This window comes from Psittacula echo (genome assembly GCF_963264785.1).
Source record: "Psittacula echo genome assembly, chromosome: 17".
NCBI lineage: Eukaryota > Metazoa > Chordata > Aves > Psittaciformes > Psittacidae > Psittacula > Psittacula echo.
Window position 1 is genome coordinate 6479878 of NC_137753.1, and position 238691 is coordinate 6718568.

Here is a 238691-nt window from a genome sequence, read left to right on the forward strand (position 1 = left end):
TCCTGTTCTGCATAAAAGATGTTCCCTATCATCAGATGTTGTCTTACAAACCAAGTGCTGTTGATTTCTTTCTAATGAATATAAACAAGTCAGAACATAGCTGAGACTCTCATCATCTCACTCCTCTCATGCACACGAACACAAACTTCCCTCTCTCTTTCCCTCAGGGTCTCTGAGCGGACAGCAGGTCAAATAGCAGTCACAGTGGGGGAGAGGTATGCAGCAAACACAAAATAATGAGGAAAACATTGACTTTGCTTTTCAAATAGTAAGGAAGAGTTGGGTAAGAGAATTTCTTGTGAGTGTTGCAAGATAGAATACTCTTCATTCAGTGAGCTACTTGCAAATTTGGATGCATATGTTTGAAGACTTGTTTTTATAGAAAGGTTCCTCTGGAATGCCTGCTGAGGTCTACTGTCCCCTTCACGTAAGGTTAGTATTGGGTAATCTCAAAGTGCTACAAATGTCCACAAGCTTTGTTGAAGCCTAAGGCCTTCTCAGAGGAATTTCCGCCCCTTGACTGACTGACTTTGATTTTGGTTTTCCCTGCTCTCTCCACTGCCTCTTGCTTTCCACTGCACTAGGTTTCTTCCCTTCTGTTTTCCTATGTCATCACTGCACTTCTCTGTGCCACCATCTTGAAGCCAGATGTCATACACAGACTCTGGAGTAAACTGAAATCCGGAGATGTATTTATTATCCTGCTGGAGGAATCTAGGTGAAGCTGTAGGAACACGTCACCAAAGTTTCATATGAAATTAGTTTTACTTGCTCCAATCTGTGAAGAAGTAGAAGACCCTTACCATCATTTTTATTCAGGAGATTGCTGCTGGTGTAAGATAGGAACTGTAGAGAAATGTTAGCTGTTTTGGGACATACGTTCTCCTGACATCAAAGACTGTGTTTTAATAGGAGGATTTTTAAGTTCCAGGTGCTTTCAGAGGCTGGTGTTCATACAAAGTATTTTTCAGAATCAGCGAGGCAGGGCAGGGAGAGGAGGAGAGTCCTATGCAAGTAAATCCGATTCCTCATGTGAGTTTGTGTTTTGGTTTTAGTGATGAAAGACAAAAATCATTGTTCCCTTATGCAACCTTGGTGAAATTTAAAAGGCTTTTCCAGCTATATCCCTGCTGATAGCTTGGTTTTAGCAGGATGAAGAGAAGAAGTAAGCTCTAAAGGTGGGAACTTCACAGAAAGTGCCTGGGCAAGTGATTCTGATGTTCAGAAAGAGGAACTTGTTGTACTTTCATGTAAGGTGTTAATAAGTGTGGGTGGGTATGATCCCATCTCCTTTCAGACAACTCCCTGAACACTCCCACCTTCAGATATTAACAGATAGTACTGCACTTGCCAAATCTCATAAAAACCCAGTCACAGACTCAGTACAGGCAAAGCATAAATGGGTGCATTTATATTTTATTTCTGGTTTTTTATGTCTGTTTGTAGCAGACATTAATGTGGCCTCATGCTCTCCTTGAGCTGAACTGCAGCTGTTGAGAAAAGAATACAGGGTGACCTTGGATCATCTATTTTGGTTTTATGTCTTCATGTAGCTTTAATAAACTTAATCCTGGTGATGGCCACTTTTTTGACAGCAGCTTGTTCATAAGTTTGGGGGTAAAGCAAGATTATGCCAAATGTAACCCTGCATTTTCACCAACCAACCACCCCAAGAATCAGAATACTCTGCACTGTCTTTGTATCGCTCCCCTCCCTGGTGCTAAGATCCTCCAACCTGTTATTGCTTCTCACCCTGCTGGAGTTTGGAGACTGAGCAAAACCTGTCAGCCACAAGCAGCAGTTACATTTGCTAGTCAACAGACTCCTCTTTGCTAGAGTGCTTTTCTAAAGGAGGATTTGAGATGTGAATAGTGACAGATTTAGGAGTGCTGAGGCTTTCTGGCTCTCTCACAGATTTCAGCAACTAACTTGGAGATGACATGAAGAAAAGCAGAACTTCATCTTCTCCCTGTAGTCATTCTCCTTTATCCACTGTTTCCTACAGGAAGCTGGCAATTTGGTCACTTTTCTGACTGATAAACTGCCCCTTTTCTCACCCTCTAGTTTACTAAAATCACCTCAGTACCTTTCTTCAATCCTTTCAGGGAGTGGCAGCTTCAACAGAAACAACCCTTTCTGTATTCTTGAGGAGAGTCAGATCATCAAGGTAATGTGTGAAGGAGAAGACCAGGCTCTGCTTTGACAGGTCTGAGCTACCCCAGCCTGTAGACTATTTATGGATGACCTGAGTGCTGCCAGTACCATGGCAGGTAGTGAGTTTCCTCTGCTCCTGTCATCTTTCCTTGAAACATAACACCTTCTTTTGCTTCTGTAACAGATGCCTCTAATGCTTCAGCAGAAACAAACGGCATGGACTGGGTACAACTGAAAAGCCCAGACCTCTGAGGAAACAATTTGTATCTTCACACTCTTGGGGACAGAGTCCAAACTTAATAGTTCCTTATACTCACCTTTGCTATGGGCATTGTCACATACTAATGCAAAAAAAAAACACCCTGAGGCAAATGTATGTTGATTTGTGCATAAATCTAGAAAAGAACAGTTCCTCCTTAAATGAGAGAAGAAAGCACTCCAGTTTGAGCTGAGCATGAGTAAGCATATAAGAAAACAAAACGGGATAAATGCAATTCTAGAGGGAGTGCGATGGCCCTAAGCAGACAGTGGTGAGGCGCCACCTCATATTCCTGAAGTTAGCTAACACTAGAGGCATGTGATTTCCATCCACATACAAAGTCCATAAAAGCGGCACATTACTCTTCATTCTTATGGGTCATCATGCCCTAAAAAGCAGTTCATTATCTTTGTAGCCAGTTACTGTTTGCTCTCTTGTGCCATCCATCATGCTCAGGTATTACAATGACGTGGTTCTCTGGCTTGTGTTAGTAGTCATCCTGACCAAGAAGATGTGGTTCAGTTTCCTGTTTTTTTCTTATTCTAAAGCATTTTTTAAAATTCAAATTTTATTTGTCTGAAAGAGTTGCCTCTGTGTTGTTCAGGCTTTTCACAGACAAACATCCTAGGCATGAATTTTCCCTGTCTATATTAATCAAATGATAATGAAAAGAATACAAAAGTGAAAAGTTTGACATCTTCCCCAAGCATCCTCATTCCCAAAGCCATGTGGAATTAATGGAAGGACATACTTGTTGGAATATCAATGCCTCAAATCTGGACATGTCAGAAGCCAGAAGGCTTCTGACTGAAAGTGACCCTGGCTTCTAAAATTGACTTCCTACAGGTCTTCTGAGGCAGTTTGCCACTGATACTGGTTACCTGAGCAAACCACTGTTAAAGTGCACTGATACAGATGAAGAGGGCATGGAAAGCTGCAGTACATAGAAGCACTGAACAAATGGATTTAAACTTGTGGTCCCACGAGATGCTTTTGAAAAACACAGAATAAAGAATGAGATGACACGATAGCCAGTACAGAACACGTATTGCAGAGAAGTCAGGCACCTAAGGGTGTCTGAGAGTAGCCTATGTGACTTCCAGAAGTCCTGCCTTAGATTTCAACCCTGACTAGTTCCTTCCCTTGAACCACTCTGTGCAAACACTGGGCATTGTGAATATGTTAACCAAAATGCTGCTTCATCTTCCTTTTCAACATTAGGTTTCTGCTTTGAGCATTGCTCTTGATCTGATGAGCATTCCCAGGCAGGTACTGCTCTGCCACGTTACACTGTTAACATTAGCTGTAAGAAAAGGAGACAATTCATTGCCATCTATTCCAGACAAGTCAACAGTTAGTGCCTTTGTGCAGAGAAATGACTGCAACAAATGAAGGGGTGATACGGTTTCTGCAATATTTTAGCTACATGAAAAATGCTGTCATATGAAATGAGAGTTTATAATAAAAAGGGCTCCTCTCAGAAGAACATAAACAGAAGATGGAAATGGTCGTAACGGAAAACAAGTGATAGTGCAACACACAAGGAAGGTCCTCTTCCTTGAGCCTGCTGGGAATGCCGATTTCATGCAGACATGCCATAGTGAAGTAGTTCCCTCACATGGTCATTACACCCTCTGCGACTCTGCATGTTACAAGTAAGAGCTGAGGTGACAAGTCTCTGCTCGCTCAACTGTTGAATATAGCAAAATAATTGCTTATTAAAAAAAAAAATCCATCAGAGAACAGAGCAATTCTTCAGTCTCAGCCTTAGAGAATGGAGACGACTTGCTCAGATACCAGAAAGAGAAGCTACAGCAGCTCTTAGCTTATTCCTTGAGGTCTTAGGACACATTTTCCCTATGGGAAATAATAAATAAAGTGAGAAGATTATGACTGACTCAAATCAGCAACAGGATTAAACAGAATCACAACTGTGAGCTGTTCCTTGGCTTTCTTTTCCCCAGCAACAAAATACCTTGTGGTCTTTTCTGGATTCCCATTAGGGCTGCAAATTCATGGAGAATACTTGCAAAGCTGGGCAACAGTTTGTTACTCTTCTAAGGGCTGTGCAAAAGGCAGCAGAGAGACATCAGCAAGCAACACTGCATGTGCTTTAGCAGCTGAATAGTCTGTAACTTTCAATATTCAGTATTAGTGATCTGACATGTTTCTCAACTGTATGCTATTGGAAAAATCCCTCCTTCACCCACATCAACTATTATAATACCTTTGAACCCTAAAACATTCAACTTCTCTGTTGTTTTGTTGACATAGCTGAGGTTTAACGTAGTGTGAGGTTTACACTTTGGAGTGTAACATCAAATGAAATGCAGTGTTGAATTGCTTTAGGAGGGATCTCGATGCTGAAACAAAGTAATGAAAACAAGAAGTGTTGATGTCCTGCAGCAAAAGTTGCTACACATGTCAAAACCCAAAGAAGCTGAGTACCAACAACTGTGTTTAAACATTCAATAGGCTGCTCAACTTCCATCGTTACAGGGTTATAGCACTGAGCCTTCTGACCTTCCTTTGAATGGTTTAAACGTAGAGTCAATGCATCTTCATTCCAGTTAAAACCAGATTTCCTAATACACATCCCCTCTGTTCAAGCAAATTATAGATTTGTAAGTTTACTTATGTTAAAACTATAATTTGTTTTTCAGTTCAGGCAGTTAATCCTCACAGCTCTCAATCCCTACATCAAATAATAAAAGAGTCTTAATTCTGTCAAACTCTTAAGCCCAGTATTTAGGAGCACTGAGGCTTTCTGGCTGGAGATGTCATGTTTTCTATGATGCAATTTCGTAGGCAGTGTTGCAATCTTCAGCATTTCCCTTTAAAACTTCTTCACATTGTCAGTCAGGTTTGCCAATGGCTCCTCACAGCATATAAAAGACAAGTTATATCCTGTCTTCTTCGTAAATGAACTTCCAGAGAAGACAAGGCGTTCGTTCTTTTGAATGAGCCACAGGAGCCATGCTGAGTTTATTTTAGCTGGGTTTATATTAGGTCTGATTTTGGCTGATTCCTTCATTTTTCAGCATTTTGACTGTCTCTTCCAGCTGTTCCTGTTGGGGAGGACTGTGTTTTGCGATTTTCTGAGCCAGAATGCTATTCATGCAGGTTGTTCATCCCTGTGCCTTCCCTCCAAGCAATTTCTCACTTGTGTGTGCTGGTGTTCACACCTTCTCATGCGTTAATACTGCAAACTGCCCTAAGTATCTTTGAGATTAGCTTCCTTTAAAGCATGACGTGTACCAAAATCCCAGCAAGCTAGCATTACTTCTACCTAACAAGTTGGGAACTGCACATTCTTTTTAACACCTACAGGATTTGAGTTTGAACTGGGAAGGACTGTTAGGTAGTGGCTGCCCAGAACATCACTTTATGGTTAAAGGGGGAATCATGAGCTGTAATTCAAACCATTAAAGCAGGAAGGTTTGCTGAAATGGGCAGTATCTGCATGAAAAGTCCAGAGAGTGCAAATGGTAGGTGTAAGTGCAACATCCCTGCTTTCTGAGACAAGGAATCAAACTGTAGATCTACTGGCATTTATAGATCAGTACTCAATAAAATAAAGACACATGAACCTTTTCCATCGGTCTGAATAATTGAAGTGCAAGCCCTGTATTTCCATTACCCAGGGTAAGCACTGCTGCTGGATTCGTTCTGACAATTTACCATTCAGGAATATGAAAATAGATTTTCTGATGATATCTAAAAGTGTCCTTTTGCAGTATAAAGTATGGATCATCTTGGATATGCTGTAAGGCTGGATGGGCAACTTCTACTCTTGTGATAGTTTCAGCTACTATTACTGTTTGCAATGGAAATTCTTGCTGTAAAATTAACCTGCTTTCAGTGGATTATTTTTAAACAGACTTCTTTCAAATTTTCATTTATCAAATATTTATATACTTAACAATTCTCAACCAGTGATCTCCTTGCAAGCTATTCACCGTAACTACTGCTTTGAGCACTTGCCATTCATTAGTGTGTAGTGTTCCTGTGGAACTGGCATCCACATCCCATGGTGGCTTTGCTTTCCCCAGGCTGGATGCCCTCCAATCCCACAGAAAGATTTCTAGGGGCTCCAGTATGTCTGGGGGATGACTGTGAGATGGCTTCTGGCAGCAAAATTAATGCCAATGCATACTTGAATGCATTCTCATGACATATTCCAATCTTGCGATCAAAAATGTGCTTACAGACATTTTAAAGGGAAAAATCTAACTTGGGATACTGTCAAAAGTGCATTTGCTTTTACTTTCACAGTTCAGTTTTGTCTCACTGGATTCATGTCTCTCAGCCTCAGATCATCAGGGAATGATGTGCTGATCCTGCAAATAGTTAATTAACATAAAAGTGACCTACTGACATCGGAGCATGGCATATTTCCATATGAGGGGAATGACATTATGATTCCTTGGGATTTGTTTTGCTGCATACTCACCCCCAGTTCATTCAAGAAAATAAATCCACAAATGTTATAAATTTGCCACTTCAATCTGGAAAGTGAGCAAATGTAGAAAAAGAAGCAGTTTGAGTGCAGTGAGAACACAGGTGAAGAAGGTTGTGCTTGCTGCAGAGCATAACTCCATTCACCTGATGCTCATATTCACCCTCTTCACTCTGATTTTGGGGTATAGATTTGAAACCCATCTCTCCAGACCTCAACGACAGTATTTTGACAGACACCTTTGCTAACCTTGCCCTTCCCAGAGCATTTCCATTGTATTCTATGCACAGGGCAAGGGTGAAACAGAAAATCGTGCAGTCTTGCACTGTCACAGAATGAGACAATACACAGTGGTACTGATGGTACAACCCTTAGGGTCGCCCTAAAGCCTTTGCATGACAGCAGTCTGCATAGGAAGCTCCCAACTTACGGATCAAAGGCAAGTTCTGCCACTGCCAAGAGGTCTAACAAGCATCACAAATTAGGTGCCCATGAACTGTTGTTTACTTTGCCCTGAACACACAAACCCAGTGACAAATTTGTAACGGGGCTTTCACACTCGTACTTGACCTGTGTACCATAGATTACAGCTTCCCCTCAGGGCCACAAGTGCAACCTTTCCATGCTGGACAAGCAGGCCTTCCTCTCCCGAGGTGGGTTTGGGCAAGGTATCTGCTGTGCTAAATGGGCTCAGGAAAGTGAAGGCTCTGAGGATTTAATCACAAAGTTTGCTCAGGGGCACTCATGATGGGTTTTTTCCCTTGGAACTTTTAGCAAATGTTGCCTTTGCGTTTTTCTGTGGTATGTGTTTACTGTTCATTTGTGCTGCACATGCTGTGAGAAATCAAGCCATTATACTGGGAGGTTTTATTCCGTTCTCCTGCTTTCATTCTTTTTACCCCTCCCCTCCAAAATCCTTGCAATTCCTTTCATTATTGCATGTTAACAGGACAAAAGAAATAAATACTTGAAAGAAGATACAAGCTGTGTTTCTGTTTTACTTTGGAGCTGCTGCAGTAACTGAATACCAGGCTGCAAGGTCGAAAAATAAAGGAAAATAAAGGAAAACAAGAAAACTGCCAGAAAAACCTCAGTGCTCAAACCACAGGTTGCATCGTCTATCGTACAGCGATTCTCAGCCCACAAGCCTGAAGAGTGTAAAGTGTAAATCTCTGAGTGTTTCATATAGTTTCCTTGTCATGTGGCCGTTAAGATTTTATAACCTTTGCATTTCAAGTGGAACAACGAACACAAATTCCTTCTGAACGCCCTAATGGGTCCCACATGTGGGCAACTGCCAATATCGGGGTTGATCAGTAGGCAGCAAACCCCTCTGCGGGACGGCGGCCTTTCCCTGCGCGCTTTGGAAGCTGCCTCCGCCATGGCGGGGGGGGTGAGGACGAGGGAGGGAGGAAGGACCGGGCCCGTGCGGCCCGTGGAACCGCCAGAACGCGAGGGGCGGCGCTCAAGGGACACTTGCCCCGCGCGCCGCAGAACCTTCCAGAGGCGGCTCCGAGGTGAGCGGAAATGGGGTTTGTGTGAGCGGGGTCTGTGGAAAACACCGCCCAGCCCAGCCCGCCCCACACCCGCAGAGCGGCGGCTTTGTTGCCCCCAGGGCCGCTGGAGCGGCGCGGTGGCGGGGAGAGGAGCCCAGGGGGAAGCGGGAGGGCACAGAGCAGCGCGGCCTGGCTGGAGCGGCCGGCGCTGCCAGCGGGGGTGGAAATGCGAAGTGGTCGTTATCAGCTTGTGAAGGAGCATCAGCACCACGATATATCGGGATAGGCGCAGGTGACCCGTTTGAGCCGCCCCCGCGGCTTGCCGGGGAGGGCCCTGCTGTGATGGGGTGGGGTGTGATTTCTGTGTCGTCGGTTTTAGGTGCGTTTCGTTGTAAGCGTCATGTTTGAAGCTCTTGGTAATCAGCCTGGTCTGGAGCACGAGGGTCTGCTGCTAATCCAGATACGGGTTCGCGACAAAAACAAGTGCAAGAGCATTGAACCTTAAGTGGAGGGTTTTGTTTGTGCCGGTCTGCGACTGGAGGGGAAGAGATTTCCTCTGATTTATGGAATTTACAAGGACAAAAGAATCTACCAGAGGTCCCAAACTGCCGAGTTTCTGATTGCTGCCCTCCTGTGTTTCCATAATGGAAGGGTTTGAAAGGAAGAGGCAGAGCTGTTGGGTTGGTTTGGTTTGGTTGTTTTGAGGTTTTTGTTGATTGTTCATTGTTTCCCCCACAAACAGTGAAGCATTTAAATTGGGTATGTTGAGAAGAGGACATTTGTTTCCTTTAATGCTCTACGTGTTAGTTGGCCTCCTGTATGTTGTCATTTTAGAGTGGAAGCTGTTTCCCTGAACGCCTGGGTTCTCACAAGTTGTTTCTGTTGTTAACAAACGCTGGATTTTGGGGGTTGACTTGAATGATTAAAATCGCCGTGTCAAGGATTGTGTTTATTTATTTATTTCTATTTAAAGAGGTAATTTATAACCACAAGTTGTAAATGATCTGAGCTGCTTTGCAGTTCAGCTTGTCCTTAATTTTCCCATGCTGGTATGGTATCTTTTGGAGTATTTTTGCTTTCCTTTGTGATGGAGGGAAGGAGCAAAAAGCCGGGAGATGTAGCACTTGAACTCTTGGGGTTGATTTTATGCCTTATCTTTGTCATCTGCTGGATCAATTCTGTGCCTTTTTACCTGTGTGTGAAGGGTTTCAGCAGTTTGGAAGAGGTGTTGGGACCTCTTAACAAAGGCTTTGAAATTTTGCACAGAGAACTCATTGTATAGAAATTACGGTTGCTTTTTATTTTAATAGTTTAATTATCCTGCTGCAGGGGTACGTGGGTGTCCGTGCTGGTCCTGCTGTTGAGAAATGCAGATACTGTTAAGTGGTGTGGGCTGAGGGTTTGGTGTGTATCCCCTGTTCTCTTATGTAGCAGTTTGAAGGTTGATGTCTTCCTGACAACCCCACTTGACTGGTCTTAACAGTTTTCATGCCTTGAAAATATGCAGGAGTTAGGTGGGGGATGCTGAATCACGTTCTGTGATAAGGGCCTGGGATTCCTTTAGTAACAAGAACCCTTTGTTGCTAACTGGTCTTTTGCTACCTTGGTGTGGGAGTGGTGGTTTGAAATGTATGGTGTCACTAAATTAGTGACCACATCAGAACTACTCTGGTCTGCACTGCTTCCAGAGAAATTAAGCCATGTGTCAAGGCCAGGCCATCTGGTGATCGTGAGTAGCAAGTTTAATATTATTCTTAGACCACAAGGAATTTCCACTTGATGTAAAGCTGTTGGGCTGTGTCTGCTCCCTCAGTCAGTGGGACAGTAACTTTGTTCTCTGTGTGTATAGTGAGACTGTAATGGGGTTTTGGTGCACTGTGGTGGTACAGTTTAATAATAATAAACTGTTCGTGAGGGTTTCTACAGGAGTTAAAGCAGCTTAGATGTATCAAAGCTGTGGAACAGCCTGAAGGTCCTTTGTGGGTCGAAGAGTAAAATGGAAGTTAAGGTTTACAGGAAATATTTATTCTTCTCTGCTAATCGCATCCTAACTCACTGTAGAGGCAGAGAGTGCCAGCAGGTGAGTATAGAAGTGTGTTGATTCTTGGGAGTCCAAGATTAAACATGAAAGAGAGTGCTGGTGGCTTAGTCAAGCAGTGAAAGCACAGCAGGTTGGGTTTGTACACTGTTCCCTGATGATGTATCCGGTCATTGAGAAGGCCAACATGCCTTGTGTTGCCCCAGAGTCTTGGACGCAGCAGGAAAATAATGAAACCCTGCCAGAAATATGGGTTCTTGGGCAGTTTTTTCACTAGTTTGCCTCACCTGATGGGGAGCTCTGATGTGTGAATCAAGAGGTAGCATTGAGTGTGTTTTCTAGGAAGTGAAACCCCTGCCCTGCTTACTGCTGGCGCAGTGGGGGTGACTTCAGGGTGATCTTGTGACACTGTTTTTGGGTACAGGGGGAGGATGTGTGGGAAAGCTGTACAATAATGACTGAAAGGCAGTTTCTGAGCAGATCCTTTTCTGTATTATGCAGGATGAGTAGCCTGTGGATGCATTAAGGCCTATGGATCAGGAATCCTTTTCTCCAAAGAGCAGCAGTACCATGTCTCACTGCCCCAGCCTTTCCTTTACTGAGTTTATGAGATGTGAGAGGAGAAAAACCATCTAGGGTCTTACTGCTTATGCTCTGTGTTACTGCTCTGTTCTGTGCAGCATTTTAAGTATGTCTGTTGTGTTCCTTTTGAGGATCTTGAGCTGCAGAAATGAGGTAATGGGCACACTGGACTAACATGGTGTCTTGGAGTTCATGAAAGTAGTAGGAACCGTGTGTCAGCCGCCTTGCAGGGGCTTCTAGAGTGGTTCAGGAATCTGTTTCAGGCTACCTCAGGAAGCGCAGCATCCTTGGAAGAGCTCTGGGCTGCAGAGGAGTGGGGGGTGCAGAGCGGGTGCCATCCAGCCTTGGGAAAACTGATAAGCTTGAGCACAGTGTCAGGCAATGCTGCTGACTGCAGAACTTTTCTGTTTGCTCCTGAGGATGAGGCCTGTTGAAGTGTAGAGCATAAATAATTATTATCTCTCCAGCGCAAGGGCTCTCAGGCTGTGCTTGGCCCTCTGTCCCAGCCCCCGCTCCGTTCAGCAGGGTCAGGAGAAGGGAACAAGAGGCGGTGTCTTTGGCTGACATGAACCCACTGGGGAGGGATGAGAGGAAGGGGGTCTTGGGGGCTGGGTTCAGAGCAAGGTTAGCCAAATATTGGATAAATTAAGCAAGAGAAACAGACAGCTCAGCTTGCAGTGAACTTTTCACCCAGCTAACCTGTTCCTCACCCTGCATTGCACAGGTGGAGTACAACTCAAGTAGAGCACAATCCTTACGCTCCCTGCCGCCTTTCTGTGCTGTAGCATAAAGCATGGCCAAGGGGAGAGCAGGAACTGAAAAGAGTTTGAGTTGCTGTTTTGAGTCCAAGAAATACTGTAGTTCTAATTGCTGTCTTAAGAGCACTGATGTTAAAACCACTAGTTGCAGAAGGGTTCAGTCATTATTTGCTCTAGTTTAAAAGAAGGACTGATAATTCTCATCATAGAGGATTGAGAAGAAATTCTATTCTGGAGACGGCAAGGAACAAATGACAGTGTCTAAACTGTGATGACTGGAGACTCTTTGTGGGAAAGTGCAAGACTGGTGGAAATTTAGTGAATTCTGGTGTTTATATTTCTCTGACTTCTGCATTTGCAGGGTAAGTAAATACAAATAATTGCTGACAGATGTAAAAGCATAGCGTTATGCTAACCATTAAGCTTCATAATTTTTCTTAGTTAATAATATATATTGATAAGGAGACATGGCATATTTGGGGTCTTATGTCACTTCTATTTAGTGGGCTTTGCTCCAGAGGTGCAGTATGGAACCAAGAGCTGACTTTGTTCTGGTGACCCTTTCCTAAATCCCTACTGCTTCCTCTCCCTCTTTTCTCTTCCAAGAAAGCTCCAAGTCAATTAAAGTCCCTGGGTTTTAAGTAGCTGCTCCACCACAATCTGCATAGTGGTGAGACTGAAGTTTTTGATATGCTTTCTTAGACCATTTTTCTGTTCTATAGCTGTGGTAAGTTTGTTGGAGAGTAACACGTGGTTACTCTCCATAAAGCACTGTGACCTAGTTTTTAGGCTAAAAATAATGGGTTTGAAATTGGGACTTTTGAGTTTTCTGATCTTACTTTTTCCCTTTCACTTATCATAGGTAAAGAAAGTCTGAAACCCATAGAAGCACGTCTAATGCACAGTATTTCCAGGAGTTAAGTCATCTGTGTGCCTAAATTCCATAAAACAAGTCCTTGCAAACACTCCCTTAAGAAACCTTTACCAGTAGTGCACTTTCACTACCGGTGATGGTAGTGAATGCCAGGAGCTCTGTGTCTAAAAAAGGGAAGAGCATTATATAAACCTAGAGATAATCTCTGACTTCAGGAAGCTGTGAGCCTTCCTGGAGCAGTGAGGTTTTTCAGTTTGCCTCCTGTTCTGTGCTCAATGCAGAGTGATGATTCCTACCCCCTATTTTGGATCTGGGAAGAAGTTGAAGTTCTTCTGGGACTGACTGTGTGTAAATGTCAGTTCACTTACAGCTCCTCAGGTTTAGCTTCGGTGATTGGCTGCAAAGTCGTACTGATAGCACCTCCCTTGGTATCCCAGATTCCTGGGTGCAGAGGAGGGACAGGAGCTCAGACAAACAGAAGCACGTTGTCCAGATGTGCATCCAGGTCAGCCCTGTCTTGCAGTAGCTGGTGTCAGCCATCTTGTGGTGGCACTCTAGGTTACAGAAAAACTGGGGAGGAAGTGTGGGAAGAAAGGCCGTGCCTACTGCAGAGCTTACTGCTGCTGTGTGCAGGCTGCAGACACCTCTTGTACCAGAGGGTGAGAATGTAATTTGCTTTTTTAAGAATCTGGTATTTTGCCCATCAGGTAAGAAGCACATGTGGATTGTATGCGGAAGCTCAGTATTTCTGACAGAAGAGGGCCATGGTTCTGTAGATTGGGAAGGGGGGGTCTGTTAGGAAGTGTGGAGTAAAGGAGTATGAATTGTACTGTGGTTGCTCTTGGATTCCTGAGCTTGCCTGTTGCCGATGGTACTAGTTGTTTATCAAACAGGCTTTCTTGTCATGCAGTTGTTTAAAATGATAAAAGTAGTTGTCACCTGCATAAGGCAGCGCTGCTCTCTGCTGCCTCTTCCCCTGCGAAGGCAGGAGCATCTCGAGGTTTGGTGAGCCCGGTCAGAGGATGGATTCTGTTCAAACTCACTTTGTTGTTGTTGTTTGCGTAATTTGGGCTTTTGCTTCATGGTTCTGGTTTGATTTTGTTCCCTTGGGATGGTTCTGGCTGGCTGATTTTATAACCCATAGTTTTAAATGCAAATACCATCACTGGGAAGGGGATGGGGCAAGGACAAGTTCAGTGGTCATCAGATAAGTGGGACCAGTCCTTTAAGCAGGTTTGGCAAAGTTCCAGGCTGCATCATAATCTATCTAAAGACAAATCTGCTTGTCTGACCTGTCAGAGTGTATCCTCCACAAAAGTTGCTCCTTTTTAGTCATGTTGGTGAAACATTCCAGACCTGTTTGGCAATTCGCCTTGTGGCTTGGAACCATTGTATCATGGCAGGCTTGTTCCTTCTACTGTATTTTTTACTGCCCCTTGAGTGACACCATTTAAATGATGGGTCTCTGAGAGATGATTCATACCGAAGAAGATCTAACAATTGTTACCAGTTATTCAAATCAGTGTTTCTGATTTCCCGCATCCTCCCACTGGTCCCTTGAGCTCTCCCACCCACTCGTTTGTCCTAATAATTCCCAGACGTTCTGGCTGTAGGCTCCATATGCCCCCTTCTGTGTTTCTGTGCTGAGGTGTAAGTATCTAGCTCTTCCCAGAGGAACATTTAGGGCTTGGCTACAGCAACTTATGTAGGCAGACAAGAGCTGTAATTGAGCTAGCAAGGTCGATTGTGAGCAGCTTCAGTAGAGCTTCAAACCGTGCTCACAACACATCTACCGCACCTCACTGTGCTGTGGCTGTGGTGTTGGCAGTCTCTGAGGGAGCTAGTTCAAAGCTAGAGGAGTAATGTATCTGCAGGCCGCAGTGCTGGGATGCCCAGAATTACAAACTGGGTTCTCTAGAGGAGTCCTGCAAAGAATTATGCTAATTACACATTCCGCACTAGCACAGACTTGCACCAGGAGTGACCCCATGTGCTGCTGCTGTTCAGTTCATAGTTATGATTGTTTTTTCCCCTCTCACAAACAGATCTTCAACCCATGAGACTTGTTTCTCCAGGCCTGTGAACTGAAATCTGTATTGTGCAGTGATTTGTATTGTCAATGTAAACAGTAAGCTGCTTGTGAGAGCAGTTGTTTTTTCTTCAAAAGCTCCTTCGTCTGGCCCTGTTTTCCCATCATGTTCTTTTCTTTTCATATCCCTATGCATTATTCCTTGATCTTACCTGTTTGAGTCCTTTCCACATCTGTATTCTCATTTCTTTTACCTTCCTCAGACCTCTTAGTAATTTTTGTTGGCAGGAACACACTTGATTTGGCCAGAGTTAGATCTGGAGTCCCAGAGATGGAAAAGGGGGAGGCTGAATCAGTTCTGGATGATCACAATGAAATATTTCAGAACATATTGACATTAGGGCAGCTGAAGTTGATTTTAGAGATATTTGTGGCTGTGTTAGACTGTCTTGTGCAAGGCCTAAATGAAACCAACAACTGTAGAGGTACAGATAGATGTACGGAGTTGTTCTCCCCTAAGCAAGGAGAACAGTGTTCACCCTCTGTTTATTAACCCCAGGGGCAGGGTGTTAACTGACTTTGGAGAGTGGGAGAGTTGTAGCTTGAAATTTGTGTAGTCAAAAATCCTTATACAGGAAGTGAAAAGCCACTTCTGTTGTGGAGCTCATTTATTTGCTCTTGCTGGGAGGGGTTGGGATGGCAGCAACTGAAAATAAGAATGTTCTCCCCGGTATGCAAGGCAAGTTGCTCATTTCACAGGCAGTGGCAAGGAAAATAAGAAGGGTATTGAGACACAGAGACAAGGTCTTGATTAGTAGGAGGACATGGAGAGCCTCTTCAGATGACAAATAAAATTCAGAGTATTTCCTAGTATTCCCAAGTTTTTAAAGGGAAAAAAAAACCAAACCACCCCACCACCCTGTTTGGGGTTTTCCTGTAGAGGAGATATGAGGGTATTTTATAATACTAAAGAAAGGGATCTAAAGCATAATACATCCCTCACATAGGATTCCTGTGTTTTCTAGCTCACTATGGGTTATTTTGATGGTTCTAAGCCATGCAGATAAGTAAAAGGATCCCAAGGACTGTGGCTTGTTGGCCATGTTTCTGCAGCCTGTGAACTTAGCCCTCAGATAAGCCGACAGCTCTTCTGGAGAGGAGTGCTTTACATAGCAACCTCCTTTGGTGCTGGATTGCATTCCCTGTTGTGTGCGGGGGTGAAACGTCCTGTGTAGCATGTGTTGGCCTGATGGGATAAGCTCACACAAAAAGAGCAATATAGCTGCCCCCTTTCTTCCTTTCTGGAAAAGCAAGTGGATTTATGGCTGCTCTTGTGTGTGTAGTAAAGCTGGCACCACAACCCCTACAGCAGTAGGACAGTTGAGGGGAAGAAAAGCTTGGTGTAACCTTTGGTATGTTATTTATTATCACTTTGCAGCCCCCTGGAAAATGAACTTTAGCAAATTCTGAGCTGATGGTAAGGGTGAACACTGGGAAAGCCCGGGAATCAGCAAATCCATTGTGTTGTGCTGACAGAAAGATACTGTTACAACACACTTTAGCTGCCAACTTGCTGCAGTCACTCAATCCATCATGGTGGGCTGTTGGATCACAAGCCAGTGAAACTCAGCCTGGCTTGTTATTTTAGTCTTACATGGACTGTGAGATAAACGGGGCATGAACCGGCCCCCTGGCAAGGGGTCGACCCCTGGCGCCCTCATTAAAGTGCCAATCAAAAAGAGTAATGGAACAGGGAATGGAAAGCTGGCTTCTTCAGCCTGTTACCGTGCTCAGCCTGAGCAACTTTCACGAGCCAAGGGAAACATTTCTCTCCTGAATAGGAGCCAGACCTCCAGAAATGCCTCCTCTCTGCGTGTCTGGGGGGGAACAAGTGCAGAGGCTCTTCTGGGTGTCTTGCTTGTGGTGGAAACCTGTTGGTTACTGCTACCTGTTCAGTGTGGGCAGTGAGAAGAAGTGTTGCTGAATGCAGCCCAGAAGGGGTGCAGATGGTTGTTCTGTGGAATATGCAGGCATTGTGCTGTGCTTGTGTTGAGCATCAGCTGGTCAGTCGCATGGTTTCTGTTGCAAATTGCTCATATTTCAGCATTTCTGTATGAAAGACAGAAGCCTGCTTTCTCCCCAGAGCAGTCCAGTTACCAGCGTGATTGCTCGTGTGTGCCAGGTGTGAAGGTGGGCTCTTGTGCTGTGTGTGGGTTATTTCAAACCTCTACAGGAGCCCACAGCAGAGAGATCTTGCAGTAATACCATAATCTATGGGTGAATGTACAGCGAGGGCTCAGTGCTAAGCTGCCTGTTGTTGATGGTTAAAATTCAAATAGGCATTTAACCTCTGCTTTGATAATGGATGCTTGCCTTTCAAATGCTAAGTGCATCCAACAGATGCTGTGCTAATTTCTGGATGTCCTGTGATGCCTTCTGGGTTTCTGGTGTATAAATACATGTTCTTCTGCATGCCAGCTTCCCTCTGGTGTGTGCTCGAAGGAGAGGGCATAAAGGTAGCTATCGGAAAGAAAGAAAAGGGGGCGAAGGTCTGTGTGTTATGTGGATTTAGCATTTGAAATCAGGAAGCTCAGAGCTGGGGAGTTAGCTTTTAAACCTCATAAATGTCAACTTTTGGTGTGATCATGGACTTGGCAGCTGTTTATTTTTGCTCATGTTTTCTCGGTGGTTTCTCCAGGTAGACACTGGTTTGGTTTAATATATATATTTATTTTTATTTTTTTTTAATAGGTAGCATCAGCAGTTGGAATTAGTTTCAGTGAAGCAAAATGCACAATTAGTAACTAGTGTCATGTTATAAGGCCTGAGAGTGAGAACCGTAATAGATTTTTCTGCCACAAAACTAACAAGGTGGTCAAATTTCAAGTTGACATACTGTTGCATACTGAGGCTGGTACATGTCAGGGAAGCCCTCAAGAAGCATTAGAGGAAGCTAATGCAGGTAGCAAGTAACTGCGTCCAGCTCTGGAGCCCTCAGTACAGGGAAGACATGGAGCTGTTGGAGCAAGTCCAGAGGAGGGCATGGAGCTGCTGCAAGGGCTGGGGCAGCTCTGCTCTGGAGCCAGGCTGAGAGAGCTGGGCTGGGGCAGCCTGGACAAGAGAAGGCTCCTGAAGGGGAGACCTGAGAGCAGCTCCAGTGCCTAAAGGGGCTGCAGGAGACCTGGAGAGGGGCTTGGGACAAGGGCCTGTAGGGACAGGCCAAGGGAAATGGCTTTAACCTGCCAGAGGGGAGACTGAGATGAGCTCTTAGGCAGAAGCTCTTCCCTGTGAGGGTGCTGAGGCGCTGGCCCAGGGTGCCCAGAGAAGCTGTGGCTGCCCCATCCCTGGCAGTGTTCAAGGCCAGGTTGGACACAGGGGCTTGGAGCAAGCTGCTCCAGTGGAAGGGGTCCCTGCCCGTGGCAGGGGTTGGAGCTGGAGGAGCTTTAAGGTCTCTTCCAACCCAAAATAGTCTATGATTCTATAAATAGCATGACTGGAGATCAGCTTTATACTGAGCTAAGTCAGAAAGAATAATATTACCAATTTATGTACAGTATTGTGTTCTTGTATTTTACATATACCTGTCTGAACTTGGCATGTAAATATGCTGTCTTTGCTTAATCCGCTGAAGACTCGTACTGCGACTGCTGTTACACCGCAGATAAAGATGTATTCTGGCACAGATGGTAGTGCTAAATATAACCTTCATATTTCTAGGATGTTTACCTCAAATACTGTTCCTTCCATGCTTTATGATTAAAAGAAAACCTGAGAAATGCATTGGCACACAGAGGATTATTCAGAGGGACCAGAACTGCACATGGGTAGGGGGAAACCATTGCTGGTGTGGTGCTCTCTCTGGTGCCTTGAGTTTCTGTTTCTGGGTCCTGACCTTACCAAGGAAGGCTGGGGGGTGTGTGGGCAGTCTGGTCCTCCAGATGGTGGTTTGCCTTCCTCCCCTCCCCACACAACTACATGCAGGCACAAATTTCTCGCTCCATCATTATTTCAATACCCGGTGGTTTGCGCTCCTAATTGTGGATTGTTTGCCAAGGGCCTTGAAGCAGCAGTCCTCAGGAATGGTCAGGCACCCTCCCAGGTCAAAGCAAATGTTTGCTTTTGCTGTGTCTGAAGAGTTGTGGGATAGTTGGTATGATAGCTTTCTCTTTCATTTGTTAAAATTTCTCTACAGCTACAACATCCAGGAGACTTTTTTTGCTGGCATTTCCAGTGTGCAGAAACAGTTGTTCCTTAGCTCCCATATGCAGTCCTTGTCCTCTGGGTGACCCAGCCATTTATCCCAAATGTAAATGCACATGAAAGCTGTTTACTTCTCTTGTGGCCTTTCAGTACTTCTGAGTCAGACCAGAGCAGGCCTGAGGTGCAAGGTTATTGTCCACAGAGAGAACTCTTTGTGCTGGGCACATCGCTGGGGCAATTGCTTGTGTGTCAGCTACAGAAAAAACCAAAACAAACCCAACACAAAGGCAAACCCCCACCCCACGTTCCCAACAAACCCCTCTTATGATACTGGAGTCCGATGGCACTGAGGCACTGGCAGTGCGCACCAGGCCATTGCCAGCACTGGTATACTGCAGTAGGTATGCAGCTCTTCTGTAACAGCAACTGCTCCAGGATTATTTTTATGGCTGTATAGAATGTGCTGTCATTCTACTGAGGAAAGCAGCAAAACCCATTGATTTCCTCCCCCCAGTGTTCGCCAGTGGTTAACGGGTAACTGTTCTCTTTCTGGCAAGCCTCCCCTCATGTGATTACTGTTGCGCTTACACCTATGAGACACATTCAGAGCTGGCCAGTGTGAGGAATGAGAAGTATGTACATAGCTGCTTTGTCCTCACATTCTCCCACTTCAGAAAATCTGCTGCTAGAGAGCTACAGAAAGCTTATGGTTCAGTCCAAGTGACCTGTGGCCTCTGGTAATGAACCCTTTTCTCAGGTAGGTAACTTTATGGTATTATTGAGAAAGATGTCTTTGTGCTGTCCTAATTCCTTTTGTAAGGCTGTCAGAGCATGGGCCAGCTACCAGTAGGCTGTAATAAATAGGCTATAATAAAGCTCAATCCAAAATACAAGTGGGAAATTTTAAGTGGTTTGGTCCTAGCCCTACATTTACTGAAACTAAGAATCATAGAATAGTCAGGTTTGGAAAGGACCTTAAGATCATCCAGTTCCAACCCACCTGCCATGGGCAGGGACACCTCACACTAAACCATGTCTCCCAGGGCTCTGTCTAACCTGGCCTTGAACACCACCAGGGATGGAGCATTCTCAATCTCCCTGGGCAACCCATTCTAGTGCCTCACCACCCTCTCAGTAAAGAATTTCTTCCTTAGATCCAATCTAAACTTCCTCTGTTTAAGTTTTAACCTGTTACCCCTTGTCCTGTCACTACAGTCCTTAATGAATCCAGCATTCTTACAGGCCCCCTTCAGATACTGGAAGCTGCTATGAGGTCTTCTCCAGGCTGAACAGCCCCAGCTTTCTCAGCCTATCTTCACACAGGAGGTGCTCCAGCCCCTGATCATCCTCATGGCCTCCTCTGGACTTGTTCCAACAGTTCCATGTCCTTTCTACGTTGAGGACACCAGAACTGCACACAATGCTCCAAGTGAGGTCTCACGAGAGCAGAGTAGAGGGGCAGGATCACCTCCTTGGACCTGCTGGTCACGCTCCTCTTGATGCAGCCCAGGATACGGTTGCTTTCTGGGCTGCGAGCGCACACTGCAGCCGGCTCATGTTCATTTTCTCATCGACCAACACCCCCAAGTCCTTCTCTGCAGGGCTGCTCTGAATCTCTTCTCTGCCCAACCTGTAGCTGTGCCTGCGATTGCTCCGACCCAGGTGTAGGACCTTGCACTTGGCATGGTTAAACTTCATCAGGTTGGCATCAGCCCACCTCACAAGCGTGTCGAGGTCCCTCTGGATGGCATCCCTTCCATCCAGCATATCAACTGAACCACACAGCTTGGTGTCATCGGCAAACTTGCTGAGGGTGCACTCAATCCCACTGTCCATGTCACCGACAAAGATGATGAACAAGACCGGTCCCAACACTGATCCCTGAGGGACACCACTCGTTACCGGTCTCCAGCCGGACATTGAGCCATTGACCGCAACTCTTTGCGTGCGGCCATCCAGCCAGTTCTTTATCCAACCACCTTGTTGTTTTTCATGTGCCTTAGCATGCCTTCCAGGAGAATCTGCTCCAAGAGTTTGCCAGGCACAGAGGTGAGACTGACTGCTCTGTAATTCCCCGGGTCATCCATTTTCCCCTTCTTGAAAATGGGGGTTACATTTCCCTTTTTCCAGTCATTGGGAACTTCACCTGACTGCCATGATTTTTCAAATATGATGGCCAGTGGCTTAGCAACTTCATTCACCAGCTCCTTCAGGACCCATGGATGGATTTCATCAGGTCCCATGGACTTGTGTACATTCAGGTTTTTAAGATGGTCTCGAACCAGATCCTCTCCTAGAGTGGGCCTAGGGTCTTCATTCTCACAGTCCCTGCATCTGCCTTCCCAGACTTGGGTGGTGTGGTCAGAGCATTTGCCAGTGGAGACTGAGGCAAAGAAGTCATTAAGAACCTCAGCCTTCTCCAAATCCAGGGTAGCCAGTTCCCCTGATAGCTTCCAGAGAGGGCTCACATTGTCCCTAGTCTGTCTTATTCACAATGTACCTATAGAATCCCTTCCTGTTATCTTTCACATCCCTAGCCAAGTTTAATTCTAACTGGGCCTTAGCTTTCCTAACCTGGTCCCTAGCTTCCTGGACAACATCCCTGTATTCTTCCCAGGCCGCCTGTCCCTGCTTCCACCTTTTATAAGCCTCTTTTTCCCTTCGAAGTTTCCACAGCAGCTCTTTATCCATCCAAGGAGGTCTCCTGGCCCTCCTGCTGCACTTCCTTCTAGTTGGGATGCAACACTCCTGAGCTTGGAGCAGGTGATCCTTGAATATCATCCAACAGTCTTGAGCCTCCCTGCCCTCTAGGGCTATATCCCATGGAACCTTACTAAGCAGGTTCCTGAAGAGGCCAAAGTCTGCTCTCTTGAAGTCCAGGGCAGTGAGCTCGCTGCACGCTCTTCTCACTGTGCTGAGGATCTCAAATTCGACCATCTCATGATCGCTGCATCCAGGGCTGCCCTGGAGCGTCACATTTCCAACCAGCCCCTCCCTGTTGGTGAGCATGAGGTCAAGCATGGCACCTCTCCTTGTCGGCTCCTCTATTACTTGCAGAAGGAAGTTGTCTTCCACACAATCGAGGAACCTCCTGGATTGCTTGTGCTGGGCTGTACCGTCCCTCCAACAGATATCAGGGTGGTTGAAGTCCCTCATGAGAACAAGGGCCTGTGAGCGTGAGGCTGTTCCTATCTGGCTATAGAGCGCTTCATCCACAGAGTGCAGATCAGGTGGTCTGTTGTTACTGTTGATCCCCACAGTAATGTCCCCCATGGCTGTTCTCCCTTTAACCCTGACCCACAAACTCTCTATCAACTGCTCACCTGACCCCAGACAGAGTTCCATACTCTCCAGCTTATCCCTAACATAAATAGCAACTCCCCCTCCCCGCCTGCCAGGCCTGTCTTTTCTAAAGAGCCTGTAACCTTCCATTCCAACACTCCAGTCATAGGAGCCATCCCACCATGTTTCTGCGATGCCTATTATATCATACCCCCACAGACGTGCACACATCTCTAATTCCTCCTGTTTGTTCCCCATGCTATGGGCGTTTGTACAGAAGCATCTGAGCCGAGCTCCAAATGAAGCCAGCTCATTGGCTGGAGCAGCTGGAATATCTCTGCATGGCTCCGAGCATTTATTGTTATTGTAGGTGCTGGCGACTGCCTGGGTGTGTTGGGATGAAACAATGCCCACCTTCCCCAACACATCTAGTTTAAAGCAACCTTGACCAGTCTGGCAAGCCTCCTACCAAAACCGCTCTTCCTCTTCTTTGCCAGATCAGCCCCACCAGCCCCCAGTAGACCTGGCCTCCCAGATTGAGTCTCATGTTCTAAATACCCAAACCCCTGACTATGGCTCCCACGTTCTAACCATTTATTAACCTGGCCAATCCTCCTAGCCTTTTTAAGGTCCTCCCATGTATCCTGGAGAATTGAAAAGACAGTCTGAGCTCCAGAGCCCCTAACCACCTCTCCCAGGGCTCTGTAGTCCTTCTTAATGTTCTCCAGCCTACTGCTGTCTGTATCACTAGCACCCACATGGATCACTAGAAGTGACTAACAGTCAGTGGGGCTTACGAGAGCAGGCAGCCTCTCTGCAACATCCCTGATCCCTGCCCCTGGAAGGCAACACACCTCTCCTGAGACTGGGTCAGGCCGACTGATGGGTGCCTCAGTTCCTTTCAAAGTAGAGTCCCTACCACTCCGACCCGCCGCTTTTTCCTGGCAGCACGAGCAGAGATCTCCTTTACCAGTGCACCAGCCGGTTGTTCCTGGTGCGCGGTGTGTGTTTCCTTGTAATTCTCCATGTTTTCATGTCTTTGTCAGACACAGGGCAAGAAAATACAAGGTTGCAGCCGCAGCTGTGGATTTAGGTCAGATCAGGAAGGAATTCTAGAGTTCTGCTAGTCCAGAATTGCTTCTAGACTAAAATGACATTGCCATTTGTGTTTTTCTGCAGATCTTGCATATAAAAAACTTGCTTACCTAATTCAGTTGCAAGTCTGTCTCATTTTAGTGACAGCAGCACACTGGGGCTGGGTGTTTGGAATATTGGGATGCATTTTTCCCAGGTAAAATTATATTAAGTAATCTTCTTTTGGAAATGTCTTGTTTGCCTTAACTCTGGCACAAAAGATGTCTGGATTTTATTTTATAAGATGTGCTTTTTCATTGAAGTTTAAGTACCTTAGCATCTGATTTCCCACTCTGAAATGACTTTCGGATGAATCAGACCATCTCAAAGGCAGATCACCTACGTGTTTAGGTCAGAGCAATGCAGTGTAAGTAAGTCTAGGTTTGACCTACAGTGACAGCCAGCATTGCAGGGCATTGTCCAGGTTTTACCTCAGACATCACAACTGGAGGATATAAGAGCAGTCTTGAGGGCTCTGCCACTCCAGTCTCTCAGAGAATTATTCATTCCTGTTCCCTACAGTCATTTTCTGTTCCTGCCCACCATTAATGGTTTTGTAAGCAAGGGCACATGAAGAGTGTGGGTGGAATCAATTTACTGCACTTCTCCAGAATAACTGTGAAATAACTCTTATGTCAATAATCTTTGTTTTACATTTCTTCAGTAGCAACTCCAGCAAGAAAACAAAGCTGGACAGGGGAGAGAGAGAACAAGTTGTACAGTTCTCAGAAAAATACAGCTAAAATCAAAGTTAATGGGGTATTTAATCTTTATTAGAGTGTCAAGGTGAACAGCTTTTTATAAAGACCTGAGCAAAAAAGCATGAGGAAGCATTGTCCTCCCTGAATTGTATTGGCTGTGTGCTAAGGATGGGGGACAGGGTCAGAAAGCTGTGTTTCTGTCTCTCATCAGGGACTTTTTTCCTCCCCTGCTTCTACAATTTGAAGATTGAATCTGCTTTCATTGCTGCAGCAGTCACACCTCCTCCAATGAAACCAGTGTGGTAAGCATACATAAGACTCAGACCCTGAAGACCTGCACTATTCAGTAAATTTATTACATTTCTTTGCCTGCTTACTGCTTGTGTTTGAGCTGGAGACTTGACCTTTGCTCTCTACAGCCTCTGAGAACTGTTTTTGAGTATGGCCCCTGGAATCCGAAAGTTGTATTTATTCACTGAGTAATAATGGTAGTAGGGCCAATAGCAATAGGAAGTTCACAGTAAGAGTTCTGAAATTATATAAAAATAGTTGGGTTGCAGCAATAAATAACAGCATTTGCACTTTTTAAAAAAACCCAAAAGTTCTGATTCAGTTTGGTTTGGAACGCTAAGTGAGGCAATATGCTTCTTCCAGCTCTGCGTGTACATCGCTCCTTGTCATCAGCACTGGGCTTGTACCATTAAGAGAAAAACTTGGCCTTGTCCATAGGCAAGGTAAGTGAGGAACTCATCCACTGTACTGAGAGGAGCACAGCACTGGGAGCAGGATCCTAACGTACTGGGCTAACCTAAGCCACTTATGACCGTGGTACTCATAAACTCCAGTTTTGTGGGTAGACTTCTCGAAGGTTTAAATGTTGTGCTTAATCGTTTCCAGCAGTCGAAAGAACAGGTTAAGCACAGTCCAAAAGAAATAAACAACTACACAAATTAGATCCATTCTCTGCTGTGGTTCCCTGAGGTCAGGTAACTCAAAGGGTGTACTCTCACACTGTTCTTCAGATGTTTGCACATCAGCTCCTTACTCAGTTGTTACAAAACTTAAGTATTCAAGCCATGTGCCTGTAAATTCTCCACACAGAGCAGTAAACTACTTTTTATTTTCCTTTTCCATCTACATACCATCTTTAGCAGCTTGATACTTGCTGCATTAAAAAAGAATATTACAGGGGAGAGAAGAAGGGACTCTGGCAGTGGCGTCCAATGAGACTGACATGTTAAAGCACTGTTGAGCCAATGCACTGGTTGAATTCTACATTTTACTTAAAAATTACGTGGAGAGTATACAAAAGTATTGCATTAAACCAGTTTCATTTGTGTAATGGACCTTATGGATTTAATTTCCAGTCACACACTAAACACGTATCTGCTGATCTAAAATTTTCTCCTTACACGACAATCCTCCACTTTTCACTTTACAGGAGGCGGGAATTGGTTTCATTCTAACTTGCAGTTTAAAAGTATTTCTGTATGCCTTTGCAAAAGGATATTAAAAGCTAAACAAAGTTGAGCATGTTGGGCTTCTTACTTTGAGTCAAAGGGAATGTAGGTTACTCAGGCGTTGTAAGGAAAGCTGCGTTGTGCAGGGCAAAACACTGTCCTGCATGCAGCCCTGAACCATCTCCAGGGAGCAAACACGTGGATGAGATCTCCTTATTTCTTTGCATACATGTATGTAAGTACAGCTCATTCCTCAGTGTTCTGTTTGGTTTATGTTGATGAGACAAACAGTCATTGGATGTACAACATTTGAAAAAGCATGTTATTTTTATGTTACTTTTATTATTTCAAAAGCTTAACTTTGAAGAGGTTGTCATGAAGACAAATGATGCAGTGGTTTTCTCTCCCCCCATCCCCAGCACTTCCAATACTAGCAGAATTCCACACTACAAACACTTAGTCCTAATGAAGGGAAAAACTGGAGTTAAAGATTTCAGTTGCCAAGGCTGCTCACTTGAATTACTGTAAAAGCAGCTGAGGAGCAGGGGCCTTCGGTGGTGTGACTTTGCAAGGGATGAGTGCTGGTTTTGGAGTAGAATCAGCTTTTTATTGTCTAATAGTTTGAAAATGTAACTGAATTAGTGAGTCCTCATTGCAGTATTTAACAAAATGCAGGATTTTTTGTTAAAAATGAGGATGACATTTCAGTGAGCAGCAGGTAGATGTGCATTTAGGTGTATGAGTGATTTCAGAAAAAAAACAATCCCAGTCAATGCACCCTAATCACAGTGCTAAAACTCCAAACCACAGGACGTCCGTGCACCAACAGTTGCAATTAACTGTTAATTTACCTTTCAAACATTTAGCTACACTGCTGCACTGTGAAAATCAGCTTTCTCAAGAGACAAAAAAGAGACACAAGGGCTAGTTTCAGGTAGTGCAATAAGACTCTGATAGCTCCTTTAATTTCTTTACACAGTAAACAGACTTCTAATTATACCAACACCCTGGTCTGTACTTTCTTATTTACATGGAACTCTTTTACATATATACATGTTAGCAAAATACAGGGCATGTCCCAGAACCAAATGCATTTCAGCTATATCTTTGTTATACAACTAATGCTTAAAAAAAGAAAGAAAGCCCACCATGCCCACCTCCCTTCTTTTCATACACACACATTTTACATCTTACATCACACAGTGATCCATTTAGCTGAATACTACAATCAATCGTATGTATTTCCTTACCATATAGGACTTTCCTTAGTGACAGAATACCATCAGCTCCAGACCAGTAACTGCAGTTCACTCTGGCAGTAGGAAGAGGTTCAAGAGTCCAGCTCTAATTGGTCTTGATTTTCACTGAGTCTTAACATAAGCTGTTGTTCATAATAAAGGCTCTTTGCATAGTTTATTTCTTGAGACAGCTTTACTGCAAGAACTTCAGATTTCACGTTCACCTGCAAAGAGAAACATGATTTTTCATAATGTGGTACTGCTGTCACCTAAACCAGAATACAGTTATTTTTTTATCACTTCACTAACCAAAGGGGTTAGCTCTGAAGTCTCCTGTAAGGAACAGAAATGTTTCTGTAGTGATTCGTTCTCAGGCTGAAGTAAGGAAGAACTGAGAGGGAGAGACAGGTAAATACTGAGAGGTACTGTAGGATGAGAGCAGAAACATCTTGCAACATCTGAAGTTACCTCCTTCACTTCCCCTCCTACTTCTTATCTGGCTCTTCTGTTTGGAATGTAAACTGACATAGGTCAGGGGTGAGCTTGTAACCTTGCCTGTAAAACTGACCCCCAAACAACTACTGCAGTGGGTGTTACACATAAGAGTTTGGCTGACTTGTACACGCATGAGACACTCTTTCCAATCTTAGTATTTATAGAAAGAGAAGACTAAATAGGCAGGAAAGTACTTAACTTTCATGTACATACTGTAAAGTTAAAAGCCTTTTCCAAGTAAATTCACATTTCCTACTGTAACTTTTCTGCCTGCAGAAGTATCTTAGATTATGCCTTCAGCTTTTCTCAGGACTTTGGGGAGCAAGTCATACTGTCACCCAGACCTTTCCAGTGGCCACTGGTTTCACTGCTTGCAGAACAAGGTTTTCATTGTTAAGCAGCACAGGAAACCAGACACTAATGACTACAAACACTTGGGCACCTGTACAGGCATAAAGGGGAAGAGAAAGCCCCACATGAATGAAACAATAGGTGCTAGATCCTTACCATTGGTTTCTGTTGTGATGGGCCTGGCATAGCTAGACCACTACTGGTATTAACAGCTTTCTTCGTCAACTGTATGTACACGTTCCCATGGTCTTTTGAAACAAGGCAGTGGTAGAGATCATCATACTTGACTTCGAGGAAGATGGCCTCACGGTCTGTGTAATCACCACTCTTCAGGAAATAAACAGCTTTAGATGAGATGAGAACACAGTAGCTGTCTATGTTCTCCACTGCTATAAAGCTGCAAAAAAGAGAAAAAAGAAAAATTAGTCACTTGAAGCTAAAAATAGTACCTAACAAATGTCTTCACCTGTTGTGTTTTGTGACCTTTCAAAGGCTTTCAGAAAAATAAATAGTGTAACATGTACAATTCATTTGTATTTAATTTATACTGTTCCAAAAAAATCAAGCGGATGAAGTACACAGTTAAAAAAGATCATACTGTAAATCAAATATTAGTACTAAATGTCTAGCTTCTAGCTCTGGACATGAAAAGGGCGTATAAAAATACCCTTTAACAAGGCTTAAGAAGAGTCATTTCCTCACATCTGAAAGTCCTAATACTGAAGTTTAATTGTAACGAACTTCAGTTCCAGTGCTGATACATGAAAGGTTTGCAGACATTTATGACAAGAGCATTATCCTTCTACACACTGTAAACCTGCTGTGCTTCCTTTTACCACACATCTCCCCTGCCTTTAAAAACAAAAAACAAGTTTAACCTGCTGCCTGGATCAGTAGCTAGAAAAGAGAAATTAGCTGTTTAACACAGGGGTGAAAGGTTAAGCAGCAAGCAGGTTTCCCCAGAGAGATTAGTCTGAGTGATGAATAGTAGAGGTAGAAAAGTGTGAGTTCAGAATACTGAGAATTACGATGGCTGAAAAGGTAACAAAAATAATGCGTAACAAAAATAATCATAAAGTGAAGTAGATACGTGACACACAAGCTTCTCCCCCACTTATCATTTACTACTGAAATGAACCTCATTAGTGGGGTTCTTGAAATGCTGAAAGTTTCACAAAATTAAATACAAAATCATAACTATGGAAGAGTGCTACATAGAGTAGTAATGCTCCATCCACAGCAGCAGAAGCATAGCTGTAAAAACAAAGATTCTGCTGCTGCCACGTAGGTTTAAAATGACTTATTTTCTGAACCGTTGCTTACGCAAGTCTGCTGTTGTCCTAATACCGTGTGCAAAATACTCCACTAGCTCTGAAATCACTGAAGTTTGTTATTACTCAGGAGGTTTTGGTAGGTAAAAGCGCTTTACTATCTCTAAATCTTCTGCCAACTCTATCATTAAGTAACACTTTGCACAAATTACTCTGAGCCGTATCCAAACAAATCCATTACTACAAATGGAATTTTAATAGCCAGAAAAATTTCGAGGTCAGATCATGGTTTCTTTGTGGTGTAAAAGAATAATTCCAGTAACTTTCTATTGCTAGTTCTCTGAAAGACTGTATTGTGCACTGACCTTGTCTTTTTCCTGCCATGTGCCTGCTAGCCCTGTCAGCTCACAAGTGCCCTTGCTTCCACAAACTTGGGAAAGGCAAACACACTTACACAAGTCAACAACTTACCCTGTCACTGAAGTGCTGAGAAGAGCACAGCCTTTCTAATTAAAAAAAGGCCTGTAATATACTGTGCCCAGCTCTAACCTTGAATAAAACCATGAAATAGGAAAACTGAATTGTGCTCTTTTAAGTAAAACAAAATGGACAAACCCATTTATTTCAGCTTCAAGAAAACCCCAGGTGGAAGTTACTGAAACTTGCAATTGCCCCTCCGTTTTCCATCAGGAGTTCAGACACTTTGGAGTAAGGTTTTTGTCTTGGAAATGAGTAGGATGGAGAGTGATATTTTTTTATGAAGTATCACAGAAAACTTAATTTTAAAAGAGAGCAGCATTATAACCTGCAGAATAATAGGCTTGTTCCTTAGGATAGACATACAAATGCAAGTGCAGCATCTGACAGAGGTCCTAGCTTTGACTTGGGTCAGGCCTCCACAAGAGGCAGAACCAGAGGCAACTTCATGGCGCACTGACTTGCTTTGCTTCTCCAGCAGAGAAAGGACCAGACACCCTGAACACTGTGTCTTTTGCTACAGTCCCAGGGAGGTTTGCAGTGGTTTTATCCATCCACAAAAGCAGCACAGCTGTTCTCCTGATGGATGGAGGGACATCCATGAGGAGAACTGAAGCCTGCAAAGCTACTGTAATGTTCAGTGGAAGCAACTGGGTAATCAGGCTGTGGGTTTGTATGTTCTCTGTAAGAACAACAGATTATAAATCTAATTTTCCATAACAAGATTTTTACTGGTGTCATTCATGTATTTTGAGGAATGGAAACAGAGGTCACTGATTTAATGGCAAAGCATAGAAACATTAGCTGATTCTGTGTTCAGGCTCTACATTTTGTCCCAGGTTTGAGTCATGCATCATTACCGATTTGCTCTTGCCAACTGTTTCTTTCTTCTCCATGTCTAGTTCTCAAAACTGGTATTTAACCTTTTAAGATACTACTTCAAGATACTACTAGTTGAGGTTTTTTTAAACCCATACTTCTACACTATTAAAAATATCTCAAATTAATAAAATGAAAAGTTAAATGAAATATGATCCAGTAGAATGAAGTAGAAGCAACCAGATCTCTGGAGAATTTGTGGGGTTTTTAACAACATCAGGAAGTAATTACACAATATTTTCCAGAAGTGAAACAGCCAGCCTAACTGGAAAAAAATGTGGAAACATTTAGTTAGAACAGTAGAGCAAGGTATTAAAACTCCTTTTATGGATTTAACTCTGAAGGAAAATATGCAAATAATCACGTCTTTAAATGTGTTTCTGATTATGATGCTAGGATAAAAGAGGCATAATTTTGTACTTACTTTCATGACAAGATATGCTGTGTTCTTGTTGAATGATGTTCCTAATGGTGAAAGTCACAGTGAATTAACAGTGTGACTCAATGACAAAAGCCCACTGATCTGCTTATGGGTGCACTTGCTAAAAGCTGGCAATGCTTTTGGTCACAAGCGGCTCTCTTTCACTTCTCCCTACCTAAGGCCCAGACTGCATATGCATAAAGACACTTACTTAGATGAAAACAAGATAACAAGGGTGTGAGATCGCAGGGCTGCAAGCAAGTAGCAGACTGGATTCTACTTTCAGCTGCCTGCAAGAGCCTGTCAGAGCCTGATCACTGACACTGGTGAAATTAAGATACTAAAACAAATAAATAAAGCTGCAGGTTGTTTTGGTCATCGGCTGTTAACAGCTCAGGAATAACATGTACCACAGGTGTCCAAGTTGGTGTCTCTCAAAATCAGAGCCACCTTAGAGAGCACTGTGCTGGTCAGTGGTGGTCCATGTTCTGCTGTCATCAATCACTAGCCACGCCCCTAGGCCTTGGGCTGTGTAGAATGGGAGGTAAGGGACAGGGAAGAGAAGAGATACTGGTAATGGCTGGATGAATGTTAAAGGAGAAGAAGAGCATAGGCTTGAAACACACACTTGTTTTATCAGTGGAGGGTTGGAGATGCATTATGCTTATTAATGGACTAATGATTACTTAGAAACTTACTGAGACTTCATCTTTTGTAATGACAGAAGGGGACCAGGGACTTTAATAGGAGCAGGAGTCAATTAACTGAAGCTCTGCTTCTTCCCCAGCCTCTTATGTGAATCGCAGGAGTCCTATGGCACCTGTAGTGTCCTCTGTGTACAGCCAGTGGATAGGCTGGAGGTGCTTAGGTGCTCCTGCTGTACAGCTAATGGGTATCAAGCGAAAACAACATGCATGTGCATGTGGGTGTGTAAAACAGTTTTAGTCCCTCTTCCCCAAAGACACCAAGATACAATGGCAGCAAACAGAACTACTTAGAGTAACCTTGCCAGTCAGTACTTACAACTCATCTTGGATGTTGTCAGTCAGTTTGAAGAGCTGTTCTTGTCCTTCTGCTTGACTTTCTGAGTAGCGGGGCAAGAGCCCTTGCGGTCCCCTGCAGCAGCGGGGCTTCCTCACTCTCTCTGCTCGTGTCCTGCATGCAAAATAGATGCAGAAAAATGACTTACTGCCACAGCAGCACTTTTCCTTCCACTTAAACCTGTCAGCACACAATTTTATTTACTTTGAACTATGAAGTATGACAAAGAAATACCAGGTCTTTTGCAAATACAGCAAATAGATTCTGTAATACTTGATGACGTGGTGTCTGTTCCTCTGGTTTTACATTTCAAAGAAATGTCTCCCATTTTTATTCTACAGTTAAGGGGCAGTGTGCTAAATTAATAGGAAGGAGCAACCTAAGCTGAAGTACACTGTCTGCAGATTTGGGATGGATTTATCAGCACAGTTTTACTGATCTGTTTCTTCTCACTGCTCTATAGAAAACAACATTGCATCAACCTAGATAGAGCTCATGTTTATTTCAAAGCATTGAAGGGTTATGGAAATAGGAACATGCAGCTAAGGCAAAAGAAAAATCCACATTAACTAGAGGCTCTGCAGTAGGATTTAGGATAACTTACCTTTCTTGAGCATCTATTAAAAATGACAGTAAGAGACACACACGTGTGGCCTAAGAAACATGAGAGGTCGATACTGGCCCCGGTGCTGAAGAACTGCAGGCTAGGTTCCTCCCTTAGCAGTATTTTGTTAGAAAATAACACTCTGAATTCCTTTAAGCTTCTGCAACACCCTACCCCTGAAGAACTCTGTTCCAGGCTGCCAAACCCTGCTTTATTCTCTGTCCATTCTGAACAGCATCACCCCGGGACTGCTGAGTGCTTTTTCATATCTCTGTCAGGCTACTGGTATTAGGAACTTTCCAAGCCAAATGTACCAGTTGTGATTAGTGCTCTCCACTTCTCATCTTGAATCTTTGTAAAAACCCTGTGCAGTGAACTGCTCCCATCCTTTTCCATCAAAAGACAGGACAAAAATCCCATGTTAGGTCACGTTTTTCTTTCTAAGCAGCCTGGCACTAGCACATACATAGGAGTAGCTGCCTTCCAAGCTTTGCTTTCTGCTGGTGTTTCCTCCGGAGCCTTGTTTCTGTATCACCTTTCCCTTTCAGCTGCCCTGTCCCAGACTTGCAACCCAGGTACCCTTTTACAATTTGTTTTCCTTTGAGTCTTGGACACCTTCGCCTTTCAACCACAACAGACTTGGGGGAGGGTGGAGGTGGTTTGCCCCCTCCCTTCTTCAGGCAGTAAAACATTACTGGAACACCATCTCTTATATGTCATTCATGACTTGGCATCACATTTGCTGCTCTTCCCCTGCATGACAGGCCTCTTGGTGTTTTTGGCTGTCCCCGCTCTGTCTGGTATCAACAAGGCATTTTGCAAACAAGGTATAGAAGCCAAAATACTGACTGTGCAGCACAGCAGGGGAAAACATCAGCCAATTTCTTTTTTTAATACATTACGACTAGCTGGGAAATTCTGTTAGCGAACCCCAGCAGCTCAGAAGTAGCGCTTATCACTGATCCTCTTTGAGAGAAACCAGGAGAGACAGAACACTCTTGACTTCAGCTGAACTACAGTTATGCTAAGATAGATAGAAAGTCAGTTTGTCAGCAGGGAGGATGAACTGAAAAGTGGAAATTCTCCAACTAAAAGAATGTGGCACAGACCAAAGGGCTTCAAAACCATAACAAATAGTGCCAGTAATATGGTGTTAGTCAAATTTTCAGTTTTCCCTCTGCTGACAGATGTTCTCGCTGCTCTACCTGTCCCACTGCACCACTTTGCTTTTGGCTAGATGTTTATTAAGTACAACGTTATGCATCTAAGCTAAAAAATAACAGTCTGAAAACTGCAATCTGCTGCATAAAGATACTTGGTATTACTTGCATTCTTCCATTTGTAGCCTTTCTCTGAATCAGGGTTACCTAAACACTAGATGATTTGCACAACCCAGGTAGGACTTCAGATTATTCAGCTGAGTACCAGCTGTGTGCAGTGGTTAGCACTTCATTAGCAAGTACTACAACTTTGGAGCAAGTCACCTCTCCTGCCCCTTAGATTTTTTAGCTATAACCAGGATCCAGCTGTGCCAGGTACAGTTGTATGGTATTGTTCCAAACCTACACCAGAGGAGAATAAGTGCCTGTTTTACCTACTGGATTCTTACAAAGTTGTAAACAAAAGTATATGCTTGCTTTATGAAATGCAAAACGTTGAGGCAAAGGTCCAAAGAAATTAAAGGGCTCCAAGCAGTGTAATTCACTTCTTGCTGCTTGTTCTACTTCCTAACTTCCAAAAGCAGTAAAATGGTAAAGTTTCAGTTAGCCAAGAAGCCCCCACAAGCTGTTACACCTCTACAGCACCTGTAGCTTCTACTGACAAACTTCAAGAGCGAGTATCTGAAGTGCAATAGAATCATTTAGGTTGGAAAGGACGTTTAAGGTTGAGTCCAACCATTAACCCATCAGGTTTCTCTCTCAATAGTTTTCCTTCCACAGCAGGTCAGACAATGCACTGAAGCACTGCAGGAAAAGACTCCTGTAAAAATGAGGAAAGAGCAGGGCCTTTTGGTCACACCAATTCTGGAGAAACCAGAACACTGGCAAACACTGGTTTGTAATGTCTGGCTCAGAAGCAGGTCAGAGAGCAAGTACCAGTCCTACAAATGGATGACACCACAGCGGATTTGCCAATTTCTGTCTTGTGGGTTTGGTTGTGGTTGGGTTTAGGTTTTGTTTTTGTTTTTAAAAGGAAGAAGTACTTAAAGAGTATAGTGCTTACTGTCCCCACTGCTCCTCTGTGCCTAAGTATTCACCCTGGCGATAAAAGATAATCCTCACCTTCGTAATAAGGTCAGCTGCTTTCAACCAGGTGCCACTAGGATGAGCATAAACTGCACTGATTTGGTCCATCACCCCCTTTGGCAAACCGCTCTGTTTGGTCTGGACAGCTAAAAACATTCCACACAACTTGATTTTTTTAATCTAAAACTTTGTTCTACTGTCTCAAGTTACGTTCTGTAAATAATAAGCAACACTGATGAAATAAAAAAGCTGCAGATTTGTAAAGCAGACGGTGGTGTGCCCACATCTGTGTTACATTAAACATGCACTCACCAGATTTGCTGATTCTTTTTTAATAAGCACACAAAGGCAACACAAGACAGAAATGCCCTCATGTCTACTAGTCACAGCAGGGTAGAGTGCTGCTGAATGAAGGCACAGAGAGATTGGAACTGGTGTTAGAATGTTGAGGCACACACTTGGTTCTTCACTGTTCAGACCAAGCTGAATGCTGGAGAATCACTGCAGATAACCCCAGGCATGCTAACAGCAGCTCACGGTGTTCACTGGCTGCCTTCTGTGTAACACCTCACACAACTCCTGTGATTCTGCTGTTTTGTGATCAAACAGATCACAACCTACTGAGGTAAGGAAGTTGTTCTGGCATTACCAGTGATAATTATTTACCAACTGTGACCAAAAAACTACACGAGACATCACATGTTTTACAGAATTGCTTGTTCCTTCACTAATGTCACCCTGTCAGGTTAATAGATGTGATTCCTGCTGAGATGTATAAATACACAGTGGTTTTGAGAACAGTAACTGTTACTCATCTTTTAGGCGTTTTGGACCTGAAGAATTTTCTCAAAGTGTACTTTTGACAAAACCATTAAAAAAAAGAAAATTAGAAGCTATCAAACTTTGTATTATCAAAGATGACAGCCTGTAAAACAAAACACTGCACTTCTAAAATGATATTCAGATGTCTATCTTTCATTTCCCCAGTAGCACACCCAGAATAACTACTCAGAATAAAGCAACTTTAGGAAATCTAGCAACATCTCCTGAGAAAAAAAAAGCAGACAAGAAAATTCTGATGTCAAACACAGTCATCACTACAACCGTCCATTTAAAACATGTATCTGTGGGATTTCCCATCTGTCCTTGGTAGGAGAGCAGCACTGGCAACTACAGACCTGATCAAAGAGCCCAACTTGAGCATGTGTACAGACCTTGATCCATGATCAGCAGAGTGCAAGAACACCCCAAATCCTCCACAAACAGCTATCAGTGCCAGGAGATGCAGTTCTGGTGCCTGACACTAGTATTTAATTGAAGAGGCTTCACCTGCTATACCTGTCCTGCGTATGTCTGGCACCAAGCCTCGAGTCCATTCCAGCTGCAGACACCAGTGGGCAGATTAGCCACATGGGCCCTCCAAAGAGCTCTGTGGCCACAGGGCTCTGCCCCACACTCTCTGGCAATGATGTCCTCCACTGAGACCTAGTTCTTGCTGCCACAGCTTCCAGCAACTGTCACTGACACATCACATTCATAAAGGTGTTCCAGTTTAGCCACCTCATCACCCCAGCCCATTCAAAGCAGTAACTTACTGGTTCTGGAACAGCTCAGATTCTGTCAGGGTTTCCATTGCAAACTTGTTTTTTCAGGTTTGTATAAAATTTATTGATGAAAGTCTGTTCTGGGCTGTAACCTGGCGTACAGACTGTCAGCCTGGGAACAATTTCTATCCCTTGAAATAGTTATAAGCTAACCTTAGTTCAAACAAAGGAAACCTGGCAGGTAATAGAAGCCTATGAAACAATTCCATTGCTGCTAGTATTTTCAAGACGTAATATCAAACCTGTTACTTACTTGGCTCTGGAAAAAGCCCGCTTCATAACTACACGGAGTGCTTTGTCTAAGGCTTTATTGCAGTTCAGACCTTAAGAAGGGACTTGCCTTAGTAAGTTCAAGGAGGAATGGCCTTACATCTTCTATCACAAGATACGCAACAACTAGAACACATGCTGCAGTTGCTGGGGTTCGGAACTGGAATGCACCTGCTGCCTTAAGTACCACCATCCCATGCACATCATGTCCACAGAACACAGAATGAAGACACTACTTGTCTCACAGACATGTAATGGAAGAGCTCAGTGTAAAGCATATTCAGAAGTGCCAGAATCAATGAAATGCTAAACAATATATATCTTAAAAATGAACCTGAGAGTTTGGCCATCACAGCAACAAACTACACCTGATGCAGTCACACCACAGGGGCATATGGAAAACGAAAACAAACGTATGCCACTTCTAATTTGGTCTGGATTTCATATCACCCTTTACTAAAAACCTACTATTTCCATGATTTTGTTTCAAATAACAGAAATAACCTTTGCAGTAAGAGGGAACATCCCCCAAATTTACTGAGCATAAGGAGACAGGCAGCATTGGGGTTTATGTGCTAGCTGTCTGCATCTGAGAGCATTAGATGACTTGGGCCTAACCTCAAAAAACCCCATGACCATGTAGGTTTCATGTGGCTCTGCTGGCAGCGGGTGGTTATGCATTGCAAAGGGTTAAGTGCAGTTGCCTCCTGCCCAGCACTGGACTTTGGGGGAGCAGTTCCCACTGGGCAGATAACCTCTGGAAGACCTGGCTCCTGAACCCAGAGCTCTGGTGGAATTCAGTCACTGTCTTGAACACAGATGCTTTTGAGGTGTGTTAAAAAACACACATGCAGCGCAGGCAGCCTGAGTGTTGGATTTGGCATTAGAATGTCTCAGTTAGATGCAAGAATGTGTAAAATCATGAGCCAGACAGCTCCCTGCTGACCATATATCTGAGGAAGCTTATATGCGTTTATTCCAGCAAATGCATGAAATATATTGTGCTTGTTAAATGTGTTCCCAAAATGCTAGTTTCAGGCAGAAACATGCAAATAAATGGTGCCTAGGGTTACAACCTCCCACTTACAGTCAAATCCCTCCTCTTCTGAGGGATCTACCAGCTCAGATGCTCAAGACCTTTATTTGACCCAGTATACCTTCAGGAGAACTGCAGCATGCTGAGGAAGCAACTGTTTATCATGCAGGCCATTCCTGCCAACATAGGGATGCAGCTCTTCTTCCCCATCCCCCTTTCCTTTGTATACAAGGTCAAAACGATACTGAAAACTCTTCCTTGGGTGTATGGCTGTGTACAACCTCTTTGGGCTTCAAGTTTAAAAGGAAGTGAGAGGAACTTAACTGCGACCTCAAGCATAACTTCTTTAAAACCAGCAGAGCAGCAGCTGGACTCACCCAAACAGCACATTCTTACAGTGTCTGTGTTACAAATCCAAGATGTATATAAGTTGTGTGTGCCTGCATCCCAGACAACTGCATGGCACTTCCACCAGCCACCCTGTGCATCCTTTGGCACTTCCTCCCCCTCTGACTAATGGCTGTGCAGCAAGCAAACACCTTTTCAAGCACATTGATACCATCAAACTTCAGGAGTTCACAAAATATAACACTGCAATCTCTGTTATCCCTCTTTCCCAGACTCTACCTGTCTTTGCAGAGTCATCACAGTGATGACAAGAGTTGTCACCTTCAAGTTTCCTGTCTCAAAACGTGTTGCAAAATGCTCCCATTCACGTCCTGATTCAGTGTAAAAGGTACAGTTCTTACCAGAGATTTCTTGGGAACACCCATCTGAAAACCAGAGCTCAACATGCCTTGGTGAAGATTAAAGTGCCCAGGGCCATGGCATTACCATGGTGCCTCAGGGCACTGGGCAAGGAGGACTTAAAACTCTTGAGTACAGTCGGCTGGCAGGCAGGACAGTGGAATAGATGGAGTGTTGGTCTAACTTCTGTACTGATGTTTATAATGGTCCTCCCAAAACCCATCAGTGCTAATGCCCATGTGATGTTGTAAATGCAAACACAGCCACTTTACTTGGAGTGTAACAGGACTGTTTCCTTATTGTACTCCTACCTTCCTGGGAAAGCGTTGTGCTTTTCCCACTTTGGGGAAGAACGCAAACAATCAAACCAGGACATCAGCTGCTAGGTGTGCACGAAGCTGCTGTGTGAAAGGAGCTGTGATGACTCCAGGTGTTTTCTCTTCAGACCCTTTTACGTACTTCTCAGTTAGTACAACCAGGCTGCAGCCAGCACGGCAGTCCTCCAGCACAAGCTTTACCTAACCAAAAGCTACTCAGAGTTGTTTTGATTTTTAAAGTTAGCAGTTGCAAGAAAATTCAAATCAACTGTCTGTACTTACAGAACTGATGCAGAGCATTGCACATGTTAACAGCAACATTAGGTGAAAAAAATTATCTATATAAATACCAGCCACATGCTAAATGAGGTGACATCAAGGCAATAAATAGCTCCATCTGTATGAAAGAGTTTGTAGAACAACCCAGAAGACATCTTTGAACTAAGAAGTAACTATGAGTGAAGTAGTACTGGAAAAAAAAATGGGTTGGATTGATTTTTTCTTTTTTAAATAAAACTCAGTTTTCTTGGATCACTTTATAAATCTGCTGCATGCTCCAAATCACACACACATAGATTTTTTTTTTCCCAAGTAAAGAAAGTTGAAGGTTTACATTTTTATAGCAATGTGACTATTTCTGAATGGCAGCCGTATATATTACATGCAGTGTGAGAGGGTTAAACAGGACAGCCTCAACTCTTTATAAACTTTTGCCCTCTGGATATGTACTCATTGGCTGCTGTACAAGACTTGAGCTGTATTACACGCCTTAACGATATGGTTCAACTGTCGGTCAGGCTTAGGGCCTGGCAACAGGCCAGACCGCAATCAATGGGACACAAACCTCCCCCTTTCAGATCATCACGAAGGCTCATATTATCTCCTTTTTGTCGTGCTGGTTAAATTTATGGAGCAGAACCTCGAAGCTGCATTCCTTGGCTTGGGCCGGCCCACGCGGGCCTCCCTTTGTTTGGTACTGTAAGCGAGGCGTGCTTTGGAGGATTGCAGGGTTGTTAGTTCAGGCACTGACTGTTTGCTCATGACTGAAATGAAAAGAGTTCAGTGGAAGGGCAAAAGGACAGCACAAGTGTAAAACCCCATCCCAGCAGGCCCTGGGCTCCCATCTACAGACGCCAGACTAGGGCTGAGCAGAAAACCTCACTGCTCATGACAAAGGGAAGGTCTGTTTAGAAACAGGTAGAGAGCCCAGCAGCACCTTAGTACGTACTTCACCACAAGGTCCCTCGCTTCACATAAGCCTGTAATTACTACATAAATATGAACCTCAACTAATGTGCCTTGAAATACTGCTTAGAAGTGGTATTTGCTTTAAAGCAATGCCTTACCTTCTAATTTGAAAATAAAACCCGTCAGTAGACAAACAGTACCTGACCAACCACATAGTTTAGTATTTCTACCATTTTAAACACATGGAGTAACCTCAAAGAACCTGATGCCTGGGTATTTATTCCTGGGAGGAGGACGTGGCAAGTAATTCTAGTAAGACACAAAACTAGTAGAAATACAATATGTAGCACAGATTTTCACTTCGTATATAACAAACATTTCCTACATCTTTATATTTGGTCTCAGAATGGAAAATGCCCACTTGGGAGCATGCTCAAACACTATCTACTCCCAGCTTTATCATTGTGGTAATTCAAGGCCACTCCTTGATACAGGTCAGAAAATTAAGGATGTAAAGAAACCTTTTAACATGATCTCAGGTAAAATAATCTGGAGTGAAAGCAAATGGAAAGACAACTTGAAAGATGGTGTTCCAGATACGTGCAAGAGAAACAAACACGTACACAGACCCTCCCAAGGACTCTTACTGGGTATGTGCGTAACACAAGGTACCCATGTCCTCGTTCCTCAGTACAGATATCGTTTGTGCTCACCTTCATCACCACTAGGACTAATAAAACCAATGCCCAAGGGGCTGCCCAGCCCCATCACCCCTACGCCACAAACAGATGTGGTCACTGCCCTGGCCAGCAGCTCCTGCCATTGCTGCTTTAGAAAGAAGCAAATAGACAAATGCTGGTTCCTGTTCCACTACACCAGTTTCATCCTTTCTGCTATTTTTATGAACTGAAAATACCAGTAAGAGGACCAAAAGATACTATAAAACCCCACAGAATGTACATTAAGCTTTTTTCAGGTCTGGGGATCAAGTCAAACTGGTTCAGTGCAGTCTGGTGATTTGTCCTGGTACATTCCAGCAGCCACGTCTGTTTTGAATAAAGCTTTTGTTCATTTCTGGTGCACATATGCTTTCAACTTATCCCACCTAATTCCAAGCAAGTAGATTTGTGAATGGAAATTGTGGATACTTTACTGCCAGGTCTTGGGTGACTTTCCAGTTTGTTCTGCTGATGCTAATGCTAATGCATAAGCCTCGTATTTTTCTTTCTCTAAGTCTCTCCAATTCCACTCTAGGAGATGCCACTGCAGACTTGTTTATTCTGCAGTGCTCTCCAATTATTTCAGCCCAAGAAAACTGCTCCATAGAATACACCAAAACAGCAACACCATTTAGCAAAGGGCTTTCCAAGTAAGGAAGGATCTCAAAAGCACATGAATGCCAGTAACCAGGAAACATACAGCACAGAGAGGCGTTCCTTTCACTTTTTTGCCTTGGTGACCAAAAGCTTGTGCTGAAATGTAAGATAATTTGACAAAATGTGCAATATTTTCAAGGGAAATATGTTTTTCTTCCTGTCTGGATGCATTCCTTTGAGTCAATGGCTAAATACTGCCCTTGACAGCAGGCAAGTGCTGTACCCACACTGTTCATTTCCAGCAACAGGAGCTTATTGCAGCTCCTGTTCCGAACTCAGCCAACAGCAGCAGTCCCAGTTAACACCAAAGCCAGGCAAGTTCCTTCATCCACTGATACGAACATACTTGCCTCTAGTTGTAGCTTACCAAGGCACTAATAAATATGTTGGTTATGTGGCGACTATCACAGTGAGAACTCTGCATTCATTCACCTGAGATTATTTGTTGCTAATAATGAGTGGACATCTAAAGGAAAATGCAATTTCACATTTTATCCTAATCTGACTACTCACCATTATTCACTTGAGTTTTCACTCTTCCCCTCACAACGCTCCATTCCAGTGCCTCTGTTCCTTTCTGTCCTTAACCAACAGCCTGAATGCATCCAGGGTATCTTTCTGCCCTCAAATGTCAAGTTAAACACTGTGTTTGAGTGGAAAACTTACTTTCTTACAAAACAGATGCTGGTATTTAGAATGACAGTTTGGTCCCTCATAAAGCCTCCCTTTTTAATGTTACACACGTTACCAGGGGTGAACCCAGCAGTTTTCTTAAACCAGGCTTTTGTTCAGTTGTAGCAGTAGGAATACATTCTGACATGGCAAAGCAAAAAGGCTTTAAACCAAAGAAACTGCACAAGCTTTAACTAAATGTTTAGCACTCCCTACTGGAATTTAAACCATCCACAGCTTCTTTGCTAATATGCAGGGTGCACTAAACCCCAGAAGTACAGTGTGAAGGGAGCACTTATGAACCTCAGCAGCTGTAACCCTTGGGCTTCAAAAAGTGTCTTTCTACAAACAGCTAAAGTGTTTGCTTCCAGGTTTTCCTGTCTCAGCCCCCGCTACTCCAAGTGTAGCTCATAAGATGCTACTTAATAGATCTCTAAGTATGTAAATACTTTACGTCTACTTAACAGATGTAAAATGCAAGACCTGTACAATTAAACATGGCCTAACACTGGCCAGTAATTGATATTTTTTCTCCTAAAACCTCCTTCTACTTAGAACATTCATATACAGCAGATGTGAGAGTAACCACAGCAGTACAACATTAATGAAGTATGCTGTAGGTCTGAACTGTGGGGTTTTAATTCCACTCCTTCCGAATAGTTCAATTGAGTCAAGTTAAAATAAGGGGTCAAAGACACCCAACTGTAACGACAACTTATTTCACAAACACTCCAAATGTCAATGGTATCTGGTAATGCAGAGACCTAGGAAGGAGCTTCTGGAAACATTACTCAGGCCTAAGGTAAGGTATTTGTAGTCATGCACAAAAAGCATTACAATTTGGTTCTGTGACAGGTACCAAAAGGAAAGGGAATGGGCTCTGTTAGCACAGAGCTTTGGATCTCCACATCATCTGGACTCCTGGGGGTGCTGAGCAGCTAACAGTGCTCTCCTGCAATGAGCCAACGTATGGTTCTGAAATAGTGACACTTTTATACGTGTGGTTCTAGAATTACAGACTCTGCAATAAAATATTATTAAGCAAAATGAATGTTTTAAAGGTTTGTCTTTCTTTGCTAGATCATGAAAACTACATGCAACAGAGTCATTTTCTCCAATCGTGCATGGCAAATTCTGCTGTACTGTATGAGTATGTAGAGACTGAGAAGTGCAGTCAAGTGTGGGATGGCAGCATACTCCATCCTCAGTTCTTATGATTTTAGGCACTCCAGAAGAGTAACCACATGCCTCAACTGCTTGGATTCTTTCCACAGAGTTCTGAGGGGCTGTAGACTGGTGGAGTGAGTATGCAAAGCAATCCTGCCAGGATTCCACTCCGAGTCACATATAATCATTACCTGAGACTTCCCTGACAAAAAGCCCTGTGAGTTCCCTAATGTACAGCACATAAGACTTACTGCTGTATAGTCTAGGAAAGACCACGCTTCTCTAACCTGAGTCATTGCTTTGGAAATAACCCTGGGGAAAAGCAAGAAAAAGTCAAATCATTCTTACAGAAAGCTGTAAGAAAGAAAACCACAGTCACAGCTACAAGGCAGACGTGTCAAATGGCAGTGAGGAACAAATGAAGAGGCAAAAGGAACAGAGAAGCATTTCTGTTCATTCTTAGGGTAACTCCATTTATATAATCATAGAATGGTTTGGGTTGGAAAGGACCTTAAGATCACCTAGCTCCAACCTCTCTGCCATGGGCAAGGGACACCTCACCCTAGACCATGTCACCCAACACTCTGTACAACCTATCTAATTTCTATCACCTAGAAATCATTTCAGGTTCTGGGTGGTGGATTATTATCTCTTTCTAGTTAAGAAACTAAAATAGCTGAGGTGCATTTTCAGAAAGAAAAAAACCTTAAGGTTTTGAGATTAAATTGTCCATACTGAAGAGGTGCAGGGCTGCAGTTAAGGAACAACTTACCCCCCAAGAACATCTACACCCTCTTCCTCAGTGAGCCAGAGTGGGCATTTCAGGAACAGAGCTATAGAAAGTTATCAGTGATAAGTTAAAAGTGAATAGAAGACTCCTGAGCAGGTAAAACTGGTAACAGAAAGTGATTCAAGTTTCAAGGGGGAAGTGTCTGCTGAGGTGCTGCAAAATGTCTGGGCACAAACCCAGGCTTGCTTAACTTCAGGGCTTCAGTAAAGGCAGCATTTAAGGTCATATTTAGAGAGGACAAATGAAGAGGCTTTTAAAACTCCAGCGAGGACAGTGAAGTACTAAAGGACCTGAAGAAGTCAGAAATATGGCAGGAAATGGAATAGGATTCAACCTACAAAAGTGCAACCTAGTTCATCTGGGGAAAAATAATGCAGTACACAAATACGAAATGACAAGGAGATCTTGCAAAGCAGTAAAATAGAAAAAATACAGGAAAAAAACCTGAGGGAAAACAGTGAGCAGACAACTGGGTATGGGTTTGCAATATGATACGGCAGTAAACCCAGCCAGCACAGGCTTGGATGACTTGCAGAGCGCAGCTTGTCACAGAGCAGGGATGTGACAGTCACTTTTCATGCAGCGCTTATGGGAACTTACAGACTGGGGGGATTTCAAAGCAGCTCAACAGCAGCAATGGAAGAATCTGCATACACTAAAGACAGAAGAATGGAAACCATAAAGTCAAGTTTGACAGTGACTGAAGGTGGGGCCAACACTGAGGAAAAGCCAGCACCTACAGCCATTTGACAGAGTGCCATAGGAATGAAATGGACAAACCTGCTCAAAAGAAAACAGATCGTTATAAAAACCTGATATCCCACTGGGAAAAGAGGAAAGAGGGTATTCAAGGAAATCAGGCTGCCCAAGTCATTCACAGATCAGAGCGATGAATCAGCTAAGCTGTCTTGTGTAGCATTTCCAGATTTACACAGCACAATGAGTATCAGCTAATAAATACATTTTCTCTATGTTTCTACTACGAAAATCTTAGGAAGGGCTTACCAGGAGAAGAATAATACCTCCTTCACCAGAGTCGTGGCCCATACACATCTGACATTACTCTTGAAGTCAGATCTAGATCAAGTCTAGTGGTCAGGACAGAATTTGTGAGACATACAGAGGTGTTAAGGTTCAAACCATATTTATCTACAAAACTTGAGAACCCTGAGGACATACTGTGCAGTATATAAGCTGAGCTGGTGTTCCACATAATTAGGTCCAGATTTTCTATTTCTTCTGAGTACCACTGATGCTCATCCTCTCAAGTCTACTGCTTTTGACATTGCAATCAAAGTCACAGCTCAGACAAACAGATGCACAACCAACCAAAAAACCACATGCTGTTGACACTGTCTCAGACTTTGCAGCCTGGTTGCACACTTCTGAGTGATGGCATGGAAGTGGGGAACTAAAGAACAACGAGCACAGGCTACTGCTTTCCAGATGGAGTACAGCTAAAAGAAACAAATATTTACGTAAGAATTTTCTGTGCCCATTCCTGGCTTGCCAGCCCAAACTGTTCTTTACTAATACAGTCTAGTTCACTGACAGAATTCATTTGAATTGGGTAGGTTGTGAAGTTACCTCCTTCCTTCTAAGTTTCACCTTGTGACTATCAGAAAACACCACTAACTGCTGCAACAGTTCAGGACTAATCTTAAACTTGCACTGACCTGGCAGAAGCCTGAGAGAAAGCTGTGATGGCAGTTTTCTGCACTCCTTGGTAAGTTAGACACATGTCTAAATATAAATGTTCTTTCCTTGTGCTGCACTAGAACTTAAAAACACGTTTCCAGGAGCGAGCTTTCCAAGCATATCTAGAGACATAACAGATTTCTTGTTCTGAACTGGCCTTTAAGACTTCTGGCAGTGTACGACCAATATGGAAATAATCAGAACTCTCGTATGTGACACTGCAGCACTTGGAACACATAAACCCCACTCAAGTAAAGGTATCGGGTCCCAGTCATTAGATTTACACTGCGTTGTCACAACTATTTTATGTTCCCTTCTGCATTAAAATTAAGTATTTTAGTATTGAAGTATTAAGGCAGCTTTACTCATAAATAACAAGCATAATAAATTATATGATTACATAATAAGTTAGAAGATTAGCCTTGAAAAAGTCCAGCCTAAAGTCACATTTAAAAAGTACTTTCTTGCATCGTAAACACATTGCCTTTTCCACTCCCACCATCAGCTATAAAGCCATTGTCTGCATCTCAGCCCTGTTAGTTTGGCTCCATTTTCCACACACATGGATTGTGCAAGCAACACAAACCAGTACATTCTGAAGCCAAGAGACTCATGTCCTTGTAGCAGCATCACAGTAACACCAGGTACAGAGTCTTTCTCAAGAGTTCTATTCAATTCAGTAACTTAGCTGGAATTAGAACGTGCCTTTTAGGAAAACCTACGATGTCAATTCGAATTCTTCATCTCGCTCAAAACTGATCGGTTGAAGTCAAGCAGCTTAAATTGAGGGCTTTTTAAAAATTCAACCATGTCATTAGGGATTTGCAAGGGGCCTGTAATTTAGGGTTATGCATCGTGCTATTTAAATGCAACTGGAATTAACTGGTTGACTCAACTCTGCGCCAATACTGGAAACCTGCACACAGTCTCCAGATAAGGTTAGGTCACTCTTACCACACTTATAACTCAGGTTCTTCAAATGTTCAAAGTGACCCTGAGAATCAGTTACCATAAGGAGATGTTCCAGGGTTAGCTGGTGCTGTGTACTTAGTCTGGAGAAGCCTACACAGCCCAGCATGCGAAAACATTCTGTTCAATGGAAGCCAGCAGCTTGGGCCTGGAACACTGTTCGGCTTTGATTCCAAACCATGCATATTTGAACAGTTAACAAATGCGGCAGGGTACACAGCAGCCTGAAATACGTACAAATCCTTTGTTGGTTTGGGTTTTTTTATACCCTCAAAAGAACAATTTTGTTGCTCCATTATATAAGCACATAAAAACCCCCCTCTGTTACTAAACAAAACATGAGCACAAAGTTGCTTATAGGTGGTGGTGTGGCTTTGGTTTTTTTTTTTTCCTCCCTTCCTACATTATCTACATATTCTCAAGCACATTTGTTTATCCAAAGAAATGTTTTCATCACATTTTGTAGACTGGAGAAGTAACTGAGAAAGGGTTTTCTTTCATTTTTGTTCTGTTTCCACCTGTAGAAGGTTGCTGCGTCAGAAACTTTTTGCAGTGTGTGCGCAGACATTAAAATCAGTTCACTGTGCTCACCTATGACAACAGTATTTCAGAACCTAGTGGAAGCAAAACTGTGGTTCAGCTCATCTGTTTTACCCTCATCTCTTAACTGACAGTGAACAAGGTAAAGGGAAATGTGTCACACAGGCAAACACAAGAGATAAGGTGGTTGGAGGCTCTCCCTTTCTCAGCTGCTATCTAATGTGTCAACTGTTGACAACGTCATTGCTACTGGGTAGAGGCTGTATCTCACAGAAGTATGTCAAACATGAATTTCAAGTGTGTGTGTGTCTTGAAACAAACAATAATAAAAACACAGCTCAACTAGTAAGACAACTAACAGTACAGCCAGGTGTGTTTCTCCCCACCTCTGAATCAATCAATCAACCTACCTGATTAAGACACATATGAGCAAAACAGTAGATGTTGTTTCTCAGGGATGCACTTAAGAGTTCTTGCGTAACTCTCTGTATGCACATGTACTTACCAAGTTGTATCCTTGACCTCTTGGTTTTATAAATCAAGCTAAGTACCAAATACAGAACACGTACACATGTGATCACATCCATTTTCACAGCAAAGTACACTTAGGTTCCTTCTTCAAAGCTTCCTGCACCTCACTCACACTTCATCAACCTCATTGTTCTTTACTGAAACGCTGACAGTGGGCATGCCAGGACTCCAAGTGAGGCATAATAAAACACAGGAAATGGAAAACCCAAATGGGAAAACAAGAAACCCCAACATTTTGCAAACATTGGTCTCTAACTTTCTGACAATAAAATCTACTTGGGATTGTCTTTCACTTCTTCAGCACACAAGATCTCACATACATACATCAGGACTTCCTGGCATAGCAGTGTCATACAAAGTAAACTCCTGGCAAGAAACAGTAAGAAGAATCTCCTCTCAGAGAAGCCTTTCTGGAACTTGTCCCTTTCCCTCTTCCACATTCAGTCAGTGCTAATGAACATCCATTTATTTTAAACATAATCATTGCATTTTGTAGAGAGCACATGAAGCTTGTAACCAAACACAGGAAGGAAAACAAAGCCTCTGTCCTGATGTGCTGACGCACACACACAGAGGTAAACAGGTAAGCATGTGGACATAAGGGCATTAGCCACACTTCCTATAAGTGAGAACCACTGTACAAAATTAAAATTGGAAGGTAACAATGCTGTATTGATACCAGAACTCTTCAAATTGTTTTTCTACACAGCTAAGTGGAAGGTGGAGGTAGAGGAGGGAGAAGAACTCTTCCATTTCAACTCTGCATAAGGATTCCATGGTAGGAGTTTAATGTCATTCCCCATAGCCTTTTGAAAATTTTGCTTTCATCTAATGCTGTAGCTGAATAATTCCTATTTTATGTTGCAGCTTTTCTGTTCAAATCTCACTCTTGCTATAGTAATGCCATCTATTACAGAAAAAGCAAACTGAATGAAATGGGCTACATCTCTAATAATGGCTCATAGCAAATTTGATTAAGCTATTGTTTTTTGGGGTAAGGAAAGATAACCAGATCAGAACTTACAGCAGGTATTAATACACATTTTCACAGTATTATTGATCAGAAATATAAAATGCTCACTGACCTGGGGCCACTCAGAGTTGCCGTGTCCCTCACTGCCTGTGCAGTTTCCGATGCAAAGTCCAGAGCCCCAGCTACAGGTTTGGTTACTGTGCCCACCAGCCCTTTGCCAAGGCCCGATATGAAGCCACTGACACCTCCTTCGGTCTTCACACCTTCCACAGTTGAAGTTATTACACTTGTCAGTCCTCCAATGATTCCTAGCAAAGACAAGAACAGCACAGTAGGCCACAAGTATTGCCTCTAAGCATCAGAGACCCTTGCACAGCTGGTGCTCTCTGGCTCAACCATCTACTGTGCACCCTGATGGAAACATACTGGGCATTCAATGTAACACAAAAACTGTGTCAAAATGGGTTACATGAGCTCATGACTTAATATTCTGTATACGCACACGTGTAGGCACAGACAATAATAACCCATAGAAAAAGATCTAATTCATCATTAAATATGTGTTTTTTTAAAATATTTCTGTTGTTTTACTTCCCAGCTGTACTTAACACAAACAGTCCTCATCTATTCCTGAGGTGAAGCAGTTACTTACAATGTGACAACATCCTGTTACCACAAAAGCTTATACAGTTTGAGACAGAAAACAGAAAAGTGCATGTCTCCACTGGAAAAAGTGAATTTAAAGTGGCCCCACATGACTTTAGCTGTGATGTTGCAGACACATTTCTGTGCATATCTCCATTGCAGGGAACCTGAACGCTCTCAAGAAATCAAGAGCCTACTGAGGCTTCAAAAGACTTGGAACAGTTCACTTGATCTAAGAACCTGCTTTACAGATTTCCAATCTTGGGATGATGTGATTGCGTTCTTTTTAGTGAACTAGCTTAAGCCCCCATGTAAAAACACTTCCCACCACTTGGCTCTTGAGCTTCCAGCAGCCAGGCATTCTCCTATGGTCTGTAACTGAAATATAGACCAGACAGCACCTTTACTCCCAAACTTGAGGAGCACAAAGTATTTAAGTCACTTCTCTTGAGTAACTACAGTTTATGGCTAATTCCTACATTTCAACAGATAGGATTTAGCAGGTATTTGCTCTTTTGAAAAACAAACAGTGAACAAAACTGAGTAAGGAGCATTTAAAAACTCTACAGAATTAAGACTAAAACAGTCCTGCTGGTTAATGAGTGATACAACACAATTTCAGCATTTTTCCAATATAACTGATACCAGCCTTTATAGCACACTGCTATGAGAGAAACCTTTCATGATCCAGTTAAATACCTACAGTCTCTCTTTATGATAAAAGCCCAGCACAAAGACTTTTGCTCAGCACAGATAAGATTGCTGCTTTAGTGAAAGCCAGATTAGCTTCACACAGCCTGCAACAGTTGCACTAAAATAATGACATTTAACCAAACTGTCAAGATGCTGCAAAATATAAATATTTGATTTAAACTTGGCTTGTAGTGATTTAACTTTCTTCAACAGATAAATCACGAGCTAAATCGATGTGAGATGCTGGCCAAATTAAGACTAGTCCACTGCCTTTTACACAAATTCATCTCTTTTGTTCTTAGTAGACTTAAAAACCCCCAAACAAAACAACCATGCATACAAAACATACAAACAAAAACATACAACCCAACTGGTGAAATGCTACTTTAAACTGATGTGCTGGTTCTGAGGAACCTCGGCTTTCTGGAACTGAAAGCAAACAGAAGACAGCTACAATCCATCTGTACTCATTTGTATTTTAATGTCTGGCCCTCAAGAAACCTGTTCGCATGGGTATTTTATGCCTCCACAAAGAAACTGAAGTTTTGGATGAACTTTCATTGAAACTTCATTTTAATTTGCCGAAAAGCTCTTACTCGGTTACATGTGAAAAGACTTCTCTCTGCAATGTAGTTTCTGTCAACATAAGAACCAAAGAATCCCCCCACCCCACGCTGCAAGCATACCAATTCAAACATAAAGCCTGCAATAGCTCCACGTCCCTGGCTTCAAATAATCACCCAAGGGTAATGCAAACTTTTCAGTCTCATCATTGCTTTCAAAAGAGAAATGAATTAAGACTGCAGCTAAGGCTTACCATGTGCAAGTCCATGGATTCCAGCCACGAGATGTTCTCCACTAGTTGCAGCATGGTATCGGATGTATTCTCGTTCGGTCTGATGTCTGCTATCCATTGTCTTTCCCAAACCATCCGACAAGGTCCCTGCAAACTGCAAGAGAGGAACTTTTTCTGTTACTAAAAGAACAAAAGGTGTTTCTCTTATGCACACTTACTGAAGAAAACACCCAGATTCTAGATGTGAAACACAGATTTATACAATTCCTGTTGTTACATGTGCACAGTCATGCCATAAAAAAACCTCTGAAGTACATTAAGCTGCTGCAACTCAAATCCTGAGGTGACAGGAAAAAATGAGTAGGTGCCCCACTGCAGTGGTCAAGCCAAAATAAACAAATCCTGCACCAACAGAAATGCCAGTGACCCAACTGTAACCTTCCAAAACATCACGAGAATGTTATCTAGAGACAAAGCTTTTCTCCTCAAAGATGTGAAAAGCTTCAAGGCAAATATGCCTGTCATGAAACTAAAACATTTGCAAGAGTTAATGAAATTGCTTTTAGTAACTCAATGTAGAAGTGGCTCTATTGTGAGAGGAGCTGTTGGAAGAGCACAGTGATGCTCACTGCAGCACATGGGGTGAACCAGTGAAAGAGACCTCCATTGGTAAGTGTCCATGGGTACTACACACTGTAAAACAAAAGTCTAAGGGGAATCCTGAATATGTATGTGTGGGAAGCATTTTTACTCCTCACACTTACGTTAAACAATGTGGGGGAAGACTTGAGATATACTTAGAGATGAAAGAGAATATGTAAGTCCAAACAGGATTTGTTCTGAGAATTCCAACCATTACTGAGCATGAGTCAATGAAAAAGCACCAAATAAAAATGATCTATTGTGATGTGTTGACCTTTGGTTTGATGTAATCAGATATAAACCAGAAGCTTGGTGGAGGGAGGGAGGGAGGCAAGAAAAGGAGACAGAAAACCTGAAACCTTACCTCATATTCAGGATATTATTATAGAAAAGGACTCCTAGCAGGCATTTTCCTGAAATAACCTCCAAAACCCAGCTATTTTTGGTTCTATGTAGGTGGTCATCTTCTGTACCTCCCTCAACCAGCAGCCTTCTTCCAAGCTTCTATCAACAAATGGACGTCCCCCGGAATGATAATTTAATGCTTTGCTGTGTCTTAGACTAGGGCTGGGGAATGTTCCAGGTGCCACAGGAATGTCCAAGGTACTCGATGGCTGCAGCAGTGGTGAAATCATCACTGTCCTCTGTGATCAGAGCTCCTCTGCCATAAAGGCTGTGTACAGACTCTGCCCTATCCGTTACTCAGCTCTGCCCTGTTGGAGGTACTATCTTCTTTGCATCCTTATTAGTCGTGTTAAAAAACCCTCTGTGATTAAGGTGTGTGCCACCTTAGGAGACAACAAAAACCTGCTGTGAAATTCTGATTCTACTAGATCTAAAGATGAAACAAGAAACAAACAATTAATGTGCACCATGCAGAAAGGCTCCCCTCCTTTTTCTGCCATTTTTTTCCAAGGCTGCGTTTCTTTTTCACTGATCACACCACATCCTGGGTTTAGATATTTCTTCGCAGCTCAAAGACAAACTAGTCCAGTGGCTCCAATTATCTAAACAAGTAGACAACAGGAATGAAAATGAAATCCCATGACCCTTCTTGTGACTTGATCACACAGACACTAACCAGAATGTAGTGATCAGGGACTGAATTACTTCTGACCTCTTTGTGAACCTCATGTAGATGTTAGTTTTTTTACAATTAGCCTGGAAATACAAATCAACCTGAAGCTACCTTTTAACCATGTTTAAGGCTGGGGAGTTTATGGACAAATGCTTTAAGAGGATTAGAGTAGTCGCTATGAAAATGAAAAGGCTCAATAAGCGTTCAAAATTCAAACTGCATTAAAGAATGTGTCAAGACCTGAAAATGATTTCTCAAGAACACATTTTAAAAGTTACATTAGTGCATGATGAGCTAGCCAGCAAGAATATACCAACTTACTAACAGTGGTCAAAATCGGTGAGCTCTCCTTACAGCTCTGGCTGCTTCTTTTTGTTCCTCCCCTGCCTAAATTCACCAGATCCACCACACCAGCTTTTCCAATGAATATAGTCCAGTCTTTCCTCAGACTCTCCTTCCTCTGTAATGAAGAATCTGACACCTAATAGTCAATAACAATCTGGTTTAGTGTATAGCAAGAGCTTTAATGTAATAGTAAATTATTCTCTTAGTAAGGAGGAAAAAAAGTAATTATGTGCATATGGTTTAAAGTCCTTGTCTCCTTTAACTGTAAAACCAAAGTTAAATGGGGACATTTCTGTCTCTGTTATTTAGAAGTAACACTGAATTGTAGCCGTAAATAGAACAATTTAACAATTCCAATGTACCACAAAATGTTTCCATTTTGCCCTGATATAGGTGAAAAAATCCAAACTGAACACACATTAATTACAAAACATGAACTTCATGTTGAATCACTTTTTGACACCCCTCCTCCTCAGGTACTGTCTGTTTTCTGGCCTCATTTAACAAACTTTCCCAGCCATCTGCTCCATTTGTACCAAACCTAGCAGGTTCCCCCAGTGAGCACCCAGGAATGGTCCCTCCTGAACAATACAGGTTCAGACTGTAGTGTCAGTGTTATCCTCACTCATGATTGTAACATGACTTACACCATCCCTTGTACTGCCCAACAGAGATAGTATCATGTGAGTGAAATAACTGATGGAGGTACCAGAAATTTCTAACCATCCTTTTCAGTGCACCTCAGAAATACTGTCCCTGAAATGGCTTCTGAAGCCTATTTCAGCCAACAGGATTATATCTCTATTTAAAAAGGAAATATATAAAAAGAAAAATAAAGATTTCTATGTTGTGAATACTCCATCCTTGGCAGTGCTCAAGGTCAGGTTGGATGAGGCCTTGGGTGGCATGGTTTAGTGTGGGGTGTCCCTGCCCATGGCAGGAGGGTTGGAACTGGATGATCTTAAGGTCCTTTCCAACCCTGACTATTCTATGATTCTATGATTAAAACCCCAACTAACCATTGTAAATTTAAGCAGTTTAAGTCTAACTTAAACTTTGAAGAGAGATTTGAACATGTTAAAGCACAAAGGCAGACTTCCCTTTCCCCCCTCAAATGTGTCTGGCTTTTAGGTGCCTCCTTTGAGAAGTGCAATATTAAATACTGAGATACTAGGACTTGTGGAAGAGCAGTGATTGTGGCTTATTGAGCTGTTAATCCAGGCATGCAGAAAATAGTCTCCAGATAAACAAAAGTGACACCAAAAGTGTGATCAACCCTTGTCTTCTTTAGCTTTTGTTAATAAGGTGTGACCTGATAACTTCAAAGCTTACTTAAGACCACTTAAATGCCAACATAGCTAAATACAACAGTCTGCCAAACAAACATGAAACTAATCAAGTGACTTCTAAAAACCAATCTCCCTCCTTCTCTATCCTAATTTTCACAATGAGTTCTTTGTCTATGTGCCAGTGAAAAAAAGAAATTAGCAACTTGGTCTTTTACCTCTGCATTTTTCCCTGTTTCAGATATCCTTTTCCTTGAAATGGAACTCCATCAGGATACCTTAGTACCAGCTAAGTTACCTGCTTCTGAACCAAAAGGCACATGACAGCATTACTGATGCAGCCAGCCCACACATCAGGTACATGAGGGTGGGTATTTTACTTGTCAACCTAGCATCTGGCCAACTTCCTCCACAGATACCCTCATTCTCCTCTGACCTTTTTTGTCCCCAGAGCAGAAGGTCTCTCCTGCATTTCCCCTCTGCAGAGGGGTCTTTTCTTCCAGGTCTACATTCTAAATACACTTGATCACTGGTTTTCATCCCACATGGGTTCACTTATGATGTGACGCTACCAACTGGTAATGTACTGCAAGCAGAAAATACATCCCACTGCACTTCATTAACTTAAGCCTAACATAAGGGTTATATACATATATATATATATATATACATGTAAATATATAATATATAATATATATAATATATATATAAATATATATATTATATATTATATATTATTATATATATTATATATATTATTATTATATAATTTATTATAATTTTACTATAATTTATTTATTATTATTTTATTATTTAATTAATTTAATTAATTTAATTAATTAATTTATTTTTTATTTATTTATTTATATATTTATTTATTTATTTTTTAGAATATTTATTTTTTTATATTTAGAAGAAATATTTAATTTAATTAATTATATTATGAAATATTTATTTTAATTTATATTATAATATTTATATATTTATATATATTAATATTTAAATATTTAGAAAATTCAGAAATATTTAATTTAATTAATTTAATTAATATTATTTTATTATTTATATATTATTATTTATTATAATTTATTAATATTAATTATTATTATATAATATATATTATATGTATTATATATATTATATATATTATATATTATATATTATATATATATATATTATATATATTATATACATAAAGGGTCTAACATAAACTGATCCTCTTGAGGCGGGTGAAGTATTTCCCTCCAAATTCCAGGACATTATGCTACTGTGAGCACTATCTTTAGAACAACATATAAACCACTCTCAGCATTTCATGATTATTGGGAATGCTATTGCACTGCTCTAAGCCTGGGGCAGACTGGCCTGAGCCACCGCCTTCGCAGACTCCAGTGAACAGGAGATTCATCATCCCTTGTTTTACATTTACACAGCGTCACTGGTGAATATGACCCATCCACCATGACCTGCAAAAGCAGTTCAAATAGTATCTGTACAAGAAACTAATCTCATGTTTTGGGTTTTTTTGGTGTTTATTTTTAAAGGTCCAATAATAAGGAAGTTTTGCCACAATGACTTGTACCACTGTTTCAAGCAATAGAAGAAAAACAAAAACAGCCACATGCAGTGCTTATGAATCAAAGCTGGTGCCAAACAATAAGGCTCTTTGGGCACAGGAAGAATTCAAAGCAAATGAAAACTAATTCTAGACTTTGTACTCTAAGTTTCCTCTATGCCAGATGTGTGAAGCACACAGCATGGAAATAAGGTTTAAGTCATCTTCTAAAGTCTTGTTAAGCTCTTGGCACTGCCTGGTCCTCTAAGGACATCCCAAACCGATAAATACACAATTGTGACTTTAGTCCAAACATTCCATTGTAATTCTAACATCAGAGAATGGTACAAATATTACTGACTGAGCAAATCAGAACATTCCACGATGGACTTTTAAGGGAGAATGTGATGAAACAGGTCAATTAACTTCTGTGTAAAGCTCACAAGGAGTTGCATTTAAAATAGAAATCACAGGGTTTACTCAGTTCTCACCTTGGCTTTGCAGAACTCATTCTTTGTTGAACTGCATTCAACTGTCACTCAAACCAAGCACCTTTCAAAGAGACCTTGAACACCACATATTGATGATGTTCACACTGTTATCTTCAATAATGAAAGCTGATTCTCAGAGACTAAAGCACAGTTAATTCAGCAAGGTAACATAAGAGTACTTAAAATTTATTTAAGTTAGGAAGTCCAATGTAAACTGTGAATTATGTCATCTTTGGTTCTCACACACACTCATGCATTTTCCAAAACATGAAAATCCCTAGTCATGATGATTAAAAATCATTCCACAGTTTCAGCGTTAACTCCTGTAAATATAATTAACTGTCCACATGAAAGAGAAGAGCTGCTCATAGCAGGAAAGAAAGGCTGGATAGGTAAAGAAACAACAGTGATTATCAGATATCTGAATGTGAGTTCTGTTAAACACATTCTTCCTTGCAGCCTCAAGCAGGAACACTGGTTTTGGAACATCATCTTCCTCCCCTCTGCTACTTTGGTATTTACCTTCCTTCTGATGTATTATGAACAGAAGCAACAAGAATCTCAGATGACTTGAAAGGAAATAACATCTCAAATCAGTGCATACGGTGAACCTAACATTAAAACCCAAATAAATATATACATGCACACGGTAAATATTAGCTGGAAAATACTGTCACCTTTTGCCCCAAAACATATATTCTTATATATTACAAAATGATTTACAGATCATTATTTTTTCAAGTTTTAAACCGAACACTAATAAACTGCCTTTCTACCACGCAACAATGATCTGTTCCTTTAAATACAGCATCTAAATACATTTAAAATAAAATGTCAACATTTATTTTATATGTATTTAAAGCAGTTACCATAAAGCATAGCTATTAATTATATAATGAACTCAAGTAGATTGATGGTATTAGAAACTAGAGGCTACTTTTGAGTATCCCACTCGCTCCCCTGCTGAACAGAAGTTGTGCCAGTTTCTGTTCAGCCAAGTGATTAAATACAATGGACTATGTCTGAATGTTCAAAATCTAAATGTAAGTTTAATCCCTTGTGGCTACTTGCCTTGTAGCAGTATCATTAAAAATCACCTTAATTTCGTACATCTCTCCAACCTGTTCCAGTTATTTTAGAGGAAGCCAGTTTTTATGCTGATTTCCATCAGTAAAATAAAATTCAAAATTGAGCATTTATTTCACTATATGGAAGAAAAAATCATCACAGTGTACATGTGACATCCATCCATGCTGTTACGGTTTGCTCCTAGCAAAGGGCTTTAGAGCAGTTAGCCATCCTCAGATGGAATGGAAGCACTTACATGCTTAATTTTACAAACTGGATGTCAGTAAGCAGACAACAGCTTCCTCCCTCACATCACGGTGGCCATTTGTTCATTACACCGGGAGTGAAAAATGAAATTCTTTAAGTATGTGAAACAACAGCAGGTGTTTGTCAGATCTGTAGGGCCTAGCTGTGTAAGTTGTACCACAAACTCCTTTTAACCACAGCTCCAGTCAGTCTCTTAAGAGTTACTCAGATATTTGAGCAAGAGAGTTTGTGAATTCAGCTGAATTTGGATGCTATAGACTTTTACACTTTCCTTTACACTTGCACACATACCTAGGTCAACTATTAAACCCAGTCCTGAACAGAAAAGACAGTTCACACTGAGCTCAAGATGCATTTTTAATCAAGTCAAATTGTGCAGAGAGAAACGTATAGTGGAGCTGGGTCTAGGACTGACACACTCCTAATTTAGAACATACAAAATGCTATCATAAGCTTCTTATTTTAAGGGAGACATAAACTTTGACCCTCTCTAAATTACTGACAACCAAGAGGAGGCAACAGTTCTTCCCACTGAACTAATACATGCTCCTTGAGATTCGGTGCCGCATCCTCCCCCGCTATTTATGTCATATAACCCAAGTTAAGCTTTAATTATCTCACATCCCATTGTTAACTAATCTTCCTAATGCAGCCTGACAGCAGCATGTTGGCTGGGTGATCTCTGAAGCCCTCAGCACGCTGCTGTGTGGATGCGGGATGGGCCAGGGTCCCAAATCCTGTGGTTCTCTCCCTAGTGGAGACTGGCAGGTCCCCTGCCACCCCCCCCCCCAGAGCTGCACCAGCAGGTGCCTCTGGCCATGGGCTCGTGTTACGGGGCTGAGCGAGTGATCCCTGCGGGAACCCCGGCTGCTCTCACAGACACAGAAGGCAGCAAAAGTCCACAGCGTGAACTTGGAATGACCCCAGTTGCAGAGTCACTGGCGGGTTCATCTGGAGGACAATTGCGCTTTATTAAACAACTAATACTCTTAACAGATAATTCCCCTCCCCCCAGATTTAACTCTTACAGAGCTTTAAGGTCTTCCTGTTTGTTTATTTTGGGGGAATGGAATTATTTGCCCTTCTCCAACCCCCTCCTTAAAACCCCTTCTGTACACTGAAAACCCAGGAAAAACCTTGGAGGGATCTAGTTTAGTTCCCAGAGTTAACACCTAATAACAACATACTTAGCATAGCAGGGCTGGTTTTCAACATCATCTTTACCAACTCTGCTAATTTTTATCCTCATGGGGCATTTGCACCCACAGTAAACCCCAGTGGTCAGTCTCCTTCCAGCCACTTTTCTGCCATGTTCCCCTGTGACCATGCTTGGGGTCTCAAAGACCCTCCCATTAAACCTCCCCCGTTTCCTGCATTCCACTAGATTTCCAAACAAAACTAAATGCAAACCTGATAATCCACCCTGCCATCCCATGTGCAGTGTAAATAGTGAACAGCTCTGAGGGGTGATGTGTTTGGATCTGTCAGGTATCTACTGTTACAGCTTCAGAAGGTAACTTGGCCATCTCCCGTGGATATAAAAATACTATTTTCCTTCCCCAGGGACACACAGCCAAGCAATTTCAGGTTTAAATCTGCACTATTTAATATATTCTATGTAACTTTATCTATACAGTAGGGAGATGTAATTAGCCTTTTGTCAAGACTGAAGTCATTCATTTCAAACCCACACCCCATTTTTCCCCTTCAGATGCTAATGGTGAAACATAGGATATAAGTGCTTTTTTCATGACATGCTTACCATTCCAAAACTGTAGGTTAAGATCAAATTTCATTTCATCTCCATGATAAATGTCTTTTTCTAATTTCACAGCTTATGATTTGGCAACATTTTGCATACCACATTTTAAGTTCTCCTTTTTTCACTTAATTCCCCAATGAGTAAGCAAAGCAGAAACATTCTATTCTATTTTGCAAGAAGATCGGCTGGCAAAACCTTCCAAAATAAAGCATGTGTAGAACTTAAAGCTTCTAACCTCCTGTCCTGTCACTTGCAGTTTTCAGTACACAGACAAGCATCTTGCTGTTTATGGTTGTTGCACTATTGCAGGATCCTCACTGTTGACTGAGTAATTTCTCCTAAAAAAGGCTCCTTCAAAGCCACCACCAATGTGTCAGTTTGATCCTAAATGGGCACATTTAAGACATCAAGTCCAGATCAAAAGAGTTCTTCCCACAGAACTCATCACTGTTCATTTGATCTTACTCATGCGCCCGTTTCTCCACATAAAAATACTCTGCAGGCAAAGCCTGTTCACAAACACTTTGTATAAGCAGCTTTGCAAAAGAAAGGCTGAATTTAACCTGAACTGTGAAGGAAACTCCCAGCCTGGATGCTGGCCACACACATTTTATCCCAGGATACAAATGAAAAACAGGAAGAACGAAGTAATACTTCAAACTTCTCAAAGACAATCCTTTATCCTAAAACCTTTTTCAAAGACACTGATTACAGACACCAGATGTTCTGCACATAAAAAGTGACACTTTCCATGGCTTTTGATTGTCACTAATTGGCCATAAAACTTGCTGTCTTTTAAAACTGCCAGGACATGGGGAAATGGCCTCATAGCACTCCTAGCACTGAAAATTTCTGCCTGGGAATGTCAATTACTTTCCATCTCATCATCTGCACATTTTCATGCAGATTCTCACTGCTCAGCACTTGAACGTGCACGTGAACTGCTCCTCTCTTACTGGAGCGCTGGGTAAACAGGAGACAATCTGCAGTGCCACCCGGATGTGTCACCAGAACCACAGCAGCCCCTACACATCACTGGGGAAGACACGGGGACAAAAGCCTGAAGATTACACTGAAGGAACCACAAGGAATGCTACATTTGACCTGAACTGTATAAACCACTTCTAGGAATAGAAAAAAAAAAATTATTTATGGCCATTGCTCCTAAATCCCACAACTTCAATACCTGGACTCCCCTTGCAAAGGACAACTGTCAGCACTCCCCAAGTAAAACCCAAGTGTAAATCTCTAGAGTTGCTCCCAAAGATGACATGTATTCCAGCCTTCCTCATTTTTGTCCAGTATAAGGCTGCCAGTGATGACTCACCTTCTGCTGTTAGCAGTTAAACAGAAGAGTAGTGAGTCTAAGAAAATAATGACATATAGAACAGTAGGAAACTCAGAACCTGAATGCCACTGTGATCCTTCTACGTTATCAGTTGACTGTTTTAATACTCTCCAGAGGAAAATACCACCAAGCACATCTTCCTCAAGCCTCATACACAAAGGCTTTTGTCACAAGTTCCCTCTCACCGAGATATAATTTATTCTTTCAGCTACCTGAATTGCATTTTGAGCTAATATTCCTTGAACTACTAAATCACAGTGTGTCCAAATATGAGTGGCAGTTGCTCCTGCTTCTAAATGGTATCGACTAAGTGGCTAGTTACATGAAGTAAGAAGCTTTAAACAAAAGGGAACCATCAGCTTTGACTGCTCTGGAAACATTTCTGTCTATTCCTTTTGCAGAACCTGCATAAATTGTACCTACCTTCTGAGCTCTACTACATCCACTCCTCATCTTATTTATTGCCAGTTTTGTTACAGTTAACATTTGTACAAGTCAAACACTTGCTCATGATTTGTTTTTAAATAATCCCTTTATTACTTCCTCTTCATTTTCCATTCAGTTATCTTTATTCTTCTGTCACTGCCAACCACTTGAGATTCTGCTTTATCTTACAATGAGGGTTAAAACTCCCTTTTCCCTGTTGTTTTCATGTTCCTTTTCTACAGATGCTTCCATGTCAAACACTTGCCAGGAGGAGTATCTGTACCATTACTAGGCTTACAATTTTCTTACCTGGTTCCAACACCCTACATCTCTTTTCCTACGTCTGTTAAGCACCTAAACACCTCTGCCAGCACTCTGAACTGAATTAAAATAGATATAGAATCTAAGTCCAGGGCATCCATGTCCAAGCAGAACTGTGCTTCTTTCTCAGCAATAAAAGAAAACAAATACCCACCATACAGTATGTTGCAAATCCTCTCTCTATGTATGTAAGTTTTGGCATGCTGGATGCCTGCTCCAAGCCTAAGGAAGCCTGCACTGCTCAGAACTCTGCAAGCTTCCACAAAAAACTAATGATGAAATACAACTGTGGTTGTTGCTTTACCTTCCGTTAAGAAGCCTAATGTAATTTCTGACTGGAAACTTCAAAGTTCAATATGAAAATTAAGCTCTTTCAGAAAAGTTCATTAAATTCTTTTTATTGGGAGGGAGGGCCACAACAATTATTTCCATCCAGAAACAAAGCCCAGCTGCAGAATCATGACAACTACATCACTATATGCTCAAAATTCATAAAAGATAACAGAGTTCCTTGTAAGGATTGAAAGGATCAGACAAATTAAATGCAGCATTGACAAGCTGATTAATCTTTTCAATTCTTACTACCAGTTATTTCATTAGGTCAGCACAACATCTAACCACCAGTAACACATACAACCATGCTTAATTTTCCATGTGGAAAACATAAGCTATGGAACACTTTTGTTCCAATGCTAATTCAGTGTTCAGTATTCATTTCTAATTATCACCTCTGAACCAGGAATAATTTAGGATTTAGTGCTATCATGCCTAATGGGAAATATAAAAGAAAAGTGTGGATACCAAGAATGCAAGACATTTCAATGCATATGGCAACTACAGAAGTCTCCATTCAGAGGGAATAAAATTCCCTCAGGTGTCAATATTTAGGATCAAAGAACTTTTTAAAATACAGAATTTGGAGTCTCCAAGGGATCAAAACTACAAAACTGTCTGTAGTGAACTTTATTTAACCTGAGGTTTTGTGCCAACTTAAATATGCTGCAGCTCTCCACTTGAAAGACAGCATTACCCACTGCGTGTTCTGAAATGCACGGAAAAGCCATTACAGGGATAATCAGCAGAACTATAAAATAGAAAAGCAATAAGATGACAAAACCAGATACCCCTCCAATAGCTTCCTTTTCAATTCAGGCAAGCAGTGTTCTTTTAAAGTGATGATTATCATATTAAGGTCCACCTCTCTAGTCACACCTTAAAATCTAACACATCTTGAAATCTATTCTAGATTCTTACTGCAGACACTTTACAAGTCGGGTACTCAAACCAACCCAAATGGGTGGTGTTCCAGGCACCAATTTCTGTGCAGAACATTGGCCTATGCAGCTGCAGCAGCTACCAGCTCCACACAAGAAGCTGAAGATGAGGGAAGCCACTGCAGCACAGCTGCATCGGGTGGAAATTCATGCAGTGAAAACATACTTTAAAATACTTTCCCTACAGAGCACTAGCAGCGAGACAAAAATGATCTATTGCTTCAGTCATGTTTTTCTTGAGTAACTGGAATTACTTTTTTTTCTTTCCCAAATCTTCACATGTCCTAGACACAATCGTAAGGCACATACATGATACAGCAGAAGGGAGTGAAAAACAAAGTTCTACACTGTACCACATATATAACACATCACAAACTGTACTTGAAATGTCAATTTCTTATCATAGGGACATTTCTGGCTTAGTTTTCTAGCAGAATTAGGTGCCTAAAGCAGCACAACATAAAGGGAAGAATTATTCTGATCATTTAAGCCTTTTTCTACTATTATTTTCTATGCAGCAGAATTAAGATCCATGTTTTGGAAGAAGGATTAATCAAGGAATTCCATAATGTACTAGTATGCTTTCCTAAATGATTTAATTCTCTCCTTGTTCTGCAAAAGGACAAATCCATAATCCACACAAAAAGCTTTTAAAAAGGTACTATGTGACATTAGCATCACAGACATTTCAGATATAACAAGGAGAAAGAAAAAAATACCTGGGAAGATGACAGATAAATAGTCCATGGGGTGATTTTCAAAGATATAAATGGAAAGCAGGCCCTCAGCTCCCATTGAATTTTGAAGGGAGTTCAGCATCCAACTGCCCTTCTGCCTTTGAAAATCTTCAAAAACCCCTTGGTTACAAATGACTCTGAAGTTCAAAGAATGACCTTGCCCTTGTGGGAAATAGAGGAAGGCTCGTGCCTTTTAAAGAAAGATTTATGAGACTGTTGCTGCAGATGTGACTGTGATGAGGAAACAACACTTTATAGAAAGGAAACCCTAAAGAAACATACTCTATTGGGTGGGGTGGATGGGTCACAAGAGACTGGAACCATGAGCAGAAAATATGGGCAACCACCTAGTGTGGGTTAGGACAGGAATATCAACACAACGGTATTTTGTTTGAATTTCTTGGAATTGCCCCAAATGGGTTAATGCTGGGAACAAGATAATTACAACAGAGGAGGTGTGTGTTATCTTTCCTCACGGCTCAGCTTGTGGCGTGGCTGGGTTAGACATACAGCTCTGCACTTGGTGATGGGCTGGGGATCTCTCTGGCAGTTTAACTCAGTTTGATAATGTTAGTCTTGAGCCTGTAACTACGCAAACTCTACACATTACATTTTTCATCTTCTGAATTGCCTTTTCCCACTAACATGGGCAAGAAGGTAGATTTCTTTGTATACAAATAGTATACAGGATGAATCACGATAATACAGAGGTACAGACTTACCAGTTTGGAAACTGAAAATAATAGGAAGTAAAGAATTTTCAAAGAAACCAATTTTAACATGACATCCTTATGTGAAGAAAGCATTATGCCAGTTCTACCTGGGATCACAAAGTTCATTTAAGGTACATGTCGACACACCATGTATGCAATGAAAGCTATTTCAAGAACATATGTTTGTTCACTATAAAATACAGTATCAAACATGATCAAACCCACTTCCTCTTTACGGCTGCTGTCACAGATCATAACTCTCAGGCACTAAAGATAGTTATTTTCACTGATAACACATATGTAACTGAATTCGCTCAGTCATTACCAGGAAGGACAAAAGAACGTTCACCATGCAGAGACTTAGGAATTAAACTAAAGATAAATGTTTAGCAATCTGGAAACTCCCTTCTTTGTTGCTATTTGGCACAGAAAAACAACTGAAGTGTTAGCATAATAATTGATATTCACATTAAAAAAAAGTTAACAACTTCTGTTCAACTAAACCTCTCAAATACTCCAAATGGCTATAGTGATCTCTTTATATATATATATTATGTACGTAACTTTCTTCATTTGCATGTTGGAGATGACACTACACCTGAGCAACATTTTAGTTCTCATTGTGCATTTAACCTGCAAATACATGTGTATCAAGTAAGGCCTTGAGCGGTTTCCCTGACTGCCGCAAGATTCCTAGCATCCCTGCAGTGTACATATAAAGTGATTTCAAAGGAATCTACAGCTTATAATTAATTTTTACAAAATAAGCAGGACATAAAGCAATTTAAAGATGGTTAATAATTCTGTTTAAGTTGTTTCCCCACTACTTTCTGCTTATTGTTTTATCAAACTTATTAATATTGTGATTATTACCTTTGCAGCTGAGTTTGATACTCCATGTGTGACATTTCTTATGAGACCACCAACGTTGCCGTATTTTATAAGTCCAGTAACACCTTCTGAAACATCATTCAACAGACCCATAGGGTTGCCAAGGAAATCCACAGAGCCTAGAATCCTTGCTGCCTGACTAAGCAGCTCCTGGAAAATCAACAGGAAGAATGAAATATCATTTATGGATCATACTACCAGCAGCATGGCTGATTAGAAGTCCCACCCACAATAAAAGGATATACAAACCTAGGTTTGTTTTAATGAAGAAATGAACACACAAATACCAGTAAGATCAACAACAGTTTAATCCTAAAAATGAAGTGTCTTCTTAGAAGCATGTGATGCTATTTCTCCATGTACCAAAGCAACACAGCACTAACACTGAAGTAAATAGAAAAGGAAGGGTTCTCACACCCTCAGGATAGAACTCATTGAGCAAGAGAAGCTCAGCCTCTGGCACAGTAAAATCTGTAAGACACTTACCTCTTGAAAGTGTTTCAAAATGTCATTAATAATAAACTCCTGAGTTTCGTATGGATGGACCCTAGTGAAAGGATCCAGATTAATCACAGCATCTTCAAATCGGATTAGAGGAAATCCCAGTGTGCTTTTCAATGCCTAATTAAATAAAAGATATTGATACTTTAATTTTTCTCTCTCTCATCCACAGCACCCAAGTGAATTAATCTTTAAATGGATAACAATCCAAAATTAACTGAAGCTGCTAGAGCAGTTTACCACTGCCATGCAGATGCTTTGATATAGAGGGCAAGCACTCCAAAAAGCTTTGACTTGTAAGCAACAATCCATTATTAGAACTGCATTTCTTCGGTAACTACACAGTCATTAAACATTCTTCCTGAGGCAATCTGGTTCAAAACAAAATGTTTTTAAGATTCTATACTTAGCACTTTGCCATAACTACTCTAATGTTCAATTAAACAGAACCTTAAATGAATTTCCTTGAGAAGCAGTGAAGAAAAAGCTGGGTATTTTCCACCTGTTGAAGTTCTATGATTGGATTAAGTGTCAGGATGAGCTAGAATTTCTTGCAAACCTGAGGCTCATTTCTTAACATTATGTGGTGTACCAAAATGCTTTAAACCAGCTTTTTCAGTAATTTTCAAGGAAGGAAACTAAACCAGTAATTAGCCCATGGGCCATCTGTAGCATGCACAATCTATACATAAAAAAAACCATACTTAAGGTGGACAAACTATACAGCTGTATATGCAAACATACAAATAATGTTGGAAAAATAAACAAGAAAACTAATCTTTTAAAGAAAGAAAGGGATCCCTTCTATTTCAGGTCTTGATGATCGCATCTGAGGTCATCAACATCAAAAAATCTGGAGAAGGAAGAAGCCTGATACTCGTGTTGTATCTTCACCACAGAAGCATGCCTGGTTGTAAGTAATGTGAGTGTTTCTGCCATCTGCAGGCACTTAATGTACATTATAGGTCTGAGTTCAGTTTGCAAGTAAGAAAGGGCCTATTTATTTTTTTCAGTAAATGGATGACTAACTAGACTAGTCCTCATTATTCACTTGGGTAGCAAGTAATTTCCTGTTTAACTATCAGATATTCTATAAGGCAACTTTGTTAATATTGGTACCCAATAAAAATAGTCTCTCTACACCAAATTACCAGACAGCAATGTCCAAGCCAGGAACATTAGAGGTAGTTAGAAAAACTTCTACAAAGGCTCTACTGTGATCATTCTCTCCCTTCCACCCTAAACTCTGCTGTGCTACAAAACTGAATGGAATTCTTTATGTGGAAGTCAATATCCAGAATACAGTCAGTGACTGTTATCATTTGGGGGAAGGGAAAAAATGCATACACCAAGCCTTCTCTTGGGAACACTGCTGGGGGCTGCCAAGACACATCTAGAGGCAATCATATACCCAAGGTTGTAGGAAATCCAAACAGAACAGCGTACATTACTGGGTTCTTAAAGGTACTCATCACTAACACTGTTTTCTCTCTCTAAATTTGAGATTATCAGATGATAAGCATTTTGAAGTTAAAGCTCACGTGCAAACACATTCAAGACACTCCTGATGTTCAGTGGTAAGGAGTATTACTGCTGCTACTGAATGCTCCTCCTTTGCACAAGGAGTTCGTAAAAGCAATACAAGAATGCAGGACTAATGATATCCTGGGTCATCCTGGCAGGACCCCATGATTTACATTCATTCCACAAAACTCAACTTCTTTAAAAGCTTGCACACCCCAATGTCCTTAATATCAAAGACACAAAAAAGCCTACCCAGTGTCTCAATTTTGGGTTTTGAGCACAAAAGTTGAATAGGCAGCAGCTCAATCCCTCTACAGTGGAGAGGGGTTTTATGGTTTGGTTGGTTGGTTTTGCTTCAGCTCCCCTACTTTGGAGGAAATCAGCTGCATTAGTTCAGAGGGAACTGAAATATTGCCAACCGTTGCCACCTTGCTAGGTCCAGGAAGGTCCCAACACACAGCTTGGTAATAAAAGTTGGGTGAGATTATCTTTTTGCTGTAATTTGGAATCCCTGGTTCACTTGAACAACTGTGCCACAACATGTATTACCATGTGAAAGGGACACAGGATTTTCTACTTCTCTAAGTCTATACTCAATCTGAATTCAATTCGATATTGAACCAAACTAAATAGTGCTCATGCATACCCTCCTATTGCAACAACGTTTTTTGGATGAAAACACTCAGAGTTGTCCTGTATTTCTTCTAATTTATTTGTATTTTTATTATTTATATTTTTAATTTTATTTATATTTTATATTTATATTTATTTTTATATTTATATTTATTTTTATATATTAATTTTATTTTTATTTATTATTTATATTTATATATTTGTATTTTATTTATATTTATATATTTATATTTTTATTATTTATATTTGTATTCTTCACATCAGCCCTTCTGTTTGACAGACACTCCCTTTCACCTCTTTACTATGAATGCAACCAAGATCCTTTGAAAAGTAGTGAGTTAGGTGAAGTTGGCTGTGCGTCAACGGAGATTACAAAAATGAAAGAATATCACAGAAGAGACTGTAAATTATGCACATTAAATAACAGAAGCTATTGGGACTTCTATTATTTGTAACTTAAGTAATGGAAGAGTAAATGGAAATTAAAAGCAGTTAGTTAAAGCTGCTGTTCCTTTTTCCTCCTACAATAGATTCTCTTTCCTTGGAAGCATACTCTGTGAATGCACTGGTGTACCTTGAGGTCCAGAGGCAGCTTGTTGGAAGTGAAGACACTCAACTTGATTTGAGGGACACTAATTTTCAGGTTTTCAAAGTAGTATCTCTTTTGTCCTCCACCTTGTTCAACAACCTTTTCATGGAGGTTTTCATCATACTTCTCAACCTCTGCATCCAGACAAAACACAGGAATCAGAGTAGATTAAATATAAATAAATATGGGGTTATGAATACATACTTATAAAGAGTTAGTAGATTCTCTATACAAATAAAAAATATGTGCAATTGCTTTTATAGCCAGCAGTATTACTCATACCTTGTGACATAAGGTTGACCTTTGAGGCTTAATGTTTTTTTCAGATCTGCCTGCATCTTTAAAACCTGACTGTATTTGTAGCTAGGTAAAGAGAAGTCATCCAAATGCATAGTTGAAGTTACTTGAGCTTTTAATCTTGCTTCTAATTTTCCTGTGTCAGCATAGAAAAACCAGGAGATACAAACTATGCACCATTTCCTACTGTGTAAGTCATGGTCTTACAATACCTTTTTCTACTTTCTCTATACCTCCTTACATGCTCAACTACCAAGACAATGTACAAAGCAAGCAAAGGTGACTATCTTTTCATTTATCACACAGAATGGAGAAATGCCTACATGGAACCATTCAATCAATCAATTTATGTCCACAGTGAGCCAAATTTGGTTGACACTAACAAGTCCATGTGCTATCTGTATGAACATCTTGGTGGTGTGAGAAAGCAAGGGGAAGATGAGAAATTACAAAGCCTTATGAACTCAGGTTGAACAATTAAATGTGCTGAGTGTAAATGACAAAATAGTTTTTGTCTGAATCTTTGATGACATCATCACCATCAGGGGAGAAACTACAAAGACTGTACAGTAGTAAGGAAATAAAAAGCAGCAAAAGCATCAGGGTAAACCAAAACAAAGGACAGGTTAGTAAACAGCAAAAGAGCAAAACTCAAAATCTTGATTTCTTCCTCATCACCACAGCTCTAAGTTGTTACATGCTCTGTGAAACTGGCAAATGTAATACCCTTTTTTTTTTCCAGAGACAAATCTGAAAATACTGTAGATTAGCAAGACACAGAACTCTTGATCATCATTTGTAGGCTTGCCCCCATTTGGAATCATGACAAAAATAGTTTTTTCCTGGAGTAGTTATTTTAGTACATAACCCTACACATCCCACTGCATAGAAGTGACTTTTTCAATTGCCACTCCAAAACAGACATTGCAGAAAGTTACCATCAAACAGATAAACCCCGCAACATAAGGATTAGAACAATATCTATGAGAAGATTTAAGAGCTCTGTCTTGCCTCACTGAGTGGAAGAAAACTCCAATTACAATCAAAGACAGGGTTATGGATGCCACAACTCAAAGGTCAGGCAGCCAAAATTTTCCTTCTGTTAAACAAGAGGACTGCCCAAGAACAAATGAACAGAGATCCCATTTCTAGCCTTGGGTTGAAATAAACAAACATTACTAAACAAAGTGGTTTGCTAAATTAGTAACACAATTTCTTTTACCCCAATTTAGACAAATCCAGATACAGGAAGTTAAAACAAATACTAAACTCCTTCCCACAGAGGCTCAGCTCAATCACTGAGTACTGGACAACAGCACGTTACATGGGTCACTAGCTGAATATCATGTACTTTAAGAGCTTTACAGGGGCCACTGAGACATCAGCTTTCCAGCTTTCTGTTCAAAAGAAGTTTTCAAGCAGCAAAGAGTTTGCCAGGTATTTTGACCTTATTTTAGATGCAAAGATCATAATACCCCTGTACGCTGTAAACTGGTCTTTGTAATTTCATAATATACCTGATTCAGACTGATCATAGCCAAAGAAACTCAACAGCTTCAGAAGTAGTTTCTCCTCAATTTGCACGGTGAATTTTCTAGCAGTGATCATCAGGTGCTATGAGGAAAAACAGGTCTCAGTTTACAATATTAACACTCCATGTAAGCCATTAAATAGGACAGTATGTTCTACTTCAGAGTATTTTCACTGGAATGGATCTGTAGTAAAATTCCCACCTATAAAATGTCTTTGGCAGTTTTCTTCACTTAAAGTTACCTATGACTACTGACAATTATTTCCATTTTTTGGAAGACATTGTGCTTCATTGCCTAATACTAACACTTCAGAATCTGATGCTTTGCTGTTTTCCAACACTGAAATCAGCTGTTTTCAAAACAGTGCCAAAATACATGGGGGAAGATTCCAAGTGAGAAAATAGGTCTTGATAAGCAATTCTGGTTTGCTCTCACAATAAATACCACAGCTGGTGGATGCATTTCCAAACAGCTATAGTACAAGGAATAGGGTTTATACTGCATGATAACAGCTTATCAGAGAGAAGTAATAACCTTGTACACAACTCATGAAAACCATACACAGATATTCTGGTTCTCTACAGTACCATCAGTTCTGAGGGGAGAGTAACTGGCTTGAAAGGTAAAGTCACAGACATGAACTAAACAGTGATCTGGCCTAATCTGTTTTATTTTTAAATATATTTATTATCTTGTTCATCACTGTACTGTAGCTTTAAACTCTATGACCACAAGAAGGTGGACATAGCCTCCTTTAAGCCTCACTATTAATTCAACAAAGCGTATTTCTCACATTATTGGAGTATTAGTAAAAATGAGGAACAGGAAAGATCATTTAAACAGATTAACACCCTTATGGCACAATCAAAGGATGGTGGTTTGTTTACCTTGTATATATCAGTCAGTGCATTTTTACTGGGAAATTTCATTGCATTTACTTGTACAGCAGGACCAGTCTCCACGGATTCATTTTCACTTGTCTTAGGGGTCAGAAAGAGCATGAAAGGCCGTGTGGTGCCAATAAGCTGGTTGTCCACCTACAGAGATAAGAGAATCTGAATAAATGATGATAAACAACAAGAGTGATCTTCCTTAACCAAGGACTTAAAAGCTTTCAGAAATACCCAATCCTTGAGGGAGGGAGGTACTGAATATACTTGGTTTGGTTACTATCAACACTGAGACTATATCAAGGAAATACTGAGAAATGCCCTCCATTTAAAAAATGGTTGTAACTATCAACAAAACCTGTAATAAAACTTCTGTATTCTCTCTTTTTTTTTTCTGTTTCAAAAAACACAGCCAAAAATGTTATACACCCCCCCAGTTAAGCTACTCCTGCACTGTAGTTTGTATGATGCACGTTAAGTATCTCGTGTAATGTACATCAGGACCCACAATTCCCTTCAGCTTACCTTCTGAATTTCAAAGAATGAACAGAAAACAGAGGTTAAAGTAAAATTCTGCAAAGTCAAAACCAACAACTATTTGTAAACAAAATATAAGAGGTTTACATTTGTCTTATCTGCCTATGATCTGTCATTTATACTGTGGTACTACCAGTGTTAGGATTCCTGCTTTCAACAGCTGCTTTTTCATTATACGATGAGAAATACTAGGAAGGGAGAAAAACCTCAAACTGACCTGTTTGCAAAATAAAAATTAAAAAATTAAAAAAAAAATTTCTAACTTGCCATTTCAAAATCCATGGCATGAAATACAATCCTCATCTCAACTACTATTAAGTAGAGGCCATGAAAAAAGGAAACATCAATGCAAACTGAAACTTCTATGATATGTAAGATTTGAAATCTCAGTAACAGCTCTAAACATTTTCAAACCTGTTATGACAACAAAACCCGCAGAAGATCCATGAACAAATACACTGGTTTCAAAACAGCCAATACCTGTATGTCTTGCACACTGAGCTCCAGCACCTGACTTGTTGACAGCTCTGTATAGTGGATATTAATTCTTGTGAGGCTTGCAAACACCAGCTCTTCAGGAACCTTGTTGACCAAAGACAATCCTATTCCACCTTCCAGTTTCACAAGCACCTGAGAAAAGAGTATTTGAACAGAAAAAAAAAGCCCACTTAGCAACCAACACTGAAAAAACCTGTGATACTGAATACACACTTCTGCAAAGAAGTAATTTTTTTAGACTCATCTCCAGAGAGTCTGAACAGCTCATTGACAGTTCATCTTTGAATGAAGAGGTGTTGACATGTATAAAACCAACTTCTAAGCATGAAGAGTTTTAGCAGGAAAATCTAGAAGTTCATAACAAGAAGTGATTATGAGGAAAAGTTAGTAGCTCCCCCCAGACTTCGCTAAAAATCTATAATGAAAATGATAAATAAGAGAGACAGATACTAGTCGTACTATCTTACTTCTAATTCCTGTTCTGTATCTGGGTTTTTCAACTTGCGTAGATCCTGTTCTGTAATGGGAAGTTCATCTCCTTCGCTGGGTAAACGATCATTTCTACGTTGGTTAAAATCCATTATCTGATAAATAAATACATTACTAAAATCAGCACTTTCCGATTTACAAATAACAACTATATTGTCCTACCTTATAAAATTATGTTTTAACAAATAAATACAGTGAAAATTTTTGTTGCAATTATTTCTGGTTTATGATATTCCCCTCCCACTTTGTATCACTATAAAGGAACTTCTGGTAGGAATTTAGAGAAGCAATACAGAAAAAGGTATTTCAAGAACAAGCAAATAATGAAACTAGATTCTAGTTAATGAAGGGTTTTCACCTGTAGAACTCTAGTTGGCCCATCCGGGATGACTCTAACAGCCAGTACTCCTGACCCAGGCCTCATCTTTTGGTTTATGAACTGCTGTTCAGGTGGAACTGGCCCCAGAAGATCAAGTGAAGTATCGGGACCAAGAACAACTTCTGCTCCATCATGAAGGCCTACTATTCCCCCCTTTGCCTGCAGAAAGAAGAGCAAGGGGAAAAAAATAAGTAAACAATAGGGAAAGGCTTCAGATAATTATTTACATATATTAAAACTGTGTGTGGGAAAAATAGAAAAGCATCAAAGTTCTTTTGATATTTAATTCTAGACTCTGTAAAAGCAATCCAGATTTCTGTGCTTATAAATTCTACCATCAGCAAGCAGATTTATTAAATAGTTTGCAAGCGTTAGGTGTCTGCAAGTAAAGAGTTTCCTGGAACACAAAGAGAGCCAACAGTTCAAACTGCTTCTAAAATTCTTATTACTAAAGTGTCAGAACCATGACTGTGAGAAGTGTTTGGTTATACGCAAATTTTGGCTTCATCAGGAACACTGATGGGACACAATCTGCAGCATTTGGTATGCATGAGAATATCAAGGCCTTATTTATCCCTGCACTGTTATATATCAACAACGATGTACTAATAATTTTTACTTTCAAATGAATAGTGCAAGATGTTTAATCATTTGAAATTGGTAAGAACATTCAACCATGAATTTGAACCACATGAGCTGCTTGCTCAAGCACGATTTCCTCTGTAATCTGAACTTTGCTGTCAAAGATTTTAGCTCACTTCAATCTTAAACTCAAATGACTCTGTCATCTGTATCAGCAGCAGTCAACACAAGTTCAACACAGAATTAGTACTGACCTGGACAACAAGTCCATGAATACCACAGGTCAACTTTCCGTCACGAAAGTTCCATGTCTGGGTAGTGCTACGCCGTCGATCAGGCTTCCTCAACATCAGGGGCTCATACCTGCAATGAAAACACACCAACTTGTTGGTTCTAGTCTTGAGATGTGTTAATGGCAAACACTTTAATTTTGTTCAAGCTCATTTCCCTAATCTCACTTCTGAAGTGCTCTTTTTGTGCTTCATGTTTTTAAAAATATTTCCGAGTCACAAAAGCGATCACAAAGTCTGTTCACAAAGACAGATAGAATCTAACTCTTCAACACGCCTTCAGAATAATTTCTTCGTTTATTCAGAGAACATCATAGAATCATAGAATAGTTTGGGTTGGAAAGGATCATCTAGTTTCAACTCCCCTGCCATGGGCAGGGATGCCTCATCCTAGACCATGTCACCCAAGGCTCTGTCCAACCTGGCTTTGAATGCTGCCAGGGTGGAGCATTTACAGTTTCTTTGGGCAACTTGTTCCTGTGGAACATCACGTTAAGAGTGCTTTCAAAGACAATGGTCTATACCTGTTATCGGTAACAGCCGCCAGGCCTGCAATATCTAAAATCATACAGGAGTCTACATTCTGAGGAGATGCTTTATGGGGGTTTTGAGGAACAGATGAACCTTCATGGCAAAGCATTCCTGTGCTTGTCATTTTCCAAAGCTGGGATCGTTTTCCTGGCTCCTGTTGCATAAAAAAATCAACATTTAAGTGAACACAGCAGTACACAGCAAATATTTCTGTTCTGTTTTGCTATCAGATGCTTTGAATTATAGTTCTTGGAACGACTTGTATATATTTATATTCTGAGCCCTGAATTAGAATTAGGAACTAGTTTGCATAAAACCTTCTAATTCAACTCTGATAGCCAATGAATATGCATCCTATATTAGCACTGTTAGATGCAAAGCTGTATTTACAAGCTATTTGTAATCTCAGCAATAAGTAAATACAGTTTCTATTTCTTAAAAGCTCCAGAAACAGAAGACTTAGCTTACAATGCACCAAAAAGAAAGCATGCCCTACTTTGTTAACTTCATTAGAACATCCAACATGTAATTATCACACTTGATTGTCTTAGGGGCATTTACAACATTCCTTACTACTTTTATTCAAATTCCCTTTTCTGTCAGTCTCATGCCCATGAAAGTCTTATACAGAAGAACCACTTAATTCAAGCAATCTCAACTGCAATAACCTGTCACTTTCAGTGGAGTCTGTCTTCATCCTTTAAAAGTTCTCATGAAAATGTTCTTTTTTCTCCTCTCACAGCATATTGATTTTACTTCAGCACACAGCAACAGCATTTTATCAGAATCAAATTTATCTTGGTACCTTCTTTTTCAGTACAACTCTTTGAGTCTTTGGAGAAACATCAAGGACGAGTTCTGCATATGCAGCATCCTTATTCGAAGCAACTGGTCTTACACCTGGCTCCTGTAACCTAGAACACCAAGAAAACACCACCATGTTTATTCAGAGTAGCTGCTGTTTCTGCAGACTGGATTACCTCTGTACCAAAATCCAACTGAGGAAGCTTATCCTTCCAATACAGCCAATCAGACTAAAATCTATATTGTTTGGGGCTTTTTTTTTCCCCCCTCTTGGTATTTTTGGAATTATCAGTGCAAGCTGTCAATTTGAGTACAGTCTAAAAAGGGGCTTTGACTTCTCACTGCAACTAGAAACTTCTCAGGCAAAGCAGATGGATACCAAAGAAAAATTTCTGCCTTATATTGACGAAAGCAAAAAAGCATGTATCAATCTCCCATAGCTGTTTTCAATAGCATATCAACTAGCGCAAGTTTACAATTCACAGGCATATTATAAGTAGGTATGTCCGGCAGTCAATGTTCTTTATACACCAAATCAAATTAAACCCCTGGATGTGACTATAAATATCTCTGTTCTTCCAAGATCAGAGAGTGGGAGCACAGCAGATGCCCTATCCTAAATCCTCCTCACTATGTGATAGAATAAACAGTGGTAAGCTGCACCTATAAAACCAAGTTATCACAAACAAGGTAAGACACAGGGCTCACCAACTGCCAGACTTAACTTTTGAATTCTGGCATTTCTTCTGCTACCTACAAGGCTGACCCAAGTTTAGCTGCATTTGAATAACTTTCCAATGGCAACCGTTAAGAGAATATTAATGTAAAGCCTAAAGAACATGGTGAACATTCAACATATTTTCATCTAATAAATAGAATTACCCTGAGAAAGTATATGTAGCAGCAATATAGATGAAGTTCTCGTAGTAAAGCTGCTTGCTCTCTTGGAAGTCATTCATGCTACAAACGATTTCTGAGGAGCCAGCCCCTTTGACTGTCAGCATTATAAAAGGTTGTAGAATAGGTTCGTCCCAGGCATAGTCCAGAGAGGTCATGGGCTTTACCTCGGTGTACAGTCTCGGCTCGACAACACCGTGCTGATTAAAAACAACTGGGACCTGCAACAGTTATGAGAGAGGATTTGGTTTCACACAGAAATTGTTAACCAGACAGATGTTTGGTGTTTTGCTGTTGTTTGTTCACTTCTCAGGAGTTGATCACAAACATATTCAGCTTGCTCCTTCCCCTCCTCAGCGGTTTCACATGCATTTTCTTCCATTCGGGCATCAATTAAAGAGAGTCTCAAAGGGATGAGAAATGTCATCTTTGCTTTTAGCTGTCATCCATGGTACAGAATGTCTTTAGTGCCATAGCAGCATCTCAAACACACCTAATCAAAATTAGGAGACTTGCCCACTTCTATTCAACAGTTCAGTACCAAAATCCAGAATGAGAACCAATAACTGTTACGAGTTCTGTCTCTTGCTCTGACCACAAGACAGTCAGTGAGTCACAAAGTAAATTCTCTTATTTTTATAATCACTGACAGGGAAGCCCAAAAACAGAGAGAAAGGGAGTGGTAGCATTAGCCTGAATTCTTTTTAAAGGTTATTCAAGTGCTGAGAATAACACAGGTTAGATTAGAAACTACCACCCTAGCACAGTTTTCTCATCAGTAATAATGCTCTTCTTGTAAGTCTTTTAATGGACTCATGAAAGCCAAACATCAGCGCTATTATTTGAACATGAAGAAGCAGTTGAGTATTACCAATTTTTACTAAAACTTCAGAAAATTACAGTTATTATCTACAGATAGCTCTTGCTACATACACTTTAATTTTATTTCATTACATAAGCTAGCCGGCTCCCTCTTCTAACAAACATGAAAGTCCTACTTTTCTTCTTTTATTAAGGAATAGACAGTAAAGTGATTTTTTTTTCTCTTTTACCTTGGAAAAATTGTCTATGCGGAAAGGTGGTGGTAATTGATCAGTGTCACTGAATGCAATGCGATATGTGGCTCCTTGAAGAGTAATTTCTACTCTTAAGAAGTAACATTTTCCCAAGGTGTCCCTGAACAAGAACAAACAAGTGCAAGAGAGGTAAGAGTAGGCTTGTGATCTGCTTTACCCAGCTGTTCAACAGCTGCTTCTATCAAAAAATCGAAGCATGCTACAGAAGATTTATATATAATAGATACCTCATATTAATATGGAATGAGTTATTTTTGTTGACCTCAAAGCCTCCAGACCAAATACAGTTTGGGACATCCATTAGTCTCACACATAACAACTGATCATAATCATTACGTGGCCAGTGGAACACGACGCTGGAACCAGGAAGTGTGGAGATGTAGCCATCGGGATTGGATGTTCCCTAGTAACAGAAATTGGTAAATACACATCCTACAGGTATTAAAAAATACAATATTAACAGATATACCTCTCAGATATCAACACAGCAATTATTCTGTTAGGTGGATGCTGGTACTAGAGTAATGAGAAAGATCTTCATGGCCAGCCAACAATACTTTCAAGTATAACCACTGTGTTCCTTTTGGTTAGAAGATGCTGTGACTGACTGCAAGTATTTTACTAACAAGTAACAACAGGAAGCATCTTACCCGACCTCTGGCAAACTCCCGCTGGACAAAGGCAAGCTTGTAGGTTGATTTATTATCCAGCAGGTAACGGGGTGCAAATGTTACCATACATGTATCAATATAACGGCCTCTGCCTTTTTTAATATCGATACCTAGTGACAGAAACAAGTGAAAAATAAAGCTATTGCTTATAAAAGAAAACAAGACATCTGCCACAATACCTTTCACATAACAAAGGTTCTTTTTCTTGGACTCCTGAAGTTCACATGGCTGTACTACTTCTAAGTAGGTTTGAAATCCCACTGCATTACTGCCTTTGATTACTTAGAGTGCCCGTACACTGTAACTGGTCAGTCATGTGCTACTTCTGTGGCAGTACTATGGCAGAAACTGCATATCTAACATACTTCTAAGGATATTAGAATGTAGGAATAAAGACACAGAAACAGAACAATGTGTAAATGCAGTTATTAACACTCAGTGATGAAATGTGAAAATAAAAATAACTCAAAACTGACTTTTAAGCTAGTGAAATTAAAAATAAAGACATGAAAACACCTAAAATACTCTTTTTTTTTTTAAATAGTTTTCTCTGGACCCGCAAAAACCTGTAACATATGCTTCCCTGCTGCTATTGTTCTATTTCTGGTGCCACTGACATTGTATCTTCACAAGTTCTACAGTATTTCCCAAAGGTTCCTGTCAGCACATACCAATGCTGTAAATGAGGCCTGGCCTGTTTCCATGCTGAATCACCTTCAGGGATCTCACGCCACTACCACCATCCAGGGAGAAACCCTGGCACCAGCCAGGCATGCCTTCAGGATGGATTCCTCTTCCAACTCGCATTGTACAACTAAGGTGAGAAGAAAACACAGATTTACTCATTTAAATGAAGGATCAAGCATCAACACAATACTGATGATCAAACACATACCCAGGTACAAAAGAACACCTGTGTTTAAATATAAAAATATTAGCAGCTACAATAAATCTCTTCTTGAGTAATCCATTCTGCATTTCTGCCAGAAGCTCTTTTAACATATGTTTAAAGCAATTATTCAGTGCAATAATTCAGCAATTATTCAATTACTTCAGAGCAGCCCTGTGGAGAAGGAGTTGGGAGTGTTGATCGATGAGAAAATGAACATGAGCCAGCAGTGTGCACTCGCAGCCCAGAAAGCAACCGTATCCTGGGCTGCATCAAAAGGAGCGTCATGAGCAGGTCGAAGGAGGTGATCCTGCCCCTCTACTCTGCTCTCGTGAGACCTCACTTGGGAGTATTGTGTGCAGTTCTGGTGTCCTCAACATAAAAAGGACATGGAACTGTTGGAACAAATCCAGAGGAGGGCCATGAGGATGATCAGGGGCTGGAGCAGCTCCTGTATGGAGACAGGCTGAGAAAGTTGGGGCTGTTCAGCCTGGAGAAGAGAAGGCTGCGTGGAGACCTCATAGCAGCCTTCCAGTATCTGAAGGGGGCCTACAAGGATGGTGGGGAGGGACTCTTCATCAGGGACTGTAGTGACAGGACAAGGGGTAACGGGTTCAAACTGAAACAGGGGAAGTTTAGATTGGATCTAAGGAAGAAATCCTTTACTGAGAGGGTGGTGAGGCACTGGAATGGGTTGCCCAGGGAGGTTGTGAATTCTCCATCCTTGGTGGTGTTCAAGGCCAGGTTGGATGAGGCCTTGGGTGCCATGGTTTAGTGTGAGGTGTCCCTGCCCATGGCAGGGGAGCTGGAACTATATGATCTTAAGGTCCTTTCCAACCCTAACTGTTCAGTGCCCATGTCATGTAAAAGGCTTGGAAATTTTCAGACTGATTAACCACGACAACATTTGTGTGTCTTTTAATTTGAAAGGAAAAACAAATTAAATAATTTTTTGTGATAAATTTAACTGCTCTTCATTTGAGCAAGAATTCCAGAACACTTCAGGTAAGTTTGTTTTAAATCATGTTCTTATATTAATGGAAAAAGCAAGTTCTCTCTTTGTTGCCAGTTAAAGTAACTGAAAAGTTTCCTCTCCAAAATCCTGCCATTTCCTTTTACATCAGAATCACAGCAACTCTGCTGCATGTGGACTTACATGGTTTACTAAGTAACTGCTACTACTTCTCTATTAACAGTCAGATTTTAGGATTAGGAGGTTGGGGTGGGGTTTTTTAGTGGTAACAAAGTAATTTATACAATTTGTTAATTCTCTTCAAAAGGTTTTTGATTTTCTCACAAAGAAGCACGAGTTTAAAACATGCAAAATAAACCCAAAGCAGCCTGCAGACACAACAGAATTAGCCTACCAAGGAGTTTTCAGTATGCAATGTCTAACTATCCAATATGCTTATTTCAGTATTTAGAATCTTAAAAACTTAACAGGTTCTCTTTAACAGGGACTTTTCCTACACAATGTTCATAGTAATATATCAGCACTCAATCCTCTGACAATTACTGTCATACTTTGTAAGGTTCCTCCTGTCTGCTGTTCTTACAGTACTACTTACAAGTTTGGCTGTTCCTTATCAGCATAACAGAAGAGAAGTGGGCTGAGGCTTCTAGCAAGCTCATGTTCTTCAAATTGACCTGCAGCATCTGTTTTTGCATTATCTTGTCTGAAGATAAGTGGTAATCCTTTAAGTAAACACAAAAAGATGGAGTATGAAACTGCACTTCACCTTTGCATAAATTAAAATGAGAATGGTAAAAATTACTTCAAATTACGGAATACCCTAACACCGCATGGAATCTTTATTTCCCAGTTTATGATTACAGAAAATACTGTAAAATTACCTGTTTTGTTGATTAACCAGTACGGTGCTGAAATCAGTATTTTTAGAGAACCTTCAGCACGACACACAATCCGGATGGTCAAGTTTAACAGTCGTTTGTTGACATCATACAACCGCATCCGCACCATGTAGTTTTGTGTCCCAGGAGGAATTAACAGCTCTTTGCAGATTGGGAAGTTTTCTAGCAGTATCCCTACAAAAATAAAACCAAACATCACCTACACAGAAACATTGGTTTCTGATGAGCAGACAGGCTGGTGTTTCATATAGCTGAACCTGAGTATTTTATATAGCTTATCCAGATTAACTTCAAAATCTCTCCAGCATAGTAACCTCTGACTTCATAAAGAAATGCCTCAATTTAAGTCACAAGCAGCAAAAAAAGTTCTATGAAGAACCCTGCTTAGGGCTAATTACCACCTTAAGCATCAGAAGTCCAGCCAGAGTTGAGTAATTTCATATATACTGTCAACACCAACTTCTTCCGTCAGAAAGAACAGCAAAATCACCCAAAATTTTGGGAACTTATTTGATTTACCCCCTTCTTTATTGCTGTTCTCTGCAGTATCCACTCTCAGGAAAATGAGAAAAGACATTGAATGAGGAACAGATCAAGACAGCTGACAGATTTGGGGAATGATGGCAATATTTCTAATTCTCTTGGGATGCGGGTACTTGGTTATTAACTATAAGAAACCCTGCAACCCAATGAGATAATCATACAAATGCTTTCAATTTTCTTGATACTATGGTTCTTTATATAAGAAACAATTATACAGAGGTACTCCTCCAGGAGGATCAGAAAGTGGGATCTGAAAAAGAACCTTACCAAGCTCAATGTTCTGAGATGTATCAGCTGTGTGCAATGCTGCCTCTTTGCCAGGTTTTAATGTCCCTTTAATTGGTGTTCCTTTAACATAGAACTCAAGTTCACAAGGCAGCAAGTTGCAGATTACCACAGTTGGCAATAGGTAAATAGTATGCCCAGGCTGCCTGAAAATCTGTTTAGCACTGTCAGAAAATATGTTGGAAGGCATGTAATCTGGATAGTTTTCTTTCTTTATAGCCACACAAAACCTGCAAAGGCAAACACATGTGAGAAGTCAACGAACTTGACAGAATAATTAAACCCTGTCTTTGTGTACTGCATTGAATCCCACATTATGTTGTACTTTCAGGACTGACAGCAAAATCATCATTTAGAATCGTTCTTCACATAAGCACTTCGGAGTTTCATTATAAACTATTTTGTATTTATGCCTAACATTAAAACAATGGAAGTTTTCTGATTTTAATCAAAAGAATTAACTTAGTCACTTAACAGAAAATCGCATTTACAGATTACCAACTTTCATAAATTTGAAAAAAACATATTATCAACTATCACTAAATAGATTTTAACTATTAGAGTATAATCATGTTCTTAAGCATCAATGTTGAACATGTCCTTCTTCCCAGTAGATGTATCCTTGCTTTGGCCACCTGACACTTAGTTTTTCATTAGTTAAGGTAAAATAATGAGTAAGTGAGCCTCCATTTTAAATAATTTGCTAATTTTCCTCGCAGTGATACATTCAAAACCAGCAGATTAAGAAATGAACTATGGAACTGACACACAGCAGTAACTATAAACATTAAGTAAAGGTCTTTTCCTGAAAAAAACTTCCATAATCTCTATTCTTGTGTTTCCTAAATTGAGAGCATCCCTAAATCCATCATACCACATAACTACAAAATTCCATTAAAGGCCTTCACCATGCAGTGACATTCTGGAGCTTAAAACAGAGCACAGGACATTCATGACAAAGGATGAGTATTTGGGAACACACTAGGGCAAGCCACCATTATCCTCAGTGAGACAGACTAAATAATTTAACAGCAGTACACATTCTTTTTCCTAACCTTTTCCTTTATACAATAAATATTAACAGTGTTCTTACTTTGTGTTTTCAGATTAATGGCACTGTCAAAAGGGCTTCAAGGAGCCCTGCAGAAACTCAGCAGTTATGCTTCAATGCTTTCTCATCAGTCAACAAACCAAACAAAACATCCCATTAAACTGCAGCAGCTTTTATCTCTAAAGGATTTTCTTTCCTGTTGTTTACTTTCACAGGATTTCATTTATTAGAAGAAGATAACATAGAAAAACAATTAGGTCTTAATTACCTGAAAAAACGGCTGTTTTCAGACTCCATTGAATGACACTCTTGCTTGCTGCTACAGACCTCTGATGCCTTCTGAACATTAGTCCAGTGAATTGGAGCCTTACAGAAGAAGACTCCCATTCCTTTTGGCCTGGCTTGCAAACGCCAAGATGTAAGATGTAATGGAATTGCAAAGGAATCTCCTGGCATAACTGCTGGAAGAACTACAGGTTCTGCAACCAGAGAAGAAAATACACATATCAAAACAGGCCCTTTAATTGGAAAGCATAAAATTTTTCATATAGTAAGGCCCAAATTTTTGAAGCAACCTGGTTTAATTTAACATAAAACACCAGGTACTTCATGTATGTTTCAAACCCCAACCCACTGTTTCAAGTCCTATTAATAATCTGGCGGCAGACACATTTAAGTGTGTAAATCTCAGACAGGAGCCAGACAAAATTGCTAGAATTCAAATTCTTCTTGCTTGGATGCTTTAGAGAAAATGCTTATTTCAAAAGGACCTAATTCATGGCATTTTGGGTACATCATGAACTTATCGCTACATTTTTAGACTGCTCCTTTGCATGCTAATTTCCCAAGCCTTCTAGACTACTGCTAAAAGATACAACATGCTACATACAGAAATAAGATTCATTCTTTGCAGAGTCCCAGCTTTCTCCATTTACCTGAACAATAAGGAAAAAATTCCTAGTGGGTTCTCTAACTTACTTTGCTGATTATTTTCTTCTTAATATTACCAATTTCCCCTCCAGAGAGGGCTACTTTGATGTATAGATGGGTGAATCTTTCTAGGGGAGAAGCTAAAGATTCCCCACAGTATGTAAGAAATATACAACACTTACTGTCAGGAGCAGAAGGACTGTCTAGCCTTAGTTCCATTGGTGTTTCCAGCTTGTTCTTCACCATCAAGGCTGAGCGCACTGTTATCACCTTCCGAGCACTACCTTCCATGGTAACTTCAAATACCACACGAACTGGAGGCAACGAAGAAAACTGGAAGATATTTAAAAGCATTAAAAAGCTCAGGTAATGATTATATCTAGAAGAGGGACACCTCAATTTTGAAGCAGTAACTGCTGGAGTGAAAACTTGCCAACTGAGTCCAACCACGTGCAACACCTAAGGTATATATAGTTTGATAATAATGATTTATAATCCTGTACCTCCTTCTCAAAACACAATAAAATTAACTATGAAAAAGTAGAATTACGTACTAGTAACTCCATCATCATTTTCAGAATGATGCAAGTTCAAATAAGAGCAATACAGACCTAAAAGAACACTTTATACATTCTCTATTACATTATTACATAAATTCACGGAGTTTGAACTCCAAGACTCATATAATTACAAGCCACTCATCATTCCTATCTGTCGAAACTAAAATAAATAAGGTGAAGCTTCCTTAGAATATTCATACTTCCTTCACTCTTAGCTGCCTTCCTACCAAGGTGCTCTATCTCCTGCATTAAACAAAGTCCACTTATATCCTGAAACCCACATTTTATATGGGCTCACATGCTGGAATTCACATACTGATTTGAAAGTTCGTTCTGTTTGCTTGACTTCCACTTTTGATAAAGTTCTAGAAGGATGGAAAGGCCAACTCACTTGTAGATATGCTATTCTACATTATGTAGAATTATGTTACTCTTTGAGAGCTACTTTTTAAGTACTCTTTAAGTAGCTCTCAAATAATAAAAATATATACTCACGTAGACTTGTGGATGTATTATATTTGTTCTACTTATTGGGCTTCCAAGCTGGGAAAATAGTAAACAAGAAAGTTAAAGTTGTTCAACTTTTCAGCTATTACTCTCAGCTGTAATATAGAACATTAATACAGAAGAATAAACTGAATATTTTTATCGCTTTTTGTTGAGCTGATCTTCAATACAGTTCGGAAAACATTTCAGAAATCTATTAGCAAAATCTGTTTGTAATACTGCTTTGAAAAGAGTTGAAGAAAGGTTTGTTGAAAAACAAGAAAGAAGCTACAGAAGATGTTTCTGAACAGCAATTCTCGTTAATTTGCATCCTTTCCCTTCAATAATCAAGTTACAGAGAGATTCTGCTTTTTCTGCTTCAATATGAAAGCATTAGAAATCTCTGATTCAAATCAGAGACTACTGGCTCTTGTCAGTAGTTTCATGAAACTAAATTCTAATCCTGTTTTATACCCAAAAGATCTCCACTTCCAACTTCTCCAGTGCTCAACAATTTTCAGCAGCTGAGCTCAAAACTTAACTAGTTTTGCAATCCATGAGATCATTTTGATCACTGAGCCTGAACCGCCAACTGCCAGCCTCCTGATTATTACACTTGCATTTTTCCTTCATGACCAGTATATTTTGTCTAAGCAGCCACATATTTCAACAATCTCTAGGCTTACAGGAAATTGCCAGTGTTATTTATTTCAAGTAAATTAAATACATGAAAAGCATTCCTGCAGTAGAAGAAATAAAAATAGCTGCTGAGATACTGTACTGATTTAAAGTTCAGTCTCCATGAGTTCATGATACTAATATATTAGTGTGTCACTGGGAGCTCTGACTGCAAAGCACAGACTAACCACCAGCTACCCTGTGGTTTTGTTATGCATAAAACTGCCAGTTAGGAACATAGCATCTTCAAACCGTTCCAATCCAAGCTAACTGGGAAGAGGAACATCTCATACAGAAGCTGCTTTAAGATTAAAATCTTGGAGACAACTTTACTCCCAGATCACATACTCTTTTAAAACTAACACTCAAAATCAGAACTTACAGTAGAAGAGGATGAGTTCTTATCTGGTGCAGCATATCGGAAAAATGTTCCAACTTTATCTACAGACACTGGACTTACTTCTTCCCAGCCATTCACTCTCACTTGCAACTGGTGAATTCTTAGATCATGAGTGTGCCTACCAAGTCAGATCAAGTTAAATTAATATTTAGCATTATTACGCATCAAACAGTTCAAGAATATCCCCTAGATTCCAAAAGAAAGAATCTCCCTGAAGTGTTAAAAAAAAGAAAAAAAAGTCTCAAGAGATTTTCTATCTTATGGATCAAGACATGATTTTACATCTGTTCAACCTTCCCTAGTGAACATACAGAAGTACAACTACCATGTAAGCAAAAATAAAAGCATGCTACATATTTGTTAACACGTTCTTCTAGTTAACACTGACAACACTAATGCTTAACAACCAATGTGGCCACTCCCCCCCATTTAGAATAAAGGACATACGATTTGTAATTGAGGCCCCTAAGTCTTTCCAAAAGCTTATGATGATCGAACTCGTATTTAGAACAGCTGCCACCAATAGCAATATATGCTGGTTTCTAGACAGCTGATAATTTCACTCTATACGTCAGTTTTATTAAAACCAAAATATTAACAGGAGATTTAAAAAATATTCGCTTTTTATTTAACATCTGCTAGTGTCCTCACAACTATGATCCTATATGTTTCATACGTGAGTGTGCCAAAACACATCTCACAGCCTGGTCACTTCACCTGTGTCTGAGTTTTCCTCTAGCTTCAAATTCAAATGGAATTTCTTCCCCAGTAATAACCTCTTGCCATTCACTGACATTGTGGGCATCATCCAGCAACGTCCCGTTTTCCTCAGGAACCACACCTGGACTCCCACTGTGAGACAGGGCAGCCCTGAGAAGAGAATCACAGCATTTCACAAACTGACACAGTAATGACTTCAAGTAACAAGTGCTTTTTAGTCTGCCTCAGTCTATGGGTTCCTGCAGTAAACACATACATACCATGAAGGGGGCCTGTATTATCTGCAGGCAGCCTACAAAGATGCTGGAGAAGGACTCTTCATCAGGGACTGTAGCAACAGGACAAGGGGTGATGGGTTCAAACTGAAACAGGGGAAGTTCAGGTTGGATATAAGGACGAAGTTCTTCCCTGTGAGGGTGGTGAGAAACTGGCATAGGGTGACCACAGAAGTGGCAAATGCTCCACCCCTGGCAGTGTTCAAGGCCAGGCTGGACAGAGCCTTGGGTGACAAGGTCTAGTGCTAGGCATCCCTGCCCGTAACAGGGAGGTTGGAACTAGATGATCTTAAGGTCTTTTCCAACCCTAACTATTCCATGATTCTATGAATGTCTCTGATGGGTTTTCTAACTCTGTTGAGACTCTTGAAAAAAGATAATATTTTTTTTAGTTGTAAAGCTATTTTATTGCCAAAGAAAAGGCTCTTAATTAAGAAAGACTGGGAGTTGCCTATGTTTCTCGTGAAGAAAACTAAAGTACTGAAAACATTATGGTTTGGCTGACATGGGAGAGAAACCAGTCAGTCACAGTGATACTACAACATCTTCTTACCTGGTAGGAGTTGTAGTTAGGGTAGCAAACCACAGCGTGCATCCAGTATGATTTCTTAGAGCAAATGGGACAAATGGTTGCCTGCGTTTTGGAGTCTTCATTTCAGCTATAAAACAGAATAAAGATTTGTCTAAATGCTTAGGAGAGAAGCATTCATCAGAAGTCAGTGTAGGATGAGTCACAATGGCTGCAGAACCACAACCTGCACTAACCAAAGAAAAACAGATCAAAGAATCAGGATAACAGATTACTGAAAAAGTTAAAATTTAGTAATTATTACAAAAATGGTACAAAGCAAAATCTTCCCCTACATCACCCCTGTCAGGAACTCAGCTTAATCTAAATATTCTTTTGTTTCTTCATATGAAGTCTTTTAAAATACAGTGACTCCAGTTCTAACATGTGGAAAACCTAACTAAAAATCCAATCATAAGCAGTAACTTTTCAGGTACATCCAAAGACTCAAAGTACTAAACACATATTCACTTATGATTAATAAAATTTATAATGCTCTATTCACATGACAAATACAGGACTATCCGCTATCCCCTTTAAATGTGACTTTTATTCTCAAAGACTGAACAAGTAGCAGTATTTCCCTATCCACAAAAATTCCTACTAAAACAAAGTATGAAAAATAATTTGATGCAACCAAAAGGTTATCTGGCTTTGTTAAAATGCTGGGACAGCAAAACCCCAGAAGAAGAAACTTCACCTATCATGCTTGACTTCTTCCAAGTATGCATTACTGTACTAACAAGCACACAAGTGTTGCTCTCATCTTCTGTACTGCAGTACATTGTATCTGTGAAAATACTTACTGTGTTTGGACAGGATTAAAAAAAAAAAGCTTGTCAAATTCTAGTTACTTACTTAAAAAGGAAGATAAATGGCTGCTACTTAAGTACATACATGAATGACAGAAGTAGAAAGAAGGCTCACACAATAAATCAGCTGCTTAAACTAAAGGCGAGACAGAAATTAAATCTATTCCACAGAATTCATCTGTAGTCATCCCAGAGGCTGACTGATACCAAGTTCAAGTACTTCATGTTTTGAAACACATCCATCGCACCACATGTCTAACTAGTAACTTAAGCACAGGTCTACAGAGGCAAGAAGGGGTAGCGGGTAGGTACGTTTTTGAAGGAGTTACTGATGATCACATACAACTTTATTCTAAATAGATGACAGCAAATTCCTGTATAACTTAAACTGCAAGCGGAGACTTAAATCTGATCTCTGAAGCTTACAGGAAAGTTCTTTCCAGTTAAATGGCAAGAAGATGGAATTCTTGAAAACGAAAACTAGTTGTCACCAATTGCAAAAAAAACAAATCTTTTCAGCGTTGAGCTTGGCTTTATACCATTTTTTTGGCTAGCGCAGGTTCTACAAAATTACAGATCAGAAACCAAATGGACTTTTAGTTTGGCATTTAATCAACTGCCAATTTCTTGAGACTTTTAAAAAACAATTCTTGGGACCATGGCCTGAATTTCGTAAGAAAACATAATGTAAAAGTTGAATTTTGAGACTATTTCCTGAAAATAAATATTATCATTAAAAGGAGGGTTTTTTTCATAATTAATTTAGTTGTAACAGCCACTAAAAGCCAAGAAATAAACATTGAGGTTTGTATTGTCCATTTGATTTCACAAAGAAAACCCTTCCTGAAAAATACCTCAGAAAAATACATCCTTCTATCATTTCCCATTTTGTGTTTTTTGTTTTTTGTTTTTTTTTTTAATGTCTATGAACTGCCTGCAACCACTCAGAAAATGTTCCTAAGGGACAGTCTAACAGGCCACAGACGTAGATTTATAGAATGCCTTCTGTCCTCCCATGCAGCAACTTTTCTTCAGGGGCAACATATTCATCAAGTATGCTGTCTGGTCTTCCATAATGTCAAAAATTTCTTAGAAATCTTACTTTAAACAGCATGGTTTTGGCCGAAGACCATATTGTCAAATATAGAACAAATTAACAAGATATTTATTAGGAATGCCTTACTCTGAAGGCTTATGGAAAACAGACTGTACCTTCTGAAGGCATCTTAAAGTTTTAAGTAGCTAAATAAACATGGTGAATCAAGCACAAGTATCAATATTGAACATACTGCTGGGTATTTTTTGAATATAAAATAAAACCTTGTGATTTTTGACACTGTTTTTAATCATACGATATTGTCTCTCGTAAATATCGATATTGAACATACTGCTGGGTATTTTTTGAATATAAAATAAAACCTTGTGATTTTATGACACTGTTTTTAATCATACTATATTGTCTCTCTAGAAAAGTGATGCTGACCAGTCAATAATTCTTATAACCTTCCTCAAAAAGACAGTCTTCCTATTCAGGATTAGTTATACCTCTCCCTTCTTTCCTGAAGGAACAGAAAGACAGCGTGAAATTCTAAGTTAAGCAGCTTCAAAGCCAAGTAGCAGTTATGTTGTTTGGTTTTGGGGTTTCGTACGTCTGGGGTTTTTTTTAAATATAGAGGCCAATCAATCAGCAAGTCACAAATACAACACAAGTACAAGAGCCTTCCAAAGAAGAAAAAATAACCTTTTTGTCTCTCTGTGCTATACAGTACCTCTAGCATAGATTTGATGCTCTAGGTTAGTCAAACTGGCTGTACTCCTAGTTCTAAGGTAGACAAGAGGAAGGCCTGGCAGACAGGAAAGACAAAGTTAGCAGGTAAGAAAAACCGCCTATAACAGGTAGACTCTTCCCCATCATGCATCAGGAAAGAGACAGACAGTTGGCATCATGCAGTCAGTGTGTGAGTCTCTACCCTTGTGCTTACACTAAGTTGGCATTTAAATTGCCGAAATTTCTTCCAGAAGTAACACTGGGAGAAAAGAAGCTGAAAAGACCTGCCACATATCAAGAGCTATTACTTATAGAATTGTTTCATGAATGTAACAGCATTTTTTCCAGAAATTCAGTCATGCAGGTCTTTGGGGGTACAGAAAGGAAAAGATAACCTCTGAACTGTACACACCCTGAAGTCAACACTCTTATTTAAGCTTTAAAAGGGTAGTCACTCATTAGCTGAGAACGTGTGAGGAAAAAAAGGAAGCGGAAGTAACCATGCAAAGTTCTCACTCAAGGCTAAGCAGACAGAAAGGTTTTTTTGTTTTAAAGATGGAACACAATTAAACAGAAAATAGCTTTTTTGTCTTTTGCCAAATAGCATTAACCATTTATTGTATGCTACGAACACCAAATACTTATCTCTGTAATACATTAGAGAGATAACTGTGTATGTCAGGACGGTTTCTAATGAAGTGTGATTAATAAGGATCATACTCTGCCCAAAACATGGTGGATCCACCGAAGAATCCATCCAGTCTTCTGTACTGATTACATTCACCTCTTTGTCCTGTTTACAGTAATCTTCCATCCAGGACTGTTTGGTACACGTGTACTGCTCTAGAGGAATATAAGCATAGACAGTATATGTCTCCAAGGTGGCAGTAAACAAAGCAATTGAAAAGCATGCTACATTCTTAACACTGAAGAGACTTCACTTTAATGGCAGAAGTTTTATTTCACTACTTTTTCTATGAGCCACTTACATAAGTCAAAAACAAACAAGCAATCGCAGCAGAGTCTTCAAAGCCAAATATTTTTATATTCTTAAGAATTTTTTCCTTTTTTTAAACTTTCAGTGGAATTCCATGTTCTCAAGACACTCCTGTGGCAGTGTGAGAGCTCTCCCTGAGAAGGCAATTAACCTTAAATACTTTCACAGTTGAAGCAGTTTCTGATTTATTTTTTTACTCTTTTTAAGAGGTACATGCACATTCCGGCCTAAATAAATATCTAGACACCAACAGAGTCCTCTGCGCAGTTTTAATCATAAACTAGTCTTACTACTTGTTGTCACTAATATTAAAAAGCATGATGGGAACTCTTAGGAATCTTTGACTTGCTTCTTTCCCTCCCACCTTGTCTCCCTCTTTCTGCCACGGGATTGCAGGAGAAAGGAAGGAACAGTCAAGGATCAAGGAAGGCTCTTCTGTTACATTTGCAAGCTCAGACATTGACATTTTTCTTATTATGTCAGATTACATTTAGATTTCCATACAGAATAAGCAATGATCTTTCTGGGAAATGCACACCACCATGGGCTCACAATACAGAAGCTTACATGAAGTTTGAGTTAATGATGAACAAAATATTTTGATTTCCTGAGGTGGGAATTGACAGGTCAGGTTTTCAGAGACCACAGAATTGAAATGAGTAGCTACCCACTACACCTGTCAAGGTGTTGAAAAATGAGCTGAGCTCATAAAAGTATTTTTAAGTATTGTAAAGTAGGCAAAGTTTTAGATGAAAGTCTGCTTCTGATTAAAACTAAACTTCAAGTGGCATACAAATTTGATAGAATTCCTATGACCAGAGAAAGAATTCCTACTATCCTCTAAAATATGTAGCTAGTGTCTTTTCACTTCCACAATATCTGATAAAATGCAGGCTGCCTAAATGCCCACCTGTGTACAATATCATGGGAAGTATGCAGGGAATGGCACCAAATCTCCCTCCCTCCACCTTTGGGACACCAGCAATCAGAAGTGCCTGGCATTTTCAGTACATTGAAACATTGAAATACTGAAAGCTAGATTCTACAGTGATGCTCTCAGGGAATATTCATACATACCCATGAAGACAGAGGTAATGTTTATATCCAAACGGTGTTCAGCCTTTACTTCCAGCTTCAGTCGGGAAGGGTGGAGGCGGCTCGAAGCTTGCTGTTGCCAAGAAACTGAACACTGCCAAGGCTCAATAAACGGCTCCCAGCCTGAGCACGAACAGAAACAGTCACATGTATTACACATTTGAAGGCCGAATTGGAATGCTGCTTACATACCTAACTTTTTAATAATGCAACTTTTTAATAATAACTTTTTAATAATGTTTACATACCTAACTTTTTAATAATGCAAATAATGAGATCCCTTTCAATCTGTATTCAAGATGAACTTGTAAGCCTATAGTTAATACAAAGTTGCTCCAGCTCCTTCACTTGAGCCAGTGTATAACGGATGTTGGGTCTTCTGGAAATATCTCAATTCCAAGGAAAGCATTAGAAGGCAATTACAGCTTTGTACTGAAGTTAACTTAAACTAGGTTCTCTGACATAGTTTTGAAAATTATTTTAACACAATTATACCTGAGTTGGCCATTTGGCCATACATTCAGTATTACAAAGGTCTAAAAGCTATTTAAAAAACCCCATCCTATGTATTTTTAAAACCAAAAAAACCTCAGTAACTTAGTTACTAACAGATTATTCCTGAGGTGGCTGTCGCTAATTTTGTAACAGAAAATTTAGTTTCTCCATTCAGAGAAAACATGTAACTAGATTATTTCTTTTGTGCCTTATTAGTATTGAGGCATAACTTGCTATTTTATATGTAAAATATAAATTATGATGGTCTTATATTAATCCGTTGTCTTCAGCCTATTCACCTACCCTCACATTTTTTCCTTCCTGAAATAAGTAACAAACTGAATGCATCAAAACAATTAAATACTAAAAAAGAGAAGTGAATGCAGACAGCTAGTTACCCAACTATCATGTTCCTGGATAACCTTCTTATGCCACTACATTTGAAAGCTTCAGTGCAACTTTCAAGGCCAGGTTGGATGGGGCATGAAACAACCTGGTCTAGTGGAAGGTATTCCTGCCCATGGCAGAGGGTTGGAATGAGATAATCTTTAAGGTCCCTTCCAGCCCAAACCAGTCTGTGATTCTATGAACTTTCATATCAGCAATCTCCCTACTTTTCACATTCCTCCATCAGATACCAAGTCAGGATATTTTGTCTAGGATCACATGTTCTCACACACACACACACACACAGAGACTATCACAAAATTCAACTCTTCCCTTCACATTCCCTTACATGCACTGCATGTTGGGTGAAGTTCAGGCTACTGCAGTAGGCAAGGCTGTTTTACTGAACTCGACTGAAGAAAACAACAAACCCCAGAGTATTTCACCTGAAAGCTCACGATTGTAATAATCTCCAGAGAGGGTAAAACGAGCATAACCTTCGGGGTTGGCTCTCAAATGCTGGAGGAAATTCAAACCTGCAAAAAACCAGTGAATATTACACTAATGCAAAACAATCAAATTTCCCAATTTCATGAACTGTTAAGCAAGCTATGGAAGGTTTTGTCTTGTCTTTTAAATTTAGATGGTACAAAAAGTGTATCATAATATGCTTCAAATAACACTTACATCCAGCGATGTTTTACAACATGCTCAGGACAGATTCCATTTGTTATGTTCTGAAACCAGAAACTTACCACTACAAAGACTGTAATCTTCTTAAAACCAAAACTTCAAACAAACAAAAACTAAAACCAAACAAAACCCCCCCATACCCCACCCTCAACCACCACCACCAAAATACCGTCCGTTAAAATTTCAAGAGCCTTAAGAAACTAGAGCATGGTGCTGAACATACACGGTAACTGGCAGTAATTTTATGCAGCTCACTCAGCAAAACAAGATACTCACGTGAAAAGGTTAACTCAGCAAGGGGAACATCACAGTCCATACAGTCATCAATAAAGCAAATGCATATAATTTCTGCTTTTATTTCCACTCCAGAGATGAACTGAAAAGGCAAAATCCCCCGCCTATCTCGACCAGAAGAGGTCTGGGAAACTGATTTCAAAGGTTCAGCATTCTTAAATAACCAAGTGGCTGCTTTTTTCAAGTCACCTTAGACAAAACCAAACATGCCATCAGTCATTATCTACCTTTTCAACAAAATGTACTTATTTAAAAAACATATGTAAGCAAACTAATTCCCTCTCTCTTCAGAAGTATAGCAAGACACCAACAGTACCCTGAATGTCTTCTACTTACTAACATAAATACGAGAAGATTACAAATACATTAGTATTTGCTAACAATAAGAAATGTGTTTTCAAGTTTGTATACTGAGTGGCAACATAATATAAAGCTATATTAATATTATGAATGCCTATAAACAAGGTGGGAAACATGACAGTGCTAAAGTCACTTGTGCTAAAGCTCCATCTCTTTTCACGTATGACATGTAGAAGTAGATAAAATATATTATTCAGAAAGGAGAGATGAAAACACATTCTCTAAGGAGAAAGAGGTGGAGGATAGCAACAAATACGTACACCATAAAAAAAAAAAAAACCAAAACCCCAAAACAACAATGCAACCCCCCAGACAAAAATATACTCTAACACCCCACATATGACATCCCAAAAGGCAAGAAGAATCTTTCAGGGGTAGGTTCTATACAGCAATAGAACAGAAAAATGAGAATGCTTAAGATTACACGCCAACACACAGCCAAAGTGGAGAAGGAAATACTGCCCGTGCATCAGCTACTTTACAACCTGAAAGTTTTTACTTAGTTGGAAGTTAGGCAGTCTGCAAGGCCAGCTGAGATTATTTGAAGTTACCTTGGCAGATCAAAAGAGCTTTACGACAATCTTTCATACTGAATCCCAACTCCTGGAGGCGAGCCAGCTGCACCTCTGTAATTGAACAATTAAATAACCATAAATCTGAGACAGTTATCTATTGGTGTTCATTTCTAAAATCAAGCTACATCTGTTTGAAAAATAGGGGTTGTTTGTATAAGATTACAATTGTAGAAAAAGCATATGAGTCAGCACTGCTTTGAAAAAAATAAACCTAAAACAGAACCCCCCGACCTGGTATGTTGATATTCTGGAGTACATGAGCTATTTTCATTCTCCTACAAGAAGCCAATGTACTCCATGAATTTAAGCTGGGACTACAATTTTGTAAACCAACCCTTCATTCAGAACATCATTACCTGGAACTCCCTACATGACTCTCCAGTGCAGTAACAGAGAAGAAGCCTTATCACTACTGTGTATTCTCACTATTGTCAGACAGCGGTTCTGACCATACACAGTATTTGCAAATTTGTTTGTAAAAAAGCATGTCAAAGACTGCTAAAGAAGTTAACTAGTAATTGTGATGCCTTCCACTTCACTATCAGTTTATTGTGTTTGAAGAGGTAGCCCCTCTCCCACTTTAAATCATTGCTACATATGAAGTATTCCATGATGATTTACACTGACAAGTAATGCTAAATAAACTGCAAAACAACCCACCCCTACTTTTTAAAATAGTATCATCACAATATTATCGTTGATAATTCAAATTAATGAAGGCCTTTACACATGAAGATATCAACATCTTTTGTGTTAAGCATATAGTCTAGCTTCACACAGCAGAAACCTCCTTTAGACGTAAAAAATAACTTCACTCCAGCAGTTATAAACATACCAAGAACAGGATCCAACACATGTTTGGATGTATCTCTGTTTTCATGTGTCAAGGAGGAAGTTTCATTCACCAGTGCTGAATTGGAAGGGTTAGCAGTATTTTCAGCAGTTGATACAGTTGTGTCAGGGATAGCTGCACTAGTCTGTCGAGGAATTGACTTTGCAATTGCCAAGAACAGTTGAACATCATTGTAGGACAGTCTGATATCCAGTGCTTGCAAGTGAATCTAAATGGAAGATTAAAAAATAAGATTCAGTTACCCTTTTCTACATATTTTTCTTGTATACTTCAAATATTAACAAAGTTTTCCACAAAGGAAGATAAAATTTAGTATTAGAATCTGATGACCACACCGTTTTAAACCTCCAGTAATAAAATTACCAAGCTTATTATTATTTAGTAACAACTAAAAGCATGTGTCAGTGGAGGTAAAAAAAATAATTAAAAAAATAAATTTCTTTGGTATAATGGTAAAAAGAGATTCCCCTCTAATAAGCACTGAGATACAGACCACAAAACTTTTTCTTTCAGGTATTAGTAACTATCTAACATGTCAGCCTACATTTTTCCCCACTACTAATCTCCGTAATATATCCCAGAAATCCCTCGCTCGTTACTAAGTGCTAAGTGCACTTTCTGCATGTTTGCTTCTTTGCCTTTTCCACTTCAGCAAAAATCTGTCTTATTCTTCTCTTATGCATTTGAAAGCAGTCTGTGCAAGATCATGGTCTAGTATCCTCTACTGCATGCAGTTTCATTCAGGTATTTAATCTCACCTCTAGAATAGGAGGAAAATCCTCACTATTGAAAGCATCCAACAGACCTGAACCACTTGGGTAGGAAGCATTCCCAACAAGCTCCAGCTGAATTTGTACGGGATCAATGATTGACAGTGCAGTCTCTTGCTCATTTCCTAACCGGCATGAAAACACCTACAAATTACAAATGGGTTTAAAAAAATTAGGAAGTGAGAGAAAAGGCCTAGCAAGAACCTCAGAATCAAAGACTGACTATCATGAAGCATAACTATAGCCATGAACAAATTGCTTTCTACAGAGAATTCCTTTGCAAACTTTTAAGACAGCAGATTCCAAAACTTCTCCAGATAATTTCTTCCACTGCCCAGCTGTGCTGTAAGTTCTGGAAAAGAGATTCTGATATGCAACCAAATATTCCCTTTAATGCTAAACTTAACCCCACTCTTAACTCTATCACTAATACAGAAAACTCTTTGGGTTTAGGCCTACAATAAGACTTAAGATTTCTCTAATCCCAAGTTCTGCCCAGCCTCTTCTTCCAAGCAAGTTCTTTTAAACTCTCCCTATACACACTATGTAACCCTCAATTCTGAATGCTCTTATTGCTCTCTCTTCAGTTGTTCAGAGCTTCTTCAGCTCTGTCTCCCCAAGACTGGCTGCAGCACTCCAACTCTGGTCCTGCTCTGCTGAAGAGGATGCAAGGTCACTTTCTGTACTCAGAATTCCTACTCACAAACTTGCTAATAACAAACTTCAAAAGCCATCATATATATCTATAGTAAAGTATCTTCACAATTTCCTCTAATTTTAGATGTTTTACAAAACCTAATTGATTTCTTCTTACCTCAATGCCAAACAAACTACCAGAGAAAGGACGATCCAACAACTTGGGCTTGTAAGTGAGAACAGTTGTCCCCTTCAAAATAATGGCATTGGTATCGAAACAAGACATGTCTTCAACAACCACAAATTCAGTCCCTTAACAAAACACAATGACAATCAACAAGGCAATTGGAAATACCACTAAGGTATTTTAAGCATTTGTAGCAGGTCCTTCAGCTGACCTATTTTTCCACTAGCACATGGCTTCTTATCAGAAAAGCTCCTAAGAAAGGCACTAGAAAAGAATACATTTACCTGTCACATTAACCTTAACTTCCAGCTGCTTTTCTGTAGACACATGCAGTGATGAACGCTTTGTAACTACTCCACTTTTCACTGCTTTGGGAACTACAGCTGTTTCACTGCTGTAAGTTCGCTGCTGGGAAGAATGATGAGTTTCCTGCTTTTTGGTATCTCCAGGGGTATACAAGAAGTCATGAACAAGTAACAACCAGTCAAAGATCAGAAATACACGAAGATTGTTCAGAACAACTGTGAAACTGGAGGAATCCTTTGTAGACCTTTTAGGAAGAGAGGAGGATATACATGAACTTGCATATATTTAAAATGGTGGAGAAAACTATCAGTATCTAGCAAGTAAGAACTACACAGAACTTTGTAGTGATATATATAATTTACAGAGTGTCTGGCCTTTGGAAACCATATATATTTAAATAGATTGAAATAGATCAAGTCTCTGCACTCACAGAAACACAACAGATCTTAACTGCATGAATTCAAAGCTCTAATGATACAAATGATAAACTGAAAAGCTATGCAACAAGAAATTAACTTACAAAAGTTCCTTTAATACATTGACATTATCAGTGTTACTTTGCAAAGCCTTCAACTTTAAAACTGATCTTTTTAGTATTGTTTTACATCTGTTCAGTATCAAACCTAACGTACTGCCTGTGAAATTCAGACCTGGCTCCATATCCCTCTAAAGCATTAGATGTACAATGTGTTTCCTCTCACACCCTGACAACATTCTGCAGCACAGGAAGCTGCTTTGTCATTCAGAAAAAATGCTAGCCAGCCTTACTGAACTTCTAGCATCCTATTCTGAGTATCTGGCTAGGGGGGATAAAAGAGTTTGGTTTCATTATCTAGATAGAATACCAATTATATTTGGTCATGCTAACTGGGAAATAACCTACATGCTTAAATACCATGAAACAATTTTATATCCACCACACTCTGAACTATAAAATCTCTAAAGACTGCAGTTCCTTTGTGAGAAGCAGCCTGCCTGCACTGCTTCCAACAGTAAAAGCCTTTAACCCTCCCTGGCTCTCCAGGAGATTTCCAAAGGGCACGAGCCAACATAACACTATCACTGAGCTCTGCAAAAGCTTACATCTAGTGCCAAGGATGCTCTCACCAGTAAAAACCTAACACATGCTTATGTGGCTAAAATTTAAAAACATAACAGTTAAGAAGAAAATCTCTGAAACTATCACCCATAACCAGATTAGGTTGTACAAGGCAACCTAACCTCCAACCTAGGCAGCTACTGGATCACCAGTTACACCAAAACCATTCCAGTTTTTTGTTTGTTCTTTTTTAATCCCATTGCATTTTTGTTCCATTCAAATAAAAATCTTTGGTGTTTTTCTGAACACACACTTATGAAGCGTGGCATTCTCTAAATCTTTACAACAAATTTCTCTCAATTGCCTGAAGTTTGTTTGGTTGATTTTTCATGAACAAAATGCCTTCCAAGATTTTCTATTGGACTAAAATAGTTCACAGATTTTTTTTTTTATGCTACTCCTGCAACTGCTTTAGAAGGTATTATAAAAGAGTTAGAATACTGAGTTTGGTCAGTGAGAGTGATAAAAGGCAAAAGCAATGTCTCTAGCCATACCACTTCCGCCTCTTCTTTGCTTGTTAACATGCTTCAACAGAGCACCATGTTGTTACAGTTAAATATTGACATTATACTTTGTATTCCTGGTTTCAATAATGAATTAGAACAAAACATATATTCACTGTGGTGCCTTTAAGCATTCTAAGGGATCTGGATGAGGAAAACAAAACAGGGTAGGACAGAATAAAGAAGTGAACGTAGAGACTCTTGTGAAAGAGGTGCCATTTCTGTATGTAATCAATTCTTTCAGAAAGGCAACTGTGACATCTACTGGGAAAAAGCTTTTGTGAAACATATAAAACCATATTATATTATTTTTAATATGCAAGCATATAAGTGATATGGCAGACTTTAACCACTGTTGATTCTAGTAGGCCAGAACTTCATCTGATTCACTACACATTCAAACCTAAAGTTTACTGTAATGAGGGGAAAAAAAAAAAAATGAAGTCCAACAACCTTTAGATAATGAATAACTGCAAATTCCAGTCTATCAAGCACCACTGACCACCCCAAAAGAGTCTTTATATTTGAATACATTGCCAGCAGGTTTGTCTACATTAATAAAATCATTGTCTACATGGAAAAATCCTGGCAGTCAGGTGAAGTTCCTGACGACTGGAAAAAGGGACTATAACCCCATTTTCAAGAAGGAGAAAATGGATGACTCGGGGAATTACAGACCACCGTGCCTGGCAAAATCTTGGAGCAGATTCTCCTGGAAGGCATGCTAAGGCACATGAAAAACAACAAGGTGCTTAGTGACAGCCAGCATGGCTTCACTAAGGGAAAATCCTGCCTGACCAATTTGGTGGCCTTCTATGATGGGGCTACAGAACTGATGGACAGGGGTAGAGCAGTTGATGTCATCTACCTGGACTTGTGCAAAGCGTTCGACACTGCCCCACACGACATCCTTGTCTCTAAATTGGGGAGACATCAATTTGATGGGTGGACCACTTGGTGGATAAAGAACTGGCTGGATGGCCGCACGCAGAGAGTTGTGATCAATGGCTCAATGTCCGGCTGGAGACCGGTAACGAGTGGTGTCCCGCAGGGATCGGTGTTGGGACCAGTCTTGTTCAACATCTTTGTTGGTGACATGGACAGTGGGATTGAGTGCGCCCGCAGCAAGTTTGCCAATGACACCAAGCTGTGTGGTTCGGTTGATATACTGGAGGGAAGGAATGCCATCCAGAGGGACCTTGACACGCTTGTGAGGTGGGCTGATGCCAACCTGATGAAGTTTAACCATGCCAAGTGCAAGATCCTACACCTGGGTCAGAGCAATCCCAGGCACAGCTACAGGTTGGGCAGAGAAGAGATTCAGAGCAGCCCTGCAGAGAAGGACTTGGGGGTGTTGATCGATGAGAAAATGAACATGAGCCGGCTGCAGTGTGCGCTCGCAGCCCAGAAAGCAACCGTATCCTGGGCTGCATCAAGAGGAGCGTGACCAGCAGGTCGAAGGAGGTGATACTGCCCCTCTACTGTGCTCTTGTTAGTCCTCACTTGGAGCATTGTGTACAGTTCTGGTGTCCTCAACATAAAAAGGACATGGAACTGTTGGAACAAGTCCAGAGGAGGCCACGAGGATGATCAGGGGACTGGAGCACCTCCCGTATAAAGATAGGCTGAGAAAGTTGGGGCTGTTCAGCCTGGAGAAGAGAAGGCTGCGTGGAGACCTCATAGCAGCCTTCCAGTATCTGAAGGGGGGCTATAGGGATGCTGGGGTTGGACTATTCATTAAGGACTGTAGTGACCGGACAAGGGGTAACGGGTTAAAACTGAAACAGGGGAAGTTTAGATTGGATCTAAGGAAGAAATTCTTTACTGAGAGGGTGGTGAGGCACTGGAATGGGTTGCCCAGGGAGGTTGTGAATTCTCCATCCCTGGTGGTGTTCAAGGCCAGGTTGGATGAGGCCTTGGGTGCCATGGTTTAGTCTGAGGTGTCCCTGCCCATGGCAGGGGGGTTGGAACTGGATGATCTTAAGGTCCTTTCCAACCCTAACTATTCTATGATCCATCCTTGGTGGTGTTCAAGGCCAGGTTGGATGAGGCCTTGGGTGGCATGGTTTAGTGTGGGGTGTCCCTGCCCATGGCAGGGGGATTGGAACTGGATGATCTTAAGGTCCTTTCCAACCCTAACTATTCTATGATTCTATTCTATGATTCTAATAACTGCTATATTAAGAACAGGACAAACCTGATCAAGAATGTCATTATTTAAAAACAAACACATAAATCTCAGCACTACCAACCTGAAGTGCAATTCGATCTGGATTGCTCCTGGACTACTGGTGTTCTTTGATGACTGAAAGATGCAGTTGAATACATTTGGTGTGCCTGTAGCAGACTTCTGTCCAGCGTAACGTGTGTCAAATGCCATCATGGAATGAGAAACCAGATTTACAGACTTTGTTCCGTTTGAAGAGCTTTCAAAAAGCAACTTGGATTTCTTGAAATCAAACCTAGGAGAGTAAAAAGCAGAACAATGTATTTAAGAGTCCTGTAGCTCATTTATTTCTAGAAGTCCCTTGTTTTAAACACGTGCATAGTATACTACCAATATCTTTCATTTACGTATTTTCTAAACCAACAACAATCACACCTCATGTCAGAGACAGAAAGTACATCTATACTGTAGGTAATAATATTTCCCACTGACACAGAACCTTCTGCATTAAAAAAACTCAACAAAACAACATAGCAGAAGTCTGGGTTCTTTTAAGATTATCTGTCAACATTTTCTTAATTATAATTCCATTTGTCTTGGGTAAGTCAACTGATAACTAAACTCCGATTTGAAGGACAACTTAAAAGGCACAGTATCTTCTGACCAGTGCCATTCACTTCCATCCTTCAGGTCATCTGAAACTCTCAATCTGGACTCTGATTAAAAAATTCAGTTTCATTGCATTATTAAACCATAATTTCATGTATTATGTTAACTCCTGTCCTACAATCTCTCAGATTAGCATATTATTCAGGATTAGGTATTCAGTAACAACAAAATTCATACCTGGCTAAAGAGCTGCATCCATCTTTCCCTTTTGGATCCATGAGTTCCAGGCTCACATTAACCATGTCGATAAGGAATGACACAGAAGTATAGACTTCTCCACTCAGAACTGTCTAGAAGTGGAAAACACCCACATTCTTTTTAAAAGCATCTGTTTAACTTCCATTTCTCAACTAAGTGTTGTTATTTCAGACAAAGAGCTGCTGTATTTTTCTCCTTCAAAGAGCTTCATTAACCATTGCTGGGGCAAAGTTACATTTCACAACAGTGTGGCCTTCAACTTGAAGTTAATCCATTTTCACACTACTGCTCTTGAGTTTCTTTGTTCTTAAAACACTATCATCATTATACTCTAACCCCCCCCCAAAAAGCCAACAATTCTTTCAAACTGTTTCTCATACCTTCTATTATTAAAACAGATAAGAAGTTTATAAAATTTTGGGTGCTTTTCTGAAGTTTTAGGTGAAAAGCCTGCCATGAAGGCCAAACAAATACCCCTGACATTTCAAGACAGAATTTCTACTGCACAGAGTTCCTCTTACATGAATTCTTGGATCCTGCAAGTCATAAGGCCGCATGAACTCTTCTATAGGCTCCCCAAGGTTGTTCTCCAGCAGTCCCCTTATCAGCTTATACTTGTTCAAATCCAGAGTGCAATGGACTGATGACAGGTTGCCATGTATTGATATGTCTGCAACTGCATGACTTAACTCTCTACAACAAAGGAAAAAAACATCAGTATTTTAAAATGCTATAAACCAGCAGGTGACACATTTAAGATACAGTAACAGGCACCTAAAACACTGGATTTAGGCTGACAACATAAAGTGATCGTGTTTAAACTCACTTGTCTAAGTTTCTTTCTACTTGTAACTTCAATCTGAAAGGTTCTGTCAATAAGCTTCCTCCTGTTTGCCTCACGAAGTACGATGGAAAGCTCAAGTCTGCATTAGTACCTTCCATAGCCTTTGAACACTCTCTGTGGTATCTTTCTGCAGCAAATATGTCCATGTCCAGCAGATCAACCACAATGCAGTCTAAGAGGCAGATGTGATCCTCTGCAAGTGCACAGGAGATAACACATTAAGAAAGGGAAAAAAAAAAAGTCTGTACAAAACAAATACCGTTTCTCCTGGAAGTTATTCCACTTCTTTAATCTTTTTTATTCACACTCATCAGTATCTGTAACTACCAGATACCAAGCTCACTCACAGGTAAATGTAAACTCTTAATTAAAAGTCCAACTGTACTCCTTAAATGTCTGCAAAATGCATCTCAAAACATGGCCAAATTGCAGAACTGGTCTTCCAGAAACTGAACTACAATTCCCTAATCCATCAAGCTGCAAAAATCAACCTTGAAACTAATAAGTCATTTCTTTTTAAACCTACAACTTTTAGACCCAGAGCCTTATTTCGCCAGTGCCACATAAGATACAAGCAAAACTGCACTGCATTATTTTACAAGGAAAAAGAGCAGCTATGTAGGGTTTCTAGTGTTTGTCACACACCTGGGCTGTCAGGGTTCGGCACAACAGGGAGCTTTGGTTGCTGCCCTTGTTGCTTACTCAGTGTATTCAGCACAGGTTCATTCTTCAGCTTAGACATATTTGTTCCTGATGATTTTTTCATGAACAATCCTTCCATTGTTACTTTTGATTCATCAGCGCTTGCTGTCTTCTTCATGCTATGTTTGGGAGTTCCCAAAGGAGATGAAAATTGAACTGAATCCTGCTAATAAAAGTAGTTTTGTAATTAATAATAGATTTTTTATTTAAATTCTAAGAAACCAATACACCCAGGTTCAAGTTGAAACAAATTCCTGTCAAATAACAAGTATTTTATTTGAATGCCTGTATCTTTTACTGTAGAAAGATGGCCGAAATTTTTTCTTATAACCTTAACAGAAGAAAAAGTTTATTGCAGCAACATTTTAAAAAGAACCCTGTGAAATCTTTCAATAAGAAATTAATTCAAAACCAGTGGGGTTTGAACAAATTAAGGAAATTCCAAACATATAAATAAAATGAGCACGAAATAGAGGGGTACAGCTGTCAAGATGTCAAGCATTTCTGTAGCATAAAGACTGTTAAATATTTAAAGCTGGTTTTCAGAAAATCTTCAGAAGATGAAACAAGACATTTCTGCAAGATCATGCCAGCAACTTCGTATTTTATTAGAATAAGGGAACAAATACTTCTATACATGAAGTTATTTTATGTGCTTTAAGTATTTCAGTCATCATACCAAAATGTGTCCCAAATTTTCTCTGCAGTAGCTAAGTTTAAGATTGAATAAATCTCTACCCTTATTGTTAAAATGCCCACAGGTGAAAAAAGAAAAGCTCATTTACTGATGTATAACATTTTAGACATTTCTCCACACACACATATCCCGTGGAAATCTTAAGAGCTTTTCCACCTTCATGATGCTCTCTAGCAGCAAAAACCTACAAAGAGTATATAGTTCACTAATAAAATAGTCCCATCAACATTAGGAATTTATTTTACCCAAAAAGTATCTGTGGAACAAGTTTATACACTATGTTTATACTCTGAAGCCAGTTTCAGGGTTCATTTAGTCTGTCCTGATTTAAATTTATTAACTTTATGTTTCAATTTTACTCAGCTTCACATGCCCCAGCGGGTAACAGTCACTTGGCTTCAGTGTTCCACTTGCCCCTTTACTCTGGGATTGCTCCCTTAATCTGTGACACTAGTATTGTTTACTGCCATTTCCCACCTTCTTTCTATATCCAGCTTCTGATGGCACTGTACAATCCTTACCCATAAACTTTCCTTTGGGTTTTTAATTATTGATCTTACTTGCCTTATGCGGTTTTTAAGTATTATTCATTGGAAAAATTAATTGCAGCCATGATCAAGGATTTTAAGATTCAGAATTTGAAGACATTAACATTTAAGTTTATACTATAAAGACAAGACTGAGAAGTACATGCAAAGAAAAATCACCAGATCATCTATAAATACATCAATTTATGCAATAAATACAAATTAATAGCTCCTCAGACATGCATAAAGAGCACAACACAGCAAATTTAAATCTTATTCTTACAGAATTCAGCAGTCTTTAGAATAGAAACGTCACTTTTAATGTATAAAGGTACTTCTTAAGTGCTAAATTCCACAAGAATATTTCCTTTTTTAATGAATGAGGATCACCTGAAAGGTACTCTAAAGACATAAAATACCTCAAATAAAACTGCATCCTTGTATGCATTGCTTTGTAAAATCCAATCCTCAAAAATAAACATAGGACAGAGAAAAAATTAAAAAAAAAACCAACCAAAACCAACAAAAACACCTCAAACGCCACCCATTTCCAGCCCTGAAATTTCCACAAGGCTACGTAACACAGTATTTTTAAGTTGAAATAAAATCACTATGCATACATCCTTTCTTCTAACTCAAGAATCTACCAAAAACCTTAAATGACACTGGCACACTAGAGTACAGAAGACCACTCAATATTACAGTCCAGGATTTCCTTACAGCAAAGACTGGTATATTTAAACCAGATGGAGGCAATAGACACACCATAAACCTGCTGAAGCAGTTTAGTCTACCTAATTTCTGTCCCCCTTTAAAATGGGATTGGGGGTTCCCAGAACAACTACCCATTTTGTTGCATAGGTCAGATATAGAAAGCCAGCAACAATGGACCTTCCTTACCCCAAACTTCATGGCTGCATCCCTCACCAGCAACACCAACTATTCCCTGTCCTGCGCCTAGCATTACCCTCAGGCATTTACTGGAAACCTTTCACTGGATTTCACATAGTCAAAGCAAATACACAAGCTCAGTTTCATTAAAAGTAGAAAAAAAAAAATTACAATTCAAACTTACTCTGTTCTCCAGTGTGTTCCAGGAAGTCTCACCCCATGCAGATCTCTATTTTCTGCCATTCCCAGTGCTGAAATATCACTGGTGAAGAGCTGAAGCAGCTTCCAAATAGGGTTAGCTGAAAGCTCGTTATGCTCCCACGTTTAGGTGTGCACCCAGCTGGGTCCTGTCTCCTTATAAGGCCCGTTCTACTGAGTTCTACAGAACCATCTCCCCTGCCTGGATGGTTTCAGAGAGCCAGCCAAGGTGCAGAAGGGAGCAGCTGCGTACAATCAGCAGCAGGCTGGGTCCAGCAGCTTACCCTGAACACTGGCATGGACTGTTCACTACTAGTAGCACAAAGTGTATATATACAGTAAAGCGTAAGAATCATTTCATGCTTTGATATAGGAATGAAATGCACAAAAACTAGAAAAAGAAACACAAGCTGCTAAATTAAGAAGTAATGTTCTTACCTTGTTCTTTAATGAAAAAGTGCCCGGCATGCCCGCAAACAGAAATCTGTTCTTGACTTTCAGTTTTCCAAGATTAGCTACAATAAGACTATTAGACTTTGAGTTCTCAGGTATAAGCAGAACAGGAGCACCAGCCTCAATATCAAGAAGAACTCGTGAAGCTCGCTGTGCTTTATCTCTTACCTGGGAAGAGCAAAAAGTCAGTACAAAAAATAAATATTAAAGTACAGGAACTGGGTGATTATTTCACAGTGATTAGCACTGAATTCAGAAATTCCTTCATTTACAAAATAAGGTTTTATGAGGTTTTATACCCAAAACGAAAAACCAACCCAAACCTCCTCAAGCTCTTGTTTTAGGCAGAGAGTATGAGCTAAGTAGAAAAGGATGACGACACAAACAGCACACCCCTCTGTAGTATGTGCAGCAATATGGAGTGAAGCATAATATCACAGAGGCAGAACAGACACTACTTATCTCACTACTTAAAGACTACTTAAGAAAAAATATTCACAAAAGGGGGAAAAAGCATAATTTAGAGAGGTGTTTCAGAATCAAACTTCCTGATGCACAATGAAGCATTCTAATATAGGCAAGTATTAACTCTTTCTTCCAACTATGAGAAGTGACTTTCTGAACAAGACTTAACTATATTCATCACTGCCACATTAGGTTTTGTACAACACAGGCTATGACTGTCATGATTATTTATCTACTCTAACATGCAGAAGTTTGGCATCTGGTTTTCTCAGTCTACCAGCCATCACCCTTAATCAAAGACATACACCTGAGTAGAAAAGAAAGACTTCTTATTCGGTTCTCCTTAGGTATTGTAACTATCTGGTGAACAGTGGAGAAAAAGGCAAAATAAAATCTTAAGCCCTTTTTGTCCAGCATTACAAAAAAAAAATATACCTGTATGGGTGCATGCTGCAGGATCCAAGTGCCAAAGTTTTCAGTAATGTGCAAATTGGTATTCTATGCTTTCAAATAGCAGTACGACACTCCTAAATAAGATCTTTTAACTACAAGATGGGTATTAGCAATCTCGACCAACATCAGAACTCTGAAACCTCATCATTTCAACTCACCTGAGTTGATGCATTAAGATAAATCTTACACTGCAATTCAACTGTAAAAAACAGGCTAGGAAAGAACAGAAAAAACCCCAGACATACTGTTTGTCCTTCAATTGCTGCTCTTTGCCGCCCCAAGACATCCTGAAGCTGAGTAAAATGTTGGATGAATGACACCACCTCTGCCTGGAAACGCTGAGTGTGCACATACTGAACAGACGCCATCCGCAGAGTGACACGAATATCACACTCCCGTTGCAGCAATGGATCTGGCCTCCCATATCTGATAAAGGTTGAAAGCAAACTCTACTTATCCTAGCCAGGTTTTACAAATAGTGCTATTGTTTTGTATTAAAGATAGTAATAACATAACTGATGTGCATAGTGTAGAATTAAAACTAGTTCAATTGAAAGTGTGAAAACCTGGGTTTATATTAATTATTTCTAAATTTCATACATTTAAGTGCTACTGAGTTTTAATTAAGCAAACACAAAAATTCTACATTTGGAATGTACGTCTAATCACTACAGCTAACAGGTATATCTTTGTGATTTCATACATCTAAAGAGTGGCATAAGGTAAGTAGTGCATGATACTAAGTAGATTCCACTCTGAATCTGTGTGCTGTTACATTTGAAGTTAATTCCTTAACAATACTTGGATAATTTCTGATCTGATCAATTCCAGCGGGTGAAGGAGGGAATGGAAAAGCACGAAATGTCACAGGGTAAGAACTATTGTTTTACATAAAGCAGAAGAACTTCAAGAGTGTGCTATGATGACAGCAAACCCTTAATTCCAAAATTAAGGAGCAATGGAAAATCTATTTCATCAGTTGAAAACCTTTTCCAACTTAAAAAACAACTTAGTATTTTATCTAGGAACAAACTATCAACTAAATACTTTCAAGAGCAGCTTTAGACAAAATAAACTATTTTTCCTCATAAGCCATGTACATTACAGGATAAAGAAGAGTTAAAAAGTCTTAAGTTTATGACTGAAAATGTTCAAAGTCTCATTTAAGTCACAAGCATCCGAAGCAGAATCATGCAGACCTGACAGCTGTGGGTTTGGTTTTTAGTGGGGTTTTCTGGGTTTTGGTTTGGTTTTCTTGGGGAGCAGGGAATTAATGGTGCTTAATACTGAGTAACAAGAAGTTTAAATTCATACTTAAAGACTTGGAAAATGAGTGCTTCTTCGCCTCTTGTAGTGAAACGTTCTCTGTAAAATTCTCCATGAGCTGTAAGGTCACTTAAGGCCAGACTTCCAATACTTCCTTGCACAGCTAAATCTCCCTCTGCAAAACAAAAGGCAAGCAATTAGTATCTTTAAGCACAGATAAGGTACTAAAACTCTAAAGTTTCTGTTAGTGGGATAAACATGTTGCAAGTAATTAAATCACATTAATGAAACATTAAATCTCATGTTCAAAGAAAATTGTGTCTTTTTGCTACAAAGATTATATTAACCAAAACATAACTCTATGCTTTACATATAAAATGTGATTACACCACTTTGATTTGTGAAAACTTAAACAGAACTCTTTTTTTTCCTCTAAAACAGTAATATACTGTTGTTCTGCACTGTGAAAGTGAAGTACTAAAATCCTGGCCAACCTCAACTAAAATGATCAAGGATTTGATAACTGGGAGGGAGGCAAGGACTTAAAATCAAGCCTGAAATAGCAGAAGCAGCTGCAGCAGGAAGAGAATGTGCCTCTTTCCCAGAAACAAACACACAAAAACCCCAATCAGCTCTAGAAAAGCCCCCATTTCAAACCACAATACGAGTGCACACCTCCTCCTACTGCATAAAACCTTAGCCCTCCAACCTACTCACCAATCACTTCCAAGTGAGCTGCAAGTTTTGACACACTGGCTTTAGCAAGCTCACTAGTTGTCTTATTCAGTACTAACGATAAAGAATGGACCTGCGTAAACAGAAGGGAACAGGTTGGTATTAAACAACGTGACTTCAGAGCTGGAAAATCGTGTTAGCTTTTTCATTTTCCAAGACAACTGCATTTCAAGACATAAATGACAAACAAGAATTAGCTGACTGGGAGACACTGGAGGAAGGGAACCTTTATACTTCCTTGCTTGCACATTAACAGGTCTCCCAAGCAACTCAGAATTGTCGTGAACAAATCCTAGTACTGTTAGCTTCATCCTTTTCTCTTTCAAGACTTGTCATTTTTATGTTAGACTGCAGGACCTCTTGGCAAAGACACACATAACTAAATGTATATATACACATTTATACATATGTATAAAAAAAGCAAATAGCTTTTAAATAAAAATAAACTGTAGTACCCAGAACACCACAGTGGCAATTTCAGTACGTCACGTCTATAACATTGAAGCAGCTATCTCATTTAAGAGATCACAATTAGTCTATGCCCTGCATGATCCCGAGAAAGAAGAGTCACAGACTTAGACTCTCCAGACTCTCAGGCGCAGAGCAGACAGGATGAGGCTGGGGGGTGTCAAACTCTACTCATAACAGCTCCACTGATGAACATGGAGAACTCTAACTTCAGCATCCCTTCAAGTGCTATACACAGGTCTGAGGGTCACAGATCAAGGGAGCCAGTCTGCAAAGGTTTTGCTTTCTGTAACTTTTGCACATTTGTTTTTAAACTACATCTACACACACTTTAAATCTACTGTTTCTGAACTTTAAATCTGTTTCTGAATTTATGCACATTTCTCCACGAGACTATAAAACATTTGAGTTAAATGTCACCTTAAGTTCCTATAAACCAGATGTTTTATGACAGACAATCCAATTACTATTTTGCATCTCAAGTATACCTTCAGATCCAGCTTAGTGTTTACAGGCTCTTGGGCTTCAGAAGCTGACAAGGTATTTATTTCTGATTTGACTGCCTGCTGAGTATCTTCAGGTTGCAGCTTCATAGCATGGTTATCAGCAGTCGATCCAATCCCAAAGAAATCCAGTATCACTACCCAAGTTTGCAAAGTTATTAAGACATCTAGACAATTAAAATCAACGTCTACACTACGGTTAATTCTGTTATAGTGAGAAGAAAATTCAGGATGTTTCCTATCCACTAGAAATATATTCATATGAACCAATGAATCATCAAAGTTACTTTTTCCACAAGGCAACTTGGATCTGTCTGCTGTTGGAGAAGGAGGTGGAGTCAGAGGATACTCGGAATCAGCATCTTCTTTTTGCTTCTTACGGGAGGACCAAACTGGTCTTTGGTACAGCTGAAAGACATTAGGTGCTTCTTCCATATGGGAAGGTAGGGAACGGGGCATATCTGGATACTCTACATTGGATACTGAGGGACAAGACTGGGAAAGATATTCCTTATGTGCTAAACTGGATGGCTTGGGTGCTCCACGGGACACCATGAGATTCTTGTACAAAGAGTCTGGGTTCTTCTCCAGAAGATCTTCCATCAGCAGAGAACGCAGGGCAATCTGAATAGACAAAGTCTGAGGATGATCTTTAGCAAACTCAACATCAAAATCCTGAAACTTAAGGCTGACAAGGCCTTGTGCACCAAGTGTAAGGTCACCACTTAACTGCACCTGGAGCTCTGAGATATGAAAGTTTGCTTGAATCTGAGTAAAAGATTTTGTTTCCCTGTTAGCTACTGACTTGTTTGGAACAGAATTAAAACTAGAATGGCTGAATAAACCATTTTCTTTCCGTTCACTTGAGAATTCTGTGCCTGTACTAGGAAGTGATGTTGAAGGAGAACTTTGACAAGTTGAAGATACAGAAGTGGTTGGAAATTTGTTCAAGTCTTCACTGTAAATTAAATTATCCAGAGTCTGAAGGACTTGTTCATAGACATGTTTTGCTAACACCACCTACAATGTAGAAAAAAAAAAAAAAATCCTCACATTAGAACACTCTATATTAATAAAATCTGTACCTATTATTTTAAAACTCATGAGTGAAAAGGCTGTGGAATTTCAAACAAGACAAATCTTAAATTTGTCCACAAGTGAAAAATAATCCAGAACAAGGTACAATGCAAAACTGAATCAAACCAGTTCCGTATTAGCTCTGCAAGATGACCATCTGGAAACATACAATATAGGATCCTAGATTAGGATACCCTGTATTCCCAGGGAAAGTGTTAATTAAAAATAACTCATCATATAAACTAGCCTTAATTTACCATGCTGAGATTATGGAGGAATACATGGATTCTACTTAGCCATTGTCTCCTTAGCTTTAGAAGTTTCAGTTTTGTCTATTTAAAATCTCTATTCCTGAAGAGATTTTTTAGAGATAATGGCTTTTTAATTCTTAGTTTCTACTAGAACTGCAAATAAACATATTTGGACAGTGACACATTTATTTTCCTTCTGTGATAGGTGTTCATGGTAAGTAAAAGTTAGACTAACTTATAAAGATTAAATGCTCCAAAACAAGATTAAATTTTGGTCATTGATGTTATGACTTAAGACTGTCTCTTCTATTCACATGTACAAGGACCTGATTTCTTAACTACCAACATATTAAACCTGAAGATATTTGCCTAAAACTACTTATCTTCTACACAGGGAAGTACTTTTATATTGATAATGGAAACATTGCATTACTATACCTGAAGAGGGTTAACAAATTTCCCTTCAATCTTCATAATGCTTGATATTCCGAAGTCTTCATTACTCAGAGGAAAAGTTAAATCTTTTTCTAGTGGTATCTTTTCCAATTTAAACTGGATGGTGGTGTTATTCAGAATGTGGAAAGCTGTTAAGAGAAAGTCAAATTAAAACAGTATCATAGTAAGTGAATTGACACTCCTGTAAAGACTATACAGCAGAGGTAACATAGTACCTATTTAACTTGCTCAGAATCTCTTAGAAATGCTAAAATAAGTATATGTAACTACGTTATGTTAAACTTCTGCAGGAAAGACACTATTTTTTGTTTAGAAGACTAATAATGGATATAAATAAAATAACTTGTCCTCTGTAATTAAAATTGAGCAGTGTACTCCAGGAGGATGGGTGAGACAAAATATACAACAGACCTATGGTCAATATACATTTTTAGTACCATCCACTACTCATATTAAAATAATTAAAGAGTTCTCTGATTAACATACCATGGCCTTTGTGTAATGATTCAAAGAAGTCATGACGAGTAAAATGGGGTTCCTCCTGGCTACTAACACTAGCAGGACCTGAAGAAGAATGCAGCCTATGAGATATTTCAATTGCAGGCTCCTTCTTGCTTGTAAACTGGCTGCTATTTAAAGAATACATTTTAATGTCTTTAATTTCAACCTGCAATCTATCACTTGTAGATTCATCTTCTCCTGGTACAAAATTCTGAATGGATATTTGTCCTAGATGACCTACAAGCAGTTCAGAGCTACCAGGCTTTCGAGGTATGGAAACTATCGGTGACTCAATGTTTACATTTAATATAAGTTTAATAGTATCAATTTTGAGTGGCTGTAATCCAAAGGCATAGCCTTCATTATCTTCTAAGTTGGCAACATCTCTTGATCGTGGTGGTGTGTCAAACAAAGAAACCATTTCACTGTATTCAGCAGTTTTAGTTGCCAAGACTGTGGTAACTTTTGAAGCTGCACTTTTCAGCATGCTGCGGAAATTCTCTTCCAATTCATCCATTGACAAAGTTAGTTCTTTCAGAAATTTAGCTGAGTGGTTGTAGTGTAAAGAGGCCATTTTGAGGTTCAGAGAACATTCCTCTTTTGACTTTTCTGTGAAAGTAAAACTTAATGCATCTGGAAGGCTATTCCCATCATCAAGCCTGAAGAATAAAGATTCCAAGTAATCTACATCACCAATGAGATTTTCATACCTCACTGTATTCCCTATGCTGACAACATACTGGTTCTTAACACTATCTTGTGTTAGATCCATCAGCTGAAGGCATCCCAGAGAGCCATTTACATCAAATTTACTACACATGGAGACATTGACTTTGGTGCCACCAATACTGGCTGTTGCAATTTTTCTGCCATATTTTTCTCCATTTGTCATGCCAACTGTCCTGAGAAGGAGTATATTTAACCAGTGAATATCAACTGCTACCTCTGTATTCTGTACATAAGTTGACTGGAAGGTTTCCTGTTCCCTCCAATCTTTTTCCAAGTCAGTTATTAAAGGCTGAGGACTGGAATCTTCTTTCTCCTTCGGGAAAGATTTCTGGAGAAAGCAAATCAGTTCAACAATAGTCTCTGGGTTAAGGATGATATCCAGGTTGTTCACCTGTACAGAGATCACCTGCAGACTGGAATCCAAATTCATTGATGGACATTCTGCACTCACAAACTGATACTCTAATTTTATCAGGGACTCTTGATCTTTTCCATTGTTACCAGATGAAGTACTTGAAGCTGTAGTGCATCTCTCTGCCAAACTAGCTGCATCAATGGGACGTGCATCATGTGGTCCATAAACTGGAGACTGAGCCCTGCTGTCTCGAAGACTTCCTGTTGGCACATCAAAACTCAGATTCTTATGAGAAGCCATCAAAAGATCAAAATCCGTTCCATATGTTTGCATAGTATCAACCAGTAACAGGCCATGAACAGTCAGGGACACCTCTGCATCATATGGCCTTTTCACAAAATGAGCGTTGGTGCCAAAAACCTTGAGTACGGAGATGTATCGCCCATTACTTTCAACACCCAACTGCATACAGTTTACTTTGAATTCAGCCAAAAGCAGCTGAGACTCAACAAGAACCTCCCTGGTGTGTTGCTCTAGCATCACAACACTCTGGGTTAGGTTCATCACAGAATCATGCAAACTGCCAAGGTGGTCTACCTCTGCAAAAATCTTGTCTTTCCCTAAATTCAGGGCATCAGATGACTTAGTTTCAGATGTACTCAGCTGCGTGCAACAGTTCTTCAGAGCCAGTATTTTGTCTTCATTGATGTGGATTTTCAAGTCAGGCAGACTTCCAGACAAGACAGCTCCTGGGTATTTTGGGTCAGACGTGTAGATCAACCTGCGCTCCAACTGCAGGTGAACATTGAATTTTTCTACCACATGAGTTGGACCCACGTCACTATCTTGAACATGTTTCCAGTTGTCTTTCACTCGGCCCACCATGATCTGAAGGTCCATAAATGAAAGTGTGTATCTCTCATACATTCTTTTACTCATTAAGTGTGCTTGTAGATGCTCTTCACTTATTTCTAGTCCAGTAAATTCAGACATCTTCATGTCACTATTAGTGTTAAATTCTGGTGGTGGAGTATTGGGAGGAGTTGCAAGAGGTGTTTTATATTCCTCATCACTCAGTTCATTGACTTCTGAAGAAAAAGTATCTGTACTCCTTTTAGATTCTTCTGTGGATTAGAAAAGTAATAGTAAACAAACAAGTAAACAAAAGTATTCTCCTCCCTCCTTGCTAATTCCCATCATTACCTGATCATCCTGGCTGAAGCTGTGTTTTTTTTAAACACAAAGCATATCCACTACTGTCCTTCTCTCCTTTCATTGTCCCTTTTATTTTCTCAACATAAAATCTACTACACTTCTTTGACATGCATGCAGATGTCAGGCACAATGTGTTATGAAATCTATTAAAGGACACTATTGCCTCATTTTTAACCCACTTACTGTAAGATTTACTTTTAATCCAAGCTGTTAAAAAATAAAATCCCTTACTCTGTCTATGCAATTCTTTTGATCCTCAAACCCAACTGAAAGGTAAGAGCTACTTAACTACAATAAATACATGATCAGAAGGTTTTGTTCAATTAACTTTATTCCCTAATATTAACTTTCAGATTATTATCATGCTCTACAAAGCAGGAACACCTTCCAAAACTATCCTTTTTTACCTGCTTTTTTCTTTTCTTTTTTAAGCTCAAGCTACTCTTTGAGCCCAATGCCTCAATTACACAGGGAAATACAACCCAGTCTTACATAAACAATTTGTGGGGGGTTTTTCCAGTGTGCCATAAGAAAGAATTTACTAAAAAGGAAGCTACTGAATCCCTGCAAAGATTAGTTCACGCAAGAAAAAAGCAAATCATTCAGAGACATCCAGAGTAACAACATTTCACTGTTTCAATTTTGGGCTTCACACCTCAGCTTTCCACTGCACCACAGAGCAGCTCATCCTACAGCTGTACTTTTTAAAAAAGGAACTGCATATCATATAGATATCACTTCCATTTTTTTTTTTATCATATCCTCACACACCATATAGTCCAGCTACATTTTAAGTAGGTCTAATTTTATTTACAGGTTCCACTGTACTTTCTTTTTCATCTTCCTGCAATGTTTTCCTATTGGAACAGGAAAAAAGCAGTAATTTAAGAAGCAAGGATCTAACTTTTGACACAAACACAGGACACCAATTTTCTTTCACTTTCATTCAGCTAGCTATAGACACATGCTAAGAACAGAGATCCACGCGACTCAAAATTGCAGAGCTTATTCAAAGATACTTTCACTGGGAGCACTGTCCCAGAAAAGCATTTGACAGCTAAAACTTACACCATTCTAAGCTTAAAATCATCTCATGGTAAAGTGCCTGATGCACTAACTTCGCATCTGCTCACAGCCTTCATGAAGTACAAGATACCACATGAGAGCCTTTAATTTAAAAGTTAATCACCAAACAACCCGAAACTCCCAACAAAACAAAAAAAAAACCCTGCACACCCCCATTTTATTTTTAAAACCAATCTTAATTAAATATTTATTGATAATAGCAGAATTATGATGTGAAACTCTAGGCATATATAGGGGAAATAACCTTAAGACATCTCTACTTTCTACACAGACAAGAGCTTCTGGAAGAAGACTGAAAAAAAAGGAAAGCTGCAATAATTCTAGATTGTACCTTGAGAATTGGTAAGTAATATTCTTCCCAGATCTACAACAACTAACACTGGATCCACAAATTTGAAATCATCAGGAAATATCACCTGAGGGGCAGAAATATCAAGGCACACAGTCCAGCTTTTGCTGTTTTCCTGGAAGTTAAGAAGATATAACAGGCTGTAAGAAATAGTTTCCCCTCACATGCAAGAAAAGTCGTATCAGACAAATCAATGTAGTTAGCCACTTTTTCACCTGAAGAGCTAACCTTCACAAATTGAGCCATACTATGGTTTGGTAGCTTGTCAGACCAGAGACTCCAATTATAGCCCATGAAGAGATATTTTCAGTAGGTGAAACATCCCATGCTAAGAGAGATGCAATAAAGCCCTCTCTGAGGGACTCCCCATCTGTGAGCCAAGGAGAGTGAATCAACCTGCATAGCTAAAAGAAGGCATCTACCTTTTACGTGAGACTGGATCAGGAATCTTGCATCAATATAGCTAATTCCAAAGCTAGGGATTAATGATACTGATACACATAACTAATGCCACTTGAAAACTGCAGATGAGCAAAAACCAAATAAACTAGAACAATCTTTTCATTCAGAAAATAATCTCTACATAAGCTATGCATAAATTTAATAAGTTTGATGTAACAGAGCTCCAGTGTACACTGGAGCCAATATACTGGCATGAAATCAGATCATGTGGGGATCCTGAACACAAAAATACCTTTCTGCTATTACTCACAACACATCTGCACAAGAATGGACTGACAGCAAAAGGAATACTGTAATACCACATGTAAAACTCCCCACTTACTTAAAAAGAACACCAAATAAACAGACACCAACAAAAACCCCACTCTCTAGAGCTTCAAGTCTTAAAACACATGGCAAAATCAAAAAAGCCTACATAAACATTAGGAGGCAAAAACTTACTATGAAGTCTCCTACAAGTAAACGATCAATAGTTTGCCTGATTTCAGCTTTTGTCTGCATTTTCAGCTTGTTGTACTGTCTTCTGGCAGCTTCAGCCACTCTTGCCTCTAATTCAGACTGATATCCAAAACCTGCATAAGAGATACAAAACTGACTAGGTATAATTTTGTTCATCTGTTACTGAACAGGGTAAGAAAAAAAGAGAGAAAATAACTACTTAAAAATTTAGCAGTGAAATAGAGAACAGGAAAACAGCAGCTGAAAGCCACTGGCTGTACCTATACACCAGCCTGTCTCAGAGGAAAAAAGAAGCATCTAAGCACAAATCAAACAATCCCACCAAAAAAACACTCCCAAACCTTTTTCTGGTCTTTATTTTACAGACCTTCAACCTGAATTCTAATTTAAGGGAGACAGAAAGGTCATAAGTATGGCAACAGAGGAAATCTGGACTAAACAGTAAGAAGTTTGTAGAAGTCTTCTTGTTCGGTTGGTTGGTTTGTTTTAACCTCTAACATTTATGGAATATTCTCATCTTGTGAGAAAGGGTAACTATCATCCCAGCCTTTATGCTAGGTAACCTAAATCTGTTGGTATTTGCCAAAATCAACAGAAAAAGACTTGGTACTTCAAGAGCATTTTGATGTTCCTTGTTCTCACCTCTCATCCCCTCAGAAACTGAACTTTAACAACTGAAACTGCAAAAGCAGATGCTTTATGTTGCACACTCAGGTACTAGACTCCTAAATCTTGCTGTCCTTAGAAGCTTAGGGAACCAGTATGTTTAACATCTAAAAATAATGTTTCTCAAAGATCAGACTTAATTTAACCATCAGAAGGGATACAACAGGAGTTAGAACACAATTTCCTCTGTATCATTACTATAAAAAATGTTCTGCTTTTAAGTGTCCTCTCAAAACTCTTGTTCTCCATCACCTTCTAAGAGAGATTACAGAAACAGGCCTCCTTATTTACTCATTTTAATTTAGACAGCATGAACATCCACCATGCATAGAGCAGCAACCTGTAATTTTAAAGCTGAAGTTTCAGGACTCTGCCCAAGTGAAATCTCTGATTCAATTAAACAAAGAAACAGCCATAACAGGAGGAAAAAACATTCAGCAAAGACTCAGCATATTAATTTGAAATGAAGATTCTTAGATTAATGCTTTTCTGAGAATAAAAACAGATAAAAATCAAAGACAGTAAAAGATGTTATACCACCAAAAATAAGAAAACCCAACCCCACCAAAAACCAAACACATTAAAGGTTAACCTGAGGTATGAACTCTTCCCTTGTAGAAGAAGTCAGCTACTTTCTTAATGGCTTGTGGATTGTAAATAATATTGAGAGGTCTGGTACTGACTTCCAAGCGCCTCTCGAAAGTGCTGTGGATTGGATTTCTTTCATAAAGCATCTCAAATACTGGGGCATCAGGATCTGCAACCAAATAAAACACAAGTTACAAAAAGTAGTTGTAAAAAAAAAAAAGGCCGAAACAAACAAATGGACAAAAGCAAAACCCAAACCCCACAGAATTTAGTAACTAATTTTTAACTGAACTACCAGAAAAGCAGTATGTGTCTGAAAATCCTTCTTACCTGCACCCTTATGCCTGAACAAAGCTTCTATGATTTTATCTTTACTATTTGCAAGAGCATTTGCATGAATTCAAACTCTAAGCACTCAGTTTTGAAATTGTGCTTTGTAGGAATGATCTGATACACTTGTTACCATCAAACACATAACAAAATCTTTACCAGTGTTCTGATTAGTCATTTCTGAGGACAAACTCTGGAGTCCAAAGGAAGACATGCAGCCAACCTCTTTCTGCTGAGAAGAATTTATAAGAAAAAGATTGTTTAGATAAAATCAACAAAGCCACTGATATAAGCACAGAAGTCTTTTCTGTATTAGTCTTATAGTCACTTTATAAGTGAATTATTCATTTATTATATTATTATATTATTATATTATATTGTTATGATTCGTTTATTATTATATGCATTTTTTATCTCTGATGCAGTCAAGCAAGAGAAGGAAGCATGACTAAGCAGCTAACATTATCTACTTGTGTAGCAGAGAGAGCCTGAAGTCTGAAGGGCGGATTTCAGTTACCACTCAACAAATTACAAAGTACAGAATACATGGGAAATTCTCATGGAATTAGATTCAAATTTTGGTTCCTCAGGAGAGATATTTGAAACCTGTTCAGCAAGTCATTCAGAAGGAAAAAAGAAGAGTTCTGTATTTCTGCTTTCAGTTTAACAGTATACAGGTGAAGTAAAACCTTACTTGGACCAAAAAGTTTTATGAAAAAATACAACCACTGATTAAGTAGCAATGCTGATAGTTCCAAATATCAAATCTCATTCATCAAACTATCTTCTTCCCAACACATATTAACTGTAACATTAATGTTAACAAGCATACAGCGCAAACACGAGGAGTTCTATGAACGATCTTTGGAAACGGAGGGGAAAAGTTAAGTTCAACAAGTGGAACACTTCAAGACTTTTAGGTTCTCTTTCTGGGACAAGACACAAAGAAAAGTGCTGAGCTTTGGAATGTAACTATTTTCATACATATGTGTCTCACATAGTAACTTAAAGCGGTTTTGTTCACCTACAGGATTTGGGAAAACGAGAACAGGAAATATGGTCCCTTCTGTTGCCAAATCCCTCAGAAAAAGACCACCAAGCTGAATTCTAAGAAGGGAAGAATTTCTGCGAGGAAGGGATTCTGCTAAGATCTTTACACCTGGAATATAAATACATAAAATAATTTTATTTCTTTTAGTACACATGATAGCTTTTATTTAAATTTGACAGATAAATCATCCAACAAATGAGTATTTTGGAAGTGCTTTATATATATTTATTAAATAAATATATTAAAAATGTATTTCATTTTAATAAATATATTAAAAATATATTTATTTCTACTAAAATAATTAAACATGGACATTTGGAATACATGAAATGATTGTCAAGCATATATTGCTATAGTTACCATTCTTTCACACATAACAATGTCTAAAGTTAGATTTCTGTGTTGAAATCATACATCTGGAAAAACTTATTTTCACTTGACACATCGATTTCCACAAGCTGTTTTCATGTTTTCAGTTTGAACTTTGTTTCAGTATAGTCATTTAAAGAACTGAAACAAAAAGTCAAAGGAAGGACTGAAGGCAGACAAAGCTCTGGCCTTTTTGGAGAAAGAACAGAAATTCACTTAATACCTGAAAACTCCAGCTGCATAAAAGCAGTCTCCTCAGCATGCACCACCTTCTTCTTTTTATGCAACAGAGTGAAAGAGCCACCCTGCAACTGTAGATTAAATTTAGCAAAAATATGATCTCTCTTCGTAAAGGTATTCATGCTAGAAGCATCTGCAGCAGGGTCAAAAAACTCATCTGTACCTAGTTAAATAAAATACAAAACAAGCATTAAAGTTTCTGGAAGGCTACAGAAGAACAAAAAAATTTCTCTGAATTTGAAAATAAAGATTTTCCCAGCTCTAGGGAAGAAAAATAGAAACAAAAGATAAAGCTGGTATACTTTCTTCTTTAACAAAACTGAATATTCTGGAGAACTCTTCTATTTCAATTCAGGTAATGTGAACCTACATTTAGGAAGACCCTAATAATCCAGTACTGTTAATGTTATACCCAGTCACCTGAACAGAGAAAGTGCCAAAGCTCTTTGCCATAAATACCTATAACATTGGAAGCAAATGTATACAATATATTGCTATAAATAAGCAGGTACACCAGGTACTGAGATTTTCTAACAAGTTATTAAGCTTTAAACAGGTAGTTGACAGAAACAAAGAGGTGATTCTGCTCACCTTTAATAGGTATCTAACTATGGTACTGTTCATAGCCTTAAAAAGAAACAGAAAGTCCTTTATTTCCATACCCAGTATGTCCTCTGGATTCCACTGTTCCTTTGGGTCTGTCAGCAGCCCTTCAAATGGCTCCCCTTCGTATGTTTGCTGAGCATATCCATACCAACCTCCCCATCCAGGAAACCATGACTGAAGATACTGCAGCATTCCAGTGCTACTGCCATGTGCAGATTCTGCTGTAGGGGACCCTCCAGAGGAATAAGGCAAGGGCTCTTTAATGCTCTATGTTTGAACATTGAAGACAGACACATTACTGCTGGTAAGTAAAAGAATACAAGTGTACAAAAACATCACAATAAAAATGCAGTTCCATCTACTATTTACTCAGCATTCTGCAGTACATCAGCAGTGATATTTTCAATCAATACTTAGCCTATTAGGAGAGCAGCAGCAAAGAAATGGCAAACCTATTATCACTTAACTGCTGCATGTTCATATACGAAGCCATATGGCATGATTTAGATCTTAGTCTAGAAACACTAAATCAAGTAAGTCATTTGACAACCTGATCTAGTTGAAAATGTCCTTGCTCACTGCTGTGGGGTTGGACTAGACAAGCTCTCAATGTCCCTTCCAACCCAAACTATTCTATGATTCTATGAGTAATGCCCACTTCTAAATCAAAGCAAACACACGCTAATACTCTCTAGCAGAAAAGAACATAAAATCTCAGAAGAGTTCTCATAAAGATTCCAAATATTACCCTGTATGCAGAATGTTCCTCACCTCAGCTAAGTCATGAATTTTATCATGAACTATCTCATATAGTATCTTCAACTCTTCGTAAGTTTGCTCATCTTCAATACGACACATTTCTGCCTGAAAAGACAAAAATGGTAAAGTAAATGCACTAAAAGAATATAGTACCTTATTGACAAACATGTCAAACATCTCTGCACTGTGTAAGTTAGAGATTCATTGAAAAACCTTAACATGTCATTCATGGTATTATCTAAGTGCCTCAGCATATGAAGAAATAAACAGAAGTCACATGGGCAATCGTTAACACTGACATTCCCCGTGCCACAAATAAAGTTTATTTGCATTGTAAAATACTTTAACATTTTTCTTTGTAAAAATTCCTTGCCCAACTATATCCTTCTCTCATACATCGGAAGCAAAGTTGGCAGCACAAAATTTAAGTCACAGAAAATAACCTGACTTAACAGAATGCCTAGCATAGTCAGGAGCAAAAAAAGCTTCTGTCTTGAGTAAAGAAGGCAGAGGAAATGAACGGTGTAAATCAGGACAATGTAGTATTCATACTCAGGTACTCAGACATGTTGTCCTCTTTGTACTGATTAAGAAGTTCTTTGCGGAAGCTTATGATTCGCCCATGTCTGAAAAAAACGTATTATGGAACAAGAAAGCAAAAGACGTTTTTCCAGCCCAGTGGCACTGCCCCTGTTACATTTCACAGCTCTGTTGCAGACAACACAAGCTATATGAAGTCTCCTGCTTTGGCAGGTACTAGAAAATTTCTAGTACATTGACCAACTCCTACAGTTCACGTCTAAATAGCACAAGTAAAGATTATATAAAAGTATCAAGAGAATCACACCTGTAATTGAGACAGGTGAGGTACATGTTGCCCTGAGCTGTTTTAACTAAAAAGTCCCAATACACCTAAGGATAAAAAGCCGCTAATTATAGGTCATGGGGTTTTCCTGTTCTGAAGTAGGGCACAGGTTCAGTACTAGGGGCACTTTACCTCTACATCCTCCATCCTAAAATCAATTGTGGAAAAACAAAAAAACCAACAACAAAGCACCCCTAATACACTGACAACTAGCCACACTTTCTTTCATATTATCTACCCAGCCACATGGGTGACCTGACACAATTCAGAAGTGTAAATACTTCTTGAGTCTATAGAGAACACGAGTTAAGAAAGCATGTCACAGACTGGCATGAGCACTCTGTGACAGTTAATGTTTTTTCTGAAAACCAGTGACAGCTAAAAAAAAAAAAAAAAAAAAGGGACAGCTTTTTGCATAGCAAAACAAAACCACAAGAACCCACACCTCCCACAAGCCCAGGTTTCACGCATTAAAAACTCAGCTGTAGTTAAAACACAGTCTCTTCAGTGAAAATTGCCTGCAGTAAAGCTAAAGATGTGTCTAAACTAGAACAGACCTAAAATTCGAGAAGATGAAACAAAACAAATCAAAGATGATTAATCAACACTGTAGAAGACTCACTCGAATCTAAATACCTGCTCTGCAGCAGACAGTGGTTCCCCCTTCAACTTGGTGTAATACAGGTCCGTGTAAGACACTGCATCTTGGGCCCGATGTAACACAAACTCCCAGGTGGAACGCTGCCTCTGCTCCCTGATCTCCGACAGATTAGCATTCAAAGCAAAGATCCACCATTCTTGGCAGCTGAAACATTTGTGAATGACTATTACCAGTATTTCCAAAAAACCACATACATGTCAAACTGGTACAGGTTCAGGAGAGGTTCAGTGGAAAAATAGAGAGCAACTGGCCAGGAAAAGCAGCAGCACTAGAGACAGCATATGGGGGCCAATTCTGCCAGTTGGGGAGAAAGCCCTCTACAAAGTCGCCACCAATCCAGTGGGATTTAGTATAGCTGTCATGGATCAGGCATAGACAACAAAAGGTTGAGTTACATAGAGCTCTAGCCTGAACTGATAATATCTTGCTTATTTATCAATAAAAGAATCTTAAGAGAAGCTCTGCACAAAGAAAATTTCAGACCACCACAATGTGTGCTTTGGGGTAGAACCTCCAACTTCATTTCAGTTCTTGGAAGCTGTGACAGAGGATTTAAAGCCTCAGGTAAGAATAATTATATTTTAAATTTGAATTACATCTGAATATTTAAAACTGATTCATGAGGTGTGGAAACAAAACATGAAAACTGAAACTCTAGTATATGATTATTATCTGCCTTTTTATACTTGTCTTCATTGAGGCTCCCTAGCATAGTTTATAATATCATACTAACACAACCATATTTAGATATACTTACTTCTGTGTTACCGAAACCTTTGGTCTCCACTTCCTGAATTTAAGCTGTCGTTCCTTTCTAGCCAGTTCCTTTAGAAATTCCATGATCTGCTGGTACTGCATCTTTTAGTAAAACAGTACACAGATCAATTAGGCAATACTGGAGTGTTTTCCAAAGCAAAGGGAAAGAAAAAACAAACAAAACCCCAAGCATAGGTTTGGTTTATCTGCATCAATGACCTGCATATGGCTGCAGAATTAAGGTTGATGTTAATTATAATTCATAATATGGTTCTCCAGTATCATGTATCTTCTCTCAGTAGCTAGTAGTTAATGTGTGACATTCAATTTACAGGTTTCTTTACTTACAAACACAGAGAACGAAATCTCCTTCCATGTCAGATTATCAACCTAACATCAGCCACTACTGTATATTCTATAGACTAAACCCCCCCAAATACTTCCCTCCTATTACTATAATGAACAAACAAGAATGTAAGGGTTTTTGCAATAATCGGTTGCAGAAAGATAATTCTGAATGCTTGGGTTTAATACAAACAACTTCTTTGTTATTTGTTCATGTCCCTTTCAGTTGTCTCTAAAACTAAATCTTTAAGAAAATACTAATCTTAGGCTACAGTAATTGGTATTTTAAGCTGTTCCAAACACTACCCTAGTTTTATGATCCCTACAGGTATTTCACTGTCAGAATCAGTACCTGTTTTCTTACAGATAACTAACATAAGATGGCATTTTTCCAGCAGAATCTTCAGAAGCACTGACATACAGACAACAGTTGGAGCATGTGGGAAGGTAAAAAAAACTCTGTGTCAAACCAATTTGAATTTGTAGACATTGTGGTAACCAAAATATGAAGGACTACCTTCTTTAATCAGTCATTTTGCTAGAAACTGACCATAGAGCAGTGTGCAATACAGCATACAGACTTGAGACCAACTAGTCTGGACACTCAAAGCAGCCTAACACAGTTAATAGCACAGAGTTCACAACGGCCTCATTTACCCTACTTCTCAACAGTCTCTCTTTCAAATACTGAAAATTAAATGAACAGTTGGTATTTACCTGTGAAAGCTTCAAGGGTATAGTCTCAAGCTGAATGTCACACTCAAGCCGTGGAGTCTGTCGTGATCTTAAAGGCTCCTTAGAACAATTTCTCTTAAGAAGAGCAGAAGTGCATACAGGTTCCATGATGTAATTATGATCATGACTTTCCATACTTTTATCCATTGCTTCCTGTGGGTTACAAGCAAATTTATTCTCTAAGAAATGAGTGTAGAATACCTAATAGAATGTATTGGTTTCATGAACTAGAATACACCTTATTAGGATGTCAGTCCATTAAAAAACTTCCTAAACATGTTCTCTCTTCAAAGGTAAAACAAGGTATTTCACAGCACAGCCTTTGTGAGTTGCACATGTATTCTATCACCATAGCATGAAACCATTAACTCCTTTTGCTCTTAAAAGCACCAGATCCAACAAATTCTAAGTCAATTAGGTCTGAAAAATAGGAAGGAGACTAACAAAAATTACAATCCCTCTTTCACATGCAAAATCTCCCTCTTGTACCTGTAGCTGGCCAGGAGGCAGGTCTCCCAGCAAAGTGCAGTTGGTATCCCAATAAACACTGAAGTCAGCAACATCCAACTGTTTTTTACGCATCAGCTTCTCCACCTGAAGAAGAAAAGCGGAATAAAGTCAAGATCACACACCACGTGCCATGTAGTTTTTATTTTTACATATTCAATGAACAATATGAAATGCCCAGAATCAATTTCTTACAATAACCAGAAGATTATTAAAATTCCCTATGTTTTACTAAATATTTACTAGCACCCATAAAATAGAGCACCACATCTTAGCTGCCATGAATTCATACGTAAAGTTATACTCACTGGTTCAAATACTGCATTTTGCATGGATACTTTTTTGATGCATATGCCAAATGCAAATGGCTGCAAAGGGTTTGTGACACCATCTTCAAACCTCAAGTGGACATCCTGAATTTTTAACTAAACAGAAAAAAAACCCCATTAAAATAGAGACAACTACTTACTTCATTAGATCAGACAGTAGTACCATTCAGTAATACTGAACCAATTTAATTTCTGCAATTCTACAACAAATTTCTGGCGTTTGGACCTCACAGAAATCCTGCTTCTCACTTCTGCTTTGGTACTTTCTGGTTCTACCTTCTCCTCAGATACCAGTAGTCCCTGCCCTTCTCCCAAACAACCAACTAGCCACTTCCACAAGGCAGTGTACATTATTTTGCTATGCTATTATTCTCCATCTTAGAGGCAAATTTGAGTTACATCTGTAATTCAATGTGTAATTGCCAACTGAAGACTAAAATCATCATGTACTAGAATCATCAGCACAAGCCAGAATTACAAACTATTAACAATACCAGGTGACCCAAACTGATTTTACATTAGTAAAACCAATGCCTCTCGTGAGTTGAAATGCAAACAAATAATATAGTAAGTCTATCTGCACGTAAGAAGAAAGAAAGGACAATCCTTTCATGGTGGCAGACAAACTTTAACAACTAATATTTAGACAGCTTCCGTTTCTTAAACACAAATGATTAATGATGTAAATGTTGCTAAAAATGTCATTAACTACATTAGGACTTCCACTAGAAAAAGCAATAGAGTATAACAGCCATACTTTCAAGTCATTTTGAAACCTAGGAGATACATGGCAGATTTTCATTAATAGTAGAAAAATAATAATTAAAGAATTTGAGAGACAACACGCAGTAAAATAATCCAAATCACTGACCAGCAAAGAGATTTGTTTCCTTACAAATTATCTTCTTATCAAAACACTTCATGCTCCTCTGCTTCATAAGCAATTCAACTATTTTGGTGCATTTATAAACCAAAGAATTAAAATGTGAGCAAAAGCCATTAAATTTCATGCAACTTCATTATCTACCTACTGTTACCAAAAAAAAAAAAAAAAAAAGTTTATGTTTTTCCCCTTGGTAAAAGCAGGATGGAGGGCATTTCCTTTCCAGAAGTCCCCATCTTAAGACTGAAGTTATGAAGGTTCAATCTGAAAAGGGGACTGTCCTCTGCCAAATACCTAACCTTTGATTTTTGTATTTCTCCTCTAAGGACTACACAATGTAAAGCACAGTAGGCACAGATAATTCTTAACAAGTGGGAAAAGGTCTACAATGCAAAAGCTTACTTCAATGTTTTCTACAATTCTTGTGACTACAGATGCAGTAACTGAGTACCAGTAGGATTCCCCTTTCTGTTGTTGTTCTTTCTGAAACAGAAAATAGGGATAAAGCATTAACCAACCTGTAACAACTGTCAGGAAACAATACACCTTGTTACCCTGAAATTACTGTGAACAGGGAGAAAATAAAAACTCCACAGTTTGAGTATTTCCAACATATGTGGGACACGTGGCATGACAGAATTGGGGCAGAAACTGCATCATGTTAGCATGTATGAATCAAATTCTAACTTAGCTTCCTATTAATTTGTTCTCCTAGGAACTTGTTACGAATTTGTTAGGAACTCCTAGGAATTTTTTAGGAGACTTAAAAGCAATCCATCTATCACAGCAGTTCTTTATCATGAAAGACATGTGTGACTCACTTTCCATTTTTCCTCAAGTGCTAGGAGAAGGGCTTTTTTGTGTTCTCTCTCTTGCAACTTCTCCTTTTCCTCATCAAAATCTTCTTTTTTTTCTGGTGCACCAATTAAGTGCAGTTTTGAGACAGATATTACCCATGGATCCACATGTGGACGATAAAAAGGTATCTGCAGTGTTATTTTCCCAATGAAACCTAGATATACAGAACAGAGATGCTATCAGATTCCTGTGTAAATGTACTTCATCACCCTTGCAAAACCTGAAAAAAAAGTGGTGCAAGAAACAAACAAACTAAAATAGAATTGGATAACCTAAAAACCAGGCTACATCATTTGTTCAAGCTTCTGATTAAAAGGTAAACTTTTTTTTTAAATTATGCAATACTGCCTGTTTATAAATGTTTGTCCTGCACACATAAGCAAAATACCCACCTGCCTTTACTTCAAATGGTAATTCCAGTTCCTTCAAGGCATCTTTCTTTAGTGGCAAGTTTTCCAATTCAACAGCACCTACACAAAGCAGAAAAACACATTTATGTTAGAGATGGTCAACTTGAACATTCTAAGCCTAAAATGATTTGTTTTAAAGAAAAAAAATAATCACCAAATAGGATGGGAACAACCAACCTGCCACTTCAAGTTACGCTACAATTGCAATGATTATTTAATAATACTACTTGTTAATTTTCCAATGTCATGTGCTCAAACTATTTGATGAGGCCACCTAGAAGCCATCTTCTGCAAGGTTTTAGATCTGCACTTTATTGTAACCAAGGAAAAACCTCCTCATTGCCTGTTCAAGAGAGATACTTGAAGAATTTTCTCAATACTCCAAAAAGCACTCCCAGAAAAGAACATTTTGAAGTGTTACATTCTCTCCAGAAACAGCTTATAACAGCAGCAAAATGTAAATTAAAAAGCAGTGATTTGCGGACATTGTAAAAGTACAATATTTCTGGACATAACGTGACAAACCAGAAGTCTTCATTACTAACTTAACTACTAGCACCAAAACGTAAGAGGTAAAGACTATGGAATAGTGCCACATTCCCTCAACAGGAAAATTACTGAACAGTATTAAGAAAAATGACATTCAAATATTATATAAATTACACATGCTGATAAAATATGCTAAGCATACTTTTGAATGTTTTTATAAATTGGTTTAATAGTGTTGATAAAAAGCAACAGAGAGGCACACAAGAGATCTGACTGATCATGTAAAGTGCTGGCACAAAACTCTTATGTGAAAAGGATTTATATAAATGTTAAACACAGTATTAGATTATTGCTTCCATTCCACCTTCCAGTTATTATAAAAACACAATTTAAAAAAATAAAAAACAAACAAAACACAATATGCAAATACTACAGAAAGTACTACAAAGCCTCACCCTTCAGAAGAGCGACCGAAAGCTGGTCTGTGTTCAGGTTATTGACATATTTGCCCAAATAGGTGTTGAGGACCCAGGCTACCAATCCTTCCAACATGACTGTCCTAGAAGAGGGCAACTAATGTTTTCCTGTCATTTTCTGTATTTCTGTTCCATAGTATTACTCTGAAAGAAAAAACATGAAGAAAGTGATTGCCTGAAACACTTTCAGCAGAGCTCACATACTACTATCACTGTAATTTTTACTGTAATTGATCTAAAAAAGCAGTAAAAACACTAAGCTTGATTTCCACCATAAAGAAAATACTTTATGCTATGCCCTTTAAGTCTCAAATCAGAGTTTCATATAGATCTTTGACAATTACAGACCATTTGCAAATTAAGTTTATCTTTCCATTCTTTTTCTAATCAAAACACTACATTTTGTTGCCATAACCAACAAGGCCAATCTACAGTCCTCTTCAAGAAAAGGTAAGAATAAAATTCCACATTCATCTGAAGCAATTTTGCACTGGCTTCCTTGACTTCTGCTGCCAGCATTTTCTTCAAGTTGCCAGCATTCTGGTTTTGGAAGCCTGGTCTAAAGTAACAGCCCAGAGCCTTTGACTGGATTTTTGTAGAATTCTTACACAACATCTGTGGAACAACTCACCCTCCCTAAACCTTTTTTTTTTTTCTTAGGAAGGCTGTCAGTGTAGGAATTAAACAGATCGAAGTCCCATAAATAGCTCATCAACAGTTACTCTTAACAGGTTTTCAAAGTGACAGCACAGATTACTGCATCAAGGAAGGACAAGAAAGCACATGAGAGAAGCAATACTGGTCATACATGTAAACATTTCCCTTCATGCTCTTCTACTATTACCTTCCACAGGGGCAGGATCAAGCATGTTATTACAGTAAAGAAAAAAGCACACAGGCCATATCTTGTGGTCAGGATGCAGTAAATGTATCAGTCCCATGTTTAGAAAAAGTCCAATTCCACTTAACTCCCTAAACCAGTGTGCATAACATTGAGTTCTACAGAACAAAGAAGCAAGTTATGTATGGCACTTACATCTGATGGCGGAAGAAAACAACTTCTAGAGTTACATTTTACATTAAGATTCAAGGGTTTTACATAACAATGTTTGCTTGATTTTTGGCAGCCCCTTTTAAGCCTTTGTTTCTTTAAAAAAAGTGAGTGGAAATAATTAATTAATATAGTTAGATAAAATGACCAGAATTAAGCAAATAATTAAAGGCTTTATCTAAAGACTCAAAAGTGAAACTATTCTGTCACAGAATCATAGAATAGTTAGGGTTGGAAAGGACCTTAAGATCGTCTAGTTCCAACCCCCTGCCATGGGCAGGGACACCTCACACTAAAAAATGTCACCCAAGGCCTTATCCAACCTGGCGCTGAACACTGCTAGGGACGGAGCATTTACAATTTTCTTGGGCAACCCATTCCAGTGCCTCATCCAACCCTCACAGTAAAGAACTTCTTCCTTATATCCAGTCTAAACTTCCCCTGTTTAAGTTGTAACCCGTTACCCCTTGTCCTATCACTACAGTCCCTGATGAAGAGTCCATCCCCAGCATCCTTATAAGCCCCCTTCAGACACTGGAAGCTGCTCTGAGGTCTCCACGCAGCCTTCTCTTCTCCAGGCTGAACAGCCCCAACTTTCTCAGCCTGTCTCCATACAGGAGGTGCTCCAGCCCCTGATCATCCTCGTGGCCTCCTCTGGACTTGTTCCAACAGTTCCATGTCCTTTTTATGTTGAGGACACCAGAACTGTACACAACACTCCAAGTGAGGTCATGCAGAAAGAAAGACAAACATCAAAACTACAGAGAAGTTACATTTGAAAAAGATGTATCTGCACGTTAAGCAAGTGTAACATTTCTGTCCTTGCAAAATTTCAAAAAGTTTTTGCAAAAGTTTTCAAAAAGAATAGTATTATTCCACATGATAAAGACCAAGCATTTGTACATGTGAGCCACCACCTTACACCATGGGATTTTACTCTAATGAATTGACAAGAAAGCTGAAGTTCAAACAAAAGCAATTACAGCTATCCTTGTCATGTCACCCTTAACAAAATAAGTGAGAAAAGCAATCCTCTACAAGCATTAGGAGGCAAATCAGAGGCAACATCTTGAACAAATAGAAGGGCAGGTTAACATCCCTGTGACTGAAACCTCCGCTGCAGGAACAATTCCATGCCTCAAGTTAACCATAAGAACTGTAAATAGAGTAGATCATCCCCTTAACCTAAACTTGTGGAACATACATAACTACTCGGGAATCTTTCAACTGTCTTAAGGCTTTTACACGTGTAACTTTCTAGGCCACTGCTATACAAGTGGAAAACAAACCGAAACATTTTCTACAGCAGCGTTTTTATTTCTTTGGCATATACAGTACAAAAGGCACAGGGACCACTTATCAGCATGAGATTCAAAGTCCAGCCCAGGACCTCGCTCACAGCTGGCTCATTTTCTCTGAAAAAAAGATGCACTTATTCCAACAGGGAGGACGAGAGAGGCCCTGAGGAAGCGGGGCCGGAGCTGCTCGGCAAGGAGGGTGCGCGCTGGGCCGGCGCTGCCTGTCAGGGCAAAACGAGGGGGGATTTTCCTCAGGGCCCCTAACAAAAAAGGGCGGGAAGGAGCCTTCAGAACCCGGTCCCTTTTCTCTCTCTCCACACAAGCAAACATCCCGTGTGTCGGAAGAGACCTGTTGGCACGCACCGCGGGTCGGAGGCGAAGCGAAGGTCACCTTGCCCGGGGAGGCGGGAGCGAGCCCTGAGGGAATCGCAGAGTGGCCGGCGGCGACCGGCCTGCGACAGGAGTGGGGGAGCCTCTGGGGCGACTCAGAGGCTTCGGCGCGGCGCTGGGGCAGCTCGCAGCAGAGAACGGAACCACTGCCGACCGCAGCCCCTGCCCCGAACAGGTAGGACGAAGCATTGCAGGGCTGCCCCTAGCCCCTCCGGTGGCGGGGCGGAGCCCCGCGAGGGGCGTGGGACAGGGAGGGGCCCCCCAGGGCCGGGCCCGCGCCCTGCAGTCGCGGCTGAGCTGCGAGCCGAGGCTGACGCAGGTAAAAAAGACAGCCGGGGTCTGGCGCCGCCAATGCGGCGGTGCCCGTGCCCCGCTCCCACCGGTACTTACCTGGGCTCCCGGTGGGGGCCGCCTCCTTGACAGTGCGCGGGGCCGGCGGGCCGCACGCCAATCGATCCGAGCCGACCGATGGGGGCACGCCTGGATAGGGGAACGCCGAGCTATCGATGTGCACCTTCCCCGCCTCCTTGAGGCGGAGCCGGCCCGTCAGAATTGTGGGGCCGGTCCTGCTCCAGCTTTGCTGCGCGCCGCCGCTCGAGGCGTCGTGGGGCGAACGAGGGCGGGCCGGGATCCTCGCCTCACGGGGGCAGTGAGGCCGCTGTCACCCGCCGAGTAAACAGAGAGGCGGAGCCTGCCTGCCACGGCTGGGGCATGCCGGTCACGGCGGTGGTCACCGGCGCCGCGGTGGAGGAGCCGTGCTGGTTGCTGGTGGCCAGTGTCGTCCGTGAGCAGGCCTCAGCGGGTTAACCTTCTTGTGATGAGCTTCTTGTGATGAGGCCGTCGCATGATCAGATACAGTCTTTGGGCAAGGAGCAGCTTAACCTGTGCGGAAGAACCCGTTCTAGAATAGAATCCTAGAATCAAAAGGGTTGGGCCTTTAAGATCAGCCCAGCACAGCCAATGCCGCCACTAACCCATGTCACTGAGGCCTCGTCAATGCTGTGTGTGAACACTTGCAGGGATGGTGACTCCATCACTTCCTGGGCAGCCTGTTCCAATGCCTGAGCACCCTTTGGGGAGGGAATTGTTCTTCATCTCCATCTAAACCTCCCCTGGTGCAGCTTGAGGCCAGTTCCTGTTGTCCTTGTTATCTGGGAAAAGAGACCAACCCCCACCTTACTACAACCTCTTTTAGTTTAATGAAGACATCAGAAAAGTTAAAGGCACACATAATTACAAAAATGCAGCCTTTTTATAAGCAGATGCACAGTTTTCCTATTTTGACACAAAACTTGGGTTTTCCTTCTGTAACACAGCTCTAAAATTTGGAGAACCCAATAAATTAACTGCTGTAACAGGATCCTCCTTTTAAATGTTTTTAAAAATAGTTTCCACTGCTGCTTCAGTGTGGTCCTAATACTGGAAGATGACATGAGAATAGTCAGCACAGTGCAAGAGGCTCAAAGCACTGTATAAAACTTGGTTCTTGCCTAAACCCTTCAGTTTTGTAATAGTTTCAGTGTGTGCATTTGCAAAGTCTTTTCTGAATATTCCCTTCAAGTTCAATATACAGTTGTAAAAGGTTTCTTCACAGTAGAATTGAAGACCTGATTGCCAGTTCCCAGTTCCAGCAGTAATATTAATAAACCTCATAGCTGTTGTGGAAGTTTAACTTTTGTATTTTTAAAACCTGCATCTCTTCTGTAGCTGTAGAATAAATGTTATTCTAAAATGCCCTTTTTCAGTCTAAGGCCTCAACAATAACTACTGCATTTAGTTCCTCTTGAGGTAGACTAGTTCAGTTGGAAGGGAAGTACAGTGATCATCTAGTCCAACAGTAGGGTTTATGGCATAAAAGAAAAAAGTTATGCCCACTCTATGACTTCACTCCAATGTAATTCAGACATTGCAAGCCAAATTGCAAATTCTAGTTGAATACAGACGCCACGATTGTTGGGTAGGTCACAGCTGTAATATATAATTATGGGAATTGGGATGCTGAAAATTGACTTCTAAAACCAAAAGACTCCCACTTGATTCAAGGAGACCTTAATAATTTTCTGTAAGAGGTAGTCAGATCTTCAGCGTCACACAAGAAGAGAAGAACAGGATTTTCTGGTTCTGAGGTTTGAGTCAATCTCACTTCTTACAGATGATGCTATGCCATCATCAAGAGTTCTTTTCCTGAGGTCAGTGGGCATGAGCTATCTGGCATACGTATTTACAGGGATCTTCTCTAATATTCACTGGAACACAGGGAAAAATATTTTGGGTTTATGGTGTCGTGGGCTAAACCCAGGGCAATGGTTAACCTCAAAAATGAGGTCAGAATCAATCAAGGAACCACATTATATCAGCCAGGACACAAAGATGATAAACTTCAGAGCTGTCAGGAAAAGGAACTTACTGTCTGCTCCAAGATGCAACCATTTAATCTAGATTTCTAAAATAAAATGAACTGTACAGCTAATGAAATGCCATTGTTCAGACATAATAGTTGTAATCTAGTAAAAAAAGGTTGTTTTATACTTAAGGTTGTTTTGAAGTTGGGTCCAATAATGAGAAAAGCAAACTAATAATGAAAGAAATATCCAGGACGATGATGGCAAGTATGTCCAGAAAGATATGGGATAGGAAATTGAGTGCAGTACTTTTAAAATTAAAATCCATGGATAATTCATTAGCATTGCATGAAAGTTTAACTCCAGTTTCTTAGAAGCGCTGGTCACAGCCATGTTCTTGCCAAGTGGCATGCCTGAACCCAGGTTATCCTCACAAGGAGTCTCAGGAGAAAAACAAACAGCATAAAGCTAGAAAAAATCATTAATTTTCAAATCTGGGAAAGGTCTGTCTAAGGTGTCACAGAAGAAGGGGAGGAGTCGGCCATTCAATTTTAAAAAAAAGGCATTCAAGTTTTTTAAACTGCAAAGATCATCCTTTGACTCACAAAGCTGACAAAAGAGACAAAAAACCTCCAAACCTCAGTGTCTATATTCATCTGAAATGTCAGGTCTCTGTAGAAATGCTACATTTAACGTAATGATTATTTTGGAAGGTAAGGGGCTGTTTGGTGAATGTTATCAGTCAGTCAGTATATGATCTGTAATTTCCTTTAACTGGTTTTCATCCCCACATCTTCAATACCCAGAGGAAACTTCTTTTCTTCTGGCAGTGAGCCTTGAAGTAAATTGTCCTCATTTTCCACTGAGGTCTGAATTTCAGTTCCTTTTTTCAAGAGGTGTTCTTGTCTTGAAAAGGGAGTTTCTTCCCCCGTTGGGGAATAATAGGGAGTGTTTCCATAATCCATGCTAGTTGAACTAGTCTGTTCTGGGAACTGGGAACTGCAGACTGGACTGCATACTTTAACAATACAAGTCACATTCACCTGCATTCCTCCGCTACCAGAGTGCCCTGTCAAATGAACAGAAAACACATTAACAGGGAAGAATGAAACCCAAAACAGGACAGTCAGATTCTTTTATTCAGTTCTTTGACTTAACGTTAAAATAGACACTAAATATCTTCTTGCTTCACTTCATTTAGGCAGGCTGGTGAAGTTGATTCTCTAACATTTTAGGGGTTTTTTGATACCATAAAATCATCCCAGAAATAAAAAACCAAAAAGCCATAAAAATTAATGCAGAGCTGTGGATCAGAGCCAGCTTCCTACCCATCTGGGGCTACTTACAGCTGCCTTGGACAATGTGCTTTTTTTACTGTTCCCTTTGGCTCTTCCTTCCATGCACAGGTACGTGCGTGTGATCACACTGATCCCCTAGTCTGCAAACAGATTTTGCTCCATTGAGATACTCTTCACTACCTTAGGCTGACAAAACAATCACTTTTTCTTCTCAATTACTAAATACTCTCTCTGCTGAACATGAATTTGATGTCTTATCCTATTTAAACTTCTGCTAAAAGACTCATAACTGATAATCAAATTTCAAGTGGTTCTAGATCATTCTGATACGTTCTTACCTGAGCTCACAGAGTTGTGTCTGTCTCTGCTGTGACGCTTACATCCTTCTGCAGCTGAATGTTCAGGTTCTTTCTTTTCATTGTTCTTGTTACTTATTACACTGACTCTTGCAGAGTCAGCTGGATTATTCAGGGAGCTGCTGCTGGACCCAGAAGTTTGCAGGAGATGCTGTTCCTCGTGTTTGGAACTGCTGGAGTTTTGTAATCCGGTATTTCTCACTTTTTTGTCACACTGCTTTTCTGGGGGGGAAAAAGGCTGGAACATTTGAAGAGAAATGCAAAATATTAATCTTTTTAAAAAACAATAACTGGTCAGTACTTGGGCAGCTGAATGAACCCCTGATAGTTGTTATTTGCTTTGTGATGACTGAGTAAAATTCACACCAGCTCATTAATTGTTCAAGAAAATTAACCTGTTTCCTGAAGGCACCTACAGGATTACACTGGGAGAAAAGGCCCTGTCATGGTCTTCTGAAGCACACTTACGGTTTGTTGCTGATACAGCCTCACATAAAGTGAGAATAGTACATTATGCCATTTATTTAAGGTACATCTTACACTCCAACTTGGGGACCAGATCACCCTCTTCTCATTCCAGTTGTCTTTCTGCCGTGCAGTTTTCTTCTGCTTGTAATTAGACAAGACCACATAATTTCTGTGTAACTTTTAAAGGGATGGAAAAGATGTAAAGGAGTGACACTCACCGAATCTGCTTCTGTGGCTGGGGGAGACTATACAGGGGCTGCAAGTGAGGTAGGACAGTTTATTAGCACTCACATTTGTTTCAGTTGCAAGAGCTACTTTCTGAACTAGTCTGAGTGATGCCCTCTGCTCCTGGAATAAACTCCAAATGTACATTTATTACACACCGCTTGAAAATGTTGAAAGCTGTATTTTATTAATTTTGTGAAGTGGTTTAAAGTTAACCAGCAAGCAAAGAGGACCCTTGCATGAATTAATATTTTTTCTAGTGTGAAGTCAGAGGGAAAAGGTATTGATGACAATAAACTACAGTCATGACTGCTTAATGGTAATGATAACGTCTAATATTTAAATGAGGAAGTACAACATATTTAAACAAGCTGCAGTAGGAGTACAACTGTTGTACAGTTGTCCAGCTCCACTCAGATGTTTTATGTTTAGACAATTATCTACAATCTGAGGAATGAGAGAAATCTGAATGGGACATTTGCCCCACTGTATCCCTGTATTGAGATGAATTTCACCCCATGTAACTTAATAAAGATACTTTAAATTATGAAAAATTAAAATGTGGATTCCTGGAGTGGTTTTCTTAATTCTGTTTTTCTGTAGCCACGAAGTTCATGTGCTTAAGCTGATCTGCATGAGTTTTCTTTCGGCCTCTCTTCTGTTGAAGTTTTTCGCCAATTTCACCCCGATGGAACAGAGGAATTATGTCAAAGCTCCTCAGGGTTTCATGAAACTATGGGCTGCCAGCTAGTGAAGCAGAAACCTGTAACTCATCACCTTGTCCCCTTAGGAAAAAAATAAACTCATACATTGTTCGACATCAAATAATCTCCACATTAATGATACTTCATCCATATCCAGCCACGAGAAAAGCTTCAAACAAAGCTACCATCTTCTAAGACACTAATGTCAGTCAACCAGAGGCCTTAAATTAGTAGGAAATAAAGTGACACTCCTTCCAATATTTACAGAACTGCTGTTTTCACTTCATGAATCTTACTTTTTTTTTTTTGGAGGCTAAGCAATACCCCAGAATACTGATTATCAGGACCAATAACAATGGCCCTGCTATTGATCCTGAAAATAAATGAAAAAGATAAATTAGCAGGTTGATCTGTTTCTGTCTATGGCTACAAAAGATAAATTTGCAAGCATCAGCATGTCTGACATTCAGATTTGATGCCTCTGTTTTCAGATACCAAGGTCTCATTTCAGTCTCTATCACTTCATAACATGGAATTTTCCTGTCCTGAAAAGTAAGGACAGCCTCAATCACTAAATCAGTCTCTCTAGGATAGCAACAGTTCGTTAAATACAAGACCAGGCAGCCCAGAATGCTCCTGAATGCCTTCTGGAGAGGTTGTGAACAGGAAAGAACACATCCACAGTTGTGGATGCTAAAAGGAATTCCTGTCTCAGGAAAGGCTGCCAGAAGTCTCCAAAGACCTCTCACCAGGACCTTTATGAAGTCAAGTTTGCATCAATCCAGAATCTAGAGATCTGACCTTTTCTAGCAACTCCTTCACAGTAGTGGTTCTCAGGAAATGCCTTGTCTAATCTAGTTGGGGGCTTTTTAGGAATATCCCCAGAATTACAAGGCCTGTGGAATGCACTGAGGTTGCACAGATGAACAGGTAAATATTATGCAACTCACTACAGGCAGTGTCATACTGAAGTAATTCAGCTATTCTGAGAATCTGTTTGGGTACAGGTAATTGGTCTTGAAAAGAAACAGAGAACTAAATACAAATTTGCTTCCTAGGCGGACCAGAGTGACTTTAGATGTGTAAACAGCTCACCAATGATGTGAGAGTTGTCAGATGCAGAGTTTAAAGTTACAGGTCGAGTTATTATTTCAGGTCTGTTAGAAGCTGAGCTCTGTGTCAGGAGCAGGTTCAAAACAGTGTTAGGGAGAACTGTGGTAACTGCTGTTCCCAAGTCCCTGCAGACAGTGTCATTTATGCTGTTACCAGGAACAGCCGCTGATCTGCAACTGCAAGCAGCAAAAAAGAGAGTTAGGAAAGAAAACAACCCTGTGCACAGCTAAGGTTGCTATTAGATAGAAGCACTGGCTTACACTGTGTGGTGCACAGCTGTTATCATAAGATTCCTCATGTGAAAAAGTGCCAGGAGGACAAGGTTTACATTATGAATCTGTGCTGTTTGTCCCTTTAAACAAACAGGAAAACTCCAGTTAGTCATCTAGTGAGAATCAGGAATGAATAATCAAGGTCTGTGATACGGATCCTGGAAGTGATACAGAGGCAGTACACAAAATACATTCTATAACCATCACAAAAGAGATCAATTTGAAACACTCAACCCACGCACAGCTCAGAGATTAATCAGCTGTTAGTGTGGTCCCCTGGATAGCCAGTCTTTGAAAAGAACTGTAATAAACCCACCAAAAGGTTAAAAAGTAGTACTGCAGACAAAGTTGAACTTTTTCATTATTCCCTGACAGACTCTTACCTGTGGGTTTGCAGGGAGAAGCGTTTTCTGCGAAGTGGCTATGTTAAAAATGATACCTTCTTACCTAGTAGGTATACGCATTTAGTACCCTATCTGAAAACCAGGAGGTTGGCTTTGCTAATTACTAATTCCCTCAGGCTTCTTGAGGTGGTGGAAGAGGGAGCTGTGGACCTGGCACTACTGCAGTACTTGAAGGAACCTTTCTGGTTTCATCAGTGGGTGCAAAGGACCCTGGACACTAAGTTCAATTCTTGTGCTTATGTTCATTATCGCTTACACCCATGTATATATCCAGGCAAGATAACCCATCCCTTCAGTCAAAGAACTTGTTCTATTAGAACTGTTTCATCAAAGGAAAGATAAAAAAGGCTTTTATTATTCCAGACACTTGTGATTCCTTCATGAGTGAGAAAGGCCTTGATGCTTTGAAAAAGATGTCTACAAAACTTGCACTGAGGCTTCTGAAAAGGAGCAACTGGCTACAAGACTTAAATTAAATTTAAAATCCTACCTCATATGGTAGGTCAAATGCATAAAAAACAGTGATGAAATACAGTATATCTAATTTTTCAGCACACACCAATCAGCATGCCTCAATGACTTGAATGAAGTGTTAAAATATTTGAGGACCTGCCATCTGTTTTCAAAGGGAAAAATAGACGCACTCAGAAGGAAAAGGCTAATGTTATGCCATACAAGTGTAAGGGTTTCCTGCTAGATCAGAAAGATGCTGCTTAAAAAGTATGTGTCACAGCTGAGTTTTCTGCAGTCTGAAGAGATTGCTCCATGTATGAATGACACACATTTAGAGAAGTACTTTAAAAGTATTATTTAAATGAGAAATCTAAACAGGAGCAAGCTCTTCAGAGGCCGATAATGAAAATATCCTTCCTTCTTACTGAAAAATACATGTTGATTATTGTGTCTTCACTTTAGTAGACTAAAACTTCCCACTCAACAGTTGCTTAAAGGGAACCCAATATTTTCTTATGCAGCTTGTTGAAATATTTCACCTCTTATCTAGATATATAGAAGAAGGAGGGTTTCACCCATCTACTCAATGATCAATGTCAATGAAGGCAGAGAAAGGCCTTCTTGATTTTCAATATTCATTCCAGAAAAGAAAAAAGGAAGACTATTTAATTAGAAGTTTCATAGCTCCTATTTACAACACTGTGAAAGCTGGTGGCACTGACCAGACATCAGGACAATTTTGGTCTGTTCTCACCAGCTGAAGACTCAAAACCAAGGAGGCTGGGATGGGTTTCACCTATACGAGCCCCATTTGCTCACAGCTAGATCCACGAGAAACAGCCAAGTTGCAAACTGAAGAACAAATTTGTAAAGATGCTTTTAACAGGCTAGAAGCTGTGATCAGGTGGAGAAGGATTACCAGAAAAAACAATAATCATTCTCCTTCTTAAGCACTGGAGTGGGTGAAGTAAGAAACAGCTGCTGAGCACAAGCTGCATTTTACAAGTTCCTCTCTGTGTCTTTTGCTGAGAAGAAAGCCAGTTTTGCAGGAACCATGCTGCAGCCCAAGGTATCTGCAAACTCCACTTTGGCCTCCCATTTTTGCTTTCCAGTTAAGTAAGCTTATTTAAAGGAGCTGGCACAAAGATTGAGGACTTTGAAGCAAAACCAAGTGGCTGGCTTCAACATTATGGGTCTCATCATTATTCATGAGAATAACGCCCATAGCAATTCAACAAGAAAACCAAGGCTTTTCAATACCTTCTAGGTTCAGTAGTAACTGTTAATGCTGGACTTGGTATTATACCCTATAGGATGGGCGAGGATAAACCACACCATTTGCAAATGTGAGCTGACGCTAAAATCTGTTTAAGGAGGAGAGCTGTGCTCTCATCTGAAGTATTTGTCATTTAAGTTAATTTCTTGTGTATTAAAAGAATAAATATCACATTTTTGTAGTCACTATGATCAACTTTATTAAAACAAGCACTTGAGAGTCGCTTTGAAACATAAAACTTCACTGCAAAAGCAGACACAGGGGGGAAAAGAAAAGGAGAAATACACTAAACCACATCACAAATTGTCCTGCTAGTGAAGCTTCCTGGCAAAAAAAATTTCTTATCTCATCCTCTGCATTGTCTGTTGTAAATACTGCCCTCTGATTTAATGACACAGGAAAACAGGTTGATGGGTTCACATCCACCTCTCTTAAGTTGTGCATTAAAGGATCTCTCTACTGTCTGATGCAATCTCCCTGAGATTTTATCTGATGAGCTGTGCTCTCAATGACATACAATTGACAATTTCTTGCCAACTGTCCTCAGAGAACATTATGGGAAACTGAAAGGGACTTGTAACTCACTTAGGTACAATTTATAAACACACAGAGACACAAGCTCAGCTTTGTTTACACTAGATGGATGCCATTAGTTTTGGTAGTTACTTCCAATGTAAGCTAGTTTACTCAAAGCTGTCAAGGTCAGCAGTCAAATCTACTCTGTTGGAGGAAATGTAGGTCTCTCACTAGGTATAAAACTCTCCTTGATCTCTTGGTGACAAGACCCCCCCACTTTTTCTAGCTATCTCTCCAATTTTTAGGTCTGAGTTGGGCAGTATGATATTGTATCTGGCATCCAGATCCATTGGCTAATTTGGGCAGAAAAACTAATGATTCTATTCCACAACCTTTGCATTTTGTTACTGTTTGTATCTCTCATAAGTCCTTATTTTGTCTTCTGCTTTTACTGTGATCCAATGTTCTATGAACAAATTGTGTGAAGAAAAACTAACCTGATGCTGCATCTTTTGCATTATAGCCTTAGAACTTCTCAGATTAGGTAGTGGTGTCTAATGGCATCAGACCTTTAAGGTATTTATACAGACAAAATGAAGACTTTGGAAGACTTCATTTAATTTGACAGATACAAGTAAGAGTAAAATGCCTCATCTGTCAAGCTGCAGAGGCACACACATTATCAAATATGAAATTTAGTCTAGTTCTATACACATCAACCAAATTAAGCAATGTATTTTGGCACAGAAATAGGTAAACTGGTTGCCTTTGACTACACAACTCACAAGGAAGATTTGTGCAGTGCATGTGTATTAAGCAATCATTAAGAAGTGACATGCAAAAAAGTCAGTGACTCAAGGTCTCTGTCCAGAGTCCCTGCATTGTCTGAATAATTTTCCCATCTGCACTACAGACATCCAGTAGATCTGTGACCTAATTTTTCACTGAAGAGGAGTGGACTAGCAGCAGTTTCCATACCGAGGGATTAGTACAGACTCTTCTAAATACAAACACAATTGTTTCCAGGATTCCCTATATACTACCTCCTACCCATCAGAAGATAAAAACTAGCAGAGAACATTCCTGTATCTCATGCTTTTCAGGCCTGCAGCTGTATCTGTGCTGCGTGGAGCAGTGCTGGTGAAGGGAAAGGGTCTGAAAGCTGTCCCCTGCACACAGATATACCAAGGCTAAGCACAACAGAGACCTTCATGTCTGTACCAGAGATGAGCCCAAGCCATGAACTACTAAACTAGACTTGGATTCAGAGTTCTTCCAAATTGAAGGGCTTGATCCAATGCACCAACCTGGATCTGGCTATCGGTGAGGAAGTCCAGGTCTCAATCAATCACAGCGTGTCATGAAGTATTGCATTCACTATGTGCTGAATGTTAATTATAATGAACAATTCGTTTTATTTCCTGCCTTACAGCTTGTTCCTCTATTCTTGGACTTTATGTGTAACTAAATGTATCTTCTATAATAGAAATAAAAATTAACATGTTTTATTAATGTATTTAATTTATTAACACATTTATTAATATATTAATATAATGGATTAATATCTAGATATTAATGAGTTCACATAACATTAATTTTCACCTAAGGAGGCCATTCAAAGAAAGATATTTAAGTATTTTAATCCTAACTCACGTGTCTACATTTTTATTGATCTCTTTTTCATACAGTTATCTTCTTCAATCTTAAGCTGTCAAACAAAGGAGTCTGAACAGGAACTACATCTGGTGTGTAATGTTGTTTACGCATATGAAACCACAATGAAGTCACCAAGGACTCTGATGTAAAAGTCTGTTGCTATGGAAAGGACTTGAGGTAGAGAGATACTTTTTGCTGAGCTACCAAACCTGCTGAAGACAGGAAAAAACAGAATTCTGTTCCAAATACTTAAACTGGTCATTTACAGAAATAATTCTGTTAAAGATTATTCACTGGTGTCGTGGTTTAAGCCCAGGCTGTAAATTAGAACCACGCAGTCCACTTCCCCCCCCGCACCTTTCTTCCCTCCACTCCTGGAGGGACGGGGAGCAGAATCGAAAGAATGTAACTCCCACAGGTTGAGATAAGAACAGTTTAATAACTAAGGTATAACACAAATCACTACTGCTACCACTAATAATAATTATGATAAAGGAAATAACAAGGGAAGAGAACACAACACCTCACCAACCGGTACCTCGCCCCCACCCCGCAGTGATCCAGCCCTTCCGGGTACTCCCAGTTCTACATCCTGGGCATGACGTGCTGTGGTATGGAATACCTCTTTGGCTAGTTTGGGTCAGGTGTCCTGTCCCTGCTTCCTCCTGGCTTCTCCTCCTCCCTGGCAGAGCATGAGACTCACAAAGTCCTTGGTCAGGGTAAACATTCTGACCAGCAACTGAAAACATCGGCTTTATCAGCATTATCCCCAGGCCGAAAGTCAAAACCACAGCACTGCACCAGCCACTAAGAAGGAGAAAAAATGACTGCTACTGCTAAACCAGGACAGTATCCACCCCTTATTCCATACCATTCACGTCATGCTCAGATCACACATTTTCAATATACCATCACTCTCATCTCAGTGCACTCTTATCTTAGTGCACGGACCAATCCCTATAAAGCTGCTGAGTCCATTCGGTCCATGATGTTGGGCTCCATCTCTTGTAAGTCTTTCAGAGCAGGACAATCTGTGTGCAGTGTTCACACTCATGTATAACCTGGGCAACCGTGTTAATTGCTAAGTCCACCCCTCGATCATGAGTCCATCTCTATGTTGTATCTCTGCCCTGATGGCCTGAAGTGTCACGGGCCCATCAGGCTCAAAATAATTCACCCTTCCCTTCAGCAGTTTCTGCAACTTGTCGCTGGGGACTCCATACAGCTGCCTTCCATCTCCGATGCTTCCAAAGCACTGGAGGGGCCCAGTGGACTAGATACTCGAGCATACTGTCCCACACACTGTGACACTCATGACTGTCCAGCCTTGGGGAAAACCTCTTGGTCCCCCTATATCGTCGTCTAACCCCATACAAGACCCAAACCTGACTCTGATTAACTTTTGAAATCAGACAAAATGGTCGTGGGTAGAACACACTCTGTGTGTGTGCCAACATGGTGATCCCCATCACAATCAGCAGGCAGGTCGCAAGGGTACCCAAAGGCCATTCAAAACCTTCAGAACTCTCAAATGATGCTGCTGACAAGTATGTCACTGGGGGTGGTGTAGCTGCTGTGCTTGCCGGCTGTCTTACTATCAGCTTCCCTTTTCCTGAGTCCAGATCTTCCTCCTCTGCCTTGCTGGGAAATGCTGCCTGGTCTCCTGCATCCTCCTGGGGCTCGGTCTCGCGGCGCTCGGTGGGCTGCTGCCAGGGAATGCTCTCAGCTGCCGCGGGGCTGGGCTCGGCTGCGGCGCTCAGCTCCTCCGCTGCCTCCTCCACCTGCTCGGCAGCCGCCTCCTTCCTCTGCTCGACCGCCCCAACCTCCTCCACCAGCAGCCGCTCCCTCCCGCCCTCCGGCCCCGCTCCCGCCACCGCTTGGTCCCCAGGGCCGCTCTCCCGGGCCACTTCCGCCGCCGCCGGCTCCCGGAGCCGCTCCCCCTCAGCTCCCCGCAGCCTCATGAAGATGGAGGCAAGGACGAGGGCCAGGACAGTGAAGAGCAGCGGGACGGCCAGGTACAAGTCCACGGCCATGTCCATCCCGCCCTGCTGCCGGAGCCCGCCCGTATTACAAACCATTACCATAAAGTACAATGAAACAAGAACCTTAGCCCAAGCCCCACACTTGATAAACACTAACACAGCAAATACCGGCTCTAAGTAAGCTACGACATACAGAAACTGTGACAACCGGATACCAGCAAGTCTCACCAAAGCCAGCTGGCGTTGTATCTGACTGTACCGACTATACTCAAACCATAAAGCTGCTTCTGAAGCTGCTTTCCTGCAAATATCTAAGATTATGGGTTGATTATGTGAACTGTTCTCCCATCCTATATTGTACTTCTGTACAGCAGGAATTCTTGAGTAGCCACATACAAACAGATTTGCAAGTCCACATTCCCCCTCCCTGAGAACACTGTCATTTTGCTTACTGTTAGGGATTCTACTTCATGCTACTCACCACAATAACACAAAAACACATTCCCAGAAAGAGAAGTGAGGAGGTTGCATAGAATATGGAAGCTGTTCACAACATACAACATAATAGAAGCAAGCCAAAGTTTGTAGGAAGACATACTATGTTTTAATACATGTGCCTTTGGGAAAACTTACACATTTTCAGGAATACCAGCTCTTCTGTATCAAAACTGCAGGCTTATGTATCCAAAAGTTGGTCGGTTTTCCCAAAGGTTGCCCTAATAAATGATGTTATCCAGTAAACCTGACACTTACAGTAACAGGCACTGTCAAAGCTGATGAGCCTTAAAATATACAGTTCTCTTATGGAAAGCAAAGATATTCAGGCAAGGGTTGAAACAAGAGGAATTAGACTGCAGGCCTGAGATGCAGGAAAACAGGCTGTATCGTCATCACTTGCCAGACCAGGGCAGGTGATCATAGAATCATAGAATAGTCAGGGTTGGAAAGGATCTTGAGACCATCCAGTTCCAACCCCCCTGCCATGGGCAGGGACACCTCACACTAAACCATGGCACCCAAGGCCTCATCCAACCTGGCCTTGAACACCGCCAAGGATGGAGCATTCACAACCTCCCTGGGCAACCCATTCCAGTGCCTCACCACCCTCTCAGTAAAGGATTTCTTCCTTAGATCCAATCTAAACTTCCCCTGTTTCAGTTTGAACCCGTTACCCCTTGTCCGGTCACTACAGTCCCTGATGAAGAGTCCATCCCCAGCATCCTTGTAGCCCCCCTTCAGGTACTGGAAGGCTGCTATGAGGTCTCCACGCAGCCTTCTCTTCTCCAGGCTGAACAGCCCCAACTTTCTCAGCCTATCTTCATACAGGAGGTGCTCCAGCCCCTGATCATCCTCGTGGCCTCCTCTGGACTTGTTCCAACAGTTCCATGTCCTTTTTATGTTGAGGACACCAGAACTGCACACAATGCTCCAAGTGAGGTCTCACGAGAGCAGAGCAGAGGGGCAGGATCACCTCCTTCGACCTGCTGGTCACGCTCCTCTTGATGCAGCCCAGGATACGGTTGCTTTCTGGGCTGCGAGCGCACACTGCAGCTGGCTCATGTTCAGTTTCTCATCGACCAACACCCCCAAGTCCTTCTCTGCAGGGCTGCTCTGAATCTCTTCTCTGCCCAACCTGCAGCTGTGCCTGGGATTGCTCCGACCCAGGTGTAGGACCTTACACTTGTCATGGTTAAACTTCATCAGGTTGGCATCAGCCCACCTCACAAGCGTGTCGAGGTCCCTCTGGATGCATCCCTTCCCTCCAGTATATCAACCGAACCACACAGCTTGGTGTCATCGGCAAACTTGCTGAGGGCGCACTCAATCCCACTGTCCATGTCACCGACAAAGATGATGAACAAGACCGGTCCCAACACGGATCCCTGAGGGACACCACTCGTTACCGGTCTCCAGCCAGACATCGAGCCATTGACCACAACTCTCTGCGTGCGGCCATCCAGCCAGTTCTTTATCCACCGAGTGGTCCACCCATCAAATTGATGTCTCTCCAATTTAGAGACAAGGATGTCGTGTGGGACAGCGTCGAACGCTTTGCACAAGTCCAGGTAGATGACGTCAACTGCTCTGCCCCTGTCCATCAGTTTCGTAGCCCCATCATAGAAGGCCACCAAATTGGTCAGGCAGGATTTCCCCTTAGTGAAGCCATGAGCAGGTTCCCAAGAAAGGATCAGCAAGTCAGGATGGGCCACATCAGGTTTCACTTTATGTGGAGACATCATAGGAGATGCACCTAAGGGAAACAGGATGATACCTACCACTGAGAGCAGAGCAGGCAAGGAGAAGCTATGTGAGCCCCAAGTGTAAATGGCAGATGAAGGAGCTTCCCATGAGACCTCAGGTGTACCAGCCAGAAACACTGCCAGTGGGGATAACTGTCTTCTATGAAGGCCAGCTGCCAGAATTGGCAGTTTTCTATTGCTTTGAAACACACTATTTTCTTGAGATAGTGTTGCTTCTATCACAGATAGCTTTTGCAATGCTCTATTAAGACTTTCAATCATGAACTTTGATACAACAATCACAAGTGTGAATATGTACAACAGCAAAGCTGCTGGTCACTCACAGCCCTCCTGCCTCTGAGACATTGAGTAATTCTGGGTTCAATACACATTCTGACATCCTTACCTGGTTTCCCTGAACCTTTGTCTTATCAAGGCTGAATTAATACAAATAAACATGTATATAACATACACATCCATGAAACAGCATCAACCTGGACATCTCAGCACCACTTCCATGTTTATCTTCACAAGTCAGAACACTTTAAAATCATATAGAAAAATGCTATCAGTGCACCAGCACAGCATACACACAATCGAAGTCCAATAGATCCCATCAAGCACTATGTTTTAAATACTTAAAAGCATTCATTTGGAAACAGTGGATATAGAAGAGAACATCCCAGCTGCATCATGTCACGTCTTAGATTTAAATTAAAGGGCTTTTCTATGTAAACAGGGACTAGTTTTAGGGATCCAACATAGCACAACAAACTCTTCCTGTTTCAACAACAGTGTAAAGCACATATAGATTTATACTCCGCACTAGCCAGGACATTCATAGTTTTTGCAAACATTCAAGCGTGCCTCAGAATTCTGCCCATTTCCAATGAAAATCTAGGAAAACAGATTAGTGCTGTGGGAAGCCAGGAAATAACAACGACATAGCCGAAGGGAGCAGAATGAACGTTAAAGAAGCCTAAGAATGGGGGCTGAGGCTCCTGTAGAATCACAGTTAGGTACAAGCAGAGGGGTACAGCTGCCTCCAGGGACTGCCAAAACACAGTTACAGCAACGCCCGCGGTGCCCACGATGCCGGGTTCGCCCCAGCTTTGCAACCGGTACGAAGGTCCAAGAAGCGGCGGCTGCCTCCGGCTTCCCCCCGCACTCACTTCTGTCCGGCCGCCCGCGGCGTGGAAGAGCGCGGCGAGGAGAGTCCAGCGCAGCCCCATCCCACCGCGGGTGCAGGGCAGCGGGCGGCTACGGGGATCCTGCTCCGGGCCCTGCCTCGGTCCCGGCACCGCCCCGCGGCAGGCGGGAGCAACGCTAGGCGCGGGTTACGCAGCGGAGTTGCGAGGTGGCCGGGCAGAAAAGGAACTCCAGGTATCTGCGAAGAGACTCTCGGCCGTGTGGGGGCCTCTTCAGCCGCCGGATGCTCCATTAGCCCCCAGATCCGAACTCACTCGTGACAGTGTCCCAGCGTTCACTGGTACCCACCGCAGCACGTCTCATACCTGCTGCAGAGATGGTACAGGGAGACTTCAGTGTCAATTCAGCCCTCTCTGCTCTTGAGAAGCATTCCAGTTGACTAATAGCCTCAATGGCTCTCTTGCAGAGCAAGTGTTTTTTTCTGCAACTGATACATATGCTGAAATGATCAACATCAAAACATTTATATATCAGAAAACAAGTGTGGCTGTGTCTTAAAATCCACCTAATTTTTAATTCACAGATTACCAGCATTACTAACCCAACCAACTATAATATATCTAGCAGGTTGCAATGCGTATGATTCACCTAGAAGGCTGTTCCAGTAAAAAATATTTCTTTATATACAGAGTTAAAATATCAGATCATAAGTTGGTTTGGGACCTTAAAGCTCATCCAGTTCCAACTGGAGGGACACCTTCCACTACAGCAGGTTGCTCCAAGCCCCTGTGTCCAACCTGGCCTTGAACACTGCCAGGGATGGGGCAGCCACAGCTTCTCAGGGCAACCTGGTCCAGCAGTTGTCATTACAGAACACCCTCTAACCATCATGACCAGAGTCATTCACAGTTTGTGAGTACACAAATTGGTGTTGTCTAAAATGAAACAGAAATGTCTGTGTTTTTCTAGAATAAAGTGTATGACTGGAAAACAATGAACAACCCTGACTGAAAGTGAAGGAAGAGGTCCAGTATTTGTCCCACTCAATTCTTTCTTCTTCCTTGCATTGCTGTTTTATGATACAGCTCGGTGACTTGGCCTTCTGTTGCACAACAAGCAATTAAACCAAAAAATGTGAATTCTATTTCTTTCTTCTCCCCATGTAACTGCCACTGACATGGCAATACTGATAGCCAAAAGACATTTCAATCTGAGCATTAGGAGCAGCTTATCTTCTGAAAGAAAACAAGCAGGTACAAACACAGAAGTACACAGAAAGAATTCAGTTATTGCCTCTTGCACAAGATTTGGGACACAAACTAAAATATACAGTGGCAGTAGTTATTTTTAGAAATTATTTTATATTCTAGACTTCCAGAGAAGAGTGGAATTCAAGAAGTAAAGACTGGAATTAACAGCACTTGAAATTACACCACGCTCAAATGTACTATAGGTAGATTGTCCACTGATGGAAGTCAGTGGCTAGGTCCCATAATGCTGAGATTCTCCTACCACATCTCTGGGGCTGTGGTTCAGGAAAAGTAGGAATTCCTCTGGATTTACCTCTTCAGTCACAAAATCTTAATAACATACCTTGCCTTATAGTGTGAGGTTTACTGGGTACACAAGATCCAGTGGACCTACTACATGGGTTTTCAAAAAGCCTTTGATGAGGTGCCACACCTAAGGTTATGGAAGACCAAAGCTGTCACAGGATTGGAGGAAAGGTCAGTTTGTGGCTTTACTAAAAGGTAACAGGATACAGAAGTTATGGCTGTTGAAAAGGTAGGAAAGAAAGAGCACAACATAATGTTCGTTTTTCAGGGTAGAAAACAGTTTGCAGGGGGGATTGGTGGGGCCAGTTCTATTCAATATCTTCATCAATGATCTGGAGAAAAGAGCACCTACACACAAAAGGCAGTACTAAACTTCTCCAGGGAGTTACATGACAAGGGAAACAAAGACAGAAAGAGCTCATGAAAAGGTGGCAAATCAGCTTCTCATAGATAAACACAGGCATACATGGTGCATTCATGTCTAGCAGCTACCAGAGAAGCCATCCTGGAGTCAGGCTTGACAGTTCTCTGAGATCGTCTGCTTAGTGTGTAGGGGTAGACAAAAGAAAACAAACAAAATGGTGGGCATCATCCAGAGAGGCACCAATAACAAAACAGTTTGGCACTATGTAAAACCTTGGCCTACCCCTCTTCAGTATAGGGCATGGTTCTGGCCTCCAGGTGTCCAGAAGAATATAGTGACATTAGGGAAGATGCGGAAGAGGTCAACTAAAATGACCAAGGCAGTGGAACATCCAAGCTTACATGAGAAATATAAAAACGTGGGAACTCAGCTTGGAGGCTCAGGAGGATACAGTCAAGATTTATAAAAGCAACTAAGTATTGCACGAAATTCTGCAATACAAAACCTAGTGGCACTCACTGAACTAAGCAAGACATAGGTTTTAAAGTGGTATAATTACTTCTTTACGCAGTGCATGGTAAAGGAGCCGTCTTTAGCCTGTTGCTACAGGTGCTCATGGAGGCAGATTGTACCAGGAAATTCAAAAGAGAGAAGAATTAATGGCAATATGAATGAATGCTAAAGACTGGGACAAACTCTTCAACATCCTTAATCCAATTGCAGCTGATGCTGTGGAACTCAGAAACACGAACAGCAAATAATAACCAGGCTTGTGTGCTCTTCCTAATTAACATCTCCTTACCATGACTGTTAGGGATAAAATGTTTGGCTTCTACTACCAGACTACCCCAAGAAGGTGGTTTTTATGCTTTTATGGTTCCTTTTCGTGTGTTCTAGGACAGAAGTTGTGCAGTTGCACAGCTGTTGCCACAGTATGCTGGCCAGGGTGAAACTACAAAGCAAATTGTTTTTGTGGTTCTTTTTTTTGACTATTAAGGCACACTGTGTCATCTCATTCATTTTCCATTGTCCTGTGCAAAAACACAGTCAGCACTATTACATTTGCAGTTATCAAACAAGCAGTGTGAAAGATTGAGAAATAGCATAACACAAGCCAGTTGACCACGAAACAGATCTTTTTTTAAAGATTAGATATGCAAATCAGTGTCACACTGATGATTATGAGCAATTCTAAAACAAGAGTTGTTCCTACAACAATGTTGTAGGAAATTACTGCTGTGCCTGTTTTTCAGTCCTTTGTTTTTGTAGAAAAATAGTTTATTTTCTTCATTTCCCTTTTTATAGCCTGCACAGTGGGCTAAATCCACAGTTCATCCAACATCCAAATGTTCAGCCAGTTTGGCTTCCATCCAAAGAGGCCATTTTGTACACTTAATTGATGATGTGAAGTAATTAAAAGACATGAATCAGAACCCAAGGCCTAGAAAGAGTGGCCTAAAAGTTTATTTGCCTTCTGTTTTCTAGGCCTGTGTGGCATCTTTTGATCTTATTTCCTCAAGAAACATAAAGTCCACAAAATTAAGAGTTCTGATTGTGAGAAAACTGTTAGGGAAAACTGAAGTTGTCATTACTTTCAGTCAAGAGTTGAGACCTTAAGAAAAATACCAGACGTTGCAAAATATAAGCCAAAATTGGAAGTACTGATCATACTGGAAGAGAAACAACACATGAAACATGTCCGAGTCTCAAGCTTAACTCAGAATTCTGGCTAGAATTTCCGTAGCTAATAGAAGTAATCAGATATAGATTTCAATCCATTCCTTCATGCAGAGAAAACAAGCTGTGAAACTTGAGTTGGCATCCAGATGTCTTCTGAATTTTGTAGCTTTGAGCCATATTTGTTTCCAGGGTGATACTGGGAGAGAGGGAAAGAGAAATACTTGATGTCAGCTATGAAGACCAACAGCTTGGATGATCCTTTAATTTGATGAAGTAGGTTCTAGCACTCCTCATTTGAATGTATTGCAGTGAGTTATATGGGTTTTCAGATAATCTAAGGCACTATGTGTTTACCTCCCTTCTAGATTCAGGCTTAGTGTCGCACTGTAACTTCACACATCTTCTCAGTGGGTTATCTATTACTTTTCAGTGGCAGTGGTGGGGTGATGAAATTCCTTTCCCTCCTCTTCCACAGGAACCGTGACATCATTCCACGGAAAAGAGACTGTTTCCTGCTCTGGATAGTGCATTGCTAGTTCCTCTTCCATATTTTCCTGGTCATCAACATTACTTTCACATTCTCTAGCAGTACAGTTCTTGCCACTAGGCACTTCTGAAATGGACCCCACAATAACAGTGTCAGCTTTCATGATGTATATTTTTTCTGAGGAAGGAAAAAAATAGTGCTGAGCGTAGTTAACAATCACTACTGACCCTAGAGATGGTTCCATTTCATGCAAACTTATATTTGGTTCTCAGATTTTCTTTTTCCCCCCATTCTTTTTTAATCAGAAGCCTGCAAAGCAAGCCCATCACTGTGAAAACACATAATTCACTAATGCACTGAAGTTTCTGGGATTTGCACATTGTAAGTTGTCTACTTTGTTGTTAATTTAGAAGGTGCTTTTAAGTTTGAAATTGAACCACTGAATATACTAAGTGAAGGCCTGCACATTTTATACTACACTGTCTGGTTTTGGAGCTCTGGCAATGGGACTCTGGGCATTTTAGATCCAGTAGGCCTAGCTCCTGTGTGATGAAGCCACTGTGCTATGGCAAGGACTACAGGAGAAAAACAGATTAGAAAAAGCTGTAAGATATTCATGAGAGAAGAAGCAATTAATTGGGATCTGAGGAAGATAGATATGGAGAATCCAAGATTTATGCTCCTGCTGTTTTGAGAAGCAACAATACCTGCATTAAAAGCAGCTTTTAGGCAAGGGTCAGGACTGTGCAGAAGTTCTGGGTAATTATTGGGGGTCCCAGGACCAGCAAAGAAATTCGTTTCTTTCCAGTGGAGAATGAACTAAAAAATTTTCTGGGATAGACTTGAGCCTTGTGTACAACTTGTTGGCCCTTTACAAAAAGTAAATAAGGCCTTTGCTATGGCTTGTACCACTACATTTTACTCAGAAGGATGCTGCAAATCAGACACTGTGGCTATATATTGTGTTAATATATATGCGTATATATATGTGGTTAATATTTCTGGGTATAGTAAGTCAAATCATCACATTCATGCCAGGTTGACCACTCTCAGAAAAATCAGAAAGTGCATTTAGTAAGGAAAAGTCAGCTCTGGCAATATCCAAAAAAAACCTTTAAATAACGTCAAAATTGGTTGTGGAAACGTTGCCAGAATGCCTTATGTAGACTGTGTCTTAGGTAATAATTCTTCCCCGTGACTAAGCCTTCTTGCCTGACTTTATCTACTACTGTGTGCCATGGTCAAAGACTTTACAGGAACGTATGTGAGACACATCTCAAGCTGTTACTGTGAAACCAGGAGAAGAAAATGATATCTTGAGACATGTGAAGTACAGCTGTCACTAAGTATTACAGCATGATTTTCCAGCTGACATATTTTGGATTTCAAATTTCTTCTGCAAATTTACATCTTCTGGAATGAAAAAGAGGAAGAAGAGCATTTTTCTGGTGGGTTCATAAGTGACTAATGCACAGTAAAATGCAAAAATAAGAAAATATTCAAAATGAATATATGTGCCAGAATTTGTGTGTCAAAGGTTCTGGAGATTCAGCCCCAATCTATATTAGAAGCTTGGGAAACTTTGCAGTTTACTAATAATCTCAGAATGACATGATGTGCCCATGGTTGAAAAACTGAAAAGGCAAGAGGAGAAAAATAAAAGCAAAACCCACCAATTCGATTATTTGTGTGGTCTCTCACTCGAGAATCAGCGGGGCAATCTGGGGCATTTCCATTACTCGGTGTCACATCAGTCAAACTCAGAGGAAGACTATGTGCATTTTCTGTCCTGAAGACCAAGTTATTGTTGGTTTCCAAAGGGAGAGTTCTGTCAATTAATTCCTTCTCTTCTGGACCACTGTCAGTAGTCAGTATGATCTGCTGATACAAAGAAGAGAGTAGAAGTGAGGTGAATGTAAAAACAACACTGGGAAGATTGCAGTAGGTCTACAGAATCCTTCTGTGGCAGTTAGAATAACCTGATGTACTTCTTAGCACCACTGTCACAGGGAATAAAAATTGATTTAGGAACTTGAGTTCCTGCATCACTTAAAGCCATATTTAAAAATAGCGTTTCCAAACTAAATTGATGACATTTGCAAGAATGTACCTCATTTACACTGAAATCCAGTTTCCTGGCCCTGCTTGGATGCTTTGGTAAATTCCACTACCTTGTCTGCAATTTAGACACCCATGAACCTTTGCAAATCCACTTATTTGCTACTTTGACTTTTTGCCATGAGTCTTCCACTGTATGCGTTGCTGCAGTCTGCTATCCTCTAATGTAGTAGCAGCTTCATTCTGGGGGGCTGAAGCTCAGCAGCACTTTTCAGCAAAGAGTACATAGCATCAGTATGTTAGATGCTGGAGGTAAGAATTTTAAGGGGTTTTGCTATTTAGTTGTGAGGTAAGCATCAGAGGACAAACCTGTACAGATGTGTAATCATATGGTGAGAGAGCCAAAACTGAAAATATATGGAATATAAATGAAAATATAGAACTTAAATTTTGTGGAGCTCTACCACACTCCTACAGGAGAACAAAACAAGCCAGAGGTTGAACTGGTTGAACTTAAAAATGGAATTGCCTTAGCAGGACCTCAGGTGGGAGAAACAAGCTCAGACTAGGTGAAGAATTAATTACAAACAGTCCTTTAAATAGGAGCCAGAATCTGAGAGAGGCTGAAGGTCCCACCTGACAAACTTCTGGTGGCTCCTAGCTCTGTTTCTGTTTCCACAAGGAAGATTTTTAGATGTGCAATTTAAAACTCTTGCTCATGTCTGACTCACTATGAAAGCAAGAGTGGAAGCTCCCCACAATTCAGGAATTAGCAATGACACGGTGAAATTAATGATATCTGATTGCAACCGGATCTATTAGAATAAGTAATGATTTTTATGTGTGCAGATGCACAACATTTAAAAGCAGACTGATATAAAACCAAAAAAATGAACAGTCTGAAAAGTGTTTTAGCAGGTAGGGACAGTCAGAGACAGCAAGCCTAAAAGCTGAGAAGACTCAGAGGATGAAGGTTGCTGTAATTTCACTGAAAGTGGAGGAATCAGAGCTGTGATGATTTCAGCAGCTGGGGAACTGCTTTCTGTTGTTACCATATTAACTGAGGTTTGTCTTGTTCATCTGCAAATCATATTGTTAAGCCAGAAGCTGGTCCTGATGGAAAGTCTTCCAGACAAACAATAACCACTCTGTGCCCTCATCACAGTCATGCCAAATCCTACAAAGAGGGAAAGTGACGTGGGGGGAGACAAAAGAAGATCAAATCCCACTTGTATGACAGGGGTAAGATAAAATGGGGCTGAGATTATTATCCCAGGAGGTAGAATGATCCTATGATTTTGGATTTGCCCCATAAAATGCAACATGAGTGGTGTTAACACCAAACCAAATACTCCCCTCACAAGCAAGACTTGAGGCATCACGTTATTTAACAACACATTAAACATAGGCCAAGACATGAAAGTAGCAAGCCCTAGCACATCTCATCACTGCATCTAGAGGATCATGCATTGTTGAGGATAGTCCAAACAGAAAGGCCATCCCTTTTTAACTGGACATTTAAAAATATCATTTACATTGGAATGGAAAGGGATCTGGTTTGGAATATTGTTCACACTTACTGTACATTTGTTCACTAGATCATGACCTGCAATGGAAAGAGGAAAAATTATCAGGAGAAAATTCACAGCTCTCACAAGAATGTGAGTAGTTGCTCTGACAGGTCACCGAGCCTTGTCCTAAACCACTCTGCTGCCCAACCCACCTGCATTAGGCTCTCATTACCACTCAGGGCACACTTACATGGCACTGCTGAGGTGAACCAGCAACATGCTGCTGCCAAGACTCTGAAGTCCTGCTGTCCCCAAAACCCTCTGTGGCCACCCCTGTCGTTCTCCTCACACCACAACTGGTGTTCATCTAATGAAATGATGAACTGATTAAACTTTCTAGGTAAGCAGAAGACAGACTTTTTTTTAATTAAAAAATGTTAATAACTTTTACTGGGTGAGCAAGTTGGATCAGTTCATCATGTGGTCACGATGAATGTTAAGGATTAAGGGGATAATGGGATTTTATGCAAGGACTGAGGAAGGTAACACTGGAAAAGAAGTGAGAAGAAAGGAGTGTACAGCATCCTTCTGTAGCACCATGCAATTAGATGGGCACAGGCTTACTCTTTAATTTCACCCTGACCTGCAGATGCCTTTATTTTCAAGGCATCTGTAATGCTGCACAGCAACAGCTCATATTATGAAAGGAAAGTGAAAAAGCAAAAATTCCATTTTGAGAAAATTAAGCTGCACATAAGAGGTTTTAAATTGTATTCCTGAATAAATGAGTGTATAAAGCTCTGCTGTATGGTAGTTATGAGAATCTACCACAACAGAAGAGAATAGATCAGTCAGTGGAAATGGAAATGCTGAGATAGGAATTAGTTAATTGGGCAAAATGTGTGCGCTACAGGGGAGCAGTAGAGGTTGCTGCGGCCAGCACCCACTCTTTTTGGAACGCATAGGAGTGCTCAGACATTAACGGGGCGTTTTTCCAGTAAGCCTCCCTGTACTGACCCATGGCCCAACTGTTCCGTGGGGAAAAAGCGCCACCTAGTGACCTGTCAAAGCATCAGCTGCCTGCGCGGACACACAGCAGGACTGGCCTTTCGCATGTCAGCAGAGACGTACACTTGACATTAAAAAATGTCATGTGTTAAATAAAAAAATCCATAAAATCAAGTTCCATATTAAAACTATCCACTTATTCTTTAGACATAAGGATTAAAATTCCTGGTCCATCAGTCACTTTGAGATTTGAGCCTGGATTTGCATGAAGGGATGGAATGCAGATGTGCTGGTCAAAAGAAACCATTCATTAGTAAAACTCATCATGGAGTGTACAGGCTCTAACAGCTTTACAACACCCACAGGTCTACAACCAACCTACATCATGCACATCCTCCTCTATAAAAGAGGGAATGTGGTTCTGCAAGCACACCCCATGCGTAAGTTTAGTCAAAGCTACAGAAAATCAGTATCAGTAAAAATCACTCTTCCTCTCATGCCCAAAGTTCGACCTCATCTGCAGAACCAACAAATACTCACAAAACGCTTCAGGTATCATTTAATATTAGAGTCTGTGATGAGAGAAGAAACCCTTGGTTACCCATTCCCACCTGGCTTGTAGTATCTTCCTCCATAAATTCACAGCTGCTTCTATCTTTCTCTCATGTTCTCCAACATGCTCCATCAACAGTTTGCCTAGAAACCTTATCTGGCCCACCTACACTAGGTGGTAGTGAACATTCCCTTACCCAACATTTTGGGATATTTGAATTCCCAGTTGGCATATACTTGGAGATCAGTCAGGAAACAGCTTTAAAAACTCACGCTTTCCTTTGAGGATGAAGATCTGCTGCTTGCAAATTTTCCATTTCCAAAATGACAGCATACCCACAAGTAGCACAATCACAGAGAGAACCACTCCCCAGAGAACTAGTCCTGTAGCACAGAAAAGGCAGGGGATTGCAGGAAAGGCTAAGAGAAGGCAGACAGAGAACTATTAGCAGATCTATGTGTTTGGACATAGATCCATAGATATAATTTCATAAGTTGTAGGGAATTTGCTTTATCTTTGTTACCTTCCATTGTTGTCTCCCACTTGACTGAGGTGGGAAAGGTGCCAGCCCAAGCTTTCTCTTCAGCAGTTGTGCTGGGGTTTTCAGTTGCTGTGGCAGTTAAAAGGATACCAGTGATGGTCACCAGGCTCTCTTCAAACCTTCTTAGGTCAGAGTTATTTGTTTCATTGTTGAACCTCATGGACAATGTGTTTGGGGTAAGGTAGCTGGGCGATTGGTCCAGGCAAACCTGGTCATGTGTTGCATTTCCTTTGCGTAACATGACTTTGTTTAACTTGGCACAGCTGGGAATGAAAGAGAACGGTGTATCAGCGCTAGAGGAAACTGACATGTCTTCCATGTGACAAACGCATGTGACAGGTATAAAGAAGCCTTCTAAGCGCTGCACATAGGCCGAAAGTTATACTATTGCCTCTAAGATAAATGGGTTGGCTTTGCAGCAGAAGCAATGAGTGTCCCTTTTTGTCCTTATGAACTTAGTTAGTCATGCTAAAGAGCTATGGACTTACTTTGTGTGCGGCTTGCAGATGTCGGTGCTGGAATTTTGGTCAGAGAAGGTCCCAGAAGGGCACTCTTCACAAGTAACATCATTTGTTGAGGTGCCTGAATAAAAGTAACGACTGAAGACTGACCCACCAAAATACATCAAGTCCAGGCCTATGGCCAAGCTCAGGAAAGGTAAGCTGGACCACGGGAATTCCTACCTCTGACTTTGACTCCAAAACCAGGCTTGCAAAAAGTGTGCTGCTGGCATCTTATGCAGGTGTTCAGAACAGGGGTCTGGCAGAACAGGCCTGGTCGGCACTCACACACACGGCTAGAATTGAAGGAGCAGGGCTCTTTCTCCACAAGGTCAGACTCTGTGGGGAAGAACCAGATGTGGTAACAAAGGATCAAGCTGCAAAGAAAATGTAAAGCAGGGGCCAAAGCCAAAGCCAGCATCAGTTCAAAGGCTCAGGAAGCAGAACAGGCTGCTGGCACTCTTCACAATGACAATTCAAGTCATGAACTGGAAAAGTCTGTAGATAATGGCTTGTAATATAAGACAGAAACCAGAAATCAGGCTTGGATAGCATTGGATGAGAGAATTTTTAAGTAGACCCAGGTCACACAGGAAGCAACCCTGATTATGTGCCAGGTAGCATTCTGCTGTCTAAACCAGTAATCAAGGATGGATAATTTTGCTGCTGGAAATTCAGAATGAATAAAATATAAATAAAGTGAAAATAAAATATATATAGAAAATATAACTGTGAGGTATGTGTGAGGGAAAGCAAACCTTTTGTGCATGATACACAAGCATCACATCTTGGCTTTGGAAATGCTTCATTCACATACTGTTCAGGTCCACACCTTATGCAGTCTTCACCTGGGTCCCTAGGACATGCTTTCTTCTTAACGTAGCCTGGAGAAAGAAAATAAAATCAAAATACACAGGATACCAGTTCAGAATACCAGCAGACAATCATCCTGCAGTGTTCTTGTATACTCATTCACTTGTTAGACACAGTCTTCTCTTTGTATGCGTCTTTTGGTTTCTCTAGGAGGGTTTTGCCTTTCCCATTCAAGTGTGAAGGGATCACAGCTGTCCTGTTACAGCAACACTGTGCATGGTGTTATCACAGTCAGTATGGATTGCTGTAGGAAGGACACATGGCAAGGCTGTGGTGAGGGCAATATTGACCTGCCATTACTAAGTTCACACATAATTGTTTTCCATGTTTTCCTCTTGACTAGAGCAACCCAGTCCTGATATTTGCTACCTAAAGCATCACTTTCCCTTCAAAAGTTGCCAGAATCACCTAGGTGCATGTGGATTCAAGCAAGGATAACCCCACCTCCCATGTTGAGAATGGGAGGTTACAAGATGGTGCTCCCTGAGCCATGTCCTGTATCTCCCTAGCAGGTTTGCAGTAGGTTGCTTTCTAAGCAGTCCTTCTAGTTTTACAGTTGCCTTGGCAGTTGTGGGATGGTTTAATTTTCCAACTGTTTTCCTTAAACAAATCAAATTACATGTATGTCTTTCTGATGCTAGTGTATCTCTGCTGATCATATCCAGCTCCTCTGGACACACTGCTCACTGAAAGCACAGTGCCCAGGATCTCACAGACCTTCTGTGTACATGCAGCACACAGGAGGTTGGGCAGCTGGCTGAATTAGATGACCTCTGGAAGTCTTTGCCAAACTTCAGCTATTCTATGACTCTGTGCTTATATTGGGTAATCATTTTCTGGTGAAGAGCTTTGAAAAGCATCCATCTGGCAAGCTAGGTACAATAACCAGCTAGGAGTATGGGAAAGGCTGGGACAGAAGCATTCTCGATGTTTCAGCTCCTGAAGCAACAGATAAGGTATTCTACCACTGGCCATAGTACCATAGAAATTAGAAGGCATAGTGGTAAGCTGTGACCTTGTGGCCTTGCCAGGAGGTAGAAACAACGGAGGGTAAGAAAGAGCAGCAGTTGCAAAGCAAACGGAAAAGCTAAAGTAAGAACATAAAGATAGGAAGAGTTGAATGTTTCACAGGTGGGAAACAGGAGAGAAATGAACCACAGTTTTAGCATCCAGCCTGCATCACCCAGTCACAGAGTTAACCACAGGAAGGGGGAACCTAGCAAGGCAATAACTCACTTGCTATGCATTTTGGCAAGCATGATATCATAGTGCAGGTAAAAACAGCTGTGCTATATTTGGCCCACTAAATGCCACCAGACAAGCCTGAACCGCATCACTCCTACCTCCTCAAAACTACTTGTCTGAGACTGTTGTTTTCAAGGTGACGGCTGATTGCCAAATCTCAGCACTCAAGCTGCACACATGTACCTGCACGTGTCATTTCCCTCTTCCTTCCCCAGCGACCCAAACCCTTTAACTTCAGTTATTTGAGATTTCCTGTACACATGGGTCCCTCCCTTGGGGGATGTGTGCCCCAGGTGCAGTAGCTTTGAAGGTTGCCTAACAGTGTCTCCTGGTTCAGATCTCCACTGGCTGTGTTCACAGCTCAACAACCAGGTAAAAGTCACCAGCTACAATCACCTGTACAAAAAAATGTCCTGAAAGTAAGTAGATGAAATAAGTATTTGAAGTGTTTTTCTTTTATGAGTATACGCATTCATTTACTCCTGAGGATTTGCTGTTAACAGTGGGTGGGAAATTATCTTGAGTGTTGACTGCAGCACTATCTAATGGAGCTGGATATCTGATTTAGAGCCTAAACCAAAAACAAACAAACAAACAAAACAAACCCACCAAAAAACCCAACTGAACAAAAAAGGTTAAAAAGTCATAAACAGAAGTGAAGTGAAATAACAATTTCTGCATAACATGAGCTGTTCCAGCATATAAAAAAAAGGAAAGCTAAGGCCCAGCTAGAATTAAACTTGGCTAGGGATGTTAAGGATAACAGGAAGTGATCCTATAGGTACGTAGCGAATAAAAAACAGACTAGGGGCAATGTAGGCCCCCTCTGGAAGATATTGGGAGAACTGGCTACCCTGGGTTTGGAGAAGGCTGAGGTTCTTAATGACTTCTTTGCCTCGGTCTTCACTGGCAAAGCCTCTGACCACACCACCCAAGTCTGGGAAGGCAGATGCAGGGACTGTGAGAATGAAGACCCTAGGCCCACTCTAGGAGAGGATCTGGTTCGAGACCATCTTAAAAACCTGAACGTACACAAGTCCATGGGACCTGATGAAATCCATCCACGGGTCCTGAAGGAGCTGGTGAATGAAGTTGCTAAGCCACTGTCCAACATATTTGAAAGATCATGGCAGTCAGGTGAAGTTCCCAATGACTGGAAAAAGGGAAATGTAACCCCCATTTTCAAAAAGGGGAAAATGGATGACCCGGGGAATTACAGACCAGTCAGTCTCACCTCTGTGCCTGGCAAACTCTTGGAGCAGATTCTCCTGGAAGGCATGCTAAGGCACATGAAAAACAAGGAGGTGGTTGGTGACAGCCAGCATGGCTTCACTAAGGGGAAATCCTGCCTGACCAATTTGGTGGCCTTCTATGATGGGGCTACAGAACTCATGGACAGGGGTAGAGCAGTTGATGTCATCTACCTGGACTTGTGCAAAGCGTTCGACACTGCCCCACACGACATCCTTGTCTCTAAATTGGAGAGACATCAATTTGATGGGTGGACCACTCGGTGGATAAAGAACTGGCTGGATGGCCGCACGCAGAGAGTTGTGGTCAATGGCTCAATGTCCGGCTGGAGACCGGTAACGAGTGGTGTCCCTCAGGGATCGGTGTTGGGACCGGTCTTGTTCAACATCTTTGTCGGTGACATGGACAGTGGGATTGAGTGCACCCTCAGCAAGTTTGCCGATGACACCAAGCTGTGTGGTTCGGTTGACACGCCGGAGGGAAGGAATGCCATCCAGAGGGACCTTGACACGCTTGTGAGGTGGGCTGATGCCGACCTGATGAAGTTTAACCATGCCAAGTGCAAGGTCCTACACCTGGGTCGGAGCAATCCCAGGCACAGCTACAGGTTGGGCAGAGAAGAGATTCAGAGCAGCCCTGCAGAGAAGGACTTGGGGGTGTTGGTCGATGAGAGAATGAACATGAGCCGGCTGCAGTGTGCGCTTGCAGCCCAGAAAGCAACCGTATCCTGGGCTGCATCAAGAGGAGCGTGACCAGCAGGTCCAAGGAGGTGATCCTGCCCCTCTACTCTGCTCTCGTGAGACCTCACTTGGAGCATTGTGTGCAGTTCTGGTGTCCTCAACATAAAAAGGACATGGAACTGTTGGAACAAGTCCAGAGGAGGCCACGAGGATGATCAGGGGCTGGAGCACCTCCCATATGAAGATAGGCTGAGAAAGTTGGGGCTGTTCAGCCTGGAGAAGAGAAGGCTGCGTGGAGACCTCAGAGCAGCCTTCCAGTACCTGAAGGGGGCCTACAAGGATGCTGGGGATGGACTCTTCATCAGGGACTGCAGTGACAGGACAAGGGGTAACGGGTTCAAACTGAAACAGAGGAAGTTTAGATTGGATCTAAGGAAGAAATTCTTTACTGTGATGGTGGTGAGGCACTGGAATGGGTTGCTCAGGGAAGCTGTGAATGCTCCATCCTTGGTGGTGTTCAAGGCCAGGCTGGACAAGGCCTTGGGTGCCATGGTTTAGTGTGAGGTGTCCCTGCCCATGGCAGGGGGGTTGGAACTGGATGATCTTAAGGTCCTTTCCAACCCTAACTATTCTATGATTTTATGAAAGTCTTACTCCCCTTGACAGGAGGGAAATACTTTGTTCTGCAATGACAGAAAGAAACTATTCTTCGGGTATCCCAGGTATGAAGTGTCATTTTACCTGCACAAGAATTAAGTACATGAGAAGAGATGTGGCAGCTGTGGAAATTGATTAGGATGATCTTTTGAGGATTGGTTTGCAATTTGTCTTGAAATTAACTTTGAAATAGAGGATGGCTTGCATGTGGGGCAGTGTGTTCAGACTGAAGGCTGTACATCTGTGAGCTGGAAGACCAAGGAAAGTAAAGGCAGGATGCATCTAGAGTTCAAGATGCTCCACTTTGATTAAATGGAATTTTAGAAAAGCTTCTATTTCTTTGCTGTGAGCAGTGGAGTTAGTAGCAGACATGAACAGCGTATTGCTTGAAGGAGTAGTAGAAGATTAAAATGAAATAGGATTCTTATGAGTTTCTGTTTTGAAAGAGGTCCTGGAGGATGGGAAGAGATGTCCAAGACTGGTATAAGGATGTGGTAACAAAATGAGTTGCAAGAATAAGCAGAGGTGAAGTGATTGAGACTGGTGGCTTGCTACAGCCAGACATAAATCAGATTTCTGCTTTTCACAAGACCTCACTATGATGTCTGTCATTATGGGATCTTGTGCAAAATATGGTTTCAAAGGAGAAAAGAGCTTTTCATGGGAGTGGCTCAGAGACAGATTCCCACCTCTTTCCTTCTTTTACAGCACCAGTTTCTCTATCCCTTGGTCTTATCTCCTTTTACAGCTTCTGAATGAATCTAGTGGTGTGGCCAGCAGCACAAGATATCCCAGTGGGAACCCCAATGTAACTGCATGCAAATACTAGCAACTGAGAGCTAGAGCCCTCTTTATCATTAATGCACAAATGAATGTCAAAACTTTCCTCTCAAAAAAGATTTCTATAAGAAGAGATTGATGATAGTGAAGTACCTTGAAATGCCCCACCCACTGAGGGGGTTTCAGGCAGATGCGGGTTGTTTCAGACATTTCCGTAACTCTTGTCTCACTGAGGTGTTTCCTGCTTTTGACCGTGTGTGTCTGAGTCACAGCCAGCTTCTGGCAAAGCTCACTGTGTCTCCTCACAAGGGGCTGTTCCCTTTCTCATGTGAGGCACTTTCTAAAGTGTTTTGACTATGAAGAAAATGACAGATTTTCCGCACCTTGATGTTGGTTTGTTGGGGTTTTTTTTTTGTCTCTGATCAGAAACCTATTTAGCCTAATTTCACTGTGCTATTGCATACCCTGAGGCAAGCTGAAATGAATTCCTGCCTACTTCTCGCTACTTCAGAGTGTCAAGTCAACGGATAAAAACACAAAAAATTCTAGCAAATTATTTTGCTTGCAGTTTGCAGCCTGAGCAGGAGCAAGGCAGTGAAAAGCAAGTTCACATCTGTACCTACACTAGGTAGTGGTTCATAGAACTGCATTTATCTTCAAGGACAAAATGTAACTCAGCAGATACACATGGTTCCTACTATCTCTGTGAGAAAGGTTCCGTGTTAATTTGACTGAATTATAAACATACTGACCTGAGGGACACTGGTAACAGCAGCTTCTTGAAGTTTCATCATAGAACCAATTCTGAAGTGTATCACAGGAATGAGATGGGGTTAATGATGTCTAGAAATTGAGAGAGACAAAAGACACAATTAGAAAACCATTAGTTCTGTATTAGAGCAGATCCCAGTATCTCTCAGGTTATGGTAGTTGCAGGCAGTAAGGAAAAGCCTACAGCTTTCTGAAAGTTCAAGTATCCTGAAAGAAACTAAATTACTGTCGCCCATATGCTTAAACAGAGATTGCAATATTCTGTGTACTTAACAGTAATTCAATATGTAGCTTCACTCAGCGGACTCTTTTGTCTGAAATTCATTTAAATGTAGGAAAGGAATCATAGAATCGTAGAATCCCAGACTGGTTTGGGTTGGAAGGAACCTTAAAGCTCATCCAGCTCCAACCCCTGCCACGGGCAGGGACACCTTCCACTGGAGCAGCTTGCTCCAAGCCCCTGTGTCCAACCTGGCCTTGAACACTGCCAGGGATGGGGCAGCCACAGCTTCTCTGGACACCCTGTGCCAGCGCCTCAGCACCCTCATTTTCTTATGGCAGGGCCACTACATGCTTTGGGAAATTACAGCACTACAAGTTTACTGATAAGAAAATCTGATTTTTTAATTTGGCATGTCCCTTAATAATCCCCTAGAAACGTTATCTGAATTTTCAGTATTTGCTAGAAGGTTTAAACAGCATTTTTTTGGTAAAGACTCAATCAGCAGATTCCGCAGAGATTTTCCCACGATACTGGTAGAGCAGTTAATATTTCAGAAAAACCTGCATTTCAGTTTCTGTAGATGAATTTCCCATTGGCCTTTGAAATAATACCTATTGTCTCCTGCTGCCTTTGCATGCAGTGCAGAATCTCACTACCTCACTAATTTCACAGCTGTGTTCTCCTGTTTAATACACTGTTCTTTTCATAACAGGGCTATAAACCACAGAAGTTATTTAACTTGCCCCAGGTTACATCAGAAATCAAGAACTTTTAGTCAAGGACAAAACTAACATAAGGACAAGAAATAGAAACATACAAACCCCATTAAATTTTATCAAGCTCCAGGTTTGTATTGGGACCAGCATTGTGGCAGGGGGTTGGAACTGGATGAGCTTTAAGGTTCCTTCTAACTCAAATCAGACTGCAATCCTACAATAGAACTGAGAAATCCTGCCTGATATCTCTGCAGTAACCATCAGGTCACAGAGCCTCTCCACAAAGCGCTTTTTCTAGCTTACTCTGTAGAGGAAATAGCAGATCTTTGCTTGCTCAGCCTGACTCAAGTTTATAAATGTGCACTCTGTATTGTTTTGTTTTGTTTTTGTTTTTTTTCTGAAGAGAAAGCCCTGGGCTGTAGGAAAAGGAAGTGGAATCTCCTTGCATCTGTGTGGAGGAGCACTCTGTTTAGCCAGCCACTCTGAGACTAAACTGAGTAACAGGAAATGACACAGTGAGATCAGTCACTAGACAAAGGGTCATTCAGGAGTGAATTCAGTGATGTGAACTGAAGTGAAGTAAGTAGTTTTATAAAGAAAACTTAAGAATCAACAGCATCCTGGCTGTAGCTAAGTCATCCTGGATTAACTTCTCTGTAAGAACTATGGGAAATCACCACAAACCCCTGATCTTCTCTTCTTGGTTCTCCTGGGCAACCAACTGGCTATGAATGATGTTGAATTTTAAATCGGGGGGGAACAATATTCTTAAATGATTTATGCAGCACATAAACTTACAGCTTATATTTGTCTCTTTTGAGGTTGGAAAGAATAATGTAAAAAATGGGACGGAAGGGCTGCTTTTAAAAAAGTTAACCTTGTCTAAAACACTGACATCAGGAATTTAGGATTAGATTCTCCTCTTAGTTACAGCACTGCAGATTCTGATTATGAATTTGACCTAATGCTAGTGCTTTGACAAACTAGTGCATGAACTGTGCATACATACTACACAAATTAGAAAATACACATCCAAAAAAGTACTCAACCTGTTTTTTTTTTGCTTTCCACAAGAGGGCTGCTATATACTACAGCCAGCTACTTAATACATGACATCCACAGCTTCACAACAAATGTTTCCTTCAAGTATCCAGTTCAAGCACAACCTTGTAGCCACCTTTACTGAGCCAAGCCCAAGGTGCTCTGCTGTAAAAAGAAGTCATTTTAATAAATCATGACATAATTTCTATGGCGGAGGAACCACTTCCTGAAGACCCCACCCCTTCTAATCCATAGCTACCTGCAAAAATGTCTTTAACAGCTGCCATCTGTTCAGTAGAGGTGTTTCATGAGTATGAAACTTCCTATAGAGCCTTTCAGTTACAAATAATGTACATATCAACGCTCAGTGTCAGTTATCATTTCCTTATTCTTGTCATTCCCCCCCCCCCCCAAATCCTAAGTTGTTGGATTCCTAATGTGACCTGCAATAGCAATGCAATGATGCACATTTCTGCTCTTAATCTAAGCAGAAAGGTAGGCTCTTTGTAGAAAGCACACTTGAAGGGAAGGCCCTGAGTATAAACCAAGCTCCCGCACCTCTAGCACTTCAGGCTTAAAGGGTCTATATAAACTACATAAGCAATATCAGGGAAGCTTTGCTTATGCGTGAGAAGGCCAGTGTCACTAAAAGTTATATGGGCTTTGCTTCTTTACTTATGCAAGGCATTTTGTAAGCTAAATTTCAAGTTTTACGCATCTGAAATAAAAAAAATCTTGCACTAGGAACCCAGCAAAACTTCCATGAGTTTTTGGGGGCATGAAACAAATTGGTGCCTTAAGGCAAAGAACGTGACTTGGAGAAACAGCAGAGGTGAAAGGCCACAGTCTCACAATGTTTTAAGTCTTCCATGAGATGATGGTGCCAACTCATTTTCTGCAGAGGTTTGATGAGGTTACTTTTAGGAAAGGGGTGAAGGAAAGTATACACACGGATAATGTAGTTTTAATTTTTCTGTCTCTGTGTAATGAATATCAAGGTAATAACTGAAACAAAAGATAACCAGCCAAAGACATGAAGTGAAAAAGGAACAAAAATGTGCATTATTAGTGGGTAGCAAAAGGCCTGAACTGAGGTAATTCAACCACTCATTGTCTGAATATGTGAATGGAAGGATACAGGCTCTTCAGGAAAGGCAGGCTGGGGAGATGAGGATTGGGGTTGGAAGTGGATGATTTTTAAGGTCCCTTCCAACCCAAAGTATTCGAAGATTCTATTATCTTCTCAGTTTACCACCTGTAACTACTCTTCCCACATGTCGAATACCTCCTCTGATATCTCACCTACAGCTAGGGTGCTCAGGAAGAGATCACTGGAAACAATTCAGCAAGAAACACAGGGAATTCTAGATTTCATGTTTTCAAGTCTTTTTTGTTCCACAGCTGTTGCCTTTCTAACAGTAGAAATCTAGACATCAACCAGCAAATCCATCCAAATTTGGAGGGACTGCAAAAAACTTTATGCATATTTGTCTTGCTCTTCCTGGACAGAATGACAACTTATTGCTGGAGTTACAAAATACTTTAATGCTGATTAACCAATACTGTTAAAAAGTGAAAAATATTTCAGTGGCTTGGCCAAAAAAAAAAAAGAAATCATTAGATTTCCACAGAATTATGGAAGCAACATATGTCCATCACTTCTCAGAAACTAGGGCTGTTGAACCAACATGTCTACTTTCAATAGCAGTTTCTCATACCTGTGTAGTGGTAAGGCTACTACAAACTGCATCTGGAACACAATCTGGATCTCTAATCCTCACCTGGTAATATCAAAATGAGTTGGGTGAACTGTAGTCTGAGTAGTCCAGTACTGAGCTTGGACCTTCAGGCTCAACTCTATAAACCAACAGCAACATGGCAGTGAGGCCATCACAATGCTGAGGGCAGGAAAAGGTCCCTGTAGCTTAATGTTCAAGCTTAATGTTCAAGGTTAGTGGTTCCATTCCCAGCTCTGAATGGGGTCTAATGTCAATCTACAGGGTTTTTCTGTGGTGGTACCACCACAGGAACCAGATAGGCTCTATAAGGGCATACAGGACATGCTGCCCCTCCAGTCCCACTGGGTCCTCAATTTCAGATTTGCTTGTTTTACCAGGTCTTGTCCAAACTGTTGCCTATGGTGCTGTAAATGCTTATCCTGCCAACGTTTGCAGCTCAGTTGCTAAGGGGAGGACAACTGCTACCAGGATAGGTCAGTCTCTTACAGCAGAACTACCCTCATTGCCAACAAAAATCTCAGCCTTTCTAATATATTTCTGGTTGTGATTGCTTTGAAAATAACAAGCATTATGAAATACTGAATGAGACACAGAATGTTTAACTATAATATAGTGAAAGTCTTCTGCCTTGGACCATTATCCCATTTGTTAGTATGAACTTGACTCAAAGAGTCCATTCTTAATACATTCAAGGATAACAATGGAAATTTAACCCTGTCACATAAAAAAAGACAAGAAAAAAACCAAACCATGATTACTTTGCCTCAGGATTGTGCGACTATCACTGATAAAACTAATTTTTCCAGTGCAGAATCAGTTTATTTAGATTAAGGCTCTTTTTTAGGCAGAAGCTGAAGGTTAAGGTTTGACTTAGCTGGTCCTAGTTGCTCATAAATAGCTTTTGAAATTAAAGGAAGGCATAAATCAAAAAAGGTTTCAGCCTTGCATTACAAAACTCCAACACTATCACCTTCTTACAGAAAACCAGCAGCTGTGAATGTTGGGGTTCACCTTCTTGATTCCATGGTGCATGTGTGTAGAGGCCCACAAAAAAGAAAGTGCTAAGAAATTCTCCACTTAGTGTTTGTCATTTCTCCTGGCTTACAGAAATTGTGAGTTAGCCAGTAAGAGAAGATTCACTCCATCATCTTTACCCCTTACTACTCCCTCTTCTTCTTCCTGGAAACACTAAAGAGCGTGGTATCATCCATACTCAGCAACAACTATCACACAGCTTGGCTTCATCAAGGAAATCTTCAATAAACTTTACAGAACAAACTCTCCTCACCTCTGCAAGGAACAGAATAAAAGGCACTAACCTCAAAATCCTGTTTTAACTAACATTCAAAGTCTTCTCTTTCATCTTTTGACTGTCCCTCCTCCTTATCCATTTTTGTCTGAATCTCAAGACACACAGAGAAACAGAAGTTAGGTTCTACCAAGGAAATGTAGAATTCTAGAAGAATTTCACTTTCTAATGCACCATTTCCTTCTCCAAAAGATAATTCATTCTCAATAAAGAAATACCCATTTTATCCCAATGACATATTGTCTGTTAGTGCTGACAGTTCTGTTTTTTAATACGTATTATTAAAAAGCTTTTAAATTCAAAGAAGATCACAGAAGTATTACTGAATGGTGTAAGGAATCCAGCTGTGGTGGACAGTAGGTCTTCATCCTTCCCACTAATTCTGAGGGAACTCTGGATGCGTCTGTACTAAGAATGGATTAGCAAAGTAGAAATATATGTCTGTTACAGCTACGCTAATCCTGTGGCTCTTTGCCATCCTGATGGCATTCCAAAGCAAGGGTCTGATCCCACTTTCGCTCTCTTACCTGTACACACACCCTTCCCCTCTAACTCCTTTATTGTTTAAGACAGAGCAATTATGTTTCCAGGGGATGATTCAGAGTTCTTAAGAGTTCATTTGACTGAAAACTCTGCTTTCTGAATTTGTGAAGTTGTTTTTCAGGGGATTACTGCACTTAAACAACTCAGCCTGTGGCTACACAGTCACTTGCACTAAATTCAATGCAAGAAAGTTGGTAACACTGTGTAGCCAGGAGCAGAGCCTCCTCTTTGTGTGACGGGTCTCTGCTGACAGGCACAGCTGTAATGGGAAACCTCACAGATGTTATTTCTGCATTTGTCTTCTGTAACAGAATTGATTTGATCTGTATTGGGCATGAGGACACAATCCAGAGTTAATGCTGCTTTATGCCAGCTGTACAGGAACAGATAAATATTTAAACTACCAAGAAGGTAAGCTGGTGTGGCAAGCCATCACCAGTGTAGCAGAAACGCCATCACTGCAAAGATAACCTGTCCACAGTTTTTGAACCAATTTGAGCAAGCCATGAGGCTATATCAGACTAAGGCAAGAAGTTCTTAAATTGGATTCAGTGAACTGTTTTTAGGGAGACAGAGACTGAATTTCACCAGTCTTTTCCTGCATGCATTTCAAATAAGGGGGTTTGATTCAGCGGAAGCTGGAATACGTCTTGTGAAAGAAAAGGCCACAATTTGCATCCTGCTTGGACTGCTGTGTAGCAGGCTGACCAGCGATCCCTTGGCTTAGTGCTTTTCCTGACCTATCAGGCCAACTATGTTTTGTCTTTCTTTAAAGCATTGCAGCTCAAGGCCCAAGTAACTAAAGCAAACAGATTTGCAATGGGTTTTGCGGTGCTCAATTTTTGGAATTTGTTTTGCGAAATAGGATTTGGTAACTCTTCTCACTTTCCTTGTATCTACACGTTTGCTATTTCAGTTTAAATACAGGCAATTGTAAAGATGGGACTGAATTCAGCATGCTACTCTGCAATTCAGTCAGGACAAGGTTTGACTCATTTATTTATGGTCTTTTGAGCTCATAGAGAAAAAGCGATGGTGAGGCAGAGTAAGAAAACAGTTTGCTATAAATGAGCTGTAAGTCAGGAAGAAAGAATATTACAATAAAATACCCAAAAACTTCTACCAGCATTGGCTATTCTAGAACTGACTAATACTGTAGCAAAACAGTTGACTACCTTTCAAGCTTCTATCCAAATTCTGACAGTACAAAAAAGCTGATAACCTAAAACTCAAGTAGTCAAGCTTCATCCGCTTGATGGAAAAGACATTATTAGCAAATGAAAGTTGACAAACCCAAACTTGGGGCTCAAATGAGGTGGAATATGATTTCAAAATATGATCAACAAGCTGTGACTTGCTCACATTAAATACTATCACTTGTCCTCAGTAACAGTAAAAGCAAGTGTTGCTGTGATAGAGGCAGTACAGAAAAACAGTGAAAAGCCAGTTGCTTATCCCAGCAAGATCTATGTATTTATTCCAGGTAACTGGTGATTTTGCAGTGAGTCTGAATGTTGGCAGAGAATATCAGAAAACCAAGTCTTTTTCTCTGCCCCTTCCATTTTGTTAACATAACACCAAAAGCAATATAAAACAGCAAAACCACCATTTTTTTTCTATTGTCATATGAAGACAGGCTGAGAAAGTTGGGGCTGTTCAGCCTGGAGAAGAGAAGGCTGCGTGGAGACCTCATAGCAGTCTTCCAGTATCTGAAGGGGGCCTATAAGGATGCTGGGGAGGAACTATTCATCAGGGACTGTAGTGACAGGACAAGGGTGTTGGGTTCAAACTTAAACAGTGGAAGCTCAGGTTAGATATAAGGAAGAAGTTATTTATGGTGACAGTGCTGAGGCACTGGAATGGGTTGCCCAAGGAAGTTGTGAACGCTCCATCCCTGGAAGTGTTCAAGGCCAGGCTGGACAAAGTTTTGCGCGACATGGCTTAGTGTGAGGTGTCCTGCCCATGGCAGGGGGATTGGAACTAGATGATCTTAAGGTCTTTTCCAACCCTAATGATTCTGTAATTCTATGCCTTTCTCCTAAAGCAGTTTGCATTCAGCAGACTGCACAAGCTTATTTGAATGCCCTCTTAAGTATTCCTCCGGTGAGTAAGAATCAGAGATTCCAATCTTACAGTCAGAGATCCTTCTGTTTTTTCAGGAAGAAGATAGAGGCAGGACAGATAACCAGGGCAAAGTACAGGAAACTTGCAATGTGGGAGGGGAATTTACAACTAAACACACAAGGGCAAACTCCTACTCTTACCAAAAGAGCCAGGAGGATATTTTTCAAATGTCTGTGAGGAGGATGCAGGACTTGGTTATTTTCAGAGATCTAATCAGAGTCAGTTGCTTGGAAAAGAATCTCCTGACAATCCAAGTGATGGGCTATATCATTCAGTTACAACGTACAGACAGGTGCCTTGGACTTATATGCCCATGCTTTCACTACAAAGGAAAATGGCCAAGCCCATGGTCCCACACAGTGTGCTATCACTCACCTACTTGATTTTAACTGTGCAAAGGGCCTCTGCATCTGACATTTCTGGGTTTTAATGTGTGTGCATAAGTGTCAGCCAGGGAAATTACCTGGATTTATGCCAGGAGCTGAGGGTTAATCATCACAGGATTGACTAGGCAGGAGGGGGTACATGATGGCAGGGGGGAAGGAAAACCACAAGAGGTGATACGATCTCAGCAGGGAGCTAGCTTGCATCTACAGCGTCAGCTGAGTGCAACTACTGGCTATGCCTATTTTAAGTCAGTTTGATGAAGAAGAAATAGCCCACTCATGAGGAAGTCATTGTCAGAGGGATGTGCAGTTTTAAAAAGGAAGGTATTTTACTGTTGTTTGCCTTTACACCTTTCATTTTACCAGTCCTGACTCACATCAGCAGCATGAGCAGAAGCCCTCTGAATCCAGCTCTGCAGGGAACGTGCCTCTCACAGAGCACCTGGCCCCCCAGGTGAAAATAAAAGCCACTCACTCAAGCAAACAAGAAGAGGCTCCCACCCTTATAAAATCTTTCCTCATTCCCATGTGCCTGGAGGTGCAGTAACACTACCAATGCCACCAAAAGTAAAAGATCATAGCTCATATCCCCTGCTCCTGCCTGCAAAGTTCTGAGAGAGGGCAAACTCTCCTCGTTGCTCACTTTATAGCTTTGTCACCCTGCATTGCATGAAGTCCGTTTCTGTGGATGCCCACTACCCAGCACTCAGCCTATGGGCAGGATACCCCCTGCAGCCCATGGTGACCCCAGACCTCTCCAGGCTCCTGCATCCCAAGGGGATGCAGGATCCTGGTGCCACTCTGCCTTACCTGTGGGGCTGTGTGGATATCCTGGAGAAGCAGCAGGAGCCACAGTCCTAGTGCCAGGCTGCAGTCAGCCATCTGCAGTGGTGTTCAATCTCCTTACCCCCCAGCATCACAGGTTAGACAGCCAGGCTGCTCCTCCTGGAGTCAAGGTCCTCTCAGAGTCCAGCCCAGTCTTGCTTCGTGTCTGTTCATTCAGTGCAGAGAGAGCTATTTCAGGTGATCAAGACAAGCAGGAGACAGGCTTTGAGACTCAAGCAAGCTGAGAAAACAGTTTAGAAGGAAGGGGGGGGGGGGGGAAGGGGAGGGGGAGAGAGCGGGGAGGATGATGGACTGCCCACAAAAGAAAAATAAAACAATAACAAACAAAATCACGTCAATCACTAGTCCCGGAGCTGTCGTGTTTCTGTGGGTCGGTTGCATGCATTAAGGGCTGTCACCCAAGGCACACTGCTGGCTGTGCAGAAACACAGGCTCCTGAGTCACCTAGGCTGCCCTGAGAGAGCACTTCAGCCCCCAAAGCCTTGGCAAGGCATGAGTCCAAACCCTGCCCTGCCCATCTGCCACGCTCTCAAGAGCTGCAGATGCCTCAAGAGAGTTCCCAGTAAGAAACACTCAGTTTTTCTCGGTACAGTCATTAGACTCCTGCTTGAAGGAGTGTGTGAAAACTCACAACCAACCAGGGTGACTCCATGAAGGTTTAGGCTTTACATACTGTGATTTAAACACCAACAAACCATCGATCACCATCTTGAGAATCCTTCTCTTCCCTCCAGTCCCACTTTAAATCAATTCCTGTTGCAGACCATCATTCCCCTTGGACTACTACTTGTCTTTTCACTCACTTCTGTTTGTTCCTCTGGATAACATTTTTTGGCTCTGGTGCTCAGGAAGATTTTAGCTGGGTTAAGGTGACATGAAGCTTTCTTATCTACCCTAAAAGTTTTACCAAAAGTAAAAGTAAGCCACTTCAAAAAGAGACAGACTGTCTTGAAAACCTTGCTGATGTGCTCAGGAAAATGAGAATTTGAATTCTCACACCCATGGTTTGTTTTTGTTGTTTTTCTTTTCTTCTCACTCTTATCAGCAGAAAGAAAAACAAAAGAAAGAGGAAAAGATTGAAAGATGGATAACTGATTATTTTATTGAAGACTCACAGCTACTTCACTGCCATCACAACAGAGTACCAAAGATGAGAGCATTCTACAGGGGATGATGCAAATGTTTTCTTGAACTCATAGCTATAAATCTTTTCTTTTTAACTATCTGCCTCTATTTCTTTCCCCAGAATACCATTTTATATAACCCAGGCACTTCAGATCATTGCATATTGTTTATGTGACACATAAATTTAACCCCCTGCCTTCACTCTGTCAAGTTACTTCTGAGTTTTTAACCATTCTTAGCTATAAAAGCTATTGTGGTAGGCATGCCATTAAGGTCTAGAGACAAATAGGTATTTGAATGTCCAAATATAACATTCTTGGGTTCCCTAATTAAAGAATGGGCTAGAAAACATCTTAATCTTGTGTAATAATAGGGAATTCTCCCAATCTATGAGTGCAGTTTCAAATTATGTAGTTGTCAGGGCAATTGGTGAGCCCTGTTTGTATTTTTTCTCCCTTCTGGTTTGTTTTTTCTCCTTTTTTCTTTTTTCTTATTTTGTCTGATCAGCTCCCATTTAAGCTTTTCTAGCAAAAGGGCAGGAACCACATAAGACACAGCCTGGAAAGTCTCATCCTCCGTAAGCAATACTGCTGAGGTCAACACATCTGATATAAAACCTAAGTATCCAGCTACAAAAATCTGTGTGTGACAGACTTTCTCAGGACTGTCAACAGAGAGAGTTTTCAGACCTGTTTTCCAGAAAAAAAGCTAAGACTAAAATGAGCATTCTGAGCATTTTGTATATATATATGTATGTCAGTTCCCTTTAAATCAATGGAATCAATGGTTTCTTAACCTATTGGTTAAATTTGGCTGAGGATGCACTGTCATTAATTCTCCCAAAGCTTCATGGAATGAGATGACTTGGATACAGAGAAAAGGTGCTACTAACAGTCTCACAGAGGGAAAGGCAGCAGTGGGAGACCAGTGCTCCTCGGAAGAAAGAATCCACCTCAAATGCCCAAAGTGAAACCAGGCTTCCCACTGCCATCCTTCTTAGAAATTCTTAGTCTTAAATTCGTTCTCACTTGACCTAGATATTTAAAATGGAAGTGGAAAGTGCTTATTGTTGCTGGCTTTTTGGAAAGGCTATTACATCACACAATACTATTACAAGTCCGTAATAAAAGCAACAGCAATGAAAAGGGTGAAGAGGTTGGGTTTCATAGGAACATTGCAACCTGCATGCATTTTTAAGTGAATGCATTAATTTCAGACTTTGTGTGTTTTGATTTCAAATACAATGAAAGGGGCTTTCCAAAAGAAGCCCTATCAGTAACTTCAGTAACTAGAAGAAGCACCTCCATTTTATAATAAACGCACACTACTGTTCTCTAAACGTTGCCTGTATTTTCTAGAAGATAATACTCTCTGTTCAGATAACTTTAAAACAAAAAGAAGCAGAACAAATAGAAGCAGACAACCCCCACCAATTTCTCTGCTCCTCCATCAGAGGACAATGTCTATCAGAACAAAAAGAGGAAAACCCCTCTAAGGCATTTTATTGTTATTTATGATATTTATTTGATTACATGCATCCATCTCTAACATTTAAATCTCTTTTTGCTTGAGGTGCTAAAGGTAGCAATAGCCAAACACAAGGTTTCATGGCATTTTCTGTTTCAGCTAATTTTGTTAATGTCAAGCTTAGTTAGTGCTTAGATAAGTTTTACACCAGGTATCTGATCTGTGCTGGTAATGTGTGTGTAGTATGAAGCTGAGGTGGAGGGGATCAGGGAAGGTCCTGTAAATCAGCAGTTAGCAAAATGTTGCTTGATACTAGGAGCAAATGAATGCAGAGACCCAGCTAAGCCATGAAGGAAAGTTTCTTTAGCACATGCCCATTGTCTATTTATTGAGTTGCAAACAGTGACAGCCTAGTAAAGAAAGTAGTAATAGAATACTGTAGAAATAGCGTTATTACACACATGCTCAAGCAAAAGTACTCATGACATTTTCTGGTTTTTCTGGCTGATTTTAGTCTCAAATTATACTTTTAAGCATGGTTCCTTCTGTTTTTAAAGAAGTATGTTCAGTTAATATATATCTAGCTGTATCAGTGAAAAAAACACGGAGATGTGTCATCTCTAAACATCTGTCAAACACATAAAGGAGACCATGAAATTGTCATGGTTTAAGCTCAGCCAGTAACTCAGAAACACGCAGCAGCTCACTCACTCCCCATCTTCTTTCCCCACACTGAGCTTAAACCATGACAGAAATTTAAAAGGATACATCTTAAACTAACCTTGTCTAAAATCTGTATTTCAGTGTCTGTCAGTGTTGCTATTCAGAGCATTGCAGTATGATGATGAAAAATCACCGAGTGCTTGCTACTTAGATAGATGAAACACCACCAGACACTAATACTTCACTAGGAGTTCTCAGTAGTACCAAAGGCAGCACTTGCTGGGATACCTGTTACATGCTATAAGGAGTACAAATGAAAGGTGATTCTTAACAAACTGAAAAAAAGTAAAGAAAGCATAAGGAATTTACTGTAATACAAAGCAAAGAATCTCAAATGTTAAAGGAAGGAAAGCAAGTAGTGACCACAAATTACTTTCTTGACACCTCTCTCAATAGCATTTTAGCCATCAGAGAACTCTCTTCCTGGAGTTCTTAGAAAACAACACTCTTGTAACAACACAAAGGGAGAGCATTCAGCATCCCAATGATTTTAGGCATTGTAAGTGAAGCCAACACACTGTAGGTGGCACAATATTTTAACTGAATGTGTAAGAAGGAACAGAATCTCATTTATGCCAAGTATGCCACAGATCGGCAAAATTGTGTTCCTCTATGCCACTCTGGTACTGACACATTTTCTGGCACATACACTTCTATTATTCTTAGTATTAGATATTTTTCGATCCATTTAATTATGTCCCATCAGTCAAACCACTCTGCAATATGCTAAATACATTGCAGATGCTGTTGATAACATGATTTGCAGACCTATATTGATTTAGCAATTTGCCTTGGTATATTTGTCCACTGTCATCAATAAGGAAGACTATATGAAGCTCTAGTTGCATGCTTGTTGAAACTTAGCAATGGCTTAAGACAAGAATTACCAGCAGGAAAAAAACCTGGTTATAATAAGCTGGGGTCATAACCAAATCCCAGTACACAGGGGTAATCCCAAATCATTTCATGAATTGTAGTTTCAGAAGATGGACATTCTCACAGGGTGTTTCTGTTATTTAGTAAAAATAACAGAAAAAGAAATCAGCTTCTCTGCTTCACATATAGTTTGATACATACACAAATCAGCAATCTAAAATCAAAGATCAGACTAGTCCTTAGTTGCAATCGTGACTTTTGTTTGAATCAGCTGTGCTCTTGCTGAGCACAGGAAATTTCTTGACCATTACTGAACAATCAAAGGAAGGAGATGCATCCTGGTCTGTTCCCAAGCAATAACAAGGTGACTTTTATCCTTTTTTAGTAACAGAATATAAGGTACTTACGTGAAACAGCCAACTCCTGACTGTGGGAAGCTCAGAAATGTTGTTAAGACTAATTGTTTTTTTCTGAATCTGAGACACAACATAGCTGTTGGAAGAGTACTCCAGATAGCAGAGAATCTGGATGTACTAGGAGAAAAGAAGTTTCTCAGCTGATACCAGTCTTACTGCAAGACGTCTTGCTTCAGCCAAGATCTATAAATCTCCACATACAAAGCCCACTGACTCCATTCATGTGCCCTAGTTTTCGTTAAAATTACTTCAAACAGAACATGTCCTCAGTTTAAATATTAAAATATATGGCAATGCTACACTCTAGCCTTCCAGAAGCAGCAAAGTCACTTTTAGTATTGTTAAGCAGTCAAATTTTCTGGAAGTATAACCATGCATGTCTGCTACCAGAGATTTGGTTTTGGTGTTCATATGAAAACCAAGATATGATGATATATCTGTCATTTTACCCCCTTTTTCATCAGTTTAAGTAATTCAGGACTTCGACTGAAACAAAAATTTAAGCAGCTAAAATTGTGTCAGACTAATGATGTTAATAATAAAAACATAGCTGAATTTTCAATGAGATTTCTTTTATAGATGTCATTTATGTAAAGTTGATGTGGATAACGATCTTGTAACTGTTTCTGTTGTCTCAACTAATCCTACTACCTTAGAGTGATAAAATAACTAATGTAACAAAAAAAGCATCTGTATAAAATGTCTTTTTCTGGTGCACAGCAGCTTCAAAACTAAAGTGCATTTTGAGTCAGACTGAAAAATGAGAAGAGCTGACAGAGAACTCGGTGCTCTCAGGAAAGACTTGGCTTCCATGAAAGAAACCAAAACCATATTACAGAATTACTGTGCCCACAAGCTGGCTGAGAGAGAGATGTGACCTTAGAAGAAAGATCACATCAAATCTCTACTTTCAGTAATTCTGACTACAGCTTCTGGAAGAGAGGTAGATTTACATGTCATCGTTCTCCACAGAAAAAGCACTCGACAAAGATGTTATTATTTGAATGTCATTTGTATTATACCCTGCTAAAAAAAGAGAGGCTCAAGGATGATCATCCAGCCGCTGCTCCGACAGCTGAAGAGCCAGGACAGAAAGATGCTGCTGGGCCTCTTCTGCACGCACATTGCTCCGCAACGATGCCACCAGCATTGCTCTTGCTCCCCGCTTTCCCACCTAAAAGACCAATTGCGTGCAACCTCTACGGCGCCCTCTCGCGGCCGTTCAGTGGCACACAACGCAGAGCAGAACGTTGGGCCCCCGCTCCCGCTGCTGAAGAGAAGGGACAGAAAGGTGGTGCTGGGCATCTTCTACACGCGGTGAGCTCCGCAACGGTGCCACCAGCATTGCTGTCGCTTCTCACTTTCCCACCTCAAACTCCATCTGCGTACTGCCTCTCCTCTCTGGTACACGCTCTCGAGTGTCCTGGAGCATGGCTCACAGAGCACAAACGTATGGCCTCTTCTCCCACAGCCAAAGAGCCAGGACAGAATGCTGGTGCTGGGCATCTTCTACACGTGTTGAGCTCCACAACAGTGCTACCAGCATCGCTCTCACTCCTCACTTTCCCACCTCAAACTCCATCTGTGTACTGCCTCTCTTCTCTGGTGCCCACCCTTGGGAGTTCGGGAGCATGGCTCACAGAGTGTGAACATCCGGCTTCTGCTCCCAACAGACAAAGAGCGAGGACAGAAAGCTGGTCTGGGCATCTTCTACACATGGTGAGCTCTGCATTGGTGCCACCAGCATTGCTCTCGCTCCTCGCTTTCCACCTCAAACTCCATTTGCATACTGCCTCTCATCTCTGGTGCCCACTCTTGAGTGGCCTGGAGCATGGCTCACAGAGCACGAATGTCTGGCCGCTGCCCCAGCAGATGAGAAGCCAGGACAGAAAGCTGGTGCTGGGCACCTTCTATACTTAGTGAAATCCGCAACAGTACCACCAGCATTGCTGTCGCTCCTCGCTTTCCCACCTCAAACTCCATCTGCATACTAACTCTACTCTCTTGTACCTGCTCTGAGGTGTCCTGGAGGGAGAACATCCAGGCACTGCTTCCACAGCCAAAGAGGCAGGACAGAATGCTGGTGCTGGGCATCTTCTACACGTGTTGAGCTCCACAACAGTGCTACCAGCATTGCTCTCACTCCTCGCTTTCCCACCTCAAACTCCATCACCTTACCGCCTCTCCTCTCTGGTGCCCATTCTGGGGCATCCTGGAGCACGGCTCACAGAGTGCGAATGTCTGGGCCCTGCTCCTACAGCCAAAGAGGCAGGACAGAAAGCTGGTGCTGGGCATCTTCTACACTCGGTAAGCTCCTCGATGGTGCCACCAGCATTTCTCTCGCTCCTTGCTGGTTAGTGTTTTCCTTTCCACAGTCTAGTTTTATGCTCTTTCCTCTTTAACCCTCAACAGTTCTACAAGAGCAAAGTTTGTTGTACAGCTCTTAACAGTGATTTTAGTGATAGAAGATTTTACCTTTTCTCTTGTTGCTCCAGGTTTGGTTTTTAACTTCTTTTTATGACTTTGTTCTTGTGTTTTTAAAGAGCTCTGGCTGGTGGGTGATATATTTCTTTAATTATAATTTTCAAGGGTTTCCAACCCGCACCTGGCTCCTACAGCTGCCAATCCCCAGGTTTTCCATGTGGGTCCTTCCCTCCGTGTGTCTCCCCTGCCCGTCCCCAGGTCCGTAGTGCTCCTGCCAGCAGTGTGGCAGAGGTGCGGAGTGGCTCCTGCTTCCCAGCTCCCTATGGCCATAGTTCTGATCGCTACCATTTCCCTGCCGCGAGCAGATTCTCAGCCTGCAGCTGAGGGTTGCTTTTCTCCAGAGGTGTCTTGGCTGGGGCTGGGGGGGCTGGCCCTGGCTGGCTGCACTGTTGCGTCTGGCCAGGGGACTGAGTGTTGAGCCATCGGGATTTGTGTTCATAGCGTAGGGAAATGCAGGAATCTTGTTCGTTTGTTGTCCATGCATATTGAAATAAAAGAAGCACTTGATGGAACGGAGCCATCCCTTTATTGCGGGATTGCGGGATGAAGGATGCTGTGAGAGTGCAGGGTGCGGGGAAGCGCAGCGTGGCTGCTGCGGGGCCCGGCGGTTTGTCTCCCACCAAGACTGACTCTGCGGGTCCCTCAAAGGCTCCCGGAGCCGCGTTACTCAGGACCAGCCCTCGAGAGCAGCAGGGGGAAGGCTGGATCCAGCCCTCCGCGGAGAGCGGGGTTTACCCGCTATGAATAAAAGCGGCGCGGGAGGAGCGGGCGGGAGGGGGTCCGAGTACCTCCGGTAAACGGCGAGGCAGCAGGGAAAAGGCTCAAAGCGAGGAACAGGCTCCCCACGGAGGGCTCGGACAGGGCGCGCCGCGGTCCCAGCCCCACGGTTCGGCCGCGCAGATGCTGCAGCCCGGCGGGGGTCGTACGAGCCCGCTCGCCGGCCCGGGCTGGGCCCGCTCCGCCGTTTCACGTGCTCCCGCGGCCGCGAACTCCTCCCCCCCCCCCGCCGGCCGCTCCATCCGGTGGCAGCGGGCGCCCGGTGCCCGCGAGTCACAGGCGTTGAGAGCGAGGCAGCGGCTGCAGCAGCGGCAGCAACAGGTGCGGCGGCGGCGAGAGCTCTGGGCGGCTCGAAGCCCTTCCTCCGCCGCTCCCCGCCATGGTGGCCCCCGCCTCCCCTCAGACCCCGGCGCGTCCTCCCGGCCGCTCCGCCGGGGCTCGCGGCGCCGCCCGGCTCTCCCGCTCCTGGCTGCGGCGGCGCTGGACGAGCCTTCGCCGCCAGCTCTGGCGAGGCAGCACCGCCGCTGGCGCTCCCCCGTCCGCCCCCAGGCCCCGCTCCGCCCGCCACAGGCGGCATCGCGCGGAGTCTCGGGGCCGCGGCCTCTTCTTCCCCCCACCTCAGCGGCCCGGCAGCTGCCGCCATCCGTGCCCCTGGCTGCCCCGCCCAGCCCAGGCCGCACGGCACCGCGACCCCCGAGCCGCGGCCGGGTAAGGGCGGGAACGACCCGCTTCCGTTCGGCCTGGAGCGGCCGTTGGGGACCGGCGGAGACCCCGCGCTCAGTGGTAGAGAAACCACTCCGGCGGGTAGTACAGAGGTGTTCCTGCAAAAGGATACAGGCGCAGCTCATCAGGCGAATGTTGCTTGCTCCCGGATCCTCGTCCGAGCAGCCCCGGGGGCGCGGGGACTGCACCGGTGTCCTCACGGAGAGGGACACATACAGTGTGATTTAGGTTCACAGGATCATGGCAGGAAGGGGGCAAGGACATGAGGAATTTGGGGGATCCTAGTGTTGTTTTGGGGCTCTGGTGACATTTTAGGGTGTCCATCAGGTGTTGTGGGGGTGGTTTGGGTTTGGTTTTGAGATGTCTCATGGGTGTTTCTGGGTGTTATGGCAGTGTTTTAGAGTAGCCCGTTAGAGCAGCTTGCTCCAAGCCCCTGTGTCCAACCTGGCCTTGAACACTGCCAGGGATGGGGCAGCCACAGCTTCTCTGGGCACCCTGTGCCAGCGCCTCAGCACCCTCACAGGGAAGAGCTTCTTCCTAATGTCTGATCTAAATCCCCCCTCTTTCAGCTTAAAGCCACTTGCCCTTGTCCTGTCACTGCACACCCTTGCTGAAAGCCCCTCCCCTTGCAGGCTCTGTTTAGGTATGGGCTTAGTAAGGCCTCCCTGGAGCCTTCTCTTCTCCAGGCTGAACACCCTCAGCTCTCTCAGCCTGTTGTCATTGGAGACGTGCTCCAGCCCTTAGAGCGTCTTTGTGACCCTTCATAAGCCCATCATTGTAGGATCATAAGAGAACAAAGGTTAGAAGGGACCCCAGGAGGTCTCAAGTCCAACCCGGCAGGAACAGGGTCAGAGCAAGTGATTCAAGGCTTGATGCAGTCTGAGTTGGAAATCCCCAAGGCCAGAGGCTGCACAGCATCTCTGGGTGACCTGATGCAGCACTTGCCTGAGCCTGTAGGAACAAGGTTTCCCTGTGTCCTGGCTGAACCTCTCTTCTGTCACTATCCCCCATTGCCTTTTGTCCTCCCACCAGGCACCATGGTGAGGAGCCTGGTTCTGTGTTCTCCATGTCCTTGCCAGTACAGGCAGCCAGTCCCTGACAGCCTTCCCTTCCCAAGCTCTCAGGTCCCCATCAGCCTTCCCTTCTCCAGGCTGGACAAGCCCAGCTCCCCCAGCCTCTCCCTACAGGCACCGTGCTCCAGTCCCTGCCTGTCCTGAGGGCCCATTGCTAAATCCACTCCTGCTTGCCAATAGTGTTCCTGAATTGGGGATCTGAAACCTGGATGGAGTATTCCAGAGCATCCCTTCCCTTGTCCTCCTGCTGTGCTCCTGGTCATGCAGCCCGTGATGCTGCTGCCCTCCCTTGCTGCTAGGGCACACACTGCCTCCTCTCCAGCTCCTGCCCACCCAGACCTTTTGCATGGGGTGCTCCCAGCCAGGCAGCCCCAGCCTGTGCCACTGCAGGGGAGTCCCTGCTCTCCTGCCCAGGACACTCTGAGAGGTTTGCAGCCCCCCATGCCATCCCATCTCCCCACTCCAGCACAACAGCCCTTGGGCTCCTCAAGAGCTCTTCCTGCCCCAGGCACAGAGCAGCCATCCCAGAGCTGGAGCAGCCAGAAAGCTGATTTCATTCCCCTTCACTCCTGCCATGTGAGGACATAGCACAGAGAAAAAGTTGCTGCAGGATGGTTTATTGTGCTCAAATACAATGACAGACCCCCACTGACACAAAGTCTGTGGGTCAGACAAGGTATGTCGATGTGTAAGTAGCAGGGGATGAAAACTGACATGTCTTTGAAGAGAGCAACATCACAAGTGGAAAAAGGAAAACAACTGGAAAGCAGAAAAGATAGACTTGGCCTGTCATGACGTACATTTGGAGCCCTTTGCAGAGGAAAGCAGGCAGAGTATGGCTGCTGAAACACATCCAGTCACCAGCTTCCTCAGAGCATCCTTGAGCTCCTTGTTCCTCAGGCTGTAGATGGTTCACTGCTGGAGGCGCCACCAAGTACAGCACTGCCATCACCCAATCCAGGGATGGGGAGGAAATGGAGGGGTGCTTCAGACAGGCAAAGATATCAGTGCTGACAAGCAGGGAGAGCATGGCCAGGTGAGGGAGGCACGTGGAAAAGGCTTTGTGGCATCGCTGCTCAGAGGGGATCCTCAGCCCTGAAGATCTGCACATAGGACACCACAATGAAAACAAAACACCCCATAGCAATCAGGGCACTAACCACAGGAAGCCCAGCTTTCCTGAGGTAGGAGGGTGAGCAGGAGAGCTTGAGGATCTTGGGGATTTCACAGAAGAACTGCTCCACAGCATTGCCTTGGCAGAGGCCAGTGAAAATCATAGAAACATAGAATCATAGAATAGTTAGGGTTGGAAAGGACCTTAAGATCATCTAGTTCCAACCCCCCTGCCATGGGCAGGGACAGCTCACGCTAAACCATGCCACCCAAAGCCTCATCCAACCTGGCCTTGAACACCACCAGGGATGGAGCATTCTCAATCTCCCTGGGCAACCCATTCCAGTGCCTCACCACCCTAACAGTAAAGAATTTCTTCCTTACATCCAATCTAAACTTCCCCTGTTTAAGTTTGAACCCGTTACCCCTTGTCCTGTCACTACAGTCCCTAATGAATAGTCCATCCCCAGCATCCTTGTAGCCCCCTTCAGATACTGGAAGGCTGCTATGAGGTCTCCATAAAAATTCTGACTGGGCTGGGCCAGCCCTGTTGGCAGGTCCTCTGGTGTTGACCAACCAGGCGGCTTTTGGTAAATGTGCATCCCAGTGTTTGAAAGTTCCCCCACCCATTGCTCTCAGTGTAGTTTTTAACAGCCCATTGTACCATTCGATTTTCCCAGAGGCTGGTGCATGGTAGCGGATGTGATATACTCACTCAATGCCATGCTCTTTGGCCCAAATGTCTGTAAGACTGTTGCAGAAATGAGTCACACTGTCTGACTTAATTCTTTCTGGGGTGCTGTGTTGCCACAAAATCTGTTTCTCAAGGCCCAGGGCAGTGTCCCGGGCAGTGTTCCAGGCAGTGGCGTGGGGCACAGCGTATGTTTCCAGCCATCCGGTGGTTGCTTCCACCATGGTAAGCACATGGCGCTTGACTTGGCAGGTTGGTGGGAGTGTGATATAATCAATCTGCCAGGCCTCCCCATATTTGTACTTCAGCCATCGTGCTCCATACCAAAGAGGCTTTAACCGTTTGACTTGCTTAATTGCAGCACGTTTCGCACTCATGAATAACCTGGGCAATAGTGTCCATTGTTAAGTCCACCCCTCGATCACGGGCCCATCTGTATGTTGCATCTCTGCCTTAATGGCCTGAAGTGTCATGGGCCCACCAGGCCAAAAATAATTCACCCTTATGTTGCCAAACTAAGTCCATCTGAGCCACTTCAATCTTAGCAGCTTTATCCACTTGTTGGTTGTTCTGGTGTTCCTCAGTGGCCCGACTCTTGGGTACATGGGCGTCTACATGGCGTACCGTCACCACCAGGTTCTGCACCCGGGCAGCGATATCTTGCCACAGTGCAGCAGCCCAGATGGGTTTACCTCTGCGTTGCCAGTTGCTCTGCTTCCATTGCTGCAACCACCCCCACAGGGCATTTGCCACCATCCATGACTCAGTATAGAGATAAAGTGCTGGCCACTTTTCTCATTCAGCAATGTCTAGGGCCAGTTGGATGGCTTTCACCTCGGCAAACTGACTCGATTCACCCTCTCCTGCAGCAGTTTCTGTAGCTTGTCATCGAGGACTCCTTACAGCTGCCTTCCATCCCCGATGCTTTCCCACAATACGGCAGGACCCATCAGTAAACAAGGCATACTGCCTTTCACTTTCTGACAGTTTATTATATGGTGGGGCCTCTTCAGCACGCATCACCTCCTCCTCTGGTGACATTCCAAAATCTTTACCCTCTGGCCATTCCATGATGACTTCTAGAATGCCTGGACGACTGGGATTTCCTATTCGAGCTCGTTGTGTAATTAGTGCAGCCCACTTACTCCGTGTAGCATCGGTTGCATGACGTGTAGAGGAGACCCTGCCTTTGAACATCCAGCCCAGAACGGGCAACCGGGGTGCCAGGAGGAGCTGTGTTTCAGTGCCAATCACCTCCGAAGCAGCTCGAACCCCTTCATAGGCTGCCAGTATCTCTTTCTCAGTTGGGGTATAGCTGGCCTCAGATCCTTTGTATCCCCGATTCCAAAAGCTGAGGGGTCGACCTCGAGTCTCCCCTGGAGCTTTCTGCCAGAGGCTCCAGGTAGGACCATTCTCCCCGGCTGCGGTGTACAGTACATTTTTTACATCTGGCCCAATCTGAACTGGTCCAAGGGCTACTGCATGAACTATCTCACGTTTAATTTGCTCAAAGGCTTGTTCTTACTCAGGGCCCCATTGAAAATAATTTTTCTTCTGGGTCACTTGATAGAGAGGGCTTACAATCAAACTGTAATTTGGGATGTGCATTCTCCAGAACCCCACAGCACTCAAGAAAGCTTGTGTTTCTTTCTTATTAGTTGGTGGAGACATTGCTGTTATTTTGTTGATCACATCTGTGGGGATCTGGCGACATCCATTTTGCCATTTTATTCCCAAAAATTGAATCTCCTGTGCAGGTCCCTTGACCTTACTCCATTTTATGACAAAATCGGCTTTCAGCAGGATTTGGATTATTTTCCTCCCTTTTTCAAAGACTTCTTCTGCTGTATCACCCCACACAATAATGTCATCAATGTATTGCAGGTGTTCTGGAGCTTGCTCCTCTTCAGTGCAGTCTGCATCAGTCCGTGGCAGATGGTAGGGCTGTGTTTCCACCCCTGGGGCAGTCGGTTCCAAGTGTACTGGACGCCCCTCCAAGTAAAAGCAAACTGTGGCCTGCACTCTGCTGCCAAAGGAACTGAGAAGAATGCATTGGCAATATCAGTTGTGGCATTCCACTTGGCTGCCTTTGACTCCAGTTCATACTGGAGTTCTAGCATGTCTGGTACGGCAGCACTCAATGGTGGCATGACTTCGTTCAGGCCACAATACTCTGTGGTTAGTCTCCACTCTCCGTTAGACTTTCACACTGGCCATATGGGGCTATTAAAGGGTGAGCGGGTCCTGCTGATCACTCCCTGACTCTCCAGTCTATGGATCAGCTTATGGGTGGGAATCAGGGAGTCTCGGGTGGTGCGATATTGCCGCCGGTGCACTGTTGTGGTCGCGATTGGCACTTGTTTTAATTCGACCTTCAGCAACCCCACAACAGAAGGATCCTCTGAGAGACCAGGCAAGGTGGACAGCTGCTCAATTTCCTCTGTCTCCAAAGCAGCAATACCAGAAGCCCATCGCTACCCTTTTGGGTCTTTGAAGTACCCTCTCCTGAGGTAGTCTATGCCAAGGATGCATGGAGCCTCTGGACCAGTAACAATGGGGTGCTTTTGCCATTTCCTCCCAGTCAGGCTGATCTCAGCCTCCAGTACAGTTAACTCTTGGGATCCTCCTGTCACTCCAGAGATATAGATGGGTTCCACCCCTTGACAGCTTGATGGCATCAGGATACACTGTGCACCGGTATCTACTAGAGCCTTATACTTTTGTGGGACTGATGTGCCAGGCATCACAGTCGAGTAAATCTGATTGTCCCCTACCTCCACCTGGCTGGAGGCTGGGCCCCTCTAATTGTCATCACATTGATCACTTATGTCTTGTTGACAGGGATTAGTCTTTATCCCAGGAGCTGAAGTAAAATCAGCTCTTTCACTCCATCTGGTGTCGTGGTTTAAGCCCAGGCCGTAAATTAGAACCACGCAGTTTCTACTCCCCCGCCCCGCCCAGAGGGATGGGGAGGAGAATCGAGAGAATGTAACTCCCACGGGTTGAGATAAGAACAGTCCAGTAACTAAGGTATAACACAAATCACTGCTGCTACCACCAATAATAATGATAAGAGAAATAACAGGGGAAGAGAATACGATACCGCCCACCGGAAAAGAGCCCGACAAAAAAGAGGACGTGCCCTTCCGGGTAGCTCCCAGTTACATCCCCCAGCATGACGTGCTGTGGTATGGAATACCTCTTTGGCTAGTTTGGGTCAGGTGTCCTGTCCCTGCTTCCTCCTGGCTTCTCCTCCTCCCTGGCAGAGAATGAGACTCACAAAGTCCTTGGTCAGGGTAAACATTCTGACCAGCAACTGAAAACATCGGCTTTATCAGTATTACTCCCAGCCCGAAAGTCAAAAACACAGCACTACACCAGCTACTAAGAAGGAGAAAAACTGAACTGCTGCTGCTAAACCTAGGACATCTGGGAACCTGCTCACCAGAGACTGAAGCCACAGCTTTCATGGAATGATCAGCCTTGCTCTCCTCCTCAATTCACGCACCCGTTCCTCCAAAGCTGAGGTAAGTTTTCCATCCCACTTCGTCATGTCTTCTCCGCCGCGGGGCATGATGGGAGTTGTGGTCCTCCGTCACAACGCAGGCAATGCTGCGCCTACGTTTCCCACTTTGCTGTGGGCGCAGTCGCCATTCCGCCGCGAAGCACGCTGGGAGTTGTAGTCTTATTGCTAACAGCAATGCTGCGCCTTGAACTCTCACAATGCACTGCTTTCTCGCTGCCATTCCAGCACGGGGCATGATTGGAATTATGGTCCTCTCTAGCGCTGCCGCAGTGCTGCCCCTAAAACTCCTATAATGTACTGCGCGCTAGGCGCCATTCCCAGCGTGGGGCATGATGGAAATCGTGGTCCTGAGAGCAATAAAAGCAATGCCGTGCCTACAACTCCCACAATGTACTGCGAGCCGGAAGCCATTCTGCAGCGGGGCGTGCTGGGAATTGCAGTCCTGTTGGTGCTGCCTGCAACGCAGAGCCTTCAACTCCCACAATGCCCTGCTCGCAGGCCTCCTGCACCGCCCGCCGCGGGGCACTGTGGGAGTTGTGGTTCCTGCTATGGCATCAACGTAGCGTCTACAGCTCCCACAATGAGCTGCGCGCAGGCCGCCATCCGACCGTGGGGCATGCCGGGAGTTGTAGTCCTCCCTAGAACTGCAGTCACTGCTATGCCTACAGCTCCCACAGTGTCCTGCAAACCGCCGCCATTCCGCCGCGGTCATGATGGCAATCGTAGTACTCGCTCTGCTCTCTGTGCCGCGCCTACAACTCCCAGCATGCCCTGCGCGGCGCCATTTTGTGGCGGAGCGCGGCCGTTTCAAACGCGCCCCGCGGGTTGAGGTGAGAGCGGTGGGGATGAAGGCGGATACCCGGCGGGAATAGGGCTGAAATGGGGCGGGATGAGGCCCCTTTATGGCGCTTTAAGGGGTTCATTCTATGTGATGACCGCGTCTTGTGAGGAAAAGGGGGGGGGGATAATTGTGGCTTGGTGGGGGGTAATGGCGGGGCGGGAATGGTGACGATGTGGGGGCTGATGCTGATGTGGGACTCATGAGGATGGTGTGGGGCTCATGAGGATGATGTGGGGCTCATGAGGATGATGTGGGGCTTATGGTGATGATGCGGGACTGATGAGGACGATGTGGGGCTGATGCTGATGTGGGGCTGACGGGGATGATGTGGGGATGATGTGAGGCTGATGGGGATGATGGTGACGATGTGGGGCTGATGCTGATGGTTTGAGGCTGATGCTGATGTAGAGCTGATAGTGACGATGTGGGGCTGACGGTGATGCTATGGGGTTGATGCTGCTGTGGGGCTGATGGTGATGATGTGGGGTTGATGATGCTGATGTGGGGCTGATTGGGATGATGTGGAGCTGATGGGGATGCTATGGGGCTGATGCTGCTGTGGGGCTGATGGTGCTGAGCATGCTGTCCTATGTGCTTCCCCCCCACCCCATTCCCGCTGTTATTCCCAATCCCATCCCTTCATTCACTGCGTTGTGCTTCTCTTTGGATCCCAATGGTCATCCCAAAGGGACCCATCTTGCATCATGTAATAGATGGTGAGTAACTCCTTTAGTGCACGTTGTTCCTTGTCCTTTCCTTGTAGGTGCATGGGGAAGACTCCCACATGGATCATGGCCGGAAAACCTGGATCAGCCCCTGCATCCCCAGTGTCCTCCCTCCTTACTCCCTGGAGCAGCCACTATTCCCAGGCGTATTCCATCCTTTACAAGGAGCATCCCTACAGCTCTGCATCAGAAGCCTTGGAAGCCTACATTGAGGACTTCAACCTGAACCAAGCATTTCCCTACGGAAGCATGGGGAAGATCTGCATCCATGGGAGCATCCCTAAGGAAAACAGGTTTCCCAAGTGCTGTGCCAAGGAAAAGCAAGGTAGTAATTGCTCCTTTTCCCCCCTCTTCTTCCTTCCCCCGAACACTTTCCCATCCCCCCTTCACCCCCCCCTTCACCCCCCCCTTCACCCCCCCTTCACCCCCCCTTCACCCCCCCTTCACCCCCCCCTTCCCCCCCCTTCACCCCCCCCTTCACCCCCCCCTGCACCCCCCTCTCCACCCCCCTCTCCACCCCCCTCTCCACCCCCCTCTCCACCCCCCTCTCCACCCCCCTCTCCACCCCCCTCCTCACCCCCCTCCTCACCCCCCTCCTCACCCCCCTCCCCCCCACCTCCCCCCCTTCACCCCCCCTTCACCCCCCTCTTCACCCCACTTCCCACCCCCCTTCCACGCCCCTTCCACCCTCTCCCCACCTTCCCCCCCTCTTTACCCCCCCTCTTACCCCCCCCTTACCCCCCCTTACCCCGCCTTACCCCCCCTCTTACCCCCCTCTTACCCCCCCCTTTCTTCCACACCCCCTTTCTTCCACACCCCCTTTCTTCCACTCCTCTTCCCCACCGTTTTCCCCCTTCCCCCCCCATTTTCTTCCCTTTTCCCCTTTTTCTCCCTCTTTTTCTCCCTCCTCTTCTTCTTCCTCTTTTCCCCCCTTCTTCTCTCCCATCATCTCCTGCCCACTTTATCCTTGTATTGGACTAATCCATGGAATATAGAATCATAGAACAGTCAGGGTTGGAAAGCACCTTAAGATCATCCAGTTCCAGCCCCCCTGCCATGGGCAGGGACACCTCACACTAAACCATGGCACCCAAGGCCTCATCCAACCTGGCCTTGAACACCGCCAAGGATGGAGCATTCACAACCTCCCTGGGCAACCCATTCCAGTGCCTCACCACCCTCTCAGTAAAGAATTTCTTCCTTAGATCCAATCTAAACTTCCCCTGTTTCAGTTTGAACCCGTTACCCCTTGTCCTGTCACTACAATCCCTAATGAATAGTTCCTCCCCAGCATCCTTGTAGCCCCCTTCAGACACTGGAAGGCTGCTCTGAGGTCTCCACGCAGCCTTCTCTTCTCCAGGCTGAACAGCCCCAACTTTCTCAGCCTGTCTCCATACAGGAGCTGCTCCAGCCCCTGCTCATCCTCGTGGCCTCCTCTGGACTTGTTCCAACAGCTCCAGGTCCTTTTTATGTTGAGGACACCAGAACTGCACACAATGCTCCAAGTGAGGTCTCACGAGAGCAGAGCAGAGGGGCAGGATCACCTCCTTCGACCTGCTGGTCACGCTCCTCTTGATGCAGTCCAGGATACAGTTGGCTTTCTGGGCTGCGAGCACACATTGCCAATATTCCTTTGTTTTCCAGGCCTTGAATCCTTCCCTCCACACCTCGGCTTGGAATTCCTTCCTTCCTTGTGTAGGAGATCCAAGGAGCCTGATCCTGACTCCATCAGCCTTACAACAGAAGAGCTTTTAGCCCTTCCACCAGATGGATCCCAGCCTTTTTCCCATCCCATTCCATTAAAACCTAGGAATCCAAGTGCAGAATCCCTAAAAACCTCTTCCTGTTCTTCCCAAATCTCCTCCCTGCATTTGGGAAGAGCTTTGAATCCCCATAGGAATTCAGGGAGGAAAAAGCAGCCCAATGGCTCCAGAGGAAGTCCAAAGCCTTTGGAAAAGTTTTCCAACACTTGGAGGAATGATCCTGGATGGCTCACAAACCTCAGTGGATCCGGGATAAGCAGCATTCACAGTTCTCCCTATCCAGTGTGGCTTCAGACTTCCAACCTCTTCAGCAATCCAGCTCCAAATGGGATCAACCAAAGCCAAGCTTCCTCATCTCAGATCCGGAAAACAGGACCTCCCCATCCAGACAATTCCCACTTTTCCCTACCTTTTTCCTTGCATCCAAGAAGTGATATCAGGGAAGGAAGTTGCTGCTCCAACCTTACACATGGATGGATCCCAATGGATAACTCCTCTTTGGACCACGCTAAGGTTTTGGGAGGTATCTATGGATTCCATGGCTTTTCCATTCCAATCCAAAGGAAACACAACCTCTAACAGGGAAAAGCAGCAATTCCTGCTTATTCCCAAAGACTCCCATTCCCAAAACTCCTCAATTCTTACTAAAGGAGTAGTTTGGGGCCTCATTGTCTTACACCTCATAGTAGTTTTCCTTATGGATAATACGGGAATGATGCTTTTATGTTTCAGAGCACCAACTCCTCACCTCGAAGGCTGTTCCAGAGGCTTGGAGCGCAGATAGAATCAGTACGGAAAGGGGCAGTATTCCCGCTACAACAGAGATCTTGGGATCATGGGAAGAGGCTCCGAGTGCTTTGTAAGGAACCAAAATCCCCCTTTTCCACCTGGAATGCTTGAGTATGGATTATGATGTGGGATGTGCAGAAACAAGGGGATTCTTCCCAATGGATACTCCAAGGGGAGTCTATGGGGCTCCCATCCCACTCTCTGCATCCCAAAGCCATTCCCATAGGTCCTAAACCTCTTCTTCCTCCCCATTCCATGTTCCTGGAGCGACCCCATTGTGTGTTGTGAGGCTATGGATGCTCCTCCAGCATTCCCAAAGGCAAACCTGATCCATAAATTCCTGGAAGACTGCTTGAAGGACAGCTACAAGGTGAGTAAATGGGAAGAATTCCCAACATAGGGAAAACTGAGGGATTTTAGGAAGACTTGGATGTTCCATCCACATCCGATGGCCTCAATGTAAGGACATGGAGTGAAGCTGGAGGAATCCATGAGGAGAAGAACTTTCCTATGGAGCCAGGATGGGAACATTCCAGGCATGGCATCACCCCCTTTGCGTCCTCCTTTAGGTCCATGGAGGTCACTCCAGGCCTCTGGAAGCTCAGAAGCTGCTCCTGTTCCAACTCCAAGCGATCCAAGGAAGTCTGAGCCAGAGAGAAGAGGTGGGAAAAGTCAAGATTCCTATGGAAGCATGGAATGGGATGGGTTGGAACTCAGACTGGGGCCTACAACTCATGGTTCTATGCCCTCAGAATTCCATGTTTTCCACTTCTCCTTCCCTTAATTCCTTTCCCTTGGCTCCTTTGAAGGTTCCTGGAGGAGAAGAGCCGGAATTCCAAGTGTTTCCTATGGAGGGGACTCCACTCATGAACTCCATCCATAAGTGAGTAATGGATACTTCACTTGTGGCAATACATACTCCACCTGTAGCAATAGAGTTAGGAATTACACAGAATTCCATCTAACCCACAGAATTCCTCAAGGATAAAGCATCATACCGTGTCATTGAGTTGACTTCCTACTACCTTTAAGTCCAACTAGTGCTTTAGGCTTTAAATAGCATCTCAATGTAATTTACAACCTCTCAACTACACCAAAGTTACACATAGGGATGGGAATTCCACGGAATTCCATGCAATCCATGGAATTCCTGAAGGAATAAGTATCATTTCATGTCATTGAGTTGATCTACTACTACCTTTAGGTCCAAGCAGTGATTTAGCCTTATAAATAGCATCTCAATACAACCTCTCAACTACACAAATGTTACACATAGGGATGGAAACTATGGAATTCCATCCAATCCATGGAATTCCTCATGGATTAAGCATCATTACATGTCCATTGTGGATGACACCACCACGGAACCTGCTCTCAAAGCCTTTCTTTTCCCTCCTCAGGGCTTTACAGCGGTGTCTCCAAAGCCTGGAAGCTCAAGGTGACCACCAAGAGGTCTCCTCCTCCAGAAGATAAGGAATGGGGTCTATTCCATAAGGAAAGGAATCCATTCCATAAGGAAAGGAATCCATGGAGCACATCCCTAAGGCTCTTTGAATAATGGAAGAACGTGGCAACTGGGTCCACTTTACCACCAGTTCCTGCTCTTAAAAGTGATGGATTGGAGTATTCCTGTATCTACTCCTGCTTTTCCTTGAAGATTATGGGATGGGTTGGGTTGGAAGGGACCTTCAAGCTCATCTCCATCCATAGGGATCTGCTAGAGGTTGCTCCAACCTGGCCTTGAGGGATTCAACCCATTCCCATGTCCCACCACCCCTATAGGGAAGAACTTCACCCCTGTATCCCATTGGAGCCTGGGTTGAGTTGTTTCTCTTTCCCCTTCCAGGGAATCCTGGTTCTTTTGGGAAGGGATGTGCTTCCCAAAGGCTGGGAAGGAGTGTGGCCTCATTCCCTTCCATTTATTCCCCATTGGAGCATCCAAACTCCTTTAGTAGGACCTGAAGAGTGAAGTAAAAGGGTAGAGTTTTCCACCTTTTCCCATCCTAAATCAATGGAATTCCATTGGAAAACTTGTATCCATACTCTTGTTTCTTCCTAGAAACATGAATTGGATTGGAAAAGCTCAGAATTCCACCTTCATTCCTCCTTGGAGCATCTTCATTGTATCCATACTCCTGTTTCTTCATGGAAACATGGAATGGGTTGGATTGGAGGAGTAGTAAATCCCTTGGGAATCCCCTTCTACTCCTCCAACCCATCAGCACCTTCATAGGGTTGAACTTCCCGAGATCCCAACCTCATCCCAACTGGATGAGCCCCATTCCCTGCTTCCCTGAAGCCAGAGTCGATGCTTCCATAAGGAAGCCCCTTCCCAACTCCTCTTTCTCCTTGTAGGAGACAGTGGCCATGCTCCTGGATTTGATCATGGAACACATGGAGAGGAGCTGGAGCTGCCCAATGGAGGAACATTGGGAATGTTCCATCCCATATGGAGCAAGGGGGGAAGAAGTGCTCCTGCTGAAGCTCCAATGGGAGAGGGTGGCTTTGGATCCCCATCACCTTCCCATTGGCTCCTCCAAGGCCTAAATCCATCATTTTCTTGGGAATGGGTCTCCCAAGGCCTGGATTCTGACTCCAAGCTGGAAAACGCTTCCCTATTCCTTTATTTTTCCTGGGATTGCGATAGGAAATCGAGGAAAGGAGCTTTATTTTTCTAGGAAAAGAGGGAAAACTCCTACGTTGGCCATTGGAATCCATAGGGAAAGGGGTGGTTTTCCACATCCATGCCGGTTTTCCACCCAATCCCATTGTTTCTATTCCTTACCTGCATCAGGGACCAAAGGAGAGAGGCGGAAGTCAATGTGGTTGCACAGCGTAAGGAATGTTGTGAATCCATCCCTATGGAATCACTGGGATAATGGGTTGGGAAGGGGGGAGGGGGGTGGGATTTGGGTCTATGGGGGGGAATGAGGGCATTCAATGGGATAAAGCAGCATCAGGGAATTGAGCAGCATCTCTTATGGTGCCGAGATTCCAAAGGTTTGGAATGGGACAGGGGAAAGGATGGAGATGGGAATTCTCTTGCTGCAGGGAGACTTTCTAAAGGATATAACATGGATCCTAAGCAACTCCGTTTTATGGAATCACTTCTTCCCTTCCATCCCATCCTCATCCTAAGGAAACCATTCCCCTTGTACCTTCCTCAGCCCTTGGCTCCTGAAGGTCCCCCCCCTTCCATGGCTGCTCTCCCCTGGGTACCACTTTGGGAGTGGGTCCCCTCCTCCTTGTGTTCCGGTGAGGAACCTCCTTGGTGGCCCCATTCCACAATGAAATTCCCTTTGGATTGGTGCTGGCTCCTTTGGAAGCATCAAGCTGGGAGGTGGAACCTACTCCAAGCTTTGGGAGCCCCATAGGAAAGCATGGAAGGGCAGGGGGGCTTTGCAACCACGCCAAGAGAAGGGTTTGGAGCTGGGTGGAGGTGCAGATCCTTGCAATGGGAATATGGGAAGTGGGAGGAGGGAAGGAGGAGCTCCATGGCTGAAGGACCTCACTGGAGCTTTACTTCAGGTTTACTCCCTTTAGTACCAGGGGTTGCTTGGCCCCATAGGAGAAGGCAGAGCAAGGGACTACTCCATGGAGGAGGTCCCTACCTCATCCCTTGCATCCAGGATGCTTCCATATGGAGCTATGGAGAAGATGGAAGTTGCTCCATGGAGGAGGCCTCCAGGAGGTTGGAGGCAGCCATCAGTGCTCTTGCTTCCGGAGCTTGAGGAGCAGTGCAGGGTAGGGGATGCTCCAAGGTGCCGGGGGGGGCTGTGAGTAAGCCATAAGTCATAAGTAAGCCATGAGTGAGCCATGTGTAAGTCGAGTAAGCCATCAGTAACCAATGAGTGAGTCATGAGTAAGTCATGAGTAACCCATCAGTAAGTCATGAGTGAGCCATGAGTAACCCATTAAGCGCATTCCATATCATGGAATGGGGTGGAAGGGACCTTGCGATCCCTGAGGATCCCTGTGGCCTTCTCCACCTCTTCTCCATCCAACCCATCCCAAAGTCCCCCACCTTCCATGGCCTCCCCCCCCCTTCCCTAAGGATCTCCTCTGGACTCACTGTGTCCATGGAGCTGGAATATCCTAGCTCTTGGCTTGGGAGGTCCTGGCTCAGAACTCCTTGTTCTAGGAGGAGGGACATGGTCTCCACCTTTACCCCCCATAGACTCCTCCATGGAGCTCCTTGGTGGGCCCCATCCCTACCTTGGCTTCCAACCATGCCACCTCTATCAGCTCCTGGATCTTTCCATCATGGATCTGGAGACAGTTCCTCAGCTCCTCCACCTGAAGATTCCAACAGGGAGGAGATGCAGGACCTGACCCCGTCCAAAGCCACCTCCTTGGAGTAGGGACCCTTCTATGTCCTATGGAAGGACCCCAAGCGATGGATGGAATCCATGGGGATGCGGCCTCTTCAACGCAGCCAAGTCCATCCTGACCTCCTGGATCCCATGGCGCAGGTCCCGGTGCTGGGCCTGCATCACCCTTTGGAGATGGGAAAGCTGCTCCTTCAAGGCACCAACATCGGAGCACCTATGGGTGGGAGGGGGTCCCCCTTGGACTGTCCCCAAAAGCCTTTTGGTGCTGCACCCATGGAGCCTTCTCCTCCCCTTCCAACCCTCCCATGTGTAGCTTCCCGGCCATTCCAAGGATTCCCAGCTGCATCCATCCTTGGCCATCCCTTGGGATGGATCATCCAGGCCCTTATCCCATGGACCCACCGGTGGCCACCTCTATCTGTTGCCATCACCTCCTGCAGGGTCTTCTCCAGGGATGTCTTCTTCTCCAGCAGCGCTTCCTTTTCCTATGGAATTCCATGAGAAGCTATCGGGATCCTGCCTTCCATTGGGATCAATGGGAGGAGATGGCTTGGACCTTCAAGGAGAGGTTGGAGGCATCAAGGACCATCTCCTCCACTTCAAACTTCTCCATGGGGACAAACCCCTTGGAAGCACTGAATCCTCTCTAGAATAGCTCTTGGGGAGCCCAAGCGCAGGGGCTGTTGTGCTGACTGCCTGTACTGGCAAGAAGGACATGGAGAACACAGAACCAGGCTCCTCACCATGGTGCCTGGTGGGAGGACAAAAGGCAATGGGGGAGAATGACAGAGGAGAGGTTCAGCCAGGCCATAGGGAAACCTTGTTCCTACAGGCTCAGGCAAGTGCTGCATCAGGTCACCCAGAGATGCTGTGCAGCCTCTGGCCTTGGGGATTTCCAACTCAGACCGAATCAAGCCTTGAATCACTTGCTCTGACCCTGTTCCTGCCGGGTTGGACTTGAGACCTCCTGGGGTCCCTTCCAACCTCTATTCTCTTATGATCCTACAATGATGGGCTTATGAAGGGTCACAAAGATGCTTCAAGGGCTGAGCACGTCTCCAGACATCTTCATCTCCAGATGAAGACAGGCTGAGAGAGCTGGGGGTGTTCAGCCTAAGGAAGAGAAGGCTCCAGGGAGACATCTTAGCAGTCTGCCCACACCTAAAGAGGGCCTACAGGAAATCTGGAGAGGGGCTTTTTGCAAGGGTGTGCAGTAACAGGCCGAAGTGGAATGGCTTTAAGCTGAAAGAGAGGGTTTAGATCAGGCATTAGGAAGGAATTCTTCCTTGTGAGGGTGGTGGGACACTGGCACAGGGTGCCCAAAGCTGTGGCTGTCCCATCACTGGCTGTGTTCAAGGCCAGGTTGGAAGGTGCTTGGAGGAACCTGCTCTTGTGGACCACTCTAAAACACCCCCATAACACCCAGAAACACCTCTGAGACACCTCAAAAAAACACCAAACCACCCACAGAACACCCGATGGACACTCTAAAACATCCCCAGAGCCCCCAAAACATGCCCTCCATCCCTCATCCCCATCCCTCCTCATGGACCAGAAGAAGAGGTGGGCATGCAAAGCATCCTCTCTATGGGAAAATAATGCAACTTTATTGAGTGATGCCACTCCTCAAGTCTTCTTCCCCCCTGGAGCCTGCAGCAACTTCTGCACCCAACTGAAGAATTCCAGCACCACCCGGTACGGGAAGGAGCAGACGTCACTGATGCTCGAGGCCGTGGTCGCCGGCATCATCTGTTGGATTGGAGCATGGGAGACGTGCTGGTGGCTCCATGTCGGGGGCGTTGCGGAGGCTCCCGCGGAGCGGAACATCCCCAGCTGGTAGAGGATCCAGTCATGAAAGTGCTGCGTCGAGGTGTAGACCCCCGGTTGCTTGGCCCTGGCGCAGCCACGGCCCCAGCTCGTCAGCCCCACAACCCAGAAGAAGTTGGCGCGCTTGTCCCGGCACATGAGAGGACCACCGCTGTCACCCTATGGAGGAGAAACAGAGAGGGGATGAGGATGGGGATGGGTCGCCATGGCAACACCGAAGGGGGCCACCGCTGTCACCCTGTGGAGGAGAAGCGAGTGGGTGAGGATGGTGATGGGTGGCCATGGCAATGCATGAGGGGGCCACCACTCTCACCCTATGGGGATGGAAGGGTTCTACTTCATCATTTGGGAGCGGAGAGGGACCTTCAGCATGGATTGGAGCCATAGGACGAGGGGTGATGGGTTCCAAGTGGAAGAGGGGACTTTGGGTTGGACATAAGGAGATAAGGAGAAGTTGTTCCCTATGAGGGTGGTGGGATGGGTTGGATGGAGAAGGATGGATGGGGCCTGGAGCAACCTGGTCTAATGGAAGCTTAGAACTGGAGGCTTCAAGCTCGTTCCCAACGCAACCCATTCCATGAATCCATGCTCATGACATGGTTTAGTGGTGGAATCTCAATGCTCTTAAAGCTCTCCTCCAACCTCTATGATCCCTGCGCAGAGATGATGGACCAGGAGCTGGATGGGCTTCCGAAGCTGGGATAAAGGGGGGTGCAGAGCAAGGCCCTGCAGATGGGAGAGGAGAAGGGAGCCCCAGTGGCACATCCCTACCTGGCAGGTGTCGATGCCACCCTGCGGGTACCCAGCACAGAGGTTGTGGCTCTTGATGGCCCCTCGGTACCATTGGCTGCTGTTGCAGAGCTGGACATTGATGAGGCGGACCTTGGCTTCCTGCAGGGCTGATGGGGACGATGCCCCCGCTGTGGGGACGCAAAAGGGGTCAGGACTTGGGGGAGAAGGGATGGATTTGGGGGTATCGGGGGCTGAGAAGCTCAATGGGAGCCATCAACAGCCCCCCCACGGCCTGGGCTGCATCCCCTTTGCTGATGCTGCATCCTCAACATAAAGAGGACATGGAGAGACCTTCAGCTATGGGACAAGGGGTGATGGGTTCCAACTGAACCAGGGAAGCTCAGGTTGGAGAGAAGGAAGTGATGGGACACTGGGATGGGCTGGATGGAGAAGGTCGGGCTGCTCCATTTGCAGTCGGAGCAACCTCCAATAGACCTGGATGAGCTTTACCCCCCACCACCTTCCACCCCACCCCATTCCATGAATCCATGTCCTGGCATTCCAAGGCCAACGGGGCCGTTGGGTACTCACTTCTGGCCTCCCTCGCGCCCCATCCGCTGATGAAGCACTCGGAGAGCTGGGATACCCTGAGCGTCGCATCGGGCACGCAGGCGAGCTGCACGTGGTACCCGCACTGCACCGGCTGGTCCAGCTCCACCAAGGCGATGTCGAAGCCGCTGGAGATGTTGGTGTAATACTCATGGACAATGACCTTCTGGATCCACCGTTTCTGGGTCTCGAAATCGGCCCAAGCCAGGTCCGTGATTCCGACCATCACGAACCAATCCGTGGTGAAGCTGGGAGGGAGCGGAAGAGCAGGGATTGGAGCCGTAGGACAAGGAGTGATGGGTTCCGACTGGGAACTGCAGGCTGGAGATAAGGAAGGGATTCCCTGTGAGGGTGCTGGGACACTGGGATGGGATGAATGGAGAAGGTTTGGATGCTCCATCCCTGGCAGTGTTCAAGGCCAGCTTGGAACAAGCTGCTCTGTGGAAGGCATCCCTGCCCATGGCAACAAGTTGGAAGTGGATGATCCCAAGCTCCTTTCCCACCCAACCCATTCCATGATCCATCCTGTTCCATTCCATTCCATCCCATTCTATTCTAATCCATTCTATGGAGAAGAGGGGTGGGAAGGAGCCACATTCCTGCTGCTTCCCAAAGGAAAGCACTGCCCCAGCGCACCTTAGGCTCAAGGGCTGTCAAGATGGAAGCAGCCTTCTCCTGAGCGCTCTTCCCAGTGCATCCAGGATGGGGAAGGGGACGGGATGGGAGCTGCTCCTTGGCTATTCCTTATGGCTGGAATCCCTTCTCCCTCTTACTTTTGCCTGATGAAGCAGTGAGCGGCTGTGAGGACCCATTGGGGGGTGATGAGGGATCCCCCGCAGATGTGTGAGAAGCCGGTGGCCGTGGGGAACTGGATGCTGACCATCCATGGCCAGGCGCCCTGGTGAGCAGCCACGCCTCCGACGATGCGCGACATCCCATAATAATCAGCCATGGGACGGGTACCGCAGGTCCCTCTGGAAGCAGAAGCCCAACACTTGATGGTTAGGGTTGAAGGGCGAGAATTGTCCTGCTCCATTGGGTGCTACAGGGACAAGAGTCCCTGTGGGGTGTCCCATAGACGAGCATCATCCCGCCCTATATGATGCTGCAGAAACAAGTGACCTTGTGGGGTGTCCCACAGATGAGCATCATCCTGCCCCATAGGGTGCTGCAGGGACAAGGGGTGTCTCATAGATGAGCATCATCCTGGCCCTTAGGATGCTGCAGGGACAAGGGGTGTCCCATAGATGAGCAGCATCATGCACCATATGATGCTGCAGACACAAGGGACCCTATGGGGTGCCCCATAGCTGAGCTGTGCCACCGCACAGGGTGATGGTGAGGAAGCGGGGCTCTCCCAATCTCACCACCCCATTGGTGTGACCATGGTTGGGAGCAGCAGCATCTCCCTATGGAATGCCAGGAGCCCCAGAGCCTGGTACCACTCACCCACAGCTGTCCCAGGACCCATGCACCAGCCAGACCAAGGCCAGCAGGATGAGGACATGGAGCCAAGCCATCCTTGCCATCACCACTGAGGGTGACAACAAGGAGTTGCCACCAAGGAGCTGCCACCACCACTGAGGGTGACACCAAGGAGCTGCCACCAAGGAGCTGCCACCACCACTGAGGGTGACACCAAGGAGCTGCCACCAAGGAGTTGCAACCAAGGAGCTGCAACCAAGGAGCTGCTGCCACCAAGGAGCTGCTACCACCACTGCACCCAAAGCGCAACTGCCCCAGGGATACGGGTGCTGGATGCAGATGCCTTGGTGCTGGGGCTGATGTCATAGAGAGGCAGGTTCCATGGCGGGGCTTCCATGGGGGGGCCCATGGGGGGTTCCATGGGGAGTTCCATGCTGAGATGGGGGGATTCTGATTGGCTTGGTAGGATCTGAATCTCTATGGGATGCTCTGAATACCTATAGGATGCTCTGAACACCTATAGGATGCTCTGAAGCTCTGTGGGATGCTCTGAATCACTTTGGGATGCTCTGGAGCTCTGTGGGATGCTCTGAATCCCTTTGGGATGCTCTGGAGCTCTGTGGGATGCTCTGAATTCCTATGGGATGCTCTGAACCCCTATGAAATGCTCTGCTTGTGGGATGCTGTGAATCCCTGTGGGATGATCTGCTTGTGGGATGCTCTGCTTATGGGATGCTGTGAATCCCTGTGGGATGCTGTCCTGGGTTCAGCAGTAGCAGTCATTTTTTCTCCTTCTTAGTAGCTGGTGCAGCGCCGTGTTTTTCTGATTTTTGGCCTGGGAACAGCGCTGATAACACCGATGTTTTTAGTTACTGCTCAAATGTTTAGTCTGACCAAGGACTTTGTGAGTCTCATGCTCTGCCAAGGAGGAGGGGAAGCTGGGAGGAAGCAGGGACAGGACACTTGACCCAAACTAGCCCCTTTGAGATGGATCCCATCAGGATCCCATGGGATCTCCTCCTCCTCCTTAAGCACTCCTGGCTCCATGCCCCCATCCTGATGGGCACCCCCAGGTGCTATGGAGGAGATGTGAGTGTCCCATGAGGGGGAGGGGGTCCCATTGATGGCACCCCCCCTAAACCACCTCTTCCCCCCCCTCCCCATTTAGGGTGCCCTCAGTGGAAGCCTATGAGACCACCATGGTGCTGAGCGGGGTTGGGGATGTCCTGGGTTACCGGGGACATGCTGGGAATACTGCACCTCGGGAGCGCAGATCCACGCGGAGCTTTGCAACGGTGCCATTTGCGTTGCTGTCGCTCTTCGATTTCCCAACTCAAAGTCCATTTGAATCCAAACATCCACGCCTCCCCTCTTGGCTGCCCAGCATCCCAGTGAGTAGAGCACGAATGGTTGGCCTCTGCTCCCACAGCCGAAGAGCCAGGGCAAAAAACTTGAGCTGTGCCTCTTCTGCAGAAAGTCAGCTTTGCAACGGTGCCATTTGCATTGCTGTCGCTCCTCCATTTCCCAACTAGAGCCACAGAGGTTCAACTCTATTGGACTTTTAGTTGGGAAATCGAGGAGCGAGAGCTACACAAATGGCACCGTTGCAAAACTGACTTTCTGCAGAAGAGGCAGAGCTGCAGTTTTCTCTCCTGGCTCTTTGGCTGTGGGAGCAGAGTCCAAACATTTGTGCTGTACTGCCTCGGATGCTGGACAGCCGAGAATGGGGTCCACAGAGGTTCCATTGTAATGGACTTTGAGTTGGGAAATCGAGGAGCGACAGCAATGCGGATGGCACCGTTGCAAAGCTGACTTTCTGCAGAAGAGGCACAGCTCAAGTTTTTTGTCCTGGCTCTTCGGCTGTGGGAGCAGAGGCCAACCGTTCGTGCTCTACTCACTGGGATGCTGGGCAGCCGAGAGCGAGAGTCACAGATGTTTGGATTCAAATGGACTTTGAGTTGGGAAATCGAGGAGCGACAGCAATGTGGGTGGCACTGTTGCAAAGCTGACTGTCTGCAAAAGAGGCAGTGCTGCAGTTTTCATCCTGGCTCTTCGGCTGTGGGAGGAGAGGCCAAACTTTCATGCTCTATTCACTCGGATCCTGTTTAAATTTTCATGAATTTGCATACATCTCCCTCTCAATTTACATTCATTCCATGTGATGCCTTTAGAACAAGTAAAATATTGCTTAGTTTGAATGAGTCAAAATTTTCTACTTCTCTTCTGTTTCCTCTCTTGCTGATACCCATTTTTCAGCTACGAGTCGATGTATTTTTTCGTGTTCCACTTCGTTTTCCACCTCCCTTCCACTTTTAGCTATTGTAGTGATCCATTCCTTTTTTACATCATATGAATATTTTTATAGTCACGGAGTAATGTTTTATGTTCCCGAAGTAAGTAGTATCCCAAACTACAGCACTGTCTTTCAAATCTACACAGGACTGATTGCTCACAGGCTAATTTAATATGCTGCTTCATCTTTCATTTCCTTTCCTGTAAAAACAAGTCTCAAGCACGTGTCTGAAGTTTGCTTGGTGGGATGTTTCAGGTAAGTAGAATTCCTCATAAACACATATTGAAGGAAAATGATCCTAACAGGTATTTGCTGTGCAGATTCGAGAGGTGCATGCAAGACTGTAGACAGATAATGTTCATTCTTCAGGGAGCAATGTGGGTCGGGGCAAAAGCGAATGCTTTGGGAATTATCTTAGAGGCCACTGTGGGATCCGACTGAGCAAGAGGTAATGCTATGTTGACGCTTTTTCCTAATATACCTAACCCTTTGCTGTCTCTGTGGCCCTTGCTTTGTTGCTTGGTATCCCTGAGAAGTGTTTGGTTTTGTTATCATTGGAACTGCCCTTCAAGTATTTGTGGGCTGCAATTACCAGCCCCTCAGCATCCTCTTTGACAGCACAAGCCAGATCCTTCTACCTGTCTTTTGGGCATGTATCTAAGACCCCTGACATCTCAGCCACACGTCCTCTGTTTTGCTCATATCCTTCTTTGTTCTGGGTGGAGGGAGAGGGCTCGAGGTACAGACAAACACAGAGTCTTCCAGATGCAACAACAGAAGCACTGAGTAGAGGGATATGATAACTCCTCCCTTCTGCTCACAGTCCTAATGTAATGCAGTCTGTGGTTTCCCTTATTTGCCATAAGAGTGCACTGTTGACTCATGTTCAATTTTTCCTCCTGCTGTTCCTTCCTAGCAGGGATTATGCATTGATGCCCCGGCTGTATTGATGCCCTGGGTTGTCTTGCCCTGGCTACAAAGCATGGCCCTCCTAGCAGCTGAACTTTGTGAGGTTTCTCTTGGCTCAGGCCTGGCTTTTCCTGAGGTCCCTGTGGAATGAGGCTTTGCCATTCATGTGCCAGCTGCCTCTTCATTTTACTACTTGAAGTATTTAGATAATTTAATATTGTCTAAAAATTTGAGAGGGTGCATCTGAATTATTGTCTAGAAAGCATATGAGGGTACTGAACTATATCAGTCAACTGCTTGACCCTGGGATACTTTGATTGTTACTCAAAGTCAATCATACTTCAGACTGTGCCCACTGATTATTGCCTTTTGAAATGGGTGGTCCGTTACTGTAGTCTTTAACTCAAGGTTTTTCATTGTATTCCTTTGTATTAGCTCAATGGTGTCCAGTCTTCCCTGAAACTAGTCTTTTATTCTACCATCTTCATGCTGCCTCCAGTGCCTCTCATCCCACTCCTTTCACTTACCACCTCCGCTAACTCCTCACCTGTGGGATGCAGCTCTTCGCTCAAGTCTGACTCTTCCCATCCTGGGATTAATGCTATATTGTCTGCAGTTCTGGGATCACTGCCTCTTCCTGTGATTTGTGATTGTTTGTCCTGTCAGAAAATGAGCTTGACAAGTATTGCCCATAACCTTCCCTCCTAAAGGCCCCCAGGCAAAGACAGGTTTGGTGAGATGTGCATTGCCCAGCCACGTTCTGGGGTTTGGGAAGTTTGGGAGGTTTAGGAAGCCTGTACACATTCCCATGTGGGTCTGTTTTCTCTCTCCAGGGATTATCCCAGTTTCTTGTCATCTCAGTGCAGCATGTGCCTCACACTCTGCCTGTACTCTGATTCGCATGTCCACAGACATGGAACTGAGTCACACACCAAACTCCAACTAGCCACGGCTACAGCCAGCAGAGTGCTGATGTGCTCCTGCAGACCCACATGTGAACCTAGAGAATGAGAGCCTGCTCTTCGAGTTAAATGCTTCTTCCAAATGCCACTATCATTGGTATCCATCCTGCCTTTGCTTGCAGGAGGATTGTATGAGTTTTCTTCAGGAAAGCACAGGCGGATTAAAAGGACATTACAGACAACAGTGAAAGAGAGAAGTGTTGCTTGCACAAAGACCAACAGCTCAGGTGATTTGTCAGCCAAAAGCCTCTCCTATCACAGCTCTGGCAGCTATGCACCACAATGTGTGTGCCATTTCTCTTTCTGTTATCCCAACAAAGAGACCAGATCCACAGGAGGCCCAAACCAAGGAATCACAGGCAACAGAAAGCAACCTCACTTAAGGCTTACAGAGGGTGAAGCAAGCAAAATTCCAAAGCACAAGAACACATTGCAATAAATGCTGACTCCTGGGTCAGAACTATCCAAAAATCCCTTTTCCTTACCCATCAAAAACATCCAGGAAGGGGTTGGAAGGACTCAGTAGCTGACACGCTTTGTCCTCCAAGCTGCACACACATGAGCTTGTTGACACCACCGGCCAATGTGCACGCTGTTGTGTGTAAATGCGCATGCGAGAATGCAAGTGGGCAGAATCAAGATCCTTGGAAAGCTGCACTCAATCAAATCCTTTTCTGCTTCTTCACAATCTCTCATTGAGTTTTGGTACTCTCCCAACACACAGTTAACACTGAGCTCCTTCCCCGGCTCTTCATTAGCCCGCAGGACAGAGCCCTTTTTGCATTCCTGCACAGGTATGATGCTCCTTGGGGCTAGTTCGCATGGCTGAATGGAGATATTTCCTCCACAGAGGGCTCTGTCCCTCTTCCCTGAACCATAGGGTGCTTGTTCCAGCTTGCATGCAAATCTCAGGGACGATGTATTTCTGCAGATGTTTTCTGTGAGAAGCCAAGAGGTGAGCAGGCCCAGTGCCTCCCAAAGGGTTAGAAAAAGGCGAGGCTGTCTCGCCTGAAGATACCTGACAGCACAGGCTGAAGTACTAGGTCCCTAGGGGGAAAAGCAAAACCAAACAAGCAACCAAACCAAAACGTCTCCTGCTTCCAAACTCCAACTCGCCTTTCTCTGCCTGCGGGCAGCAAACACCTGATAGGAAAGATGAGAGGCAAAGACTTGGAGAGCAGGGAGAGAGACAGAGGGCTTGAGCGGGGCTGGAGAGACTGCCAAAATCCTGTTTCCTAAGGCAGCACGATGGGAGCAGTTTAGGAGTATGGTATGTCTGTCCTTGATAAGGTGGCAGATCATCAGAGGGCCATAAGTCACGGGCTTAGTGGTGTTTAATTGCATTTCCTATAGAGTCTGCAGTGCTCGCTTCCTCAGAGAGCTTGGTCTGCTTACCCCAGGTCACCTAGCAGTAGGGGTTTATGTATGTTCTTATCACATGCTGTCACACACAGTAGAAACCATGTACTTGGGATTCCATGATGAATAACTGGGGCTGTGGGGACCCACATGACCATCTGCATCCTTAAGCACATCTTCGGACATTTGGACTCTCCTTCCGGCAAGATCTTGCTTGTTCTTCCTTTGTTTTACTCATATGGAAAGGGCATGGGACCTTCGGCAGAAAAAGCCAGCATAAGTGATGTGGCCAAATTATTGGTCAGATCCAGGTCTGATCCCTGCTCTCCTTCAGACCATTACATGCTTCAGGACCACATGGAAACGATGGGTCAGTGTAGTTCAGCTTACACCAAATGCCATGCCCGGGTGAGTTGACTGGGCCTTGACTGGAACACACAATTCACCCTGTGAGTGTGCTAGGTCTCAGATCTGGTTCTGAGGCAAGGAACTAAGTCACATTTCATAAGACCTTGTTTCTAGCCCTCACATAATCAAGCTGTAAGTCCAAGTCACTGCAAGAGGCATCATGGAAGGTCTGCAAATCAGGCACTTACCTCAGCAGATTTCCATTGTGGATTCCTGCTCTGTTCTGCCAATGAGATCTTCTATGTCTGCATTGCTCTGAGATACTTGCATGCACAGACTACCTAATTTTCCTCTAGAGATATACCTGTAGTTCCCGGGGCCTTTCAGCCCAAAATGTCTCAATAGGAGCTTTTTACTGGAGCGATGTGCCTTATAGCCTTGGCTGTTACTGCTCCTGCTTGCTGCCCTGCTGCCGAGCCTGCTCACAGTTACCAGCGCCGGTCTCTGCTTAATGTGGCATTTAGGGACTCAGTCACTAACAATGGCAGGGTCAAAAATGGTCACTGTAATTAAGGTCTTTATTTTCTGACACGTTTTACTGTCACGCATGCTCCTGAACTTCTGAACTTCCCTCTCATTGGGCTGGGACTCCTGGGGACTCCCTTCTGCCATGTTTTTATCCTGCTGTTATTTCCACTTATTCCCATCACCTTGGTGCTAATGGATACCCAAACCCCACAGCTTGCACCTTTGGGCTGCACTGATGTCACACACAGAATACTGGAGCAGACTGATGGGATTGCTGTGCCTATGACTTCATACTGCTGGGGCTACCCTCGGTTCTAAGCATCTGCATGATACATGTTCAAGCTACCACACTGTATTCATAAGTGAGGACTCAAACCAGGAAACCTGCTTTCCCAAATGGTCTTGGAGACATTTTGTCATGAGCCCCTTGATGGAAGGATTACATTTATCTTTCTGGAAATGTTCCCACTTCTCACATGGGTGAAGCTGTCACGAATTCCTGCTGTGAGGTGTCAGAGACTTTGTACATCTTCCCTGACTCTGTGCCCAGAGCTTGCTGGTATAGCATGACCTAAAGCTGGTGTATCAGAATCACTGGTTGAGGTTGGCAGGGATCTCCAGCCGTCATCTTGTCCAGTCCTTCTGCTCAAGCTGGCCTGCTTAGGGCTGGTTGCTCAGGACCATGTCCAGTTGGCGTTTAGGTATCTCCAAGGAGGGAGACTCCACACAACCTCTCTGGGCAACCCCTTCTACTGCTTGATAACCCTCACAGTGAAAAACTGTTTCCTGATGGTCAAATGGAGCCTCCTTGTTTCAGTTTTTGCTCATTGCTTCTCGTTCTGGCACTGGGAACCATGTAAAAGAACCTGGCTATGTCCTGTCTGCACTCTCCCTTCAGTTATTTATATAACACTGACAAGATACCCTGCCCCCCCCCCTCGAGCCTTCTCTTCTCCAGGCTGGACAGTTTTCCTGACTAGGCATCTTGCCTGCCATTAAACCTCATTCTTTACCCTTATGATGCCCTGTGACACTTCTCTCTGATAGGTTTAAGAAGCCAGGGACAACATCTGGTAGCTGTGTACAAAAGTGCCAGTCCCATTACCTGGCGGGAACCGGGACAAAGCAGGCAATGGATAAAAGATGGTGAGACACAAAGGAGCAGAGCGAAAGAATGCACAAAACAAAGTCCCTAGGAAGAAATCCCTGGGAAGGGAGGCAAATCAGGAGATTGAGTTAGAAAAGTCACTGCCTTGCTCAGAAAATGAGGAAAAAAGGAACAATTGGCCATGAAAGAAGGAAGGCTCAAAAATATGCAGGGGATTGGAAATACAGAGAAATCGTGTTAGCTAGGGTCAATATTTCACATACTCTCCTAATCACATCTGCCCAGCTCTTTCAGCAGGAGCCCTGGCCAGAGCACTGCAAATGCAGCATCTCTGATTATAGAGGACCCCAGGATCCTGCCCAGGTTTGGCTTTGCAGCTCATTAGCCATGCAATGGAGCATGGAGAGGAGTCCGCGGCGTGAGAGCCCCTCTCTTGGATTTGATACGATGTGCACGTCCATGTGGGGAGGAATTACCTTGGCCCAATAAGGGCAAGGTGTTTTCACACTTAATGCATTTCCCCAAGGTCTCCAGCAAAGGTGTCAAGGTGAATATCAAGCAGACCTGAAAAGCCCTGGGAACTGGGCTAAGGAGGCAGTTGCCACGGTAACAGAGTGGCTCATGGTAGACAATATTGAACGTCACATTCATAAACTGACTGTGCTGAGGCAGCGTCTCAGAGGAGCCATTACAGCAAACCCAAGATGGAGCAGAGAGCAAGCTGGTGCTGGGGCTTGGGCTGACCTCCTCCTGCCAGGCAGGGCCAGGATGTGCTTGTTCACATACATGTTGCATCTGAGGAGCACACACAGATTTCCTGTGTCTGAGCATGGCTGTGCTTGGAAGTGTGCTTGTAGCCAGGAAGGACACACAGGGATGGGCTTTTGCTGTTCCAGGGGCTTGATTCCCTCTGGATGCACATCAGCTGGAAAGTGTGTGCTTGATGTTCTGTACTGTGGCAGGGCACTGCAATTCTCACACATAAGCACAAGTGTTGTCCTGATCTGCACTCTGAGCTCTGCCACCAAGCGACACTGTGCCTGGGGCAGGTGGCAGCAGCAGCAGCTAGGGTTTCCCACTTGATGCATTCAAACCAGTGCAAAACCAGCTGCCACCCAGTAGCAGACAGCCTGCGGTGGAATACGGGTTCAGAGGCTCAGGTAGAAGATGGATATGAACCCATTCTCCACTGTTTTTCCAAGAGGTATGGGGAGAAGTAGCGCATCATAGAATAGTCAGGGTTGGAAAGGACCTTAAGATCATCCAGTTCCAACCCCCCTGCCATGGGCAGGGACACCTCACACTAAACCATGGCACCCAAGGCTCTGTCCAACCTGGCCTTGAACACCGCCAAGGATGGAGCATTCACAACCTCCCTGGGCAACCCATTCCAGTGCCTCACCACCCTCACAGTAAAGAATTTCTTCCTTAGATCCAATCTAAACTTCCCCTGTGTCAGTTTGAACCCATTACCCCTTGTTCTATCACTACAGTTCCTAATGAAGAGTCCCTCCCCAGCATCCTTATAGGCCCCCCCTTATAAGGGGGAAGTTCGAAAGCCACCAGATGGATCCAAACCACAATGTTATATTTTAAATTCATGTCGTGACCTAGCTCAGGATTAACCTTGAGGATAGGACCTGCTAAAGATAGCTGAGCAGTGGCATTTCTTTCTGTTACCAAGAGGTGATACCTTAATATACTTATAATTTTTACATTTATCCTTTCCTGGATGGATCAGATGTTCATTTCCCTGAAGCCTACACCTTGGTATTGTTCACAGCACTTGTTCGACACAGTCAGTGATCTAGCGTCACTCTGTACTTTAGCAGCAGCCCACTGAGCAGCCACACACTGCAGACATACATAGAGATCATATGGCATATTGCCCAAATACCCAACAAAACATGCATACATGCACACTTCTTGCATCATTATTTCTCAGTGAAGCAATCTTGTATTGGATCTCTGTCATTACTAGAATCTTGGTTTCTAATGTACTTGAAAAAACTCTTGATTGATTTCAGCTCTGGGTTTTTCTATGTTGATCTTAACTCCCTTTATCAATTTTCTGTTCTCTTGAATGTCTGCTTTCCAGAGATTGTCAAATATTGCACCTGGCAGCTGCATTGTGAAGCAGCGGGAGCTACAGTTGCTGAAAAGAAAAGATGGGCCCTGAGGAAAGAGGAATGTGGGACAGATGGGGCAAGATGAAGGGCTGTGGTTGAACTGGGATACCTTTAGGGTTTGGGAAGAGAAGAAACGGATGGGTGCCTAGGAGATGAGATTGTTTTTGGCAGCATCATAGCCTACGTAGTGAAGAACTGCTACAAGAGGTTTAGAAATGTGATTGGTGGTCTTCCTTTGGTCTGCAGCTGTGCTCCATAGCAGGAATCTCAGCAGTTTAGTGGGTGACACGTTGCCACTTCACTGATCAAGGCAGCACTGTTCGTCTACAGGAAAGGGAGGGAAGACACAGGGAAGAAGCAGAGGGAAGACAGAAAGTTGCTAGGTCCTGGATATGCACAAGGAACAAGGAAATCCCTGCTGGACACAAAGAAAGAAGACAGGAAGAATGAAAAGACTCATAAAAATTGAGAAATATCCAAAGGTTAAAGAGCATCATACAGTGAAGGACAAGCACCATAATGTGATATGATCAGGCCCGGGAGAAAGCACAGGTCCAGCAACAGCGTCCTTCCCACTCCCCAAAAATGATTTGAAGTGAGAATAATGAATACTTCCAGGTGATGAAAGAATGAGGCGGAGGAGTCCTATACAACCCCCTGCTCCCGAGTGTGTTTCTGGAGCACATCTCTTTTCTCTGCCCAACAGATGAATCTTCTTTGGAGCCCACTGCAGAACATGAAGAGCCACAAACCAAAGATAGAGGAGCCGTTTGCATAACTTTATGCAAAAAGGGTTGCACGGTTTGGGTTGGAAGGGACTTTAAAGCTCATCCAGTTCCAACCCCCTGCCACGTTGTAATAAGAAACATGAAGGAGGGATTTTGCTAGATTGCTAGCGACAGTGAATGAAGATACAGCTGACATAGCAGACTGATGAAAAGGTTATTTTTCCCAGGGCATGGCTAATGATGCAGAGCTAGAGTAGTTAATTATACTCACTATCATTGTTATTTGTTTGTAGGATGGCAATGCCTAGGGGTCCCACTGGCGTCTGGAACCGTGTTGTGCTGGATGCTGTATGGACACATATCAGAAGCAATTTAAGAGAAAGTATTATAAATGGACAAGACAGAGAATGGGAGGAGAAACAGAGACACAGAGAGAAGAAGAGCTTTCTGTAGATATTTTTAGGATATCAGCCATGAGTTGAAGCCATCCGAGTCTCCAGTGCTCTGCTCACCCAGCTGGGTGAATGGGGAACATCTAAGCTTTGACAAAAAATGCTGTTTCTCCTAATTTTTAGGCCGCAATTCTGACATCTGAGGGCTTGGATCTTTTTTCCTGGTTGTGACTGGAAAAGGTGAACGTTTTTTATATCCATTCTGCTTCAAAATACCATTTCCATAGTCATGTTTCTGGTTTTTGACACTATTCATAATGGCTTATAACCTACACTGGAAACCAGATGTAGCATATCACTTCAGACTATGACCAGCTGTACGGGCTGAGAAGATATTTGAGTACCAGCACAAAAGACAATGCCAAGAATCTAAACAAGTACCCAGTGTCTATTAGAAGTGACAGAGAAGTGGCATTTGGTGACAATATGAGAAAGACTGAACTGTCAAGCAAATTTAGATATGCTCATGTACATGACCCAAAACAGTTACAGCATATGGAAGGGTGAAACAGAGGCACAAAGGTCACTAAGGTACTAAGAAACATCAGGGATGCTGGAAACCAGTGTGGATTAATGGAACAAGGTGGTGCTTTGTGTTAGCAAGAGGCAAAAGGTAGAGAAATGAAATGTTATGGCAGGGGCAAAAGAGTGTTTTAGTGCAAACCACTGCCAGAAGGGATAGCTGGAAAGAGAAAGAAAGTCTCACTAGCTTGTGTCCTCCAGCTCCAGCTTAATCATGATTAGACTCCATACAGTTATCAAAAGAATGCACATTAATGTGAATTATGGAAGACTTTAATATCTCAGAAATGGATTGGAAAATAATTACTGCTTATGCTGGCTCAGATACTTCAGATGATGGACTTCTTCAGAAAAGTAAGTATAAGACCATTTTGGACTCAGCTCCTGTATGGGTTTAAATGCAGTGAAATTTAAATAAAGTGCTACCGTGAGCTAACTTTTCTCACTTTAAAATTCAAATTGGACAAAAGTAGGTCTAGAAAGAAGGTTTGGAAGATTAGAAAGGCAAACTTTGAAATCTAAGGAAATGAATTATTGAGTCTGACTAAGCAGCTCTGGGATGTGTGTGCAGAGAAAGCACACGTACTTACTTCAAATTCAGAATTCAAAAGGGAGAGAGAGCAGTGAGAAGAGGGATGTTTGAGAGGTTACAAACTGCAAAAAGAAGGTAAGAATGACCAAAAACCTACCTCACCTAGGAAACTGAAATTAATAACAGTAAATGGCACTTAAGCCACAGAAACCAAAGGGAACAAAGAGAAAATCAGGACAGTTGCACACTTGAGGCAAAAATAGATAGAAAGTTACTTATGACTTAGTCTGAAAATCTTATTTACTGCAGCAACAATGTGATGTCAAGGGCATTAACAGGACTCCCAGTGTAACGTTAGAGTAGGACAGTAGGCATGGCATCATCTGAGGTGAAGACACTAACTAGCCTGATTCAAGTGAAAAGTGCAGTTAAATGATTATCAAATGTTTAACATCAAAAATGCTTTACATAGAATTAAACTGGTAAAAATGGGAAAATTACTTTTTAAAGTACTGAGATTATGAAATGCTTTCCATTAACTGGATCCAACACATGTTCCTTGTTCTACACAATCTATCAGATTTTAAGGAAGATTTCTTCTAAAGCTAATAAAACAATTATTGAAATATTCACTCTTTGCTCATTTTCATTTGCTTACAGAAAATTGTGTCTACTGTAAAGACAGCAAAGCAGTAATTATTTAAATTAATTTGATAGATGTTTAGTAATGCTTTGATAAAAATATCAATTTTAGATACCAGTAAGTGAAAAGCAGAGCGTTTAAATGATAATTTTATGGGTTTTTTTCAAGAAAAAGTTTCATTTTGCACAAATGATTTTCAATGAAAAGCCATTTTCATGCAAAATTTTGGGCACTCACTCAAATAACGAAGTTGGTGCAAATGGAGGTCAATATGGTGACCCAAACACATCATTATAAGATAGAAAAGGGGCACGTCTCTGTCAGATGCAATATGTATGAACCCACCGCCACGAGAGAATAGTTTTATTGTGTGGGTGATGCCTAAGTAGCTCCAACTTGTCTGGAAAGTTGTCCTGTAGGACTGACAAAACTTTGGCCAGGAATGAAGCCGAATGTCATTGGTAAAAGGCAACGCCAATCTAATAAATCCATATAAACAACCAAGCTCAAAGCCAGCCCCACTATTCCTCATTTCAATGTACAAGGTAGCAATCAGTCCTGGAATCACGGGAAAGGAATCTGTGGTGTTCCCTGGTTCGTTGCTCCACCTCTACACATGAGGAAATACATATTCATCACTCTTGATTAAAATTCATCTAATCTGTACTTTAAAATATTCTAGAATCTCCCTGGTGACTTTGACCTAAATCTCGTCATGCAAATTAAACCCAGTAGTTTCTAGCCTATTCGTAACGGATGTGGCAGCAAGGCTATTCCCTCATTCTTTTCATATGTCCCCTAAATCAGCTCTTTCTCCAGATAAACATCTCAAATCCATTTTTCCCCTCAGAGATCTTCATCTAATTGCTCTACCTCTTTCTCCAAGCGTAGTTCTAAACTAGCAATAGTACTCCCATTGTGACCCTGCCCATTCCGAGTACAATAAAATTATTAGTGCACATGCTTTAAGAATGAAAAATACATCTATAAATATGCATAATTTCATTCTATTTTCTCTTTCAGCAGCGATGTGTTATGCCTGACTTATGCTCACCTTGTAACCTGCTATTGCCTCCCAGGTCCTCTTCTACAGTATTATTGCCAAGCTACGCTTTTGCTGTCCAATACCTGTTGGAATATTTGTCCTTAACTGTGAAGAATAGCACGTTGTATTGGTATATAACAAACTGTACTGAATTTCTTCAGTGCATTTCTCTGTCTTGTCAGGGTTATGGTGAATTTTAAGGTTCTGTCCTTATGACTGTCTGTACTCATGACTGTCTGTCCTCATATGGATTGGACAAAGGAAAAAGATACAGTGAAATTTGTTATATTACAAGAAATCCTCATTTGCAAGATGTGAGGCCTTAGTGGGAGTTTTGAGCTGCAGTCATTAAAATGGGCATCCAGAGGTAGGTTTGGTCTTCGGGTCAAAATGATAAGATTTGTAACTCACAAATGTTGTGAATGACTCACCATGACTAACCCTCTCCTTCTGTCTGGCGATTACTTTAATGTAGAGAGGGTATGAGATACATTACCTATTTCAACAGTCAACAGCAGCACACAACTTGGCAGGGAAAGTAGGATTTCTACCTTTTCTCAATAAAACTGTTGAGAGAACAGCAACAGTAAAAGTGATGTAGGTGTCTGCTTCACTAATGAGCAGCATGCCAGGCTCTGTGCCACCATCATGAACCCAGGAAGGAGTGCGCCACATCTTCACTATAGATTTAGTGCAAGTATCAGACTTCAGAGGCCTAAAAAAACCCTCAAAAACCAAACCCCAGAAAAAACCCAAATGAAAATATTTTGAGCTCAGTAAAAGCGTTTTTGCTAACAAGACTTCATTTAATTAGCAAACCTGTGAGCAGAGCTGATCTGCTGTGAGAAAACTCTATTCAGCTCTCGCTGTGCCAACACTGACTGCTGGGTAGGAACACATGGGAAATGAAGCAAACCCACAGCCAAGATGCCATAATGGCTGGGAACTGAGAAATATTCTCTGCTAAATTTCGTTTCCTCATCTTTTTCTCAGGCAATCACTGGCACCAATTTTCAAGTGAAGGCTGAGAAATGTTCCCCGTTCAGTCCTTCACAGCCAGTGCGAAAGTAAAAGCAAACTTGCTGCATGCAATTTGCACCAAATAATACTGTAGCTGGAGGAAATGAGCAGAACAGATGACGCCAAAATAAAAATAATTCACCAAATGCAGTACCAGCAGAGGCGTGTCTCCTCAGCAAAGCCATAGGACAAGGGGTAATGGGTTCAAACTGAAACAGGGGAAGTTTAGATTGGATCTAAGGAAGAAATTCTTTACTGAGAGGGTGGTGAGGCACTGGAATGGGTTGCCCAGGGAAGCTGTGAATGCTCCATCCTTGGCGGTGTTCAAGGGCAGGTTGGACAGAGCCTTGGGTGCCATGGTTTAGTGTGAGGTGTCCCTGCCCATGGCAGGGGGGTTGGAACTGGATGATCTGAAGGTCCTTTCCAGCCCTGACTGTTCTATGATTCTATGATTCACATTGTCATGATCTAATCTCTAACTGTTAGAACTTTCTCTGTCTGTCCAAGCAGCTCATATTTAAGCCGTCCCAAATACAGCAGTGTGAAATGTCAGTGCAATTGGCATCATGGAAAACAAGAAGAATAATCACTAGTGGGTGTCTTGGAGAACAATTGCCTCAGGTTCTTTTCCTAGTGAGCACTGCATATTCAGAAAGATCTATGTAGTTACTTGTATGACTAAGTGAATAGCCTTTTTAATTCAGTTGTTTGAAAGAGGTGAACAGGCTTTTATGGGCTTGTTATCACAGCTAAGGACAGGGAAGAAGGTACAGCTGCTAATATTGGAACAGAGAAGTTATCTCATCTCGACCTTCAGCCCCCTTCACCCCTCCACCCTCTGTCCCTGGAAAAATCCTGACCCCATTGTGCCATGGTGTGAATCAGCACCTTCTCTGGCTCTCTCCAATTAAGATTCAGCAGTGCTTGGAGAGCAGCAGTCGGCCACACTGGACTAATTAATTTTTCCTGCCTGAATAATTACAGTCCAGAGGTGACCATGAAAGCCAAGCGAATCAATTTGTGTTCTACTGAGATCCTCATCAGTCACGGAGCACTAACCAAGAAGAAAAAAAAGCACCAGAAACAGAGCTGCCCCCTGAACAACAAGCAACAAAAGTTGCTAAACTTCCATGCTGGACAAAGGAAAAACAGTTCACAGAATCTGTTTTGGTTTTTGGTTTTGGCCGTATCAGTCAGTTGCTACAGTCACGCTCATCCCATGCAACTGATTCAGATTCTAGCCAAAACCACTTCAAAGCTCAGTTTATAAAGATGAGCGCCATCGTTTTGCAAGTGTCTCAGTAAGCGTTGGGAGTGACTTTCCCACTTTCTAAACAGAAGCAATCTGCTGCTCTACTGAACCAGTGTGTTGCTGTCAGCAGCTCAACCTATTTTCTAGGGAAAACTTCTCCAGAAAGGCCGGGTACAGACAAGCAGGCAGCTGTCTCCACACACCACTGATGCATCCATGCAATGTCTCTCTCAGCCTTAAAGAGAGTATCCCAGAGAAATATTGTCTCCTGAAATCCAAAGTATTCTTCCTTTCCCAACTAAATTTTCCATGGAGTTCACGTAATCCTAGATGAAGAAAGAGGTGGGTTTGGTTGGTGGTATGACAGGGAAGATCTAGTTTTTCCTACATGGTGAAAAACTGGGACACGTGGTTCTCCCAGAACCATGAGTGTAGTGTGAGAATTTGCAGACAGGAGCTGTCTCAGAAGTGCAGGTGGGATGAATCTCACTGTAGAAGTGCCATGGCATCATGCCCAGCCAGAAGTGATTCTGCCCAAGTCGAACCAGGTGGAGCAGTCTAATGGGATGCGTGTGTCCCAGGACCACTTGTAAGCAAGCATTCAGTCTGAGCTTTGGTAGCTAATTGTGGTAAGGACAATCCTGCTAGCATCATGTGTTTGAGCTTTCCTGAAGTTTACCTCAGAATGTCTCATCTCATGGAGTCAAGGAGAGAATAACACCAACTTAGGTAGGGAATGTCACTCTAGACATCAGATGTGCATCTCACTAAGCCCTTCTCTTTAAAATACATGTGTAAGCATATGAACACATGCATGTCTATACATACACATGAGCATGTGTGCATGTGTCTACGATGATATGGGGAAAAGTCTCACTCCCAGGCACTTGCTGCAGAGGCAGATGGCTGTCTCTACAAGTCAGTCCAAGGCTTTGAGACTCTTCAGAAGGATGCATTAGCCACATCTTTTATTTAAACAGGAAGCTTAGCAGCTTTGGAGGTGTTGTGCACACAGCACAATGTGACTGCTGCCAAGAGATTTCCGGGAATGCTCCTGTCATATACACAATCCTGCTGCCAGACATTTCAGTGGGGACTCATAGAAAGTCAGTGGCAGGGACCTCAAAGCCAAGGTCAGCCAGGAGAACACAGTAAAGAAGAGCATTTCTTCCCCACCACTGACCTCCACATCCCCTTGTCCAACAGGCGCTTTGCAGTGGGGCAATGTTCCCCCTGACCAGTGGCATTGGTCAGAAGTACTGTGCTACACCCTGAACACAAACCAATTCATGGAGAAAATACCACCCTGATGAGGAGTCTGCTGAGGTTTTCTTGGGTTTATTTTCGTTTCTGTTTTACTTTTCTGCCCTTGTGGTACCATAACCATGATATGGAAAGGCTGCATGATGATCAAGATGGCCATCAGCGGTTCTCTGCCCAACAGTTGACAGACCTGATGGTCCATTTATGTCCACGTCCCATCACACATAATATAAAAAGCTGTTCTTAATAACTACAATGAAGTTGGTGTTTGGGGGTTTTTTCAGTCTTTTTCCCCATGCACAGAAGCTTGTTAGGTTTTTCTTGGTCACCCAAAATAAGGGCTCTTTTCCAGAATGGACTTTTCTTTCCAATACATTTAGTTTAAAACTTAATTGCCTTTCAATTCCTCCAGATGAGTGTGCTTTGAAGAAACACTGTATTTGGAAAGTTCATCAAGAACTTGCGGAAAGGCATGAAATTGTTGGCATTTTTGCTTTGCTCTTTCTCCATGTTTCCTTCCCATCATTCCCCTGCTACCAAAGGAAAGACTTTGCTTTTCTGACTTTACCAACCCCAGCGAAGCGGAGACTGAAGGGACCCTGAGGCAGTATTACCACAATGAATGGTGCGCCAAGAGCTTTTTGTCCTTCAACGTAAGCAGCTCTCAGCGTGGAAAAGCCACAATATTGGGTCATAGAGGTTAATAAAACTACAACAAATAATTTATCAACGTGGGGGTTTGAAAGCCGATGTTGGCCACAATGACCAAATTTGCATCCCAGGGTAATTATCTTCTGGTATAAATAAAAGCCTCCCCAAAATTCTCCCGCCCCTTGCGCAATGGTGCCAAGAAGATGATTCCTCTTGACGCGCTGAACTTTTGAACCCGATGAAAAAATCTTGGTTTTAGTTATACAAGAGAGTCATTGAAAGTTCATCGCCCTTTCTCACATTTTCCCCACCAAAGGGACATAAGGAAAAACATCAAGTGTAATATCCGTCAATGTTAGTGAGGCATTCAGAATACATCACCGATGCATAAATATCTCAAACGAAACTCCAGTGTCAGGAGGAGGCTCCGGACGAATGGAGATGCACAGCAATATTTAATTAGAAATTGCATCAAAATTATTGTCTTCACTCATAAAAGGATTTCTCACAATCATTCCTTTGGTTCAAATGTGAGCCTGAAATCCTGGGTGCTCCCATCCAAAAGCTGTAGATTTTTCCTGGTTCACTGGCTACTTTTTCCTGCCAAAGCTCATAAAAATCCAGACAGCAATTTGCTTAACACGAGGGGTGTGAAATCCCCACTCGGGGAAGGGGAAGTTAATTGGTAAAGAAAAGGTTCGTGAATCCAGGCCACTGAGCAGTTCGAATTGGTGAGCTCTCTCGTGACCTTGATTTGTGGTGGTTTTATTTTCCTGAAACGTTTTTCCCAACACAAATTGGGAAAATCTCTCCACTGGAATCACCATGCTCTGGCTTTTCCTTCTCTTTAAACAGAGCAGAGAGTGTGTACTTTTCATGTAAGAGAAATGCTGATGAAGAAAGACTTCTGACATGACCAGCAGAGGAAAACAGGCATACAACTTGCACGGATAATCCATCTAATGTGAACCCGCGGCTGCCAAGCAGTTTTCAACTAGCAGGGCTTGTGCAAGTAAAACTATCTGGAGCACCTTCATTTCTAGAAGCAGAAATTTGGTCAGGGGTGACCCACAACATGTGCCATGAAGAACATCCCCTACACTGGAGCAGAGTTGTCTGCTGATAGGAGACTCTCAGGCAAAAATGCTGCAGAGATATGGCAACAAGGACATGGACAGATGCCCCTGCCTGGCAGAGATTCCAGTTACCAAAGGCAATGTCAGTATGGCTGAAGAAAGAACAGGAGGATGTAGACCTTGGACTGGTTCTTGCACTAAGGAAGAGGTGATCATGACAGCCTCAAGTCAAAAATAGACTATGGGAGATGTTAATTAAAAAACCCCTAAAGGTTTCTTAGTTTATAATCCCTAGAGAGGCTCTTATATTCCTAACTTATACCCATTAATCAAGGAGAGTAAGGCACTATCACATGAAGGTCAAAGAAAGCTAAAATTACTGCATCCCTCCTTTCTGTACCACTACTTCGATTGTGTGTTGAGCGATCTCTTCAATACTTCTGTTTACTCACTGCATCATTTGTCAACCAAAAGCTTCTACTCTTGCCAGTGAAGTCACACATTTCCCCTTTGTACAACAATTGTCCTCATGTTAACCTGTGTGGAAATACAAGTGGAGAGGAAAGCCCACCATAGTCAGTGAAAGCACCCATTGCTGCTAACATAGGCCTTGCTGTCAGACCCAACTCTAAGTGTTGTCAGAATCTAACTGAATGGTAGGGGAACAGGAAAGACAACATGACTGTGGAAATCCTACCCATAAAGTATGAATATTCCACTCTCATGAGTCAACAAGCATTTCTATGGCTTTAAGTGGGACAGTATCTGTAAAGGAGGCAGAAAATAGCTAGTGGCATGATTGCCTTCAGGACTATCACTGTGTTGATTTGAGGATGTGATCAGAAATAATGCTGGGTCATTAAGAGACTCTCTTTAGCCTAAGCATTGTGCAAGTAATGCTAGAACAGACAGCTATCACAATAATCTCCTGTGGTAGAAGGGCAAATAGCACGCTCACGAAATCAGCCCGTGATACCCAGCTGACATGCAGAGAATCATACTAATCATAGATAATGAAAAAGAGGGAATTAAAAGATACAAGTGTAGAAGAAAAAACACTGAGGCTCAGCGTGGAAAACTGTGAATTATTTGACAGATATTCAACAAACAAGGTAACCAAATGGAGATGCTGTACTTAAAGTGCATGACGCAAGAGAGGGCAAGGATAGAGATCATTGACAAACTTATTATCAGTGTATGGTATAAAGAGCAAGGGCGACAAAAATACCTTCAAGCATTATGTGTGATTGAGAGTGGCAGAACAGCGAGCAGGAGATTTCCAAGAGAGGAAAAACAATTCCTTTCTGAACCATATAGAATGAGACACCTTTTTTAATGGTGTTTTCAAAAGTGCTGAGTTCAAATCAGGAAGCATCTTCAGCCACCAAATAAGCGGGAAAGAACAGGAGAAAATGTATGCAAATAATTATTTCCTATTTTCAGGTGTTTTAGGCATCTTTTGTTTATTGAAACCCAAGTGCAAATGCAAAGTTTCTTTGCATATAGCAGTGAAAACAACGAATAAAGCTTATACCTTTCCAGTGAAGGAAATTAACTATTGATTAATCTGTCTTGTCTTCCCCCCACCCCAATAACTATTGAAGAAAGATTTCAACCTGTGCAAAAGAGTTTGTAAATCTTGGTTCGTCCTCCTGTTTGATGTCCTCCCGTGAGACGTGCTGCTTGTTACCGGAGTTTTGAGCATGTTTTCTCTGTAATAATCCATGGTGATTTTCTGAAACATACCTGGATTTATGGCGTTATTTATTCTCTATAAATTCACATTGGTTTTTGTCAAAGAGCAATTGCATCCTTTGCCTTCCTTCAAGAGTTGCTCACAATTGCTGGCTGTTGGGTGTACACTAACTGAGTGCTAATTGCCAATGGGAATGAACAATTATATACATGTATGAACACAAGCTCACACATATCTGTATATTTGTTGCTAATAACAAACTTGTGAAGGAGGAAGCATTAAGGAAGGATGGAAATGAGTAAAAAATTGAGTTGCGTTCGGAAAATCTTTTAAACCAGAAAGAATGGGATTTTTTTGGTGTCAAAACCTTTCTCCTTAGAGCCTTGCATAGAGAATCATCTGCCTCGACAGCCAGGCTGTTTCCTTGTGACAGTTCCAAACTGAAATAATCCTACCTTTGGTTCAGAATGAAATCTGTAAACATTTACATTTGTAAACCAAGAAAGAGAACCAGCAGTTGGGGTGTTTGTGGGACCAAAGAGGAAGTAAAAAAAGAGTCATTTCCAATCTCATTAAATTCCTCAGGTGTTTTGTGGGTGTGTTTTGATTTATTGAGTGAAAACAACAAAACACAACAAGAATAATTTCATTGTGGTTTGAGCATGCCATCCTCTTTCCTTGGTTTGGTAAAGGAACAACTGATTCTTCAGCTTCTGCTGGAAGACTACTGACACTCCTCAAACCTTCCCCAGAGCATTCACAGCTCCGTAACTTCTCATGAATAATGGACTAACTAGCATAAATGTGACACTTTCATGTATGTGACCTACCTGATTAATTGAGACCCACACCATTCTATGATCTGTGTTACCTCACGCTGGCAGTTTATATGTATTAGATAGACCTGAAATGCACTTTCAATGGATTTTTATCAGCAAATCCAAAGAACTGCAGTTTGGTTTTCTACTATGCTTGTAGCCAGCCTGGATCTTCACTTAAGATGTGCTATATTTCATACTTCAATGAATTTCTCCATCTAGATCACAACAAAGTAAAGATTTATTTATACATTAAAATGGGAAACAAAATATGGCATAAAGGAACAAGAGAGCAAAATGCAAACCCACACTGCTTAAAGCCTTATTAAAACAGACATACATCAACAATGACAAAAATATGTTTGATACACCAGAAAAAGATAATAATCCAGTACTCAGAACTGCAAAGCAATTTGGATTTATATTAAGAAAAAAAAGTAAAGAAGTCCAAATTCAGTGCTAATTTTAGTGAAACTTTGGTAGGAAAAGGGTTAATATAACACTATAATTCTTCATTGAGTTTCTCTAAAGAAAGATATGTATCTTCTGAAGGCCTGTGGCAAAGGAATTTGAAACCTCAGAGGCTTCTGGTTGGACATTAGGAAAAGCTTCTTTCTAGGGAGGCTGGTGCAATCCTGGCACAGACCAGCAGGGAAGTAGGGCATGTCCCATCTATACAAAGCCATGCTTGCACTGATCTAGTGTTGGGGACAGTTCTGCTGTGAATGGGAGGCTGGACCAGAGACACCAGAGGCTTCTTCCACCATCCCCACTAAATAACTTGGTGACTTGGAAGATGAGGGGAACAAAGATCCACCTCACTTGATAGCTTCCCTCTGAAGGTTTCTTCTATTGATCTGTCACCGCAGGCAGTCCAAAAACTTCTGCATAGAAAGACACATTTTCTGGCATAGTCTCATCATTCCTGCATGCACAGAAAGCACAACTTCCAGAGTCCTGTTAGGATGCCACCAGAAACACACTCAAGCAACCTTGAATTGGTTCCCATTCCTATTCCAGTATTTCTCCAACACTCTGATGCCTGGAAAGGTATGCGAATGTGCATTCCAAACGCACCTGGCAAGACCTGAAGAGTCAAAGCTTTCATCATGTTCTGCTACTAATGGGCATTGTAAATCAAGTGACAGATCCTAAAGCTATTTGAGGATATAAGACAGGAAACACAAGTGTGCGCTTAATCCTGTTCCTGAGCAGATGAATGCAGAAACATAGTGGAAAAGGGTGAGCACTCAGCAGAACTGCCCCAACAAGCTAGGATGCTCATTGCTCTGACAACAGCTCTGTCTGAGTGGAAGCAGTCAACTTCTCAGGGGCTGCCTCAGCAGACAGGGTGGTTTTGTCTCTGAGTTGAGCCCCCATTGTGGCAGAGACCCAGAGCACTCAGTACAGTTCTGAGGTACGGACCTACCTGCAGAGACCCAGATAAATACGTAAAGGAGGAGCACAGGAGACGGTGGATAAAATGCCTTAAGGAAAATGCCTCACTTTTATCTAATCTTGCATCTAATAACCATAGGGAGATCAACCATTTATGCAAGAATCTGCAGACCAGAAGAAGCCAAGGAAAGAAAGCATGATACATGGGATATAAGCTGTGTCTCAGAATGTCAGATCTTGTACATTTATGACACTATTACATTCCAAAATGGCAGATTATATTTTTTAGGCTCTGAAGAGCACCAGATAAGTGGAAAACGTGGCAGAGGCACACAGACAAGCAGGAAATTGAATGGGAAGGAGACATCAATGCTTCTGCAAACAAGCAAAGCTACAAAGACTTGCACTGCATTGTGCCAAGGAAGAAAGCAAACTCAGAGCTAAGCAAAGAGAAATTAAAATGTCGGGCAGGCTCTAAGGCAGTGTAAGTCACAAATGTACCAGAAAGGACATTCATCAGCCAAGCAACAGTGGAATCATTGCTTTCAGCAGTAAAGGAATCCTGACACACAACCATAGAGAAACAATCCATACAAAACCAGAGGAGTGAAACGGGAAAGCAAACATAAAATATTGAGAGCAGACAGTATGATGCATTTGCTAGCAAGGGAGAAATCCTTTCTGATAACCCAGCACTGCAGGCACTGTTGCAGGTTCAGAGCTGGTAAATTCATTGTGTGCTGAGCTTCAGATGCAGCTGACCCTCAAGCACTTTCCTTTGTACAGAGAAGACACCACCCTGAATGGGGCTGTGAAGACCTTGACCTGATAGAAATTGATATTGCAGAAAGCATCAACCCCATCAGTTGTGGCACAGGTGTAGGGAGGTTCCATGTCTGTCATCTTCTCAAGGAACCATGTCCCCATCACAAATACGAAGACATACTGGGGTTCGTTACTAGCATTGCAGATGAAAGCAGATGGCTCCTCACATCTAGGAAGAGAAACTCAGTTGGGATACAGGGAAACTATTCTGAAGTTGAAGGATGGCCTTAAAGGTGGACTTGATTATGAAAGGTGAAACAGACCCCGCAATCGGGCTCCTGGCCATCATAGAATCATAGAACAGTCAGGGTTGGAAAGGACCTTAAGATCATCCAGTTCCAGCCCCCCTGCCATGGGCAGGGACACCTCACACTAAACCATGGCACCCAAGGCCTCATCCAACCTGGCCTTGAACACTGCCAAGGATGGAGCATTCACAACCTCCCTGGGCAACCCATTCCAGTGCCTCACCACCCTGTCAGTAAAGAACTTCTTCCTTAGATCCAATCTAAATTTCCTCTGTTCAAGTTTGAACCTGTTACCCTTTGTCCTGTCACTACAGTCCCTGGTGAATCATGCTTCATACTTGGTGGAGAAGCAAAAGTCAAGCCTTCCTTCAAATGAAACAGGTGGGAATTTAAAGCTGTGTGCTCTGTGATTCTGCTCTCCCTAGCTTGAAGGCATTTAGCATATGAATAGGTGGTGCTGACATACTGCCCTGAGAAATATGTGTACAAAAAGAGGTGAGGCAAGCAGGCAAGTTTAGAGCTGTGCTGCAGCTCCTGTCCTGTGCAGTCCAGAAAACCACAGAGATGCCTGCATTTCCTAGGGCAAAAATGCAAGTGCTTAAATGATTATACACAGCCCTAGAGATCGCGATTCAGCCTCTGGGGCCTGATCTCACATGTGGGTCTCAACCACATGGCACCTGCAGGCAGAGCTGAGGTGTAGAGACAGATGTCCCTCTAATGTCATTCTTTAGGTCTCTATAACTTTTGGAATTGTAACCCTACACACCCATGATAGATTCTGATTACACAGCAGTTTCCCACCAGTGCTTTTCCACTGATGCCCACAGAGTTATGCCTAATTTGTATCAGTGTGATGGGAAAGAAATCTAAACCACTCTGCAATCACTAGTGTGTCTCTGTGGAGTGAAGCAGAGAAGGTTTTCGGCTGCTGCTTGCTTACCAGATGGCTTTCAAAGCAGCAAGCAAGCCAGCTACTTGCAGAATGGATAACAGAGGAGAGAAATGTTATGCTGAAGACTTCCCTTCTGGGGTCAGGAAAGGAAAAGTTTATGGCCTGAGAAGATCATTTCACATTGCACCCAGTACAGCTGATTCCTTCTTAATGGTTTCCTCTGAAAGCAAGCAAGCAGGCTGGAAGCAGTAAGATCAGTTTCATATTTGGGCCATAGAATACTTAGGTCTGGAAAGGACTTTAAGATCATCCAGCTCCAACCCCCCTGCCATGGGCAGGGACACCTCACACTAAACCATGGCACCCAAGGCTCTGTCCAACCTGGCCTTGAACACCACCAGGGATGGAGCATTCACAACCTCCCTGGGCAACCCATTCCAGTGCCTCACCACCCTCTCAGTAAAGAATTTCTTCATTAGATCCAATCTAAACTTCCCCTGTTTCAGTTTGAACCCGTTACCCCTTGTCCTGTCACTACAGTCCCTGATGAAGAGTCCATCCCCAGCATCCTTGTAGGCCCCCTTCAGACACTGGAAGCTGCTCTGAGGTCTCCACGCAGCCTTCTCTTCTCCAGGCTGAACAGCCCCAACTTTCTCAGCCTATCTCCATACGGGAGGTGCTCCAGTCCCTGCTCATCCTCGTGGCCTCCTCTGGACTTGTTCCAACAGCTCCATGTCCTTTTTATGTTGAGGACACCAGAACTGCACACAATGCTCCAAGTGAGGTCTCACGAGAGCAGAGTGAGATCTTCCACCCAGGATGTTCTGCAAAATGGCACCTCTATCACGTTTGTCAACTGGCTGGGGGCTCAGGAGCTTCCCCAGTCTTTTCCAGGTGCTTTATACACACAGTGCAGAACCCTCACACACAGTGAAAAACCCAGGTGACAAATGCCTTGCAGCCCTGGATATTACAAATATACTTTGGGACAATGGGTGACCTGATGAAGAAAGTAGAGGTGGGAGAAGGAAATTCAGTGCTGAAAGGGCTCCTGCTACAATAATTGATCATGGGAGAGCCAGGAGGAGACTAAGGCACCAACCTGGCACCATTATTGCTGAAAATGTATCTTACATGGTAAGAATTTCAGGTGTGCACGAAGAAGTCCTTAGGGACACCATTTGTTCAATAGGCTTCCAATAGGGATTGAGTCTTGCACTAGATAAGAGACAATGCTCTTCCCCAGTAAACTGAAGTGGCCAGCGGTGTGGGAGGTGAGCTTTCCATACAGGAAGGACAGTCAATGCCTTTGCTGCCTTGCCAAGACTCTCCTCTTTGCATGTGGTCTGGGTGTCAGTGTCTGGGTGGGTAAGCATCAACTGCATCCGCTCCTGTATGGCTCAGAACTACTTGTTCCCTCTCAGGAATGCCATTTTTCACAGTCCTCCTCCTCCTGTGGCTCACACTTCTCTACCCAAGCACCTCCAGAGGCTTTCCAGGACCCCATGAAAAAGGGGCAAACTTATGCCCTGTTTGGCTACTTCCAGGTTTGCAGTGCCAGAAGGAACAATGATGATTGGTTAACAGCAAAATAAATGACTTGCCAGGTTCATTGGTTTTAGTCTGGTGCTTCCTGTCAGTACCTCTCACTGACAAGGTGTGGAGATTGGAATTGGCAGGTTCAGGTCTCAACCCAGAAAGTCAGATGTACATCTAGCTTCTGCTTACTAAATGTAGCTGTACAGAAGTGTCTTATGAGTGCAGAAATATTTAACTCAGTTACAAACATGCAAACCTAAGCTTCTCCTGACAAATGCATGAGGAAATTTCTTTTTCCTTTGAAAAAAAGGAAGCAGGAGGGTGACAGAATCAGGTATCATAGATTTGTGATTATGAACTAAAGTATTGATGTTCTTATTATGAGCCAAACTCTTTATTACGACTGAATGTTAGATTATGACAGCTAATGGTCCATACAGTCTATTTGCTACATCATTTGTATCCATCTTCTAAACTACGCCTAGTTCTCTCGATGTGCATGACTTCCAGGGTTGAAAGATTACTGCAGAGAAGAATTTGTGGATAGTAATTAAAATAAAAGCATTGAGTTAATTTCTATAGAACTTGATCCTTTCACTGATTTACAATGATCATTTACATATGTGATTTTTACATGCAGGGTTGTCAAGGGAGCAAGATTCTAATGAAAACAGCTACGACTGACTTCCAATATGGGGTTCAAGCTGGGAAGTAGTTGCTTAGATACTGAATTGCCTTGAGTTTCCTCCTCCTGTTTACAATTGTTCGTCAACACATTGGGCAGCTGAAATGTCATAGAACTAAGACATCCCATCTTGCTCCATGAATAATGAAGAGTATGTAAAACCATCAATGAAATCAAGTTCAAACACTCAAATGCGCACACATAAATTTGTAGCATCTTTTTAACTAAAGAACAAGTTAATAACAAACAAAAAAGTGTTGTTCTGGATAATTTACAAGTGGAGCAAATGGCTATATTTGTCAGTTAATTATTCAGCCTAAACGGTTTAAGCAGGGTAACAGTGGCATCTGTTTATCTTGAAGTCATTTCCCAGGCACTAAACAAGTTATGGGCATGTTTTCCTCCCTCTGAGATTAATATCTCTCATGTTTGTGTACCATAATAATTACACACACGCAGGAAGGGCAGAAGTTGAGCAAGGCACCTAGAAAAGAAAGCCACAAGCAAATGCTTCAAACTTTACAATTCACATTTATTTTGAAAAAATGTTTTGTTAAAAATACTCCTACAAAGGCATTGGAGCAGCGGGTTTCTGTTTCCTTTATAAATACATCTGATTTAGTTTATTTATCTCAGTAACATTGAAAGACATCTGACGAAGCCAGGGGAAACCCTGGTCTGAATGGAAGACACATCCCTGTGTAACAAGGACCTGCACGCTATCTCCCCATTCACAATTAAAAAAATACAAATACTGTCATGAAAATGTTCCATTGTCCACAGGGCCATTGCCAACATACAGGATGAAAAGTAGGAAATAAGAGTTGGGGATGCCCATGGAGCCCAGCTGATACATCCTTGGACTAGCCGTAGGAGGATGAGAAGATGTAGCAGTGACTGGACAGACTTGTCTTCGGGCAGTTGAAGGATACACATGATTTTCCCATCCTATACCACCAGCTCCTTCCAAAGCCACAACAAGGCTCTTCTCCCTACAACATATGCAGCTCCCCCACAAATCTTCCAGTTAAGCTGATGGCTTCACACCTTGTCAAGCTGGAGCAGCCATATGAGCAAATCACAGTAATCCAGTGCCGGGACAGGCAAGAGGATCTGTTGCCACAGTGCTCTACCCCCCTCTCCCCTGCTACATTACTGCCACCTCCCCATCTCACATTTTAGACCCCAACATAAGGCTCACTTCCCTCCAGGACCTTCTTGCTTCCTGCCTTGCATTGCTGACCTAGGCTTTAGTCTCTGTGCTAGGAAAAGATCTTCCCTGCCAGGACTGCTCTAAAATAGAAACATGGACAGCTATGTTGACTCTTCAGTTTCTCAGAAGCCCATTGACAGATGGCACCTGGGGCTGCAGATTTGACTATGTGTGCCCAGCTCACCCTGAAGGGAGCTCTTTGAGCTCCTAGTTGCAACTCACCCATGCCCTGCATCCCACCACAGCCTGTCTAGGTGAGTGGGGATCAGCACTTGGGAACAGCGCTTTGAACCACCAGGCTCATTTCTCCAGCAGGAACTGCTACTGCTTGGCTCTGGCTTCAACTGCTCGAACACTCCCACAAACCTTAAAAATGGGGCCTCAAAGTGCACCCTGGACAGACTGATCTCACAGCTCATCCAGAACAGACGGCACGGCAGCGAGTGACTGAAGGCCAGCAAAGCAGACCTGAGAATAGGAATCGTGTCCTCAGACTGATGCGCATCCTCATTTACCTGGGGGTAAGAGGCGGGGTTGGATCCTTTTCCCTGAACTATTCCATGGGAACATTGATGGAGGACCCTGACACACCTGACCGGATTTCATACAACTTTCTACCTCTTCACCAGGAAGATGTGGGAAGCGAGGTGGCTGATGTTTCCAGGAAGGAAGGGAAGGAAAGCAGGTAGGCAGAGGGGGGATTTTTTCATGGGAAGAAATGTAGCTAAAACCAGGTTCCCTGCAGAGGTGTGCTGAGCCAGCTCCAAAGAAGGGATTCCCTGACGATGGCCCAAATCTAAACAAAACATCCATCCCTCCTATACTGGGGAAGGGATAGAGGGCAAAGAAATGTTGCAGGGAACAGAAAGCTGATGATGGAGATCAAGCCATAAAAATAAAGGATGCAAGGGTCACAGGCTGAGAAGTGCATGGAGGAATGTCCCCTGAGTACGGGGGTTTATGCTTGGATCCATGAGTTAAGGAATAGATGCAAATTCCCAGTCCCTGATTCCCCCCCTGTCCAGCTCCAGCAGGACAGCAAGGGGTGCGCGGTGCTGTGTGGTCTTGGTTCAGGAGGACCATTGGAGGAGAATCTGGATGATCTGGGAGAAGAACCACAGCCTGGCACACTGGAGATGTGTGCCTCAGGGATTGCTGTCCTTGCAGAAGGGGCACGTGTCAGGGCATCACAAACCACAGCTCTCTGAGAGCCCGAGCTCACATTCAGTCTCTCCAACTCACTCACGCTCATTCTATCCCTATCCAAGCCAGGTTTTTCCCTGCCCAGGTCTTCTGTCTGCTGGGACAGGGGTGACCAAACTTGCCTGTCTACTCTACACACATGATCCAGGGTAGGGTGAGCTCAAGTGTCTCCCTTCCTTCCACTGTTGAACAGCCTGGAGCTGTTGAACTCTGGAGCTTGAAAGCAAGATGGGCAGTGCCTCTACTGGTCTGAGGGATGTAGCCACAGCCTGACAGTAACAGGAGCAAGTTCTCACTACAGAAGTATTTTGAGAACTCCTGCAATTTTAACTCAGCTGTTTAAACAGGAATTGCATCCCAACTCCTTTATGGCTGTCAGTCTTCATTTCTCTCTACCTCAGTCATGTGGAAAGCCTTGGCTCGCCTCTTGGACATGTGCTTTAGAGACTGTGAGGTGCTCAGGTACTGTGGGACCAGACACAGTGGTCACTATAAGCTGGGCTGGCCAACATGAAACCCATAACCCTGCAACTCGGTTTCCTCACATGAGGGTTGGGGTTGTCCTACAATAAAAGCTGTGATTCTCACATGGCTCCAGTGTTCCCAGGATCATAAACACAGGAGCTGAGACTTTCAGAGAAGAAAAGAACCATCAGAGAGCTTATAAAATCATCCGCAAAAAATACACTCCAGCTCCTACTGGAGATCAGAGCCCAGAGGGGCCAAGTAAGAAGCACAAGTGCATCAAACATCATGACCCTTCCTGGTCTTCTGCATCTTACAAGGATCTGCAGGGGGCCAGGACTACAAAGCCAGAGATCCCTTCTGCTCCAGACAGCCTCTCCAACCCCTTTCCTGGGCTGCTCTGCAGGGGGAAGTGAATCACTGCCCATAACAAATAGATTTTCACTTATGCCATCAAGGTAGCCTGAGCAACAGAACGTATTTTTGATTGGGTCTAAGTTGCCCCCAGGACATAAAGAACAAATCCTGCTTCAGAGCTGGGCCAGGTCTCACAATTGCACTTAGTACCATGCCCTGAAGCCCCAACACTCATTGCCTGCTCTGGGGTGCCTCTGGAATTTCACTGCATGCACTCAGCCCAGCCCTGAACCACTCCATTGCACCTAGACCTTTCTGCCCAATTTAGAAGCTTGTCCCAGGCTCCTTTCCTGCATTTTCATCCTTGAGGCAGCTCTCACTGGTCCATTTGGACTCACAGTTAGACACCCAAGCAACCAGCAGTGACTGGTTGCCCCAGTGCAGAGGCGCGACAGTCTCAACAGAAACCACACCATAGCAGAGGAAGGAAAGGGATCCCTCCTTACACCAGCAGTCCCCTCTGTGCATAAGGTCCTCTGAATCACGAAAGAAGATTTGAGGCAAGGATGCTTCTAAAGATCTTCCATATCCAGAGCATGAGGGCCCAGCAACACAGCCTCCCTTTTTGTGCCATTACTGTCGTTTGAGGCACTGATGACACGCTGCATCTTGTGTTACACAAGGAACTGGGAGGAGGAAGCAAGTGGTTTCCCTTGGCATAAGAAGCCCTCCGGCTCCACAGAAATCCTTCACCGGAAAGAGTGAAGAATGGAAAACCAATGGTGACTGATCGAGTGTTTGGGCTTTTAAAAGATTTAAAACATGTCAGTCCCAAGGACGCAGTGGTATAAAAGAAGTGCTGTAGGAATGCCGTTACACACCCCAGGCCCCTGGGCATCCGTGACCCAGACACACTGGAAGAGGTATTTTTGTGTTGAGGAGATTCTTTTTTAACACATTTGTTCAGTCACCTTTTGAATCCACCTAATGCTTGGTCTCAACGTGCTCCAGCAATGAGCTCCACCCTTCAACCACTCTTCTTTGTGCCAAGGAATACTCTGCTTCACCTGCCTTAGTGTTTTTATTGTGAGAATAGTGACTGCTGCTTATTCACCATACCCACACCTTCCCTGATCTAACAGCATGCAATTTGCATCATTGTGGTTTACCTCTGCCAGACCAAGAATCACAATCTATTTACCTTTTATACCTCCCAGAGACGTCTGGCTGTTCCTGAGGCCCTGATAAGATCTGATATAATATACAGATATTGTATCTGCATAATTCTTAGTTTCTGTGTATCGCTTTTGATTTGAGGAGAATGGAATTATCACCAGCATATCAGAGAATTACTCTCTCATAACCACATTCTTGTATGAAGGCTACTGTATCCTGATGTTTGGCAGCAATCAGAGACTTCACGTTTATTCTCCTCTAGCAAGGGTGTGGATTTGCCACACCAGCTCTCTCAGGCTGGTGTCCACAATGCCTGCGAGGCCCTGTTCAGTTGGGGTCTGGTGCTTTTGCCAACCTCCGTCTCCCAGACTCACGAACCAGCTCACTCACCACGAACTGCAGTCAGTGAGTTGGAAGTGCAGAAAAAAGGCAATATGGGGAAAAGGGTGATTTGACTGTCAGCATTCACCTCCTGCGGGTTAGGGGAACATTCCCCCTAGTCCTCCTTGAACTCCTTCCATCAGTTTTTGCTAACAGAGCCAAAGACTCGACAAAGTTTAATCTTTTCCTCCTAGACTTAGTAGGAATCATCAAAGAATACAGTATAACATCCGTGCAGGAAATGACGACTGACCTTAGAGGTAGAAGTAGAAGCTACAGTTGAGGCAACTGAAAAATTCCTGAAAGTCACTGGAATAAAAGAACTGGAAAAGTATCAGCCAAACATTTGTTATTCTATTTCCATGAAGGCAAAATGGACTTCCTGAAAAAAAGAATAAAAAATAAGGCATGCAAGGTCAAGTCTTGTTTGCAGGAACGGCAATCAGGGGCACTATGCCTATCTAACAGTCCGTGGTTGGATTGAGTGAGTCAACGAGCAGAGTGCTACAGAAGTGGGGCTGCTACTGCATCCTACAAGGCATAAGACTGCAGAGAAATGCCTTGCAGAACTGGGGAAGGGGAGGGGGAGATGGAGAGGAATTGCTGGATCAATTGTAAGACAGCTGGGAATGCAGAGCAAGGAAAGACTTGTGGGGACTTCCTGCTTCCATCCCAAATTTCTGCATATAGCATTTGTCAGTGAAGCTGGCAGGAATAACAAAGGGACAGCAGTAAGGTAAATCCCAGGAAATATTTTCCGAGTGCAGGGAGTTTTCTAAGACAACAGTGGAAGATTGCAACTCATATGGAAGCAAACACAGACCAAAGTTGTGTCCTGTCTTTGGGAAGAGCTCAATAGTTACAAGAAGCAAACCATCCTGGAGAAGTCTACAGACAAGGCCAAAATAGGACTGAAGATCAACAACTATGTATATTCTGCATAGTAGGAGGATTCTAGCAGCTCTCTGCAATGACAAGATGAAATCAGCAATACAGAAGAGAATTTTTGGGTGGGAATTGCTTGTGAGACAGCCAGTGGCAGAACTGGACTGAGTTGTGAATGAACATGGTGGAACCAACACGATGCAGAAGGGACCAGTGCTCAAGTCACAAACTAAAGCTCCAGGACAGAATGTGGTTGTGTTGGCTGCAAGCAGGTACAGCTCAGATCATACAACTACGAGGAAATGTCATTTTGCTGATATAGAGGACTACTGGTCCTAGAGCTGAAAGCACGTCAAACACTTCACTAAGAGACTGCAGTGTAAAAGGAGGAGACCACAGCAAAGAAGACAATTTTTAGGATGCCTTTAATGGCATTGGATAGCTGCCAGCAGGATGCAAAAATGAAGCTGGTACTACATTAATTGTTCATGTAATTTTGAAGGAGGAAATGCTGAATCCTGTATGTGAAGAACTTGTAAGTATGTACCATTTCTGAAGATGGAAAAAGACCTATGTTAAATACGCCTCAGGTTAGACACGCTCAGGTTAGAAAGAAGATGAAATACATTAGAAAAGACTCCACTAAAGCAAACCAGACAACAGAGATACTTCCAGACACTCTGGACTCATAAATCCAAGGCAGCCACAGATTTATTGTATCATCAGAGCATACAACTGTCAATGATGCAGCAGAGTTCAAGCCCTGACCCCAGGTTTTGTAGAAATCCACCTGGAAAATATAACAAGAGATTTCCTCAACTGCTCAAAGCCACCAAGAGGTTCTCTCTACAGGCCACTGTGATGATTATGGGGAAAGAACCTTTCCTTTAACACCAATGCAAAGAACAACTTCAAGGGGTGTGGGAAAAGCATTATTAGCATAGCTAGCACCTAACACCGATAAAGCTTCCTCTCTCCTTAGCTCATGGCATTCCAGACCAGGACGCAACTCTGCATACGGAGAATACTTAAGTAGTCAGTGAAGAAAGCAAGGTCCTGCTATTGTGGCTGGCCAACAGCCCCTTTATGGCAGACCTTCTAAGCCAGAGCCGCATAAAGATGTAGCACTGCTTTCTTCCCAGCCTTGCACATTATTGTAAATGCTTCCCTGCACACGGTTCTCTTCTTGCTAACACTGGCACATACTCAACGATGCTAACAAGATGACTCTCGTACATAATGAGTGATCATGGAGTCGTGGGTTAAAACTCCAAATTTGAATTTTAATACTAAATTAATACTGCATGACCAGTAAACTCTGTGACAGCCACATTTACCCGCATCACATGGAAGTCCTGGGCATGAATTACTGCTACTGAAAGCTACTGCCGAGTAGTGAGGATGCTATGGAGAAGCCAGACTGCAGCAGACTACAGGAGAAGCCAGCGGCTCTTCAGCTGCTGAAAACCACAGACCACCATTAGATTTATGAAAGGTAGAGATTTTACTGGGCAGGGGGAAGGTAACTTGGGGAGGGGATGCGCAGCTCATAGAAACAGGTTTCTGTGTCCCCCCAGTCAGGAAGAGCAAGTGATTCCTCATGGCAGTGCCTCATACAAGTGTGGCTTTCCTTTCGTCTGGCACACCCGTGTGCTGTTAATCCCAGGTAGAGGGCTGGTGGCCAACCCTTGACCATGACCCACTACATATATCTGAACTTTTTACTACCCACGTGTGCTTTGCTTCCTCCACTCTGCCCCATGATGCTCTGCATGATGTGAACTTATCACTGGCCAGCCAACTTCGTGCTTTCAATCCAGGATCATGCTCAGCTCTCTGACCCACCGCCATCACCAGACACGGGTAACCCTCAGCAGCAGATGGCAGTGGGAAACAGAGGAGAAGGGTCTAGGAGGTAGCTTGAAAGGTGGAGGTGAAATGTGAAGATGGCAGCAAGCTGCCTGCAAATCTCATTGTGTGATTTTTTGTATCCACACATGCACATGCACAACTATTTCACAGTGTTAATGTTAGCAAGTGCCTTTCCCCTTGTTACATGTTCTCCCCATGAAGCTGAATTTTGTCATTAGACTTACATTTCTTAGCAGTACATTTGACACCCATTAGATAAATACATTAAAGTCACTTCAGTGACTCTGCCCTCCACTGAAGCATGCTCCAGAGGCATTTACAACCAAAGTACTTTCAGGAACTTGGTTCCTTGTGCTCCCAGGAGAGCTTGAGGGATGCAGAAAATTGCAGTGGTTTATGGATCATTTTAGGTCCAGCTCTCCATTAGTCCTACACAAGTACAGACAGATGTCACAGAAAAACCTGGTATAAACAGATGGGAATGTGTTAACTTTTAGTACTGACAACACGTGATTTTTGGTCAGAAGAGACAAGGATGTGCTTTCTCTGTCCTGCAGACAGCTGCCACGGCTTTGGTGAGTTATGGCACTGAGCTTGGTATGGTCCCATCCTTCACAGTGGGTTGGGTCTGGTAGGTAGATGTGTATAATGGTAGCCAGCGAGGAGATTCAGTGCATTAAGACAAAACGTCTCCAAATGAAGACCTGAAGTGCCCTTACAACCCCTAACAAGGACTGGCTCTGAAGGGATGCTGCCTGGCCATTGTTTCTCCTTTGTGTCTGCAGGAATGTAAAGGATGGCAGAGAACAGTCAAGAATTGTCTGGGAAGGACAACTGAAGGGCATCATGTGCTCCTTCCACATGGCTGCCCCATAGGAATTTGCTGGTGAGTTTTCTAGGCAGACAGCTCTCCTTGCAAAGCTCTCTTGTCCATAGAGTAGCCGGTCGGCTATGGCTAGACAACCTGCCACAGCACCACGTTTCCCTCACCCTGGACTGCCACCAAACAGCTTCAGACATGCCTTTGGGAAAGACTGGCCACTGTCCCTTGTTAAAATACAGCAGCTACAACGTGAGACAGAGATGGACCATGGGAGCAGTTCTCGCTACGGCTCCACACTTCTACTGGACAGGGCACATGGAGAAGCTTCTTGTTTCTCTGTGTGCCCTCTGCAAGCACTAGCACTCAGTGTGCTTTACTTGACACCATCGATTTTTGCATGCTGGTCTTTAAGTCCATTTCCTGATCAGGAGCACAGCTTTTTAAATGCAACATTAAAAGCATCCCTTCTTTAGACACACAGCCTAAACCAGCCTGGATATAGGACAGGCAGCTGATTATGTCCAGGCACCACCTGCATATAAACATGCCTATAGTCCACTGACCCCTCACTCGTTATCATATTCTGCCATCTGAAAGAGATGTAGGGCAATGGCACTGCTGTCAGAGGGGGAGCACTGCGGACACTGAGTACAGAATACATCCGTGTGTTCCCAGCACGTACCTGCTACTGAAGTTAACATGACTACAGATGCACTTCTGATTGCAAGAACAGGAAAATACTGAAAACACAAATGCAAATACGATGCTGCACTCGAGATTTCAGGTCAATAGGGGCTGGGGGGAAAATTCCTCCAGTTAAGGTCCCTGCTGCTGACGCTGTCCACCGAACGCTGGGACACTGCAAGAGCTATGCAGAGAATTAACTCTCACTTGTAGGGAATGGTCTGCTGCCACTCCTAAGTTCTTCTTTGTTGGATCTGGTCTGAAAGTGGAAAATTCTAAGTATTTTATAAATGGCCTCGTATTTTACAAGCAGTCTAGGGAGGTGATGTCTGGCCACTGAAGTCTAGACAGCTTGGGAGTTTCATCCACAGCAGACGCACTTCCTCTTGGATGCAGCTCCTGGAAAACACAGCAAACCAGCTCCCTATGAACATGCCTTCAACACTCCGTGCTGCTGAAAATAAGTGGAGGACCCTACAAATGGCAACTGCAGACAAGGGCTTGTAAACACAAACTATGCTGGCCATGGCCAGGAGATGTGTAGAAATACGCCACATGGGGCCAGAGGAAGGCGACTGGTGGTAGGCATGTTTAAAAGGATACAAGGTGCTGAACAAGGAGAACAAGCCTGATTCCCATTTGCACCCTCCTGCACTAGGTTGGTGGCATTTACACATACCAAAGACCTGGTCGGTAACTAGAGTATTTATTTCAGTTGTTTATAAATCCACTGACTGATCGTTCAGCTTCAACCACAGCATTCTGCCTCTGGAGACCTGGGCTCCTGCATCAGCATTCTTGCCTTTGCTGTCCCAGGCTCTCCTCAAGGCGACTGGCTGAGCCTGAAGCTGTTTCAGAGCCCCCAGCACATCGTCTAACGAAGGGACTGGGATCCCCAAAGGACACAGAGCACAACCGCAGAGTGTGATCACTGTAGCGAACCATCCACAACTTGGCAGCTAATACAAGTCCAATTCCAAGAAACCACATGCTGTGAGCTCCTCTTAGAGGTCGGGGCTTACCCTGCCTTTCCGCGGTCCGTACGCCAATGACACCTTTCTAAGCAGTCATACATTTCATTTCCAAAGGGCTCTGAGAGCCAGCTGTGGAGTTGTCATTCCCTCCCACAACCCATCCATCCTCCCCTGTTTTTCCCTCCCCAAACCCTATGATGCTGCTCACCCCTGCACCAGCAACCCTGAATCGAGTAGGTGATCATTTTGTCTTGGCAAACAACTGGAAACCCAACATTAGAAACATCGGTCGGGCCATGACAAATTGCAAAATAACAAACAAGCAAATGGGAGGAGGAAATGTGCATATAAAAAAACCCAATTCTCCTGGCATATTGTCAATAAGCTGCAGATTTCCTTCCCCAGGGAAGGGGTTTAAGTTCTTGAATGATATGATGCTTGGAGATGTCATTTTTCATTAAAAAACCCCAACCAACCCAAAATTTCCAACCC

General features: G+C 42.6%; 6 protein-coding genes and 1 long non-coding RNA gene across 16 annotated transcripts; 2 read left to right on the plus strand and 5 right to left on the minus strand.

Moving 5' to 3' along the window:
* Positions 1 to 24144: 24144 nt before the first annotated feature.
* VPS13D (vacuolar protein sorting 13 homolog D) lies at positions 24145 to 131817 on the minus strand. 10 transcript variants are annotated; one of them, XM_080631419.1, is made up of 69 exons: positions 131701 to 131817; positions 128551 to 128715; positions 127589 to 127666; positions 127160 to 127350; positions 126741 to 126821; positions 125435 to 125551; positions 125109 to 125213; positions 124602 to 124772; positions 123541 to 123641; positions 122759 to 122927; positions 121270 to 121362; positions 120555 to 120765; positions 119876 to 120055; positions 119261 to 119391; positions 118392 to 118464; positions 117907 to 118071; positions 116631 to 116761; positions 115710 to 115842; positions 111979 to 114201; positions 111475 to 111620; positions 109694 to 110728; positions 108720 to 108810; positions 108051 to 108177; positions 106982 to 107162; positions 105804 to 105986; positions 102996 to 103218; positions 102333 to 102543; positions 102028 to 102199; positions 101486 to 101598; positions 100725 to 100934; positions 96849 to 97114; positions 96556 to 96689; positions 95730 to 95885; positions 94954 to 95179; positions 94095 to 94169; positions 93166 to 93372; positions 92643 to 92732; positions 91297 to 91437; positions 89943 to 90065; positions 86628 to 86733; positions 85797 to 85949; positions 85062 to 85197; positions 84011 to 84058; positions 83138 to 83288; positions 82294 to 82504; positions 80957 to 81204; positions 80129 to 80320; positions 79843 to 79969; positions 78057 to 78199; positions 77365 to 77495; positions 76942 to 77117; positions 76691 to 76814; positions 75624 to 75859; positions 74743 to 74851; positions 73931 to 74091; positions 73371 to 73479; positions 72514 to 72693; positions 72134 to 72250; positions 71649 to 71798; positions 70629 to 70766; positions 69727 to 69823; positions 67898 to 68046; positions 65152 to 65286; positions 64648 to 64815; positions 50483 to 50615; positions 48440 to 48635; positions 31582 to 31713; positions 27667 to 27907; positions 24145 to 26888 (listed from the first exon to the last, which is right to left on the minus strand). In XM_080631419.1, the coding sequence occupies exons 2-69, from the start codon at positions 128645 to 128647 to the stop codon at positions 26757 to 26759; spliced, it is 13089 nt and encodes a 4362-aa protein (XP_080487545.1). In that variant the 5' UTR covers positions 128648 to 128715; positions 131701 to 131817; the 3' UTR covers positions 24145 to 26756. The 10 variants fall into 10 exon arrangements, with proteins under 10 accessions (XP_080487545.1, XP_080487539.1, XP_080487547.1 ...); XM_080631413.1 differs by lacking the exon at positions 131701 to 131817 and adding an exon at positions 89224 to 89298 and having other exon boundaries at positions 70629 to 70778; positions 102996 to 103215; positions 128551 to 128990; XM_080631421.1 differs by lacking the exon at positions 131701 to 131817 and adding an exon at positions 89224 to 89298 and having other exon boundaries at positions 70629 to 70778; positions 128551 to 128990.
* Positions 131818 to 134422: 2605 nt separating this feature from the next.
* TNFRSF1B (TNF receptor superfamily member 1B) lies at positions 134423 to 141087 on the minus strand (the record flags this gene model as incomplete). Its single annotated transcript, XM_080631004.1, is given in 8 exon segments — positions 134423 to 134721; positions 135289 to 135544; positions 135993 to 136019; positions 137000 to 137076; positions 137799 to 137986; positions 138069 to 138145; positions 138149 to 138168; positions 141015 to 141087. Coding segments are annotated over 8 exon segments (1017 nt in total).
* A 10696-nt stretch (positions 141088 to 151783) lies between these two features.
* On the minus strand, positions 151784 to 173242 carry LOC308228151 (tumor necrosis factor receptor superfamily member 8-like; the record flags this gene model as incomplete). The annotated part of the gene is made up of 11 exons (XM_080631285.1): positions 151784 to 152028; positions 153525 to 153732; positions 155490 to 155515; positions 156670 to 156717; positions 157254 to 157364; positions 157505 to 157785; positions 158011 to 158104; positions 158206 to 158361; positions 158781 to 158906; positions 164261 to 164351; positions 173171 to 173242. 11 exons carry the CDS (start codon positions 173240 to 173242, stop codon positions 151784 to 151786), a joined length of 1458 nt encoding a protein of 485 aa, XP_080487411.1.
* A 10229-nt stretch (positions 173243 to 183471) lies between these two features.
* LOC308228191 lies at positions 183472 to 188256 on the minus strand. The gene is made up of 2 exons (XR_013958183.1): positions 188120 to 188256; positions 183472 to 183973 (listed from the first exon to the last, which is right to left on the minus strand). It is a non-coding gene; the product is annotated as an uncharacterized lncRNA (long non-coding RNA).
* A 742-nt stretch (positions 188257 to 188998) lies between these two features.
* On the plus strand, positions 188999 to 192392 carry LOC308228215 (lung adenoma susceptibility protein 2; the record flags this gene model as incomplete). Its single annotated transcript, XM_080631408.1, has 4 exons — positions 188999 to 189030; positions 189805 to 190091; positions 191411 to 192052; positions 192262 to 192392. The coding sequence occupies exons 2-4, from the start codon at positions 189809 to 189811 to the stop codon at positions 192390 to 192392; spliced, it is 1056 nt and encodes a 351-aa protein (XP_080487534.1). The 5' UTR covers positions 188999 to 189030; positions 189805 to 189808.
* Positions 192393 to 192506: 114 nt separating this feature from the next.
* Positions 192507 to 194312, plus strand: LOC308228216 (lung adenoma susceptibility protein 2 homolog). The gene is made up of 4 exons (XM_080631409.1): positions 192507 to 192688; positions 192888 to 192980; positions 193128 to 193201; positions 193719 to 194312. Exons 1-4 carry the CDS (start codon positions 192611 to 192613, stop codon positions 193789 to 193791), a joined length of 318 nt encoding a protein of 105 aa, XP_080487535.1. The 5' UTR covers positions 192507 to 192610; the 3' UTR covers positions 193792 to 194312.
* A 3963-nt stretch (positions 194313 to 198275) lies between these two features.
* On the minus strand, positions 198276 to 200769 carry LOC308227984 (acrosin-like; the record flags this gene model as incomplete). The annotated part of the gene is made up of 4 exons (XM_080631005.1): positions 198276 to 198635; positions 199248 to 199396; positions 199800 to 200065; positions 200591 to 200769. The coding sequence occupies 4 exons, from the start codon at positions 200767 to 200769 to the stop codon at positions 198276 to 198278; spliced, it is 954 nt and encodes a 317-aa protein (XP_080487131.1).
* Between the last annotated feature and the right edge of the window lie 37922 nt (positions 200770 to 238691).

Bases quoted from the DNA above. Each gene is read 5' to 3' on its own strand.
- LOC308228216 (XM_080631409.1), top strand. From the start codon at position 192,611: ATGGATGCTCCTCCAGCATTCCCAAAGGCAAACCTGATCCATAAATTC. The intron at 192,689-192,887 runs GTGAGTAAATGG...GTCCTCCTTTAG, and splicing joins GCTTGAAGGACAGCTACAAG to GTCCATGGAGGTCACTCCAG. The intron at 192,981-193,127 runs GTGGGAAAAGTC...GCTCCTTTGAAG, and splicing joins GTCTGAGCCAGAGAGAAGAG to GTTCCTGGAGGAGAAGAGCC.
- VPS13D (XM_080631421.1), bottom strand. From the start codon at position 128,647: ATGTTGGAAGGATTGGTAGCCTGGGTCCTCAACACCTATTTGGGCAAA. The intron at 96,690-96,848 runs GTAAATGTATTC...TGTTTTGTTAAG, and splicing joins AGTTAAGGTTAATGTGACAG to GGACTGAATTTGTGGTTGTT. The intron at 85,198-85,796 runs GTGAAGTGACCA...CTGACTTGGTAG, and splicing joins AGAGGAAAACTCAGACACAG to GCACACTCATGATCTAAGAA.